The 212,216-nt window shown below is 37.0% G+C and overlaps 8 protein-coding genes and 3 long non-coding RNA genes across 12 annotated transcripts; 10 read left to right on the top strand and 1 right to left on the bottom strand.

Moving 5' to 3' along the window:
* Nucleotides 1-8,588: 8,588 nt before the first annotated feature.
* Nucleotides 8,589-22,286, top strand: LOC106160162 (MAM and LDL-receptor class A domain-containing protein 1). Its single transcript, XM_087009345.1, has 19 exons — nt 8,589-8,780; nt 8,958-9,074; nt 9,616-9,887; nt 10,298-10,385; nt 10,863-11,048; nt 11,392-11,579; nt 11,939-12,080; nt 12,303-12,476; nt 13,033-13,203; nt 13,603-13,776; nt 14,113-14,232; nt 14,514-14,776; nt 15,257-15,350; nt 15,850-15,903; nt 16,177-16,378; nt 17,036-17,256; nt 20,847-20,991; nt 21,379-21,586; nt 21,906-22,286. The coding sequence occupies exons 1-19, from the start codon at nt 8,681-8,683 to the stop codon at nt 22,185-22,187; spliced, it is 3,201 nt and encodes a 1,066-aa protein (XP_086865471.1). The 5' UTR covers nt 8,589-8,680; the 3' UTR covers nt 22,188-22,286.
* Nucleotides 22,287-34,250: 11,964 nt separating this feature from the next.
* LOC147762782 (uncharacterized) lies at nt 34,251-36,272 on the top strand. The gene is made up of 2 exons (XR_015333668.1): nt 34,251-34,773; nt 35,410-36,272. It is a non-coding gene; the product is annotated as an uncharacterized LOC147762782 (long non-coding RNA).
* Nucleotides 36,273-53,164: 16,892 nt separating this feature from the next.
* Nucleotides 53,165-61,818, bottom strand: LOC106181750 (uncharacterized). 2 transcript variants are annotated; one of them, XR_015333465.1, is made up of 3 exons: nt 60,217-61,818; nt 53,569-59,903; nt 53,165-53,255 (listed from the first exon to the last, which is right to left on the bottom strand). XR_015333465.1 is itself a non-coding variant. In XM_087008797.1 (2 exons), exon 2 carries the CDS (start codon nt 59,754-59,756, stop codon nt 53,952-53,954), a length of 5,805 nt encoding a protein of 1,934 aa, XP_086864923.1. In that variant the 5' UTR covers nt 59,757-59,903; nt 60,217-61,818; the 3' UTR covers nt 53,264-53,951. The 2 variants fall into 2 exon arrangements, 1 of the variants encoding a protein (XP_086864923.1); XM_087008797.1 differs by lacking the exon at nt 53,165-53,255 and having other exon boundaries at nt 53,264-59,903.
* A 2,965-nt stretch (nt 61,819-64,783) lies between these two features.
* Nucleotides 64,784-72,450, top strand: LOC106161098 (protein CFDP2-like). The gene is made up of 2 exons (XM_087007747.1): nt 64,784-65,122; nt 71,575-72,450. Exons 1-2 carry the CDS (start codon nt 64,784-64,786, stop codon nt 72,448-72,450), a joined length of 1,215 nt encoding a protein of 404 aa, XP_086863873.1.
* Nucleotides 72,451-72,456: 6 nt separating this feature from the next.
* On the top strand, nt 72,457-73,382 carry LOC147762781 (uncharacterized). The gene has a single exon (XM_087007746.1). It carries the CDS (start codon nt 72,457-72,459, stop codon nt 72,946-72,948), a length of 492 nt encoding a protein of 163 aa, XP_086863872.1. The 3' UTR covers nt 72,949-73,382.
* LOC147762780 (uncharacterized) lies at nt 73,207-73,682 on the top strand. The gene is made up of 2 exons (XM_087007745.1): nt 73,207-73,281; nt 73,401-73,682. The coding sequence occupies exons 1-2, from the start codon at nt 73,207-73,209 to the stop codon at nt 73,680-73,682; spliced, it is 357 nt and encodes a 118-aa protein (XP_086863871.1).
* Nucleotides 73,683-84,040: 10,358 nt separating this feature from the next.
* On the top strand, nt 84,041-110,899 carry LOC106161096 (uncharacterized). Its single transcript, XM_087007744.1, has 8 exons — nt 84,041-84,435; nt 84,597-84,961; nt 85,243-85,526; nt 85,736-86,020; nt 106,758-107,146; nt 109,363-109,746; nt 109,985-110,291; nt 110,501-110,899. The coding sequence occupies exons 1-8, from the start codon at nt 84,041-84,043 to the stop codon at nt 110,897-110,899; spliced, it is 2,808 nt and encodes a 935-aa protein (XP_086863870.1).
* A 565-nt stretch (nt 110,900-111,464) lies between these two features.
* LOC106164185 (TNF receptor-associated factor 2-like) lies at nt 111,465-162,988 on the top strand. The gene is made up of 11 exons (XM_087007602.1): nt 111,465-111,788; nt 113,570-113,686; nt 114,896-115,012; nt 135,414-135,555; nt 140,741-140,801; nt 151,585-151,689; nt 152,559-152,723; nt 153,474-153,554; nt 154,515-154,601; nt 157,195-157,861; nt 159,477-162,988. The coding sequence occupies exons 1-11, from the start codon at nt 111,467-111,469 to the stop codon at nt 159,788-159,790; spliced, it is 2,178 nt and encodes a 725-aa protein (XP_086863728.1). The 5' UTR covers nt 111,465-111,466; the 3' UTR covers nt 159,791-162,988.
* A 141-nt stretch (nt 162,989-163,129) lies between these two features.
* On the top strand, nt 163,130-165,650 carry LOC106180396 (uncharacterized). Its single transcript, XR_015333562.1, has 2 exons — nt 163,130-164,064; nt 164,288-165,650. It is a non-coding gene; the product is annotated as an uncharacterized LOC106180396 (long non-coding RNA).
* Nucleotides 165,651-172,932: 7,282 nt separating this feature from the next.
* On the top strand, nt 172,933-174,568 carry LOC147762779 (uncharacterized). Its single transcript, XR_015333495.1, has 2 exons — nt 172,933-173,804; nt 174,301-174,568. It is a non-coding gene; the product is annotated as an uncharacterized LOC147762779 (long non-coding RNA).
* A 16,295-nt stretch (nt 174,569-190,863) lies between these two features.
* Nucleotides 190,864-209,573, top strand: LOC147762778 (TNF receptor-associated factor 2-like). The gene is made up of 4 exons (XM_087007603.1): nt 190,864-191,100; nt 192,605-192,665; nt 203,757-203,861; nt 209,144-209,573. Exons 1-4 carry the CDS (start codon nt 190,952-190,954, stop codon nt 209,201-209,203), a joined length of 375 nt encoding a protein of 124 aa, XP_086863729.1. The 5' UTR covers nt 190,864-190,951; the 3' UTR covers nt 209,204-209,573.
* Nucleotides 209,574-212,216: the final 2,643 nt, after the last annotated feature.

Raw genomic sequence — 212,216 nt, 5'->3', positions numbered from 1 at the left:
AATCTTGCACTTGTCTCTATGCATGATCTCAGCATTTGGTGGTCTTGTTTTTCCACGACTGAGGTTTACAGAAGGTCTGGGAAACGCGGCAAATGAAAGTGGCATTTGTTAATATATACCACAGACAAAACAATTTCCAAAAATCCATGGAACAAGTTCTCAAGCTGTTTGAAAATGATCAATAAATCATTATACCTTTCTGGCAGTTACAGATTTAATTTCAAAATGTCGACTATTCTCAGATGACATATTCGCACCATGGCCCAGGTGAAGTTTAAGATAAGCAGCTTACATGCGATAGCCCGGTCAGTGAACTCAGCCTCGAGAGATTAGCCGCATGTGTTACTGTCAAATAATACCGTCGTGCTAATTAAGAATTTCTACGTGTACGGTTGTCCTCAATCAATGAGCTTTGGATATTCTTGTTGATTCTTTTCCGATGGCCAAAGTGAAACGTTAAGTTTATTTTGATTTTTTAGTCCAGTGGTTATGAACATCTTCCTCATATTGTTTTTTTTAAATAGAAATATGTATTATTTATGCGCTAGATTTGTTCCCCTGGACCTACATTATACTGATTTTTTATTTTAAAAATATATAATGTCTTAACGGCTCGATTATCAAAGCGTTTATATTACACTGTACATGTAGCTTAAAAGCAAAGCATTGCAAACTTCATGCCAATGCCACAGATTAAGAGCTATTGCATGTTAACCTCTCTTTGAAAGGCGTCCTTTCTGCATTTCATAGTACTGTTTGAGAGTGAAAAACAAGAATACTTTACGTGCCGACAACTTGCCGATCATTGATCATTCATTCATTCTGCAACCAAAGCAATGCTTGTTCCTCCTTTCTACGAGCACAGCGAATCCAGCTACATGGTGGCACAAAGGATGCAGGAAAGACACCGTCCAGTGTAAAGGGGGTTTTAGAGACAATATCGTGGAGCACCTAGATTTCACCTAGAAAAAAGAATCTCGAAATGATTTGTTTTTGCTATCAATCCCATGTAAAACTAAAAAATGTGGTACAAGGCGACGTCCAAAGGAACTTTATACTAGTTTTTCTCAATCCAACAAAAGCTTGGTTCAATAAGAGTTTCCCTAAATAAGAGGAAAATATTTCAGTGAATATGTCTCTTATTTATCATAATCCATGACAACTTTTATTTTGGCACCAGTGAAACTAAAATCAATATTTATCCATATATGCAGGACATTTTCTCCACAATTATGATTTGAGAATTTGTCACAATACAATAGCTTCAAAGTTTCGTTTTTACGAAAACAAATAAAACTGTCTTGAATCAGGTAAATGACAAACGCATCGAACGCATATTTTTGTCAACAGCCATCAATTTTATTCACAGTGTTATAGCCCAAGTTAACAACTTGTATTTATCTTACATTTATTTCCAATGAAAGTATTTGTACATAACAACAGCACATTCATACTGTTTTATATAGAAAAAAATGACATATATTAACACTCTTCTTTGCCTTTAATTTGAGAGTTTTTAACTTGTCGAATGCAATTATGACAAAGAGCATGCAGTGCAAAACCTAAGGTCCGTGAAATAAGAGTTATATGACAACAACAACCCTAAACTTGCTTTGTATCAACAATTATTTTACACCGATGCTTTACAAACACAATGGCCAATCGTACTTCCAACTGAAATATCAAATATAATTGTCCTCTATCTTGTTTTCAGGGGGTCGGATCTTTTTCCTTATTGACGTCATCCAGTCACAAAATCTCTTTCGTACCACATCGGTTCGCAGTGTATAGATGAAGGGGTTGGCAAAACTATTAATGATAACGAACGAAGCAGTGACCTGCGCCATACCGTAAGCGTGAACGGAATGCTGAACCAATACAAATACTCTGTTCATTATGATTGTTGGTAAAACGGTAAGAACATACACGGCGATAACTATAAGACTCGTGACAATAACATGTTGGTCTTTTTGAACCAATTTAATATAATGGTGATCGGTTCCATTTTTGATTTCGAACACATCTGAGTATTCGCATGCCAAAGTCTCTGCAAAATGTCTACTTCTGCCTTCACGCGTGGCATCAAACGTGGAACCATTAAACTGAGATTCTTCCAATCTGGTATTGGATATAGTACTTACTATATGGCCCGTGGCATAAGGTTTTATTGCTTGACGTTGATGTAAAATTTTCTTAAACGCAGATATATAACTGACGAGCATCACCGTGCCACAAATGATAGCCAAAGGAATCAGAGCAGAAACGGTAACTTCACCTCTTCCTTCACTATGACATTCCACCTGAAAAGGGTACTCCTTTTTCCTCAGTATGTCAACCATTGACAAGCAAAATCCGATCATCCAAGGCAGGACTATGCCTGCTTTCATCAATGCCTTGCTGACGTCGTGCGTTGGGTGACGAATTTTATACGAACGTAGAACGCTGATGGTTGCCAGAATGGTCATGTTAATGGCAGGTCCGAAGATGATCCCGCGGGCAATGGTGCATTTAGATGGGAAGTGCTCTCCCCACGACCACACCGAAAAGATCGTGAATGGCGCCACCGTGATGCAGATAAGTAGATCAACGATCGCCAGATTGATGTGGAAGGAATTGTCCCAGGTCCGCAGGATGGGGGTGGAGATAGTTATGATGATCACACTGGCGTTTCCAAAGGTACCCAGTACGATGGCAATCGTCGAAAGCACCGTGACCGTGATTCTGGCCCATTTCGTATAGTTATAAACTTCAAAATCATCACAAAGATCCGTCATGTTGCCTGCAAATATGGAACAATTTGCGCCAGTGTGCAGGGACATTGCTGTATGCAATGTCGTGACTTAGTTCTTCGACTGACGCTTGTGAAATGTGATTGTCAATCAAAACCTCAGAAAATACGTTGGTTGTGTGGACGTCATTGCCGGCAGGTTCTCATGCCAATAACCAATGTAATCTCACACCTTTGCCATCTGCATGTGACGCAGCGGTTTCTTTGTTCATTTTTACCTGTTGCACAGCTAAGCAGGTCTTTTTATCGTAGATTTAACCGAAGGCCATTTCCACCGCAGGCTCTTTATATTAGGATCGAACCTTAAGCTTGTAAGCCGACGTGGCGACAAAACAAAATATACGTGCATATCTATCGAGTACAGTTATATACACTGCATTGGGCAAAATGATGAATATAGTGAGGTCACGCACCTTTCTGTTCGGTCATTTATGTAACATGTAAAATGAAGAAATTCAAAACTTTACGATTTAAGCGATTTTCTTAGAAATTGAAAAAAATCGATGGTTATGGAGCCTATTGCCAATGTGCACACGTAGACATGTATTCATTATCTTTGTGAATGGTAGAACAGTATAGTGCTTGCTGCAGCTTAAAAAAGAAAGATCATTAACAAATCTATAGCCTCACTTGAGCCTTGACTCAAAATCTTAGTGATCATTTACGCCTTTCTCAAATTGTTGAAAGTCCAACAAATAATTTCCTGCTGTTGTGCTACTTATTTGAAACCTTGCGGAGACTGTTCAGCAATCCCATGCCTTCAACTTTTGGTAAGAGCTTTCATTTCAAAGATAAAAGCTGCAGCAGGTAAAGAATATAAAAAGAAAGCTTAGTTTTACATTTTAGCAAATAATAGTCCTACCCGCAAGAAAAAGGGTCCCCGACAGTCCTAGCTTTTTCAACGCTTCACTAAGTTGTTGCACTCCTGCAGCACGGCACTTCATAACAGCTACTGCGTTTTTAAAATCAAGGTAATGTTCAATTTTAAAACAATTCGACCGTTAAAGGGTTCCGACGCAGGTGATTGATAAAGAGAAAAGAGGAAAAGGAAAATAAAAAGTAAAAGGACAGAACACCTTGCTTCAGAAACAAGCATCTCTGTAAGTAAGTACAGATATGATGCGCTCGTGCTTAGCTCGTGCATAGATATTTGATGTGTGGCAGAAAGCAAAAGAAACTAAAGAAACCCGAACTTCTTTTTTTAGATTGTGACAGCGTTTAACATTATCTGGTTGCTTCTCTGACAAAAGCATAATTAAGCCGTGAATTGTTGATCGCAATTTAAGCACAAATGTAAAGATATACCATAGAAAAAATTGTAAGAATTACAGAAATATTAGTGGAGCAATACAGCACTTCATTTGATGTGTGAGAATTACATGTACAAAATATAAGTAAAGCTGTATGCTGCCAACATACGTATGGTTGGTTCTATGAAGTTTTTCCTAAATGAAAGGCAAGAATTGGTCTCGTATTAGTTCTTCCTAAATGAAAGGCAAGAATTGGTCTCGTATTAGTCAGATCCCATGTCAACCTTTATTTGGCTACCAGTCGATTCTTATATACATTTATACTACCCTTCCAAGGAAGTGTCAGCCCTAACGCAATGCGTAAAATAATACAGAAAATCATGTCATGAACCACTGTTATTTATTCAACTTCTAAAGGGATTTATTTCACAAAATATTACTGATTGTACAACCAATGAATAAACTATAACCATAGTAAAAGCAAAACCACATTTTAATATTTTGTACAGTATATTAGAGGACGCACCACTCGTGTTAGTGCGTGGAGTTAGGAATTTCTGTAATGTTTGCGCAGTGATGGCGTTCCACATACGGTGCAAAGATAGTATGCGATCAATTTTGTTTGCAGAGTTATCCCTCAATTATTGATTTCCGAGGTTATCCTTCACATTTTTACAGCGATTCTCATCTAGGGATTGGCATGGCCGTTGGAGGGGGGGGGGGGGTTCTGGATCTGGTCCGCATATTACCAGCCTACTGTTGCGTTGGCTGTACGTGGAGTAGCATTATCATGCTGAAACATAAATGGACGATTATGGTCTCCAAAGATATTTTCGACAGAATTCCTTAAGTTCCCTTTCCAGTACTTGGATGCAATGGTCTATGCTAAGGTTCCCGTTGACCACCGCCAACATAGCAACAAAATATTAAAAGCCACATATTGATTTTATTTTTTAAAAAATATGTCAAGACGGGTTTCTCTAGTATTTATCCATAGCCACACAATGATTTAAGAATTGCATTGACAGAAGCTGTGGTAAAAGATGAAGAACCTGGCCCATACATTGAATTGTATACAATTCCGGCAAAATTTAAGTACATATACTAGTGACAACATGATATGCCGCCCACAAGAGTGGCTGGGCCTCGATACAATTAGCTCTTGTATGTCGCATGCAGTGCGATATCATATCATATTTATACAAGTAGAGGCGCTCAACCAGCGTAGATCTCCGCCAATGTGCCCGGAAATACTCTCGAGAAAAATATTACTATAGGGAAAAAAACTACAACAACTATGTTTAGGGCCTATTATTATTATTATTATTATTATTATTATTATTATTATTATTATTATTGCAATTAAATTTTCCATACAATTTTGCGAATGATCCAACAAAATTTCACTTTCCGTAGCCAGGACGCAGAACGCGTTCGCGTGTGATGCAAGAGGTCACGCCACAGCATGCAATAACGTGTTTTTTCCTTGCTCCATTGGCCCTGTGACCAGTCCTGAAGATTTCATTAAAATTTGTCCACAACTTTCTGCATATAGCATAACAATAACTGACTGACAAACTAACAAATGGAACAAGAAACGAAAGCTCCTTGCAAAGGTAATAAAGAAGCCAAAGTCTAGTCAAGAATCGGCAAAATGGTCGACAGAGTGGACCATTTTGCCGATTATTTTCTCCTAGTTGTCTCCTCTGGTATTATGTCACGTTGACCTGAGCCGAGGCACGTTGATGCAAATACAGTGTGAAAGCCGCAGATGGTAGAAATTTGTTTGTCTTCACTATCTGTGCATCTCCTCTCCTTTAAAATTGGCTTAACTGACGTAATGTGACGTAGACAGACCAGCAGCACGCGCACACTTGCTCATAGTGCACGAGGACGGTGCTTCAAATCAAGGTCAAGGTCGAATGCATGTATCTGACACCAAGAACTGTTCATATGCGCAAAAACCTTATAATCATTTTGTTAAGCAAAATCAAATGTGAAAAACGTGATTAGGGATAAAGTTTAAAGTCTCCAGGGTGTATATCCGATCGTTTCAAAGTCATTAATTTTTTTAGCAAATTTAATATTTTTTATATTTATCTATTTTATTTTGTTTAAAATATTTATCGATTGTCTACCCGTGTGTGTAATTGTGTGTGTGTGTGTGTGTGTGTGTGTGTGTGTGTGTGTGTTTGCGTGTGTGTGTGTGTGTTTAAAATGAAACAAGGGGGACATGTTAATAGAGTTTACAAAATCCATCTTGTTAAACTAAAAAAAAATCAATTTCCGGTAATATTTCATGGACCTTGTGCAATCGAATTCGTGTTTTCTTTGTGTGGGACTTTGAGCATGTGTGTTACTGAAATAAGACAACCGGACTAAGAAGATTAGTCTCTATCATGTACCGCATCCAACACCGTTTAGTCTAATTTGCTTTTAAACTACCTGCAGAAACAAGGCATTATTCGTCAGCGTACCCAAGCACAAGACGAGAATGTTGTTCGATTGGCCTTAGGATGACACAGCGTGCGTGCACGCGCACTTCATCTTAAGCCTGGGTCACACTGCGCTTGCAACCTTTTGGCAACCTCAGTCGCAAAGAGGTTGCCATAGGTTTTAAAGTGGTCGCATAAGGTTGCTAACAGGTCGCCTGCGATCGTTGACACATGAAGGCCATTTTTTGTGCACCGACAACCAGTGCGACTAAAGATGAAAATTATCGGTTTCCTAAAGGTTGCCTATCGGTCTCTTCTTGGTTGTCGGTAGGTTGCTATAACCAGTAGCATACCATTTGCAACTGCATGGTCGATTGACCGTATTTAGTCGACTGGTCGCTTACAAGTTTTTTACCAGTCGCAAGTAGTCGGCAGCAGGTCGCTAGAAGGTTGCAGTTGTAACTGCATGGTCGATTGACGGTCTTTAGTATCTTGGTCGCTAACAGGTTTTTTACCGATCGCAGGCGTTCGAAGATATGTTGCAGGAAGGTTGCAAGCGACTGCAATAAAATAGGCGTAGGATGGTGGTCTATTTGGGCAAAGACTTTTTCATAATTTGTTATGTAAGCCTTCTAAATATCAAGGTCGTAAATTGTAATATTTTAGAAAAAGAAAACGTAAATTGCATTTGTTGGCAATATTTTATACCAATTGCCAAGGCTTTCATATACCAGGCATTTCACACTTACGAAACCAAAAAAAAAAAAAAAAATGTGATGATAAAAGCAATGTAAGATTTTTTGACGCTACGTTTATTTATTTTATCATTTTGCGAAAATCATAGGTAAAATGCCGAAAACCTCAATTATATATCGTTGTATGTTATTTAAAATTTGCAAAGCTATATTATCAGAGTAAACAATGAAACAAATACACGAATGCAGAGAAAACGGAAAATAAAAGCAATTTAATCAGCAAGGTATAGCTGCTATTTAATATCATAATGTCAACAATCAAAATTATCCACAAATAATTGAACAAATCGTAAAGTGTGTCCAATAGACTTAAAAATAGTTTTAACACAAACAATTTAACATCTTCCCAGTGCTTGGTATCCTCACTACAAGGATGAGAGTGTAAAAAGTACACGATGCGCATGACTTGTCACGATTTAGTTACGTTGTATTGTAAGTGGCAAACGCCTAGGGTTAAAAAGACAAAGGGAAAACCACACATTGGGTTGCAAAGCGGTTGCAAAGCAGTCGGCGACCTGATAGCAAGCGGCTGGATACCACAAGTAGGTTTGTCGGTCGCCAGGAGGTTATCGGTGCTGCACCGAGGTTTTTTGTTCAGTGATACCGTAACTGCACAGGCCTTGCGACCTCAAAGAGACCAAGTATTTGAACAAGAATATATTAAAGAGTATTATGAGATTAACAAGGATTAAAATGTATGCAAGTTTATGTTTTTATTGCAGCACTGGTTTCGTTAGGTGAGGGTGTAGTCTTTTCAAAAGTTCACAAAACATTGTTGGTTCTATTTTTAGGAAGGAAATGAAAACTTCCTGATTTTCAAGTCGAAGTTCTTTCATCAAATGTTTGTAATCGCCTTACAAGGGGCGTCTTGCAATCCACGGGTTCACCCAGTATTTTCGAGGTCTTTTACTCGTTTTACTTCTTTGGTAAACAAAGTCAATGATTATAGCAGTCCCGTCTTTTTGAAAAGGAGTCGTTTTACTAGAAATTTTTTGTTTTTTGAGAGGGGAATTTATGGGAAAGCAGCTACTGTCACAAGTTGGCAACATATATATCCTGTGCGACTTTGCTGCTACCAGTTGACAAGCGATTGCTACAGTCCTGCAACCGGTTTTCGGTCACCAAGTGGTTGCAGACAGGTTGTGTATCGCTCGGCAAAGAGTGTGCGCCTGGTAACCTATAACTTGAAGATGGTCTATAAGAGGTTGCAGATACCATACTGCAACCTTGTTGCAACCGGTTTGCGACTGCTTGCCGATCAAAATTGGCCACAGCTTCTTAATTAGCTTGCAAAGTGATCGCAAGCGACCGCCAGATTTTGTGGTTGCAAAAAGGTTGCAAAAAGGTCGCAAGCGCAGTGTGACCCGGCCTTTAGTTAACTGAGTGTGATAACGCTTTCAGTTACAACGGTGTTTGACGCGGTCGTGTAGATCTTCATGTACTCATATAAATATGACTAGACACCAGACAAGAGATCATAAGCTGAAGATGCAGGGATATCTGTTTCTGTGTCTCCTCCTGGTGGGCGTGCAGACTTTGCATGCACAGAGCTGTAAGTTTACTAAACACTTAGACGAGTCAGGACATTAACGTTTTTGATAAATGAAACTTTTGCATAGTTTCCAGTTGAGAATGATTATTCATCTGCAAATCTGAAATAAAAAAAGAGAACGAAATGATTAAGTTTCAAGACACTCCTTCAATATTTAGACTAAGTTCTTCATTACAGCGTGGGAATGCAGTTTCGAGAGTAACTTATGTTCATTTACCAGTGAAGGGTATGGCTGGACAAGACTTACTGGAGCCACTGGCAGCAGTGGCACGGGACCCAGCGGAGCCTACGATGGTAAGTGCATTCGCATGAGTTCATTGTAATTGTAGATATTACATATATCGTCATAAAAGTAACCAGATATGTTCATCTTTATCCTTTGTTAGCAAATATGTTCCCTAAAATATAAAAAATTTGACACAAAATCAAATCTGAGAGATATATAGTATTTTATCCTTTTTCCATTTTGGAAAGCCACAAATGTGTAGTCTTTTTGTATGGTATACGGTACGGTATATGTAGAGTTGACCAAAGCATATAATCAGGGGGAGGATACATGTTGTCGAGGAGGGTAAAGGGGCAAACTTGTTTGTCCTGTACCGACACCCTTTAAATGTTTCAACAACATTGTAATATAACTATTAGACAAAAAAATGCATGATGGCATAATACTAGATTAATTAATATAAGGCGGTATAATGTTCATATCGCATATAATCAGTAATAATCGAAGGTGTATTCAAAAAAGGAAAAAAATGGAGACTCTAAAAACTCAAGACTGCAGAAAATCCAAAATTGGAATACCCACCAAAATAATGTTTATTTACTTATCCAGGCAGGTATTATATGTATACTGAGACGTCCAGTCCCCGTCGGACCGGGGATCGATTTAAGCTGGTCAGTAAACAGTTTGTTAAAACTGGAATGTGCCCGACCAAATTGACCTTCTACTACAACATGTACGGCAGAACCATGGGTACCTTTAATGTTTACGCGAGGGACGTGGCTACCAATAAAAACACTCTGCTCTTCACTCGGTCAGGAAACTTGGGAAGTGTGTGGCTCTTGGCACAGGTGGACCTACCTAAAGAGCTGAGCAAATTTAAGGTACCGGTATCAATTCATACTTGGTGTAATCATTCAAATTCGAGATTAACAGATAAAGGATTCTTTTCTTCAAATTCATGGCATGTTTTCGATGTTTATTCATTTTTGAAATAATTACCGCATTATCTGGTTAGGTGTCAACTTACAACCGCGTTGCCAAAATAAAAGGCTTTCAAAAGTTAAAAAATAAAAATAAACGCTTGGAATTGGACATGAGTCACCCTTTTTGGCTTTTATTATTATTATTATTATTATTATACGCTAAAAGTTATTTGAATTGGTAGGCTACTATTCATTGTTCAAATCAGGATAGTAGTGCAGTTACGGTTTAATTTCCAGCAATGTATTCCATCTGTCGCTTCAGAACATGTGAAGCCAATGGAAATGAAAGAACTATTGCAATATTTTAGATCGTCTTTGAAGGCATCCGTGGGTCGGATTACTATAGTGACCTCGCTGTAGACAAGATTTCCTTGAGAGGCCTGGGCGATTGTGTCGGTACGTATATTGCTGTTCATCGGTATCATTCCATTATCAGACATATTATCGCGTATGCCTTGAAGTTTCGGACTAAGCAATAAAGCAGACCCCCCGTAAGGATGACCATTTACTGCTTACTGAGATGTATCTGGGGACAAAGCACATACATTCTGTTGAAAACAAGGTAATTTCAGACTGTACACCAGATGTCACTCCCAGAACAGACTTCCGCTTAAGTTTAGTGCAATGAATTTTGTTGAATATTATGACACCCAGCTTCGGAAAATGCAATCACTCCTTTGTCTCCTAGATAACTGTCAATCATGCGAATTCAACAAAGTTTGTGAAGAATTTTATGAGATATTTTCCCACTACCAACCAGACAAACCCTGATAAAAACAAACAAAAAACTCGTTAGTAAGGTGGAGGTAAAGAAGCAAGGTATCACAAAAGGTACAGTTTTGCCACAATTTCATTTTTTCCCTTTTATTTCAGAATTTTGTAGCGAACCCCCTGCGGGCACAGACCAGGTCACCATGGTGTACAACAAGGTACCCTTTGACAGCAACGTCACCTACACGTGCCCAGAGGGTCTGTACATGAATAACGGGACCAGAAACGTGACATACAGGTGTGATGAAAACGGCACCTGGCCCATCACTGAGACGCCAAGGTGCCAAGGTAAGGAAGGAAGGAAGGACAGTATTCAAATACAGATTATGCACCGAGGGTTTCCTTTCTACAAACGCACCATTCTCATAGTTTCATTGTGGTCGTACATTGGTATACGACAGTTTTTCAATAATTCAGCTTTGATTCAGGATGCATGTGATGTTTATCTTGGCATTGAATTTATCATATGGCTAAAATGAATCAGTTCCATTTGTGATCCTTACTATTTATACTGTTCACACTTTCATTACAGGATCCACTTACTTATGTTAGTTACTATGCAACTACAAAAAATAATGACAACAAGCGAAAGAAAAAATTAACCGCTTTCAAAATATCACTTTTATTGCAGCTGACTGCCCAAGTTACCGTCTGTTAAACAGCACCAGTGGCGTCATCTACAGTCCAAATTACCCTGAAAACTATCCTGTCAGCCAGAATTGTCGGTGGTCAATCGTTGTCCCAACTGGACGGTCGGTCAGGATATCATTTCCCGTGCTTCAAACCGAGTACGACTATGACGTGTTGGAATTGTATGCGGTAACATTGACTTGTGTATTTTCTGTGACATGTATTTTCTGTTGCTCATTATAGGCCCATAATTGTGTATTTTGTACTGTGTATATCAAAATTAAATAGCGCAGCAGCACTTGCTTTGCCACGTTAAAATGTCATTTTCCCAAGAAAAGTGACTATATTTATTTCTATGAATGTTAAACCAATGGTTATCATATTGACTATAAGTGAAAAAAAAATGCTGTAATGCCCCAGTTCCATCGATTCATTTGCCTTAATAATACATCCCATTCTCTTATTTAAGTGTTCATGATTTAGTTAACACATGCCACTTCAATATCAAATATACTGAAACACTCTCATGTAAATGATCACCATTATAGGGGTATAACCGCAGAAATCTGCTTGTTACTGCTAGTGGAGACATTCCACCCGAACCAGTTAAGACCAACTCCAGTATTGTGGATGTGTACTGGAAGAGCGACATGTCAAACACGGACCGTGGCTTCACTCTCATGTATAACAGTGAGTGCTACATGACCTGCATTATGTGTTGGACACGGCCAGTGGATATTGTGCAAAGTGGTCTCACGTTGGGTTTTAAAAAAAATGAAATATGGATCTTCTGAATTATTATTTTCTACAGGGAATTGTGTCTTTATAATGCACTAAGGAAGTTGATACTTATTTATCAAAGAAACTTTATAATCTTTATAAATTTCAATTAAAAAAAGAGTCTGTTTTCAGTGACACCATGTGGAATTCCAAAACCTCCCATCAACGGCTCAATAGAAATCATCGAGGGACTCGATGTCGGTGATTCGATCACCTACCAATGTAGAAGAGGGCATGATTTGGTTGGGAAAGCAACGGCTGTTTGTACTCTGCAGGGATGGAACTCACCCACACCCACTTGTCCACGTGAGTGTTGACCTGTTTTTCTGGGTTAATGCGGCTATGGGGTTCTAACAGGTGTTCTGATGCACACCTTAGGTGACAGGGCACGAACGTGACGCTGCTATCGTCCGGTGTCTAGTTCAGATAAGAGCGTAAAGGCAGTTCTTAAATTAGCGAAGGGAGTACAAACAACACATGGGCCAGCTGCGAATATGCATAGTAGGCATATTCATATTCGCATATTCGCATAGTAGGCACACATTCTATATCAAACCAAACATTTTACTCTGTTGTTGTTGTTGTTCACCACATCACTGCCACCCTCTATTATAAATTTAACCATTCAGTTGTGCTTAGATATTCAGGGTCTTAAGACACCGCTTTACTATGTTTTTAAATCTGTGTAAAATTATATCCAAAGAATTGGGACTATCATTAATGCATCTATGTATCATTTGTGTTTCTATGAGATATAAAAAAAAATACTGGCAAAAAATGTTTTGGCGCATGTTATCGTTCCTTCAGTTTTCCTGCAACAATAATGAACGATATCGTTTTTTATTTATTCCGTTTAAAACAGCGAAGTCCTGCGGTAATTTGACTGCCCCTGCCAATGGCTATGTTTCTGGTGGTTCGCTGTATTCTAACCGTGTATCCTACAGCTGCCAGCGAGGCTACATGTTGAAAGGGGACATATATCGGATGTGTACGGCCGAGGGAGTGTGGAGCGGTGCATCTCCCACTTGTGAAGGTATAATTGTCTCTGGTGGAGAGTAAAAACTTTTTTAATAATTCAGTGGCGGTAGGCTACTAAGTAAATGCAGCAACGGTGGGTGCTACAAAAATCAAAATGTCACTTCACAAAGGGCAGGCTGTATTGACAATATTTTGAAAATCGAAAGTAGTAGTAATAGTAGTAGTAATAGTAGTACTACTACTATTTTGAAAATCGAAATGGTAAGAAAAGTGCCATTTATGAAAGAGACAATTTTTCTCACATCAAAACAAAAAACTCCTTATTTGATACCAAGTAGGCCTACTGTTATAATCGAAAGAGATTTTTATGTCATCACAAAATCTAGTTAACCCTTACTTCACACAAGTATTAATTTCTGGTAATATTGATACCCATGTTGAATTTCTTTTGCAGTTACCACTTGTAAGCAGCTACAAGCTCCAGAATTCGGTAAAATTTCGGGTGCTGAAAATTATGTCTTCGGAGCTAAGGTAAAACTTAGCTGCCGATATGGACTGAAGTCTGGTTCACTTCAAAGAGAATGTTCTGACGGAGGCTATTGGACCGGGTATACCACCATATGCAAAGGTTTGTACTGCGCTCTTGATCTCTGTCTGCTATCAGTGTGGCTTTAAGGAACTTTAGGGTGGAATAGGACTAAAAATCACGTTTTTATAGATTAAATAAACAGTATGTCTTTAAATAAAAACCCCTGAACCCCTTTTGTAGTACTTTGTTCAAGTGTTATAATACCATTAGCATGTTTATAGTTGTGAATGTGCCTGATAAAATCAGGTAACCGAAAATGATGTTTTTTACCCAAAATTCCCAATATTACGTCACATTTAAGATAAAATTTCCAAGCTGCAGTCCTCCCTTAACGTTTCAATATTGACCGATAATACGTTATAAAATTCATTTCAGATCCTCTGGAGTGCAATTTCGAAAACGGGTTTTGTCAGTATTCCTTATCCGGAACACAGACTTGGCTAAGAAATCGCGGTCAAACTTCCAGCAGTGGCACCGGACCCAGTGTATCCAACGGTAAGTAGTCTATACACCGGACCCAGTGTATCCAACGGTAAGTAGTCTATACACCGGACCCAGTGTATCCAACGGTAAGTAGTCTATACACCGGACCCAGTGTATCCAACGGTAAGTAGTCTATACACCGGACCCAGTGTATCCAACGGTAAGTAGTCTATACACCGGACCCAGTGTGGTCTTGATGGTTTAAATGGTAATCAGCTCAGACGCACAACTGTTTGTGTGTTTGTCATTAGGTACTTGTGCAAGTAGTATTGTACATATGGGACTACTTCTAGGTTACTACGCGTACATCGAGGCGTCTAATGGTGGCAATGGCACCCGCACCATGACCAGCCAAAGGTTCTCCCTGGCCAAGAGGTGCCACTTGCTTCAGTTTGCCTACAACATGAACGGCGCCGATATTGGAACCCTGAAGGTGTACTTGAAAACGTTCGCGCAGACGACCAGCCAGACATTGGTATGGTCTCTGAGCGGTGACCAGGGAGACGTCTGGGAGACCGCCAAAATTGTCCTACCACCAAAATCTGGATACCATCAGGTTATCAGTTCGAATAATTTTTTTTATATATAACAAAGATATTTTGTGTTTAGCTTAAGAACGTGGAAGCTTAGAGCACCCCTTGTGGTATGGCATGTTGTTTTTCCTCGATAAAGAGGTGAGGGAAAATTGGCTTACATAGTATAATTCCCCGTAGCTGCCAAGGGTGCCAGCAACAAACTGTCCTCAAATTTCAACTAAAAAGACAAAAATGTTACGAACTTATGCATAAAATTAGGCAAGTACGGCTTAAGTGTATAAGTGACCCAAACGCATCTATTACTTGAGGAGTGCATTGAACAGCTACCGCAAATTTAGCCAAGTGCGTAAAACAATAGTTGGCGCGAATGAAACGTTATTTTCAGTGGCAAACATGATATTTTTTGGGCAATTTAGTATAGAAATATCCAATTTCTTGTTGTATTTTGCCAGCTGATATTAACCTACAATTAAATTTACACTTACTGTTTACTTTTATAGATCATATTCGAAGCGAGTGGTGTAACAGAATATCGAGGCGACATCGCCATTGATGACATCAATCTGACTCCTGGCAAATCCAGTGACTGCTCAGGTAGTTTATTTTCTATAACTTCTGTTTTTTCTAAACAACCACATATCACGTACGTGGAATATATGAGATAAGAATATTTGTGCAATATATGAGAATATTTGTACGTTTCTAGTAGAACTTTACAGCAAGCTTCATATAATCTCACTTGCATTGGAAGCAGGCTCAGTAATTTTTGATATTAACGAAAGATGGTTTTTAGTGTTCGTCACAGGCTGACAGTGACATTGTTGCTGCCGTATGTTATAAGTTATATCAGTTTGCTTCTCGGTTTTACATATCTTGGTTCCCTTTTTCTCTCACATATAGGGTAAATATGCTTCTTGTAATATGAATAAAGATACAGGTGTATGTATTGAATGTGCAATACATATAAAATTCAGTGCTTATGCTACTGGTCAAATATCCCGTTTCAGGAGACGGCAACCATAATATGTGCCGGGACCTTAAATAAAAGTTTGGTGCTTGCTTGAAGAGTTGTACATTTTTCAAATCTTTACAGAGTTTCAATCCACCAAGTTTCCAGTAGTATACACCAATGGAACCGCTTTCCAAGGTGGGTATGATTTCTCTATTGTACGTGCAGCATAGGAACAACCTTTTTATAATTACTCATTAACATGTTTCCTAAATAATTGCATTTGAATGTAAATAAGTTGCTATTATATCAAAACTACCTACTACCTCCCAGTCACGTGTTTGTGACGTCAAAATAGGTGCGTCAAGTGATCAGGACGGAAAATAATCTGTAAGGCGGTACATACACAATGTATATGTTTTAAAAAAAAAACATCACTAGCATATTTTTCTGAATTTCAATTTTTATCAGGATGCAATGCAAGTATCTTAGTTAAACCAGGGACCACACAGGTAGTCATGTCACCTAGATATCCGTATCCGTATCCGCCCAACCTGTCATGTCTGACCCACCTGTACACCGCACGTGGCTACACCCTGCTGGTGAATGTTACCGATTTCTCTCTTCAGTCGCCCAGAAACTCTTTTTGTCAAGATTCTCTGGCGGTCACCAGGTAGGCTAAAATTCTTTTATTTTGTTCAGCACGCAATTATAGTTTTAACATTAAAATGTTGTTGTTTAAAGCTGTTTACTGGTCCAAGTAGAAGCATGTTTGTGCGGTTTGAACTCACTTCTATTACGTGCAAAAAGAATTGACAATACACAATACACATTGTACGATATGTTGTAAACTGAGAAAAGCCAAAACTTTTTTCTGTCGAAATAATTTTACAAAAATATACAGTGAAAGTAGAAAGACAATACATTCACAATGACGCCATGTTTTCTGTTCTTTTTTCTTACATATATTCTACACTCATACATGTATGTGACCAATTCAGCAGTGCACCATGAGAGAGAGAGAGAGAGAGAGAGAGAGAGAGATCTTTATATGTTACACAGTCATTTATATACGCTGAGATTTTTAGTAAACAGCCCCAGCTATCAGAACAGACTCTCAAAAGAATATATGTTGGCGGGACTGCTCTTAAAATCGTTTTAATTACTGCTTTTATTGTATTATTTTACACATATATTTATTTTTTTACTCATCTTTTATGGTGGTTTTAGTAATAAATAATAATAAATAATAACGTTTGGATAAAAGTGACCTCCTGATAAAATCCTGTAAAATGAAATAGCAAATTGATTTTTCCCCTCACCATTACAGGTTGTTGCCCAATGTTACTTCCTCGTCCAAGGCCGTCTGTGATATAGAACTAGAGAAGCTCGGACTGTCCTCTTTCCCAACTGACCAGGCCAGTCTGCAGAAGATAGCAACAGACGGGGATGAGTTGATGTTTAATTTCCGAACAGACGACATTGAGTCGGGCAACTCCGGCTATAAGGCTTACGTCAGCAGCGTGAAAGCAAGCGATTATTATCCCAGAGGTAAAGGAAGACTAATTAATTGTTCGTTTGCTGCTTACTTAAAATAGGGCTAAATATTGAGTCTAGGCGATAAAGAAAAGATGTCCAACACACTTATCTAAATTATCTAAACATTTGGCAGCCCTTATCCTCACTTGTGTGTGTTTGTGCAAGAGGTAGAAGTGCACACTTTCACCCATTTTCGTGCACTGCCAAATGCATCTTTTTTAAAAAGTCACGAGAACTCAAGATAAAAAGAGTAGAAAAATAACTTCTTATTAAACCGTAGAACCCTTCATTCATTGCACTGAAGTACGTGAGATTAATTATTTAAAATCTCTTTTAAAAATTCACAAGAACTCAAGTTAAAAAGTAAAAATTAACTTCTTATTTTAGAATAAGTAAAACCCTACATTCATTGCACTGAAGTACGTGAGATTAATTTTATCTCACTGCATCCAGAATGATACAGACAGTGGCTTTTCACTTTGTACAGCCGTATTTTGCAACCGAACGCATTTTGCAACCGGTATGTGTGTATGTGTGTGTGTATGTGTGTGTGTTGCAAAATGCGTTCGGTTGAAAAATACGGCGCAATTAAGTAGAGTCGCATTTTGCAACTAAAGAAAATAGTAAAAACGCATTTTGCAACCAGGATTTCTCAGAGTCATTGAAATGGTGTGAAATACTAAAGAGGTAGAATTGGAATGGGGACAGGGTTGCCTCGGCTAGATACGCTGGTCAAGCTTTCCCCTGGGTTGGACAATTATATACATGCATAATCCATCTTAATACGCCAGGGATTAATAAACCTACCATAAGGGATTTACATGTACAAAGTCTCTTATGAATTTTATCTTGACTTGGGGTGTGGTCGCCCCTGGGGGCAGGGGATCGATTCTAATTTTTACATCGCATTCTCTGCTATCTCCGCCTTGTATCAGCCTATAGCACGCAGGGGCTTTACAGATAAGTTAAAGTCAAGGCAAAGCATAAGTTTTTTACTTGATCTTGGTTTTATTTCACATAGGAATTAACAAGACACCTAAAAACTAAAAAGAAGAAAAGAAAAAGATAATTACAATAAAGCACTCACTACCGATTATTTATGTGCTTAAATTTACTTACACAAAAACCGATAAATTTCAATAATCACCAATAGTCAATAATAATCAATAAACAGTATAAAAAACTCACCATTTCTGCCATTCCTGTAACTATAAATTTCTAGTAGAAAATAACGGATCAAAAAGAAAGAGTATACTATGTGCTCCACCTACGGAGACACTGTGCTGAATGAAATAGAGTGCAAACTCAAGCTGTACCACCCTGAATGAAAAGTTATCATTTATGCAAATGAATGTCCATTGCATTAGATGAGCCGATCACCCGACTCCTCAACCTCAATAAAAGTAAACTAAACTTACACAGCCATTTGAGTTAGGAACATGAAACTTACAGTAGCTACAATAGGGCCTATGTATTTAAAAACCGCCTTGAACACCTGACGCTTGGGGCGTTCTGGCATTTAATGCTCGGACCATTCATTCAACCCTTTTTCTTTTTTTTCTTTTTTTTTATTTTATTATTATTATTTTTTGTGACGATAAGACGATCCCGCGCGCATTGATTTTCGCCTATTAAAAAAATCACCTGGGAATTCCGGAGCTGACCCCCTTTTCTGTATGTCATTACACGTATGTCTATGCGTTGAGTCAAAAAGTCATTAAACTCTTAAACGATTTTCTTCTAGGAAAATTCCAAAAATAAATAATCATTATGCAGAACATTCACACTCTATAAACTGTTTGACGGGGATCCTGACTGAATGTTTAAACTTAACACACCACTCCACCAATTTCAATTTATTTTTTCATGGTGAGAAACAAAATGCTTTTTTTTTATGGCCTAACGTTATCGATCAGGACCGATCTGAATCAGGACCGGCAAAAGCTAACAATACGGACCCTTCCAAGAATAGATATATTTAGCTAGATCGCACAGGTGTGCGGGTTAGTTTATGAAAAGCATGGGGATTTATGCTGGAATTACCCTGTACGTATATGCACTTGTAATCTTTGTAACTAATGCAGTGTAACGATAGAATTTGGTCGTGGAGTATTGTTAACACATATTCGAAAAACCGAAGATATGAGGTTTAATAAAAGCCAGTTTAGAGATACCAGAATATTTTCATCTGGCAATACGTTGAATTTTCACCTTAGTTTCGATATTCTGCATAACTATACCCTAGTTTGTCTTACTGTCTAGAAGTGGCAAACGCGACATGTGTAAATAGCTTGCAGTTTTTTATACGTAAAGGGACCAAGGTTCAGGGAGGAAGATGGCGTTTTGAAAATAATTCTACATGCTTTAATATACCTTACGTAGATATGTTCGACCAACTTTTTATTGTGGGCATTTCCAGTGGCCACCACAATGTCGCAAATCTATCTCTGTCCATGAGCAACCCTGACTTTATGCAGGGCTGAAGATTTTTTTTACGCCAAGACGTACAACCATAACACTGCTGCTTTGTTGTGAGTTATAATGTAACCTTCTAGAAGAGACATATACACAATATACCTGACCAGCAGAATTAAGCGGGTTATATCAACACTTCCAAGAAGACGTGACTAGCAGCTTACTTGCATGTATTTACCTGGTATTAATAGTTAGGTAATTTTATTCCCTCATATAATCAAAAGTATTACATTACACGGGCAAAGTATTATTTTATATACGGGACGGGGATTTTTTTGTTTACGCCGAAAAGTACAACATAAACGAGCCCATTTTTGTATGAGATCGAAAATCGACCCGCTGATTAAGTGGGTTAATGGGTTATATTTATCTGGCATTAATAATACATGGATAGAAACTGCATGGCCGGGGATTTTTTTGTTTACACTAAGAAGTGCAATATCGTTACGCCCTTGCCCTATTTTAAACTAGATGGGACTTTCCAAAAGGGACTTTTATACACACGGGTATTTATTTATTTATTTATTTATTTAAGTGTTAGCTAACATCACATACTAGGTGAAAGTTAATCTTTTTTTTTTTTTAATTTGGACACAATAGTTTTCAATACTGGCACGCCTTAGGGTTGCATATCATCATTATACACACTTTCACACGCGTCTGTTTTGGGTGTAGCCGTCCCTGGGGTGGTTGATTTTAAAATTTACATTATTTTCCTGCTATCTACCCTTATGCCATTACAGTTAGGAACATGAAACCTTCCGGACTGATAACCTTACCATAGAAGATCTGCATAGGTCCTTCGGGAATCTTAGAATAATTTGGGGTGTGGCTTTCCCGGGGGGGGGGGGGGGGGGGTGTTAATTCTATTTTTCAGATCGTTATTTCTGTTATCTATATCGGTTGCAAAACTTCCCAATATACGCTTTCTCTCACCCTGGATTTGAAGGCACGGACAGTGTGGCCTTCTTCCCCTGTCTTACCCTCCAGTCACCTCACAATATTTGTAAATAGAGCAAATTTAGAGACATAATCAGTAAATTGGTCCTGCAAATTCTAAATATGACCTTGTAAATAGCCTGATATTGAATTTGAAAGCATGTCAAAAATGTTACTTATGGTTACAGATTGCTCTGAAGATCCGGCAGATGGCAGTCGTGTTGTGGAGATATGGCCAGATAGGGCGGGAGGTCCATTCTTAGCACTGTGCGATGGCCCCTACACCGTCATACAGCAGCGCTTGACCGGATATGTCGACTTCAATCGTACATGGTATAGAATCAGTGGCTATATACTGATTAGTTTATTGTATTGTTGTGTGTGTAATTAAGTTTTTTTTCTTAAAGAGACTGCAAGTGATAAATTTCACAATGAACTATTAAAATTATGATTTAATCGAAGTACTAGTACTAGTACATGTATGATTACCGTGGTTGAATACAATAGCATGTTGGTTATGGGAAGGATGTCCTCTCAACGAATTTCGTTATTATCATTATTTTATAGGCTTTTGTTATTATTAGTATTACTATTATTTTTTATGGTTGTGTACATTGCCGTTGCAAGCCTGCCCCCATTAACTGATGATTAAATCCAATTAGAAAGCCACATTTTTCTCAGTTGTTAAATTTGCAGCCGACCAATTAAAATATCTTACAGGATGGAGTACGCGCTTGGCTTTGGCAGATTGAGAGAGAGAGGTGACTTTTGGCTGGGCAACAACAAAACGTACGCACTGACTTCCCAGAAGAGATACAAACTCCGCATTGAAATGACGTACTTCGATTACGTCTCACATCCGGGAACTTACGTGGCAGAGTACAGCACTTTCCAATTGGAAGATGCCTCTAACCTTTTCCGACTTAAGGTAAAAAGCAAATATAGGTGACATGTCTCAAAGAAACGCTATTACTAATTTTTCATCGTATTTCAACATGTTTATTTATTTTAATTGTTTTTAAATAGGAGGGAGGATAGTAGACAACGTGTCATTTCGACTTAAATAAATCTATTTCATTCCACTTAATATATTATAAGAATTATTGTTTGATGGTAGGACCGTTGGCTTCAGTTAGGACAATTTCTCTCTTTCAAGTGGAAAACGAATACTCTGTTCTCAACCTCTTTCTTGCAGAAAGCACTCGTAAGTGTTTAATATTTCTGTCTCCTCTCTTTCATGTGTACAGATCGGTGGCTACAACGGCACAGCCGGAGACTCTATGTACAACACCCCGGAGTCATTTGGCAAACTTAACGGTAAAGCATTCGGCACGTACGACAGAGACAGTGGCAAGTGCGCTTACGACTACGGCGGCGGCTGGTGGTGGGACGGTTGCTACTACGGTGCCCTGAACAACCGATACGGAAATGATGACATGTGCCAGAAAACATGGCAGTGCATAACATGGGGCACTGTGCACAAGGATGACCCTATCAGGACCACCGTGATGAAACTGATTCCTTTGTAGAGTCGGGGAAATGCCAATGAGAAAAATAGAAACAAATCTGAAGATTATGGCAAATAATTATGAGGAAAATATGAATAAATGATTTTCAATCTCAAACAATGCTACATGTTCATGTAGTGATGTTATACATTGCTCCACTCAAAACTTTTGAGTAGGTTAGCATACACCTTAAGCCTATAGTAACATGTACCTAAGAGGGATAATAACTCTTCATTTTGGCGGGAAAAGTGCCATAAATACTCATTCTCGTTATTTTGGTTTATTTGAAGAAAAGTGTATGATGGAGTTAAATATATTTTCGTGAATTCTACTTTTTCTAAATCTTTGGTGACATAGGGATAAATGTAGTATTTTTTAGTAAATCGTGGAATTTTATTTTATTCATGCCTTGCAAGTATGCGAAAATCTTCGTATTTAGTAACGAAAGTTTGAGGTGAGTAAGTAAAAAAAACTAAACTTTTAAAAATATCAACTCTTTTGCATAATACTTGCAAGATAATACTATCAAAAATAAGACTCCGATAAAAGGTAATACAACATGCACGTTTATTTCACTGACATATTTTATCCTCAACTTCAACTATATTTTTTCACAATGCCTGGTAATATTATGCCAATTCCTTCCGAAGAGAATGGAGTTTGCAGCGTTTCCTGAAAAAATATTTAATTGTTCCCTGTCATCAAATTCTAGCTTAACATGAATATAACTGAATTTAAGATTTTAATAAAGACCAGGACCCGGTTTCATCAAGGCTGAATAGGCTATCCTATGGATAACACTATCCATGGTATAAGGCACCGTTCACATGAAAAATCTATATTCTAAAAATCCAAAAATCCATTGGCGATATCTAGTGATCACGGTCTATGCTCTGAATACCCCGCATGACATGATAACAAAAAAGTGACCTATACCATATTTGGAAAATAAATTACCCATAATAAACAGTATAAGTATATTTCAAGATGGTACATTCATTAAGATAATGGGAATAATATCTATAGGATATTTTAGTGTCAGTGCAAAAAAAACAAAAAAAACATAACATTGCATTAGTTGTGCCTGATGCAATGTTTACAATTTGCATTTGAAGGGCAAGGTCGTGTCATACTGTCTAACAAAATGGCTGACTTGGCACGTTTGGCAGATTCTGTCAATAGCTAATTTTTTCGTCGATTTAAAAGGTAATTTTTTTAGTAAAATAAAAAAAGATAATTGGTCTCTCTCACGGAGATTGCATGGGTTCAGTTTGTAGCAGGCGCGATGTCAACTTTGATAAAGTCTGCTATGTAATCAATTCATTCAGTAGGCTATAACTCAAAACATCAAATACATACACACATCTTCCAAAATTCTCTTTCTAATCATTCTACGCCTGTGACATCTCTAAGGATTTACTCCCAAAGCAAACAGGTTCGCCATTTTTGATGAGTTAACAGCATGATAGCAGATTTATCCCACCTATTTCGAGCGGACAACTTTATCCTCAGAATAAGTTAATTTATTCCCTAGATCACTGTTGATGAAGCGTACTATCCTCTGGATAGCTCTATCCAGAGGATAGCGGCCATTTTTATCCGTTGGATAGCACTATCCAGCCCTGATGAAACAGGGCCCAGGATAATACGCAAACATCAAACAACTAAAATGATGACCTGTGCCAAAAGACGTAGGCCTAGCGCAGACTTTTTTTCAATTTTTAAAACCCGGCGACACTGCGAAAGAAGACGCAAGCATTTTATTATTTGAAAAAGACATTCTAGACATTTACACGAGCTTTCATTAAGTATCTACAAGCCCACAGCCGAATCCCTTTGTTTTTCCATCTGTCCGTTTTTTTTTTTTTTTTTTTTTTCGCTTTCTATTTAAGTGGCTGTTTTCGAAAGTGTTCACACGTCATTGTAATTTTTCATTTGTTTTAGTAGAAAAAATTTTCCACTTATACGCAGATAACCGGTAATGGACTCACTCATGGCTTGTTTTGTAAACCCCGTCTTTGTTCCAGTGACAGGCTGATACATTCTTTTCGATACATTGTTCATTGGGAAGTGCAAACTGAAATCATGTGTCGCTTTTGTTTGGTCTGTTTGTTTGGTTTGAGTACTTCACATTATGTAAACAAAGCGATATCACAATGTACATAGACTGAACGTATATTTCCTTAGGCGAGAACAGGAATGTTTGTCCTGTGCTAACAGACACTGTTCACATGCGTGTCACGCGTATGCTGGTGAAAGAAAAAAGCAGAGATAAGATTTCCGACTTTTGGGAGCCAAAAATCCCATTGGCCTAGACGGCCGCCTGGACCTCACGCCATAAACTTGCTTGACACAAATATTAACTTCATTTCGAAATTCTATATGACTCATAAACGACTGATATCCGACCCATGTACTTAATTGAGTACACTAGGTGCCTAGGATATTTTAGACAGTGATGTCGAAAAGTTTTTAATGTTAAATATTCAATTATAAAAAAACAAAAACAAAACGTTACAACCTTACAGGTTAACAACGCTAGTTATACACACATGGTCTGTTTATCAAAATATAATGATCGCAGTTAAAACATACTATCGTAGTGACAATAAGCTTTTAGATACAAACATTATTTTGTTCATTTGGTGAAATGAATTTTATATTTGGAACTCATATCAAAGAGTGCAAGTAAGAGAATCAGAGTGCAACTTACAGTATGTAAAGTAACAGATAGCAACAATAGACATATCATTCTGCCATGATAAGGTAAATGAAAATCTATATTAATAAAAGTTTTGAACTAAGGTAACATAAGATGGGGCTTTATTCAGCCATTAAAGGGATAATAACTCTTTTTTTCTGGCCAAAAAATACATTTTCCTGGAGTAAACAACAATTTTTCCATACTTACCAATGGTTAATGAATCCATTTTTACAATCAAAGTTAGTCCCTGTTTTTTTCTAAAAAGCTCGTTTTTTGTTATAATCTCTTAAGATATTAAGTACCTGTATGGCCATCTGTGGAGGTCACATGGTCTGATGACAAACTCAGATATCAGAATAATAGCTATAACTGCCGTTTTTGTGGTAAAACAGAATATATCATATTTCTATGACTTGTTCACAATGTTTTTATTGTGAAATATAGCTCTCATACGAAGATTTATTAACCCTTTTATATATACAAATTAAAAATTCACATTTAACGGAAATTAAAATTTCTATCCGGGAAAATGTATACATTTTCTAGGTTACTACTGATTATGGTCGCTATTTTTAATGAGAGGCAGCAGATGGATAAAAAACTCTGTAAAAATATTTTGTATCCTTTAAAATTTATAAGTCTACAGGTGCTGAGTAAGAAATTTAAAAATCAGATAAACAATAATAGATGTTTTGTAAGAGCACAGATCATCACACCAAATAAGGGAATATTGATAGATCGAAGAATAGATGACATCATAAAAATTAATAGTTTTGGTTCGCGAGTCATAAGTGAATGAGTCATTCAAAATTCGTAGCACAAAAATATTAAGCCTTTTGTCAATGTAGAAAAACCGATAAGCAACGCACTCATTCATGCTTTGTACATAAACACTTTGTGCGAGTTCTTACCTACAGTAATTTTGTATTTGTAAGTACAAAAGTCAATTTTTATTTACAGTGAAGGCATGATTAAAAAATAATCCGCAAATCTGGTCCGCGTTGTGAAGACCATGAAGGTAACTGGTCAGAGAAAATAACATGTAGTATGATATATGGGTTTATAAATGTTAAATAAAAGCACTAAAAGATGTTTTGCAAAGGGAACATGGTGATTGTTCAAACAATGCCAAGGGTATGCCAAGGGTATATTTATAACGATGACTTAACCGAAACAGGTTATTTCCATACGTTATTTTAAGCTCGCATAAATAAATACGCAACAGAGTAAAAAAGGAGCTTCACATTGCAAATGTCGTAAATCTGTATTTTATGAAGATTTCGCTCAGGTTGATCTCAAGTAAGTTCGTTAAATCATTGATGTTGTCATAATAACAGTAATAGGGAACTACTTTGATGCAGTAAAAAGTGCTGAAATGAGGTAGATCATACATCAGGTCAATGCCTATTATTCACCTAAAGAACTTGAGTTACAGTGAAGGCATGATTGAAAAAAAGAATCCGCAAATCTGGTCTGCGTTGTGAAGACCATGAAGGCAACTGGTCAGAGAAAATAACATGTAGTATGATATATGGGTTTATAAATGTTAAACAAAACTACTAAAAGATAGTTTGCAAAGGGAATATAGCGATTGTTCAAACAATGGCAACGGCCATCTTTATTTATAGCGATGACGTGAAAAGTGCTACACTGTAGCCTGGCAACCAAGGGGGCCCCGAACCCCACGCCAAGGAGGGAAAGGGGGGGGGGGGTCGGCTTCGCATCCGCGGAATCCTTCAAATGAGCCCTTGTATAATACCAGTTCGAGTAAGTCGTCAACGTAGCGCATATTTCCATCACTCAGATATCAGATAAAATCTATGAATACTGTGTTTTATGGAAGACAACATATTAGTAATTTTCACCATTAAAAATACAATAAACTGGCGAGACTCACTTTTTTGTCGGTAGCCTCTCAAAAGCAAACTAAATGTATGACCTCGTTTAAGAGAACTCACACAATAGGTGTGAGGTTATGCAAGCTGCATGCATTTACAAGGTGACTGAACAAACAAATAAGTATTGAGAATTGTACGCAATCTTGGTCTGAAAATAAGGTTAGGTAAGTCTACGAAGTGAACACCAAATGTTTTAGGGTTGTTGAAACATTCATTATTATTTATTCTTTACCATTAATTGATTTTCGTGTATTTCTTTCTTTCTTTCATTTTCTTATTTTCCGTGCATAAGCTTTTCCGTTTAGCCATTATTATACGCGTTTCCACGGCTTAAGCATGAAAATAAATGTGTTTTGTTAGTCTACAAAAATATGATAATAACAATAAGTTAGTTTAAATGAATTAACAATGTCACAAAAGGCATGGCAAATAAGCTCCAAAGAATGGGTATTTCCAGTGTTTATTTATACAGCGACGGTTTGAAAGGGAATTTTTATTGTGCACCAGTGTTGACAACTGGACAGGGACGAAAATATCTCTTGCAAATATGTCAGCAACATTTAGAAACATCACCGTTTTGGTGAACAGTTTTGGTGAGTTACTAAAATAGCAGGGGAGCAAAGTAACTGTTAACAGTTTTAAGATAAGAAAATATCTTTAAAATACTTGGTTATGAAGTAGTGGCAGGACAATGATTTCGCTCCACCCAGGTCTGAGTAGTTTGCATGGCGACCAGACAAGAAAAGATGAATGTTTTTTTGTTTTGTTATAGCTGAGGAAAGCAGGTGGGATGTATATTTATGTAATCAGTTTTCATCGATTTTCAAATTATATTCAATGGAATAAATAAACTTCGTGACAGTAGATTAAAAGTATGACAGCTCTAAGTACGGACCCGAGCAAGAGAATTTCCAATATTCATCTTTGTAACTCAAGGAAATTTTACTGTTCAATACTTAGCTTACCCAACTATGTCACAAAATGGCATATTCCGAAAAAAAAAAACATGCTCAAAAGACTTCTGCGCACGCGATTGAAACTGGGTATTTCCACTGTTTATTTATAGTTGGGTGGGGTGGAATCTCATTGCGCAGTTTACCTATACGATGACAACTGGACAGGCATGAAAATATTTCTCTAGCAAATATGTCAGCGACATTTTAGAAACAGCACCGTAAACAGTTCTGGTGAGTTCCTGAAAATAGCAAAGTAACTGTTCATAGTTAGCAGTAGGCCCTACTAGGTAAAAAATAACTTGAGAATAACTGGTTATGTAGCAGTGGCAGGACAATGGTTTCGCTTCAGACAAGAAATGTGGTTAGGCTATAAGACAACCAGATTTCAATACAGTGTAATTACCTGCCCGTTAGGTTATATTCAGGTTCTTTGTTTCAGTTTTCACCAATAAGAGAAATATGCATATCTCATGTATGCAAATTTAGAAGATTATCAATAATATTAGTGGTTCACTACACATATCTCCTTTTTGAAGGAACTTAATTTTTTAACCCACCGACACTTACTACTGTAATTGGTAGAATATTAAGCTATAATACAAGATGCACATTCTAGTCAAATTTACCCAAGATTTCACAGTTTCAACAAAAATGAGCATTTTTTAGCTTCACATAAACATCAAAAGAACTTAAACCAGGGCTTACCAATTTCAACAAAACAAATTTAGTTTTAGTCAGTACATAAACATTAAAGAACTTTTTAACGTACTTAAGATTTGCATAAACATCCACACTTATATAAAAATAAGAATATTACTGCCTTACACCTTTTACTAAAATCAATCAATATATAGTACACGTTTCACTACATAAGAACATGTCCTTCACAAAGGGTATGCATTAAAAAATCAGATGCAAAAAAAAGGAAAATGTGACGTACAACATGTAATTAATAATTTGTGAAAAAAATATATGAAAAAACTTAATATTGAATATTTAGAGAAGTAGAATAAAAGTAGCTCTTAGATCACATATTTGTGTGCAACCTGGTAACGAGGATACCGGTAAGGGTACTTCGTAGTACATGCTGAGTACAGGGTGATAGCGGAGTTGTTTTGGTTATAGTGACGTCTACGGTATAGGACTATCCACTCGTAGGCCTACACAGAGTATGCACGGACCATGAATGACTTCGTTTCAGGAAGATAGATGATTTCACAGTGTTTCCTGAAGAAGTCGATGAACAAAGAGTTGTGGAATGGTACAAAATGAAATAGGTTCCATTGTGCGGCTGGGGAAAGAGATGGTTCCTACATCCCCATACTTACTCCTGGACGTACACCCAAAAATGATATAAGCCCTAACAGAAAGCGATGTCATTCAGTTATCCACCAGCCAGTAGGAGCTTAACAAATGACAGATATGAATTTACGATTTGAACAGGAAGGGTGCATGCTGCACGAGTGTTTTCAAACATCAATGATGGAAAAGTATTTAAAATCAAACCGACAGTTTCAATTGAGGGTCAAGTTCCTACCGTAAATCTGGGAGATCCAGCATACCCACTAACAGGCGCCCACTTGATAGGGGGAAAGGCTCTTAGAAAAGCTCTTTTCTTAAAATAATCGTAGGGCCAGAGACTTTTCACGAAAATAAACAGTTAGGGAATGTCCACAATAAACTCGGAAAACGAAAGATGTCCCAACATATAGATAATCGCGATTGTATAATTATGTCGAAATATCAAAACAAAAACGGTCTTGTCGTTCGACCCTTTAAACTAATCAAAGCAACGGAAAGGAGGTCACGTGACCACTTGACTTACATCTGATAGATGTAAATAATGAATTTCAACGCGAAGCTTGCAGATTTTATAGAGGATTCCCACGCGTAGTTTCAATAAAAATACGCCCCAGGTTTTTAAAATCGATCTCAATATTGAGACAAAGGTTACAGATGTTGGTGTTTTTATGTAATATGCTAAATGATGACATGCGTTCACGGCACCACTTTTACTGCAATCATACAAGGTCACACTACTACGCTATAGGCCTATATAGTGATCATACAATCACTTATGTTCTTTATTGTTACATTGAATGCAGTTGATTTATCAGGTTTGTCAAAGTGCATATAATCACATAAAACAGGTTGGCTTCATATTTCAAATTGATAAATATATTATAAATATGTGTGTAAGCTTTGCAAACTATGTAGCCTATCATACGGGCTGTCTGTTTATGAAGCTTGCAAGTGCTCAAGAAATTATTTCCAATATTATTTTGAGTGCTTGCACAAGGTCGAATAATAAAGGTTTTTATGTTCATCTTAAATTGCAGAGGTTCAATTTAAAAGAGATTTGTTTATTGTAATTAAGTGCACCATTGTCTAGTAACAACAGCAAATTAAAAGAAATAACAGCTCACAGTCAGCAAGGCTGTTAATATATATATATATATATATATATATATTACACTACTTAGCGGTTAATTCCAAAATGGGCTTGGGTTTAGTCGGCGACTAGAGCGGTGCGATTTGTATATATATATATATATATTCCAACTTAATTATTTTACCTGTAAAATATAACTTTGTGTTACTTGTTCATATTATATATATATATATATATATATATATATATATATATATATATATATATATTCCAACTTAATTATTTTACCTGTAAAATATAACTTTCTGTGTTACTTGTTCATATTATTTACAAATATTAATCTCAGTGTCCAAATTTCGTCAACAAAGTGACAAGCTTTGATGACCCAGTTAAATGGCGGATAGTTAACCCCAGTGCAAAAGACTTGTTTGCGTATTTGCTTTCTACCGCTTGATGTGATGTATAGAATGTCTGTAGATACTGAAAGCAACTAGGGCTTCACGTCATCTGAGATATTAACCCTTTCCATTGTGGCTTCATGAGTAGCACCAATACCCTGAGCTTCAGGTGAAGAGGTTAGTGTCAAGTTATCTCTGAAGCTCAGGGTGAGCACCAACAATCCAAGCTAACAAATTAAACAACTCAACAGGTACCACTTCAGCAGCATTTTGAACATCAAAACTCTCAGAGGTTAGAGGCTACTCACACTCCATGCCAGGCTTTTCTTTTAAGCAACTCTTCACAATTAGGCCTGCAAAAGTTTTTTCTCCATTCAAATGATGTGGTTGTCTTCTTTCTGGAGTAGAGGCTGTGTCAGTTTCTGTTGATGCCATCCCTTCATTTGAGCTTGGTAATCTCTCTGCTATACTACCAGCTTCAAGGGTCTCTTCATATACCAAAGTGCATGTACTACTAGACTTTGATGATGAGGAAAATCGGTCTTGAGACGAGCTTTTAACTGATTGATCCTGAATGCAAAAGAAATAAAGAAATGAACTTAACAAAAAGATGGAAAGAATAATACCTAAATCTAATTTTAAAAGTCTATATTTATATAGTACCGAAATTTCGCCAGTACTATAAATGAAGAACATACATCTTTTGGGGGCCTAAAAGATTTATTCGTATATTCTTATTTTCCAGTTACAATGTATTCGCTTTTATCCTATAGATCATCATTCCAATGTCATGATGTATCACAAAGTCTTTCTCCTACATTACCTTATTTGGTAATGTAATAATTCCTCAGCTCTTACACAATGTCTATGATTATCCCTTTTTCCATAACTTTCCATCATTACGTCATTACCAAAATATAATCATTCTCTTATTAGGCAATGGTATGTTACTTGACCTTAGGTCGCCATTTCTATTAATACAGATTTTTCATTGTATCATCCTGAAGGAATGATAACTATACTCCCTTATTCTTTTTTTATTATTGAACAACACATGCACTCTTTAACTCTCTTACTTACACTGTTTAACCTCTTAACAAATGTATATTGTATCAATTATGAAAGGTACAATGTATTCATTACGATCACAACTTTGTATCTGTACTTTTAATCATTTTCATTACGATATTTATGCTCAGTTGACTCCAACAACAAAATGAATACTTATTTTAAATAATATTTTGTGATATTTACTAACATAGCCCAATAGAGTACCTCCTAAATTAATGTAAAACCATTAAAACACCCTAATGAATCAGAAGCCAATGAGACACAGCATTAATTGTGGTGATATTTGACTTACCTGTAGGTGGATGCACCTACAGACTCATGTTTCATGACATTTTTTGAAATGCTGTAGTAGTTTTGTCATTTTCTTGCACAACTTCTTTGCAAAAGAGCTTGTATGACTGTGTATGGCTGTCTTTCTTTGAAAATATAGATAAAGAAATATCTAAAAGTTTTAACTTACTTAAGGCACATTTCTTTTTCATATGGAATCAAACAAATAGGATTTTAAAGGAACTCCAAACTTTTATATCAGTGAATTTGTTTCAGAATACATTAAAAGATTAACGTTTACTTGCATTCAGCTGTGTGATAATAGTCAGGTTAGAAACTATGTTCAATGTTTAAACAAATAAAAAATTCAGGAAAAAAGTAATTCATACATTCGCAATGACAACTTGTGGTGTGTCCTGCTTTACAGGACGGATGTATTCTTGATAGTAAGAGTGGTGGTATCTGACCTAAATTGCCACACAATCTTTATCCCTTATATACATCAAGATGCTTTCATTTTTTCTCCCTGCTGCTTCCCTTAAAGAGAATGCAAAACAGAGTACTACTTCTTTAAGTCTTTATTTACCTGAAAAAAATTCTAAAATCTGATGTACTTCGTAACCAGTGTAACTACCACAATCAATAAAGAACTCACCAAAATCAGTATTTGATTCAGATATGCAAGAAAATGATATTCCAGCCAATCATAACCATTTCCACTAAAATAATCTAAATTCATGAAATGAGACCAAATAAATATAAGCTTACCACCATCAAGACTTTCTGCCATGGATAATCTATCCCTTCTTCTCTTCTTTTGTTCCTTGCAGTATCTATCCTTTTTTTTACAAATAATGCAGATAGCTGGAAACACTGGCAATTTTAATAAGCAAAGCCCTGAGACTGATCTCAATTTCATTGGAGATGGACCTTGTATTTCGGGAGGAGTTATACTACTGATTGATGGTTCTGAAAAAGAAGCAAAATGAAATTTTACTTTTTCATCCCATATATACCGGTACAAATGTATTATAATGTGACAGATACACTACTTAGCGGTTAATTCCAAAATGGGCTTGGGTTTAGTCGGCGACTAGAGCGGTGCGATTTGTAAAGTATTTGGACTATCGCTAACAAAATAACCTGCATGCGATGAAAGCTTATATAAAGTATATTATAATGAATACCCACCATCATCCTGATGTTCTATTAATATTGTTCATTACTTCCGGAAAAAAAATAAAAAGACATCGATACCGAAACGTATTTTATCAAAATATGAAAAAATGTTTTAAAGTAAAAGTGATAGTTGTTTCGTGTCCTTAGTGAACTAGTGAATTTTCCTAACTTGTTGTTCAAAAATACAGTATATTCCTCGCAAGGTCAACTAACACAAGGATGAATAAGTCCAGCTGTAAAGGTGATGGTGTGAAGTTAGCGATGTTGACATTTCACGGTACCCTGTTATAGATAGAGATAGCTATAGCAGTTAAAGGTGACCGTGACTGTGTGTGTGTGTGTGTGTGTGTGATTGTGTGACTGAATCAGTTGAAAACCATTACCACCTAAAAATTAGGCGTCAAACACGTCAAAGCGTGTTACATGCATAGAGGCTAAACGTGCTTATAGGGCTAAACGCGTCGAAAAAATGAGACAAAACAGACGCCTAGAAATGTGTTTAGGAGCTAAACACTGTTTTTTACAGTGTGCTTCGTGAAACGGGCCCCTGCTGCCCAGGTTTAAATAAAATGCCTTGAATGCCCACGCGTAGTCCCTGTAGGGGCACAGTAATTGAATCTCGGCTCAATTCAACTGGCCGAGGGACGACGCGTGGAGAGGCGTGTGAGAGGCGGAGAGACCATTGCAAGATTAAGTGGTCTACCTTTCAGGTAGGTCCGCCATATTTAGGTTGCGCCCTAGCTAGCACTCTGCTCTTCTCGATCTGAATGGGGCCAATTGTAGGGATTATTCTAATATTTCACTTGTCATGGGAGAGGGAATATAACAACAACTTCACATGATCAATTCTAAATATAAAGTGTGTTTATTAAGTCCCAGCATTCAGCATTTATACACATTATCTACAGGGAATCTATCTGCATGCCACAGTGGCAGCAGCTGATTTAAATACTTATTACTATGCAAAGTTTACAAGTGAGCGTTTCTACTTATCAGCTTTAAGATATGCATTTGCCCCAAGCATACTTATACACAGAATGATAAATGTTCATTCAAGACTGAAGCAAGGTGAATGATAATATGCTGACTAATCATATAAACGTTTAAAACCAACAACACTTTCGGGATTGCAGAGGTTATTTAAGAAAATAAATAAACGACTAACTACATACGATTGGAATATATATAGAATAACAATTCGTTAAAGGAAAAAAGGTTGACACAATGGAAAATAACTGTGTATAAAAACCTACTGATGATAAAACGACTATAGCTCCCATGCTGAGCTTGCAAAATCTGGAAGTTTACCTACACCACCTTAAGGGTGGGTGGGAAATAAATACGCAATAAATATGAGGCACCGGAGGATGTGGGAGAGCGCCTGCTCCCTCAACGCGTCTTCCACGCTAGCTGCCAAAGCTATAACTGCCAGTTTAAAAAGAGTCACGTGGCTCTTGTCGGCTAACGGCCTTAAATAACGATGCGCGCGTTATACGTCACAGGTCTTGCGTAACTACCCACGTGCTACGATTTTTCCCTTGGGGGGCAACAAGCGGCCATTTTGTACAGGAGCAATGCATAGATGGGTGAAAACGATACGTTGTTTTTAACCGAAAACGATGTCCCCGGGATGAAACTGCCAACACCAAAAGTAAAGGAGAATACCAACATTGTTTTGAAACGATGTGGTTAGCCTGTCAGTGGCGAGTTGGGGAGAAAAGAGCAGCACTGATAGCAAGGTACTGTATACACGTGAACCGGCAAATTTATTTATAATTTCATGTTGCAAAAGCAAAATTAAATCAGTTAGTTATTTGCCAAACGATATTATTTGAATAGCAGATACATAGATCAAACTAACAACAATAAAATTTTTTGATGACATTGAAACCTGCGGTGCACGATAGGTTGAGGAGGACACTGCCACAGCAAGTAATGCATGGATTTTGTTACATAACACCGTATTCTTGTGTCATTGTTAACTCTTCGGTATTATTACTCAATTCACTGCTTAAATTAATACCTGATACTATTTCTCAGGCTACCAAGTACGAATCACCTTATTTTGTGGCAGTCGACCTCCATGTTCCATCTTGTGTGCAGGTTGTTTATTATTATTATCATTATTATTATTATTATTTGTTCAAGCACATTTTGATAAAGTGGCTATGCTTTAACAAGAGAAATTTATGCTGAAGTTTAAAAGATTAAATCATCAGTAGTATATAAAATTAAAGCTATTTGATTATGCATTATTTGATTTTCAATTATCTTGATTATGATATGAGGTTTCTGCCTTTTTCTCTTGCCCTCAAATCAATATCTAACAAGTAAATTGATAGTGCTTTATTACAATTTTTGCTTTATACTTTCAGATGTAAAAACTGTGTAGCAGTTGGTAAAGCTGTAGAGATTGATGTGAGCATAGATCAGGGGAAATGGTATTAGAGAAACCAGGAGGACAAGACATAGATAATGTACTAGGAGATCCATCATCACAGCAAGGATAGATGGTGTGATCTTGTCCCTGAAGCTGTGCCTCAAGTTTTCAACTGGTTGAGTCCTTACTAAGACAAGCTGCTGCGGTGTGAATTGCAATATGTACATTCAGGTTATACGTGGCTGATTTATGACAAAAGAGACCTTCACAATATACTTCAAAGGAGTTATTCTTGCATCTATGCTTCATCAAAAGTACACAGTTACAGTGACTAGAACATTGTTTGCAAATAGTGAAGCAGTGAAGGCTGCAAGGTGCCATTGTTTTTCAGTATTAAGAATGACAGTATCTGTTTTTTTATTTATTTTTATTTTTCATTTTTAATGGGAGGGAGACTCACTTTGTTCTTTCTATGCCCATTCAGTTAAGGGTTGGTGGCAATATATGGTAAATCTGTCATGCCTGTATGTAGAATTTCTCTGGCTCAAATTTCAACATTTATTGGGTGCATTATGAGGTTGCCTGACTGATTAATGAGGTTACTTGTAGAAATATCTTGCTTACACATTTCTTGTGATATTTTTACTGCTATATACATATGATTATTCACATCTCATCAGTGGTGTGTGAAAGGAACATGTACTTGGTATTTGCATTTTAGAACTGTAGATCTGTGTACCAGCAAGGTTATATTTCATATATCTGCAAATGTTTCTAAAAATAAGCTTCATGTTTGATAATTAATTGGTTTGAAATAAATAACCCAAATAAAATCAATTCATTTTATATTTCACATAATCTGTTTTTATTATTCTCCTAAGCATTTAATCATAACATCTCCCATCATTATACTGTTATTGTGTAATAACATTGAAAGTTTCCAAGTTTTTATTAACAGGTTGATGCTAACGTATCAACCTGTTATGTATTATAAATGAATTTAAGCATATTTCCTTACTCAAATGTATCAAACGTACCACTGGCATAATACCGGTAAAGATACAGGTAAAGATGACACCATTGATAACTGGGTTTACAGCGCTGTTAGTGCAGAATGGTTAGTGTCAGATTGTTATCTGATAAAGTTTGCTACTTGTACCTGGGAGCAAAAGGTCTGGCACTTGACAATCAAGTTGATAAAATCACAAAACGCCTGTAGAAAATAAGAGCATACCTGCCCAACATTGATTTGTTCAGATTCTTGACTAAGGGGTGCGTTACTGGTGTCAAGGGCCAAGACTTGAACTTAGGGGTTTGGCATGTCACTGGACATTCCCCTCGATTTCTGCCCAAATCTAATAAAGCCTCAGTTGCTTAGCTTTAACCAAATTTCCAATACCTACAGGTTGTGTTGTTTAATGCTTGGGGTCTCTTCTCTGGCGGCGGTTAATTGGGGACACCTGTGTGGCCTGTCAACGCACCTACATTGTAGATTCACTTTTGCCGGTGCCAGATTTTCCATTGCCGTAAATATCAAATTCGTGAATAGAATGAGGAAAAATGACAATTATGAAAAAATGTTTTTTGGAAGTACCTGTCACCTTCGCCACAGTAACCATATGGGCTGTGTTGCCCCCCCGCCACAGGCGACACCTTGCGGAGCAAGCGTGCGTAATCCAGGGTGCAACTGAAAATAACCTTGTCGCGTGACCTTATTGGAGAGGCTCCCACGTGACTATTCTGCTGTGGAGCCGCGTCCCATGACGGGACCGCGAGCGTTGGTTTTAAATAACCAGTGGTGGTTTTAAATAACTTTCCGTTAAACGAAAAGAGTACAATATGTACCTGTAAATGAGTGAGTTTATCACATACCTTCGGTGAACCTTAACATATTCCTTCTTTTCCCACAAAAATTGTGGTTACATATAGATTCCACAAAGCTCTGTTAACCTCCTTTTTTTCGATGTTACGCTTCTCACAGTTACTTATTATGAATACAGTACAGCTCAGACAAAGAAATCGTCATCTTGTATATTGGAAGGATGCCTTGGTGAAACATAATAAAACCCTTTGTCTCGACCAGTATGACTTCGTATAAATGTTGCCACATATCGTACAGCTGTAACACCAAATTATTTTCTGTGGGCTCGGTTCCACACTCATTACTTGCCAGGAGATTAAGCTGAACTTTCGCCTGGTGTACAGTCATAATGTGTTTATCCAAGATGTCCTTTCTAGAGAAGGCTTTTGCACACTCTGGACAGCACTCTATTTAAGAATGAGGATTGAGGGTGAGGAGTAAGCTATTTATATATTAAATAGGAATTTATTGACACCCTCCTCCTCCTCCTCCTCTTCCCCCTCCCAACTTCCTCCCTACCTCCTCCTTACCTGCCCTCCTCCCGGAGTAAACTGAAATGTCAAACACAGAGTCACAGTTGACACACACTATTGTAGGTCGCAGTAACCCAATAAAACAAAGGGAATCCAGTCTTCATTGTTGACACAATCTATTGTAAGCTATAAGACACACTTAGAAATCCTTAAATAGAGTAAGCCATACTAGCCTAAATAAACAAATGTTACTTCTTGTATGGGACGCCCGCTTTACTGTTTGGTGTGTAATCCAATTAGACATATAGAAATATTTGATACTACTGTTTGAGTACAAGAGCGATCAAATACGGGCTGTGTCCAGTGCGTGTCTTAGCTAAACTGAACCCGTCTATCGAATCGACCCTATAACGCACGGAAACAAACTTCAATGCAAGTACAATTTTACCTGTAGGATGAGACGCAGCTGAAAATCAAAATAGACAAGATAGGATTTTCAAAACAAGGAAACTGACATAATAAAAGATATATATATATAAGGCTTTAAAAAGGGAAACAAAAAAGCATTGGTATAGTCAGAGCTACTCAAAAATGATGCAAACAAACAAATAACAAACACTCCTCACGCCGATAGTAGCCCTCAGCCTAATTTCCTACTACTTAATAACTTTTAATTATCTCTTTCATGTTATTGTGACATCAGTTCATTAATTGAATTTGTCAGTGGAGCGAACAAAGATACATTGCCTATTCTAAGTCATACGACAACCATTTTGGATCTTCAAATTTTCCAAATTATCGCCTGTGAAAGAGTTACACGCCCCACAAGGACCCTCATGTCTAACATGTCTAACATTCAAAACTTGTCCAATTTGGTTCAGTTTTATTGTAAGGCATGTAGGCTGTTGAATCGGTGAGTAATAACTTACCCACATACTATATATCGTCAATGTGGTTCAAATGTGGCAATTTTAAAGACCAAGGTACACGGTAGCTGCTCATTCCCTTGGTTCTGTAAGTTATATCTGCTATTAAAAGCTCTCTGTGACAACTGGCAATTACATCGTGCAGCCTAAAATTGTTCCTAAGGTGCCCCCTATCAAATGATTGTCGAGTGGTTCCCAGATTATTCCTTTATTCGACCTGGTTGAGGTTTATATCGATGGCTAGCATTGGTGTTTTGGCACCGATGCGGTATCCACTCCAAAAACTGATGCTGTCAATAACCCTAGTCACTTTAGACGCGGCACACGCGTCGTTGTAGGCCTCTTCTGGATGTCTGTAAACTCTGTTGTGACTGGCCGAGTGCTACAATTGAAATCTGACCTCAATAAAGAAAGACCAGAAATGTCCATGGTCCCCAATTCATTAGAAAAACAGATGACGGACGATGTTTTGATGTTTACAGAAGGTTCCTCGGAGGTCTCTCGGTATTCTAACCTGCTAAAACCAGTTTGGTGTTGGCTAAGGGCCTTGAAAACGCGTTTTGGTGGGAATTTCCCCCCCTCATTCTGAATGGATTAAGTGATCTTTGTTTCGTTGCAGCAACAGATTCGGAAGGGCAGTGAGTCCTGTTACATCAATCTGGGCATTACTCTATAAAATTGTGCGGACCGTTATGTTTGGCGGAATAGTCTGTCTGGCAATGTCTGTTATTTTGCACCATTCTGCCACAGATTAACACTTTTGTAAAATACTACTTACCTTATTTTACACAGTGCACCGACCACTTGCATGCAAAATTCCAGATACTTCTATGCTGTACTTGCCGACATATGGATACTTTTTTGACAGAGCCATGCTTCGCCATAGCCTAGCTTTGACCAGCCCAAAGGAGCACTACTTGCTTTAATAACTGCATATTACACAACGCAGCAGTGCAACAAACAAGGTAGCCAGTTAATTGGTAGCGACACACATGGATACGCACTTATCTTATATGAGTTCGGAATTTTTTGAAAAAAAAACGCATTTTACCTAGGCATACATTTGAAACTGAATTATTCTATATTGAATGTCAAGTGTGTGTATGTGTGTGTGTGTGTGTGTGATATTATTATGCTAACTACAATTTAGCAGTGATAAAAGTGATAAACTACACAAATTTACATGTAAATACCTGATGTCGATATTTCTTTCGGTCACTGATACATTTAAACATGAGCAACTTTTAGCGTATAAACCACTGAATCCAAATGCAATGTTGAGTCAAACAATGATCTGCGAGTAGAAGAAGCTTGTTTTTAATTTATTTTCAAGTAGAGAAGTAGTGATCATCCATGATAAAATGTATGTGTAATTGATCCTCCAGTATAATGAAAATATAACTAAGTAATTTAGCAGATATAAAAAGGACTTGCTTTTAATCTTACATTATAAATACCCTTTTGAAATGTCCTAGTAAAAGTGCAGATGTGCAACACACTAACATTAATGACATAAAAATGCTGTGGAATCCCCTCGACGTCATCTTGCCAAGTCAAACACAGCAGGATAGCATTTGGGGTCCCAAAAGTACTTCACATAATTATGAAAAATCTCATTAAATCTTAATAAAAATATTATCTAGAATGCAAGGATTAGACAAACAACGTAAATTATAATTATCTTCAATATCAGCTGACCTCTAAAGTTCAGTTATCGCCAAAAGTGACCCGCCGTTGGTAGGACATCTTTACACACCTATTTTTTGTTTTACCCTGTAAAATAATGCTGTATAACAAAATTATCTGGATGTAAAATTCCCTTAGAAGCACTGATTTTACAAAGAACTGTCTTTCATCGGACTTAGGATCATATTTACATATATTTAAAAAATCTAATTTAAGGTATGTAATTTTAGGTGACTTGGAATTCTATTTGACGGCATCTTACATGAAGAAAAACGTGGTTGACCCAGACATGTGCATAGAGGTAGGTTTAGGCGATTGTTTTGTTTTTCTTTATTATACAAGTAATTGTATGTTATCACACAGTTAATTTCCTAATATATATAATGATTTTAAATATTTTCCGATTATTTACCTATAGATATTTAGGGATTATTTAATGATTTATTTGTCTGCTTATTATTATTAGAACCACCAGCGTGAGCGCTGAAGGTACTCGATCATGGTTTAAGTCCCGACCTGTCTCGTACTACTACGGCTTCCGTCGCCTCCGTGTCCTGTCACCGTTACCGCTTGTCCTCTTAGACTACAAGGGCCTGTGTCCCCACTGTCTTTGAATAAGCTTATATATAATCCCACTTTGAACCCCGCTCGTCACAATGCACCTTTGTCAATTTTTTTTGAAAGTTAAATGCTAAACATCTCCCAGACCGAAGTAATTGTGGAGAAGGTACTATGTAAGTGTATCGAGATAGTTTTAAGATTATGTTGAACGCATTTTTTTTAATAGTTGCACTTCGCTGTATAGCTGGTCACTGAAACAAAAAAGTACAAAATACTTTACAAAATGCAAAAATACCTTTAAAAATTCCTTATAGGTAAAACAATTATCCTTATATGATAAACACAAATTGAAATAAAACTTACATAATTGTGGAGTATTAAAGAAAAAAAAACTAGTGCTGCACCCTCTATCTGGTCTGAGTGTGGTCTGAGTGTAGATGAAAAAGCTTGACATTTTTTATTTGTTGCGTTTTTAGAGCTTGACAAGCACTAAACTGGAAGCGGTATCCCTTCTTTGTTTTGTTTCCGGTGTAACATGAAAATCTGACTCCCATGAAAATGTGACTCCCCAGTCAGATTTTCATTATGAAAATGTGACTCCCCAGTCAGATTTTCATAATGAAAATCTGACTCCCCCCATGAAAATTTGACTCCCCCTCCACAAAACTTCATACATCTTATTTTATTTGAGTATGTGACTGTGATCTTGTTGTATGTAAAATGGATGATACGTTGGCACATTTTTTGTAGTTTGCAGTGAAAATTCAAATGAAAAAATAAGAAAAATAAAAATGTGCACATAAAGAAAATCTGACTCCCCCGTGAAAATTTGACTCCCCCATCATAAAACTTCATAAATCTTATTTTATTTTGGGTATACGTCTGTGATCTTGTAGTATGTAAAATGGAGGATACATTGGCACATTTTTTGTAGTTTGAAGGTGAAAATTTTAATGAAAAATAAAGAAAATTAAAAATGTGCACAAAATGAAAATCTGACTCCCCCATGAAAATTTGACTCCCCCGCCACAAAACTTCATAAATCTTATTTTATTTTGAGTATATGACTGTGATCCTGTAGCATGTAAAATGGTTGATACATTGGCACATTTTTTGTAGTTTGCAGGTGAAAAATTATGTGAAAAAGTAAGAAAATTAAAAATGAGCAAATAATGAAAATCTGACTCCCCCATGAAAATATGACTGCCCCTCCACAAAACTTCATAAATCTTATTTTATTTTGAGTATGTGACTGTGATCTTGTAGTATGTGAAATGGAGGATACATTGGCGCTTTTTTTTGTAATTTGCAGGTGAAAATTTTCATGAAAAAATAAGAAAATTAAAAATGTCCACTTAATCGCCTATTGTCTCCCCTATGAAAAAGTTATTTAATATTTGATGATCATTTCATCACCTTTTCTTTTAAGATACTTTATGAAAAATATATTGGAAATATTTAAAGGTTTGATGATAAAATAGTGAAAGCATGAAAAAGAAACCATGAAAATCTTTATTTTTACACCCATGAGATTTGGACTCCCATGGAGAAAAGGACCTATTTTATATTCAGTCACCATACCACTGTTTTCCACATAGTTTGCATAGAGATGGATATTTTGTCATTATTTGAAAGTTTGATGATGAAAATTTTGGTCAATATTTTAAAACAAGTATCCATCTTTATTCTTGTAGGTTTTGCACTCCCATGTCAAAACACTACATTTTTAACACAAGAAATTGGCCCCATCGCCTTTTTTTTAATTCTTCTTATATAGCATACCCAACAAAACACTTTCTTTTGTTTTCCCATTATTTTCCCCAAAGGTGGATGAAAGATGGGGGTTTATTAAGCAAAAAGGATAATAAGTATGCATTCTTGCGCCCATAGGACTTTGACGACCCATCTTACAAACCAAATGTTTCATATTTAATATTTTTTCCTTTAAGCTACGTCATATGAATAAGCTACCCACCAAGCATGTCACAGTCCTATCACATTTGAAAGTTTGGTGGTGATAACTTTTGTCAAAATTGAGAATTTTTTAGCAGCATTATTCACATGTTGGTGATATTTCCTTACTATTGTGTTCTTAAATTCCAATATGATTTTTTTTTAGTTAAGGGGCAAAAGTATTTTGATTTAGCCTAGTGTGCAAAGTAATCATTAAGTTTTCACTGCCACAAGGTAAAATATTGAAGAGAAGCAGAATTTTCTTGTCTCAGTGGATCCTTTTTACATTCATCTACATTTTGTTGATATTGTATGCACTTAATTGAAAAAATATTCTTTTCTGATATGACCCAAAACAATTTTTATTTTCATATAGCTTAGTGTGCAGAGTTATCATTATATATACAATGAAAAGTATGTGGAAAATAGTGATATAATGACTGAATAAAAAATAATTGTCCTTCTCATGGGTGCAAAATAAATATGATACTGAATTTCTCACTATTTTTAAATTTCAAACACTTATTGCAAAAAGTAAAAACATTTAAATGTGTGCTAAATATGAAATAAGTGCTTTTATCTAGGGGAGTCAAAATCCTACGGGTACAAGAATGCAAATTTATTATCCATTTTTCATTTATTTTCACGCAGTATTTTACCATAAAACTTTTTAATATTTCCAATAAATTTTTTCATAAAGTATCATAAAAGAAAAGTTGTCAGAATGATCATCAAACATCAAATAAATAGCTTTTTATAGGGGAGCCATTGGGTGTTAGAAAACAAATCCTTAATTTTTCTTTCTTTCATGTGTTTTATTACTTTTTTCTCTCAATTTTTTAACCATGTGCACATTTTCAATTTTCTTATTTTTTCATTAAAATTTTCACTGCAAACTACAAAAAATGTGCCAATGTATCAACCATTTTACATGCTACAGGATCACAGTCTTATACTCAAAATAAAATAAGATTTATGAAGTTTTGTGGCAGGGGAGTCAAATTTTCATGGGGAAGTCAGATTTTCATTATGTGCACATTTTTAATTTTCTCATTTTTCATGAAAATTTTCACCTGCAAATTACAAAAAAAGCACCAATGTATCCTCCATTTCACATACTACAAGATCACAGTCACATACTCAAAATAAAATAAGATTTATGAAGTTTTGTGGAGGGGGAGTCAAATTTTCATGGGGGAGTCAGATTTTCATTATGTGCTCATTTTTAATTTTCTTATTTGTTAATTAAAATTCTCACTGCAAACTACAAAAAATGTGCCAATGTATCAACCACTTTACATACTACAAGATCACAGTCATATACTAAATTAATTAGAGATATATGAATGTTTTTTTGTAGGGGAGTCAAATTTTCATAGGGGAACCACATTTTCATTATGTGCACATTTTTAATTTTTCTTTTTTTTTTAAAAAATTTTCACCTGAAAACTACAAAAAAAGTGCCAATGTATCATCCATTATGCATACTACAAAATCATAGTCATTTACTCAAATAAAATGATATTAATGAATGTTTTTTGGGGGGGAGTCAAAATTTCATAGGGGGAGTCACATTTTCATTATGAAAATCTGACTGGGGAGTCACATTTTCATAATGAAAATCTGACTGGGGAGTCACATTTTAGGGGAGTCAGATTTTCATGGTACACCTGTACCGGTACGGTTTGGGAGTTACGCTATTTCAAAAAAGTACCGCATCCAAATGCTTACTGGTGAAATGGTTTCAAATTAAAGTGTGAAATACCCCAACACTAACTGAGATATACCCATACTTATTAGTTGTCGGATATATTAATTTAGTTTTGTTATACGTATTTTCGACAATGTCTATGTGAACTATTTGGTGCATCTGCTTGTAAGATACAGTGGTTACTGAAAACATGGTTTATCTTCAGTTTGGTCATACACCATACACTTCATTCCGCCACTGAGGGTGGTTACATCGATGCAGCAATTCTATTGCTTCAGCACGTAGCTAATCCAAACAGTAAAGCTTGGGTAGATTTGTGTATGTTACTTGAAATATAGCTCCTCCCCATAATCTTTATCTTTCATTTCAGAGTCTCATCTAATGAAACCAGTATATAGTAACTGAACATTTTAAAAATGCTTTCCATTGGTAAACATTATACTGTTCATGTATCCTATGTACGTGTATATAGCTATTCTGGATTTTACAAATATATTATTTTAAATATTCCTAATCGCGATTTTCACATGGCGAGTTTCTGAAAAATAAAGTGGGGAATTTTTAGTGCTTTCACTTCATCGATAACCAGGCGATATGGTCTAGTTTATATAACCTGCAATAGATGTGCCACCTCTTTGCTGCACTGCTGTTGGTGGTCGAAAATATTAATTTGGTTTTAGTGCATGGTTATCACATCGTCTTTTTGAATAATTTAATATATCTGCCTGTAAGATATACACGGTACACAAATATTATGTATCTTTAGAAGGATCGTACACCTCTTCATTACGCTGCTGAAGTTGGTCACACCCATCAAGCAGCTCAACTTATGCTCCACGGGGCTGATCCATGCATTAAGGATGAGGTAGGTTTGTGTATGCTACTTTTATAATTTTAAAAAGTATACCTCATCGTCATTACCTCTATATTGTCATTATATGATCGTAACTAATGGGATCAATTCTTGGTTAAACCAAAAAGATTTATCAATATATCTCGTATGTATCTATTATGGGTTTTATGTATATTGTTTGAAATATGAGATCACGAAACATAACAAAACTGGGGAACTGTTAACTGCATCATTTCATCGACATACTGATTCACACACTATGTGATGTTTATATTCAACAGAATAAAATGATGAACTGTAAAATGTATCACATCTTTACTGAACTACTGTTGGTGGTCTAGTAAATTTATAATGTAGGTCTATTCCCTATTAATTACTGTTTTTAATTACCCATTAAACATTTGGGACAACTATGTGTAACATATATTGGTTACTGAAAACATTGTGTATCTTCAGGATGATCGAACACCTCTTCATTACGCTGCTGAGGGTGGTTACATCGATGTAGTACATCTGCTTATGCGCCACGGGGCTGATCCATGCAGTAAGGCTTGGGTAGGTTTTTGTATGCTACTTGAAATGTGGCTCCAAAGCAAGATCTATATTTTCATCATGTAGTCATTCCTTAAGAGATCGGTATTCAGTAAATGAACATTTTAAAATCATCATTTGTTTACATTGCATGCGGATCCTCTAACATTTTTATGATTTTATAGCAAAAAAGTGTCACCCTAACGCAATAAGTAATGGGATACAGAACATCGTGCCATGAACCAATGTTCGTTATTCAACTTCTAAATGGATTTTTTCACCAAAACATTAATGAAATAAATAACCATGGTTAAAAATCAAAGCCACATTTAGTATAATGTTCATTATCTTTTATATATAGGACGCACCTCTCGCGTCTGCACGTGGAGTCAAAGAGTTGTTAAATGTTTGCGCAGTGATGGCGTTTCACACACGGTGCATAAGTATGAGATCACTTTTGCATGCAGGGTTATCCGACAGCTATCCATTTCCATGGATATCCTACACATTCTTTATGAGGTTATGATCTATGGTTTGAGCTGGCCATAGAGGGGGGGGGGGGGGGGTGGATCTGGTTCGCGTATAACTGGCCTACTGTTTCATTGGTTGGTCGCATAGCTGTTATGTAATGTTGAAATTTAAACTTTGGGTACCCTTGGATACCCCTGCGATAGGGGTGACACTTTTAATTCCTAGGGGTATATCATAAATGTAATGTATTTTGTTTGAAATATTTTTTGTGGTTTCATTATGATTAAATCATGATAAATTTTATAACTGGGAAATTGTTAACTGCATCAAAGTGTGATGTATATATTCAATAGACTAAAAGGATGCACTGTGAAATGTGACACCACTCTGCTGAACTGCTGTTAGTTACCTAATATACTTAACATTTTATTTTATTAATTGCATAACTGTTTGCTTATTGCTTATTTGAATCCTTTCTCTGAAGCGTTTTGTTGACTAAAAACGTTGTGACTCTTCAGTATGGTCGCACACCACTTCATTATGCTGCTGTGGGCGGTCACAACAATGTAGCAGCTCTACTCATTCAGCACGGAGCTGATCCCTGCTGTGTGGACAGGGTAAGTTGATATCTTTCTTTATGCATTCATACCTAGTGATATCACTTCCTAGTTATTAAACATTTAAAAAACATTTACATGTGTAAATATTATACAAAACGTAACTGATATGTGTATATATCTATTGTGGATTTACTTTAGTACAAAGTGGCCACACATGCTTCACACATGTGAACAACAATGATAAATTCTCCGTCATATTGTACAACCCAAACGAGATCGTGATAATAGATTTGGCCAAATTCCTTAACCTTGCTTTTAGGAAAAGAAACTCTGCTACATCTTCCACTTTGTGATGCCTATGGTTAAAAATAATTACTATAAAAATTACAGTTTTCTTAATATAGTAGAAAACAAACTCATGCATGATTGATATCTATATCATAGTCATTTACACAATACTTGTAGTGTGATGCTAGCGTACGATCAGTGCTGTTAGCAGTTGACTCGGCATCAAGAGTTGATCACCTAGCGTTGATTACGAAATAGAGGACCTGCACGTGTAATAACAACTTACATTTCTATATTTAAAATTACCGTGCTATATTATCTATGTTTTATTATTATTATTTTTTATTATTTTTATTTTTATTATAATTGCTGTAACCTTATCTCTGTACATTTTCATTTTATTTGTAATTCCCCCAATGTTTCATTTTAAGTCTTTTCTCTCCATTTTATTAAAAAAATTCATGGTGTATTGACTTTATTCTCCGATATATATATATATATATATATATATATATATATATATATATATATATATATATTATTATTATAAAGTTTGCTTAACTGATGAAGATCGTCTTGCTTACATGCAATTTAGTGTATCAAACATACTTTCAATTTTGTTTTATTCCACGTGTTTTATTCTTGTTATTGTTCACTGAATCACTTATTACACCTGTCTGTGAGATATATCAGTAGTCCGTGGGCCAAATACCGAACCCCCCCCCCCCCCTTAGTGATTTTCGTTCACTATGTTTTTCTGATAGCTTAGGTCCTTAGCTTTTATTTTCTGCTTGTTTGCCATTAAACTAGTGGTGGGTGACATTTCTGAGACTAAGAAAATTTCATACATTTCAAATATATTATCTTCAACAATAATGTATACTTATTTAAAATATGAAGACATCTGTATTTGTGGTATGATGGCAAAAATCCAAGATGGTGTGATTTTTTTCAAGATGGCAGCAATATCAAAATTGCGGCCAATTTAAGCTGATTTCTTAACCTGTTTCTACTGTTAGTAACTAATGTTGAAAATTTAATAAATTTAATGGGATCGAGAAATGTTAAGTATTTTGATATCCATATGGTATTTAGTCTTTACTTACTGCTTATAGTGTTTGTTATTCCAATAACTATCATTTTAAGACAAAAAAAAACTTGAAATCCAGAATAGCCCCAACAAATCCTGGGTGATTTACTTTGGTATATGCTGCTGTCCGAACTTCAAATATTGTACATTTTTCTCCAAAATTGCCTTCTTTCTATCTGTATTTAATCTTTTATTCTTTTGTTATTGTTATTCCCTTTGGATGTATTGAATTTGAATAATATGAAGCCAAGATCGTGACCATTTGTAATAACTCAATATGGTCTACAAGTATTTAAATTACCATGTGGTAGATTGCTGAAATTATTTGATCACCTCTTTGACCATCTATTGGGCAAGTTGAATGACTCACAATAGTCTGATTTTGAGTGAAAAGCAACTAGTTTGCAAATATAGATGGTGATTTTGCATTTCTATACAATTATGTTTTAAGTGAAATATTATAAAAAATTATATTATATGTTCAATTGAAGTTAGTGGATATATTGATTTTTTTCCCAAAACTTGGATATAATTTTACCCCTCTAGCAGTTTGAAGCTGAGTTATGGCATATACATGGAAATGTTTTATTCCATTTATTCATATAGATGAACACCATCTTAGATTGTAACAAAAACTCGGTTTCAGAGGTAACAGCAAATCTTAACTGGCTTTACAGTGATCATTCTTCAATAAAAAAGACTAAGCCAAGACAATTCATCCATTTCCAAAAAGCCTTAATCCTTAATCCATTTAACTAAATATGGACGAGTGTTTCTGTGGAAGCAGTGTAGAAAGGGCATATTTGATTGTAATTAACTGCACAAATTTAAGAATTACTTGTTTCTTGCACTGTTTAATATCATTGCAGCAAAATTCATACCTGCACTGTCATGGCCATTTGTGGCCCTAATGAATTTTGGAATGGCCAAGTAAATATAATTTGGCCGAAAATCTTTTGAAAATTAATTGCCAGTGAATCTTAATGAATAGAAATTATTTACATTTAGATAATAGCCTTATAGGTTAATTCAGTTTATCAGAAAAAGCAAAAGAGGCATTTTGAAACGAAAATGTAACATATATTCGGTCAGCACAGCAATATGTATAAACGATGTTTTGTGATGGCCACCATGGATTTCAGGTTTTATTACACTAAAGAAGTTATGGAAGTAATCATCACTGTAAACAGTAATTATGCAATTCTGTTCATATCAGCGTATCCAAAAAACTAACATTTTTTAATTCCAATGCTGCTTTCAAAGTTTACAAAAAGGTACTTTCAGTAATAAGAAGAAAATTAACATAGATTTATCGCAATCTTGGATTGGCTGCCATTTCAGCAATTTAACTATGATTATTTTTTCAAATAATTTTATTAATAACTGAGGTCCAAATCTAATTTTTAAAAAAAGTTTACAATACATCAAGTTCATATATTTAAAATACATGGCAATTCAAAGGTCTCAGAAATTATAATTCTAAACCCCCTGTGTTACTATGGCAACAGCTAATACTGTCCCACCTATCACCTATTACATGGCAAACAAGCAGAATATTTGAACTTAGGTCCTAAGCTATCAGAAAATCATAGTGCATAAAAATTGCTAATAGGGCTGAGCTAGCTTGAGTTTATTGAATTTTATTTTGTATCGGAATAATGTATTATATAATTTCATGTATAAACAAATTGGCAGCCATTTTGAATTTTGAAAGTCATAATGCAATCTGAATTAACACAATTTATAGAAAAGGGTCCTAGATCCCTATTCAGTACACCTAAAAGTAATAAAGAATGTAATTTGGGATGATTAATATGGCATCTTTCCAGTTAGGTAGGCCGTATGTAAAAGTCATGTTTTATGGCAGCCACCTTGGATTTCAGGATTTTACGTCAAAATTAAAAGGTAACATCTTCAACAATCACTTTAGGCAGAAAGCAGAAGCTTTTTGCCATTACGGAACATCAAAACACATGCCGCATTGCAATTTCTTAATTATTAAATATAAACTCAAATATAAAAAAATTCCCAACATTATTCAAAAATGAGCAAAAATTGGCAGCCATCTTGAATTTGCTGCCATCTTGGGGCATTTTGATGATTGTGAAGTATAGCACACTTTTTTCTTTACACATCTGGTATAATTTAGAATTCCATAATTTTAAATGCATTTGAAATATTTAATTTTTATTTTTGGTCTCAAAAATATTAGTTTTCAACCCCAGACATTACCATGGCCAACAGCTCTGTTACTCACACCCACCACCAGTTTAATGGCAAACAAGCAGAAAATAAAAGCTAAGGGCCTAACCTGCCAGAAAATCATAGTAAACAAAAATCACTAATGGGACTAAGTTGGTTGGAGATAATTAAAATAAATATTCTGTTGGAAGAATATATTATATCAATTTTAGCCAGTGTGTATAAGCATATTGGCGGCCGTTTTGAATTTTGAAAGTCTTAATGTAATCAGAATTAATGCAAATTATTATGAAAAGTCCCAAGTTCGAATTCAGTTATTAAAAGCAATAAAGAATGACACTTTGATGATAAATCTGGCATCTTTCCAGTTGGGACAGCGGAATCTAAGAGACTTGTATTTTGGCCGCCATTTCAGATTTCAGGATTTTACAACAAAATTAAAAGGTTGCATCTAAAACAAATACTGTAGGTCACAAGTAGAGACTGTATGCTATTCCAGTGCATCAAAACATATCCCACATTCTTATTCCTTTATTATTGAATAAAAACTCAAATATTAAAAATAATTAAAATTGCTCAAAAATTAGCAAAAATTGGTCGCCATCTTGAATTTACAGCCATCTTTGGAAATTTTAAGGATCTTAAAGTATAGTGCAGCTCTTAAACTATACATCTGAAATGATTTTGAATTCCATTAATATAATATATTTGAATTATTTAATATTCTTTTAGTCTCAGAAATTTCAATGTTTAATCTGAGACGTTACCATGGCAAAGGCTATAGCACACCCACCCACCACCAGTTTAATGGCAAACAAGCAGAAAATAAAAGCTAAGGACCTAAGCTTTCAGAAAAACATAGTGAATGAAAATCACTAAGGGGGGGGGAGGGAGGTCTTCATTGGCCCATGGAGTACAGGCACTGAAAACATTGTGTATCTTCAGGATGATCGTACACCACTTCATTACGTTGCTGTGGGTGGCTACAGCAATGTAGCAACCGAACTTTTGTACCACAAAGCTGATCCTTGCAGTAAGGATAAGGTAGGTTTGTATATGCTACCTAAAGTATAACTTCTCCTCATTACATCTATATTGTATTTTTACAGGCATACCTAATGGGATCAATTCTTGCTAACTAAAAATATTTCATAAAATGTTAATTATATGTTTATGTATCTGTACGAGCGTGCGTCGTGAGCACGCCTTTTATACACCAGGCGTGGGGATGACGCACGTGCGACGCATTCCCGGTGTGCTCTCGACCTTTTTCGTTAGATGTGAGGGCGTGCGCCTTACTCAACACGCATAGGACACTTGCTCCTTCACTGCTTGCGACGTGCGTCTTGCACAACGCGCGTCTCTCTTGCTAACTCCGTTCGAGGGGAGCAAGTTACGCTTGCGGTCTCGTTGTTCGCAGGCTATTCATAGAATCCTTTGGACATGTCCAACATCCTCCGTACGTGCTTACGGGATGTCTGCGAACTCAAAATTTCGTAAGAAAGACTTGCGTGGGACGTGAGATTCTGCGCAAAATTTGGACGCAAACAGCCAGTAAGAGCCCGTACGGCCGGTTGTGACCGAGGCTTTAGATGCACCACGAATTGGCTGTACTGCTGTTGGTGGTCGAATATATTTTGAACTTGATTTTTATTCACTGTACATAAATGTTTGGTTATTGTTTAATTGTATCATTTGTTACACCTTTCTGTAAAGTATGTTGCTAACTGTAAACAATGTGACTCTTCAGTATGGTCGCACACCACTTCATTATGCTGCTTCGGGCGGTCACAACAATGTAGCAGCTCTACTCATTCAGCACGGAGCTGATCCCTGCTGTGTGGACAGGGTAAGTTGATATTTGGTTAATTTTATTACGCAGTCATACCAAATGAGGTCAATAATCGGTATAATTAAACATTTAAAGAACATTCTCATTTATAAACTTTCTTTGTGTATTTTTAATTACAGGGTTAATACTTAATATGGAATGTTATTTTTTGGCGAGTAAATTTTCTGCAAAATATATGTTTTCTCTCACACTATTTTAAATCCGAAACTGAAGTGCCACTCCACGTATAACCAGGTGTGTTACCTATCTACCGCACAAATCTCGAAACTATTGATGCATGCAGTTGCATGTTATATGGTCAGCAATGTGAGAGGTGGTCTTTTTGGCAATTTCTGCCCTTGTATAAAAACGCAGGGTTTGGCCAAGCTTTGGCCTCATTCTCAACGAATTGAGCCAGGCTTTACAAATCCTGAGAACTAAAAATGGCGGACGTACATGAAAGAAAAACCGCCTAATCTTTTAATAGTCTCTCCGCCTCTCACACGCCTCCCCACATGTCGTCCCTGCGGGGTACAGTAATTAAATCTCGGCTCCGTTCGCCATGCGGAAGCTACCTGAGAAATATTAACACACACACACACACACACATAAATATATCAGTTTGCTAAATGATTAAGATCGATTGTTTATAGGCAGTTTAGTTCATCAAACATACACACACTGGACAAAAGAAGTGTCACCCCCTAACTCAGAGTAATAAAAGTAGGCAGATTTTGGGTAATTATAATGCCTGGTGTACTGCCACTTCCTATTGGACGCAGAGGAATGACAGCAGACAACGGTATTGATGTAAGCTATCTTTATTGTACATCACCGTAAAAAACTAGAAGAGAAAATACAAAACAGAAACTAAATATGTTTCAAAAATATCTATATATAAAAGCTACAAAGAGCATTAATAAACAAATGAAGTATTTGAAGATTACCAAATAATGACAACATAAATATTTTGTGCGCGCGAAATTTTAACTATAATACGGTAAAACAATGTATGACCTACATTTAGAAAGCATGGGCAGAAATGCTAGAGCACTTTAACTGCTTCTAAAGGAACATATACGTACAAATAAAAAACTAAATACAACCTAAATATAATCTACATGTTGTGTATAAAGTAAAGAAAGCAATGAACTTACGCCTTGGAGCCTCAATGATAGATAAAAGTAACTTGAAAGAAACAGTGACATAAAATGGCCTGATCGTGAGTAACACCGCATTCCTGGACACAACTAATATCAAGACTAGGTGGCACAAAAAATGAGAATGAATCTGTATTACGTGCAATACTCACTAGATACCACACACTGTGAATTTAAAATAAACATGTAAGCTAAAATACATAAACAAATGAAATTTAACCTGATTAATTTCTATCAACCATCTGGTACAGTTCAAAACAAGGAATCAAAGTCGGGGGCAACACACTCCCCACTTGATGTGTAAACATCACTAATAAACTATAATGAACCCAGCTAATAACACTACAGTTGAAAATGTCTGTGCCCAAGCACTATTCTCATTAATCCACAAGAAGTATCAATTCAGTTAAAGGTCTCACAAATGTTTTCCCTCCTTTTACTCGTACTTCCACTGTACGGACTGCCTTGTCAGTTTTACTCGGGAATGTTTTCACTACAAGTCCCATAGGCCATTCATTTCTGCTACAATTGATGTCACGAAGCAAAACAATGTCACCCTCCTTCAAGTCTGGTTGTTTGATTTGCCACTTGGATCTTGATTGTAGATTCTGCAGGTAGCTTTGTCTCCATCTTTTCCAGAATGTGTTGGCCAAAACTTGGACATGTTTCCATTGAGATCGGTATATATCTCGCAAGTTGACTGAATCAGTGAGTGCAGGCAACCCTTCCGTCTTCTGGGTAAGAAGCATGGCAGGGGTAATAACCTCAGGGTAATCTGGATCTGTGGATATTGGGCCGATCGGGCGAGAATTTATAATAGCACTAACTTCATGCATCAAGGTACATAACACATCATGGGTAAGTTTCTGACATCGGTTCAAAAACATGCCATCTAAAATCCTTCTGGTTATCCCTATCATGCGCTCCCAAATCCCTCCCATGTGGGAAGCATGTGGAGGGTTGAATCTCCAGATTATCTTGTGTTTGATTAGGTACTCTTGAACAGGACCGCCTTCCACAAAAATTCCTTGTGCTTGAACATCTTCTAATGCTCCTACAAAGTTAGTCCCTCTGTCAGATCGGAACTCGGTGACGGGACCTCTTATGGCAACAAATCTTCTCATGGCATTAATGAAAGCGTCACTGCTCATGCTCTCTACCAACTCGATGTGGACGGCTCTTGTAAATAAACAAGTAAACAGAACTCCCCACCGTTTGCTTTCTGCTATACCACCCCTGGTTCTACGTGCCACAACTGACCATGGTCCAAAGACGTCCACTCCTACAATTGCAAAGGGGGGCCCAGAAGTAAGTCGGTCCTTTGGGAGGTCTGCCATTTGTTGATTCATTACTTGACCTCTCAATTTCCTACAAGGAACGCACTTGTATATCATGGAGGAAATGATCCTCTTGACTCCTGTTATCCAAAACCTTTTTCTAATGGCTGTTTCTGTTATTAGTCTTCCTTGATGGAAAACTTCTCTGTGGAAATGTGTTACCAACAACTTGGCAAAGTGCGATTTTCCATCGATAATGACTGGATGTTTCTCGTCAAAGGCAACAGGTGCTTGGTTCAGGCGCCCCCCTACTCGCATAATCCCTTCTTGATCTAGAAAGGGACTCAAAGCAAGAATCGAGCTCCTATGGGAAAGAGGCTGACCTTCTCGCAGCGCCGACATTTCGTTTGGGAAACAAGCATCCTGCGAAACCTTGATGAGTAAGTTCTCAGTTTTCACAGTTTCTTCAATAGTTTTCAGATTAGGGCTCTCCTTGTATTCTGGACGCTTGCTACAACGTCTCTTCAATGCAGAAAATGCTCTAATCAGCGACGGCCAGGTAGAGAACTTCTCGAATTTTGATTGTAAATCATAGGTGACGGCTATTTTTGCAACAGAGATTTCTTGTCTGATTTCTTTGTCATTTGCAGGGTTCACTAAGTCATGGGTTTGAGAAGTGATGATGTTTTCACATCTTAACAAGTCTGGCCCATTGATCCAAAGACTGTGCGTAAAATCCTTGACTGGGTAATTACCTCTGGTACCGCAATCAGCTGGATTCTTCTGGGATGGAATATACTGCCACTGGTGGGCTTTAGAGCGCTTGAGTACTGCCTGCACCCTATTGGACACGTATGTATAGAAGCGCTTTGTTCGATTGTACAAATACCCAAGTACAACCTTGCTGTCAGAGTGGTACACAAAATCTTCTGGCTTTACATCCAAAAACCCACTGACGATATCTGCCAATTCTGTGGCCAGGACGGCAGCACATAACTCTAGACGAGGAATCGTTGTTCCTCCTGGGGGTGAAAGCTTTGACTTCCCCATCAAAAAACCAGACTGAACCTCTTGTCCAAACACTACTTGAGCAAAGGCTACTGCCGATATGGCACTTTCAGAAGCATCGGCAAAGACGTGGACTTTGAGATAATCTGCTTCACACCACGAGTTCTGCACAAACATGCGTGGAAATTGTAGATCTACTACCAACTTCAATGAGCTTTTCCAAGCCTCCCACTTCGTCTTCAGATCTTCAGCTAGTGGCTGGTCCCACTCTACTCCACTCTCCGTAATCTCACGAAGAAGAATTCGACCACCTGTAGTGATAGGAGTGAGGAAACCTAGGGGATCAAATATGCTGCTGATTGCTGATAGAATTCCCCTTCTCGTAGGTGGTCTCTCTGGCATGTTGAGCTTGAAGATGAACGCATCGTCCTTTAATTCCCAGACAAGACCTAGGCTGGCTTGCTGCGGTAACTCCTCTTCAAACAAATCTATAGATCTCAGGGATTTGTCAAGGTCTTCTGCTTCAAAGGCTTTCATGACTGCTGGAGAATTCGATGCGATCTTGTGCAGCTTTATCTTGGCATTGTTTTGTAACGTCGCCTGGGTCCTCTTTACAAGGCTAATGGCTTCCGACTCAGTTGGACACGAGGCAAGTCCATCATCAACATAGAAATCTCTGTGTACAAAGTTCCGTACATCATCTTCCGCATCTTCAACTGCCTTTCGGAGCCCATAGGTGGCCACTGCTGGTGAAGGTGTATTACCAAAAACGTGCACTCTCATGCGGTACTCTATCATATCTTCTCTAGGGTCATTATTCCTGAACCAGAAGAAACGTAAGAAGTTTCGATGCTCTTCATTCACCCGGAATGAATAAAACATTTGATGAATGTCTGTTGTAATTGCAACCTTGTTTCTTCTGAACCGTAACAACACCCCCAATAAGCTATTCGTGAGGTTTGGCCCAGAAAGTAAAACGCTGTTCAATGAAAGCCCTTCATATTCTGCTGAAGAATCAAAGACCCCTCTAATTTTGTTCGGCTTTCTTGGATGATAAACTCCAAAGAGCGGTAAGTACCAAGATTCCGTTTCAGGTGCAAGCTTCGGCGCCTCTTCTGCAGCTCTAGATTCAATAATCTGACCCATGAACTCCACCATGTCCTTTTCTTTTTGGGTGTTTTTCTTCAATGAGGTTGCTAGAAGTCTTGCCCTCCTCAACGCTTGAGGTCGGTTATTGGGAAGAGTAGGTCTCGGATGTTTGAAAGGCAAAGGAGCCTTCAAGTGTCCATCTGCATCCTTGACCATAGAATTTTCCATTACGGTCAGGAAGGCAACATCATCCTGCGACATACCAACACGCTCATCTAGCCTTGTAGTCTTGAAAATGTTATCTTCAGGAGCAACTGAATCTTTGATAATCATGCCACTAGTACATGGGCTCATGATTGTTGGACGTCCACCTCTTGTGAAATGTGTTTTGTAAGCGTTGACCACAGTTAGATCTGGTCTGTGGAACTGTCCCAAACATACTTCACCTACGACTACCCACCCCAAAGGCAACTTCTGAGCAAAAGGTGAATTACGTGGACCAACTATCTGTTGTTGTACATGATGAGCTTCAAGGACATCCCTGCCGATCAAAAGACCAATCTGAGCTGTAGTATCCAATGGAGGAATGGAGTTCGCTAAAGGAGCCAGGTGTTCAAAGTGACTGGTGACTTCAGGGGTAGGAATCTCGGATCTCTCATTTGGCACGCTGCACTCTATGATGTTAGGCACCTTGATTTCACAAGATTTGTCAACAGACTGAACTATTAAATTGGTTGCATATCTAGTTGTTATCCTCGATGTCCCAGAACATGAAGACACAGTGTAATGGCGTTGCTCACTGGCCAACTGAAGTTTATCAAACAATGATGAGTTACCAAGAGTTCTGTTGCTTTGGTCATCATGGACTGCGTATACCCTTATGGACTTCTCTGGTTGTCCCGCTGGAAATACATTTACCAAAATGGTCTTGGCACAAGATCTGCCTGAAAAACCTTCTCCACAGAGTGTGGTGCATTTCGTAGTAATGCTGTCTTCGTTGGGACTAGGTGTCTCCCCACTGTCACCTTGCAACCTTGTGATTTCGATGTGCATGGCTGTGGCATGGTTCGTCCTGCCGCATACCTGGCATTTAACTTCGTTTTTGCAGTCACGGAAAAGGTGCATGTTGGTCTCACAGCAACGATAACAGATGTGATTCTCCTTTAATATCTTCTTACGCTCATCAATGGATTTCTTGCGAAAGGCTCTGCATGTATTCAGAGAGTGACCCACATTATGAAGTGGACACAGGTTCCTTCCCCTTTCTAAGGGTGGATTGGCAACTTCCGTCTTGAATGTTGACACCTTGGATTTGGGAGGTTGTTTCTTGACCATGGCAGGAGCCGGGAAAGAAAAGGAGAAGCTCGGGTCATTGCATCGACTAGACATATCTCTAACAAAGACTACAAAGTCTTCAAAGGGTGGGTATGGGACCGAGTGTGTGGATTTATATTTGGCTGCTCTATCGATCCACTTATTCTGAAGAAAGAAGGGCAGTTTATGCAGCACTAAATTGACCCCTGTAGATGTATCCCACTGACATAACAAATCTTTATATGCAGGGTCTTCTTTCTTAAATTCAATCTCGTGAAGGATGTCCAACAGCTCGTACAGTCTAGGATACTCATTTGGTCCACTTATCTTTGGGAAACTGGCAACCTTTGACTTGAGAGCAGCATCTATAAGTTCAGGACGGCCATACCTTTCCTCAAGTCTTTCCCATATCCTGCGTATTGCTAAGGAGGCATCATTAGCACTTGCATTTCGCAGACTCCTAGCCTGTTGCGATGATTTAGGTCCCAAAAATTTCACTAGTAGATCCAACTGTTCTCTGTCATTGGCACCGAGTTCTTGAATTATCGACTTAAAATTTTCTTTCCATGCTGGGTAGTCTTGCGGCTCGTCATTGAAATTCATGAATCTAGTCATAAGCAAATCCTTTCTGAGAAGGTGCTTGGAAAATTCTGTGGCTAAATACATTCTTTCTGTAGAGGGGTTCCCAGTACTGGTATTAGGTTCCTGAGCACGGATCTCACTGCGACTAGGAACAAACGTGGTGGCAGGAAACGTAGCTGCTTGGGAGAGAATATTGTTACCCGTGTGAGGGCCAGCCTCCACATATGCTCTCGTACGTTGTGTACGGGTTCTCTGTAAAGAGACACTGGACGCCTTATCATCGTCTTCTTCACTCATCTCCTTGACAGCTTGATACTCTGCCTCAGCGACTGCCAACTCTTTCTCTGTCTCTAAGATCTTGACTTTGGTTTTCATTTCCTGACTGGCCTTTTCCATTTCAGCCTGGACGCTTTTAAATTCCGCTTCTCTTTGGGCATAATCTAGCCTCACTCTGGCTGCCTCTAGTTTGGCCTTTTGTTGGGCTAGGAGGGACTGGGTAGATAGCATCGACCTTTCACTTTTGATTGAACCAGGCCTTTTTATTTGAGCAAATAAAAATTTGTCTATCTTTGCCATAACCATGTCCACTTTAGTCTGTGTTGACGCAAATTTGCCCTGGGCTATCATTCTTTCTTCATCGCTAAAATCACTAGGGTTCCTCTTCAGGACACCACTAAGTTCTGTGAAAACTTCTTGATATTTGCTCCATAACGTACAGATACTGTCCTTAATAATTTGAATCTCTTCAATCTCCTTTAAGTCACAACAGCTAAAGTTCATAAGTTCAGTATCTATGTGGGCACTTAACTTGTCTAACTTGGTCGTAATTGGACTAATCTTACTGTGTAAGTGCTCTGTCCCTTTTTCTGTCAATTGTCTCTTTCTTCCTTCTGTGTTGACCTCTGAATCCTCCATGTTGACGTATGGACCCTCCAGACAGGTAGATACAGATGAATTTTCAAGGCTTTTTTACTGTACTGCCACTTCCTATTGGACGCAGAGGAATGACAGCAGACAACGGTATTGATGTAAGCTATCTTTATTGTACATCACCGTAAAAAACTAGAAGAGAAAATACAAAACAGAAACTAAATATGTTTCAAAAATATCTATATATAAAAGCTACAAAGAGCATTAATAAACAAATGAAGTATTTGAAGATTACCAAATAATGACAACATAAATATTTTGTGCGCGCGAAATTTTAACTATAATACGGTAAAACAATGTATGACCTACATTTAGAAAGCATGGGCAGAAATGCTAGAGCACTTTAACTGCTTCTAAAGGAACATATACGTACAAATAAAAAACTAAATACAACCTAAATATAATCTACATGTTGTGTATAAAGTAAAGAAAGCAATGAACTTACGCCTTGGAGCCTCAATGATAGATAAAAGTAACTTGAAAGAAACAGTGACATAAAATGGCCTGATCGTGAGTAACACCGCATTCCTGGACACAACTAATATCAAGACTAGGTGGCACAAAAAATGAGAATGAATCTGTATTACGTGCAATACTCACTAGATACCACACACTGTGAATTTAAAATAAACATGTAAGCTAAAATACATAAACAAATGAAATTTAACCTGATTAATTTCTATCAACCATCTGGTACAGTTCAAAACAAGGAATCAAAGTCGGGGGCAACACACCTGGTCTACTTATAATGTGACTAATGAGTATAAAACCGCTGTACCATGGGAGTGTATTGTTGGTCTTGTAAATGTACAGCAAATGTTATTCCTGTCTTCCTCCAATATGGCAAGATACAGGCAATAATCTAACGGTTATAGGTGCAAGTTATTAACCTGAAGAGGCGGAATATAAGCAATGTCAGTATATCGATACAATTGAATTGTTTAGTCAGAACCGTCCAGAGGGTCTGGTCTCGGTATAAAAACACTGGATCAAGAGACAAATTGCCTCTGATGGGTCGTCCAAGAAAAACTACTGGCCGTGAAGACCGACGACTGATTTTGATGTCCAGGTTGTCAAAGTTCGACACTGCTTGTCAGTTGACAACACAGTGGAAAAATTTCACAAATAAGAATGTGTCTGTGAAAATTTCTAGGCGTCGGTTACATGCTCATAGAGTGTACAGCAGGGTAGCAAGACTGAAACCTCTTATATCGTTACAAAAGAGGCAACGTAGAGTGAACTAGGGTCAACAGGATCTGGAACTGGACAGCCCATGACAATTGGTCCTATATATTTTTTTCTGATGAGTGTCGCTTTGGTCTGACCTCTGATGACAGACGGGTACGATGCTGGCGAACTGCTGGTAAAGCATTTGAACCACATGTACTGAATTTTCGAACCCGGAGCAGCATATTCATCATGGTGTGGGGCTGCATCAGCATCCATGACGTGGGCGAATTGATTGTGGTTGATGAAAACATGAATCACTAGAAATATATCGATGTTTTGGAGTCAGGCTTGCTACCATCTATTACTAACATGTTTGGTGACACGAATTATCCATTTGTTCACCAGGATGACAATGCTCCTTGTCAGAGGCCCAGAGCAGTTGATGATTGGTTTGACCAACAGGGCATTCGCAGGGTGATGTGGCCTGCCCAGAGTCCGGAAGCAAACATAATAGAAAATGTGTGGAATGATATGTCAAAACTTTTGACAAATGCCCGTCTAACCAGCAGAGAAACTCTGTTATATTCAGTGTTTCATGCTTGGGCCAGCATAAGCCCTGAACGCAACAGACAATTATATAAATCCTTGCCTCGTAGACTGGCACCTATTATTAGGTCACGTGGCTATGCCACTAAGTACTAATTTTGGACTTGAAACTGCATATTTTGGTAGAATGTATATTTTGTTCTCATTTTGTGATTTTTTTGTGAAATTTGATGTTAATAAAATGATACCAGGAGCATATCATTCCACAGTCATTTATCTCCCCCATAGTATTGGCTCAGTAGGGGTGACACTTCTTTTGTCCAGTGTGTGTACATTCAATTTGATGTATTGCCTGTGTTTCATTTTTTTATTGATCATTGAATCAGTTGGTAATCTGTCTGTAAAATAAATCGGTTACTGCAAATATTGCGTATCTTCAGGATGATCGTACACCACTTCATTACGCTGCTGAGGGTGGTTACATCGATTTAATAGCTTTATTAATTCAGCATGGAGCTGATCCCAACAGTAAAGCTTGGGTAGGTTTGTATATGCTTCTAAAAATATAGTACCTCCCCCTAGATAATTTTCAATATGTAGACATACCTTATGAGATCGGTACTTGGTAATTAAACATTTTAAATTCATTGCTTGTAAACAATACATGTGAATCCTCTAACATTTTAATGATACCTGAATCTAATTGTAGATTTAATTTGTCACTGTTTAAAATGCTCGTTATGATTTCTGCATGATAAGATAAAGAAAAATGACAAAACTGGGAAACTGTTAACTGCATCATTTCATCGACAAACTGATTCACACACTATGTGATGTGTATATTTAATGTACTAAAATGATGAACTGTAAAATGTGTCACATCTTTGATGAACTGCTGTTGGTAGGCTAGTATATTTTTTATTTGGTTTTATTCCTTATAAATCACTATATATTTTAATTGTTAATTAAGTATTTGGCCCATCTGTGTGCAAGATACAGTGTATATCGAGCTCAGAAAATATTGTGTATCTACAGGATGACCGTACCCCACTTCATTACGCTGCTGACGGTGGTCACAAAGATTTTGCAGCTCTACTTTTGCAGCACGGAGCTGATCCCTTCAGTATTGCTTGGGTAGGTTTGTGTATGCCACTTGAAATACAGTTCCTTCCCATAATCTCTATATTTTTTCATGCAGTCATTCCTGAAGCGATCCGTTTTGAGTAAATGAAGATTTTAAAATCATCAATTTCTGTAAGATGAGATCACAAAAAATTACATTACTGGGAAACTGTAAACTGCACCACTTTATCGACGAACTGGTCTACACACTGTATGATGTACTATATTCAGTTTGATAAAATGAACAGCATCTTGTCCACCTGCAGTTAGGTGTACCACGACTTGGCTGTACTGCTGGTGGTCGAATATATTTTAACTTGTTTTTATTCACTGTACATAACTGTTTGGTTATTTTGAATCATTCGTTACATTTCTGAATCTTTCTGTAAAATATGTTGTTAACTGAAAATGTTGTGACTCTACAGTATGGTCGCACACCACTTTATTATGCTGCTGTGGGCGGTCACAGCGGTGTAGCAGCTCTACTCATTCAGCACGGAGCTGATCCCTGCTGTGAGGACAAGGTAAGTTGATATCTATAGTAATTTTCATTATGGTGTTATGAGAACAGTACTCAGTAATTAAACATTAAAAAACCGTTTAATTTGTAAACATTATATGTGTATCTTATAATACTTGATGCTAATATGTAGTCATTGTGGGTGTTATGTATACATTTGGAATAAACCCCCTCCGCGATGTTTTGTGTAATAAGAAAAAAATTTAAAAACTGGGGAACTATAAACTGCCATTTCTACAGTGATATACCTGTATGTTCGTACACACATTGCATGTTATATATATATATATATATATATATATGATAAAGATTGCCTTGTTTTCATGCAGTTTAGTGCATCAAACACTTTCAGTTTTGTTTGATTTCCTGTGGTCGAGTTTTGTCACCATTCATCATTCATTGAATCAATCAATACATTCCTTCGTGAGTTACGAGTCACTGAAATAATTTGTATTTTCAGGGTGGACGTACACCACTTAGTTACGCTTCTGAAGGTGGTCACATCAATGTAGCTTCTTTGCTTTTGCAACGTGGAGCAGATCCCAACTGCAAAGCTAGGGTAGGTTTATTTATGCTACTTGATTATAGCTCCTTCCAATAATCTTTATCTTTTCACAATGTAGACATACCATATGGATCAGTTTCTTGGTAATTTGAAAATTTTAATTCATCACTTAGAAACATTGCATGTGAATCCTTTAATGATTTTATGATACCTGAATCTATAGTGGATATTAGTCATTATTGTTTTTAATAGTCTGTGATTTCTGCATGATGAGATCACGAAACATAACAAAACTGGGAAACTGTTAACTGCATCATTTCATCGACATACAGATTCACACACTATGTGATGTTTATATTCAACAGAATAAAATGATGAATTGTAAAATGTATCACATCTTTGCTGAACTGCTTTTGGTGGTTTAGTATATTTTTAATTTCGTTCTATTCCCTATAAATGACTATTTTAATTGTTCCTTAAACATTGGTTCATCTTCGTGTAAGATGCATTGGTTACTGAAAATATTAAGTATTTCAGGAGTGATTGCATTGAATGTCATTGTACATTTTAATCATTTGGTACACCTTTATATAAAACATTTTGTTTAATTAAAACATTGTGACTCTTCAGTTTGGTCGCACACCACTTCATGATGCTACTGTGGGTGGACACAGCGATGTAGCAGCTCTACTCATTCAGCACGGAGCTGATCCCTGCTGTGTGGACAGGGTAAGTTAATCTCTATAATTTTTTGTGTTGTCATTCGGCACCTGTTTAGAACAGTACTCAGTAATAAAACATATGTAAACTTGTTTTGTGTAGGGGTGTTCAGGCGCTTTGCTTCACATCCAGTGTTGTTATGGCCGGCTAGTCCGTAAGGGCGAAAGGTGAAATTTAAGTGGCTTGCCGGTGACCCGTAGATCACTCAAGTCAACCTCTCCTCCCCGTGGTACACCCTGGAAACTAGGTCCTAGCGGGCCTAGGCAAACGAGGCTCTGGCTAAGGGACGGAAAACCCTAACGAAAAAACCTACCGCGGGGGGGGGGGGCTTGGGCAACAACCCTCCCGGTTCAAATTATTGTTACAGAAACCACAAAAACTTCTACTTCAACTAGGATCTCAGTGTATTCGAGTCAAGACCATGACACTATGACCACTTCTGATGAAAGCCCACCCCCGGAAGTCAGGAGTGCGAAGTCGGATGCACTGGGGCCCAAATCCATCCTTCGTGTTGGGTCATGGAATGTCCGCACAATGTTTGAGACCTCCAAAACAGCTCAAGTTATCAATGAGATGAAGAGATACCGACTAGACATCCTGGGTATCAGCGAATGTCGTTGGATAGGATCAGGGCGTCTCACGACAAATGACGGCTCACTTATCCTGTACTCTGGACACGAGAGCACACACAGTCATGGGGTAGCCATCATTCTCTCTCGAGAGAAGGCCAGAACTCTCATGGAATGGGAACCTATCAGTGAGGGGATTGTTAGAGCGCGTTTTGACTCAAAGTACTGTTGTTGTGAGTTCTGCTTTATTACATTCAAGATTTACGCGTCAAGTCACATGGTACCAGGTGTCATGCGACACCTGGCGTGACGCGTAAACGATACATAGGCTAATACACTACATTCCTCCCCATCATATTTTCAAAACATGCTTATATATAAACCACTGATAATTAAGATAAGTGTGAATTAATTACAATTGTTGACATAACTTTAACATACATACGGATTACACTTTATCAACAGCATCTTAGTCAACCCTTGCTTTAAATGACAATGTTATATGTATTGTATGCCTTACATCAGCACAGTTAATGATAATGAGATCTATTTTTGTGCATAGTAAATAATAATTGTGCATATACATTACATATTAACGGCACATATAAATACATTATTTCCTTATAACTAAGGTAACATGTTGTGTTAAACAGTGCATACTTTCAAGTCCCATATTTTTTATATATAAATGTGCATACATTACTGCATAAACGGCACATATGAACTTTACTAATTACGCTAAATCTGCATTATCAACATGACACATGCACTTTACTCACAAGACTGTGCTGTGCATCCAAACAGCTTCAGAATACAAACAACTTTTACAAATGCCTTGATAAAGTGAACGACATATAATTGTGTCACTTGTATGAATAGAATATTGAATGCAAATACAGGCTCAGTATAATGTAGCCAATATATGTGTGTAAAACATAGTCAATGTTCGGTTCAAAGTCAATAGAGTTCACAGAAAATGTCCCATTATCTCAGTAAATTGTCCTTGGCATAACGTATTGTAGTGGATATCGCTGTCACATCTGTTAATAATAACATTAGTTCTGAGTCTTCCTCTCAACAATAACGTATTGGAGGTATAACTGTTCTGCCACTTCTCGTAACAACAGCATCTTTGACAGTTCTATCACCTTGCGGTTGGTCATCACCCACATTAGGAGGAGTCACACATTTAGCTTTGGAGGGTTTTAGGGCCCCCCTTCCCTTACAGGGCTTTAAGTGATCATGATGCACCACCACAACTTTTCTTTTTGTTTTTATCTTATACAAAATTGGAGAAAGCACCTCAATAATTTTGAAGGGACCGAGCCATACAGGCTGTAATTTCTTTGAACGACCGGGTTTTGACATGTTATTATATCTATACACTAGGTCACCTTTACAATATTGTGTCTGTCTGGCATTTGCGTCATAGTACGCTTTTTGTGTCTTTAAATTTTCGCCGAGACATTTTCTGGCCAACTCGTGAACGCTCTCTAGCTTCTCTTTTAATTGCATGACATAGCTATTTGGTTCAACATCTCCTTTAATAGATTTTAAACCAAACGTAAAATCAATGGGCTGTCTAGTTTCCCTTCCAAACATCAACATGTTTGGGGTCAGACCTGTTTGTCTGTTAGGGACCGCCCTGATTGCGCTTGTAATTAAAGATAAATGTTTATCCCAATTACTGTCCTGTCCTTCCAAATAACACCGTATGCACTGCATGATAGTCCTATTCTGACGCTCGACGGCGCCATTCGAACTCGGCCTGTACGGACTGGTTTGAGTTTTATTAATGGACAGTAAACTGCAAACATTACTAAACAATTCACTTGTAAAATTGGCACCCATGTCGGAATGTATGATAGTTGGACAACCAAACCTAGCAATGAAATTGTTTACCAATGTTTTGCTAACCGTATCTGCAGTTTGGTCCGCTAATGGATACGCTTCCACCCATTTAGTGAACTGACATACGACAACTAAAATGTACTTATTCCCTGATTTACTGGGAGTAAGTGGTCCTAAAATATCTATGTGAACTCTCTCTAAAGGTGCACCGGCATGGAAATTTTGCAATTCAGCTCTGAATTTCCTGTTTGCCTTTTTATTTTTTTCACAGGCCACACATGAATTGACATACAGTTTGCAGTCGGTAGTCATTCCATACCAAAATACACTTTGTCTCAACTTAGAAAGAGTCCGAGCAATCCCTTGATGACCTGAAATAACAGGGTCATGACACAATGATAAGGCTTCCTGTTGAAATTCTTTGGGTAATACCAAAAGAGGGTTAAAAGAGCCTTTATCAAACCTGCTGTAATATAAAACACCATCTTTCATGGACAGCAAATTGAAGTTTGTCCATAAAAATTTCACAGCTGTCGAGCATAGTTGCAACTCCTCTTGAGAAGGACTTACATTTTCCTCAATCCAACCTATCACCTTTAATAAGTGAGGATCTTTTAATTGCGCTTCTCTGAGTTGACTTGCTGTATACTTTGCAAACAATTCAACATTCCCAGTATTTTCCCTGGGTGGGTCTACGGCAGGTGTAACAGTTTTCACGCTTCTTAGAGACAGGGGCCCTATGTAATCGACATCTTTATTAAATCTGTCCCATTCTTCATGAAGCCTGGTACAGTGATGACAGCCTCCACAAGGTAACTTTGTCACATCACAACCATCTTCATAGTAATAACAGTCTTTGTGCTGAAGAGGAATGCGTGACAATGAATCAGCATTACTGTGGTTTTTTCCCGATCTGTGCTGAATTTCGAAATCATACTGGGCCAATTCCTCCATCCACCTTGCTAAAACACCATTGAGCAATTTAAAACGCATGATCCAAGTCAAACTGCAATGATCTGTCCTTATTACAAACTTTCTACCAAGTAGATAGTGCCTGTACTGCCGAGTAAATCGGACTACTGCCAAAAGCTCCTTTTTAGTCGTGCAATAACGACGTTGACTAGGAGTGAGAGCAAAACTGCCATAACTAATGACCTTTTCAGCGTCATTTTGCACCTGTATGAGCTCAGCTCCAATACAAGTATCACTGGCGTCCGTGTCTAAAATAAATAAACCATCACTGTCTGGAAAACTCAGCACGGGACTATGGACCAAAGCCTGTTTCAAGTCATTGAATGCAACTTCGTGTTCATTAGTCCAATTAAAAACACTTTTGTTTTTGGTCAAATCATACAGTACACCAGACATAGCAGCAAAACATTTTATGTGACTTCTATGGTAATTAACTAGACCAAGAAATCTTTCCACGTCTTTCTTACATTTTGGACGTGGCCAACGTTGAACTGCTTTTATACTGTCAGGATTTGGAGCAATGCCATTCTCATCTACCAATTTACCCAAATAGAGAACACTCCTTTTGAGTAATGAACACTTGGATGGTTTTAATTTCAATCCATTTTCTTTGAATCTATCCAACACCAGTGCAATATTGGCTATAGAATCATCAAAATTGTTCCCAAGCACAACAACATCATCCAAGTAAGCGAGTACTTGTCTCCACGTCAAACCATGCAGAACGGAATTGACTGCTCGCATGAAAGTAGCAGGGCTGTTAGTCAAACCAAACGGTAGTCGTTTAAACTCAAACAAACCGTACTTGGTCATAAAAGCGGTTTTAGGCCGGGAGCTTTCCTCAACTTCAACCTGATAATAAGCACAGTTCATATCAAGAGTGCTGAAATATCGAGTGCCCGCTAAAACATCTAAGCATTCGTCTATCTGTGGTAGTGGATACACATCCTTGACGGTCACTTTATTTAAAGCACGAAAATCTATGCAATATCTCAAAGTGCCGTCTTTCTTTCTCACTAAAACAGGAGGGGAAGACCATTCAGAACAAGAGGGTTGCACAATATCAGCGGCTAACAATTTATCTAATGTAGCTTTTTCCTCTTGTTCAAAACCCAGAGGTGTGCGTCTCAGTCTTTGTTTAATAGGCTTTGCTTCGTTTGTATCAATTCTATGTTTAATTTTGGTAAAATGGCCGATATCAAATTCAGATTTGGAAAAAACATCGGCGTATTTTGTCAAAAGATTGCCTAATTTGAGAGACTGCTCATCAGACAAATCCTCACTAGATCGTTTCCACAAATCAATCACGTGTTCAGGAATATTATTCTTCACATCGTTAGAGTTCACATCAACTTTCAACACCGAGAAAGACTGGTGCACATTTGAACTATCAAAAATCTCAGGATATCCCAGTACACGCTCAATCTCTTCCAAATCACCCATCACATGACCTGCTTTTAAGGTAATTGACTTATCAGTCTCATTCCTTAGAGTGAGTGAACAACTGAGGCAATCATCCGTATAATCGGTGCTTATCAACCCATAAGGCACCGAAAGACCCTTCTGATCATATTTAGGGGCGTTGAGTAAAAATGTTTTGTTCCTTTCCGCAACAAAGGGGACTTGAACAAACTTCTCAGAATGCGGTGGAACGGCAACTTTCTTTGATAAAATGACACGATTCGCCACTAAATAATTGTCACTACCTTTTCTTATAGAGGCATGAACTTTGTTTCGTCTTCTATTTGAAGGATCTGGTCTGGCCAACGATATGAAATTGTTTTCCAGACAGATGTTACACTGAAACATTTTTAAGAAATCTAAACCCAATAAAACATTGTCTGGGATAGGAGCAGCAAGTACTGTCCATTCATACACTTCTGAACCAATTGCTAATTTTAGGCCTTTTATTTCTCTTGCTCGTAAGTTAATCTGCGGTATACCTTTTATGTCATGGTACCCGCCGTAAGTAATTTCTCCAGTAATTTCTGATAACAACTTGTCACTAACTATGGTCACTTGCGCTGCTGTGTCGATAACAGCGTTAGTTTTGATTCCATTGACATGTATGGGGACCACTAAACTTTCACCTTTGTCCATGCCATTACAATAAACAGTGTGTGGGATCAGATTTGGTCCTACTGCAGCTGAGGTCGATTGTTGGACCGCACAGGCGACCTGTTGCGGTTTAACGAATCACTGTTTTTCTGGGGACAATTGGTGCTTATGTGATCCATTTCATGGCAATTATAGCACCTTGTGATGCCCCTGGGGGGTGTACTGAACTGAGTGTCATTGCCCTTTTGTGTTTGGTTCACGGACTGACGGAATAACTGAATCAATTCTAACAACGAGGATTCAATGTTTTGCAACCTCTGCTCTACATCATTTGACTGAAATGATTTTCTCCGATTAGGACTCGAGCTACGAGGTGAAAACTGAACGCGACTCACATTAGGTGGATTTTGACGCTCAATATGATCTGTACATGGAGACTGGGGTTCCTTAAAAGTAACTTTGCGCAGTTGTTTACTACAATTTTCATTGCGTAGCCCCAGAATTTGCATATTTGCGCCACACGTACGGGCATTTTCGACCGCCTCTTCTAATGTTCTAGGTCTCATGCACATCACTTTTTCCACTAAATCTTTGTCTGAACACCCACGTAAAAACGATTCAGTGGCCATTTGATTAAATAGGCCAGTACCACGGTAGGCAGACATCGCTAAAATTCTCACACGTGAGCCAAATTCCTCATAGCTTTCGTTTTCTTTTTGTTTTATAGCGGCCAGTTCTGTTCGCGCCAAGGATGAATTTTCGGTTTTTCCGAAACATTTCATGAGGGTATCTACAACACTGTACAGGTGCATCCTTTCGTAAGGTGGTAGTTTTACAAACTCGTCAAGGGCTTTACCTTCTAGTGAATTGATCATAATTTCGTAGATTTCTTTGACTCCCCATCCCTTGCTCTCAGCAACGCAACATAATTTTACGTAATATGAATAGAAGTTAGTACTTCCATCATATGATTGAAAACGGGTGGGCGGCTGGGGGCAGGTAATGTGTGACTCATTGTATATGGGAAATGACCTACCTGTTGGAGGTGGTTGTCGGTTTTCGTCAGTATACAGGGGAGTGTCCACTGGCTGCGATCTTTGCGTGGGAGTGAATGTGGGTACATCCTCACGGAATTGTCGATGTGGCCCTCTCGGATCAGAATTCTGACGTCCATAACGGTACGCTGGCACGGTTGGGTCACTGACAACTGGCTGCCCCGGGACTGGTACAAAATCAGCATTTGAACTTATTCGCTCAGCTAAACCATGAGTTGAAGACTCCGTTGAAGTATCAGAGCCGGGAGGAGCATCGCCATCATGAGGATCATTTATCTCAATGTGTCCTTGCTGAGCATGAGTCAAGGGTGAAGCTGAATTTTCCAATAAGGATGGATTGTCACGTCGCATATATGAGATAAATTCTGTTTGAAATTTCTGCAATCCTTCTGTCATTTTATAAACATTTTCACATAGCCCTTCAAATTTTGAGTTTAAGTGTCTAATTTCGTTTTCCATTCGTGTAATCCGTGTTTCCTCACCACTATTGTCAATTTCATTTGAGCATAGAGGCTCCATGTTGTTTAAAATCGTAAAATTATCATTCAACGTAATAAAATGTGACCATCCTTGTCGCCATTGTTGTGAGTTCTGCTTTATTACATTCAAGATTTACGCGTCAAGTCACATGGTACCAGGTGTCATGCGACACCTGGCGTGACGCGTAAACGATACATAGGCTAATACACTACACTGTAAACTCACTATCATTCAGTGCTACGCCCCAACTATTGACGCTGAGGCTGATGTGAAGGAGGACTGGTATGAGCAACTACAAATGGCAGTATCAAGAGTCCCACAGCATGACCTACTCCTAGTCATTGGTGACCTTAATGCAAAAGTGGGAGCTTACAATTCTAACTCTGAGAGAGTGATGGAACCCCATAGATGTGGGGTGATGAATGAGAACGGGGAACACCTGGTTGACTTCTGTATGAACAACAGGCTGGTCATTGGAGGAACCATTTTCCCGCACAAGACCATTCATAAGCTCACTTGGACATCACCTGATGGAACCACAACAAACCAGATCGACCACATCATTATCAATGGCAAGTGGCGAAAGTCCCTTAAAGATGTTCGAGCTTACCGGGGAGCTGATGCCAACAGTGACCACTTCCTTGTCGCCTCCTCCATCAGGCTGAAACTCCAGAAGGTCATTCCACAGAGTCAACAACGGAAGCGGAAACAGCTGGACATCTCCAAACTCAAGTGTCCTCGTACCAAGACTGCATTTGTTCTCGAGTTGAAGAACCGTTTCGGCACTCTAGCAAGAGAAGATAGGATTGAAGCAGACAATGTCAGCCAGAAATGGGATACCATCCAGAGTACTTACTGCGCCACAGCAGAAGCAGTCCTTGGCTTCAAGAAGAAGAAGAACAAGGAATGGCTAACACCAGAAACATGGAAGCTTATTGATGAAAGGAGAATCCTGAAACAGAAGCTGTTGAACACCAAATCCCCTAGGCTCGTAGAACAAGACAGAGCAGCCTACAAGAGCAAGGATAAGGAGGTGAAGAAAAGTGCTAGGAGTTACAAGAGAGCCTTTGTGGAAAAGCTAGCTAGTGAGGCTGAACAGGCTGCAGCATAAGGTGACATGGGTACTGTCTACAAGATCACCAAACAGCTCAGCGGAAGCCACAACAACAACCATTCTGCTCCGATGAAAGACAGGAATGGCAACACCCTGTCCACAGAGTGTGAGCAAGCAGCACGGTGGGTTCAGCACTTCAAGGAGGTCCTTAACCACCCTGGCCCCAGTGAACCAGCTAATTCCACACCCACAGATGGTATCCTGGACATCAACACAGATCCGCCCACCAGAGAGGAAGTCAGGAATGCTATCATTGCTATGAAGAACGGCAAAGCTTCTGGCATTGACAACATCCATGCAGAAATGCTGAAAGCTGATGTTGGCATGGCCACAAACTTGCTGACTGACCTCTTCAGTACCATCTGGGAGAAGGACACGATACCAGACGATTGGACAAAGGGTCTCATTGTAAAGCTCCCCAAGAAAGGCAACCTCCATAAATGTGACAACTGGCGTGGGATCACTCTCCTATCCATCCCCAGCAAGATCTTCTGACGAGTTCTGCTGAAGCGTATTGACCGAGCCATTGACTCCAGACTCAGAGAGGAGCAAGCAGGATTCCGGAAAGGCAGGGGATGCATTGATCAGATCTTCGCCCTGCGCAACATCATCGAGCAGTGCCTGGAGTGGAACAAGCCTCTTTACATCAACTTTGTCGACTTCAGGAAAGCCTTTGACAGTGTGCATCGGGAGACATTGTGGAAAATACTGCTGTCATATGGTGTACCACCTAAGATTATCACTCTAATCAGCATGTTCTACAACCACTTCCAATGTAGTGTTATCCTGGACAATACCCTGACGGAGTGGTTCCCAGTGGATTCAGGTGTACGTCAAGGCTGTATCTTGTCCCCAATTCTCTTCCTTGTAACCATCGACTGGGTCATGAGAAAGACAACATCCGACAAACCCAGAGGCATCCAGTGGACTCTCCTGTTATATCCCAGCTAGAAGACCTTGACTTTGCCGATGACCTAGCCCTCCTGTCCTCTAAACACAGCCATCTCCAGGAGAAGACTGACCGTCTGAGTAGCTTTGCTGCACAAGCGGGACTTGCCATCAGCACCACCAAAACCCAGGTCATGTGCATTAACAACAGTACGACAGCACCTATTACCGTCAGTGGGAAACCACTTGAGTCTGTCGACGACTTCACATATCTGGGCAGTCTAATCAGCAAAGACAACGGGGCTCAGAAGGACATCAGGGCAAGACTTGGCAAGGCCTAGAGTTCATTCGCTAGACTCCGCACAATCTGGAAGCCAGAGCAGTACAGCTTACACACCAAAGTCCATCTTTACAACAGCAATGTGAAGTCTTTTCTGCTCTACGGGTCTGAATGTTGGAGAGTTACAAAGTCTGACATGAGCAGAGTAGAGTCCTTTCATAACAGGTGTCTCCGCAGGATCTGCCGCATATTCTGGCCAAATAAGATATCCAACCATGACCTGTACATACTGACAGGGAGCCAGAGTATTGTAGGGCAGATCAAGCGACGGCGATTTAAATGGCTCGGCCATGTACTTAGGATGGAGGAGAACCGAGTACCAAAGGTAGCTTTGAGATGGACACCACCCGGAAAAAGAAAGAGAGGAAGGCCCAAGACCACCTGGCGCCGAACAGTGATGGCAGAGCTGAGGGAGGGGGACCTTACATGGGGAGAGGCCCAGCACGTAGCCAGAGACAGGGCCAAATGGAAGGAAGTGACTGTGGCCTTATGTCCCACACGGGACGAAGAGCACTGATGATGATGATGATTTGTGTATCTTTTACTTGAATAATACGGGTATCTAGCTTACGTTTGATAATGGATTTTGAATAATATTTTAATAGCCCAATGTTTTATGTTATAAGTTCATAAAAATAACATAACCTGAAAACTGTTAGCTGCCATTTCTACAGTGGCATACTGGTACACACATCGTATGATATATGTATTCAATTTGCTAAACTGATAAAAATAGTCTTGCTAATAAGCAGTTTAATTTATCGAACATACATTCAATTTTTTTACGTGTTTCCTTCTTGTTATTGTTCATTGAATCATTTATTACATTTGTCTGTGAGATATTTCAGGCACTGAAAACATTTTGTATCTTCAGGATGATCGTACACCACTTCATTACGCTGCTGAGGGTGGTTACATCGATTTAATAGCTTTATTAATTCAGCATGGAGCTGATCCCAACTGTAAAGCCTGGGTACGTTCGTGTATGTTACTTGAAATATAGCTCTTTCCCGTAATCTTTCAATTTTCAATATGCAGACATACCTTATGTGATCAGTACTTAGTAATTTAACATTTTAAAATTATCAATTGTAAATGATACATGTGAATTGTCTGATATTTTAATGATACCTAAATCATTTACGGATTTAATGTATATTGTTTGAAATAGTCCTTGTTATTTCCCTTTGGTGAGTTCACGAAAAATAACATAACTCGGAAACAGTAGACTCCATCATTTCATCGACACACTGAATCACACACTGTGTGATTTATTTACTCAATGGACCAAAATAATGAACTGTGAAATGTGACAGATATTTGCTGATCTGCTGTTGGTAGTCTAATGTAATTCAAATTTGGCTCTATTCCGTATAAATTACTTTATTTTAAGAATATTATTACCCCTTATTTTTATCATCCAGATAGCGAAAATGAAGTGTTTCCTGCATCAATGTTTGTGCTGATTAAAAACAATGAAAAAAAAAAACGCTGGAAAATATAAAATATCGGCGTTTATATTTCTCGTTCAAATGTATAAGCATATAGACAATGCAAAGCTTTAATAGTCAATTTTACACCTTTCTACCTGTATTTTGAGGTTAAATAGCACTCGGTATGGGATATAACATGAGTGTTGGGGGTGGTGGGCTCATGTCCTAGTTAGATTCCACTTTACCAAAAGAACACGATTCAGAGCTGGGCCTCTGAGGACGTGTGTTCTTACAGCGCCCCTTGCAGATATGACAGCGGCTCTTAGAGTGTGTTAGGTTTTTCGCCTTTATTATGAGCAACGATTGTCTCTGATAGGAAGGTAGGTGTCTCGCCTGCCTGGTATGTGATTTAAAGTCACTTATATATATATATATATATATATATATATATATATATATATATATATATATATATATATACCACCCCCAACACATTCCTGAACAAGATTTTATCACGAAAATGGGCAGAGTTTACCATGAGTACATGGGCTACAATCCTGTGCCATCATTTTGGTTAACATTTTTGTCCTGAAGTTATGAGTCCCTAATTACAGATTTTGCATTAAACATAGACATCATTTTGCTTTATAAAATCCTAACTAAGGCTTCTAAGAAAAATCATTGACAATGTTTTGGAGAAGTAAATGATGTCATTAAGTTGGTGTTGAAACGGTGATCATGGGTGCTCAGCTAAAGGAGAAATACGAAGAACTTTTCAGTTTTATCCCTTAAATCGCAATTATGACATCACCCGTAAGATGACATATCTCTAAATATTAATTAAGGTAAGTTAAGGACTAGTGTTACAATATCCTTAATTGTTCAAAAACATTTGGCACATCTGACTGGATAATACATATGTTACTGAATACATTTGGTATCTCCAGGATGACTGTACACCCCTTCATTGTGCTGCTGATGGTGGTCACAGCGATGCAGCAGCTCTACTTTATAAGTGCGGAGCTGATGCTTGCAGTAAGGCTTTGGTAGGTTATGTTACTTGAAATATAGCTCCTCCGCATTAGTCGAGTCGCCACTCCCATAGGCCCAATAGTCGAACCCTGCAATGTTCTTTCCTGTAAACATTTTTTGCTGAAATGCATTCTTCAGGCCGAGAGAAGCAAAATTAGCTTGGTTGCTATTTCCGAGACATTGAGCATTTTTCAATATGGCCGTCAATTTATGAGGAAATATAGAAAACGACCAGAAGTTGCCTGGTAAACTTTATTGACAGCTTTGAACGTGTATCCTATCAGGAGAGCACAACAGTACTAGTGAATACGCTTAAGCGCGTACCACTTAGCAAAAAACCAAAATGGCCGTCAAAACATAAGGCAGAAAGTGATAAAAGCTGCAGATTCAGTTCGTTTTTTGCATATTTAGTTTTATTTAAAACCATATCTGCTTTTTTATTTATGTTAATTATGATATTTTGTTAGTCGTGACCCTAAACTCTCGGAATAAGCTTATCTGACAGTTCAATAACCCCCCAAGAGTCTGTTTGCTACTTTCCTGGGTCCCGTTATAATTTACTTAGAATGTTATTCCCTGTAATATTTTTAAGAATTTAATACTTTGGGGTATAAAAGTTAATTTAATTTGGCCTTTTTTGGCAGTGGCTACATCCAGAACGTTGATCCATTTTCAAAATTCAAGATGGCCGTCAATAATATAAAAATATATTATAAAATCATTATATCATAAATAAATAATTATGTAAAATAGAACAACAAATAGAAGCGGCAGAGATGTGGTTTCTCAGGAAAATGATGAGAATATCTTGGACAGAGAGAATGACAAATCAGAAAGTTTTGGAGAGAGCAGGAACAAAGCGTTTCCTTCTAAAAAGCATACGAAAGAGACAGTTGGAATTTTTAGGACACGTAATGCGGAAGGAAGAGCTGGAACATCTTAGTGTGACAGGCAAGGTCAATGGAAAGCGAAGCAGGGGCAGGCAAAGATTAACATACACAGCAAGCATACGTAGGTGGACAGGAATAGCGGAGCTAGACCTGTTGAAGACCGCAAAGGACAGGAAGAGGTGGAAGTCCATGATCGCCAATGTCCTAATGGGACAAGGCACTTGAGAGAGAGAGCAAAAAGTCGGGTTTAAAGTACATGGTATTCCGGATTTCAAGTGGCCGCTAAAACGTGCCCAAAGAGATAAAAAAAAAGCAGAACGTTGATCAATTTTCAAAATTTAAGATGGCCGTCAATAATATGAAAATATATTATAAAATCATTATATCATAAATAAATAATTATGCAAAATAGCAAAGAGTCGGATTTAAAGTACATGGTATTCCGCATTTCAACTGACCGCTAAAACGTGCCCAAAAAGATTTTTAAAAAATACAGTTAAATTACGTTTTTAACTGATAATTAGCGTATAAGATATATATCAAACCCTTTTATTTATTGACAAAGTGTACTTGTAAGGTACAAGTATACTAAGACTCTAAAAAGAGGATCATTGATAGGACTAACCGTCATGTAAGTTCTCTTTTTAATACAGGCTCAGTCTAATGAAAATTTTATCAAGGGCCAACAGGGGCTTCTGCAGGATTTGGGGCACAGGGAGTCCAAAATGTTAATCAGCAATCGGGACTCTTTTATTTACATGGAGTCCAACCAAGTCCATTGGTGAGGACGGGAGGGGGGGGGTGTAATTTAATTTAACTTTTGCCAAATATTAACCTTATTATTTTTTTTTTGTTTTTGTTTTTATATTGATCATACCCTAATATTTTGATTTTATATCTTGATCGTAACTTTATTCAGTATGTACATAAAATTTCCCAGCAGGCAAACGACATTGATTGTACGTCGATTCAATGTTGATCCACCAAAATTAACGTTGATTCAACAGTGAATCAATGTCGTTTGTCTGCTGGGTTAGCTTTAAAACTTCCCATTCTTTTAATTAGGATTGGCACGTGTAAGAATATTTCATCAGTATATAATAGCATTTCTAGTTTTTCTTATTACTCCACTTTTTTTTCACTTTACATTTTAGAGAGTTAATAAACGAAACGTTATACAAATCTTTTGGTTATATACTGACAGCCATTAAAATCTTTGAGGACATATTTTTCAAAATAATTGTTATTTTGAAGCTCTAAACTGGATTATTTTCATATGAATCATTTGTTTAAGACATTGTTGTACAGATTCAAAAATCTAAAGTTCTATGAATAGTTTCAAAACAAAAGTGGCACCAGCTCAACACAAAGTCACAACGGTCAATGGCCGGTACGACCTCCGCTTGCTTCGATGTAGGCAGCAATCCGTTGGCACATGCTGGGGCAATAAACGGGATGGTGTCGTGCAGAATCCTATTCCAGTCTTGTCGTAGTGCCTGGATCAGCTGCTGCCTTGGCCAACGGAGGACTTGTAGTACCACAAGTGTTCAACCGGATTCATATCCGGAGAATAGACAGGCCGGGGTAGGACATCCACCGTTTGGACTCCTGATACACTTGGATCATTTGTGCTGAATGTGAACGGGTCAACCTGATGTAGAGATCCTGGTATGATGTTGACTCTATGTATACTATGTATACCCTGCTTCTATCTAGTTTATTTATAATAAAATCCATTATTAAACAACAAAAATGACTTTACCCATAGGAGTTTAAATATTTAAAAAGTTTACAAAAAAAAGGATAAGGATAATCCAACCTGAAGAAAAACGATTCCATGCCTTTTTTTAATTCACAGTGATTTAGTTTACACATACTAGAATGATAATGCCTTTCATTAAATCATCCACAAAGTAATTTTTGATTTAGAATGAAAAACTAGTTGTCAGGACTGAGAAATCCGCAATCAATGTTTGGTTTGATCATAGAGTAGCATTGATGGACAAATTGGTTTTCGTTTTACGTATCATTTACCCTAAAAATATGTTTTATTGTGTGCTATGTCTTGAACGCATGTATATCGTTTTTTACTTTATATATGTATTTACATTTGTTCCAGGTGAAGCCTATTTCAGTTAAAAGTCTTGTAGATTTACAGTTGTGTCCTTGCCCTTCCATTATGTTTTGGATGCCATTTTTATTAAATTAACTTGCAAAAATGAAATAAACGATCGCACTTTGCGTGGATATAAATATAAATATGCAATGGTGAACAATGGAGTGAAGCATTATTTTTTTTATTTGAATGTATGGCTCTCGCTATTCATATAACAAATTGACGGTCATCTTGAATTTTGAAAAATTATCAATATCTCGTACGCATCAACTGGCAAATAAAGTCAAGCTTATAAGCTTTTCTAATTTTTGTAACCCAGATGAAATAATTTCTTTTAAAAAAGCTTGCAAGATATAACATAGCAAGCTTTGACTATGGGGCTCGTGGGAGTGGCAAATGGACTCAGGAGATGGCACCGTCTGCCACCATCTGATTTATGTCAAATAAGCAGTTTCTGAGAGTTTAGGATCATGACTAACAAATTATCATAATGAACATAAATAGAAAATGCGGATATGTTTTTAATAAGACTAAATTTTGCAGCTATTTTACATACTGCCATATGTTTTGACGGTCATTTTGGCTTTTTTTGCTATATGTAACGGGCTTACTGTTGTGCTCTCCTGATAGGATACACGTTCAAAAAAGCTGTCAATAAAGTTTACCCGGCGACTTCTGGTCGTTTTTCTATTTATCCTCATAAATTGACGGCCATATTGAAGAATGCTCAATGTCTCGGAAATAGCAACCAAGCTAATTTTGCTTCTCTTGACCTAAAGAATGCATTTCAGCAAAAAAAGTTTACAGTAAAAAACATTGCAGGGTTAGCGTTCTGGCTACTCGACTACATCATCTGTTTGTTTTCATTTTGCAGTCAAACTTAATGAGACCAGTATTTAGCAAGTGAACACTTTAAACTCACTATTTGTTAACGTTGCATGTGAATTCTCTAATGTTTTAATGGTACGCATATTTATCTTGCGAATGTGAGGTACATGTATATTGTTACCGGTAGGTGTCCACCGTCCTTTCTGTACTGCTGTTGGTGGTCAAATGTATTTTAATTTGTTTTTATTCACTGCACATAACTGTTTTATTGCTTTTTAATAATTTGGTACACATTCCTGCAAAGTATGTTGTTAACTGAAAACATTGTGACTCTTCAGTTTGGTCGCACACCACTTCATCATGCTGCTGTGGGCGGTCACAACAATGTAGCAGCTCTACTCATTCAGCACGGAGCTGATCCCTGCTGTGGAGACAATGTAAGTTGATCTCTATAATAATTTTTTTATGGAGCTATGAGGTCAGTACTCAGTGATTAAACATCAAAATATCATTTACATTGGTAAATATTATATGTTTATCATATAATACTTAAATGATACGTTTATGTAGCTACTGATGTTTTATATTTTTGTAAGAATGAAATTAACGCACAGTTACTGAAAAACTGTTAATTGATTTTTTTTTTATACAGGCCGACTGGTACACATATTGCTAAAATGTTTGCTAAAATGATAAGGACCGTCTTGCTTTAAGGCAGTTGAGTTCATCAAACATACTTTCAAATTTGTTCAGTTCACGTGTTTTCGTTTTGTGATTATTCATTGAATCATTCGGTACATCTGTTCCTACAGTGGCCCCTGAAAACAAACATTATGTATCTTCAGGGTGGCTGTACACCACTTCATTACGCTGCTCAGTGTGGTTATAGCAATGTAGCAGCTCTGCTTTTGCATCACGGAGCTGATTCCTGCAGTAAGGCTTGGGTAGGTTTTTGTGTGTAACTTGAAATATAGCTCCTATCCACAATCTATTTATTTACATTATGCAGTCATACGTTATGAGGTCAATACTTTGTAATTTAACATTTTAAAATAATCATTTGCAAACATTACATTTGAATCCTCTAACATGATACCTGAATCTATTGTGGACTTAATGTATACCTTTTAAAATACACCATATGATCGTATTATGAGATCACGAAAAATAACATAACTAGTATCTGCATCACTTAATGGACATACTGTTTCACACACTGTATGACATGTATATTTACAAGAGACTAAAATGAACTGTGAAATATGTTGCATCTTTGCCGAATTGCTGTTGGTGGTCTAGTGTATTTTTACTTTGGTTAGATTTCCTATAAATCACAATGTAACAATTATTCCTTAAACACTTCCATTTTTGTGTTAGATATATTGGTTACTGAACATAATGTTTATCTTTAGAATGGTCACACACCTCTTCATTACGCTGCTGAGGGTGGTCAAAGAGATGTAGTAGCTCTGCTTTTGCAGTTTGGAGCTGATCCCAGCAGTAAGGACAGGGTAGGTTTGTGTGCTCTGCATATGTAGTTCTCCCTCAATGATCTCTAATTTTTTTCATTGTGCAGAACCTGTCCATAAGTTTCAACCAAAGCAGCAAATCGATATACAGAGTTTGTACTACACGTTTGATAGGTAAAAAGTTTTAACCCTTAGTCCTTAGCATGCTGTTCATTTTTGTCCAAGCAAATTTGGGCTTTTCTCATGCCATAAAGTGCACTCTCTACTATGACTCTATCCCATCGGAGAACATCCACCTCATCCGTTATACGCCTCTCAAGGTCATCCAAGTCTCGAGGTACACCTTAAAATTGAGGTTACCTCACCAGAAGAAGCCCAGTGGGGTCAATCAGGTGACGTACACCTGAAGATGCAAAGTGATAACTTTGTCGCTTAACAACTCCATCAGACGATTGAAACGAACAGCATGCTGAAGACTTTTAACTTATCAAACAAGTACGTTCAAACTGTGCATATCGATATACTGCTTTGGTTGAAACTTATGGAGAAGATAAGAAGTTCTTGTAACATTGGATGTTCATGACAAAAGAACATAAGTGGCAGATAGCAGGGAACAAGAGGTTAATTGGCATGTTCTTCATTTGAAAACCATTGACAGGACCGTTTCATGGCAATTAATCAACCTTTTGCGAAAAAAAGTTATCAATATAAAAAAAATTATCCTTATGAAGTAATTTGACCCTGCTCAGACATGCGTGAAAAGACACGATAGCCATTGAAGCATGAATTCCGAAGCGTGCAACCTATATGTACATTTACATTTGTTATATAAAATAAAAAAAAATTAATTCTGGGTATTTTTCAAATTGTTCACTTTTTTTATATACCCTGTATGTTCAAAACTAAAATGATGAACTTGCCGTTTTTTTACCCGCAGAAAGGTATTATGCCGTATGGTCGAAGGTATGTTCAATTTTTTTTTATTTAATGTGCCTCTCTGTTTTGCAATTGTAGGTTAAATCATTTTGTACAACTTTCTGTAGGATATATCATTTAATGAAACCATCGTGTATCTACAGGATGGACGTACACCTCTTCATTACGCTGTCAAGGGCGGTCACAGAAATTTGACAGCTCTACTCAATCAAGCCCGAACTGAATCCTGCAGTAAAGACAAGGTAAGTTTGTGTATGCATGCATAAACTAAGTTTAAAAAAACTGATCGAGGGACAAGACATATAAACAGGTCCCATCATACTGGATTTTAACTCTTGTTATTTTACAGTTCTGTAATAAAATGTCTCTCATGGTTTACTGCGCGTTTTATATGAATTGTTCTTTCTTTGCAATTATATATATATATATATATATATATATATAGTATATATATATATTATTGAAATTTACGAATGAACATTAACGAGAATAATAATGATGAAATAAATTTACTAGCTATTCAAGCAGTGTGGTAAAATGTTTCTATATCGTTTGTCGTTGCTACGGAAAATTTTAGCAGTAGCGATTCTTGACACCCTTTTCTTCAACACAAATATTACACTGAAGGGCTCTGAATTGTTTTTGCGGGAATATTATTAATTTTAGTTCACCATTTTAAAAGCTCTGTTTGCTGTGTAGGTTGCTTCTTCCCTTTCTTTTCCTCTTTTTTTTAGAGATTCTTCTTCACTAGTTAGTTGCTCACGAAGCGCATCGTTTTCCATTTCCAGTGAATCAATTATTTCCTTTAGACCTCCGTTGTACATTATATGCTTGTTTTTTTTTTTTTTTTTTTTCAATTTTGTGTTAAAAGTTAAGCAAACGCTTAGTCACAGTTTTGGCGATCACTTCTTGGACAATGTCTTTTGTATCATTTATAGTATCTCTGATTTTATCTTTGATTTCCTCTAGTTTTGCCAAAAAACCAATGGCGTCTCTTCTGTTTTTGTCTTTAAGACCTAACTACATGTATGCGACCTTTCTGCTGGTTAGCTGGTGGATTACTTATTGGTTGCAAATTTCTTTGTATTTCTTGAATTCTTTGAATCTGTTTAGACAGCAAATGTATAAATTTTTTCTGTTAAAACTAAAATTGATAAATGCATTGTCGAGGCAATGATATTGTCTTGAAATAGTGTTACATAGTGAGCACTACTCATCAATGCGCCTGTATTGTTGTGCACCTGTCAAGATCCGAGCGTTAGTAAAGATTCAGCAAAACTTATGATTAATATTTTAAAAGCCTTATGACAAAGGCCGTGTCAGTTAAACTGTTTTCACTCGTAGGAAACGCATATTATACATTGTTTTATGTATCCACAGATCTTGTACTTCTAAACTATTGGTACCTTTTGTAAGAAATTATTGGAGTGGAATTACGGTGGCTGGTACATGTCTCTTATAACTTGGCCGCGTTATAGCTCCTCCAAGTAATTCATTATTAATCTATTGGCTAGTAATTCTCAAATCGCATTTAACATTTTATACAAATTGGTACGCCGGGATTTCAAGGTGGGCAATCCATTGCTTCTTTGTGTGTGAGTTGAGGGTAAAATTAAAGATCTAGTATTCCCTCTGTTCTGTAGGCACATGACGTTATGGACAAACCAATGCCCTTGATCACAATATGTGGTGACGGACGCAAGTTTACCATCAACGAAGAAGCTAAAAAGTGCCTGCTGAACATAGACAAGCCGATGTCCGTAGTCGTCATCGTCAGCAAATACCACACGGGCAAGTCATATCTGATGAACAGGCTTTACGGCAAGAACTCTGGGTTCTACCTGGGCGGCACGGTCCAGTCTAAAACCAAAAAGATCTGGATCTGGGCCCAGCCCCGCCCAAGAAATAATAACATTAACACCGAGGGCCTCTATGATGTGAAAAACGGGGATTCGTCTTATGACAGTCAACTCTTCCCTCTGGCAGTTCTTCTTTGCTTGGTCTGCAACGATCAAGGAACCACTGAAGGCGATACCATCACAAAACTGCAGTATCCTTTAATACATGTATAAAAAGAACAATATGAAACAGCAAAGAAAAATTAACACATGTGCTTATTTCTGTATACTTGTTTTCAGCATATTGCCTTTTGTCTAATTCATGTAAATACATTCTGATACAAATCATATTTTCCTTGAATACCTTAAATAGCAGGTTGGTTGCAGAATTGGCAGAGCATATTAAAGGACAAATCGACAGCAGCGAGGAGACAAGAGAATCATTCAGCAAGTACTTTCCGCAATTCATATGGGTTGCACGTGACTTCGCCCTTCAGCTCAAAATCGACGGAAGAGCATGCAATCCTGACGAGTACCTTGAGCGTGCCTTGCAATTTAGAAAAGGCAAGAGCAGAACAATTTTTGACTCCAGCGCCAGGGAGTGTATCCGGAATTTCTTTCCCCAAAGAAATTGCTTTGTCCTTCAAAAACCACTCGAAGATGATGTGTTGCTGCGTCTATCTGTCTGTACTGACGCGGATGGTTTAAAAGTGCAGGGAAATCTGATAAATGGCAGAAGTATGTACTTCGTTCTTTATTTTGTTAATGTTGTCTATCTTTCTGTTTGACATTGTTGAGTTCATGCACGTGCAATAACATGTGTCATGTTACAGATTTTGCCATTATTAAATTATGCGTTTCATAGTTGTTTAATGATAATCCATGTTTTACAAGCAACATTAATTCCTGATCTTAAAGTGCAATATGTAAATAGATAAATACAGGTGTAGATTTCGCAAGGTGACTAATAATCTATTTGATGATAGTCTTGATCTAGTCATACTTTTGCTTTCAAATAGAGTACGCATCCGTTGCAGAAGCGTACGTGCAAGCCATCAACTCTGGTGCCGTACCATGTATTGGTACCGCGGTGGAGACCAAGATGCAGGTGGAATGCCAGATGGCCTTGGAGGAGAGTGTGAAACACTACAGAAAAACAATGGAGAACAACACTGTACCGAACGTGCCTCTTTTCCTACATGAGTTATCAAGCCTTCATGAGCAGGTCATTGGGGTAGCCCTCCGTGTTTACAAGGGTATAGCTGTACCTGACACTGAGGGAATTTTTCAAACGAAATTACAAGTAAGCATCTTGTAAAGAATAGAATTCAGAATGATACAACAGTGCACCAAAGTGAGTGTTATCAACGGCAAAAGAAATGCCCTTAATGCTTACCAAATAGAAGACGTTACCTGTTATGTGGTCAATAACAAAGGAAAGTTAACGACGTAAACATGTAACAGATGCCTAATATATCTTAACAGATAAAGTATGTACTTTTTATCCTGTAGGAGTCCCTGTTGTCACTCTATACGCAATTTGTGGAGCAGAACAAGAAAGTCTCAAGGAATAAGTGTAGAAAAGTTTTGCAAAACGCGTATGCCAATATTGCCAGCAAGATCCAGGCTGGTCACTACACAGGCGCAGGAGGGTACGAGGAGAACCAAGCGGACTATCAGAAAGTAAAAGAGATATACGCCAACACTAATAGGAAGGGTCCATGCGCTGACGAGGAACTGGCGCTGTTCAATGAAGACAAGAAAAATGAGGAGAAGGCAATTCTGGAAGCTGATAAGGTGGGGGTGAGCTTTTGATTGTATAGATTGAGAGTATAAATAATAGCAGAATATACCGGTAGGATAAATTTCCAAATTAAAAAACACAGAGATTCGGGCTTATAAACAACTTTATTCTAACATAACTAGTTCCTAAAGGTTTATGAGTACTTAAAATGAAAACCAATATATATATATATATATATATATATATATATATATATATATATATATATATATATATATATATCACAATCTTAATAACCGGATTATTTCAAGATATTCCAAGAGACAGTAATAGAAACTACCAATTACATCTGTGTTGTAATTGTCCCTTAACGAGAAACTCTATGTTGTAAAAAAAAAATCTCATTGGGTGGGAGGGAGGGATAGCAATAAAATTCGCTGGATATTAATGCATTCGAGAAAGTATCATGACGCACTGTACTGCTGCGTCGCTGCTTTCTCAAATGACCACCCTTCTTATTTGAAAAAAGGGGCCCGAGGTTTAAGGCTTGTTACTATTGGTCAACTGTCTTAATTAGTTACGCAACTGGATGATCATTGGACAGGCCATCTAGGTTGTTTTTCACGTGACTATGGGTCACTAAGAGCCAGGGGTTAAGTTAACTAGTAATTAATTCCAGATGGCTAATTCCCAATGACTAATGGTCACTACTGAGAGAAAAAGATGCTAGCCCCTCTCTCTGTGTTTTTTAAATACCCCTTTATACTAAGAAGGTAAATAAATGCGTGAAGCAGACACTTTAAATACGAACATATCGACATACATACATTTTACTGGTTGATTGAGGCTTCTTTACTTTTGTCGAAATTTTCAGCACTGAATCCGGGGCTCTCTGTTAGTTACGCTAATACTCAGTCTATAAGCTGTAACCCAGCAAACACGTCACGTTCAGATCACGTGACTGGCACGTTGCTACCACATTATAACGACATACAGGTAGCCACGGCTTAACCACGTGGTACCAACGTCACGTGATCGCTGGAACCCAGATAGCAAAGAGTGGTCGCGCCAACGTCGGCCCGACGACTTTGCCTCCGTCGGGCCAACGTTGGCAGACGACGTCGGTTCGAAGTCGGCGTGTCCGGCGGCCCGCCGTCGGCCCACCGGTGGTCTGCCACCCTTTTGCCAACGTCGCACCGACGCTGGGCCGACGTCATTATGGATAAACGGCGTTCAGCCGCTGTCATGCCGACAATTTGCCAACTTCGCACCAACGTCGGGCCAACATCGTTATGAGCTATTACTATCGGCGGTTAGCCGCTGTTATGCCGACCTTTTGCCGACGTCGCGCCAACGTCGGGCCAACGTTATTATCGATAACCGGCGGTCAACCACTATAATGCCGACCTTTTGCCGACGTCGCGCCAACGTTGGGCCAATGTCGTTATGAGCTATTACTATCGGCGGTTAGCCGCTGTTATGCCAACGGTGCCACCTTCTTGCCAACTTCGCGCCAACGTCGTTAACCATCGTTTTACCACCGTTATTCAAATAATGCCGTTCTTTAATTAGCCAATGTTATTATGGACTCTCCATGGTCAGCCAGCTATGACTCAATTGGCGAACGTTGGCAATAGGGTAGCAGCGGCGTTTCTTCGTAATAACCCTCTCACTGAAGTGAAAAAGTCCCGTTGGCCTAAAAGATAATAATAATAACAACGTGAATCATGTTTTGTGAAGAAACATCTTTATAAATCTGGGTGAGTTAATAACGATAATTCAATTAGTTATTGAAAATAAATATTATTACTGATGCATCTCTAAAGATCTACTTTACAGATGTCATATATAATCCAAGCTTTCGGTCCCTAGGCCTTCTTCAGAGACATTAAAAAAATGGTGAAGAAAAACTCCTGGGGTATGTGGCTTCGATGATGTGTTAAAGGCACGCGATGCTGCAAAAGCGTCCTAAACGCTAAACGTAACATATAAAAAATCAATATTCATTTAAGAAACTATTGTCCCTACTGAGTCCATTATTCAAGGTGTCTAGTGTTCTAATACATTTCTGTACGACGATCCGTTTTTGCCTAGTGTCGTTTCCTTTTAAGACGGTGACGGTGATGTCTTTAGCTGAGTGTTGTGTTGTCCCACAGGCACGAAGAGGTTTTTGTTGTTTATAGGGCAGCGGTGGTGTCTAATTCTGTCTTTTAATTTCTGCCTCGTTTCCCCGACGTACATTTGATGGCATTGTTAACATCATATCAAATAGATGACGCTCTGTGAGTCGCAAGATTTGCAGCATATCTTTGACTTCGACACTACGCTGGAAAGAAGTGACTGTGGCCTTAATTCCCACACGGGAATGATGATGATGACTAAGATTCATCTGAGGAACTCTGCTGCGGCGCCTGGGCTGCTTCTATCTCTGTGAAGAGAATAGAAAAAATATAAAAACTCACACTTAATCTAATAAAACATACAAAATTCACCGTTAATATCATATGTTATTTCACTGATATGCAAAATAAAAAACAGCTAAGAAGACAACTGAAACCAAGCTTAAGGAATCTAGCATGATACTGATCCACGTTTCTCTAACTATTATTTTTCTATTTGCGATGTGAAATGTTCTAAACTTTATGAGGTCAGGGACATACAGGTTAGTTTTGTACGCTCGATTTTGGCCGCAACGAATCAACAATCCATGTTTCTCTATCGTATTATTGAACCGTTGGTTTCAGTTGTCTTCTAATGACTTATTTCCTAGTTCGCATCCAATCCACCCGCGCTTATATGTAATGTTGCATATTGAAATGAAGTTGTTAATGTATACTTTGAAATGTAGACGAAATAATGTAATTATTTTCCAGGGAAGTGGTTACTCTGCTAAATATATTACCCTTCTTCTTCTCCAGCCTCCTCCTCCTACCCCCATCCCTGTCACTTACATATATTTTAAGAAGAAATATGTACTAAATTCCAGAAGAGAGTCGCAGGCAAGAAGTAGGCTAAATTAATTTCTTAGTTGTTTACTACTTAATCCATTGATAGGGATGATATAAGTTAAACTACTGCATCTTACCATGGCAATGACACACTGAAGCACTTTAACTATATACACACATACCTTTCAAGTGTATTTTCTTGTGAGGATTGACTGCTCAACACAGGCGACAAATAGGTAGTAATGCATGATGGAAGACTATAAGAGAAATATGAGATACATATTAAGTGTGGCTTTGTAATGTGCACAAAATGCCTTGTCTAATTATGAGCCTAAACCAAAAAAGAAACATTATTATATCATACCCTGTGGGTATTTGACTAAACATCTAGAAAAAAATCCAATTTAAACTTGCCCCCCCCCCCCCCTCCCTAAAAGAACCACCTCTGGATATTTTAGGTTAGCCTACTGAGGTCCATTTTTGAACAGAAAACCTGTAAAAATCTGAGTGGACATTATACCCCTTAATGCTAAACTCAGTTTGGAATGTATGCCATAAGGTTTATCCAGTGTTAAACCCATGCTGACATTATAAGTTTACATGTTAGTATCATGCGGCCTTGCTATATACCCCTATTATATAAGCATTTCAAATTCAACTAGAGAAAATATAAACAATATATACTCCTAAGTACAAAAAAGTACTAGAACGTTGCTCATTCACATTTATAAATTGTCTATACATGAAATGTGGTAATTGAAATGTCTTTCAAAGCATAAAAGAATTTGAGCGGGAAAATCTTTTTGGCCGCCGGAAACCCAACGCCGCCCCGACGTTGGTTCAAAGGTGGCATGCAGCGCGCCAACTGCCTGCAGCTACGACTAACAAATTATTGACAGATTTGCTTGTTTTCGATAATTCATCTACAACAAATAAACCTCCACCTATAGTACGAAAAACATAAACACTTTAAAGTAAATACTTACCTAACAATTTGGTGCAAAATACGGAAAATATGAAATAACCGTCAAGTGCACTTGCAACGATCTATGGCCGCTTAGTGTGGGTGACCTCGATTTGAAATTGGCCGCTTAGTGCAAATCGAGCACAGCTGGTGAGCCACCGTTATACCGACGTCGGGCCGACGGCGTGAAGCAGTCGTCGGCCCGACGTCGGGTCACCAGTAGTGGCCCGACGCACAGCTGATGAGCCACCGTTAAACCGACGTCGGGCCAACGGCGTGAAGCAGTCGTCGGCCCGACGTCGGGTCACTAGTAGTGGCCCGACGTCGGCCCGACAACGACTGCCGACCGCGACCGTGCCGACCAATGCCGACGTCGGCCCGACCGCTCATTGCTATCTGGGAAAGCTCTTTGCAGAAAGCAGAGCATTCTAATTGAGCAGGAATCAAGCAAAACCAGTGGGAGTGAAGATTTTTCAAAATTCGTAAAACATTCGGGAATACATTTCTAATTGACCTAAATTCTTGTGAGAATGCCGTTCGAATACTCAGAATGCCTTTGAATCCGCCTGGAATGATTCGTGCACACTTCTGCTGTATTAGCTTTCAATGCAGCTCGAATGTAGTTGGAAATCTAGGAATATGGATAACGCTGTCAGAATGCAGTCAGAATATTTAGAATACTCTTCGAATGCCGAACGAGTGTAGTTCGATTGCCGGCTGAAATAGGATTCGAGTTGCATTCCGGCTCATTCTAGCAGGATTTGAAGTGTCTTGCCATTTCGGTTCTCCCTCGAATGTTTCGAATACAGTCAGCATGCCCTAAGAATATTTAGAATGCAATCATATTGCAGTTAGAATTCACTTGAAATAACATTCGATATTTCTTCACCTAGAATCAAGGAGTTATAACAGAAGGAGATTACACGCGTGGGGGCGCAGCCCGGTTTACGGTCTCTCATTGGTCGGAATGAATAGAACCCAGAGAACAATGGGTGCTTATCTATGTTACGGTCTCGTTTAAATCTACTTTTGTCGGAATAGGTGCCTTCGTCTATCGTTTCGAGAGGACATAAACAGAAACGCAGTCAAAAGTTCGTTAAAATGAGAGAAGTACAATGTACTGAGTGCAGAGGATATAACGTTGGATAAGGTTGTCAAAATACAGGTAAGTGCCTTTACATGCCTAACTACACGAAATATGAAGATAAATTGCAACTTTTATGCCGTAGGGTCTCACTGTGTAAGTGTCCAGCTCAGCGTCGATCTCGCGAGGTGCTGTGTGGAGAATAAATATTGCACGAAAAATATTTCCCACTCATAACAAGTGCTTTTTTAATATAGCAGCAGATGAAGAAAGTTTGGTCTTTATACAGTTGCAATTGTTTAGTCATTTGTGACAATAGCATAGAATAAAACTTAGGTGCACTCTCAGTAGCCGGATATCAAGCAGATGCATAGGCCGCCATCTTGTTTATGTTTCGGAAAAAAATCACTCCAAAAGACATTTGCCCCCTACTATTTGATACTTGTGTCACGACAGTCATTAAATTTAACAAATTGGTATGTGTGCAATACATTTTCTTGAGCACTATTGTTTTTTTTTTCGATTTTATATGTGGTCTAGCTTGAATACGACAAGGGCCAATTTTCACGAGTCCAGATCAAAAAACTGTTACGCTTGTTACGACCAAGTTTTTTGCACTTTTTAAATGCGTGATTATAAAAGATTTTGGTGTGTTTAGATTCTTGAACATCTTGGTCGTGGTTTGGTATACTAGTATATTGCATGGATATTGCTCCAATACTTCTTGAAAAAAATAACTCGTTTTGTTCAGAATACCAATTTTTCACTTTAGTGATATGGGTAAATGCACCATTTTTGCCTGTACTGTTTTCGTGTTTAAAACTAAAACAAACTTAACATGACAGTTCGTCATCATTTTCTTCTCACCATGGTGGGTGGCTTTGGAGTGGTAACTTTGTTGTTAAAGTAAGATGCGGAGTTATTTTGACTGGAAAAGTTTTGCCTCCACCCAGCATATTCCATCATGGCGGTCTAACAGGAAGTTTGACTTCACAGTGTCTTTGGTATAATTATTTTAAACTTATTTAGTCTTCTTTTTACATATATATGTTTTAATTCATATTAAAGCTTTGAAAAAAGAACACATATGAATCCCGGTGTTTCTTAATTTAAAGTCTTAAGGTTTTAAGTTCACCTAGGCTCCACCAATTACTTTAGCTGTTATCTCACTACACATCTCCCTTTGAGTCAAGATGTGTAAGACGCACCTTATTGTGTAAGACACCTCTTTAATTAACGGGTAGTTGCTTCTCTACTGTAATTATACTTTACTACTTTGGCATGTTAGGTGGCAAGCTTGGATGTTTCAGTTCATTTTATGAAAGAAGCCATGCCTTGGTGGTTACAAAAGAATAGAACTCTATTAAGGTTTATTCATTACCTGAAAGTAAATATTTCATCTTGCAGTGTTGAAACAGAAATTCTCTCAAAATTGATAATGAATTTGACATGCATATCTAAACACTACTCAAGTTTTTTATTCTATTGTAGATATGGGAGAAGGCTGCATTGAATATATGAATTAAAAATTCATATTGAATATATTAATTAAAAACATCAATGAAAAAAGGAGGTCAGTGTGTCTAGGTAGTTACTTTTGTTGTAATGCCTACGATGCATTAAACATTCACTAACAACAGTACGCTTTTTAAATTTTTCACCAATTTCAAAATACAACAACCTTGGGCATTTTCCTTTTGGCAACCAGCCTCTCTGATATTCCCTTTTTGTCCTGTCAGAAGAGTAGGAACCAGGGCGGATTAAAATAGTTTCTTGTAATAAGTACAATTTCTTTCAATTTCTTGGGGTTATGAGCCTGTGATCATGAATCTTGATGTTCAATATAAATTTAGTTGTATATTGTTCATTTATGTGGTGAACATTATTTCAGTCAAGTTATAACAAGACACATTAAACTTAACTGCGTAATTAAATAATGTCTACGTGGATACTAGTAGTTCATAATGCTATTACTATGTTTTTTCTATCCTACAGGTTTCTCTGTTTTCTGAGTGCCATGGCATTGGCAAGGCAGAAGAAAAGGCCCTGAAGAAATTCTCACTTGAGTTGTCCTTATTTTGGGAAGAAACTGGATAAGACTGGCCAACAGAGACTGCATTAAATTAAAAGTGCTCCTTCATGACATTTTAAAATACTTTCAGTCACCTAACTGACTTTATACATTTCAAAAGTGGACATAAATTTTATGTTACTGTCATGTGGAAAAAAATTCAAAACCTATATATAATTTGTTGAGTGCCTTGATATAACAGTCTACCTGATTGCCAGTCTTTAAAGCAGTCACTTACTGGCCCATTTAATTTTTTCAGCTGTAACATGTACTCCAATTCATTTTATAAATGTTCTGACTTTTAAAAATCCCATGTTTTTGATCCTATTTGTAAGAATTAGCCACTTTATATTCTAGGTTTTTTTTTTCATTTGGCCCATAAGATTCTCAGACCTTGCTGGCCTGTGAGTGAAATAGTATCTGGCACAGATTGGTATCAGCAAGTCGGATAAAAAAGAATATAATTATTTCTATTTGCACGGTTGAAAAGATGCCAACATAGACTGCATAAAACTGGAAAACTGTAGCAACTTAATCATTCTTATGACTTTATTAATTACTGCTTATGTATAAAATTTTGTTTTTGGTTTTGTTCTTCTATTGATATAATAGAATGGTTTAACTCACAGATGCTACTATCATGATGCTTGAGTATAGAGTTGACTTAAAAGATATTTTAAGTTTATATAGTAAATAATGGTTTGAAATTCTATATTCTCATCTTTATTTGTTTCACTTTAAAGAGCTCAGTTAATACTAAAATTTCTGATATATTTTGTACATAAATATATTTAAGAATGAATAAAAATTAATCTTAATGTTAAGCAATGTGCACTTGTTTACCGACAAATATGAACAGTGTTAGTATGTGTCAAAATAATCCTGAAAAAAGGAAGATTTCCAAGATAAAGAAATTTATAACGAGTATTCAGTAAACTAACATGCCGTGGCATTGCCTCAACCTTTGGTTAAAAATTTACTTTAATGCATTATAATATTAAAATTATACTGAGAGAAAAAATACTTCACAGTAAGAAATTTAAAACCCAAAGTCACAAAGCTTAGGCACTAGCTGTCATAATGTTTATGTTTACGGGACCCAAGGGCTAGAGGGTCCATTCTCTTCCAGCACATCGTCCAAATAATTACCTGTGAAAAAAAATCGTCAGCATACAGCGCCGCTTTGACACTACTGATCTCGAATTCTAACGCGAAATAACGCATATGAAATTACCCGCACAAAAATGCAGTAGTATCGAAGTAGCAAAAAAGCATTAACGCAGTAGTGGTGTGGAGCATATTTGCACTAGAAATGCAGCATAGCCTACTCCAATTCTACTCCAAAAAGTACATAGGTTTGTACAGAGAGGAGCATTAATGCAGTAGATTAGCAGCATGATAGAAGCATGTTTCAAATATGCTAATTATCTCCCTTATCGAAGCAGATTTGAGGCATGTTTGCAGTATGATTGCATTAGTCTACTGCGCTGGAGTACCTACCGCGTTTTCGTGCGGGTAATCTCCAAGCTGAGGAGAACGACGCAGACGAAACCTTGAGACAGGAGGCCCCCCGTAGCTAGCTCCGCCCACCGTAACAGCGGACAATAGAGAGGCTTATGTGTAATCTCCTTCTGTTATAACTCCTTTCTAGAATGCACTTCGAAACTTTTGAACACTAGCGAAACAATCGGGCCGGCCACGAGAATGGGTAAAAATATTTGGAATTTTAGAATGCTCTTCGAATATCCAGGAACGTACAAAGAATTGTCTTTCCGACAGCATTCTTGCTCATTCCGCCTCTAGTGTGACCCTTGGCTTTAATTTTCAACCCCATAGAACTACTTATCACTTCACATTGCACGTGATCCAAGTCAGCTGAGCTAGAACATATATACAGCAGCTGATAAAAATGACAAAACAAGATCCCCTTGACCTTGTAGACTGTTCATGTTTCACACCATTACTCTTCATGCATTCATTACTATTATAAATTCCCTGTAGGGCTTGGTTTCGATATCATTAACCAAACCTCCAATAGTGAAAGTGACACACTAGAAATTAAGAGAGATTGAGAAAATACAATTTACCCTTCTATTTTATTGGATTTGTACATAATACAGTCACGTGGTGGTTTGAATGTCACAATGTAAGGCCACACTTTTTTATTTATATGGATGACATCCTCTGGGGACCCCAAAATCGGTGCGAGCGGGCGAAAAAAAAAAAACGGTCCAAAAAAAAAAAAAACTGCTTAAGAAAAGTCATGTTTTCAGTACACAGCTGGAAACACTAATTTACCACAGGAACATGTATCAAACTAACAACATGTCTTTATCCATGCTCTCAAAATATTAAAGCACTGTGAATAGGGCCTACTTCGTAGAAAGGTAAAAAGTCATGAATATATATGCTGCATATTACCAAATCTATTTAAGGTTATTTCATGCATTCTGCTGGTATAGCAATCAATAAAACAAATATCAAATAAACAGCGTGTCTTTATTTGTACTCTCAGAAAATTAAAGCATTGTAAACACATCACAGAATTGTTAAAAAAATGAAGCAAAGATAGGCCTATGCTTCCTACTAAAAAATCTAAAAAAGGTAATTTCGGTCGATGCCATTTTGTCTACTTCGACTCACACGTAGCAGCCAACTATCGGGTGGCCTGTCCGACCTTCAGTCCACCAAATACCACAACGCTCTTGTCGACCCTTTTTTAGCTACAACAAAAAAAAACTGGTATATGCTACTTTGAACAGAATGTCACTGAAATTTTCCGGGCGATGATCGCTGGTCGCGGCCAGCCTTTCGTATAATTGTAAAAGAGTGATATCTCCATGTCCAATATCAATGGCAAACCAATCCAAAACGACGGCCCCCGTTCTCTTTATGACTTTAATTGTCGTGTATTTTGAAATTAATGCTAGAGATGAATTTGACGGCAAAGCGGCCATATTTCCACGTGATGATAAAACGCATGCGCAGAAAGCTCATTTTCCGCACTCGGAACTACTCTGATGTCTCCGCAGTCGACAATGACAGTATGGAGCTTGCGGAATTAGCCGAGGATTGCCGATTGTTTTTTCCGACAAATTCAATAACAACGTTTGCGACAACTGACTTCCTTGTTTTTTTTTTTTTTTTTTTTTTTTTTTTTTTTTTTTTTTTTTTTGAGAACGGACGAAAATCGGTGCGCGCGCAGGATGTCATCCATAAAAATAAAAAAAGTGTGGCCTAATGGGGAGTAAATGCTTATCTTATCTTATGACCTTTGGAAATTTGAGCCTGCTGTCCTGCACGTAGTCCACTTATACATTGATACATGTAACAGCTAGTTGAATCTTGTGGGACTGCAGATCTGTTTGTAGACCATTTGGACATTGTTACTTGAAGCAGGTATTGAAGTTGTTTCATCTTATCATTTCATTTAGGGAGTATCTAAGCAGACATAGTGATATTAGATCAACGTTGAAAACAGGTTGGGGCGTTGATCTACCTAAATCCAACGTCGAATCAATGTAGATCTAGTCACATTAAAACTCTGTCACAATGTGAACTTGATTCAATGTTATATTTTGGATGTCGTGATGCTTGTCATGGATCGTAATTTTAAAATATTATTGAGTAGATGTATAGTCAGTATTATTGTACCACCAGCGTTAGCGCTGGCGGTACACATTGTTTTAGTCCCGTCCGGTCCGTTCCGCCGGCTCCGCCGCCATGTTACCGTTACCGCTTCTCCTCCTAGACGGTGAGGGCTTCCGTACCCATCTCTTGGATTTAGGTCACCTATAATCTCAACTCGTTCCACGTAAAATTTGGGCTTTGTCGGTATTGGGGTCTAGGTGTGGCACTCATTGCAATGCACCCTTGTCCAAAAATGGCAAAATTAAATGCTAATTATCTACCCTAAGGAGGGAATTATGGGAAAATTTTCTACAGACAGCTTTCCAAAAGTCATATGTGTAGATTTCAAACATGCCCTTAGATTTGACCTTTGACCTTTATTTAAAGGTCAAACGGACCAAAATTTTCAAAAAAAAAAAAAAAAAAAACGAAATTTTTTACGAAAAAAAATTATTTGCCCTGTTATTCAGACACCACACAGACTTAACCAATAATATTATTGGAAAGTGTTACCCTTTGGGTCATCTTTCATCTCCGTGAATTTGGGGTCAATCGGTGCATTTTCACGGGAGTAGCGGCCATAAGATACCGAAACTGAAAACTGTCGCTAATTCGGGAACCGTTAATGCTAGATACCCATTTTCTTTTGCATTTTGTAGAGCATGTAAGCCCAACACTGGAGGTGGTCTCCGTTTTTTGTATGCCATACGGTTTTCAAGTTATGCTGTATAAAAAAGTACATAGTGGTGGTGAAAGCAAAATGTGCAGTACGGTAATGGATAATAAATGAACTCTGGAAAAATAAAACATAAGGCTTGGCGAGGCAGACAACTTGTGGTAAAAAATGACATTATTTCATCAAATTTGAACAGCATTTGAACTTCAGAGCATCTCCCATTTCAAGAATTTTGACCAAAATGACCTTTTCTTTATTTTAATTATTTTTTTCTGGAGGAATTTTATGGCACATTATTGTAACTCCAAAATTATAATATTTAGTCCCTTATATCTCCAAAACTGGAAGAGATAGGTCCATAGTTACTATTGAAGTTGAATAGGAAGTCATATACTGGCAATATAAATGTGACCTTGAAATTGACCTTAAACCTACTTTTCATCATGAATTGAACTTTGCAAATTTTGGTTCCCTTTTATCTCCAAAACTGGCAGAGATAGGTCTATGGTTACTATTGACCTTGAATAGGAAGTCATATACTGGCAATCTAAATGTGACCTTGAAATTGACCTTTGACCTACTTTACACCATAAACTGAACTTTGCAAATTTTGTTCCCCTTTATCTCCAAAACTAGCAGAGATATGTCCATAGGTACTATTTAACTTGAATAGGAAGTCATACACTGGCAATCTAAATGTGACCTTGAAATTGACCTTTGACCTACTGTACACCTTAAACTGAACTTTTAAACTTTTTAATGCTTTTTTTTTTCAAAACTGGCAGAGATACGTCCATAGTTACTATTGAATTTGAATAAAAAGTCATACGAGGCAATTTACTGTGACCTTAAAATATACCTTTGACCTACTTTTAACCATGAACTGAACTTGGCAAATTTTGTTCCCTTTTATCTCCAAAACTAGCAGAGATAAGTCCATAGTTACTATTTAACTTGAATAGGAAGTCATATACTGGTAATCTTAATGCGACCTTGAAATTGACCTTTGACCTACTTTTCATCATGAATTGAACTTTGCAAATTTTGGTTCCCTTTTACCTCCAAAACTGGGAAAGATATGCCCATAGTTACTATTGAGCTTGAATAGAAAGTCATATACTGGCCATATAAATGTGACCTTGAAATTGACCTTAAACCTACTTTTCATCATGAATTAAACTTTGCAAATTGTGTTCCCTTTTATCTCCAAAACTGACAGAGATGGGTCCACAGTTACTATTGAACTTGAATAGGAAGTCATATACTGGCAATCTAAATGTGACCTTAAAATTGACCTTTGACCTACTTTTTACCATGAACTTAACTTTGCAAATTTTGGTTCCCTTTTATCTCCAAACTAGCAGAGATATGTCCATAGTTACTATTGAACTTGAATAGGAAGTCATATACTGGCAATCTAAATTTGACCTTGAAATTGACCTTTTGTATTTTTTTTTTTTTTTTTGCAAACTTTCAGAGCTCTTATTGATTGCATTTTATAGAGCTTGTCAAGCACTAGCTTGGTGATGGTGTCCCTTTTTGGAGGGGGGTCCATACGAATGCTCTTACTCCAGCTGGTGGTACAATATCTGGAGGCGGTATCGCCTCTCTGATCCTCTAGTTAATCATTAAAGACGTGATACGATGTTTAAATAAAGGCCTATATATGAAATAATGTGTTAATATGAATTTACGGCAGCTGCATGTGTATGTTGCCATGGGCTATAGTTAGAGCTAGCCTATTAACATTAATAGTAGTGCTGCATAATCCACCAGTCTTGCTTTACATTACAACATAAATTCACTACAGCGCTGCCAATATTGTGCGGTGCAAATTGTAGAATCTTCGGACTATCGGTACCGAAATAACCAGCACATGATGAAAACTTAAATAAACTATTATCCTGAATACCCTACATCATCCTGATGTTCTATTGTCCATTACTTCCGGAAAAGATTAAATAGACATCAGTGCTGTAACGAACTTTATCAGACAAAATATGAAAAACATTGCTTTAATGTAAAAGTGATAGGTGTCTATAGTGAACAAGCAAATTTCCATAACCTGTTTTTCAGAAATACATTCTAATAAACTTCCCCGCAAGGTCAACTTACACAAGGATGATTAAGACAAGCTGAAATGTGATTGAGTAAAGTTTATGATGTTGATAATTCACGGTTTCCTGTTATAGATAGATCGATAGACATAACAGGCTAAGGTGACCATGACTTCCTTATATATATATGCCCTGATAATAGACCTACTGTGCACCCGTGTCATGAATTAATGTGTGCAAACCAGAGTAGAACCAAACTCCAAATAATCCGGACAAATTCCGCCAAGCTTTTTTTTTTAAAGAAAACATTGGACAATATCCCACAAAACAGAATTATTATCCTTGTTGAAGGCAGCGGCGCCGCCTACAGGAGATAATTACAGTACGCGTTTTCAACGTTGATCCAATGTCACTATGCCCGCTGGGACTTTTCTTCCAGATATTCCCCGTTTATTTATTAATTTACTTATTTATTAATTTTTTTTTGAAGGAATGTCGATGTAAGCAATCCCTCTTGGCTACAAATTAAGTAACAAAACTTGGGGTCCGTGTTACAGAAAGTCCGCCCACCATATACATGTGGTTATAACGGTTAGTCTGACCTACATGTAAGTGGATTAAAACCTAGGGCGAAGCTTGCCTGTACACGTTACGTTACACTGGCTTGTTGGCTTCTTTGCCAAACAAAAATATGTGTACTATTTGAATGGAAATTTATTATATATTATATTATTATATAACATTACCATTTGGTACCGTTGAGAACTATGATTCTGCCAGTCAAAATTCTAATTTCAAGAGGGTATCAGAAATCGAATGGGGGTCCTGATCTCCCTTGCCATCCCTCTAAATCCGCCACTGTAAATATAAACATATAGTCTATCAATAAACACACAAATTCCTAGTATGACACAGTTGACCACGTGTGGATTTGATTGACGGTGCAGGTTTACATATATGGTGCATACCCGTAGATGAAGAGTTTTTTACTGTTGCTTTTGTACCATGGATCCAATCCAAGGCAAAACAAAAAATTAACTGTACATCTCATTTATCTGTTCGAAGGCTTTTACCACACCTTATATTCTTTTTTGTGAATTTTATCTCTTATATGCAACTATTTTTTTATGAAATAACGATCTGAAATAAAAAAAAAAAAGATGTCAAGATAAAAAAAAAAAGATGTCAAGTTGATAGTTTCAATTGATAGGCCTTTACTTTATCATGTTTCGTGATTATCTAGCTTGGTCGGTTAAGAAGATATACATGTATACCCCCCCCCTTTCCCACACTTATTTTAACCTGTAAGATTGGTAAGTCGGTATATAGTCTGACTCGGGAAATAAAATCTCACTATCTCTGGTTTCTATCAAGCTCGCTCAGAGCGTACGACAAACATATAGCTCCTCGGGCCAGGAAATCAGGAGAGGGGGAATAGAATGGAACATGTCTTCTCAATATTGAAATCTACATATTTTTGGTAATATCCTTTTTAACATTTACAAAAACTTTAAAATACCCTTTCTCGAATTAATATCATGTTCACACATTTCTGTAAATATCCTGAATTTAAATACTAATGTAAAATATCAGAGCCTTGATTTATGAGGAGAGAGGTTAAGGGCTTTAATTGTGCTCCTGCACCCCCTCCCTCTTTGTTGGGAGAATATCATGGCTTCTCAGAGTAGGGAATCTTTTACCTTATTCAGTTGTTTCAATTAAACATTTCCAAAATATTTTTCCATTTCATATTAAAGTAATTCAATAACCGGTAGCCAGTTACCCGGCAGATTGATTTAGTTATTATGATTAACATATATTTTATTAATATCAAACAATCTTTACTGTTTGCAGGTATACTTATTTGGAACCTAATAGTAATGGTGCAAAGAAGTCATGCTTGTAAAACCCTACAATATATTTTTTTCAAATATCAAATTTTATTAGATGTTTGTTTACAACATTATTAATAGAACCATATAATGATGCTGAATTGTTATAAAGATATGAAGGAAGCAGGGTGAGCATATATACTCGGGGTTTTGTAGGAGAGGGATATGTCTCGAGTTCAACTCACTGTCCTGTGACCTGAGATGCCGCATACATTACGTTGTGACCTGACCTGCCAAAAGTCTGCGCCTTCTTCTCACCTTTCGGATCTTCCACATTTAATTAATCAAGAAACATATACATGTAGTATCAATAGAGGTTGTCCGGGTTCTCAACGAGAAGACCACATTTCCCCGTGATTTTACGAGCTCGCCTTGAGGTGGGGTTAAAATATGGAGACCACAAGGAAGTAGAGCAGCGATTTCTTTACTTGAAAAATAGCTGAACTTCCAAAATTTTTGAGCTACAGGCTTGTTCTTTTTTCACTTTATAAAGAAAAAGTATTGATATAATATGTACGTACAACTGACGTGAGATTCATTTGCAACCTTTTTGTCACTTTATGGGAGTGGCAGGAGTGTTTTGCTTTCAATGAGATCAATGTTGAAAGTAGGTCCATGTACATTCTACAAGCATTGGACATTTGTAAATAAAATAATCCAGTGCTGTCAAGGGCTTAATTGCTTCATTTTTATGTTATCATAATTACTAAATTTAAATTTTGAACAACAAAAGCATCATAACTGCAACTTTTTCTTTATAAATGTTTTACTATTAAACTTTATTTTTAAAGAAGTAAAATAAAATCATTTGACATTTCATTTACTGATGGATTGCATATCAGAACATTTGACTTGCCTGCATCTTTGTTTTAATTTCACTAAATTTGTAGTAACTAGTTCAAAAAGCTCAAATTTGATCATAAAGTTAATTTTCTTCATTTATTTACTTATGAAAATGATGCTATAGAAACTAGTGGATAGCATTCACACAATGTAAGTTTTATTGTGATCAGATCTGACTTAAATGACAGGAAAGATGGCAAAAGAAAGTATTAAAATGGACAACATATAAGTTGAAATGTTCACAGAATCATTGCATTTTATTGACAGTTATACATAAATACAACAAATAAACACAACAACAAAGGCGAACTTGTATTTGTGATCCGAGTAAATGATATGAAAAACAGGTGTCATATAGTTATTAAAAAAGTCACTACAGTAACATAAAAATGATACTAGCAAGAAAAATTATTTTCTTCATTAAATTACTAGTGCAGTACAATACATAGGCATATATATTCATAAAACCAAATATTTCATTTTAAAGTAATAAAGAAAATGCCTGATACTGTAAGTGACACCCAGGCAAAAATGCCATCTGTTGATTCCTGATATAATTTTAGTCAACAACATAATAATTAAGGACATAAGAGATTAATATACACTGAGCAATCTTCAACATCTGATTATCCTGACCACATGATTCTCACAGTTCTTGCCTGGTTCAATAACATGTGCTGTGTCTGTCATGCTCTAAAATAAAAAATAATTAACTCACTTAGTTTTCTGAAATATATATCATTATGTGATAAACGTTGTTGTAAAATACCAACTCTAATTTCTATCTTACTTGCAATTATCATAACTGACCACCCGGCATGGAATGTTACAAACGCAACTGAACATTGTGTATACTTAATAGGTGTGGAAGGTTCACCAGTATTTCATAATCAAGTACACGTTATATGGAGACAGGAATGGTATAAGCAAATTTGTCTGATATAGTTACCAGGCCCGTAGCCAGGGGGGGGGGGGAGTTTGGGGGGTTCGAAAGAACCACCCTTTTTGCTGGGAAAAGATCCACTCTGGGTACAATTTGATCTATGTACTTGAGGATTTTATGGTAAAAGGTCCACTTTTTCAGAAAACGACCCCCCCCCCCCTCTAAAATTGCTGGCTACGGGCCTGGTTACCGTAAAAGACTATTAATCACAAGTACTAGGGCTGCATTACGTTAATAAACCATGGTGTCCTGTAAACTACACACACAAAACTTACTTATTAATATGTCCCTCGACCGTTGATGATACGGTCTATACGGTGATGCCATGAAGCCAGTGACGTGTCGGGTGCTAGTTGTTTGTAGTTGGTCCCTTTCTTCCTACAAAATACTGCGACCTGATCTGTACTTTAAATATGTCGGCACTTAGTCCTTTTAATCTGTTCAAGCCCAACTACTTCTCTTTCTTTACTTCACTTCTCTCGCCAGTCGTGTCTGTCATCCATGGTCATTTTCCTGGTTTTCTCGGTTAGGTTTTACTGCAATGCACCCTACGACACAACATTAGCAATTCGCCATTGCGTTGCTCTATCTCAAATTACATGACAACGCCAAAATTTACTCAATGCAATCCTATAACATAGACTTGTGCACAACCGCGAGAGAAGTTTCAATGGCAGATTTTAACCCCACCTCTCGTGAAATCTCGCTCCAATCCAGGTCTCGTTTGACGTCATCTGCTGCGCAGATGTTCAAAAAAGGCTATCTCGGATGTTCCCTATTACAAGTGCTCGGTTGGGGCGGAAGCATGAAGGGAATAAATAATTATAAGCAGTATCCTTGGGTCACTGTATACCCTGAGTGTCAGAGCAACGTAAAAGCTAGCTTGTTAAATATACCTTGTGATGGGGTTGCTTTTACCGGCATTGTTGATATGGGTTATATATGAAATCAAGATCAAGCTGGCAATACCAGAATCTAGAACCTAGGGTATGGGTCATAAGGTTATACTGTGCAATTTATCTCTTTTAATTTATGCTGTGAAATATCACCCAACTAACTGCTGATCTTGCGAATCAACCAAATGTTTGGGTTGCTTAACTGCAAGTAATTAACCCTCTCCCCTCCCACGAACGTCATATTGGCAGGTTTGCAAATAAAGACTTTACCGCAGAAAAAAGTTTGGGGCCCAAAAGATCGAGAGCCAGCTAAGGACACGTTTGGGGAACGTTTGTATACGTCATGATGTACATTTACAGGTGTAGGACCAGAGCAGAGCTTCTTGTAAACAAGAACCAAAGGACGTCGTCCGAATTTGGTTTGAAGACCAGAAAAGAGTCTTAATTAACACCCTTTTCGCACGGTATCTGAGAGAAGGTAGATGGTGGCAGTGTGAAATCGTACGGATTTTAGGCCATGTAATGTAGACATACTCGACATGGCCCGTTTACGATTTCAATAAAAAAATCGTACGAACGATTTCATCGCACGGCGCCCATGTAAATGTAATCTAGGCTAAGCTCCTTGAAAATTCTCTTTCCAGTCAGTGAGAACGCGGGCAGCATTGAAGCCAAAGTTAAACACTAATACTGGGTCTCACTTTGATGTAAGCTCTTTGAGAATTGAGGATTAATGATAGATATTGAGCCTTGCTGACAATTTTTGTTTTTCATACGCTTTGTGACTGCTTACTTTTCCTTTGTTTCGTCTGTGTCAGTCATGGATCCAACCAAGCTCTAGGAGACTCTTACATGCATCATTACAAGGTTTTCATTGCATTTAAATTAAGTCTTCAACACAGTTGGCCATGGCGGTTCTCTTCATTGGTCACTCTTTTGTTTCATAGGCTTCGTTCGTATCTCAACCAAGGTAGGGACAGGCGCATGGAGAAAGATTGGCACAGTATGGGTGGACTAGCTAGGTACGACTGGGATGCCCTTCGCCAGGTTCACCCCGCCTTGGGTCGAATTACCTTTCTGACTTAATCATTTCTCCGTTGGATGTAGGTAGGAGCATTGAGGACTTCGCTTGGAGCCTTCACGAGGAATTTGGCCTTTTTCATATCTCAGTGATCAAGTTGAACAACTTAATACTTTCTTTCAGATATCGCACAAAGACATCAGTTTATTACTTTTTGGAAGAATGTCGGTCTAAGCAATCCGTCGTAGGTACACATTACTGCAGACGGGGTCCATCCCAGCAGGCAAATTATGTTGTTTTAACGTTGAAACAACGTTGAACCATAACGTTGAGAAGACATTGAATAAACGTTGGATTTGAAAGTTGAGTCAACCTCAGATAACAACGTTGTATCAACGTCAGAAAACAATGTTATATCAACCCAATCCAGAGGGAAATTAGCCTGGATGTGTTTAGCAGTAGGACATGTTTGATGGCTAAATACATGTAGGGTATAAATTTATGGCCTTTAAGTTAAAATATCCAAGGTTTAGATTAATATATAGATATATATTGAGTTAAGATATATATATATATATATAACAAAGTCACAGTCACCTGAACCTATCTATAACAGGTTACCAAGAACTGTTAACTCCATCTCATTTACAGCAACTTAGTCATCCTAGTGTTAGCTGACCTTGCAAGGAATTCACTTTTACTTTAAAACCATTTTGTTATTGATAAATTTAGTTACAGTATTGATAAACAAAGTATCACGTTTTCATATTAATATTTTTAATTTAAATCCATAACTGCAAGGTTGTGTCATTGACCAAAATACAACGTTTAGTCAACGTCTCATTATGATGGTGTTTCCACGTGGCTGGATCAATGTTGATTTAACGTTGAATTTAGGTAGATCAACGGCAATTTAACGTATCAACCTGTTTTCAACGTTGATCCAACGCAACTATGCCTGCTGGGATCTGCCTGATGTCGGACAGTACATGCTGTACCGCAACGTGCGAGGCCCCATCATCAGGAGGGCACCCTGCCTTGTTGGCCTGTTTGCAGCCCCACAAATGAAAATATGTGCACTATGTGTTTGGATATTTATTATATATGCTTTTACATTACGTAATTTTAATTAATTCAACATACCTTAATGCTATATTACAACTTACCACTATTCTTTTACTAGAGGGACCTTTCAGTAAAAGGGGCCATAACCGGCCAAATTTCAAACACCATATTTGTGTCTGTACTTAACTAGAACTTATACTTTTGCTTGAGTTAATGAGGAGACACAAATATATTGTCGAGTCAATAAGATCGACTTGAACTAGTGCTACACATTGAGCACTACTCACCGATGCGACTGTATTGTAGTGCACCTGTCAAGATCGAGTGTTAGTCCAGATTTAGCAAAGGTTTAACAATTAAAAAGATTTAACTATTAAAAACCCTTATGGCAAGGTCCATGTTAGTTAAACTGTTTTCACTCGAGACGACTATTATAAACTGTTTGATCTTGTACTTCTAACCGATTGATAGATTTTGTAAGTAATTCTTGGAGTGCTCTGACGGTGGCTGTCTCCTACTACTTGGCCTCGTTCTCACTGCTCCAAGTGATTCATTCTTAATCTGTTGGTAAGTAATTCTCAGACTGCATTAAACATCATACACCAATTTGTACGCGGGGATTCCAAGGTGGGAATCCATTGCTTCATTGTATGTGAGTTAAGGGTAAAATTAAAGATCCACTATTCCTTTTGTTATGTAGGCACATTACGTTATGGTCAAACCTCTGCCCTTGATCACAAACTGTGGTGATGGACGCAAGTTTACCATCAACGAAGAAGCCAAAAAATGCCTGCTGAACATAGTAGCCATCGTCAGCAAATACCACACGGGCAAGTCGTATCTGATGAACAGGCTTTACGGCAAGAACTATGGATTCGACATAGGCAGCACGGTCCAGTCTAAAACCAAAAAGATCTGGAAATGGGCCCAGCCCCACCCCAGGGATAGTAACATTAACACCGAGGGCCTCTATGGTATGAAAAACGGGGATTCGTCTTATGACAGCCAACTCGGCCCTCTGGCAGTTCTCCTTTGCTTGGTCTACAACGATCAAGGAACCACTGAAGGCGATACCATCACAAAACTGCAGTATCCTTAATATACCTGTATAAAAAGATCAATATTAAACAGCAAAGAAAAAATAACACATATTGTATGCTTCATTCTGTATACTTGTTTTAAGCATATTGCCTTATTGTAATGAACCTCTTACATATGGGAATGTCCTAAACTTATATAATTTTGTACGCTTAATTCAAGCGTGGCTTGAAATAGGACATTACGTTTTAGATCCCGTATCTCTCCCCTATGTGTCTCAAGGTATCGCTTATATACTTATTTCTTATCTACCTGTATGACGCAGACTTAGGCTTCATTCACATGCAATGTCTATTTTCTAAATTCTATTTTCTATTTGCGGTATGTCTTATGATCACGGTCTGTGCCCTGAATATCCCGCGGCGTAATTACTGGCAGCGCGAGCCAGTTACTATAAGTTACTATAAGTAACTGGCTCGCGCTGCCAGTAATTACGCGGCGGGATATTCAGGGCACAGACCTTGATCATGAGATAGCGCGCATAGAAAATAGAATTTAGAAAATAGACAGTGCATGTGAATGAAGCCTTAAACTACCTATAATTGTATAATTGTTTTTGTCTGCAGCCTTTGACACAATAAACCACGAAATTTTGTTCAACAGACTAAAAAATCGTTTCGGTATAGATGGTATTGCATTGGCATGGTTCAAATCATACCTGACTGAGCGTGAACAATCAGTCTCAATAGGCACTCACAAATCACCGTCAACACCACTAACTTGTGGTGTACCACAAGGTTCTGTACTCGGCCCCATCCTGTTCACTCTCTACACGTCACCAATTGAGGACATTGTCTCTGAGTACGGTTTTAACCTTATGCTCTATGCAGACGACTCACAAATTTATATTGTTTGCGACAGGCCATCAGATGTAATACCATCTATCCAGAAATGTATTATTCAGTTGAGCCAATGGCTTAATGCCAATTCAGTTGTTTTCAATGATGGCAAAACAGAAGTAGTTCACTTTACTTCTCGTTTTTCTAAGGATGCGGAAAAACTAGAACTATTAGAAATTGGAAACAGTACAGTCACGGTAAAAGATGAGGTTAAAAACCTTGGAGTAATTTTTGATATTAGGTGCGATATGGCTGCCGACATCAGCAAAAAATGCAAAGCCGCTTTCTATGGTCTTAAAAAATTTCCAAACTATCCCACATCCTTGATAAAAGTCAAATGGAGAGGCTTGTCCATGCCTTTATAACTTCACATCTTGAAACAGTCTACTGTATGGTCTTCCTACCTATCAAATTGAAAAATTGCAATCTGTCCAAAATGCTGCAGCACGACTACTGACCAAAATCCCTCTCAGATCAAACATTTCACCCATTTTATTCGAACTACATTGGCTTCCTGTACGACAGAGAATTGTTTTTAAATTACTGTAGTTTGTTTTTAAATTCACTAGAGGTGAATGCCCCTCATATTTTAACTCGATGCTACATCCAAGTACACCCAGTCTCACCAGGTCTACCAGATCCACATCCACTCCTTGTTTTATCAGAAATGATAATAAAAAAACAACCAAAACCTACGGCCACAGGGCATTTTAAATTTCAGCACCAATTTTATGGAATCAATTACCCTCACACATTCGGACTATTGACAGTGTTGAGGTTTTTAAAAAAGATTTAAAAACATTCTTATTTGCACAGTATTTTAATTAATATCTTCTCATTTTATCAGAAAAAAAGTTTTATTGTTCAGACTATTACTATTTTAACCAGTTTTAATTATTTTAATTGTTTTTTTTTTTTTTTTTTTTTTTTTTTTTTTTTTTTTTTTTTTTTTACCTTAGCTTTTATTATATATATAATAAGTTGTAATCCTAATAATTTTACCTGTAAACAGCACTGAGACGCTAGTGTAGTGCGGTTTTAAGAAATAAATATTATTATTATTATTATTATTATAATTATACATGAGATTCTTAAACACAAGCCTCAATTTTTTTCATGTCGTTAGCTTACGGCCAACCTGGTCGAAGGCCTTCATCAGACTGACGTGAGAAGAGTTCACACTCACTGACCGCTAGGTGGTATAGCGGCCAGGACCCAGGACGCCGCATTACTCAAGAGCTATTACACCACAACGCGTTACATCATATGACTTCATACGATCTTTATGTCGGACTTGACATTATGTCTAATTTATGCAAATACAAATATGCTGATACAAATCATATTTTCCTTGAATACATTAAATAGCAGGTTGGTTGCAGAATTGGCAGAGCATATTAAAGGACAAATCGACAGCAGCGAGGAGACAAGAGAATCATTCAGCAAGTACTTTCCGCAATTCATGTGGGTTTTACGTGATTTCACCCTTCAGCTCAAAATCGACAGAAGAGCATGCAATCCTGACGAGTACCTTGAGCGTGCCTTGCAATTTAGAAAAGGCAAGAGCAGAACCATTTTTGACTCCAGCGCCAGGGAGTATATCCGGAATTTCTTTCCCCAAAGAAATTGCTTTGTCCTTCAAAAACCACTCGAAGATGAGGTGTCGCTGCGTGTATCTGTCTGTACTGACGCCGGTGGTTTAAAAGCGCAGGGAAATCTGATAAATGGCAGAAGTAACTCGTTCTTTATTTTGTAAATGTTATCTATCTTTCTGTTTATCATTGCTGAGTTCGTGCATGTGCAGTGAAATCTGTCAATGTTACAATATTTGCCATTATTAAATCATACGTTTCAAAGTTGTTTAGTGATAATCCATGTTTTACAATCAACATTAATTCCTGGTCTTAAAGTGCAATATGTAAACTAGATCAATACAGGGGTATATTTCGCCAGGTGACTAATAATCTATTTGATGATAGTCTTGATCTAGTCATACTTTTTTCTTTCAAATTGGGTACTTATCCTTGGCAGAAACGTACGTGGAAGCCATCAACTCTGGTGTCATGCCATGTATTGGTACCGCAGTGGAGACCATGAAGCAGGTGGAATGTCAAAGGGCTTTGGATGAAAGTGTAAGGAGCTACAGCACCATGATGGAGAAGGAAGCTCTCCCGAACATGCCCCTCTCGTTGAAGGAGCTGCCAAGTCTCCACGAGCAGGCAAATGAAGAAGCCGTCCGTGTTTACAAGGGTATAGCTGTATTTGACGCTGAAGGGAATTTTCAAAAGAAATTACAAGTAAGCATCTTGTCAAAATTAGAATTCAGAATGATATAACAGTGCACCAAAGTGAGTGTTATCAACGACAAATGAAATGCCCCTAATGCTAACCAAATAAAAGACGCTACTTGTTATGTGGTCAATAACAAAGGAAAGTTAACGATGTAAACATGTAACAGATGCCTAATATACCTTAACAGATAGAGTATGTACTTTGTACCCTGTAGGCGTACCTGTTGTCACTCTATACGCAATGTGTGGAGCAGAACAAGAAAGTCTCAAGGAATAAGTGTAGAAAAGTTTTGCAAAATGCATATTCCAATATTGCAAAGAAGATCCAGGCTGGTCACTACACAGGCGCAGTAGGGTACGAGAAGTACCAAGCGGACTATCGGAAAATAAAAGAGATATACGCCAACACAGAGAGGAAGGGCCCATGCGCTGACGAGGAACTGACACGGTTCAATGAAGCCAAGAAAAATGAGGGAAAGGCCATTCTGGAAGCTGACAAAGAGGCTCAGAGGTTTTGTGGCGCGGTCTGTACTGATGGTTTTACTGATGGTTTTGAAGTGCAGGGAAATACGATACACGGCAGAAGTACGTACCTCGTTCTTTATTATGTTTAATGTTGTTTATCTGTGTGTTTGACATTGTTGAGTTCGTGTACGTGCAATAAAATGTGTCAATGTGACAATATTTGCCATTGTTAAATTATATGTTTCATGGTTTTACAAGCAACATTAATTCCTGGTCTTAAAGTGCGATGTAAACTAGATAAATACAGGTTTAGATTTCGCCAAATGACTTATAATCTATTCGATGCTGGTCTTGATCTAATCATACTTTGTTCTTTCAAAGGGCACGTATCTTTGGCAGAAACACACGTGCAAGCTACCATATGTTGTACCTTGCCTTGTTTTGGTACCGTGATCAAGGTGGAGTTACCGAGGATCTATGGAGAGTTAGTCAAACACTTCAAGAAAAATCCACCTGATTATCAAAACATAGCTGTATTTAACATAGCTGTATTTAATACCGAAGTGGATTTTCTAGAGCCATTTCAAGTAAGCATCTTGCCGACAAGATCCACAGCTGAAAAAGATTTTGAACAAAAAGCTTTGTTGGGAAAGTCATTAAAAAAGAAACAGTGGCAATATCAAGTACGTTTCATGGTGACGAGCTACTTAGAATCGATGAAGGAAGTCATGGACTATGTGTCATCAAATACATTTATGTACTCTCCACTCCCTGAGTGTTCGATACCAGACTCCCAATTTGAACTCAAAATATACGAAAGAGCATGCACATATACCAAGTACCCTGACTTGCAACTTAAAAAGGGTAGGGGGGAAGACATCCTTGGCCTCATCCCACATACAGAGTTCTCCCAAGCTGTTCTGAATCAGTGCTCTCTCGTAGATAACACGCTACTCTTTCAACTGGACCAAGCGTGCGTGGCTCGGAGGTTTTTAAAGGCAAGCATGTGTGATTTTCAAGAGCCGGGAAACGCCATAAGTAAGTAGAAGAGAAAGTGCCTAAAGATGTTATGTACTATAAGATAAACAAAGAAATTGGGAAAGTCGTGATTTCTTATTACGGCGGTGGTAACAATAGATTGTTTTGGTGGTGTGTCAGTTTTGTATTATCGAGGCGACATTTATGAAGACAGGTGCACACAGATACAAAATTTTCTTTCAGTCATCGTTTTTCGGCTATTGCAAACACACAACCATTGTTCTGTGTGCAATCTTTAAAGGTTGCGATTATCCATAGTTATACAATTGTTGATTTCTTTACTTTATAGTCAATTGTAATTATGAGTGACGGTAACGCTCTCCTTGCCCGAGTATATCAGAAATGGCAGTCCTTCGAATAGAAGTCCGGGGTCACATATGCTTAGTACTGGTCAAGGTAGGGAAGAAGTATTTGGGAGAGCATGTGACGAATGTCACTTGCACAAAAGAGTGTTATTCTACGACCTACCACTCCTGTTACCCTGGAGTCTTTTTTTGTTTTGTATGGACGTCAAATTGTTGCCGAAAAGGACCGACGATTATATACTGGTATAGCACAGAAAGTGAGCAGAATTTGTCCGTCCAGTCATCATTATTCGGGAATTAAAAAAGGATATCCTATGGCATTTCTTTGAAATATACTTTTTGAAATTATATGATGTCATTTGCCGGGTACATATATTGGAAATAGTTTGACATCCCTACTTGCATTGTAAGAATAATCAAAGCAAACTCTTGAGACATAAGTATAGAAATTACTTTGCTTCATAATTATCCCTATACAATAGTGTAAGAGAGCATTCACATCGAGAAGAGCCGAGGTCTAGCAAGGCCGAGACCTAAATATGGCGGACCTACATGAAAGGAAGACCGTGTAATCCTTTGATGGTCTCTCAATGACATTCATATTTAGGTCTCGGCCTTGCCAGACCTCGGCTCTCCTCGATGTGAATGCTCTCTAATTGGTTAAAGCAAATTGTTGGTCTTTAAAGGCTTCATTATTGTGTACTGGAGGGGTGAGGGTAACGGATTTGTTCGGATAATATTTTGTGCACGCCCAGGGACTAAGCGGCAATGGCCCATCCGCGTTGCACGAGGTCTCTAGGCCGAGACGTCACGGCGATGTCCTTATGGTTCCAAAGGGTTGACTGGGAGGTTCGTCCTGGAGCGCTTACGCAAACGTATTGTATTTATTTGCAGTGTTCCTATTCCATTTTCAGAAAGTGTGACCCATTTGACCTTGAAATTAAGGTCAAAGGTTATATCCAAGGACATATTTGAAATCTCCACATATGACTTTCGGTCAGCCATTTATATAAATTTTTCCCACAATTCCTTCGGTTTTGCAAATTTTGGACAAGGGTACATTGCGACGTGTGGCACAGATAAAGCCCAAATTTCACTTGGATCGAGTTGAGATTATATGTGACCTACATACAAAAGATGGATACAGGAGCTCTTATTGTTTAGGAGGAGAAGTGGTAACGGTGACGTGGCGGCGGACGATCCCGGTCGGGACTAAAACCATGTGTACCGCCAGCGCCGTACTGGTGGTACTACGTACAGGATAACCTTCCATTTGTATATTTGCACTCTTGATTGACATGGTTACCGCACTTTTAATTCCCCTTGTTTTTTGTTTACTGATTGTCACTGCACAGCTGTATATCGCTTTTAATAATAATTTTTATTCCAGATACCGTCTGTAACTGGTCATATTACTATAATAATAACTTAAACTTTATCAAGTATTAAATGCTATCGACATTTTCATCTATTCAGACCGCAGTCTCAAGACAAACTTGGGAATGGACCTGATGGCGTACCAAATGTACTTGATCTTTCTTATTTGGCAAGGAATTATCTATCAATCCACGCTGAAACTGACTTTATTCAAAGGTTAGTATGAACATTATCTATGACTGTGAATAATTAGGGCCTGATGTCGGTTCTTTCATATAATTTGAATAATGAAGAGTAATATAAATCTACTTATTATACTTCTTTAAGTGGCCACATGAAACAGTCTCCATCTCATAGACACTTAGACCCCATTCCCAGAGATTAGATCGATCCAACTAGATCGAGCTAACTCCCTGGGGGTTCACGCTAAATAACTGTCAGCCGAGCGGGCACGAAATTTAATTACCCCCTTACAGCTTGTAGTAGGCGGGACGGACATTTAAGCCGGATTATCTGACAATAATCAAGTGAGACTGCCCACGGGGATAGATCGATCTAATATCTATGGGAATGCGCCCTTATAATCAATAAGGCACTGTCACATCTAGCGAAAGCTATAGCACTAACTTATAAGAAAAAAATGCCCACACACAGACAAATGCAAAGCAGTTCGTTAGATTTACATGTACGTTGTAGGCCTGTACGCCTCAGGTACACAGGCAAACTTTGGTCTATATTAACATACCCGGAGGGAGATAAAATATTTTAAGCATTAAAAACAATTTTATACTCTGCTTTAGGCTTCATTCACATGGAAAGTCTATTTTCTAAAAATCTATTTTCTATTCGCGGTATATCTTGTGATCACGATCTGTGCCCTGAATATACTGGCAGCGCGAGCCAGTTACTTCCAAAGCTGTAATTAATTCTCGGCTGTGCTCGGAGGAGATTCGGATACCTTGACGCATGCGCAGTAGGAAGTGATCATGATCCGATGGCAAGCGATGCGGCAACGGAGGATGAGATTTTATAGAATGCGAGCACAGTCGAGAATTAATTACAGCTTTGTATAAGTAACTGGCTCGCGCTGCCAGTAATTACGCCGCGGGATATTCAGGGCACAGACCGTGATCATAAGATAAGCCTACCGCGAATAGAAAATAGATTTAAGAAAATAGACTTTCCATGTGAATGAAGCCTTAATCTTCCCTTCAGAACGCTGGAAACGTTGTTTCGTATGCTCGGAGTTTGCGTATAATCGATTTCACATGCGGCACTCACACGAACTGTTTTACGCTTCATGTGATAGAGCCTTTACATAAATTATTTTCAGGTCACAACATGTATTTGATGTTGAAATGACATATAAATGGCACTTTAAGCCCGTCGAGTTGGTTTCAATATGAATTTTCATTTCAATTTAAGGACCGATAATAATCACTGTATACCTACCGCTCTGCACCATTTTGAGTTTCGAAGTGACATACATACTGCTGCTGATTGGAGGAGTCGAATTAAATCCAGGACCAAATACAAATCAAGGTATGTGTCATATTAATTATTTTCTTGTGACATGGAACGATTCACCCCAATAACAATCATCCGCGATAGACCAAAGCCTTGCGACTTAGCGTACAGTCAACAGATATTTCACGGAGTTTGAAATCAAAGGGGTTGTAGTGACTGGCGGGTTAGACCCATCGATAGCTCGATGGAAGAGCACTCGCATAATGAGAGAGCGTCCCGGTCGGAGTATTGGGGTTTATTATACATGTATGGGACGAATGGCATCTGTACAAAGTAGGCTAATGGAGAACGGACTGCGGTTCGGACTACGATTCCTGGTAAACTGGTTTCGATCCCCAGTCGAGTCAGCTGGGGTATTTTCTCCAAACCGCTTCAGTGTCATAGGCCTACATATAAATATTATTAGGCCAGCCAGAGATGTTAGACAACGAACGAATTCTTCTATGGATACACTCTAATGATTTTCTCTTAGGTTTTGCCAAATTGCAGCGAGAATCAAAATTTGAAGTTATCTTGTTTTGCTTGTCACTTTCGTAGGCCTATACGTATGTCATACCTTAAGCAACGTTCTGTTGTCGCTGAAATGCCAACCCCACTGGCGTAGATCTGCTTTGTAGGCCTACATGATGTACAAGCTAGGATTGTTTGATTTTCGAATATACTTCAAAATTGTTCTGACAATTAAGCTACTTGCTGCTGTCAGCTTGGAACTACGTAAAACGTGACTTTATAACGAAAATAATTGGAAATTTAGACATTTTTCCGCAGATGACTCGATCTACTGCTCACTTGTGAGTTCATGTATCTATAGGCCTATATATCAGGTCCGTACGCAGGGGGGTCATAGGGGGTTCGAAAGAACCGCCCCTTTTTGCTGGGAAAAGGTCCACTCTGGGTAACATTTGATCTAGGCAATGAAGTTTTTATGGAAAAAGATCCACTTTTTCAGCGATAGAAGCCCCCTTTTGAAATTGCTGGCTACGGGCTTGATAGATCCTAGAGCTCTTTTATAGTTCCCAACACCTAAAGACATCATAGGACGCTTGTGCGCAGTGCAGCAGACGATTGTTGTCTCCCTCCAGCATGGCTGCCGCTTGTTTTGATGACGCAGGCTCAAATGGGTCAATAGGGCTCTCCTCTCAATTTACTCACAGCTAGGGTAGAGGGGATTTATCGATGCGGGGATCTATCGGTGTGGGGTCGTATCGATGTGCATAATGCAAAAATTTACTAAGGGGAAGTATCGGTGCAGGGAAGTATTTGTGCGGGGGAGTTACAGTGCGGGGGAGTAACGGTGCGGGGAGTATCGGCATGACCCCTTTAAATGGGTCAACCAAGACAAGCAGGAACGCAATTTTCAACACATCTAACTTGTATTTTTATGTACAGACACAGATGTGTTGTTACTAAGGTAAATCACTTCCTTAGCAACGGTTGCTAAGCAACGCTTTGAAATTTTGGGCACTGCCCTTGAAAATGATAAGCATAGTCCAAAGAACATTTGTGCCAAGTGTCATGCTTTTTCCACCTTTTGAGCAATTTTTGCACCAGTCATCTAGACTAATATTGCCATCACTTGCTTCTGTCGTCGCCGTCGTTGCCGATGCCGACGCAGTGCACTTTCATTGTAAACACGATAAGTGTACGGCAGTTTTACTTTTTGGCTCCATATTTAAAGAGCTGATGAATATTCATAAAATGCAAGTCAAGTTTGAAAATCAGCATGATCGGACCATTATTGTAGAAGTTATGCTGTTTTTTTCACTTTTCAGCATATATGCAACCCTGTAAACATATTTCAAGGAAAACCGATAAGCCTGTTGTCATAACACTCACAGGACTAATCAATCTTACTAAAACGCAGGTCAAGTTCTAAAATCAGCATGATCGTGCCACTGTTTTAGTAGTTATACTTTTTTTTTCACTTTTCAGCATATATATATATGCAACACTGTAAACACAATATAAGAATAAAAACGGATTGGCCAATTGTCATTAAACTCACAGGAGTGGTCAATCCTGCTAAAATGCAGGTTGAGTTTGAAAATCGGCATAATCGGCCATTTTTTTGAAGTTATGCTGTTTTTTCACAATTCTTCAGATTCAATTCTTAGGCATGTTAACAGTCTCATTATTTAATAAATAAGATACGTAAAAGTGTCTGTTTGACATTTCCTGCATCTTTACAACATTGTTAGTTGATTTTGAAAAAACGATGGTGAAATTATTATCGTGTATTGTGTAATCAAGTTTCAAAAATGGAAATAAACTCATGTCATTGCAGTTTGTCAGATTCAATCATTTACTATGTTCAGAATCTCAGAATGGAAGAAATTGGACATTTAACACTGTTCTATTGACATTTTCCCATCTCATCAATTTTCTTAGTGGATCACATAAAAATGGCAGTAAAATGTTTATTTTGTTTTATGTTAAAAAAGTGTTAAAAATGGAAAAAAACATTTCATAACAGTGCTGTCTTGTTTACATTTTGGCATTTTCAAGTTGTGACTTTAAAATTCTATGGGCCTGAAGACCTTTGCTAGTTACATTTTCTGAATATATATCATACTAATATTTTATTATTAAAAATTGTTGGTCATTATGCTGTTAAACATTATGTATTATATTGCATCAAAATTTGAAGAAAACCCTATTTTGGGCACTGCCCCCATAATGACCCTGACCATTTAAGGAAAACCATGTCACTTAATTACCATTCTCAAACTTACAGGAAAGAAACATGGGACTGAAATATAGCTTCAGTAGGCAATGCAGTCTGTTTGGTAATTCAATCTTTCTGCCAGTTCAACAGTTTTTTTGTGAAAATTAAATTTTTCACATATTGGCATTTTCAAGGTGTGACTTTGAAGTTCTATGGGCCTGAAGACCTTTGCTAGTCACATTTTCTGAAAATCCATGATACATTTATTTTATTATTAAAAATTGACAGTCATTATGCTGTTAACCATTATGTAATATTGCATCAAAATAGAAGAAAACACAATTTTGGGTGCTGCTGCCATGATGACCATTATGGGAAAACCGTGTTATTTATGGGTCTATTCCCACAACTTTAGATCGATCTATCACTGCGGGGAGTCTCACTAGATTACTGTCAGATAATCCCCCTTAAGTGTCCGTACCCGCCTACTACAAGCTGTAAGGGGTAATTAACTTTCGTGTCTGCCTGGCTGACAGCTATTTAGCGTGAACCCCCATAAGTTAGGTCGATCTAAAGTAGGTCGATCTAATCTATGGAAATGGGGTGTATGATTGTCAAACTTTCAAAAAAGAAACTTGAGACTAAAATGCAGCCTGAGTTGGAAAATCAGTCTATTTGTCTTCTTTTTCTGGAAGTTAAACATGTTAGTGAAATATTCATTTATATCGTGTTGACATATATTCATTGTGGGACTCAGCTAGAGCTCCCATGGACATGAAGCCAAATGGTAATCAAATTTTCTGCATGTCCACGCTATTTATAGTTAATAATCAAAAATTGGTTATAATTATTCTGTAATTTATTGTGAAATGTTACATCAAAATTTTAAACAAGGCAGCAAAGCTGTCAAATGTACAGACAAAGAACAGAAAATAAAGATGCAAATAAGTGAAAAATTAAATTTTCACAAAAAACTGTTAAATTGCCAGAAAAATTTACCAAACAGACTGCATTGCCTATTGAAGCTGTATTTTAGTGCCATGTTTCTTTCCTATAAGTTTGAGAACAGTAAGTGACATGATTTCCCTTAAATGGTCATCATAGGAGCAGTGCCCAAAATAGGGGTTTCTTCAAATTTTGATGCAATATTACATAATGTTTAACAGCTTAATGACCATCAATTTTTAATTATAAAATATTTGTATCACAGATATTCAGAAAATGTGACTAGCAAAGGTCTTCAGGCCCATGGAACTTCAAAGTCACGCCTTGAAAATGCCAAAATGTAAACAAGACAGCACTGTTCTGAAATGGGTTTATTTCCATTTTTAACACTTTTTTAACATAAAACAAAATAAACATTTTACTGCCATTTTTATATGACCAACTAAAAAAATTGATGAGATGGGAAAAGTATCAATAGAACAGTGTTAAATGTCCAATTTCCTCCATTCTGAGATTCTGAACATAGTGGATGATTGAATCTGACAAACTGCAATGATATGAGTTTATTTCCATTTTTGACACTTTATTACACAATACATGATAACAAGTTTACCATGTTTTTTACATAATCAACTAACAATGTTGTAAAGATGCAGGAAATATCAAACAAACACTTTTAGGCATCTTATTAGTTAAATAATGAGACTGTTAACATGCTTAAGAATTGAATCTGAGGAAATGTGAAAAAAACAGTATAACTTCTAAAATAATGGCCCGATTATGCTGATTTTCGAACTCAACCTGCGTTTTAGTAAGATTGACCACTCCTGTGAGTATAATTACAATTGGCCAATCCGTTTTTCTTATATTGTGTTATCAGTGTTGCATTTATATTGAAAATAGTGAAAAAACAGCATAAATTCCCTCAAAATAGCCCAATCATGCTGATTTTCGAACTTGACCTGCGTATTATGAATATTCATCAGTTCTGTAAGTTTCAAGTCAAAAGGTAAAATGGTTTTCTACTTATCGTGTTATCGGTGCTGCATATATGCTGAAAAAAGTGAAAAAACAGCATAAATTCCCTAAAAGTGACCCGATCATGCTGATTTTCGAACTTGACCTGCGTATTATGAATATTCATCAGTTCTGTAAGTTTCAAGTCAAAAGGTAAAATGGTTTTCCACTTATCGTGTTATCCGTGCTGCATATATGCTGAAAAAAGTGAAAAAACTGCATAAATTCCCTAAAAGTGACCCGATCATGCTGATTTTTGAACTTGACCTGCGTATTATGAATATTCATCAGTTCTGCAAGTTTCAAGTCAAAAGGTAAAATGGTTTTCCACTTATTGTGTTATCGGTAAAAGTGCACGGCAACGGCGACGGCGACGACGGCGACGACGGACGCAGATGATGGCTATATATACAGACACATCTGTGTCTGTACATAAAAAATCTTTTTGCACTGCTACTACAAACATTATAACAAGGCAGCAAAGCTGTCAAATGTACAGACAAAGAACAGAAAATAAAGATGCAAATAAATGAAAAATTAAATTTTCACAAAAAACTGTTAAATTGCCATAAAAATTTACCAAACAGACTGCGTTGCCTATTGAAGCTGTATGTTAGACCCATGTTTCATTCCTGTAAGTTTGAGAACAGTAAGTGACATGATTTCCCTTAAATGGTCATCATAGGAGCAGTGCCCAAAATAGGGGTTTCTTCAAATTTTGATGCAACATTACATAATGTTTAACAGCATATAATGACAATCAAATGTTATTAATAAAATATTAGTAACATGGACATTCAGAAAATGTGACAAGCAAAAGTCTTCAAGATCATGGAACTTTAAAGTCACACCTTGAAAATGCCAATATGTGAAAAATTAAATTTTCACAAAAAACTGTTTAACTGCCAAAAAAAAAAAAACCAAACAGACTGCATTGCCTACTGAAGCTGTATTTTAGTCCCATGTTTCTATCCTGTAAGTTTGAAAACAGTAAGTGACATGATTTTCCTTAAATGGTCATCATGGAAGCAGTGCCCAAAATGGGGGTTTCTTCAAATTTTGATGCAATATTACATAATGTTTAACAGCTTAATGACCATCAATTTTTAATTATAAAATATTTGTATCACAGATATTCAGAAAATGTGACTAGCAAAGGTCTTCAGGCCCATGGAACTTCAAAGTCACGCCTTGATAATGCCAAAATGTAAACAAGACAGCACTGTTCTGAAATGGGTTTATTTCCATTTTAAACACTTTTTTAACATAAAACAAAATAAACATTTTACTGCCATTTTTATATGTCCAACTAAGAAAATTGATGAGATGGGAAAAGTATCAATAGAACAGTGTTAAATGTCCAATTTCCTCCATTCTGAGATTCTGAACATAGTGGATGATTGAATCTGACAAACTGCAATGATATGAGTTTATTTCCATTTTTGACACTTTATTACACAATACATGATAACAAGTTTACCATGTTTTTTACATAATCAACTAACAATGTTGTAAAGATGCAGGAAATATCAAACAAACACTTTTAGGCATCTTATTAGTTAAATGAGACTGTTAACATGCCTAATAATTGAATCTGAGGAAATGTGAAAAAACAGTATAACTTCTTAAGTAATGGCCCGATTATGCTTATTTTCGAACTCAACCTGCGTTTTAGTAAGATTGACCACTCCTGTGTGTATAATTACAATTGGCCAATCCGTTTTTCTTATATTGTGTTATCAGTGTTGCATTTATATTGAAAATAGTGAAAAAACAGCATAAATTACCTAAAAGTGACCCGATCATGCTGATTTTCGAACTTGACCTGCGTATTATGAATATTCATCAGTTCTGTAAGTTTCAAGTCAAAAGGTAAAAATGGTTTTCCACTTATCGTGTTATCGGTGCTGCATATATGCTGAAAAAAGTGAAAAAACAGCATAAATTCCCTAAAAGTGACCCGATCATGCTGATTTTCGAACTTGACCTGCGTATTATGAATATTCATCAGTTCTGCAAGTTTCAAGTCAAAAGGTAAAATGGTTTTCCACTTATTATGTTATCGGTAAAAGTGCACGGCGACGGCGACGGCGACGACGGCGACGGCGACGACAGACGCAGATGATAGCTATATGTACAGACACATCTGTGTCTGTACATAAAAAGAAAAGTGTGTTACATATTATTTTTTTAACTTACAAGTATGATTTTTAGGATTGGCATGCAGTTCAAATTAGAAAGCCATCTCAGTTGGGTTTTCATTTTTCTCATTCTGGCATTTTCAAAGAGTGATCTTAAACCCCCATGGGCCTGAAGCCTTATGCTTGTTACACATTTTACTTACATCGGTATTGCCTGTTGAGCATAATTAAAATTTGATGTTGAATTTGCAGTTAAAGCAATAATAACTCTTCCTTTGAGATTCAAAATTCCGCATGAAATACATTGTAAACAACGCATGGAAATATATTCTATTGTATTTTACCACTAAAACGGCCGTTATTGCAGTAAAACTAAAATCTGTGCTTGTCAATAGGGCTTTCGATGCTTTCATCAAGGCATTCGTTGCTAATGACGTAATGGTGTCACGCGGATTCTCGCGTTCATTCGAGACCAAAATAACATATGGCGCCAAACGCATTAATGCGGACGCAGACGTAAGTTGCGAGTTTTTGTACAGTGCGTCGGATAACGAAAAGCCCAGAATGGCACACATTGTGGATATTAATGTATTTTTAACGAAAAGATGAATATATCTCATGAATCTTATATAGTGTTGTTGTTGTCTGCTTTTCCCGCGGTTTTAAGTAGGTCAACAGTGACTATGCGATGTCAGAGAGAGCTCCGTCAGTTAAAATCTCTTAAGATGTGTCATGTGTCTTAAGAGATTTTAACAAAAAAACGTACGTTTAGGAAAAAAACCCTGGATTAACTTTGAATGCAGGAATGGGGTCGCTGACCATTGGTAAGTACGGGAAAATTGCCGTTTACTCCAGGAAAATCCAATTTTTGGCCAAAATGAAGAGTTATTATGACTTTAAGCATAATATGTACTTTTGCATCAGAATTGACAGTAGCCTATTTTGTGCATTGTTATTTTCTGCTTTTTGTCTGTACATTTGACAGCTTTGCTGCCTTGTTTTTTCAGCTCTCTTTCCTTTCCCTGCATTAGTTTAGACATGAAAATGCATATCTAACTGTTTATAATAATAATAATAATTTATTGAGCACATGAAATGTGTGTATATTTATAGGCTCTCTACACTACTAATTATAATATACTTAAGTTTAAATACATGTACATAGTAATAATAAAGTTACAGGTGTTATCTCAATTTAGATAGCTTCCGTTTTCTCATAGCACTGTGTATAAACTTTACAAGTGCGGACACACCTCTCTCATTTGACACATTTAATAGGGCGGATAGTGTATCGTCACCCTGAGCTTCAGAGCTAACTTGACACTAACCTCTTCACTGTAGCCTATCTTCATCGTGTCAAGTAACCTCTGACGAAAATAGTTTGACCTAGTTTATATAAGCCAATCAAATCCATGTTTCAAAATTTTTCACCAAAGTTTGGTGAAAACGCTGATTGGTTGACCGTCAATCGGCAATCCTCGGCTGATTCCGCAAGCTCCATACTAACAACATAGTTATTGTCGAGTGCGGAGACATCCGAGTAGTTCCGAGTGTATTACCGTACACAAAGAAAGCAAGGCGAGTGACTACGAAAAAGAATGTGTTAAGTTATCTCTTGATTCTTTGCAAAATATGAGTAAATCGAGATTGAAACCATAGGGTCTAGCAGTTTGAGGCCCTGCATCATTATCTACTGAGAGACGATGTTATTTGCGTGCTGCCCACAGGTTACGGCAAGTCCCTGATATTCAGCCTTATCTTTGATTGGTCCGGATTTGAACAAAGCGCGCTTTGACTCGTTCGCGTTCATTGGCTAGATCGTTTAATGAGTCATTGAGTGCGGGCTTTTAAATTTGATTGGCGGGCGGCGGAGGCAATCGAATCTGGTCAGAGGTTACTTGACACGATGGAGATAGGCTACAGTGAAAAGGTTAGTGTCAAGTTAGCTCTGAAGCTCAGGGTGTGTATCGTCTGCTAGACCCTGCACATTTACCTCTGGTAAGGCAGCAAATAATGTTTCTCTGTCTAGTTTATAAGTAGTACACTCAAGAAAAAAAAAGTGAGCTTCATCTTCCACTGCATTACAGTGAGGACACTTTCTGTCCTCAATTTTTGTTTTGGGGTGGGTATATCTGCCTCTTTCAATCTCTAACTCGTGGTCACTGACCCTCATTTTGGCTAGAATTTTTTTATATGTAAAAGGGACTTTTAATTCCAAATATGGCTCAGCTTCATAGGATTTCTTAATTTTGCTGTAGGTGCGGAGTTTGTTGTTGGTATTTCTATGGATTTCTTCCCAAAATTTTCGTTTTATTTCATTAGTTATTTCTATTTCAAGATCTGGGTAGTTGTGGATTTCGCAATTATGTCTGTTTGTATTAAGTTCCCAACAAATTTTAATATTTGACATTGTCTGATACCAGTTACTTCCATTTTCTATTTTTTCCCTGTTATATGCTTGTTTAACAATTCTGTTATCTGGGAGTTCTTGGAGTCTAGCACTGTATTTTGAGACTAATTTTACTATGTCCAAATATATTGGGAAGCGACCCATTTCTGCTCTGCAGGCATTATTGCTGGCAGATTTCCTTACACCTAATGCCCACTTACAAAATTTCAAGTGTACTTGCTCGAAAGGCATTTTATTTAGTTTTTCCAAAGTCATCTTTTTTTGTGATAATATTTCTTGTCCCCAGACTTCACACCCATAAAGTAGTATGGGCTTTATCATTTTGTCAAAGAGTGACATTGTAAGGAGTGGAGAGGAGATTTCATTTGATGCTAGTGCTCCTTTTAAGGAAAAGATTGCTTTGAGGGCTTTTTGTTTTAGATTTTCTAAGGTTTTCTTTAGTGATCCCGTGTTAGTAAATATTACCCCTAAGTATTGATATTGTTTTACTATTTCAATTGGTCTATCATTTATGACAAAATTAAGTGATTCAGTTCTACCAGATTTATGAAAAACTATTACTTTTGATTTCTCTTCGTTTACACGTAATTTCCATCTCTCACAATACCTCTCAAGTTTATTCAACAGTGTTTGCAAGCCATCTTTTGTTTTAGAAATCAAAACCAAGTCATCTGCATACAGTATATGACTTATTTCCTCAACTTTGGAGGTGTCATTAACAGTGTAGAGTTCAGCTTTTATGTCATCAATAAAGATGTTAAATAATATGGGACTAAGGTTGTCCCCTTGTCTTATGCCAATTTTAGATAAAAAAGGTTGAGTATATCCTTTGTCTACTGATACACCTAATCTTGTGTTTTCATACATGTATTTAATAATGTTGTATACTCTGCCTCGAATTCCGGTTTTGAGAAGTTTCAGGAAAAGTCCTTTATGCCATACTGTGTCGAAAGCTTTGCGTAGATCAATGAAACAAGTATATAAGCGTTTATTTTGATTCATGTACTTGTTTATCAGTGATTTTAGTGTGAAAATATGATCGGCTGTCCGATATCCAGGTCTAAAACCTGCTTGTTCTTCACTCAATTTCCGATTAACTTCTAGGTAGATGGACAGTCTGTCCGTTATTATGGAATTAAAGAGCTTACCAAGGCAGCTGGTTATACACAGGCCTCTATAATTTGATGGGTCTGTGTGCTCTCCGGATTTGTATAGTGGCAGTATTATGCCCAAGTTCCAAGCATCTGGTGTTTCCGCTGTGTTTAGTGCCAAATTAAAAACCTTTGTTAGCAGGCCCACTAAGTATTTTGATCCAGATTTTAACATTTCATTTCTTATCGAGTCTTGGCCAGCAGTTTTACTGTTTTTCAGTTTTTTAATAGCTTTTTTCACTTCACCGATTGTTATTGGACCGTTGAGTGTAGAGTCTCCTTCTTGGTTTTCATAGGTTTTAATTTCATCATCTAATCTTTTATCTTCAACAGGGGGGATGCCACAGAGTTTTTGAAAATGTTGTTGCCAAATATCAGGGTTCACAGGATTGCTCTTATCATCTTTATCCTTAAGGCTTTTAAGGGTTTTCCAGAATTCTTTTGGATTGTTTCGTTCAGAATTGATCAGCTTTTTAAGTAATGAGTCTTTATATTCTCTTTTCTTTTGTTTTAAAAGCTGTTTATATTTTTTGGTTGCCGCATGATATGTTTGAGAGATGAAGTTATTGTGGGGATTCTTTTGTAAAAGTCTTCCGAGATTTTTAATATTTCTTCTAATTTCAGAGCATGAGCTGTCAAACCATGGCTGTTGTTTAATTCGTTTTATTTTCTTTTTTGTTTTATTACTTTTTGGTATATTTCTTTTTCGTAAGGACATAGTTGCAGCTTTTTCAATAATGTTTGTTAGTTCACCACAGGCAGTATTTATTCCGTGTTTTGAGGCTGGGTAGTTTGTATTTTGTGCATGACTTATTGCGCTCAGGATTTCTTCAGTTTCAAGGGCTTGTACAAATTTTTCAGTGGAGCCAGTTTCCCAAAAGTAGCTATCTTTAAAATTTTGAATAGGCAGTGATTTTTCTATTTCTTGAGTAGGCCTACCAGAGGTGTAGATTGCAAGGTCTAGCAGGCAATGGTCAGATAAATAATCAATAGGTAAAACTGTTAAATACATGATTTTGCTCAGCAGTCTATCACTTACAATAGCATAATCAACAGCACTGCACCCTTGCCTATTGTAACATGTGGGATACCCAAGTGAATTTCCTTTGACTCTACCATTCAATATTCTTAAGTTGCTATTCATACATAGTTCAAGCAAGGCTTTTCCTTGGCGGTTGACTACTGTATCTACATTGTTTCTTTTTTGTAAAAAACTATTTGTGGTGTAACTATCAGCCACTGGTATACCAAATGTATTATCATTTTTAATGAAGTCTGGCAATGATCCAGTTCTAGCATTGAAGTCACCAACTAAGCAAATTAACCCATAGTTCTGGTAACTAGCGATTTCTTCTTCCAAAATTTCTAATGTTGCTTCGTCAGATGGACCGTTGTTGGGTTTTACGTATACTGCACATAAGTAAACATCTTGTTCTAGGCCTAGTTGTCTGCTTGATAGTTGGATCCACATGAGGTTTTCACTTTTGCTACTGAGTACTTTAATACCATTTATAAGTTCCTTTTTGTAATAAATTACTATTCCGCCTGAGGGTCTGCCTTTGACTTTCTTTTTTTGTTCTTAACTTTACTATATGACTGTGGGTACCAGTGGGAAGGGCAATTTTTGATCTTACCGTACTGAATGTTTCTACACAAACAAAAATGTCAAAATTCTGGACTATTTGTCGGGTACCGCCCGATCAGTTATGAACTTTACGTAATACCAGCCTATGCCGGTTGATCACGATAGCAGTTCAATACGTCCACGGTTCGATGTCTAATCATACGCATGTAAACACGCAAAGAGAACGAACTCAAGTCATGTAAGTTTTCTGTAACTATAACGAATATTTACTTCAGATATAGAGCATGTACTACAATCGTCGTGTCTCAAATGATTTCTAGCAAAAGCCCCCCTCACAGTAAGCAACCTAGCTTTTATAGAGGTTATACAGTCACCTGGTTAAATTACATTAAAGGTCACACCACGACCTGCTGGACAACAGTTAATTAAATTAGGGGTCACTCAACCACCTCCACATCCTCCTAGGAAGTGCCCAGTTCAACTGGCTTCAAAAACACAAAGGCAATGAAATTCAGAAATAAGATCATACCTGTACGGATATGGAAGTTTTCATAAATGTATTACAAACGTTAAGGGGTCCCTGACACATTCCTCCTTTTCCCACATAAAAAAAAATATGTTAACCTATTTTTTTTTTTATAGATATAAACACACCTATTTGTAAATGTGAATTAACGCTCTGGGTTAAAAAACTTTCCCCGTTAAAAGAAAAAAAAAACTCACTATATCTTTGTAACCATATGAGGAGAAAAATCGAGGAAAGAAAAACCGTGAGCTAAAACGTATAAAGATGTTTAAAAAATTATTAAAATAGCACTGTAGCACAAGCAGATGTTCATATATATAATTGTTTATATAAGACACGGCTCATTTATATATAATTCTATTCTGCTGTCACTGAGTAATTGTTAAATTTATTAACAACTGTCCTTTGTCTGATTTGTTGAAGATTCACTTCTCTTAAACATGTTCTCCGAGAAAGTCCATCTTGTTCTGCTCAATTCCGCGAGTCCACATTAAATGATGCATAGAGCAATCTTCCATCTCTGTGATGCTGGCAGTACCTCTCCTGTTTAAGTAGGAGTTTTCTTTGCGTAACCCTGCTTGGGAAGCAACGAGCGAGTACGTCTTGCTCAAGGACGAGCCCAGGTAAGCAAGATTCGTGGTAACCCATTCCTTCACTACAGACCTCAATCACTAACGTGACCTCAGGACTGCTCTTGCCCGGTTGTTTATACTCGTGTCCACGAGTTAACTGCATTAAGTGTCCCAAAACATCATCGACGGGTTCCTTCTCAGATCAGTGCGTGTCCATGTCTGGTCATTTCACACCCTGGGAATCTTTCTGGAGATGCTGGGTACACCACATTACTTCTGCCTTTGAAACTCTCAACCATGTCAGATAATGTCTGAAAAACACAAGAAGAAAAATCGCCTCCCGGTCGGGCAGCATGGTTACAATATGCAAATGAAACGTAACAAATATTATGTATATATAAAAAAAAATCTTCCATACAGCTTCTGAAAAGAAAAATTTGCTTGATTAGTGTTTTAAGTAATTCATTCCCTCCTAAATCTCTGAAAGTCAAAATGTCCTTAATACAAAACAGTCATTCCCAACATTATAGTATTTGAGTCACTGATCCTTTTAACATAATCCTGGACTCAGGCCTATATCCAAAAAAATACCGTTTTTATTTTATTTTATTTTATCCATTAGATTAAGGTTTTTATTTATTTATTTAGTTAGTTATCGCGATAGCTTAGAGCCGATAATGCGAAATCGAACAACCCTCAATATCCCTAGATGACCGCACGTTATCACCAGGACTAGCCACATCCAACCTAACCTAAGGACCAGGCATGACCTCTCGAGGATTCTCCAACTCGCAAAACGGTTAACATCCTACCTAATGTTTGTGTGTGTGTTATTTTGCTATAGCTTTTAAGAAAATTTTGTTTTAAACCCTATTTATGCCTTTTATTTGTTATTACTTCGTGGTTTAAATCGCGGTTTACTCGATGTTACGCGTGTTGTCCCCTGGGCCTTTGTCACTTTTAACTGCTGTCTCTGGGTGATTACACTCTGTCAGACAGCCTGCTCCATTCTCCTGTGATTCCTAGAATAAAAAGGAAACTCACATATTATTTGAAATGCGCGCGACTTACATTCCCTTATAAACCACTTAATTAGACATCTCCATTTGTTCTCGCTCGACTACGCCCTCGCAGTCAGCTTCCTCCATTTGTTCCTGCTCGACCACGCCCTCGTAGTCGGCTGCTCTTAACCTCTTGTGACTAACCTGATTCTCGTCTTCCCCGATACATCTCTTCCTGAACCTAGTGTTGTAGGAATGAGTGGGGATACTAAATTGTGGCGCTGCGCCGTGCCTACGCCTTGCGGGTACAGTTTGTCGGTTACTGACTGAGTTAGACTCACCTGTCATACTCACCGACACCTCCCTATCTGCGTGGCTGGATACCCTTCTACGTTTGTTTGAATCTGGCACTTCGTGTTGTGGAGTGGGTTCTTCCCTTGTGGCATTTGAGTTGACTGGTGGTCCACCAAGTTGCAACTGCGGTCCCCCTGGATTTGCCCTCCTCCTGAATACACGGCGTGCACGTGGCCTGACTTCATCCCATGGTAATCCTCTGTCTACCAATCTGAGTTTGTTCCTGTTAACAACCCGTGACTTGCCTGTTTGCTGGTGGGTGACCCAGAAAACATTTCCTCTGTGTCGTGTGACTGTCCAGACTGGGTCCCACTTGGATCCGAAAGTTACGTTGTCAGGAGCGTAAACTATAACAGTGTCTCCTACCTCTATTTTGTTGGCGTTTGCTTTCGCGTCAAATCTCCGTTTGTTTTCTAATCTTGAAGACTGAAGATTATCTCTTGCGGCTGTCAAAGCGTCTGCCAGATCTCCCAATCTCCCATTTAGTGCATGATAATTGTTTGATGGGTTTAACATCGATGACAGTGGCAAACGCGGCCGACGTCCATATGTCAGATAGAAAGGTGTGAAGCCCTTAACCGATGAAACGCTATTTCGATATGCGAACAAGGCATTAGCCGTTTGTTCTTCCCACTTGCGTGTATCGTTATTGACGAGCCGCGATATCAATTGTTTAAAAGTTTGATTGAATTTTTCTATTTTGCCAGAGCATTTTGGATTGTACGCCGTCGTTCTTCTGTGATCGATGCCTAAATTCGCCAAGTAGGTCTGGAATTCCATAGCGCTGAATTCGCTTCCCCTATCCGAGATCACGATTTCTGGAATTCCATGTCGCGGGAAAAATTCGGTGGCTAGCGCAGTTTCTACTGACTTGGATGTTTTATCTGGAATTGGAAAACATTCCGCCCAGCCACTCAGGTAACAAATCACATTTAGGCAGTAGCAATTTCCTTTTTCTGATTCCTGAAAAGGTCCTACTAAGTCCATCCCTATCATTTGAAAAGGGTACGCCGCTTCCGGTAGCTGTCCTAATGTGGTTCGCTGGGGAACACTTCTATGAGCAAGGCAGGTTGTACACCTCCGTATCCAATTGGTTATGTGTTTGCGCATTCCTTTCCAAACGTAACACTCCCTGACGCGACAGAGGGTCTTAAAAGCTGACATGTGTCCCACATCTTTGTGGCATCGTCCTATAATTTGATTTCTATATGCATGAGGTAACACCAATCGCGGATATTCAGGTTCTGATTGAGTAGGAGGTCTAACTGAATATAAAACACCTTGATAAATTTCATAGTCTGAGTCCTCATTTTCAAGAGCTTCCTTTATCTCCTTTGGGAATTCGGCACCCTGATATCGGATGATATCCTCCACATTTAGTCCATCGGCTTCGAGGGGAATATTGTGCAAGGCCATACTGTCCGGGAACGATCTGGGGTCAAACCAGTTTTCTTCAATGTCAATAATAGCCATTTCTTCGCGTTCTGCCGGTAGTCGACTGAGGAAATCCGCGCATATGTTTTTCGTGCCTTTTATGTATTCAATCTTTGCATTATACTCTGCGAGTATCGCTGCCCATCTTTGTAAACGCGCATTTTGTATTTTGGACGAAAACAGTGCCTTCAGGGGTTTGTGATCAGTGTAAATTGTCACGTCCGATCCCCACAGATAGGGTCGCAATTTGTTCACGTTGTACATTACAGCATACGCTTCCTTCTCTATCGTAGAGTATCTTTGCTGGCTCGGAGATAGTTTGTGACTTACATATTGTACGACTCTATCTTGTCCCTTCTCATTTGTTTGGACCAGCACGCCCCCTATCGCGGAATTGCTTGCATCTGTATACAGTTTATACGGTTCGTTTATTCTGGGATGGGCCATAACTCTATTGGACATCAACAGATCTTTCAGTTTCTCAAAACTTCGTTGGTGTTCTTCCGTCCATTCAAACGGCACATTTTTGTTTGTCAACTTATACAATGGGGCTGCGATCCCTGCGAAGTCTGGGACAGTCCTCGCGTAATAGTTGCACATTCCTAAAAATGATCTCACATCTTTAACTCGCGTAGGCGTTGCCATTTCTTTGATGGGTCGCAACTTCTCCGGGTTGCTACGTATGCCGTCCTTGTTGATGATATATCCCAGCAGGTGCACTTCACTTTTTGCAAACTCGCATTTCTTGGGGTTAATTTTGAGGTTGGCCTTTCTGAAACGGTCAAACACTTGTTGTAAGTGCACGATGTGATCTTCCATGTTTTGCGAGAAAATCACGCAGTCATCGATGTAGCAATATACTGATTTGCCGATGAGTCCGTTCAATACGTGATCGATCAGTTTCTGATAGTGATTAGGTCCATTAGAAAGGCCGAAAGGCATAGTCTTGTACTCAAACAGACCGCGGTGGCAGATGAATGCAGTCTTATGCATGTCTGCTTCATCAAGTGCGCATTGATTGAACCCCTGTTTTAAATCAATCACACTGTAAACTGTGGCTCCACCGATGTTATCAAATATATCGTTGATTAACGGTAAAGGATATCTATCAACCTTCGTAATTTCATTCAGTTTACGGTAATCTACGCAAAACCTCATAGATCCATTTAGGTGATTATCTGATTTAGGTGTTAAAAGGACAGGTGAAGACCACTGACTTTGGCTTGGTCTGATGACGTCGTTGTCCAATAAGTTCTGAATTTCCTTCTCAATCCATTCTCTCTTGGCTAGCGGCGCACGATAAGCTCTCTGTTGGACCGGCCTGTTATCTCCCGTATCAATGATCATGGGCATCATATCGCATTTCCCTAGGGGGTGTTCAGTCGTGCTGAAGACGTCATGATATTCCTGTAGCAGTGTGTCAATTTTGTCGTGTCCCGATGATTGTGGTAGTTGAGTGATTTCCGAAACTGGGCCTGGTAGTCCGTAGTCCGTCAATGGCCATTCTTTATCAAAGAGAGTCATAGATTTTCTTACGCAGTCAATCTTCGCTTTGCCCTGCTTCAAAATGTCTATGCCTATGATCATTTCATGATCTATGTTCGCTACCACAATGACTTCAAAAATTCCAATGTTGTCTATTTTGATCTGTGCCCGGCCTTTCACGTCCAACTTCTCGCCTGACACACTGAAGATGTCCCTAGTTTTCTCTACCAAGACTGGCCTCCCCGTTGATTTGCAAATTTTCAAAAATACATCTAACCGCAGGCAACTGCAACTCGCCCCACTATCAATTAAACTGGCGATTTTCACACCACTAACTGATAATGACGCGCCTAATCGTTGATTCCTTTCCTTAGTTGCAGTCCCTGCGGAAGCTAGTTTAAATGCTGGTTGCTTCTTTTGTATGTGCGCAGCAGTCTGCACTCGGCTCGTTTGTGTCCCGGTTTATTGCAGTAAAAACAGACGACGGTCCCGTCCTCTAGCCATCCTGACTGATTCCGCGTAAACGGTCTCCCTTGTGCTTGGCGTGAATTGCTTAGGTTTTGTCGTGGGAAATTGTCTCTTCGTAATTCCCTCTGCTGCTGCGTGCGCGGTTGGGCATCAGGTGTGTTATAAACCTGCGTTTCAATTTTCGCGATGCGCGTCTGTATTCTTTCCTGTTCTTTTAGCGCTTTCTGAATAGTCGCTGACGTTTCCTGTAATTGGTGGATAAGTTTGCTCGCGTCTGTTTGTATAACGGAAATGTCCATTGGTTCTTCCACCCTATTGGCCGCTGTATTTTCAAACATTGCGTTCTGTGCAATGACGTTTGTCTGTGGCGGTGACGGATTTGGGTCGCTTATCATTTGCTTGAATAGTTCGCGTCCCGCATTTTCGTTTTCCGCCCACGCGATGGCTTGGTCCAGTGTAGTCGGCCGGCCGCGGACTATGAGGTTCTCCGCTACACTTTTGTCAAGCAGTCCTCTTGTGTAAATTCTAATGGCAAATCTTTCTGTGTCAGCAACCCTAGGAGACGGATACGCACGCGCAGAAGCCTCTCTAAATCTCCTATTGAACGCTATTAAGGTCTCATATGGCGACTGCCGCATCATTTCGAGGTCCGATTTCAAACGTTCCGATTCGTTTGCTGATAAGAATGTCTTTTCTATGTGCTCCTTAATACAGATCCACGAAACTAAATTTCTGTCCTCCTGTGCATTGAGAAAACGTTCTATTTCTCTCCTAAGCGACCCTCTTGAGGTTTTACAGACTAATTTTACTATGCCCCCGGTCACAGTTCTCACTGTCGGTTCCATAACATCTAGTTCAACCAAGTATTCTCGTACCTCTGATAAAACGGATCCAGCGCATTTGTTAATGCTGTCTGCCGCATCCTCCAGTATTTTAAGTTTCGCGTCTTGGATCTGTTTCCCCTGTAAGTCTCGTGCTATGATGGTAACGGCGTTTACCAACGCGTCCATCGCTCCTCGCTCTCCTCCTTGTCCCGTTATCTGCGGTGTCACGGGAGCTTGTGCCATGGCGACTTTTCCCGTTGTTCTCTTCACGAAGCGTATACCTAACGAGCTCGCCAATTTGTCGGGTACCGCCCGATCAGTTATGAACTTTACGTAATACCAGCCTATGCCGGTTGATCACGATAGCAGTTCAATACGTCCACGGTTCGATGTCTAATCATACGCATGTAAACACGCAAAGAGAACGAACTCAAGTCATGTAAGTTTTCTGTAACTATAACGAATATTTACTTCAGATATAGAGCATGTACTACAATCGTCGTGTCTCAAATGATTTCTAGCAAAAGCCCCCCTCACAGTAAGCAACCTAGCTTTTATAGAGGTTATACAGTCACCTGGTTAAATTACATTAAAGGTCACACCACGACCTGCTGGACAACAGTTAATTAAATTAGGGGTCACTCAACCACCTCCACATCCTCCTAGGAAGTGCCCAGTTCAACTGGCTTCAAAAACACAAAGGCAATGAAATTCAGAAATAAGATCATACCTGTACGGATATGGAAGTTTTCATAAATGTATTACAAACGTTAAGGGGTCCCTGACATGTTGAGACAAAGTTATCATCAGCTAATTTCTTAGCTAGCCCTCTTATATTTCGCATGCCAATTTTATGGTAATCACTCTGCGGATTACTTCTTGTATTTGTATTTGATCATGCCCGGATGTAGGGCGATTGTCAAGGGCAGAAACCACCAAATAATTTTCCATTGACGACTATACTAAGAAATGCCTGCAAAACTGCATAAACAAAATTAATGTGTGAAGCATTTCTCACCCCCATGGACAGCAGACAGACTGACATAACTCCCAATCGCAAAAAAAAAAAAAATGTACTGTCATCAGGCATCACTTGAACATGTGCACCCCTCTGTTTGTAAACAAACCACTGCACCACTCACAGTCAGTAGCCCCCTCCGCCAGAGGTCTCAAGACTGCACGGCATCTGTGCCTGGTCCTGAAATAAAAACTGGCAGTAGTTTACACCCTAGCCTGATAGTTGATACCAAAATTAACCCTAGCAACACACAAGAAATGCCAGGAAAATGGAAAAAAGCACTACTTTTCTCTCACTGAACTACATTCGTTATAACAGTCGGTGATTGGTTGATTTGTATTGTAACACACTTGATGCACACGCCCGAAAGGAGAGCCTAGCATCGTAAATAAAAAAAAATTAAATCTGTTCTATTAATTGATCAATTTTTTATTGTAAAAAATTATAATATTGAGGAGGAATGTTAGTTTTACACATTTTTCCTTTTAGTTCAAAATTAAACGCCCATTTCTTTCTTTTGTTTTAGGAAATCATTGCGCGCAATGGATTGAGGGCTATATGAAAAAATAAATCTTTAAAATCAATATTTCCAGCAAAATAGACAAAACAGAACTTCTCTTAACGTTAAGTTCCAATAAATGTTTGCTTATGTTAAGAAAAATCTAAGAATATTCATTTGTGAACCCCTTTTAGTATTGTGGTAAAATATACTATGTTCACCAGTACCTAATGTTGACGGTGATTTCGGGAAAGCTATTTATAGATTACTGTTAAGATGATAATCTTTGGAAATGTTTTGTATTTTTGCCTAAAATGAAAGGTTACAAAGTCAGCCTTAAGGATCCCCATGCCGAGTTACCGTCGCACCTGCTCTGTGTGAAGTGTAATCTTTTGCTGAGGAAGCCACGACAAACTGTCTGTGGACATCGTCTGTGCAGCGGATGTCTCCACGAACACGTCAGGTAACTTTTATAATAGAGGATGTTAACTTCAAGAAACGATTAAAGCAATAATAACTCTTCGTTTCGGCCAAAAAATGAATTTTCCTGGAGTAAACAACAATTTTCCCATACTTACCAATGGTTAATGAATCCATTTTTACATTCAAAGTTAGTCCCTGGTTTTTTTCCAAAAAGTTTGGTTTTTTGTTAAAATCTCTTAAGAGATTTTAACAAAGTATAGACATCAATGGAGGTCACGTGGTCTAAAGACAAGTTCAAATATCAGAATAAAAGCTATAACTGCTGTTTTTGTGGTAAAACATAATATATTATATTTCTATGAGTTATTCACAAGGTTTTTATTGTGAAATATAGGTCTCATACAAAGAGTTATTATGCCTTTAAACATTCATTTTTTATGTACAGACACAGATATGTGTCTGTACATATAACCGTCATCTGCGTCTGTCGTCGCCGTCGCCGTCGCCGTCGTCGCCGTGCACTTTTAACGATAACAGGATAAGTGGAAATCTGTTTTTTCTTTTGGTTTGTAACTTACAGAACTGATAAATATTCATAATACACAGGTCAACTTCGAAAATCAGCATGATGGGGTCATTTTTAGGGAATTTATGCTGTTTTTTCACTTTTTTCAGCATATATGCAGGACCGATAACACAATAAATGAAAAACCATTATACCTTTTGACTTGAAACTTACAGAACTGATGAATATTCATATTAAGCAGGTCAAGTTCAAAAATCAGCATGATGGGGTCATTTTTAGGGAATTAATGCTGTTTTTTCACTTTTTTTCAGCAAATATTCAACACTGATAACACAATTTAAGACAAGCAGATAGGCCAATTGTCACTATACTCACAGGAGTGGTCAATCTGACTAAGTTTGAAAATCAGCATAATCAGCCATTATTTTAGAAGTTATGCTGTTTTTTTCACATTTCCTCAAATTCAATTCTTGGGCATGTTAACAGTCTTATTATTTAACTAATAAGATACGTACAAGTGTTTGTTTGACATTTCCTGCATCTATAATAATACAACATTGTTAGTTGATTATGTAAAAATGATGGTAAACTTGGTATCGTGTATTGTGTAATAAAGTGTCAAAAATGGAAATAAACTCATATCATTGCAGTTTGTCAGATTCAATCATCCACTTTGTTCAGAATCTCAGAATGGAGGCAATTGGACATTTAACACTGTTCTGTTGATACTTTTCCCATCTCATCAATTTTCTTAGTTGATCATTTAAAAAAATCAGTAAATTGTTTATTTTGTTTTATGTTAAAAAAGTGTTAAAAATGGAAATAAACCCACTTCAGATCAGTGCCGTCTTGTTTACATTTAGGCATTTTCAAGGTGTGCCTTTGCAGTTCCATGGGCCTGAAGACCTTTGCTAGTCATGTTTTCTTAATGTCTATGTTATTATAATTTTTTATTAAAAATTGATGGTCATTATGCTGTTAAACATTATGTAATATTGTATCAAAATTTGAAGAAACCCCTTTTTTTGGGCACTGCTCCCATGATGACCATTTAAAAAAATGATGTCACTTTCCAGAGTTGGAAATAACTGCCCGTCCCAACGTCCTTGACGGTCTAATTTCATGAAGGACGGGTAAAAATAATTTGGAGACCGTCCTGTGGTTGGGCTGCACTTTGAAGTCGTCAGTAGATCTGAGCGTGAAACATCCCGCCTTTCTTGATTTTGATTTTCACACATTTACCTATATATGAGTGTTTACAATATAAATCACATGAGCATTCCGAATATGAGAAAATAGGTCAGAGATATGTCATTACATTGAGTACTTCCGACTTTTACCGCAGGGAAATTTCACTGCAATAAACCAATAAGTCACGTGAACATTCCAAATATGGGAATATAGGTCACTGATACGTCATTAAATGACTACTTCCGACTTTTGTCGCGGGAAGATTCACTGCAATAAGCCAATCAAATGCAAGGTAACATCGGTAATATGATAAAGAAGACAATTTGGCGAGTTAATGTAGCGTACATTCAGGATGTCCTAAATGTTGGCATCCTTTAACAAAGGGTCCATTTTTAAACCGGTTAAATTTGTCCTGAATGTTTTCGTTGACGAAAGCGGGCCGTAAACAGAACAGCACGTGTTGCAATATAAAATTTGACGGTTTTTGTTACATATCAGCCAACTAAACTCTGCTTTCCAACTTGGAACAATCGTTCGCTGCCTCTTATTCTGGTCGTAGTCTTTAGGGACCTCCGTCACTAGTCGCTTTTCATGAATTTTTTTCAGGAAGGCCAAGAAACTTTCGTGGTGTTTCTAAAGACGTAGAAGACAATGTACTCTACATTAGCTCGCCACATTGTCGTCTTTATCATATTACCGATGTTACCAAGCATTTGTAAACCATTTCAGTCAGGTAAAATATTGAGCCAGAATGGATAGTTTCAAAGAATTTACTGTATAAAAAGTAGGTTGCATATTTAAGGTTAACAAAGCTATATATTATTAAGAGTGTACAGTATCAGTATTGGTAAGAGTTCATGTTGTTTTAACTGTATTGCAAATGAAATACAAGGTGCATGTCATGTCGTGGGCCAAAATCAATGAGAATCAATCAAAATCAATGTATGGAGAGCGATGCTCAAATGTATTAGGTTTAGTTGATTTAGTTCTGTCACTGCATGCTGGTACAGCAGAGTGTGAACGTGGGTTTTCCCAGATGAAGGTGATCAAGAATCAATGGAGAAACATGTTGAAAGCATCATCTATGACTCGGCTAATGTTAATCCAGCTACATTCAAGCACAATTAAAAAATTTGACCCCAAACCATCAATAACTCAGTGATGCACTGATGGGGCAAGAAGAAGGCCAACTTTCATGGAAAGATGCAAGCCCAAATCTACTGTTGACCAATTTGAGGAGATAATTGTTGATGTGGAACAGGGTGAAATGGAGGGCACCAGCGTTCAGGTGTCAAGTGAGCAACCATCAAAATCTGTTGACTCGGACTACGAGTCAGATTTTTCAGACATGGAAGAGAGGGATGATAATGAATACAGTGAATCTGGTGGAGATGACTAAAGAAATTCATTTAGCAAAAATCTCATGAGTAAATGCAGGGGTTTTTCAATTAAATTTTGAAGAGTTAAAACAATTCAAACAGAATGACTTGATCTTTGGTCAAGTGAAGTTTTCATATACCAGGACAGGCACTGTGACTTGCAGTTGACATTCACCAATTTTATTCACCAAAAAGATACTGTTTTACTTGCAAGCTCTTACTGCTTACCATGCCAATGATTTGATAGTTCAGTTTTGAATTTTAATGCTCCTTTCATGAAAATTGCAGTGATGTAGATACTTCAGTTAAATTTAAATACTTGTTCTTCAGTACTGACTGTATTGACTATTGTGCATTTTATTTCAGTCAAACGGTTTTGCTATAATTTTGTTTTAATAGATATTAGGTAAGGTGCATATATATATATATATATATATATATATATACATATATATATATAATTTTTTTATTTTATTTTTTTGTTTATTTATTTATTTTTCATTTATTTATTTTTATTTTTATTTTATTTTTTATTTTTTATTTATTTTTTTTTTTTTTTCAATCTATGATGTATGGGTGGGGGGACGACCATAACTGAATTTAAAAATAAATTTGACTCTTTGGTATCAAGACAGCACTGGTATTATGACTTTTATCTATGAAGTTTGAAAGAAAACAACATTCAAAAATGTCTTGAATTATTAAATTTAGTCATACATGCACTGTATTATCACAGTTCTGTCGATTTTATGAGGACGGGCTGGTTTATGGTAGGACGGGTAACTTTCAAGAGTAACCTGTCCTGCTGTCTGGTTGAATGTTAGGGGGAGTTTCCAACCCTGCACTTTCTGTTCTCAAACTTAATGGAAAGAAACATGGAAGTAAAATACAGCTTCAGTAGGCAATGCAGTCTGTTTGGTAATTTTTTCTGACAGTTCAACAGTTTTTTGTGAAAATTTAATTTTTCACATATTGGCATTAGACATATTGACTTAGAACCTCCACGGGCTTGAAGATCCATGCTAGTCACATTTTCTGAAAATCCATGATACATTTCTTTTATTATTAAAAATTGATGGTCATTATATGCTGTTAAGCATTATGTAATGTTGCATCAAAATAGAGGAAACACAATTTTTGTTGCTGCTGCCATGATGACCATTATGGGAAAACCGTGTTTCTTATTACTGTCAAACTTTCAAAAAAGAAACACAGGACTAAAATGCAGCTCGAGTTGGAAAAGCAGTCTAATTGGCTTCTTTTTCTGGAAGTTATACATTTTAGTGAAATATTCATTATTATCATTGGCATATTCATTGTGGGACTTGGAGCTCCCTTGGACATGAAGCCAAATGGTAATCAAATTTTCTACATGTCCATGTTATTTATAGTCAATAATCAAAAATTGGTGATAATTTTTCTGTAATTTATTATGTAATGTTATATCAAAATTGACAAAAATCTTTTTGCACTGCTACTACAAACATTATGAAAAGAAAACTGTGGGACTTATTATTATTTTTAACTTTGAAGTATGATTTTTAGGATTGGCATGCAGTTCAAATTAGAAAGCCAGCTCAATTTGGTTATCATTTATTATTGAATTTATGCAATTTTGTGTGAAATTTTCATTTTTCTCATTCTGGCATTTTCAAAGTGTAAACTTGAACTCCCATCGGCCTGAAGCCTTATGCTTGTTACACATTTTACTTACATTGGTATTACCTGTTGAGCATAATTAAAATCTGATGTTGAATTTGCAGTTAAGCATAATTTACTCTTGCATCAGAATTGACAGTAGCCTATGTTGTGCATGTTATTTTCTGCTTTTTGTCTGTACATGTGACAGCTTTGCTGCCTTGTTTTACAATGAGACCCACCTTTGCAATACATTTAGGGTTACAGCTATGTATTCAATTTTTAGATAGATCATTGATTAATTCATGAACTTATATTTTCATACAGAGTAATTAAGTGAAATTAATTCAATCAGCGTCAAATATGTTTTTACAAATTATAAACAGATTGTGGAATTGATATTGTAGCAATTCTTTCAAGATAGTGGAGTAAGCTCTCTGTATGAAATACTTTGATAGATCAGTTCTAATACACTTTATTTATTCCTGCAGTGGTGGCCCGCAGAAGTGTGTTGTACAGGATTGTCCAGACATAATTCCTTCTGAAGACCAGGTATGTGAATACAAAAGATTTCAGCTTTTGAAATACACTGGTAACAGGCGTATTTTTTTTTTTTTTTTACAAACTACCATGTGAGAAGGTGCATGGTCAGACCCATAGCCGGGGGGGGGGGGGGGGGGGGGGCTTTTTGGGGCTCGAAAGAAACATTCTGTTTGCTGGGAAAAGGTCCATTCTGTGTAAAATTCCATCTAGGTACAAGACGGTTTCATTTTTACTGTAAAAGGTCCATTTTTTTTTCAGAAAAAGAAACCCCCTTTTGAAATTGCTGGCTACAGGCCTGATAGTACAAGTAATAAGAGGAGACATCACTACAAAGTCCATGAGCAAAAAATCACTGCCTTAGAACCTTTTTTTTTTTTTTTTCAGTTTGATACGTAGGTTTTTAACATTGAAAATAGGAAGGCCTTCTGTCTGTTACACCTGATTTGCTCTGTGAATATCAGCTTTGTAAACATTTAAGTAAATTTAAAGGCTTAATCCTTTCTTCAAATAAATTAATTTTTTTTTTAATCAATCAATCAATCAATCAATCAATCCAGGATGGACTATCGTCCATGATGGAAGAACCCCTCCCTGATGTGTCTCCCCAGGTAGCGGTCATTGGCCTGATAGTCTGGATGACTGGTGCTATATTTTGGCCAAATTGCTCAAAATGTGGAAAAAGCATAAAACTTGGCACAAATGTTCTTTGGTCTATGCTGATCATTTTCAAGGGCAGTGCCCAAAGTTTCAAAGCGTTGCTTAGCAACCCTTGCTATGGAAGTGAATTTCCTTAGTAACAAGCTAATTAGACCTTTCTTGTCCAGTTTAAATGGTTTAGAAATGCTAATAACTGTTTCTTGGCATCAGAACTATCACTGGACTATTTTAAGGCAATTAAAACCCAAATTAACCTTAGCCACGATTGCTAGGCAGCATATTACCCTAGCAACAAGCATTTAAAGTTGCGTTAGTCTATTAAGTAAGGCAAATCTATAATACTAGCTAAGAACTACACTTTTGAGCAAGATGTTCATACTATTAATCTGGACAGTAAGTTGAAACAATTGTGTGATGTTTACACACACCTGATCAAAAACATTGCCAGTGCAGATACTTAAGGCAGCATGTTCAAAGTTAGCAAACAGCCATTTCCATGCTTTTATCACCTTACGACTCTTTATAAAACTTTGCAATAGTTAAGACGTTTAATTCTCCCTTGTATGTGCTATATACAGTGCATTTTGCCCTTGCGCATTGTCAGCCTCTACATCTGCACCTACATGCACACTGGTGCAACCCTGGGCAGGTCAATAGCTTCTGGCAAATGTGTCCACAAGGGTCCACTGTTCCACACAAGTCCAACCAGAGTGAGCACATGGTATCTGATGTCATGGCAACGTAGTGCTGATTCAGATATGTTCATCTCGCAAGAATACTCTTATATTGTTGTAGAGCAGCCTTGGTGGAAGTAAGATATGGCATCTAACAGCCTTTGGGTGTGAACAGAAACTTTTGAACTTCATTGATTAACAAAAAGAATTAAAATAGAACCATGCAGGTGTATTTAAGTTACTTGGTAGAGAATAGAAACTGACAAAATGCAATATGAAAAAAACTTTTTAGAAAAAATTTGAACAATATGAAAAATATCTTGGAAATCTGGTCTCTGAGAAACCTTTCAATAATAGGAAGTCAACAGTGGTTAAACCTTTAGTATTTCTCATCTTAAGTAGTGCATGTATAAACTCTCCTACCAGCCCCCCCCTCCCTCAATACTTAAAAATATGCATATCATATTTAACTTTATCAGGAATGGGAAAAGATACAAAATAAAATGAGCAAGGAAGGCGTCTGATTACAAAAATGGATGGTAAAAGGTACCGCAAATAAAAATTTTACCAAGGCCCTAAACTTTACATGGCTTAAAAAACTTCTTTATGAAGAAAATAAGAGTAAGTGGAGAGTGTTTTTCTGGCGAAATGTCAGGAATCGGTAGTAACAAAAGGTGGATTAAATATACTAAAAGCAACTTCTTATCCCTTTTGGCAAAGATTATTGGTTCTTTGAGTGAAATTCAGGAAAATTTCAATTTAACCCCAGATGAAATCCTATCACAACCATTATGTCAAAACTCAAAAATTGAAAGAAACTGAAAAACTATTTTCCATAAAAGATGGTGTAAAAGTGTTTTTTTTTTTTTTTTACATCAATGATATTATAAATGACATTTGAAATCCCCTCTGTCTAGAGGAACTCAACAAAAAATCAACCTTAACACTAACTTTCTGGGCTAATTCAGCATCCAAAAGAGCTTACCATCTGAATGGCTATCTCTTCCCATGGAAGGAAATTACTCAAAGCATTCCAAGAAATAATTGACTCAATTAAACAAGTTACCAAACCATCCAGATATTTTTTTGCAAAAAATCCTCCAAAGCCATGTAATATTACCAGATAAAGGTGTGGGTGAATGGCAGACATATTTAAAAAAAAAACCTTGAGTACTGATAATTGGGAACTAACATTTAAGAAACAGATCACAAGAATATGAAGTTGCTCCAATTCAGAATAAATCATAGAATATTCAATACTTATGCTTATCTTATGAATTTGAGAATTTTGCAATACTGCTAGAGAAAATATTCTGTACGTTTTTTGAGATTGTCCACATGTAAAAAATGTTTGGATGTGCATAATTTGCCCCGCTAAAGATAATTTAGGTGTGGTCATTGATAGATCTCCGGAGATATTTGTATATGGGTTTGTGCAAGCATACACTATTTATGTACCTATCTTAATAATTAAGCAACATGTTAGTATATGCAGTGATCATTTTACCTCTGCGTCCCGCGTCCCTGACGCACATTTTTTACCGTAGACGCAGAGTTTTATAGCATATGCGTCCCCATGGACGCAAAGATTTTTAATTGTGTGAGATTCCTAAATAACCTGTCCATATGCATCGCTGATCCGCATAAAATACTAGTCGTTAAAGTAGGTTAATCATGTTCGTTTTCCCGTTGTTGTATTGAATAAGTTTAAGTTTATTTCACTGTAACATATGCATCCACTTGTGTGGATGAAAATGACAATATGAATACAATTTTTGTGAATATGTTATTAAACAATCACAATGAGTAAGGATATTTACTTATTTACTATTTAAAAAGTTTCTATTACTACTATTACTCAATTACCGATGAGTGCAGCACTGTCTTGTAGATCCCTCCTAGCAAAAGCGGAGGAGAGAAACTGAGCTAGTGCAATAAGAGTTTCTTTTTCTTGACATTTCATAATTATAGTAAATTTTTCATCCATTGTTTTTAGGCCAAAATGTGTATCGTGTTTTGTAAATACCTTATATAAAATTGTTCGCAGGTCGTTGTATAGGGGGCATGTTGTGAGAAAGTGTTTTTCGTCTTCAATTTTGTCTTTAGAACAGTAATGGCATATTCTGTCGGTCCGAGGAGTGTTATTGTATCTGCCTGTTTCAATGTGAAGTTTATGCCCACTGGTGCGAAAACGGCTTAGGTTTTTTCTTTTATCAGTATCGTGAAGAAGGTCTAAATATTTTTCTTTTTTGAATGTATTTTTGAATTGGCAATATACTCTGGATTTGGATTTGTCTTCAAGCTCACTGTGCCAGTTTTGTATGTACCCACTTATGATTCGTTCTCTGAACATACTTAGGAAATTTATGTCAGGATTCTGTTTTAGCCATACATCTCCAAATCCGTTTTCAAACAAGAGTTTCATAATACCTTCACTCCATGACAGGTTATCATCGTTCAGGTTTGGCAGGCTTTTTGTTGTGAGTAAATTGTAATAATGTAATTCATCTAGGTATGCTTGTTTGAGTAGGTTGTTTTCGTCTGTGCGTAATATTTTGAGCCAAAATTTTATTAATTGTATGTTAATTTTTATGTAAACAGGAATCCTTCCAGTCTCTCCTCTTACTGTGTGGTTTGAAGTTTTTGGGTGAACACCTAAAATTTGTTTACAAAAACTGAGATTTAGCTTTTCCGATGGAGATCTGTCTGTAAGAGGGGTATATCCCCAGACTTCTGATCCGTACGTTGCAATTGGCATTATGATTGTATCGAAAAGTTTTTCCTTGAGGGATGATTTAATAGGGCTGGTTAGAGGAAAGTAACTTTTTAGAGCAAAAAAGGCTTTTTGTGCTTTTTCTTTTAATCTTGTTTGAGCTGCAGTGAATTTGCCAGATCTAGTGAAAAGAATTCCTAGGTAGTTGTAGCTAGACGAGATTGTGAGTAGTTTACCGCCAATGTTAAATTTGTGTTTGCTTTGAGTGGTGCCGTCCGTGATTTTTCCTTTGCTGTTGAAAATGACAACTTGGGTTTTTTTAATGTTTATCGAAAGTCTCCATAGTTTACAATACGTTTTTAGACAATCCAGGCTATATTGGAGACCTAATGGGCTTTTCGAAAAGAGAACTAGGTCGTCAGCATAGAATAGCCCAGACACCGGTTTGTTATTGATCAGAGGGGGGTCACTTTTTGAATTGTCTATACCTCTTAGTAAATCGTCTACAAATAGGTTAAACAAGAATGGGCTTAGAGTATCCCCTTGCTTGACACCTTTATATGTGGAGAATGAATCGGTGATGCCCGAAGGGGTTTTAACACAAGCCGTTGCATGACTATACATGGTTTTGATGTTTCTATAAAATTTCCCACCAACCCCAAGCTTTAACAGTTTATACAGGAGACCCTCTCTCCAAACACAGTCAAACGCCTTACTGAAGTCTATAAAACATGTGTACAGCTTTCTTTTAGACCTAGCGAATTTTGTTACAAGTGACTTGAGAATAAATGTGTTGTTTGCAGTACTGTGATTTTCCCTAAATCCTGCTTGATGGGGGAGTGGGACGCCCTTCTTTTTGCATGCGCTTTTAAGCCTGGTTAGCAGGAGTGAGTTATATAATTTTCCAACACAACTGGTTATGGAAATTCCACGATAGTTGTCTGCTTTGCTGGGGTCGCCTGATTTGAATATAGGTGTAATAAAACTTTTATTCCAAACATCTGGATATTCTGCTCTATGGAAGACGGCATTAAATAGTTTGTGAAGAATTGGTGCTATTATTGTTTTACTGGATTTTAACATTTCATTTGTGATTTTGTCTTCCCCGGGTGATTTATTGTTTCCTAGGGAGTTGATTCCCTTAATAATTTCCTCTGTGGTAATCTCATGATCTAAGAGACTGATGTTGTCATTGTTTGCCTCCATAATTGGGAGCTGGTATTCAACATTCTCTTTAAAGGTGTTATCGTAATCACCGCCGTCGGCATTACTGCTGAGATTTTTGAAGTGTTCAAAAAATATGTTAGGGTCTACATAATCCTTGGCATTTGAGCTTGTGGTTTTGTCGTTTAGTTCTTTAATTGTTTGCCAAAATACTTTAGGGTCAGTATTTTCCATAGATTCAAGTTTTTCAAGAAGGTCTGACTTGTATTTATGCTGGGCTTTTTTACAGGCTCGTTTGTATTTGTTCATGGCAGAGTAGTATGTGCCTGAGACTACAGGGTCATTGGGGAATTTACTTCTGGATTTGCTGAGTGTTTTAAGTTCACTTTTCATTTCCTTTAATGTTTTGTTGTACCACTTTCTTTGATTGGTTTTTCTTTTCTTTGTAGAGTACCTGATGCATTTTAGTGATTTTTCAGCGGCTGTTGCCATTATTGAGTTGAACTGGTCAACTAAGTTTGTTGAATTAAGAGGGCTTTGGTTTTGGAGGTCCAGTGAGTCGTTAAGGTTTTTGATAAGTCTTTGACATTCTGTACTAGCAAGAGCACTTGTGAATTTTTCACTAGAATCTTTGGACCAGGTGTATTTAGGTGGTTTGGGTTTTAACTTTTTTTCTTGACCTTTTTTGTGGGTGATGTTACATGGCAGCATATAATGGAGGGGGCAGTGGTCTGAGTGGGGGGTTAAATCTTCAGCTTTCATATAGAGAATATTGCAGAAGAGCTCAGTACTACATAAGACGTAATCGACAGTGCTGCACCCACCTGGTTGGAAGCTGGTAAAATTCCCTAGTAGGTCTCCTGCTTTCCTTCCATTAAGGATTCTAACAATAGCTTCCGGTTAGACTGTGTTTTAAAAATGCCAGCTGATTGGCTGTTTACGCATCAAATAGCCAATAATATCACTCGTTAGTAATGGCTTTGCACACTCCACTCTACACTTGACCTATTTTCGACTAAAATAGATTTTCCGCAGCGTGTTCGTCTGCTCATGCAGCGACCATCCGACCATGCCTCCGAAAAAGCAATTATTAATAGAAAGCTAACAGACAATAAAGAATATATTTAAGGTGAGACAGAGTCAAGCCGAGTTAGAGAAAACTTCTGAGACAGTAAACGCTGTGACTGTCGTTGAGGCTGAGAGTGAGAGTGACGCGGATGAATGTTTGACGGAGGCAAAAACGGAGTCAAAAAGGAAAATCTGTTCCTTCAAACAACACTGGACAAAGCTCTGTGCTTGGTTAAGGTATAAAAAATGAGGATGGGACTGATTTCATGTATTGTGATGCATGTACATCGGCAAATAAACGTAATGGGATTGTGAAAGATCCGCGGATATAGGCCTATATCAACTGAAGTAAACTCGTCACTGTCATATTGCTGAAATAAAGAAACTTGAAAAAATAAAAGTAACAAATTGTCAGTTTTGTGGTAACCTTTATCGTAAAATGATCACTGTATATGTAGAATGGGAACAGAAAGATGGGAAGGAACTGGAGGGTATGTAAAATGCTACAGAGATATCTGTATTGACCCATTAGAGCCTGCGTCATCAAAACAAACGGCAGCCATTCTGGAGGGAGACCGGAATCGTCTGCTGCGCATGAACAAGCCATGTCTGTAGTTCAGTTTTCGTTTTCTGTATTTTCTTTGATATTTAACCTAGCAAAATGATGAATTACTGCAGGTTATTTGATCGAGAGAAGATAACTAACTTTACAAGCGTTCACAGGCTGCCTGCAGTGGTAACAATCCATGGTGAAGGAACTAAAACCATAAACGGAGGAGAGACGGCGAGGTGGCTTTGAATCAAGACTCTTCGGAAAAGTAAAGGATAAAACTAATTTATTTTATAGCAAAGCGGTGCAGATTTTACCATAAAAGAAAAAACAGTAGAAAACCAAAGACCTAGGTGTGTACATTTGGGGCGCACGTACACTACATATATATTTAAAGTAGTGCCCAAAAAGTTTGGGTGGAGAGTGTGTTAATTTGTTAAAACGTGTGGAAATACCCAGGCAGGGTTTCGACTTTTATAATGAAGACTCACCTATTGCCTTGGGTGTAATTTGTTATTAGTTACGGTGCTCTCTAGATTTTATCGGCTGTCACCTACCTCTTTAATACCTGGTTAGCATTATTGCCAATTAGTGTCAAGGCTATATTTGTACTGTACACAGCTGAGCTGGGCCAATTAAATCATTTACCTGTATGAGGTGCATTTGGAAGTTAGTGGCTTAATTTTCGATTTGGTGTAGTGATAAGAGTAATTTTATTTTGCAAGTAAATTTCTACCTCAGGTGTAATTGACATATAACCTCATGAAATAAATTTGCACTTTCCTCTGTAAAAATGTTAAATTCTGCTCCTTTCAACTGTAATGTTGTAAGTTACAATACGAATAAAAATCACTATTGTCATCTTTCTATTAATTTGCATTTAGGAAATTGACTGGCATTTCCCACCAAGCCACACTGATTGGGCGCAAGTAAATTATCAAAAAAAAAAAAAAAAAAAAAAAAAAAAAAAAAAAAAAAACAGAAATGAAGATCAATTCATGAACTGAATTATTGTTATTTTACATTGGACATCATAAATATATAAGTGTGAAAAATGCCTTGCTTCTGTGAATGACTGAATAATAATAAAATCCTAACATGTTGCTTATATGAATGGTTGCATGGTGAATAATAAACTCTCTCAAACAAGTCTTGTTACATGTACTTTCTAATGAACCAATATGAAGTACAAGAATGTTGAAATAATTTCTGACAGCTTCACGATGTAGAGATAAGTCATAACTGACAGCAATATTTCATGTCATACTTTATGACAATCCTGCATACATTCTTCCTTGAGTCCACAAGGGTTTATCCTGATGATCAGCTCAAATTTCTCCTTAAATCTATCCTTTATGAAAAAAAGTTGCTTCTATGTAAGGTTAAACTTATGATTACACATTAAACTCTCTCAAACTATAACTGTTATTACCCAATGAACAAGAAAAATGAAGTACAAGATAACTGAACTATCTTCTGACAACACGATGTTGGATAAGTAGCATTTGGTAGGATTTCATGTTTTTAGACTGTCTTGAGTTCATATTGGTCGATCCTGCTGAGCAGCTGAAGCTTCAGCTTGTATATATCCTTTTCCCTTTGGTGTACTTGATCTCGATATGAAGTTTATTTTATTTTATTTGGTTCACTTATATTACCACTACTATTCCCTGTCGTTCATTCCCTCCAGCATGGCCGCGGGACTAGTGTTACGGAGCAAATATGACGTCACTGTAATGGGTTAATATATATATATATTATTAAATGTATATTATTAAATATATAATGTTAAATACTTGTTGCTAGGGTAATATGCTCCCTAGCAACTGTTGCAATGGTTTACTTGGGTTTTTAATGTCTTTAAATAGTATAGTGATAGTTCTGATGGCTTGAAACATTATTAAAAGCCTTTTTTAATCATTTAAACTGAACAAGAAAGGTCCAGTTAGCTTGTTACTAGTAAGGTAAATCACTTCCTTAGCAATGGTTGCTATGCAACGCTTTGAAATTTTGGGCACTACCCTTGAAAATGATCAGCATAGTCCAAAGAACATTTGTGCCAAGTTTCATGCTTTTTCCACCTTTTGAGCAATTTTTGCACCTGTCATCTAGACTATGACATTGTAGGAGGATCTTAGATGGTGGTGGAGGCCGTCCCTCCATTTGATGAGCTCAGCTGTCCTGTTCAGTGCCTCAGATTCCACTCTGTTGTTCTGATGGTCTATTGGTTGTCTCCAGGTCTTGCCACATGTCAAGCCCATCTGTTTTTGTTTGTCATGAGACTTATAATATATGTGATCATTACTCATAATTATGCACTGCAGTTTGTGTATACATGATTAAGTGCAGCATGACAGAGTTGTAATTTACAGAAATATGTTTTCTAGGTGTATCCTGATAGAGCTGTTATGTACATATATATATATATATATATATATATATATAACAAGCGTGAATGTGGAACAGAGTGCTCAACAGTCCGGAGCATTTGTACACAATTAAAATTAATAAATAAATAAATAAACAAAAGACATGCAATAACCCTGACTCCGAGTTTCATGGGCATACCCAGAAGGTGTGCCCAATCGTCAGGAGGTTTATTTGAAAATGGTTATATTAGCAGCGTGCGTCACATCGGTAGGACTATACAGGGACGACGGCTTAGCCGTGATGAAATCTTGTGGTGGAAGCGAAGCTGACAGCATTAGAAAGGATCTAGTCAAGCTCTTCAAAAGTTATTACCTTAACATCACTGTATCCACCAACGATAGAGCAGTTAACTTCCTTGATGTTAACCTAGACTTAGAATCCAGGAAACACAGGCCGTTCGTAAAACCGAACGCCCAGCCGATCTATGTTCACAAACACTCAAATCACCCCCCCCCCCCCCCCGCAATAATAAGGAACATTCCTAAAGCCATCGGCGAAAGATTGCAATCCCTTTCGTCTGACGGAGTGGTAGCAGAAGGATCAGATAACGTATATACGACGGCGCTTCAAACCGCGGGCTATACCGTAATGTCGTTGGGTAATAACTCTAAAGCAAGCAGCTCTCGTTCCAGAGAAAAGAAAAAACGAAACAGGAAACTTATTTGGTTCAACCCACCATACTCGAAAAATGTATGAACGAAAATCGGGCATGTATTCCTACAGTTGCTAGACAAGCATTTCCCTCGTGGAAGCAAGCTTTACCGATTATTCAACAGATTGACTGTAAAAGTAAGTTACTGTTGTATGAAAAACATACAGCAAATCATTCACGGTCACAATAAAAAAATTCTCAAAAACATGTTAGTTAACACTCAAGATAAGAAATGTAATTGTAGAGCTCCTAGTAAGTGTCCTTTGAGAGGGGAATGCTTGTCTAGCAACATTGTGTACCAAGCATCAGTTACTACTAAGGACAAATGCATGAAATATATAGGACTTTGTGGTGGCCAATTTAAGTTGAGATACAATAATCACACCAAGTCATTTAGAGACAAGAAATATGCTGCAGATACTGAGTTAACCAAATACATTTGGAAATTAACAGAAAATAAAACCCAGTATGACATTAGATGGGACATCATAAAGAAATCAACGCCGCAAAGGAGAAATCAGCACCTATGCAATCTTTGCTTAGACGAAAAACTGTTGATAATGATAACACCAGATACTCTGAATAAAAGAACTGAGATAATTACCATGTGTCGGCATAAAGTGACGTAACTAACACGGCATGCGACGTAAGTGTGGTCACGCTGTGTATGTAAAACGGCTAATATAACCATTTTCAAATAAACCTCCTGACGATCGGGCACACCTTCTGGGTATGCCCATGAAACTCGGAGTCGGGGTTATTGCATGTCTTTTGTTTATTTATTTATTTATTAATTTTAATTGTGTATATATATATATATATATATATATATATATATATATATATATATATATATATATATATATATATATAATGTTTTCTAGGTGTATCCTGATAGAGCTGTTGAACGTGAAGTCCTGAGACTAGATGTGGTCTGCACAAACAAGGGAGATGGCTGCCCATGGGAGGGGAAACTAAAGGATTATGAAGTAAACAAAATTTCATTTGCAACGACCTTCTTATTGGAGTTTTTCACCCAAGCTATGTATAATATAAATGTAAAAATGTATAAAACACTACGGAAGATGAATTTGTCTACTAGTATGTGAAAAGTTGGATTTGTGCAGGATTGAATATTTTAAGACTGCAAGCAAGCTCTTAGCCATATTTGAGTTAATGAGGTACAAGAGCACACTGATAACACTAATATCTCATCACACACTCATAATATAATATGAAATAGTTGAAAAAAATGATGAATCAGAATTTACAATCCTTTTGAAAATTCTCTGTTTTTAGTAATCATGACAAAAATCTAATGCAAAATATTTCCAGTTCAGCTGTATGATTTCAACTAGTATATCACTATTGATGAGACTGTTGATTGCCTTTGATGGAATAATCTGCTTAGTCATTTAAGTAACCAGACAGTAACATTCAAATTCCACAATATAAGTGTTGCCATTTGTTCCACAGCATACATGTACTATTAAGTACCACAAGTACAGTAAAAATGTGGTATCCACATCTTACCCTTACAGAACATGAAATGTATACTCATTACCAACTTAATCATTCCTGCACACAGTATACAGTACACAGTCTAGTTAATACTGCCACTCCAAGTTCAATCTCTAACAGATAAATCTTTTCAAACACAATCTTCTCTTTATAACTGACCAATCCCATCTCACATAATACATTTGTTCAGTCTCAACAAGCACAATCTCTGCAGCCACAACACATTGCTAAGTCACAACAAGCACAATCTCTCCTAGCACAATTGGTATTTTTCTCAACCAGTTCTGTCTCACCTAACACAGTCACCATCAAAACTTATTTTGATCCGTTTTCACAGGCCCATGAAGCAGAATGTGAGTTCATCAGGCAGCTTTGTGGCAGGTCTGGTTGCAAGGACTTTGTATACAGGAAAGATTTAGAGCGTCATCTCAAGGAAGACTGCTTAATGAGACCCGTGGATTGCGAGTATTGCAAAGCTGAGCTGGTTTTTAAAGACGTAAAGGTAGCAGTAGATGTTTTTTCTCTTCATGTTCTGTGCCTTTTATTTGATATTAGACAAGTATAATGTTTTAAAGCCTACTTTCATTTGAAGGGAACGTTATAAGAGAACATCAGATACACAAGCAACATCGTGATTAATGTCTTTAAGACCCCATTCCCAGAGATTAGATCGATCTACTTTAGATCGACCTTACTCCCTGGGGGTTCACCTTAAATAGCTGTCAGCCGAGCGGGCACGAAAGTTAATTACCCCCTTACAGCTTGTAGTAGGCGGGACGGACATTTAAGCCGGATTATCTTACAGTAATCTAGTGAGACTCCCCACAGGGATAGATCGATCTAAAAGCTCTGGGAATACGCCCTAAGGCAGCTTGACTATCATGATAGTATTTCATTGATATAACTGACTTTTTTTTTTTGTTTCAAAACTTGTCCAATTTTTCACCTCCACATAATGGCTTTAATATTACTAATACGTTTTTTTCAAAAATTTACAATGACTATCATGATGTTATAAATGGGCAGAATAGAACATTTTAGGTAACTTACTGCTTTCATTATTTTCCTTATGATTGTAAAGGCTTCCATAGATCCACCTACTTTACATTTACCCCCAGATGATATAACAAAATGTATTAGTTTTGTTTTCTAGATATCTTTAGCTGTAGCCTTATAGTTGCATGTTGGAGCTTAAACGTATAATATTATGAATTTCATTATTTATATTTTCTATCACTATTACTTATCCCAGGATCATCACCTCTCAGATTGTCCAGAGTTTCCTGTGGAGTGTGATCAATGCCACATGGACAAGATCTTCACACGATTACAGGTGAGCGTTATTGTATCAGATACGAGGGTTGATTGATAAGTAGTGAGCCTCATATAGAAGGGGTACACATTTTACAAGTATTTTTCTTTATTTTTCAACATAGTCTCCTTGAGTATCTATACACTTTTGCCAGCTAGTTTTGAGAGCCTCTATGCCACTTTTATAGAAACCCTTCGCTTGGCCGTTCAGAAACCCCTCCACTTCACGTATGATGTCATCTTCTGACACAAAGTGAGTACCTGAAATGGCCTTATTCAATTTGGGATATAGAAAATAGTCAGAGGGAGCAAGATCAGGCGAATAAGGTGGATGTTCTATCAGTTCAAAGCCACACTCATTGATTGCAGCCATGGCAATGACAGACTTGTGAGCAGGGGCATTTTGCAAAAGTCACTTGCCTTGCTTATTTGAGAGTGCTACCTCGTCGACATAAACTAACCAAATGACACCAAACTTCGGCTACACACCTTTAAATAGCCAGGGAATAGAAGGGCTGAAAAGGGATATCCCTGCTTAACCCCTTCCACACGAGGCTCACTACTTATCAATCAACCCTCATATATGCAGGGTCCCTGCAAAATGCACATTGTCAAGTACTAAATGCAGAGGAACACATTTAATTTGCAGTCATGTCACCTTTCTCAATCGGGTGCAGACTTTAATACACTAAATGTGTCCTTGAAAGGCATTCTCAGATATAGCCCATTATTGATTGTATTGAATATTTCAAGGAAGGATGGAAGGGGGAAGGGTTGAGGGTTATTGTTCTTAGTATTATCCACTATTAAGATTTGAAAAACACACTTTTTTTTTTGTTAATCGCAAAATATTATGTCAGTAATGATTTCCAAATTTGAAATGAAAGAATATGTGCATGAGATAATTTGTGTAAGATAATTATATAATTATAAAGGATAAACTACGAATTGCACTCAGAAATGATATGATACTTTCTTGTAGCTTAAAAATCATCAAGACTTAGTCAGTGGTGATTGTCCTGTGAAGTTGGCCCTGTGCTCTTTTGCATCTTTTGGATGCACCAAAAAGGTAGGGTTTTTTTGTACAAACCTACTATGAAAACCATGTCAAAATTGTTGTTTTTTGTACACAATTTATTACTAGCTTTGTTCTTGTTGACATTTTCCATTTAGTCAAAAAAACATTTACTGGTGAAGGTAGCTGCCATAAATGTTATAGAAAAGTAAAGGTTGCCTAATGTGAATACTCAAATGTTTAAAGACAACATGGTGCATTGTATTATAGTTTGGTAGACAACATGAATATATATATATATATATATATAGTTCTCGGTACCCAGTTATAGATAGGTTGAGGTTACTCTGACTTTGTTATATATATATATAAGCTTTTATGTACAGACACATCTGTGTCTGTACATATAGCCGTCATCTGTGTCTGTCGTCGCCGTCACCGTGCACTTTTACCGATAACACCATAAGTGGAAAACTGTTTTTTCTTTTGGTATGAAATTTACAGAACTGATTAATATTCATAATACATAGGTCAAGTTCAAAAATCAGCATGATCAGGTCACTTTTAGGGAATTTATGCGGTTATTTCAATTTTTTTTCAGCATATATGCAGCACTAATAACACGATAAGTGGAAAACCATTTTACCTTTGGCTTAAAACTTACAGAACTGATGAATATTCATAATATGCAGGTCAAGTTTGAAAATCAGCATGATCGGGACATTTTTAGGGAAGTTATGCTGTTTTTTCACTTTTTTTCACTTTTTTTCAGTTATATTCAACACTGATAACACAATATAAGAAAAACAGATAGGCCAATTGTCATTATACTCACAGGAGTGGTCAATCTTACTAAAACGCAGGTAAAATCGAAAATCAACATAATTAGGCCATTATTTTAGAAGTTATGCTATTTTTTCACATTTCCTCAGATTTAATTCTCAAGCATGTTAACAGTCTCATTATTGAACTAATAAGATATGTACAAGTGTTTGTTTTCACATTTCCTGCATCTTTACAACATAGTTGATTATGTAAAAATGATGGTAAACTTGTTATCTTGTATTGTGTTATAAAGTGTCAAAAATGGAAATACACTCATATCATTGCAGTTTGTCAGATTCAATCATCCACTTTGTTCAGAATCTCAGAATGGAGGCAATTAGACATTTAACACTGTTCTTTTGATATTTTTCCAATCTCATCAATTTTCTTAGTTGATCATATAAAAATGGCAGTAGTAAACGGTTTATTTTGTTTTATGTTAAAAAAGTTTTAAAAATGGAAATAAACCCATTTCAGAACAGTGCCGTCTTGTTTACATTTAGGCATTTTCAAGGTGTGACTTTGCAGTTCCATGGGCCTGAAGACCTTTGTAAGTCACGTTTTCTGAATGTCCATGTTACTAATATTTTATTATTAAAAATTGATGGTAATTATACTGTTAAACATTATGTAATATTGCATCAAAATTTGAAGAAACCCCTATTTTGGGCACTGCTCCCATGATGACCATTTAAGTAAAATCATGTCACTTACTGTTCTCAAACTTACAGGAAAGAAACATGGGAGTAAAATACAGCTTCAGTAGGCAATGCAGTCTGTTTGGTATTTTTTTTTTCTGACAGTTAAATAGTTTTTTGTGAAATTTAAATTTTTTCACATATTGGCATTTTCAAGGTGTGACTTAGAACCTCCACGGGCTTGAAGACCTATGCTTGTCACATTTTCTGAAAATCCATGATACGTTTATTTTATTATTAAAAATTGATGGTCATTATGCTGTTAAGCATTATGTGATGTTGCATCAAGATAGAGGAAAACAATTTTTGGTGCTGCTGCCATGATGACCATTATGGGAAAACTGTGTTTCTTATGACTGTCAAACTTTCAAAAAAGAAACACAGGACTTAAATGCAGCCTGAGTTGGAAAAGCAGTCTAATTGGCTTCTTTTTCTGGAAGTTATACATTTTAGTGAAATATTCATTATTAATGTTTTGGCATATTCATTGTGGGACTAATGGTAATCAAATTTTCTACATGTCCTTGCTATTTATAGTCAATAATCAAAAATTGGTGATAATTATTCTGTAACTTATTATGTAATGTTATATCAAAATTGACAAAAATCTTTTTGCACTGCTACTACAAACATTATGAAAAGAAAACTGTGTTACTTATAATTATTTTTAACTTTGAAGTATGATATTTAGGATTGGCATGCAGTTCAAATTAGAAAGCCAGCTCAACTTGGTTATCATTTATTATTGAATTTATGCAATTTTGTGTAAAATTTTCATTTTTCTCATTCTGGCATTTTCAAAGTGTTACACATTTTACTTACATTGGTATTACCTGTTGAGCATAATTAAAATTTGATGTTGAATTTGCAGTTAAGCATAATGTACTATTGCATCAGAATTGACAGTAGCCTATGTTGTGCATGTTATTTTCTGCTTTTTGTCTGTACATTTGACAGCTTTGCTGCCTTGTCTACATTGCAGTCATGTCTGGTTTTATCAACATGCACATGAGTAAAAAGCCCCATCAGATATATTTTGTATTTGCACATGTATCAGTATTGTATTTACTTTATTTAAATAGTATATTAGCAAACTGTGAAGACAGTTATTTTGATTATTTCAGGTAAAACCAGAGGAAATTGATATCCATTTAAAAGGCAACCTAAGTGAACATGTGGATCTTTTGTTCTGTAAAATGGAGGAGGTGCGTCAACAACAGGCAGTGGTCAATGCCCAGCATCAAAATGGGGAGGCTGATCACCAGTTTGTTTTTCTGGAAAAAAAACTGCAAGATCTGGGAGGCACCTTGACTGCACTGGATGGACAGATAAAGCAAGCTGAACGAGGTCAGGGTCCAAGACCCACGCCTGGACAAAGCCGGGAGATGAATGAGGTTAGAGCCATGATGGATGAAAGAGAGAGAAAACTCCAGGGCTGTGAGGAAACCATCATAGATCTCGCCAGGAAACTGGAGGTCTTGTTCCAGCAGATTGACTTCTATGAGAGAGAGCGGCAGAAGAATCAAGAGATGTTGCAAGCAGGTGCAAATAAAATCACCATGCTTGAGAGATCCCTTGCCTCCAAAGATGACACCCTACAGCTAAATGATACTCGAGTTGAAAATTTGGAGCGGGCAACCTACAATGGAATCCTGGTTTGGAAGATAACTGATTTTGTTCGGAGAAGACAAGATGCAGTCAATAACAGAGTGCCCAGTTTTTACTCGCCTCCTTTCTACACTTCAAAAAGTGGATACAAGATGTGCGCACGGATTTACCTTAATGGGGATGGTAGGTTACAATCATTTCAACCTTTTTGCCCTTTATAATATTACAAAGAATATGCTTGCTTATAGGCTGTGTGTGTGTGTGTGTGTGTGTGTGTGTGTGTGTGTGTGTGTGATCTTTCATTTTGAAAACTCAAGAATTATCCTTTCATTTGTTTTCATTGAACAAATAATGTTAATGGAAATGGATTAATGTTGATTCACCGTATAGATCTTGGTAATAATAGAAGTATATGTATTGATGCACCTAGAAAGATCTACAATAAAGTTGTTAAATACAATCCATTGTATTTAACAACTTTATTGTAGATCTTTCTAGGTGCATCAATACATATACTTCTGGAAATGGATTATAAATGGTAAACTGTCATTATGTTTAACAAACAAAATGAGTACAGATTTTCAGATTTGTCATTCTGATGTGAAGGTGTAAGCCATTAACTTTACAACGGAATTATTGAAGAGAGTAATAAGGGAAATACGTCATGCATATGAAAATAGTTTATTGCCGTTGTTATATATGAATATAACATGAATGTGACATCTTAAACACTGTGTTGTCAAGTAAAATGAAGTGTCTGATACAAAGTATCAAATGCAGCATTCACGTGCTTGCTTGTTTACACTGACACTGACAAGTCGAGGTCAGAAGTGCACAATTTTTTCTGTAAAATATTAGGCAGTTTTAATTTTGATTCAAGCTGTATGGTCATTTTCTGAACATGTATATAGAAGCTACGTAATATTTCTCATCGGAAAATCAGCCAGCAGCTTTCCAAGTTCAAATGAGTGATGTCACTACACACTTCCAGTTTTCGTCAAAATCTAAGCATTACGTTTTGCAGCACATTCAGAGCGTTCTACCTCGAAATATACGCAGCCACTTTGATTGGAATATACAACACTCGTTCTTTACATGATATATCTGTATCAATCAAACAGACTTAAGTACATACGAACCGAGCATCGGTGGAGCGTGGATTCCCAGTAACACATGTAAACCGCTACTACTAGATTCTTATATGACTCAAATAAATTTGACATGCCAAGGGATAGACTGAATAGATCACTCGATCAGCCATAAAAGACCTTAATTTAGACCGCTCCTTTCTTTAAATTTATGGTTGTAAATTTAACTTACTTCCGTGACCTACTTTCCTGCCCCATTGACATATAGCATTAGAATGCCAGCAGAAAAATCTGTTCAAACATCATTTTTGGGTAAAATCAAACAATGCCTTTTGGTAATTCTCTTAGTTATACTACTTGAAACTATATGCTGGCATTTGGTTGGTTTTTGTGACAAAAAATTGACTTTGTATGTATCTTTAAAGACAAGTTGATTATGTTTGTTTATCTTAAAGATAATTGTTTTATTTCCTTAAATTGATAAAACAGACTGAGCTGTCATTAGAAACGATTGACAATGTGCTGAAATTGCGCAAATCATCAAATTACGTAACGACCGATCTACCTTAATCACTTCTTTCTTTCAATTTTGGTTTGTTGAGTATGAAATATTTTCCCTGTTCTCTTATTTAATACATTGTATTGTACCAATCTGCTTGAAAGGAATATACTTAGAATTTTCACAAAAATTATTAAACTGTCAATTTCAGGTATGGGAAAAGGGACACATATTTCCCTCTTCTTTGTTATCTGCAAAGGCAGCAATGATGCCCTTCTTCGTTGGCCCTTCAGACAGAAGGTCACCCTGATGTTGCTGGACCAGAATAACAAGGAGCACATCATTGATGCCTTCAGACCTGATCCAAGCAGTTCTTCATTCAAGAAGCCAACAAATGAGATGAATATTGCAAGCGGATGTCCCATGTTTGCGACTTTGTCACAGCTGGACAGCCCGTCACATGCCTACATCAAAGATGATACCGTTTTCTTTAAGATAATAGTTGATTGTGCTGATTTGCAGTAAAATGTGATTGGATGTGTTTTCATCCTTCACTGGTTACGTGTACATCCAAACAGGGGCAGATCCAGGGGGTCCCCAGATGGAAGCCCCCCATCCCCCCCTGTGACCGGGCATTGTTAACAACACCTGTCTTCAGGGAAATACTCGTCCCACTTGTGAAGCGGGTCATGAAAATGATGGTCGGTGAGGAAAATAAATAGATAGAAATTATAATCGTCTTCTGTTTGAACGTTAAGTAATGTTAGCACATATTGTACACAGCAAAATAAGATTTCAAAAGGAGTATAAAACTTGCCTGAAACACGTGTTAGGCAAAAATTGCAGCTTATCTTGTGTAACACTTCTGTTTAAAATGCAATACTTTTGGTAAGATGAAAGTTTTGGCAGATGCCCCAAACAATCGAACGATATAGGTTTCCATTGCTATATTTTAATCAATTTGATGAAAATGACATTTCCATGAAATTAGTTAATTAATCTTGGTCGCATTGTTTGGCATATTACCATATGAACAAAAATTTATATTAACAGGATTGACATTTGATATATTTGAAGATTTATGATGATTTTCGTATTAGCAACATGTCTTTTTCCTTTAGTAATTGAAAATTTCCGCTATAGTTGGGCATGCAATCAAGTTTACCAGGCTTGTAGGCAAAGCATTATTTAATACATCTGCTATCCACTGTATTGTAATTATAGCTCTTAGTGAGTTTGAGTTCTATTTTCTTTGCATTTTTGTTTGTGTTGCATACATTGTATTCAATTGTATTATACCAATACTAATACCAGTTATTTTGTATTTAATCATTATCAGTTACTATGTTATAGAAGTAACTGTGACTTATATTTGACAGGAGATCATGGGTTTGAAAAAACTTATTACTTATGCACCAGAGCTGTAAATGTATCAGTTTAATTTATTATATAAAAATCCCTTAAAATAAAATTTAAGATTTTATTTGTAATTTTCCTATAAATATCTACCATACTTGTGTCTTTAAATTGACACGAAACCTATGGGTAGCTAGTAAGACAAGAGTCTTTTGTGAAGAAGAAATAATTTGAAATTCATTGAAAATTGGATTACTGCATACTCAGAGACACTGAGCACAAGAAGTTAACATTCACATGTCTCTGCACTTTGTCACATAACCCAGCTATAGAGACTGGGCAGTGGGACCGTATCACTAGAGAGGATAGTACCTGTGTTTGCTGGGTGTCAGTGCAAATAGCAGATCATGTGTTGGGCGAATTCCCCCTGACTAAAAGTCTGATAGAGCAACATGTATATATATGAGCTTAGTGTAGGTCTTGTGGAAGCTGTTTATTGAGCTTGTGTGTGATACATAGATCGTGAATTATACACACCATGGTGCTGATATCAGCGCCGTCAAAATTAGGAGTTTAAGGAAGAAACGTACGATTTCAAATTGTATGTATAATAAATAATGGACTGCTACCCCCTACGATTCCCTATGGCTTGCCATGCTATCTTGTTTACTGGGCTCATGGGCAGTGCATTATTTACTACATATACATGTATTATAATTCACGGAATAGCAGTATACTACATACACGTGTATTATAATTCAAGGAATAGCAGTATACTACATATACGTGTATTATAATTCAAGGAATAGCAGTATACTACATATACATGTATTATAATTCAAGGAATAGCAGTATACTACATATGCGTTTATTATAATTCAAGGAATAGCAGTATACTACATATGCGTGTATTATAATTCAAGGAATAGCAGTATACTACATATGCGTGTATTATAATTCAAGGAATAGCAGTATACTACATACACGTGTATTATAATTCAAGGAATAGCAGTAAACTACATATATATGTATTATAATTCAAGGAATAGCAGTATACTACATATACATGTATTATAATTCAAGGAATAGCAGTATACTACATACACGTGTATTATAATTCAAGGAATAGCAGTATACTACATATACATGTATTATAATTCAAGGAAAAGCAGTATACTACATATACGTGTATTATAATTCAAGGAATAGCAGTATACTACATATACATGTATTATACTGCTATTCCTTGAATTGTTTCAGTTCTTTGTTGCTTGTTTTTTTTTGTTTTTTTATTTTTTTTTGCGTTCTTATTAATGTTTGTGTTGGCATGTCGTCAATAGTAGAAAATACATACTTAGCTTTAGAGTTGTTATATGCGACTGTTGTAATATATGTTTTGTTATGTTTTAGGGGGTGCTTTTGTTTGTGAAATGTGAGTACTTTCACTCTACTTATGGCAAATAAGAGACTAGCTTCCACCCTCGTGATATATGCCTTGAGCACCTCTAACTGAAGCTGGCATATCTACATATACTACATATACGTGTATTATAATTCCAGAAATAGCAGTATACTACATACACGTGTATTATAATTCAAGGAATAGCAGTATACTACATACACGTGTATTATAATTCAAGGAATAGCAGTATACTCATATGCGTTTATTATAATTCAAGGAATAGCAGTATACTCATATGCGTTTATTATAATTCAAGGAATAGCAGTAAACTACATATACGTGTATTATAATTCAAGGAATAGCAGTATACTACATATGCGTTTATTATAATATACATGTATTATACTGCTATTCCTTGAATTGTATTAGTTCTTTGTGGCTTTTTTTTTTTTTTTTTTTGTGTGTGTGTGTGTGTGTGTTGGCATAACGTATATAGTAGAAAATACATACTTAGCTTTAGAGTTGTTATATGCGACTGTTGTAATATATGTTTTACTAGGTTTTAGGGGTGCTTTTTTTGTGAACTGTGAGTACTTTCACTCTACTTATGTCAAATAAGAAACTAGCTTCCACCCTCGTGATATATGCCTTGAGCACCTCTAACTGAAGCTGGCATATCTTGTATTAGCTTACTTTTCACTTCTGTCATATTTAGTAATTGTCATTACTATTTTTGACATTTAAAGAACTTGGACAAAATTCATATTTCTGATTTATAGTTTATGTATATGTGAATAAAATTATTATGTTCAGATAAAAAGCAAGTACAAATAAGTCTAACACTTAGCCAATGTTTGCCACTTGTTTGTAGTATTGTCACCAGCAGCTTTGAAATGCATCTAAAATTTCTTACATATTTATAAGCTTTAGTAATCACAAAGGCAATAAATGTTGTGGCAAAAGACTGTTCTGTTTCTTTATTCACATTGATATGCATCTTTGTGAATGTAAAAAAGTGCATCATATACAAAATTAATATGACCCTCCCCCCCCCCCCCCCCTACAACCTGTGACCTCCAAAAAGATTACTATGAATGGCTCTCTGTCCCAAACAGAATGTCTCAAAGTACTTAAGAAAATGAAGAATGGAAAATCTCTTGGTTTAGATGGCTATACGGTAGAATTTTATAAATTCTTTTGGACTGATCTAAAAGAGCCTCCGCTTAGGTCACTGAATAAATCCTTTGAAGTACAGTCAATGTCTACATCTCAACGCCAAGGAATAATCAAGTGTATACCAAAGGAGGGGAAGGAGAAAGTATTCCTTAAGAATTGGCGTCCATTTACTTTGCTGAATGTTGATTACAAACTTGCTTCTGCTTGCATAGCAGCCAGAATCCAATTACACATTGACGATATCATCTCTTTTACACAGGCTGGATTTGTTAAAGGTTGCTATATATATATATAGGCGAATGTTCCAGAACTATTCAAGATATCATCCATAAAACAGAAAAAGATGACATTTCAGGAATTTTACTAATGCTAGATTTCGAAAAAGCTTTTGATTCTGTAGAGTGGGCATATATTTTGCAGTGTCTTAAATTTTTTAATTTTAGTGAAGATATTCAAAACTGGTTCAAATCCCTTTACTGCAGTGGAAAATAATGGACATCTAACAGAATTCTTTAATGTCACTCGGGGTGTTAGACAGGGTGATCCTCTGTCCCCTTACATATTTATTATCTGCATAGAATTGCTCAGCGCGGCGGTCAAATTTGATCCAAACATAAAAGGGATCTTACTGAATAACTCAGAATACGTCATTACACAATGGGGAATACCCGCTTTAAGGGTCTGCCGCTAGATGGCGTGGGGGTGAAAGCAGTCCTTCTTAAATCTCGCAGAATCTCGCTCACGGCTTTACACCAGAGTTTAACATGGAGCGTGTGCACGCGTCGCTGACAGTGAACCAACTCAAACGCAATTTACTTGAATGTGGTGCCATAACATCTGGATGAAAATGTGAATTGACTGAAAGGTATGTGTTTTCTTTTCATTTAGTGCTTGAAAAACAAGAATGCTAACTATTTTCCTTGAAAAAAATCGAACATTAGTCGAGGTGTGTGTGTCAAATCTGACATGTTATGTACATGTAGACTACTGTAGGTACGAGTAGGCCTACGCTCATATTTTGTTTTAGTAGCACGAAAGACGAAGATTTTTTATGCTTAGTAAATGTACTTATTTTTTTTCTTTATAAGGTTACCCAAAGAAGGCCCATATATTGGGGGCAAAGCCTGAAACTGTCGATTTCAGGACCCCAGGACAGCCAACTTCAAGAGCAGGATAAAATGATTACTTCAGGAATCTTACCCGTCACTTCACATCAGCGGCAAAGATTGATGTAGCCACCAGTTATGCCTACCCTAAAGCTGACTTACAGGCGGCTGTGATGGACAACAACTATTGCCAAGTGCCATGAAAACAATAATGCATGGATAGAGGGAATGATGTAAGTGAAAACAGAGGTCTAATATTAAGAATCAGGCCCAAATATGAGAAAGAATTATCAAACTAGGTGATGTGTGACATCATAGAAATATAAAATTGTATCTTAACTATTTAATGCTGTAACCATCTACCATGCTTTAATGGGATATGACTATTTCAGGTTGAGGAGCAAACAGCGAAGGATACTGAGCATAGCAAGTTACAACAAGGAAAGAGCGCAATCTGACACAAGGAGAGACAATGGCGGATCACTGCTTCCAGATTTGGAGAGATAATGTCAGCTACAGAGAAGAAGTATATGAACAAACTGTATGAATAATTGTTGTGTCCAAAACCATTGCAGACACATGACAGTTGGACCCTGACCCGATTTCCCCTTTTTGGAATGTGTATCTCGTGCACGAATCTGGGCCTAAAGAAAACCCGCGAATACTATACTAAGTTAGAAGGCCAGATGTTCATTACAAATCGCCCATTCTGCTATTTTGCTGTGTTTACATTCAAAGATCTGTTTGTGGGGTTGATTCATTCTGACGCTGGATATTTTTCTACATGTATTTTGCCCAGGATAACTTTTTTTAATGAAAAACACTATAGGAAGTATGTGTCAACCAGTTTATAGAAAGTACCCCTGTATGAGATGGTTTTAGCTGCAATCATAATTTTGAAGTGCAATTTTAAAAAATGTTTTCACTAAAATGAAATAATTTGGTGGTGCTATATTCTTTACCAAAAGTACTTATGTGTTTATGCTGTTTTTAATAATATTTAACTGTAATGAAAAAAAACCCATGATGCTATTTTGTAAAGTATTTTAGCGGGATGAAATAAATTGCTAGTTGTATTTACAGCAAATAATTTGGTTTTTCTGCTTTTTAAAGAATTTTCAAAGTGATGACATAATGTGGTGGTTCTATTCAAGTAAAATAATTCATAAGTACTATTTTGTAAAAAGGAACAAAAAACTGTTAATTTGTAAAATGTTTGCTTTCTTTAATTTTTATTTCTTAAACTGTTACAAAAAGTTTTCCATACCTACAGTAATCCATTGGCTGAGAAATTGCAGCTATATATTCAGGAAAGTTATAGCACAAATAAATTATCTAAGTATTATATGGTTTCATGGTTTTTACTATGGACTGAATAATTATTTTGTTTAAATAAAATATTTGGTTTTGCTGCTTTTTAATGAATTTTCAGAGCGATGAAATAATATGGTGTTTCTACTCAAGTAAAACAATTCAGAAGTGCTATTTTGTAAAAAAAAAGAACAAAAACTGTTCATTTATAAAATGTTTTCTTTCTTTAAATTTTATTTCTTAAACTGTTACAAAAAGATTTCCAAACATGCATTATTCCATTGGCTGAGAAATTGCATCTATACATGAACAAATAAATTATCTAACTATACCTAGTTTTATGATTCTTACGAGGTACTGAATAATGATTTTAAATAAAAATAATTATTTAATGAACATTACCGGTCATGCTCAATACATCAATAAAAAAGGATATTACTTAATAACACAACCTTATGCGGGTAGTAGGCTACCGGGACTTATATATATTTACTGAGAACTCTTCTGAAATTACGGACATAAGAAAACGCACTTTGATAAATCATACTTCCTAGGGGCACTTTCTTGCTATGGAGCTCTCTTTCCAAAACTTTATAAGTTTTGCCAAGATCAATTAACCTTTTTACGTGTATTCTTTTTGAGGCAACTCGTCTATCTTTAGGGGCCTAATTACTGTTCCTGGGTCAAGTTGTAACTGACCCTTTAACATGGAAGGTGTGTTGACATGGGCAACCCTTCACTTCAAACGAAGCCCTGAATCCTCAAGAAAATTATGCCCACCTTGCCGACTTTGACATTCAGGTACACAACAATACTGAGGCATGTTTATTAAGGCCAGTACCACAGTCCAACGTATACAATATCCAACATGGCGACCTAGGAAGGACTGAATTCACACTAGCGACACCTGGCGCCAAGCGGGCTGGTATTCCCCAATCTAGCAGATGATAGAGAGTCATTGAATGCAGCTCTGGATATGCTAGAATTGTTCTCTCAATGTTCAGGATTGAAAATAAATTTTGAAAAAAGCCAGGCTGTTTGGATTGGAGCAAAGCGCTGCTGTGGTGAGGAGTATCAAACCTCTAAAAGTATATTTTGGAATCATAGTGGGAAATTTTAACTACTGGGTATTTGGTATAACCTAGCAAAGGAGGACATTTATGAAGAAAATTTTAGAGAAAAATTACATTCCATCAAATCGTTGTTAAATGATTGGTCGTTCCGTCATATTTCACTCCTAGGTAAAGTAACTATTTTAAAATCCTTGGCACTCCCTACCATCATCCAAATATTAATTGTCCTTCCTATGCCTGCTGATCATTTCTTTAAAGAATTGGAGCGAGTCTTTTATCGCTTTATCTGGAACAGTAAAATAGATAAAGTTAAGAGAAATGTTATGATTAATTCTTATGAAAACGGTAGATTAAAGGTCCCCGAGGTGAAATCCTTCTGTAAAGCTCTTAAATTGATATGGCTAAAGAAATTGGTAAATCCACATAATTGTTCTTCGTGGAAAATTCTTTTGATGGATGAGATTGCGGAAATCGGGGGAGTTGACGTATTGCTACTTCCACTGATGGGCCTACAGTCTATACGCAATATTAATATACTAAACACTTTCTGGAAACAGATTTTGGGAGTATGGGCTTCTGTGCAAGAATTTTCTACTACTTCTCCGGATGATATCCTAGCACAACCTTTATGGGAAAATGATCATATTAAGATCAATAAAAAGATAATCTTCTATAAACCTTGGTTTCGAAAAGGAGTGCTTTACGTTAATGACCTGACTGATAATACTGGTTCAAAAAAAAGTCTAGACGTTTTTTGTGATGAATATAATATAGATTGTAATTTCCTTGACTATCAAGGCGTCATCAGCGCTTTACCTTCTGCCTGGAAAACTGTTATAAGAGGGTATCAAAAGAACCTTGCAGCAATAACAAATAAAAATCTCGTATTATTAAAATCAAAAAACAAATTAACGAAACTTTTTTACCCGAAATTTATTTCAGATAAGGAAGCAATACCTTTTAACATCCATGATAAGTGGAGGGAAAAGCTGAACATTGATTTTTCAAGTGAAAAGTGGAAGCTAGTTCATGCATTGCCCTTTCGAGAAACAAATGATCATAAACTTCTCACATTGCAATTTAAAATTTTACATAGAATTTATTTTACGAATTCGATGCTTTTTAAATATAATATATTAGAACATGAGCGATGCACTTTCTGTAATGACCCAAAAGAAACTTTATTGCATATTTTCTGGGACTGTACGTATGTTCAAGCTATTTGGACTTGTCTCATTCAGAACCTACGTACACAGTACTCTGTTGAAGTACAACAACAACCATGCCTGTTTATATTTGGAATCCTGGACGACAGCCCTCTCTTAGGTATTAATCTACTACTTCTCTATATAAAGAAATATTTCACTCTATGTAGACAGAATAAAATTACACCTCTTTGGAATGCCTGCAAAAAGTATTTGGAAAAGCAAAAGAAAATAGATTTTCACTCTTTATACCTACTGGGTCCTCAAAAGGCAGATAATCTAAGAAAAAAATGGGACAGTATAGAAAAAATATTGATATGAATAGAAAAGAACATTTGTGGTAGCCTAGGCCTACTCAGATTCTTTTATCTAAAAAAAAGTCTACCTGTACTTTTAATCAACATTTGTAAGTACTTTGTTTGCAGTGCGTGAATGGTGTGTGGAAGGTGTTTCAGTCTGTTATTGTGTTGTAAGTGTCTTGTATTAATTTTCGTGAAAAAGAAAAGTATCATGTTTTCAATAATTAATTTTTAAAATTACAATCCTAAGTGCAAGGTTGTGTCAATGACCAAAATACAACGTTGAGTCAACGTCACATTATGACGGTGTTTTGACATGGGTGGATCAACGTTGGTTTTACCTTGAATTTAGGGAGATCAACAGCAATTCAACGTATTCACCTGTTTTCATCGTTGATCCAATGCCAATTTGCCCACTGGGAGGGTGATCTAATTTCTTATCCTAATTACAACTTAGACCCCATTTCCAGAGATTAGATCGATCTACTTTAGACTGGATTATTGCAATAGCCTATTGTTTGGAATACCTAACTATCAAATGGAAAAGCTACAATCAATTCAGAACTCTGCTGCTCGTCTCCTCTGTAAAGCTCAGAAGTCCGACCACATCACACCAATTCTGCGAAACCTCCACTGGCTACCCGTGTCTCAACGAATAGTTTTTAAAATATTACTTTTGACTTTTAAGATTTTAAAGGGCGACTGTCCATTTTACTTAAACTCTACCATAGAACTTTTAACTCCTATCAGATCACTCCGATCTAGTGGACAACTTCAACTTAAGCGAAAAGACACTAAAAAGACTCTTAAGACATATGGACACAGAAGTTTCGAGATTTGTGCACCGATTTTATGGTCTAATTTTATCACAAGATCTAATGTGTCTCTGGATGACTCATATTACTGTTTTAAGAAGAATTTAAAAACTTTTTTATTTAAAGAATACTTTAATTTATAGCATCTTTTTAGTTTTTAAATTTTTTAAGTATCCTGTTCTTAGTCTATACTGGCTTTAATTTATCTGTGGGGTTGTAATGTTAGTAAGTGACAGCATGCAGTGAATAAGAGCGGGGAGTGTTTAGTAGAGTAACTTAAGTTGATTGACATGCTCTTATGGTATTTATACAACTGCGCTTAGTGTAAACAGAGAGAAGGCCGCTACAGATTGCATGAGGTAGGAATAGAAATGAAGGAAGCGGCGCGGGTAATAACTGGACAGTAGTTCAATAAATAATAAGAAAGATAATATCTGAGTTGTATTTGCTACCTCGCGTAACATGACGAAGACAAGCCTATAGCTTCGTCACAAATGGTGGAGGATGCAAAATATAAACATAGATGTTTGACATCATAAGTCTTGTCGAAAAGAGAGAGAACGATCACCGGACGAAAATATGCAGGCGAACACAAAGTATCTAGATGGGAGATTGGAATTGGACAAACATAAAATGGAAGGTAAGACAATTGCTTTAAACGATTATTTTAGAAAATGCTTTTTGTGATATTTAGATGACTTTATGAAAGCCAGCCACAATTTCAAATATTGCCTTTAGTGAGGTAAACAAGGCTGAGAAATGCAAAGTTAGCATTATCTGAATAGTTTCATTGCGCGAGAGGAGGTCAGGTATTAAGGGTACATAGTTTCAGTAACTGATATTCGCGTTGACAAAGTGTAAGGCAGTGCCAGAATTCCATGCCCATTTGAATGTTATCGAATTTCTAGAAGTAATGAATTATTGGTTATTTATTTTATCCCTTAACAGATTTCAATTAAGCAGAGTAAAGGTAAACACCTCGCGAATGCTTTTTGCGATTAACCGCCGCCCTTACCATGAGGAAAACGTTGAAGAATAAGACTTAAAAAACATAATGACCCTGCACAGTTTTTTTAATGATGCATGTTTGAACAGAATACATATGTTAGACACTATCTCGGCACAAGTACTTTACGTTAATTTAAAACAGAGTGGCAACGAATTTAAAGGTCTGGAATGCTTTTAATAGTTAGAGAATGGTGACAAAAATATGACATTGTCAAAATGTCAAGATTGCGAGGCATTTGTTTTAAAGAGGAATTGTTTTAAAAACTCCGTAAAGATAAGAACCTTGCGTCAATTATCACACACTTGACATCAGACGAACTTCTACTTAGTTGCAGAGGCGCTTGGCTTCTTGTTGTTAGAGATGGGAGATAACGTGATAATTGATGGCAGAAATCACCCCACCCAGGAGGTTCTTTGCAACTTGTTTTTCAGACAAGTTAGAGTACAAAGTTTTGTCTAGTTTACACGACAATGCAATCGGTCATAGGGTTATTCAAAACACGTAGTTACCATTACGCGCACTATTTACTTTAGGAAAAGGTCATTTACAGATGTCATTATGTTCGTTCTTGTGTTGAATGTTTGACAAGGAAAGTTCCTCCAAAATAACTCCAGGGCTTCGTTGCTTACTTTGCCCATAAACAAAGAGAGTAAGAAAAAAATAAAAAAATGAAGAAAAACGAGAAAATGAGACTGCAGGACAAGCAAATTTGTCCCAGACCACTGATGAATTATTTGAAGTAAAAGACTTACGAGGTCGCGTCAGATAAAAAGTTGAAGCACAGCATCTTATTGGAAATGGATTCCCTTTTGGTTAGAATATTAGGGATCCAATTAAAAACTAAACGAGGTGACATTAAAGAGAATAATATTAAAGTGACGGGAAAGAAAATTAAGTAGGGGGTGTGTCAATGAAATAGAACACGCCCGTTTAAAATTTGTTGAACAGACGCAACTGACATTAATACGCTGTATGACGGACAGTAAGATGGGAGTAGCAAACGCGACGAAGTTGAATTCTAATTGGATAGAATTAAGATATATTCATAAAGAGACTATCTTAAAGTGATGTCATTAAACTTTTTATGGAAAATATTAAAAGATCCTCTTCAATGTCAATGCCATTGACGTTTGTTTTTTAAACATGTACGCTAAGTCTTTTCTAGGACAATACTATTAGGAGTTCAACGGCGATATGGTTGTCCCTCATTTTCCCTCGGAATCCGTAAAAGATTCACGTAAGTAAGTGTGAGTATTGATTAAAGAAATAATTTGAATTGGTTGTAGACTCGTTATAAAATTTGTTTGGTGAATATATTTTGTATGTCTTATATTTTCCGATACCTGCTAATTTAGATAAATGTAAACATTATCCATCTTTTGATACGTCTTATGTTTATTAAGTAAATTCATTTCCGTTTACATTTTATGCATCTATTGACCTTAAGAATTTTACAGGTTGCGGAATGTTTGAACAGATGCCAACAGCTGAGATATCTCACTTCACTGTTGAAAAATTCGTGACAGACGGAGAACTGCATTTGAAAATATTTTTTTTTTTGTTGACTTGAACAAAAATGTTGCACTAATCAATATTGATAAAATAGTTTATTTTTCCAGGTTAGCCAGGCAGCGAATGAATTTTTCGTTGTTCGCCTACTCTTGTAATTTTAATATCCATCATAACGACTTTTTAAATTTTCTTTTACAGGATATGACACTTAAATGGCATTCACCTTAATTTCAGGCAATACTAATTATTCTTGCACTTTGTTTCGGTTTAGGGCTCCTGGACTTACAGTCTGCGTAATTTCAGATGATGAATCATAATTCTTTTCATAAGAATACCCCTTCTGTTTCGCCCACTACCCCCTTGCAATGTCAAACATCATCGACAGTGCGCATGCACCTTTGAAGGTGACAAGCAAACATTAAGATTATGATTAATCTACCTTATTGGAAGTCCCTTCAATAAAATTATGTTTTCGGGTTGCGAAGAATAAAATTGGAGAATAGTTTGAACTTTCTCGACAAATTGCCTTAATTAAAGTCCTAATCACTGGCATTTCGACGATCTTCTTAAAATGATCTTGTCAGTTGATAATGTGGTTATATTGGCAATCAAAAGATCGAGTGGAACAAATGAGTTAATTAGTATAAATGTTGCAAGGATAAATGACCTTATGTGAATATTATTTGATATATTGTGAGGAATAAAATGATTCATATGTGACATATATCAATGTGGTTATGGATAACTGAATATGTGGATTTGAGGTATAAAGGTGTGCGCATGACGTCATATAAATACTAGCATCTGGGACGCCAGATTGCGTTATTATTATTTTTATTATTAGCATAAGTATTATTGTTGAACAAAGTATCGTATTATTAGCATGGTTCCATATATGTTTTATTGTTATCATAATAATTTGGATGGATAATACTATGCCAAGTTAAAATCTTGTCTGTTAAATGTGACTGTATTCAAGTTTGATGATGATTGTTATACGTAGTTAAGTTTTTCTTGACATGCATTTCTGCTTCATTCATTTTGGATATATTCGTAAACGCTGGACATGGACATTCGTGGATATAAAGGAAACTGTGAACATTTATCTACACGTATGCCAACGTGCGCGAATAAGACGTTTATCCATATACAATGAGTGGCAGATGACAATCGCTATGCACTGTCTAGAAGGACGGATTTGACATTATATGATAACTGAACTTTCGTGCTAAAATTCAAAAATGGAGGATATAACGGGCTATACCAAATGGAACTTTTCATTTGAGTGGATATGAACTTTAAATTTTACGAGTTAACTTTGATTTATATTTTATTGCATGTGGTTGTAGCGACACATTAAGTATTGTGTGTTGAATAATAAATACGTTTAGTATTAATAATATATATATCAGTCATTCTTTGCTAGTGGTGCACTGGAGGGGGGCCATAACAAGAATGTTATTTAAATTTAGATAGCCAACCAAATTCTCATGACATCGTTGTGTATGTTTCAATAACAAATCAAAGAAGCTGCATGAGCAAGGAGGATGTTGTTATAAAAGCAAAAAAATAGAAAAAGCAGAAAATATATCGAAATAACCCTCAAAATGGCGTCCTTTTTTGTGGAATTTTGACCCTACCTCTATTTAAGAACAGTTTGTTTAGGGTTTGAATGGATTATTGAAGCAGGGAATACATCTACTGCAAGAAGATTTAATAAACAGAATGTGCAAATTGTTATTTAAATAAAAATTTATTTGAAGTCACTGAAAAATGATCACAAAATTAGCTTAACTTACGATACATGCGGTGTCCCACCCCGATGAAAATTTCATCTAATCCTATCTTTCCGTATTAAAAATGTTCAATCGTCCAAAGTAGTATGTCGGTTAGTTTGTGTCACGAAGTCCATGATAATATCAGTTTTCTTAAGAATTTCACATTTATTGCTCAGCAAGGTCGATTTTTCTTCACCGCGTCCCAATATAACGTTCGCAACGCTGAAACTTCAGAGATCGATTTATATCAGACGACTTTAAAATGCCGCGTGAAAATTATACATCGATAGCGATCTTCTTCCATACTCACTAACTGATGACGTCTTACACACGAATGGCTTCTTTTGCACACTAAAAAAACCAGCTCAAACTGGCGGGTGGCCCATTCTGATAACATATCACGCAATGACGCTGTCGAGATAGGATGCAGGGCACAGGTGTAATTCCCTCGATTTAACCGTCACAGGATTGTTTATTGGGATCTTCTTTGTATGAAGGTGAGAAATAATGAGTTTCGTTTCATTTTTCTTCAATTGTTTCAACATATTTGTGTACCGATTGATTTTTACCATTCTATAAGTAGGGTGACTTCGTCTGAACTTTCGTTTTGCGTCTGTTTCACATGGGGGACTAAAGGTCATATTGAACATGGTGACGCGGTGATACCGTATTCATGTTCTCTTGTTCTCGAAAACTCAATCATCGAAATTGAATTACTTTTTTTTAGTTTTGTCTTAAATTAAGCTGCTACACTGTATTCCGTGCGTTTAAAATTTAACCGTCTGTAAAAACAGCAATAATGGATTACTAGCAACACTTACGTTACGCAATGAAGCACCGAAAATGGGTGAAGAAAATGTGTCTCAGTAATGCGTGTTTGCCACTCATAATGCACTGTACTTTGCTTGAATAAGCAATAAACTATTTGTGATCTTAGGTTATCCATTGTTCGTTATCAGAGTTAACAGATTCTTTGTGTGATTTTTTTTTCAGAATCCCAAGGGTGGATGCCTTAGTGAGCACAGAACAGATATCACCATTGGTCTACATATGTCAGGAAGAATGTTATAATTATGAACTTTGTGTTACACTGAACTTCATTTTGTTAAATTTTGTATTTAACTGAACTTTATTGTGTTAAAATAATAATAAAAAAATAATAGTTCTGATAAAAAACTACAATCTGGAACATTCTTTAGATCAACTTTGTTCAGTGTGTGTCCCATATGACAGAGTTACAGTAAATAAAATATGTGCATTATTCCTCTGTGTTTGTCAATTCCATTTTAAAAGCATGTGAAAGTGGTGTGCCCCTCATGAATGAAGTGTGTATGGATAATAGCAAAAATATTGTTATTATTTACATGATTATAAAAAGTTTTTGTACCCGCGTCAATAACGTTACCGTGACCCACATATTCACCATTTTTATTAATTATGAAATGTGGATAAAATTCTTCAAAACCAGTTTTGAAGCATTGAGACAACACCCCCTTATGATTTAAACTAAAACTGAAAACATTCCATTAGACTTTCATTAGTTTGTGCAAAATATATTACCCAGGGTAACGCGTCTTGGATTTGGTGGGTATAGCTGTTCAACTCTCCTGTGTGCCCTAAAAAGGGCAGCTGCTGTTTCCCTTTTTATGAAATGATAAACTGTGATGGTGTAGCTATCACATCGCAAAATTACAGCTTCCCAGAGAAAGTTTGAAATTTTCGGTCAAATTCAACATTTTGTAACCACTAGCAAAGAATGACATATATATTCAGTTTGTCGGTCTCATAATTATTAGTTATTGATATTTAAATATACAGTTATTGGTATAGGAACAGTGTACTTAACTTTTATAAAGATGATGACGTGAAACTGATGATATGCATTAAGGAAGATTCTTACTTTATTATTTTTCGGTACGTTTTTGTTCAATCGTGGATTGGGTTTGATATAAAACGATTGTTTCTCTTATAGTCATCAAAAGAGAGCGCTACCGTGTGGATAAATATGAAGATGAACAGGTACTTCGTCATCGACGATGCGCTGGTCGCAACGTTGTGTGGTGAATGCTGTTTATTTCGACTGGGGATGGCCAACCCTATTGTCTCACGTAGTACACTCCATCAATATCTAAAAATGACAAACGACAGAGAGAAACCTTATATGAAAATGTGTCAGAGCCATAATAAGAGAGTAACAGATTTAAACATCCGCGCGGAGAAAACAAATAAAAATATCTGTGCTCTTGGGCCGCACATTGGAAGGTGTAAATGCCAATACGAAATATATCCACGAACATTTGTATTTTCATAAAAATTTATCAATCTATCTTCCTTTAAGTTATATTTGAGGTTTCATGTCAATTGTATTTCTATCTTATCGTAGGTTTATAATGCAAAATCTATGTACTTAGTTTTGTTTTGCATGAATTTATGATAAAAGACAAATGCAGTGTTTAAGAAAGTTTATTTTTAATTAATGTATATTTTAATTTTAAATATGCCTGGGGACAGGCATATCGTCCCCGGGAGATAATGTAATGTTAGTAAGTGACAGCATGCAGTGAATAAGAGCGGGGAGTGTTTAGTAGAGTAACTTAAGTTGATTGACATGCTCTTATGGTATTTATACAACTGCGCTTAGTGTAAACAGAGAGAAGGCCGCTACAGATTGCATGAGGTAGGAATAGAAATAAAGGAAGCGGCGCGGGTAATAACTGGACAGTAGTTCAATAAATAATAAGAAAGATAATATCTGAGTTGTATTTGCTACCTCGCGTAACATGACGAAGACAAGCCTATAGCTTCGTCACAGGGTTTATATTTTTTTATGTAAACAGCGCTGAGACGCATGTGTAGCGCGGTTTTAAAGAAGTGTTTTATTATTATTATTTATTATATAAGTCCGGCCATTTGAAAGTCCTATCCTTAGGCAATAATACGGTAACGTTAAATGATAAAACTATAAATGTATATGAAATCCTGCTGGTGAGCCATATATCAGACAAAAAATGAGAGATTTGTAACTTCAGCTCGTCTGTGTAGTGGTTAGCGTGCAAATACGTAAGATTAGAATTTATGAATCAGTCTGTTACATCTATGGGTTCGAGACCCCCTTTCCCCAATTTATTACTTGTAGCAAAATGTTTAATGGTGTTTTCAAAGTGTTCGAAATTCCGTGCTCATTACATTTACAACTATTTTTATGTACAGACACAGATGTGTCTGTACATATAGCTGTCACCTGTGTCTGTCGTCGTCGTCGCCGTGCATTTTCACCGATACACGATAAGTGAAAAACTATTTTACCTTATGGCTTGATACTTACAGAACTGATGAAAATTCATGATACGCAGGTCAAGTTCGAAAATCAGCATGATCGGTCCATTTTCATGGAAGTTATGCTGTTTTTTCACTTTTTTCAGCATTTTTATGACACCGATAACACGATAAGTGAAAAACAGTTTTACCTTTTGGCTTGAAACTTACAGAACTGATGAATATTCATAATACGCAGGTCAAGTTTGAAAATCAGCATGATCGGGCTATTTTTATGGAAGTTATGCTATTTTTTTTTTTTTTTCATTTTTTTTTCAGCATATATGCAATACCGATAACACATTTCAAGGAAAATCAATTGGCCAATTGTCTTGAAATTCACAGGGGTGATCAGTCTTAAATGAAATACAGATGAAGTTCAAAAATAAGTTGGATTGGTTCAGTTTTGGTCAAGTTATGCCTTTTTATGTATATAAGTGTTTTTTCCTCAGATTTAATTCTTAGGCATGTTAACAGTCTCATTTGTGAACTAATTAAATATGTAAAGGTGTTCCTTTGACATTTTCTGCATCTTAACAATATTGTTAGTTGATTATATAAAAATGATGGTAAACATGTTATTGTGTATTGTGTAATCAAGTGTCAAAAATGGAAATAAGCTCATATCTTTACAGTTTGTCAGATTCAATCATTCACCATGTTCAGAATCTCAGAATGAAGCAAACTGGACATTTAAAATTGTTCTATTGATATTTTTCCTATGTTAACAATTTTCTTAGTTGTTCATTTAAAAATGACAGTAAATTGATTATTTTGTTATATGTAAAAAATGTGTTGAAAGTGGAAAGAAAATCATTTCAGTACAGTTATCTCGTTTACATTTTGGCATTTTGAAGGTGTGACTCTGAACTTCCATGGCCTTTTAGTCACAAGCTAAATTCAGAGCTATAAAATCACTTGCCTTAATTAATTTCCAAGTGCCGATTAAATAGGATTACATAAAACACGTTGAGATTTTCCAGTAAAGCCCCATAGGTTAAGCTCTCTTAACTGTGTTACATAATTAGGAATTGGTGATAATTATGTAGGTAAATGTTGTTTAATATTGCAAATAAGTTTACAAAAGAAAAAAATGTATAACGCCAACATTAATGCTGTATTATCCTCAAACACAAATGGGGTTATTCATATCATGTTAATACAGCAAGATTAAAAGTTTGAATAGCAGCTTTATTGGAATATTTTTGTTGTGTTTTCTTTTTAATTTTTTTTTTTCAAACACTGGCATTTTCAGCTCCCTTCCACCTAAAGCTCTTCACATTTTCTGTATTTCCACATAAGCAGTTGCATTGGTTTTTATGTCTTTAAACATTATGTAATATTATTTTATGCACTGTCATCATTTTCAAATATTGGGATTTTCATTATGTGAATTTGAACTCTCATGGTCCTGAAACTGTAATCTTATTGCAGGAGCGGATTGAGGCCGTCTTCTGGGTCTTTCGGAAGACGGTCAGATTTTAAAGTTTACATTGATGGGTATCTGTTTTTTCTGTTGGAAGACCATCAAAAATGGAGGATGGATCAACAAAGATAATTTGGAACACTGCCAGAAAATACCTCTGGATCTGCTCCTGTTATTGACCATGTTACCCGTTGTGCATGATTAAAATTCAATGTTGATTGACAGTGCTATTATAGGCATTATTTATTATTGCATCAAAATTGACAAAATAAACCATTTTCTGCATTTTTATTTTCTGTTTTTGTCTGTACATTTGACAGCTTTGCTGCCTTGTTTTGTTTTGTTTTTTAAGTGCCAATGCACCAAAATGGCAAGGGGTTATTACAGAACATTTTATACATATATTGCAATTTTCAATTTCTAAACTCTTGATTTGTCTTAAATCTCAGTCCATACTTCCCAAGAGCAAATTTCCATCGAGTTTGAGGTTGTGTTTCAATTTCTGCGAGTGTTAACCGAAAAATAAATCTAAGAATGGAGATCCCGCATTTAGTGTAAAGTGAGTTTGCTCTTAGGAATAAGGTTTTGAAAAAGAGAGATAGAGAAAATAAGCATTTCGACGCAAAACACAAATGGTACACCTCAGTAGAAAAGGACATGAAATAATATACACTGTACATATACCTCAAAGGAGGAAAATATAGGATTACTATTTACATGTATGTAGACTTATGTAATTTACTCTTCTGTTTCAGATAGCGATCATTGTCAAGTTGGACCAAAAAACGCTTAATGACAAATGGTACAGTGTACTTATTTATGATCACTATCCCATACCTGACAACATGCCGGTGTAACAGTAATCCAAGTCCACCAGGAACTGAGGTCCTTCGGACCTCGGTTCCTGGTAATGGTTGTCTGTAGGACTAACATTACTTGGGAATAGTAGTCCTACAGGGACGTAAGTTCCTGGCTCATAATTATAGTAGGTAGGACTTGTATTACTGTCGGACTTTTATTCCTGTTACACCTATGACAGTAATAAAAGTCCGGCCATTTGAAAGTCCTATCCTTAGCCAATAATACTGTCAAATGATAAAACTATAAATGTATATGAAATCCTTCTGGTGAGCCATATATGAGACAAAAAATGAGAGGTTTGCAACGTCAGCTCGTCTGTGTAGTGGTTAGCGTGCAAATACGTAAGACTACAAGGTAAGAATTCATGTATCCTTCTGTTGCATCTATGGGTTCGAGACCCACCTTTGACATGACCTTACTCCCCTCTTCCCCCTATGTATACCCTGAGTATCAGAGCAACGTAAAAGCTAGCTTGCTAAATATACTTTGTGGTGAAGTCGCTTTTACTAACTCTGAAGACCAGCGGCCATGAAAGTTTTCCATCAATCAAATAGAACTGCTCCGCAGTGAAAATGCAGTTGAATGTCATCAGACCAAAATAAAACGTAAAACAAATTTAATTCTGCTTTATTTAATTTTATTTGCTGTATTCAAGATGTAAAGTGAAAAAATAAATAATATTCTTCGGAAGGAAAGAAAAGATATATCCAATGTTTTTGTATTTTTGCTTATCAAAGAACATTTAGTCCTGAGATATACACGTGCACAATACATGTGCTTGCCGTGTGCCAAATTTAACAGCTACACTGTATGCCCGATACCACTATAAGGGCTGCGCAATGGCTACACGAAAATAAGTTTTTACAGCAGAATGTTGCTTGTATTGTGGCATTGACCTTCGACTGCAAGATATTTTCAATTCAAACTTCTAACTCCGCGTCAGGCACTTTAATTGCTTCTTGTCTCGCCTGCACGAGACTTCAGCGCAAGGTGTGAAAGGCAGCTCCAGGCGGTCAAACCTGTGACGTACGAGACTTATGACTTCCAAATATGGATCCAGGCGGACACAGCTGTGACGTGTGACTTCCAAATATGGAAGCGCCCCAGGTAGAATTTTGAAGAAGAACGCCCCCGAGTTGCCACTGTTCGCTAGAGCCTGGTATTGCTACTATGGGTTATATATGAAATCAAGATCGAGCTGGCAATACCGGAATCTAGAACCTAGGGTACCTATTTATTACTTGTAGCAAAATGTTTAATGGTGTTTTTAATGTCTAATATGTGTTCGAAATTCCGTGCTCATTACATTTACAACTTTTTGTTTTGTTTTGTCTTTTAAGTGTCAAAGCACCAAAATAGCAAAGGGTTATTACATAATATTATATACATATAATGCAATTTTCAATTTCTAAACTGTCTTGATTTGTCTTAAATCTCAGCCCATACTTTCCAAGAGCAAATTTCCATCGAGTTTGAGTTTTTTTTTTTAATATCAGCGAGTGTAAACCGAAAAATAAATCTAAGAACGGAGATCCCGCGTTTTGTGTAAAGTGATTTTTCTCTTAGGAATAAGGTTTTGAAAAAGAGAGAGAGGGAGAGAAAATAAGAATTTCGACGCAAAACACAAAAGGTACACCCCAGTAGAAAAGGGCATGAAATAATATACACTTTACACATACCTGAAAGGATGAAAATAAGAGATGCCTTTGGATGGTGCCTTATTTTGTTAAAAAAAAAATATTGGGCAAACCAGGCTCATACATATTGTGCAATTAGGGAGGAGTACTCCAAAAATGTGCGTTAACACGTCAAAATTTGCGTTTACTATATGAAAAATGCACATAAAATAAATAAAACGTTTTTGTTTCTTCATTAATATGCATATAAACTGCCTATCGGAAAACATTGTAAAATATAAAGATAAAATGTCATATAAATATAATAAAGCAAACGTTTATTATATCTTTAAAACCCGTATTTCTCTATTTCTATTTATTTATGTTTCTTGGTGTAAACTATATAGGACATGCGTTACTAAAATGTTAGGAACGCACGTCCCATTAGGACGTGCATTACTACACGTAGGACTTACATTACTTGGGAGCCTTCGTCCTACGGACATTGAATCCTTGTAACTTATGTCCTAGGACTTCCATTCCTAGCAATGCATGCCCTAGGACTTGCAATCCCAGGACTTAGTGTCCGGGCGGACTTGCGATACGAGGACGTGCACTCCTGCCACACCGGCAGTCCAGTGCCCAATAGAAGGCTGTGACTACGCCACAGATGACCTTGACGCCACTATTGTAGCAGCCCTATTCACCACACACAGCTCTGTTCATACCAACGCCCCCGTATCTGCAGCCAAAGTGGAGAAAGTCAAACGGCCCACAATATCAGCCTGCAGTACCAGCGAAGAGTGGTCATACCTTAAGTCTAGATGGACAGAGTGTATGCCGATGCAACGAAGATAGCTGGCAAAGACAGGGTTATCCAATTGCTGGAATGTTGTGATGACCCCTTGCCAAAAGACCTAACCAGGACAGCAGGTGGGAGCCTTGCAAACAAATACATCGATGAGGTGATGGCCGCAATGAAAGTATAAGCAGTACGCACAGAGAACACAATGGTGGCTAGAGTGACACTACAGAACATGCGCCAAGACAGAGATGAACCTGTCCGCAACTATGGAGCCCGTCTAAAAGGCCAGGCAGGAGTGTGCAAATTTTCTGTCTCATGCCCCAGTTGCAACACTGCTGTAAGCTACAAGGAGATGACCCGTGATGTTCTAACCCGTGGACTAGCAGACTCTGAGATCTAAATAGACCTTCTAGGGGACCAGGACATGACATTGGAGGAAGTCCTCCAATTTGTTAAAACAAAAGAAGCAGGAAAGCGCTCTGCATCATGCTTACAAAAATCCCAAGCAGCTGAGGCCATCGGTAGCATTTACCGACGCAAGAAAAAAGAGACCCCCACCCCTGCTGAAAAACCACCCCAGGACCCCTGTGGCTACTACACGGAAAAACTGGCACTGGCCATGGCTGCCCCTTTACGCATTCGCAAGAGAGATTGCCCCGCCTTTGGGCACAAATGCCAGACGTGCACACAATACCATCACCTTGAAGTAGTGTGCCGTAGCAAAGATAAACCCAGGCCCAGCCAGAAGACTACTTCCTGTCATGAGGCACATGACTGTGAAGGCGCAGTCTTTCAATCACCATCACAAAACAACATACAAAAGGCAGGGCCATTGCTTTAGATCATCATGAATGACACTTGGGTGCGAAGAGCTTCCAAACCACAACCGTTCGTCAATCCCAGAATCACGGTCTGTACAGATGATTACAGAGAGCAAGGCTTCAGCCTAATATCCTCAGCCACACCAATTAACCTTTTTCATCTTTTCTGGAAATGGAAATTGCACTGTGGAAAAGTGAGTCGTTGCTATGTCGATACACTTGCAGCGGTGCTAAAAACCATGGCTGGGTTTACGTGCTTTTTGTCCCGCTGCTACAATAACAGTAAGCGAGATCGACACATGAGGTTTAATAAGTTCCCAACAAACCCGTTAGAATGAAAAATATGGTAGAAAGAAAGGAAAATATAGTAGGTTTGGATCAAAAGCAGGGCACCGCGTTTCGAAGGCGGGAAGAAAAACGGATCCAGAAGCGATCAAATAAAATAAAAAACAGAAATGCTTAGTTAATCAACGGATATAACGAACTATTGGCAAATAGAACTCGGGTAAGCAATGCGAGAAAAAAAACATTATAAAGATCTGAAGAAAAAAATTGAAGAATGGGGACCTAAAAAGAAAGAAAAGACTTTAAGCATGAGATTATGGAAAAAGAAACTAAAAGCCGTGAAGTTTTACACGGGGATTCTACTTACAAAAATTCAAGAACTTTCACGACTTCTTGTGTAACAACAAAGAGAATGTTTGAAAAGTTTTGTATATAATATACTTTTTTTGTATATTGATAAGTGATAATTTTAAATGTAGTAGGCCTATCACAGGTTTTAGTCTCTCATAACCCTTAGTAGGATGGGTTCTATTTTTTAACGTGAGACGTTAATAAAATTATTATTATTATTATTATTATTATTATTATGTATCCAGTCCCGTATTACTGATTTGTACAAACGGGGCTCATATTATCAAGATCAACAGGGACATACGAAGAAGAAAGTACATCGGCTCTTGTTGAACGCGTTATCGGCAAAATAAAAAGTTTTTTAATTTCTGAACTCAATGACAAGAGAATTGGAAAGTTCAATGGACATATATTATTTTTTACGTAAAGAGAAAGCAGAAAAGCCTTTCTGTAAGCTACACGTGCAAACATATATAAAACATGTATGGTAAAGACAAAATGGATAATAAAAATAATCTAATAACGTATTTGTAAAGTAATACAAATATGCTTAGTACACTCTTGCCCAAAATGGTTGGTACACGGAAATTTTGGGAGGCATATTACCCTGTTTCTTTCATTATTATTGATATTATCAAATTAATACTGTTTATATTGTTAAATATGTGAAGCTGGATGATTGGTTAAGTCAAGGAGAAACAAACAATGCAAATGTGAAAAAAGGGTATTTTTTTCTCATGCCCCCCACCCCCCCCCCCCAAAAAAAAAAAAAAAGAGTACTTTTTTGCATAACAGTACCAAGTGAAAAATTAAAGATAAATTTATACTGTGATTGACAATTAATATGAAATTAGGAGAAGTTGTCAAGAAACATCTTCAGAGTTCATTATTAATCTAAATAGCGGGTATGCCCACCCAAAGCTTGCATAATGGCCGCCAGACGGCTTGGCATACTGTGAACTAGAGTTACAGCTCTTTGGAGAGGAATTCTGGTCCATTCATCTTGAAGGGCATCTCGCAGTTCATCTAGATTTGCAGGGGGAAGGTTTCTCCTCTGAATGGCATGACCAAGTTCGTCCCACATGTGCTCAATTGGGTTAGTATCTGGCCTACTTGCTGGCTGTGGCATCGGCTGAATGTTGTTTTTCGGACATTAGTCTGCAATTAAGCGGGCTGTGTTAGTCTGCAATTAAGCGGGCTGTGTTTGGAGTTGGATTGTCATGTTGCAATTTAAAATTGTCTCTGTATATTCCTCTTTCGAACAGCTCCAGGTTCTGCTGGAGAATGTCTCTGTATCTGGCAGCGTTAAGGTTTTCATCCAGAGGAAGCAATGGGCAAATACCGTTGCTGCAAATGGCACCCCATACATGTATGTACAGAACCACCTCCTCCACAGAGGAAAGGTCGTAGTTGTGCCCCCCCCCCCCCCCCCCCCCTTATCGAACAATTGAGCAAGTAACACATAGCTGATGCCTTATCAGGTACCAAACGATTAAATCAGTTCACCGACGAACAATCTGCGTGTCAGTTTTACCTATATACACTGTAGGTACGAGTCAAGCAATGCAGGGAATCTTTTCATTTTATTATTTCAAAAATATCTTAAGACATCCTTCAAACAAGACAAAAATCGTAATGAATTGATACTGCCGGTAAATGAGGTGATATCACCACAGGTTGCATATATACATGTATTGTGAAGACGTAGGCCTACGCACCTGTCCACACTCTAGAAAGCTGTGTACGAGTACTACTGGTTATTTTGATTTTATAAAAAATGTGTCTCTTTCGCATATCTTTATTATCGGAAGCATTTAAAAGAACTCTGAAGCTATAGTTCGTCGTCACTATTGAAAGTAAAGCCACGGCTCGGACGCTTAGGTGAAGTCTAGTTGTACAGCGCATCGTATTAAACTGAGAAATAAAACATTTAATTGCTCGATTCTCCGTCTGTTTTTTTTGCCTACATTTGACGCATTTCTGTGCTTCAGCCACCTTTTTAGTTTGACACAAAGTAGTGCACGCTTCAAACAGCCTTTTTATATGCGGACCTTGTACACCATCTACACCTAGCATTGCCATGCTGGAAACAGCAGAGGACTATCATGACCCCTGTGGTGCGCGGTTCCTGTCACGCGCACTTCTTATTTCCGCAAGGATGAAAAGGGTTAATAGAACATCCCTCAGTGGCAGACACTGGTTGTCAGAGCTGCCTTGCTGGCATTAAGGTAATCCAACGTCTAGGCCTGAAGCAACAGGATCTGATCCCAGTCACTATGAAGATGCACACTGCTGTTAACAATGGCATCAACATTCTTGGAGCAACTACCCTTCGCTATGCTGGGAGGGGCCCATCTGGCAAACTGGTGGAAACAAGACAAATGACTTATGTCACCGATAACTCTGACAAGCTCTTTATCAGCAGGCTCCTACAGAAGCATTGCTCTTGCCAGCCTATCCGACCATTCTGCTGTCCAACTGGATGGAAGATTACTCATAGACAATACCAGCCCTAATGGTGACCTGGACACGGACAGCTTTCAGCGTGCTATGCTTCAGTGCAGGAACACCCCCGACAGAGACAGCAAATTCTCACCAGCCATGTGCGTCTTTGGACACCCCATCCGTGATTTCATCCCCATTCCACCAGGAAGGTATAAACCACACACCACTTGGCATAAGACTCTTAATAGGGTAGGGTAAATAATAACTTTTTTTGGAAATCTCTCAGGGAACATGTGATTTTAGAGGCAAAATGGGCTGGGAGCATTCTTTAGGTCGGTAATTTTACTATTTTTGAAAACGCATACAAAGCATATGCACTGCATATACAGTAACTGCAGTAATTATATGTATGTATATAATTCTATTGAAAAGTGTTGAGTGAAGCACAAATTTTTGATAAGTGAGTGTTTTATATGGCAGAAAATGATGCTAAACACACATGTGCAACTATTTTTCTCTCACAACAGCCATTAAGGATGGTAAAATGACAATTTTCAAAATGGCGGACAAAATGCCCTAACAAGAGTTTCAACATCGACAATTCAAGGAACCTATGTTTTTATTATGCCTTTTCTTATGTTTTTAAGGTTGTAAAATATTTATTCTTACGTTAACAGTGTCATTGTTACATTTTAATTAAATGGAGTTTGGTTACCTTGTTGGTTGATAGTTTACTGTCAAGCTTGAAAGAAGAGCCAGATCTCAGTCAGTCAAAACGAGGAGTGATAAGATGTCTCAAGTTCTGCTGGATGTGAATTATGAGGCAGAATCAGAGTTATCCTGACCCCAAGCAACCAATGGGGAATGTCTTTAAATTATTAAAAAGAAATGGATGGAATATTTTTGTTCTGCACATAAGAAATCGGGGAAACAATCACTATCATGTACTGAGACCAGCAAAGAAGTTGCCTGAGAAATATCCAATGTCTTGATGTCCAAGAATATCTTTCCTCTCTTTGAGAACATTTACAACAGAATAACTGTATATTGAGGCTACATATTAAAAGCATTGTGCCTATATATGATGAATCTTAAACACTTTTTGTCACGTTTTGATTGAAATCTTTCACTTTTGTATATCATCACTTTTAATCCTTGCACTTCACAGACAGTTAATGCTTCATAAGTTCCCCAAATATATCATAATTCAACATACTTCTGTTGGGAATGTACTTCTCAAAGATTGGAAAAATACTTTTTGGAGATTCAGGCATTGGAGATTTCCTTGGCAACTGCTTTGCAAGCCTCAGCTTATGATAGGGATGTCTTCCGGCTTCATACATGTAAAACATGTAAAAATGTATCATCCATCCTGTTGTAATAAACAGTAATAACAGATGTTGGGAAATCATATCACTCCTCATTTTGATTGATCAAGATGACTGAGGTTGTTCATTTTCCCCATTATCGAATTATCAGCTCTTCACTCTAGCTTGACAGTTACCGTCAGCTGACGTGGTAACAGAACTCATTGTAAAATGTATCAATCTCAGTATTAACATCAGAAATGGATTCTACAACCCCAAAAACATAAGAAAAGACATATGACACACTATAATACCTTTAATTGTTGTTAATGAAGCTTTGGGAAGGCCGTTTTGGCGGCCATTTTGAAAATTGTCATTTTACCGGCCTTAATAATTGTTTTAGAAAAAAAATGATTGTCAGATTTGTGTTCAGCATCAAATTTCGCCTCAGAAAACACCTGTTATGGAATTTTTTTGAGATTTACCCTACCCTACTCTTAAGGCTAGGGAAATCGCCATATGAAGATGGAAGAATGACTTACGGAGCACACCAAGAGACTTGTACCTTTTCAGTAGGGGATCGTGTCCCCATCCAGAACCAGACAGGCCCTGACCCCCTGAAATGGGACAAGATTGGGACCGTGGTTGAAGTACGGCAGTTCGATCAATATGTTGTGAGAGGAGATGGCTCGGGATAAGTAACATTACGGAACAGGAAATTCCTCCGGCGTTACACTACTGTCCTGCAATTAACCCACACCAATCCAGACCATAGACTGTGATCTTCAACTGCCACACACTACCCCACCAAACCTGCCAAACTTGCATCTGATCAGGAGACAAGGAAGGAAATCTCTGGCTCTCTTCCAACACCACCTGCCTAAGTTGCCGCTGATCAGGAGGAACACAGGAGAGAAATCCCTGGCCTACCTGCAACACCTAAGGCCAAGGCTACCCCCACTCTCATGACACACAAACGCAGTGTGAAATCCCACCATCACTGACTGCACCGCCCATACCTCAACTGTTCAACACACCTTCACCCGCCACAGATACGCCATCCAAAGGGGCCGTCACCCCAAATCGCCGCCTTCTACCTTTGGGAAATGCAACTCCACCTAGGTCAGTCAGTGATAGCACACGTGTTTGCACCACTCCACGCCCCAGGACAGTGGATAGTCAATCTGGAATGTCCCAGCCTCTTACCATGGACCAACCTAGACGCTCCACTCGTATCGCTCGACCCCCAGCATGGCAAAAAGACTATGAACTGTCATAAACATTTTAACTCCTGTGTAGTTGCACGCCAATGTTTGCTGTTCCTGTTATCGTTTGCATATTCAGTTTAACTGTTGCTCCTATTACTTTGTAGTTTTCTCACACTAGTGACCTCTCATAGACCATTGAAACATTTCAGTCTTTCTACTGACTTTGGTTAGCAGTGAACCTAAAGACTTGGGGGGGGGGGGAGATATAGGATTACTATTTATGTAGACTTATGTAATTTACTCTTCTGTTTCAGATAGCAATCATTGTCAAGTTAGACCAATAAACGCTTAGTGTACAGTGTACTTACTTAGGTAGAGAATAGAAATTGATAAAAACAATGTGAAAAAACTTTTTAGAAAATATTGAAAAAAATGGGAAATATCTTTAAACTCTGGTCTCTCTGAGAGACCTTTCAGTAATAGAAAAGACAACAGTTGGATTAAAATTTAGTATTTCTCATCTTAATGCATATATATAAACTCTCCTGCCAGCCCCGCCACCTCCCTCCATACTTAAAACTATCCACATCATACTTAACTTTATCAGGAATGGAAAAAGAGACAAAAATGGACTGTAAAAGGTACCGCAAATGAAATTTTACCAAGGCCCTAAAATTCCCATAGCTTAAAAGACTTCTTTATGAAGAAAATACGGTAATGTGCCAAGCATTTCGACAGGTCCAAAAAATTATATTATGAAATTAATTTTTCTGGGCTCAAACATTTAGTCCAAACATGAAAATCATGCGACAGAATTTTTTTCTTGTTCCGATTATTCGACCACATTGTCGGCAAGACTTGGTAAATTTTCAAGCCAGTGAAATAGATGCCTCGGCCCTTTGTCAATTGTTGTCCTTTCAATAGCTCTTGTCAATGAGGAATAAACAATTAATTGAATATTTATTCTGGAAGCGAGACGTATCTGGCATTTCCTTTGTCCCCGATGACGATAATAGTGCTTATAGACATATAATTTGTGCTTATTTAGCAGTCTTGCCCTTGCTGACTGATTTGTCACGCCCGTAACATGGGGGGGGGGGGGGGGCATTTTGAAGAATTAAAAAAAGGTCTGTCCTAGATGAAACCAAATATCGACAGTAGGTAGGATATGTCGTAAACACCTTCATATAGACCGTATATATCGTTTGCTAGCAATAAAGTTGGGGAAGAATAAGTAATAATTTTTCATGTTCGATTGAAATATATATAAAATGGTTTATTTTACACAAATAATATTTCAGGCCTACCCAACTACCAGACGCGGCACCTACGGATCCTGAATAAACCGGTATATCAGACCGGTACAATAAACCGGTATAATAGTATAGTGATAGTTCTGATGGCTTGAGACATTATAAAAAGCCTTTCTAAATATTTTAAATTGGACAAGAAAGGTCCAATTAGCTTGTTTCTAAGGTAAATCACTTCCTTAGCAAAGGTTGCTAAGCAACGCTTTGCAATTTTGGGCACTGCCCTTGAAAATGATCAGCATAGTCCGAAGAACATTTGTGCCAATTGAGTTTCATGATTTTTCCACCTTTTGAGCAATTTTTGCACCAATCATCTAGACTATTAATATTATTACTTTCTTTTTTTTCATATTTTACAATGATCTGTAACAAAAAAATTGTCTCCTAGACATACAGATTGATACAGTGTATCTGTTAAATGTCCCACATCTTTTATTTTCCGTTTTAAAATGTAGAATCTTGTATAGAAATTTAAAAAAAAACAAGTAAAGGAATTAAAGCAGAAAACATATTGAAGAGAGAGAAAAAGTGTGTGTGAGAGAGAGAGAGAGATGTGGGGAAAAAGCAGGAGGGGGGCTTAAATACCTTGCAACTCTGCGGTATCAGTTACATTTAGGAGAAAACGGCAAATCGGGACAGTGAACCTTTTACTTTAATATTTTTGTCACTTTTTTCCGCATTTGACAATGATTTGTAAAAAAACAATTGTCTCCTAGACATACAGAGTATCTGTTAAATTACCCACATCTTTTATTGTCCGTTTTAAAATGTAGAATCTTGTATAGAAATTAAAATAAATAAGTAAAGGAATTAAATCAGAATAACATATTGAAAGATCAGAGAGAAAAAGTGTGTGTGTGAGAGAGGGACGTGGGAAGAAGCAAGAAGGGGAGGGGTTGAATGCTTTTCAACTCCTGCTTTCCCTTTCCCTAATGACTTCTTCACTCATGCGGTATCAGTTACATTTGTGAGAAAACGGCAAATCGGGACAGTATATCTTTTACGTTAATATTATTGTTACTTTCTTTTTTTTTATATTTTACAATGATTACTCAGAGCTTGAAGAGAGGGAAAGAGGATAATAAATAAATATTTACCATCACTTTTTTTTTAAATTCTTATTTGATATCAACAAAACAAATGAAACCCTGATAAATTATTTTATGTTATTTTTCTCTTTTATTTAAATAGAGCCTGAACACACATATTTATAGATCTAAACCCTTGCAAAAGTTCAATAGACTACAAGATAACATTTCTATTTCCAAAACCACTTTTATTTATATCTTTATAATATCTATATAAGCCGATATAAACAAGGAGAAAAAATATTTCCAAACTGTGTATAGGTAAAAAAGAAAAATGTAAATAGATTAAATCAATAATAATGCAACTGTTGACCCCGACAAAGGCGATCTTTCATCTTTGAACCGAAAAGCACAATGTCCTCAATATTCTACTGCTGCGCCATCTATTTACAACTGTCCTGATTTGCCTGTGTCCTGATTTGCCGTTTCTGACCTGGATTGCAGGTTTCTCCTAAAGCGAGGCAGTATCCATATGAAAAAGGTCAAAGGAAACGTTAAAGGAAAATGGTACTTCACAGTTGTCGTTACATTTATTGCCTATTTCAATAAATTACATTTATTGCCTATTTCAATAAATCGTACCTTTAAAGATTGCATCTGTGTATCTCAAGATGTGCTTTATAGTAAGTTTCTTTCACTTTTAAGAAATAAACGTTGCTTTTCTATTTAAAACAAGTTATTGCATGCGGCACAATGTTGTGCTCTCGTTTAAGCATCCAAAGTTGACGGTGCTTTTTGAGGTTACTTGTAATTATAAGTTGTTATAACATATATCTACAAAGAAATAGTTCTTCCTTGCATGCAAAATGAAGGGATACAAAGTCAACCTTAAAGATCCCGATGCCGAATTACCGTCGCACCTGCTTTGTGTGAAGTGTAATCTGTTGTTAAGGAAGCCACGACAAACTGTCTGTGGACACCGTCTGTGCAGCGGATGCCTACAGGAACATGTCAGGTAAATCATCAGTCATATTATCACTTTCCAATACACTAGAGAAAAAGACTCTGGGCACTATTAAACACAGAATACGATCATTCGAAAGAAAATAGAGTGGAAAGCGGAATAGGACTTCGGTCCTTTAAAAGGTAGAAATGAATAGAAATGGAACGATTGACCTATTGCAGCCCTTAATTGTCATCAAAACAAACTGCAGCCATGCTGGATGCTATCGTGGCCCACAGGAGCCTACCCATGCGTCTTGTAGATCGACGCCTATTTACATGCATAAACGACATGCACCGTGTCTATTTCGTATGTTATTAAGCCCTATATAGCAGCGGAATTGACAAGGCCCATACTGCACACATCTTTAACTACAGTATAGTAAGAGATGCAAAACAGACACGACCCATGTCGCATTTATCTCTTACTGTAGATTTTTTAGCTTCAGATGGCTAAGATTTAAAACTCGAAATTCACATGGTCACGTCCTGTCCGTCATTCAGAGACCCATAGAAGCAAAATTGACCAGACACACACTGTGCATCTTATAAAACATGACATTGACATAGCCATGCATGCTTATCGCGTAACTTGCTGGCTCTCATAATGATAAATGTACGATTGTCATGCGAGACTGCGGCTATAGGGCTTAATAACATTGGAAATAGACATGGTGCATGTCATTTTTGCATGTGAAGGGGCATCTAAAAGATGCATGCATAGGCTCAGGAGGGAAACCCTTTACATGCGAAAATGTTAAGCATTATGTACGGAATATTGTATCAAAACTGCATGAAGCCCTTATTTTGAGCACTGCCTCCATATAGTGACCATTAAAGAAAAACCTTGTCACTTACTCTTCTTAAACTCACAGGAAATTTAAGAAATACAGGACTAAAATGCAGCCTGAGTTGGAAAAGCAGTCTAATAATTGGCTTCTTTTTCTGTTTTACATTTTTGTGAAATTGCTATCTTTCACAAATTGGCATTTTCAATTGTAACTCCCATTGGCTTGAAGCCCATTGGTAATCAAATTTTCTAAATATCCATGAAATTAATAGAAGATAATTGAAAATTGGTGTTAATTATACTGTTAATCATTATGTAATATTGCATCAAAACTCACGAAAAGCCTATATACTGTACTTCTTGCACTGTCATCGCAATCAACATTATGATAAAAAGAAAACTGTGTTACTTATAAGTTATTTTTTTAACTTAAAAGAATGATTCTTAGGATTGACATACAGCTCAAATAAGAAAACCAGTTCTATTGGATTATCATTTTTCATTGAAATAATACTTTTTTTTGTGAAATTTTTATTTTTCTCATTCTGGCATTTTCTAAATGTAAAAGTCTCCTGGGCCTGAAGCCTTATGCATTTAGTTTTATCAGCATTACCTGTTGTGCATAATTAAAATTTAATGACTTTGCATTAAACCATAGTGTATTATTGCATTAGAATTGACATTATTTTGTGCCTTATTATTTTCTGTTTTTTATTTATTTTTGCAGTAGTGGCCCGCAGAAGTGTGTTGTACATGATTGTCCAGACATTATTCCTTCTGAAGACCAGGTATGTGAATACAAAAGATTTCAGCTGTCTGTGATTGACAAGTGAACCCTTTTCTTTGTTTTTTAAAAAATACACAAATTACAGGTATCTTACAAGCCACCATGGGAGAAAAAAAAACACCCTGCCCATAGCGCAAGTATAAAAGTAGATTTCATCATTAAGTTCATGACAAAAAGCAAGGCCTTTGGAACTTCTTATTTAGGCTGACACAATGTCCATGCTGATTTTGAACTTTGTAAATACATGTAAGAGAGTTTTCTACTTAGCCTGCTCTCGGGTTTCATTATTGCTCTGAGTACTAGTATATGTAACCATATTAGTACATTTATTTAAAAAGTTTTATGGCTTACTTTCTTAATATAAAATTTTGTTTATAGAATTTGTGTATTTATATGTACCCCAGTAAATGCAGGTAATCACATACAGTTACTACAGTATACCAAAATAAACAGGCAATATACCAATCTATTTTCTAGGTATACCCTGGCAGAGCTGTTATGTACAGATATGTAATATTTTCTAGGTATATCCTGACACAGCTGTTATGTACAGATATGTAATGTTTTCTAGGTGTATCCTGACAGAGCTGTTATGTACAGATATGTAATATTTTCTAGGTATATCCTGACACAGCTGTTATGTACAGATATGTAATATTTTCTAGGTATATCCTGACACAGCTGTTATGTACAGATATGTAATATTTTCTAGGTGTATCCTGACAGAGCTGTTATGTACAGATATGTAATATTTTCTAGGTATATCCTGACAGAGCTGTTATGTACAGATATGTTATGTTTTCTAGGTGTATCCTGACACAGCTGTAATGTACAGAAATATATTGTTTTCTAAGTGTATCCTGACAGAGCTGTTATGTACAGAAATATTATGTTTTCTAGGTGTATCCTGACAGAGCTGTAATGTACAGAAATATAATGTTTTCTAAGTGTATCCTGACAGAGCTGTTATGTACAGAAATATAATGTTTTCTAGGTGTATCCTGGCAGAGCTGTTATGTACAGAAATATAATGTTTTCTAGGTGTATTCTGACAGAGCTGTTATGTACAGAAATATAATGTTTTCTAGGTGTATCCTGACAGAGCTGATATGTACAGAAATATAATGTTTTCTAGGTGTATCCTGACAGAGCTGTTATGTACAGATATATAGTGTTTTCTAGGTGAGTAGTATAAGAAAAACCCGGACAGTTCTTAAAAAGGATAGGGCCCTGATAGGGCCCTCTAAATGATTGTTTTTCTTATTTTCTTTTTTTTTTTTTTATTTTATGAAAAAAAGTTATATTGGCAAAATCAAGTGTGTATACATAAGGATAGATGATTGTTTTAGTATTTCATTGTACTGGATGAACAAAAAAGACCCGCATTTGTTATTATTGATCTAAAAAAGAGAGGTGGCATTGTTTGCGGTTCAGTTGAACGCGGCGCATAGTAAACAAACAAGGATCCGCTAACAGTCAGGTGAGACTATTGTAATGCACAAAGAGAGCAGTATGCAAGCCAAATACTTACAGTATTGTGAGAGTGTGTGGTTCGCAAACACTTAATAGATTAAAACCTCCCATTTTATTGAAGTAAACTGTATTTGAACGATAGCGTTAAATGAATGACACTATGAGCCAGGCAGTGTTATAGTAAAGCAGTATTGTTTGCTGGTCAAGCAACTGTTGTAGTGGTTTATATGCACAGCCGCATTGAATATTATTTTGATCCATATGAAGCTTTCCCTTTATTTCTAAATGATCACCTTAGTTTGTACAACAAATAAAACAGTATTGCACGTTGTAAGTGTACATAATCTGTTAAGCACAAGGCGTTTTGGTGACAAAATCCAAAGCATTTTTAACAGTATTTGTATGATAGTATTCTCTTCGTTAAAAATCTGAGTTTTTCTCTTTCAACTAAAAATTCTACAGTATTTTACCTTTTCAAGGTTAAACATTGCAGTATTTTTTCTCTTCGTCTTTAAAAATCTGAATATTTTTTTTCTTTCAAGTAAACTTTTACAGAATTTTAGCGATTCAAAGCTAAACCTTGCAGGTTTTTTTCACCTTGTCTTTAAGAATCTGAGTATTTTTTCTCCTGCAGATGAAACACCATTGTTTTTAATGTAAAAATGAAAAGTATAATTAAATGTCTAAAGGTGCAGTAGACACACCGTCTTCTAAAACTTTACGTTTGCAATAGAAATAGGTAAAGGCGTCCCGCCTCTGCACGTAAGAATACATTGTGTTATTGAATAACCTGATGCCCCTGTTTATACCACTACCACTCTTTCTGTTTAATAAGACGTCTAAATATTTTGTTTTATCTATAGTATTGCAAGTCCTATTTACACCCTTGCAGCTGAACTTGGATTTTGTCTCTTCTCCGTAACAGTAGTAAGTCTTACTGCAAAGACCAACGATACCGTCACCAATCCACTCGGCTTTGAACAATCCAGGCGTTCTTTTGTCAAAGGCCTCGTGCTCTGGCGTATCAGTGCGAGGAAACCAAAGATGTTTTTCTTTTTCATACTGCTCACGCATACCAGGTTTTACAACGTCTTCTAAACTGTCCGCCGAAAAGGCAATGTAATGGAATCCGTGTCCATTTCACAATACTGGAAATCGGACGGATCCACAAACTTCAGCATGAAATCGTAATAAAATTCTAGCATGCGCAGCTTGGCATACTGATACACCATGATCCCGATTTGAATGGGTAAGTCGTATTTGACGACTTTTTTGTTTAGTTCGATCTCGTATGTGCTTTCAGCAATTTGATCTAAACGCCGAAACCTGGGGTCGTTGATCTTTCTAGAGGCCTTAGCTTCACCGCAATATTGCACATCGCTGTGTTTTTCTTTATTGGTTACTGTTTTACCGTACCCCGAATTACCAATGAGCTTCATGGTATCGGCAACGATGGCCTTTGTTTTATCTTTGTCCCCCTCTCTACGAGCATCACTCACGACATTTCCAAAATGCTCGAAGCAGGCTTTAGGTGTGTACTCGACAACCTGATAGATTAGGGAGACACGAAGACCGTGGGTCAGATACCATTTAAGAAGGGGTGTGGCCAAAACGATTTTTTCTCCAAAGAAACTAGCGATCAACGATTTTCTAGGGGTGCGCATGATATTATTTTCCTGGGCAAAATTTCCCATGTATGACCCAATGTCGTCTCGGGTAATCGTGGTGTTTTTGAAAATGGGAGGCATTTCGGCAAACATGGGTCTGAGTTCAGAGGGGACTTCTATATCACACTCAACGAACCCAAACAACTTATCATTTCGAACGGCGTCTAAAATATCGTCGAATTTGAGTTGATATTTGTTCTCAGTTGGGAGTGTATTGTTTTACAAATTCATTTACTTTAACGTTGTCCCGTTGAAGTCTTTTCCATTCACACTCCCACATTTCAACCAGAATATACCCTTGTTCTCGAATGTATTCACTATTTTTGTCTGTTTGGATTCGCAGTGAGGACATAGAAACCTTTTTGGTATCATTCATAACTTTATAGGTGCCATCTTTGTTTTGATTAAGGTGGCAACGGTGGCCGTGAAAATAACACCCGTGGTATTGATACACAGTCTTTGTTTTTCGACAAAATCCATCGACAGGTAGTCGGGGGAGGTAGCCTATGCGTTTTTCAGTGCCGTTGCACTGATGTCGGATGTTTACACCATCTGAATGGGCGACCCAGTCTAACCACATCGTGGCCTCTCTCCCACGTGGATGGGAATATTCACGTTTATACCCAGTCACTTCATGTCTACGTATGAACGGCCCCGCGGGCATAGGCTGCATCAAGCACCACAAGTTAAGAGCATTAGCATCGTAGCCAATGATTTTCTTGCAGAGCTTTGGTGCATCTAGAGTGGCTTTTCTGATGAAGGTTTTATCCTTCTCGTGGTGACGATGGAATATAATACTGGGACCGCCCACGATGGCATTTTTCAGGAGGTAGTGGAGATCGCTGTTTTTGTCATCACAAAGAGTGAAATAAGCGTCTCCTACGTTTTGAAAGAGGTATTTCAATGTCAAACCTGGTACACTATAATACCATCTTTAAACATATCTATACCCCTCTCAAGGTAGAAGGCGAACATTTTAGCCACTGCTTCCAACATCGGCTCAACGTCTTTGTTGTTATACCAGGTGAGAAAGTCGCGCATTGTTTGCATGTGGTTTTCATGCCAAACGCGTTGACACAATGCATAATCCTCCTCACTTATGTCATTTTGTTTCAACTGTGAGAAAAACGCTTCGCGTGGAGGGAGACTTGCACACTCAAGTTTGTCTAGGGAGTCCATCCATTCATAAGGAAAGAACCCCTTGGATTCTTGGCACTCGAATGCCTTTAAAAATTGACTATAACTAAACCCTGGAGCTAAGAAATTTCTAATATCTAAGATTTTTAACCTATCCGACTTGAGCACCATGAAGTTATTGTTCCGCTTTACAACAAAGCGTATTTTTTCCGAATTTAACAAAAGCGGGAAAAACAACGTCTTTATGGCATTCAAGTCATAGTGTCCACTATTAAACCCTAAAACGGGTAACTCCTTTAAATAATTGCTAAATTTACCACTAAGTTTTGATAAATAATGTTTGTTTTTCAACTCGTTTTCATCCTCTCCCTCGTCCTCGCTGTTTTCATTTTCTGATCTCTTTTCCAAGTCTTTTTCTATTTTTTCATCTAGAGTTTCAAACACCCTAGTAAACTTTTGTCTTTGAATAGTTTCGGCTGCGCGGCTTATGTCTTGTAACGTATCAATGAACCGTTGCACAGCTAGCAATGGCTCATCATTGGAAATAATGCACTCAGGTTTGGTGTACCCGGGTACATTGCTACACACACTCACACTCAAAAACTGGTGTTCGTTTTCCAAGTGAAGTTTTTTGCTGCGACCAGGCTGCTGATGTTTCGGCAACAGACACTCAATATCGAAGGTTGCCTTGTATGGGTAATATCTGTCTTTTTCGGGGACCACGATGCCTTCATCTTCCAACTGTTCAAATATTGTCTGTTGGGGTGTGTAAGCTTTTCCAGGGAAGCGGTGCTCGACAATAGCTTCACATGTCCGTTCGTGAGCATGTAGGTTACCTTTGTGCTTGAACATTTTGTTGCATTTTGAGCAGCAAAAAGACTGAGTGTATTTCCCCATGTCACGTATGTACGAAAAGTGATTTTCATACACATTAAGCGACATGGTTTCCTTGTTCGCACTCAGCGATCGACGCACAAGTTCAGCAAAAGTCGCACCGTCTTCTGTTTCCTGCAGCTCGTATACCGTTATGTTGACTTCGAACAGCTTTTCAACTCGCTCCAGTTGGTTGAGCGACACACCCTCAAATCCTTTTATCTTGCACCTGGTCTCAGCTCTGTATTTTTCAAAAAGTTGTTTAGTGGTTTTTTCTAGTTGAAATACAGGCCACCCCCTGTGCAAGGATAAGCAGCGGAAAACGCACAAATTGTCTTTATAACAACCATTCTTATCTCCTTGAAGTGCGACCAAACCCTTGTTGTTGGAGATAAAGTTCGGTAGAAGGCCAGCGCTGCCGATCGGATGACCTACTAGCTTGGTCACGTAGAACGTAACGTTAGTGATCATCTCTACTATCCATCTGGAGTTGGGTCTCTCCTGCCGGGCGCACTCCAAAATATCCCTGACAGTAATACGCTCGAAAAAGCCGTCTAGATCGTCTTTGTTTTGGATCAAATACGGTTCTTCAAGGAAACAGTGATTGTTGCTGCTGGGGTGATAATACCGTATTTCCCGTGTCTCGTTGTTTCTTTAAAAAAATCCGTAAGACACATTCAGCTTAAAGACAGTCTTTTGGTCTTTAAACACGGCAGCTAACCCTTCTCGAAGATCGTCAGGGTGAATCGAAGTCAACCGAAAGTTGTACCAGTCTTGTAATTTGCTTCCCCTAGAGAATCGAGTGCGGATGCTACTCCAATGTTGCATGTAGGCGTCGCGTACAAGAGGTTCAGTATCAGGAGGAAGAAGATCTTCAGGCATGCTGACTGGATCAGGGGAAAGGATAGCCCCAGCGCCATACCCCACTTGAATTTTCTTACTAACGATGTGGGGTTGAGAACCTGCTTTTCTTTTGTTCGAGAGCCCCGGTTGCGGATGAGCTTCAGCCTGGTGGTTTAGACGGTCCTGTGGGGTGGCAAATACTTCGGCACACTCGGGGCATCTTAAGGTCGGTTGTTCTAGTCTGGTCGAGTGTAAGCGCATGTGACGAAGCATGTTACCTCTGAGTTTAAATCCTTTTCCAAAAGTTGGGCATTTAATGGCATTTTCTGTGCTGTTTAAGGTGATCGAGACGACTAAATTTCACCCCGCAGACATCACATTCGTGGTTTTTAACACCATGATCAACACCTTAATGGCGAATCAGATGTTTCCTCAGGAGAACCGTTTTCTGGCAAATGTTGCACGTGTGGACCATGGTTGCTGCAATGAATATGTAACTTGTTACACTCCAGATATAAAACTGTGCATTCAAAAAAGATTGGCTAATACATAAACAAACGATTTATATGTTGCAACTAGCAATTCTATTGGTTGATTATGACATCATATCTAAAAATAGATTTACGTGTGAGGCATTTAATTGGCTTGAAATAATACAATACGGCCACATGATTGGTTGATTATGACGTCATATCTTAAAATAGATTTACGTGTGAGGCATTTGATTGGTTGAAATTATACAATACTGCAGTTTGATTGGTTGATTTTTACATCATATCTAAAATAGATTTACGTGTGGGACATTATTTTGGTTGAAAAAGATCAAACTACAACTTCATTGGTTTCATTAAAGATATGTGTCCTTGTTTCTGATTGGCTACTGAAAATATTGCTTTTAATAAAATATCGTTCACAACAGTAATTTTGTCATAGGTCACTATTTCGTCGGAAACAATGGATGACAGTGACGTATTCCCCGATTGTGCATCAGAAGACAAGCCCTTGTTTTTTCGAATACCCTATTGTAAAGAAGAGGATAGAGTTCTAAGTTTTCTTGATTGGTCTGGTAGACTTCTCATTAACCCTATACCTTTAGCCATCAGCGGGTTTTACAGGGACCCGAATGCAACCAAATCTGACGACACGGTCAGTTGTTTTAATTGTAATTTAAACCTAAAGAACTGGGACCCGTTGAGAGATGCGGCAGATGTCGAACACGAGCGTCACAGTCCACACTGTACTATGAATACAGTCGACAAAAGACAAAATAATCCACTAAACGTTCCACTGCCACCCGAAAAACGACACGAATTAGTGCAGTTGTTTGTCGCATATGAAAAGAAGACAAATTATTCACCCAGCACAGTGAAAACACTGTTAAATATAGGCTTTGGTAAAGTAGACAAAACACCAGATCGAATGTCATACACTCTATTTTAAAAAGCAGTATTCGAATAATTGTGCTTCATTTATGCGAAACGGTTGAAAGAGGAAGGATGAAACGGAGACACATTAATAAGAAAACCTGTAGAAGTAAGGGACTGACGGTTGAAGACGAAGGGAAACTCTATCATAGCCCTGTTAGTTTGGAAAACTTACTGGCACAGAAGCATGAGGCACGCAAAGTAAAAAAGAAAGCCACACGGAAAAAGTTATTGGCTAAACGAGATGCACAAACGATGAAGCGATTTCCAGCTGATGATATATGTGAAGGGGTTGATCTTAACAACATGTCAAAATATAGTTTCTTGTCAGCAATGCTTGAAATATTTTCAAAATACGCATGGGCCGTTGGTGTAATCGAAAAGAGCAGATCGCGCCCTAGGTCGTTAAGAAGAGTGTACCCGAAAATAGTAGGACCATTACCCCCTAAATCAGATGCAGGGACAGAACTTATGAAATCGGAAAGAAGTTGAGGACTAAACGCTCCGTTAGAGTCTGGGTATTAACACCATGAATATGACCCAGGCTTCAACCAAGACAACTTTTATTTGAACTGAATCTGCAACTCTTTAGACTGAGGAAAAACAAGTCATAAAAAGAGAAGAATTCAATTTTAGTTCAATCTGAAAAAAGCGACTGGATATTTAGTCTGTGTGACCACCAGAATTTCGCGACGTCACGTTTTCAAAAAATGTGTATCTTGCTTGGGCTCAAAGTTGTTTTGTAGCACTGCATCGCTTCACCGCCATGTACATAACACGTCGTGCGGGTATGCCACATTACATTTTTAAGTGTTAAAACAGGCCCAAATATCAACAGAAATGTAAAATGCAATTTCAAAAGGAAGAATAAATGAATTTTATATAATTTGCTTACATGTGTTTTGTAAAATATAAAAACTGTATTTTACTTTCAAATGTTAAATTTTGACATCGGTTTCAAAATAAATGTAAAATGATCAAAACATAAAAAAATCTCCATGATATACAAAATTAATCGACTTACATTGTACATGGACAGAAGTTTTAGTGTCCGTGGAAAAATATTTTGGAAAAAAAAGTTTATAGATTAACAGCAGATTTGAAAATAAGTCCTAACAATTGTTGTGACTAGTAAGAATTTACGTGCAATTAGCTACAGGTATCGCAATATGAGCCAAAACATCTATATGATTGTTTAAAAAATGATTTCTTTTTTGCCACCAATCATGCTTGTTGTTAGTGTTACTCGATTTATGGATTTGTGTTTGAATTTCCTACCGTACGCGAGTGAATTATTAGTCCCAAACCCTTAGCCTGGGATGTTTCTTATCTCGGCACGAGTGACATTGAAATCTTTTATTTGCTGTAACTAAGGACCTGTAAACAAAGAGCGTATATTAGGAGGGCCGCCGTAAATTCAGTATTTGGGAAACTAATAAATCAAATTTCTCAGAGAACATACTCTTTCTGATATGATGTAGCCTAAAGATTACCAAAACTTGTCTAACAAACTCGTTTAGAGTTCACAATGCATTGCTTGCGAGCCCAACACACCTGTGCAGTGTGAGTAGCCTATATATAATAAACACCTAAGTAGGCCAATGCGTTCATTTCGACCTTTGACACCTGATCCATTAACACGCTCAATTCATTCCTCCAGCTCGTATCCCTGTTTGCTTTGGAGTTGTACTCCTAAACACGATACAAGAGATTAGACTAGACGGTTATTTAGGACACACGTCGTATTTGACACAAGCGAGACACTTGTGATCAAACGTGATACAAATAAGCCGAGATGGCTTGAATCATTCACAATGACGAGATATCATTGATGAAAAATCACCAAACAAATGTGAGACACCTTTGCTGACCGACCCCTTTCTTCCCTTGTTTTTCATTTTTTCCCTCTCTGACTTGCAGCTGATGAAGGTCATTTTTTGACCGACATAGCTTCAGTGTTCATAAAGACATAGGGCGGCTTCGTCACTGTTGTGCAATTATTGTAATAACATGTCTTGAAATATTGTTCGAAATATTTAAAAAGTTTACAACATCTTTTATTGGGGATTCATGTGTGGTTCTTCCAACTGAAAATTCTAATTTTAAGACGAAAAATTTGAATCAGAAAAATGCTGTTATACTTTTTGAAAGGGAAAATGTTTTCCCATTTTTTAAGTTGAAGAGAAAAAAAAATACCCCAACGTTTACATTTGAACTGGTAAAATGCTGTAAAACTTTTACTTGATAGAGAAAATACTTTTCATTTTTACATTAAAAACAATGGTGTTTCATCTGCAGGAGAAAAAATACTCAGATTCTTAAAGACAAGGTGAAAAAAACCTGCAAGGTTTAGCTTTGAATCGCTAAAATTCTGTAAAAGTTTACTTGAAAGAAAAAAATACTCAGATTTTTAAAGACGAAGAGAAAAAATACTGCAATGTTTAACCTTGAAAAGGTAAAATACTGTAGAATTTTTAGTTGAAAGAGAAAAACTCAGATTTTTAACGAAGAGAATACTATCATACAAATACTGTTAAAATGCTTTGGATTTTGTCACCAAAACGCCTTGTGCTTAACAGATTATGTACACTTACAACGTGCAATACTGTTTTATTTGTTGTACAAACTAAGGTGATCATTTAGAAATAAAGGGAAAGCTTCATATGGATCAAAATAATATTCAATGCGGCTGTGCGTATAAACCACTACAACAGTTGCTTGACCAGCAAACAATACTGCTTTACTATAACACTGCCTGGCTCATAGTGTCATTCATTTGATGCTATCGTTCAAATACAGTTTACTTCAATAAAATGTGAGGTTTTAATCTATTAAGTGTTTGCGAACCACACACTCTCACAATACTGTAAGTATTTGGCTTGCATACTGCTCTCTTTGTGCATTACAATAGTCTCACCTGACTGTTAGCGGATCCTTGTTTGTTTACTATGCGCCGCGTTCAACTGAACCGCAAACAATGCCACCTCTCTTTTTTAGATCAATAATAACAAATGCGGGTCTTTTTTGTTCATCCAGTACAATGAAATACTAAAACAATCATCTATCCTTATGTATACACACTTGATTTTGCCAATATAACATTTTTTCATAAAATTTTAAAAAAAGAAAATAAGAAAAACAATCATTTAGAGGGCCCTATCAGGGCCCTATCCTTTTTAAGAACTGTCCGGGTTTTTCTTATACTACTTAGGTGTATCCTGGCAGAGCTGTTATGTACAGAAATGTAATGTTTTCTAGGTGTATCCTGACAGAGCTGTAATGTACAGAAATATAATGTTTTCTAAGTGTATCCTGACAGAGCTGTTATGTACAGAAATATTATGTTTTCTAGGTGTATCCTGACAGAGCTATAATGTACAGATATGTACATGTAATGTTTTCTAGGTGTATCCTGACACAGCTGTTAAGTACAGATATTTAATGTTTTCTAGGTGTATCCTGTTATGTACATAAGTGTTATGTTTTCTAGGTGTATCCTGACAGAGATGTAATGTACAGATATATAATGTTTTCTAGGTGTATCCCGACAGAGCTGTTATGTACAGAAATATAATGTTTTCTAGGTATATCCTGACAGAGCTGTTATGTAGAGAAATATGTTTTCTAGGTGTATCCTGACAGAGCTGTTATGTTCAGATATGTAATGTTTTCTAGGTGTATCCCGACAGAGCTGTTGAACGTGAAGTCCTGAAACTAGAAGTGGACTGCACTAACATGGGAGATGGCTGCCCATGGGAGGGGAAACTAAAGGAAATTGAAGTAATCATTTGTTTATTTGCAAACCCTTACGAAAATTTGCTATAGGATCCTATAGGATTCCTATAGGATCCTATAGGATCCTATAGGAAATCTTATAGGATCGTATAGGGCACCTTTCCTATAGGATTTCCTATAGGATCCTATAGGAAATTGTTGTAAGTTAAAATCTTGAGAAAAATACATATCTTATAAACAAATATCTTTCTAAACAAAAGATATTTGATATAGGTCAATTTTATCAGTGGAATTGTCAATTATATATCACTGTTAAAACAAAAATGCTTTTTATTGTTTATAATGCACAATCTTATAGTCATCTATAGGATTCTATAGAAATTCTTTAATTTCTATTTTAAGGAAATCTTGAAAAATTGATCATTTGTAAAGTAATCTTTTATGGAAAAATATTCTATCATTAGGAACGTTTTTGTACCAAATCATTGAAGCTGAAATTATTTTTTAAAATTTATGTTCAGACCATTACAAAAATTCCTATAGGATCCTATAGGAAATCTTATAGGATCCTTTAGGAAATCCTATAGGAAATCTTATAGGATCCTATAGGAAATCTTTTAGGATCCTATAGGAAATCCTATAGGAACCTATAGGAAATCCTATGCTTATTCATATAGGAAATTTTTATAAGGCCGGTGTCAAGCAACACAGAGTCCTACCATTCTAAGGTCCGGCGGACCCGGTGTTTTAAAACTGAGAGTCCGGCGGACTCCCTGTCTCGAAATAACGGGTCCTGGACTCTATGTTCTGAAATGTAGAGTCCCCCTAGACACTCTATTTCAGTACGGAAAGTCCTAGGACCCTACGTTTTAATACTGAAAGTCCGCATTGAAGAGCAATAATGAAATCTCACACTTAAAACTTGCAATTTAAAAATGAAATTGAACATGATGTTAACTGATATGGAGGGAAGAATTATAAGAATTAAAGGTAAAAAAAAAAAACATTATTAAACTCTGTTAAAGTGTAACGCGTAGTATAAATGTGCATTGTTCGCATTTCATAAACTTTAATTTGCAGGATTATCTTTTGTATGCAATTGAGAAAGAACATCACTCAAGAAATATAAATTTATTCAGAATACATAAGTGCCTTTGGTGAACTTCCTGATTTTACAAAAAAGTTTAATTTATTAATCAGTATAGTAATTGTTTTTTCTCCTCATTGTCCGTTGTCACCCGCATTTCCATCATCATGCAAACTTGATAAAACATCTGTGTCAGTGCTTCGTCTAAAATGAGAAAAATATAATCCATAGTTTCACATTATAAATAAATTTTTAAGTACATGTAGATATGAAATCCTTTCTTGTTGATACAATCTTGCTTTATTGTTGTCCATATAATACACAATGGAAAAAACTTTAATTAAGATTTCTAATGTTATTGAGAAACATGGAATACATTCCTTTTGGGTTGATTCCATTTTAATTTAGGGTATGCAACTTAAATTAAAACTTTATATAAATTGTTAAACAAAATTAATTGAGTACATTTTCAATTACACTACATAAGCATGTATATTTAATAACTAATTAATGTCGTCAGTTTCCAGAAAATACATATTTTGCACAAGTTGGCATTGATGCACTGTATAACGCTAGCTGTCACACATTTATGAGTGGTAGTCATTGTAGCCTAAGTTACGCGTATAGTCTAGAGAAAAGAAACGTTTTGCACAGTTTAGCATCGATTCATTGTGTACCACTTGCTTACACACATGTACGAGTGGTATTCAAATAAGTCACGTGTATATAAAGTCTTAAGCATCACAATGCAATGGGATATGTGTGAAATATATTTTAAGTAGATCCAATTAAAAAAAGGTATGAAATGTAATAAAAAGTGAGTATAAAACATATTATTACGGAATGAAACACAATAAATGGACAGTAATTTGAATATTTAACTATTAATTTAAAAAAAAAAAAACAAGATTGAAAATAGAGGCGTCATAAAGTCAACTCCAGTGTGGGACTCGAACCAACATATTGTTAAATTACTATAGCATACTTCCCTGTCATTGGATACCATAGAAGACTCATCACCAGTGTCGCTGTCCACTACACCACCAGGTCGTTGTGCAAACCACCGCCGTTTTGTTATATTATATTTACTTGCATCAAGGGTTTGCTTTATTATAATTCTATTATACCCAGATTGTCAATATAAAGCGCTTTTACTAAATATCTACTGTTCTACAGTAGGACCCTAGCTTTTAGACCCAGTTCTTCTGTATGACGGGCGGACTCTGTGTTTCGTGATAGCTGTCATGAAACGTGGGGTCCGGTTAAATGCAGGGTCCGGGGGACCCTGTATATTATATCCAATTACCATGATACAAGGACCCCTGGTTTCTGAAATAATGGGTCCCGGACTTTCTGTCATGGGGGACCTTCTGGTACATGACACCGGGTTGAATGAAAAATAATGAATCTGGTCTAAATATCAGTATATAATTTTAATTTTTAATTTATGTTCAGACCATTACAAAAATTCCTATAGGATCCTATATTAAATCTTATAGGAATTTCTATAGGAACCTATAGGAAATCTTATAGGAATTTCTATTTGAACCTATAGGAAACCCTATGCTAATTCATATAAGGAATTTTTATAAGGCCGGGTTGAATGAAAAATAATGAATCTGGTTAAAATATCAGTATATGATTTTGATTTTAATTTATGTTTAGAATATTACAAAAATTCCTATAGAATCCTATAGGAAATCTTATAGGAATTTCTATAGGAACCTATAGGAAATCCTATGCTAATTCATACAGGAATTTTTATAAGGGCGGGTTGAATGAAAAATAATGAATCTGGTTTAAGTATCAGTATATGATTTTGATTTTTAATATATGTTCAGAACATTACAAAAATTCCTATAGGATCCTATAGGAAATCTTATTGGAATTTCTATAGGAACCTATAGGAAATCCTATGCTAATTCATACAGGAAATTTTTATAACGGCGGGTTAAATAAAAATAATGAATCTAGTCTAAATATTAGTATATAATTTTTATTTTTTATTTATGTTCATACCATAACAAAAATTCCTATAGGATCCTATAGGAAATCTTATTGGAATTTCTATAGGAACCTATAGGAAATCCTATGGTAATTCATACAGGGAATTTTTATAAGGGTGGGTTGAATAAAAATAATGAATCTAGTCTAAATATTAGTATATAATTTTTATTTTTTATTTATGTTCATACCATTACAAAAATTCCTATAGGATCCTATAGGAAATCTAATAGGAATTTCTATAGGAACGTATAGGAAATCCTGTGCTAATTCATATAGGGAATTTTTATAAGGCCAGGTTATATGAAAAATAATGAAACTGGTCTAAATATCAGTATATAATTTTTAATATATTTTCAGACCATTACAAAAATTCCTATAGGATCCTATAGGAAATCTTATAGGAATTTCTATAGAACCTATGCTAATTCATATAGTGATTTTTTATAAAGCTGGGTTGAATGAAAAATAATGAAACTGGTCTTAATATCAGTATATAATGTATTTTTACTTTTTGTGTGATCATATTCACTTACTTCATATTTCTTCTATTATATTGAATGTCAACCTTATTCAATCGGATTTTACTTGACCTTGGCTGTTTTAAAAAGTGAAAATGCAATCCTGCCTAATATATGAAATATAATGTAAAAGTATAAGTGAACATTATGGGTATAATACTGTCCCTCATAAAGGATGGGAAATGGGGACAAATTAAAATAATATAAAGATACATTTTATTATAAACCATGCTCAATCACTTGTAACTAGGATCCAAAATAATATTTTGGATCCTAGCTTGTAAGGTTTAACAGTCAACTGATGTTAGCTAGAGAATGCCCTACTCCACCAGCCATAACCACAGATTCAACAACTGTGAATTTCTTTTGTTAGCCTGGCACCTATTATTAGTACTACTCCTGTAGCTATTGTTACACTAGTAACAGTAACCGCCTATTAGGTGTTATCAGATGTGTGGTATCCTGTCTAAGTCTTTGTTTATATGAGACAAGCAGCAAATGAGTGTACAGCTATCAAGACAGTTTAAATTCAGGAGCATAGTGGAAGGGTACAGAGTGTAGAAAAATCAGATTGAGGAAGGTATGTATTACAGTAATGCATTGGATCATTTGGGTATCTAATCAAATTGAAAATGAGATAATTAATTGATCTAATTTGTAGTGTACCTTGTAAACATCATATATATATATATATATATATATATATATATATATATATATATATATATATTACATTAAACAAGTTATAATTTATAATGAAGAAACAAGGATACATAATGCAATCATTGTTTAGTCTCTTTATTTCTTATAAATAAAAACTGTGATCAATTGTTCATATTTCTTTAAATGCAGTTGAATCTAAAAAAAATGACATTTCATTTAACTTTTGGTTTGTGATTTATGAAAAATTATCTATTTGATGTTATCCACAACTGCCTCCAAGGGACCATCATGATATATAACTGAGGAAGACCCATGCTAATAAATAACATACAATTAACATGTTAGAGGGGCTGTCAGGGCAAATTTCATTACCTCACACGTTCCTCAGGATCGTTTATTTGCCAAGTTTTCTTTCCCTTTAATTTCTTTTCAACCCTTAATGTGAGGTAAACACCATAAATTGTTTAAAAATATTTTTTGCTAACCTATACATAATGGAAATGAAATGTGCATTGTGAAAATCTGACCATTTTGCTTACACAAAAGCTATAAATTTTAACTTGGGGATTGCTTTTTTTGTGGTTTGGACTGATGATTTAGGTCAAGCAAAGACTGGTGAGAATAGGGAATTACTGTTTACCCTCGGAAATGAGTTTTCTTATAGTTGTTGGGTCTTTTTTGGCCCTGGCAGCTCTGTAATGGCCCAATTGCATATTTAACCAGAGTACAGTAGAGTTTTCTCCACTGCAAATTCCTGCATTTTAAAATTCATTTCTGATTGTTCCTGTGGACTTGGTCCTATGAAATATGTTCATGTTCTTTATATATATATATATATATATATATTTTTTTTTTTTTTTTTTTTTACAAATTATCCAGCTTTAATACCTTGTCTTTGAAAAAAATTCAGTAAACTAATAAAGGCTATGAATTGCTCAAAATAGAATTGGTGCAATGATTATTATTGATCTCATTAGAAAATTTTTCATTCATCATTTTGCATTTTTGTAGATATGTACAATTAATTGAAATTCACAATGTCTATCTTTCAGAATACATCTGCAAATGGTTCAACACAACTCAGGCGGAGGTTAAGAAGGCCATCACAGTAAAGTTGAACAATGTACAAAAGACTTATCACAGTAAAGTTGAACAATGTGCAAAAGACTTTTGTCTGAAATTCTTCAATTATTAAGTGACTAAAGCAGTATGCTGACAATGGACACGGTCTGGCCAAGGGAGGTTTTAGCCACTCATTCTGGCAGGAGTTCGAACTCACACAAGAAAAAGACAGTGACGCAACAGTTTGACAAGACATATTGGATACTTGTGATAACTTATAGAACTTATAATTAAATTGCAGTACCAACACCATTAAATTTGCAAAATTCCATAAAACAATTCTCTAGTAAGCTGGTTGCATACCATACTGTGGAATATGTACATACATTTATACATATTGAATAAAGAATCTAAACATGATATTCTCTTTTGTTTTGAGGGACCACTGTCTATTACCAATTTTGCCAAAGATCCAACAATATATAAAAAGCTGTAAAAATATTCAAAGCAGTTAATATGAATTTCTATAGGTTCCTATAAGATTTCCTATAGGATCTTATAAGATTTCCTATAGGATCCTATAGGATTTCCTATAAGATTTCCTATAGGATCCTATAAGATTTCCTATAGGATCCTATAAGATTTCCTATAGGATCCTATAGGATTTCCTATAAGATTTCCTATAGGATCTTATAAGATTTCCTATAGGATCCTATAAGATTTCCTATAGGATCCTATAGGATCCTATAGGAAAAAGGGACAATTTCCTATAGGATCCTATAGGAATTCCTATAGGATCCTATAGGATATCCTATAGGAAATCTTATAGGATCCTATAGGAAATCTTATAGGAAATCCTATAGGAAATTTTCGTCAGGGAAGACCTTGCTATTGGAGTTGTTTGTCCAAGCCATGTATATTTTGGCATACAAATATATTTAAGATGCGAAGGACAAACTTGTCTACATGGAAAGTTGGATTTGTGCTGTTTTGAATACATGAAAACAGTAACCTACCTTAGCAATATCTGAATTATCGAGGTACAAGAGAACACTAATTAAAGTAAAATCTTATCATACAATCATAATATATTTGAAGTAGTTGCAAAGAAAGATTTGGGTAAATCAGAATTTACAGTCTTTTTGAAAATTTCTGTGAGGTTAATTTTCATAACAAAAATTTAAAGCGAAATATTTTTAATTCAGCTATATGATTCTAGCCAATATATATCAATACTGATGAGACTGTTGTTTTTATCCTTTGCTGAAATAATCTGCTAAGTCATTTTAGTAATGTGACAGTAACTTTTTTAAAAGACACAATCCAAATTTCACAGTATAGCTTTGATGCCATTTGTTTCACAGCATACATGTATGGAAGGCCGTTTGTACAAAAATGATGAAGGTATCATTTTGACAAGAAAATTTTTTTGCGAGGTGCAAACATCATTTTGAGATTGTCAGTTTCATTTCATGAGAAAAGAATTTTCTACAAAGTCATGTTATCATTTTGCATGTCGAGTAAAAGCTAAAACAACAGATTTCCAAACGCGTTAGAAAATAGAAACATCCACTGATTTCCCATGTCTAGAGAGTGAAATATTAGAAAATATGCCCCTTTCTCCTTCTGTGAAAAAATGAGATATTGAAACATGTTCATTTTTGCCATTTTAGTTTCAATGGAAAAATGAAAGTTATTTTGCCATTTCTATCAAATGGAAATGAAAAACGGCCCTTTTGTTCATTTTCTGGCAAAATGTAAATCATTTTGCCCCACCATACACGGACCCTTGGATGCGTTAGTTCCTTTTCCCACTGTTTGTTATGAGATGACCCCTGGTATTGTGTCATCTTGCGCAAAGAATGTCGTATCTCAAAATGATAAATTCGACATGCAAAATGATAAAACGACCTTGTAGAAAATACTTTTCTCTCAAAATGATGTTTGCACCTCGCAAAAAAAAAAATCTTGTCAAAATGATACTTTCATCATTTTTGTACAAACGGCGTTCCATATAGATGTAAGTACCACAACTAAAAATGTGGTATCCACAGCTAACCCTTACAGAACATGAAATGTACACTCATTACCAACTTAAGTCATGTTTTCTAGAATCTAGAATTACTGGGCACTTTCAATCAATGATAGAAGCAACACATCATGAATTATACATTCTGTACAATATGACCTGTATTTTCCTCTCTCTCTGTACAGTATGAAGCTTTATAATTAGAGAAAAATCCAACATGGCCACCATGCACCCCTGACCATTATGGCCCAACTTAGGTGTGCACGACATGTACGGTGTCTTATTCGAAAGATCAAATATCTTCTTTAATGAAGTAAATTTCATATTTCCTTTGCAATTTATGGGTAAAGGACAATTCTTTTTTTTAAGTAAAGCTAAGACCATATCTTTATTCAAAACGGCTCTTCATCCAAGATGGCGGCCATAATTTCACCAATTTTTGCAATTAAAGCAATAATAACTCTTCCTTTGAGATTCAAAATTCCGCAAGAAATACATTGTAAACAATGCATGGAAATATATTATATTGCATTTTACCACTAAAATGGCTGTTATTGTTATAAAACTAAAATCTGTGCTTGTCAATAGGGCTTTCGTTTCCTTTCTTCCCGTTCGTCAAGGCATCCGTTGCCATTGACGTTGGGGTGTCACGCGAATTCTTGCGTTCATTCGAGACCCAACTAACATATGGCGCCATGAGAAAACAGACGCACATGATGCAATCTGCAGGCGTTAGTTGCGAGTTTTTGTACAGTGCGTCGGATAACGAAAAGCCCAGAACTGCACACATTGTAGATATAAATGCATTTTGAGCAATAAGACGAATATATCTTATAAATCTTATATTAGTGTTATACAGTGTTGTTGTTTTCTGCTTTTCCGCGGTTTTAAGTAGGTCACCAGAAAATATCGCTCGATGTCACGTGACTATGCAATGTCAGAGAGGGCTCCGTCAGTTAAAATCTCTTAAGAGGTTTTAACAAAAAACAGAACGTATTGGGAAAAAACCCTGGACTAACTTTGAATGCAGGAAT

This window comes from Lingula anatina, chromosome 3 (assembly GCF_051362555.1).
Source record: "Lingula anatina isolate TDL-2025a chromosome 3, LinAna3.0, whole genome shotgun sequence".
NCBI classification, from domain to species: Eukaryota; Metazoa; Brachiopoda; class Lingulata; order Lingulida; family Lingulidae; genus Lingula; species Lingula anatina.
The sequence above is the reverse complement of the archived record's forward strand: the minus strand, read 5'-3'. Positions and strand labels throughout refer to the sequence as shown.

Excerpts from the sequence above, each read along its gene's own strand:
- LOC147762781 (XM_087007746.1), top strand. The coding sequence starts at position 72,457 with ATGGGTACTGTCTACAAGATCACCAAACAGCTCAGCGGAAGCCACAAC.
- LOC106181750 (XM_087008797.1), bottom strand. The coding sequence starts at position 59,756 with ATGGAGGATTCAGAGGTCAACACAGAAGGAAGAAAGAGACAATTGACA.
- LOC106164185 (XM_087007602.1), top strand. The coding sequence starts at position 111,467 with ATGAAGGAAGTCATGGACTATGTGTCATCAAATACATTTATGTACTCT. Across the intron at positions 151,690-152,558 it reads GGAAACTAAAGGATTATGAA|GCCCATGAAGCAGAATGTGA; the intron begins GTAAACAAAATT and ends CCGTTTTCACAG. Across the intron at positions 152,724-153,473 it reads TGGTTTTTAAAGACGTAAAG|GATCATCACCTCTCAGATTG; the intron begins GTAGCAGTAGAT and ends TACTTATCCCAG.
- LOC106160162 (XM_087009345.1), top strand. The coding sequence starts at position 8,681 with ATGACTAGACACCAGACAAGAGATCATAAGCTGAAGATGCAGGGATAT. Across the intron at positions 17,257-20,846 it reads AAGCGATTATTATCCCAGAG|ATTGCTCTGAAGATCCGGCA; the intron begins GTAAAGGAAGAC and ends TTATGGTTACAG. Across the intron at positions 21,587-21,905 it reads CTAACCTTTTCCGACTTAAG|ATCGGTGGCTACAACGGCAC; the intron begins GTAAAAAGCAAA and ends TCATGTGTACAG.
- LOC106161098 (XM_087007747.1), top strand. The coding sequence starts at position 64,784 with ATGACCACTTCTGATGAAAGCCCACCCCCGGAAGTCAGGAGTGCGAAG. Across the intron at positions 65,123-71,574 it reads AACCTATCAGTGAGGGGATT|TGCTACGCCCCAACTATTGA; the intron begins GTTAGAGCGCGT and ends ACTATCATTCAG.
- LOC106161096 (XM_087007744.1), top strand. The coding sequence starts at position 84,041 with ATGGACAAACCAATGCCCTTGATCACAATATGTGGTGACGGACGCAAG. Across the intron at positions 86,021-106,757 it reads CAATTCTGGAAGCTGATAAG|GCACATTACGTTATGGTCAA; the intron begins GTGGGGGTGAGC and ends TTTGTTATGTAG. Across the intron at positions 109,747-109,984 it reads AGTAACTCGTTCTTTATTTT|TCATACTTTTTTCTTTCAAA; the intron begins GTAAATGTTATC and ends GTCTTGATCTAG.
- LOC147762778 (XM_087007603.1), top strand. The coding sequence starts at position 190,952 with ATGAAGGGATACAAAGTCAACCTTAAAGATCCCGATGCCGAATTACCG. Across the intron at positions 191,101-192,604 it reads TGCCTACAGGAACATGTCAG|TAGTGGCCCGCAGAAGTGTG; the intron begins GTAAATCATCAG and ends TTATTTTTGCAG. Across the intron at positions 192,666-203,756 it reads TTATTCCTTCTGAAGACCAG|GTGTATCCCGACAGAGCTGT; the intron begins GTATGTGAATAC and ends AATGTTTTCTAG.
- LOC147762780 (XM_087007745.1), top strand. The coding sequence starts at position 73,207 with ATGTTCTACAACCACTTCCAATGTAGTGTTATCCTGGACAATACCCTG. Across the intron at positions 73,282-73,400 it reads GGTTCCCAGTGGATTCAGGT|CTAGAAGACCTTGACTTTGC; the intron begins GTACGTCAAGGC and ends GTTATATCCCAG.